Genomic DNA, 288,358 nt, shown 5'->3' on the forward strand with positions numbered 1-288,358 from the left:
AATGGTCTGAATTATGATAACTTTATAATCAATAATCACCCATTTATAACATTCCTGAGCCTTTTCCATCTGAAATAGAAATATTCTCAGATCCCGTACTTAGACCTCCATCTGATGATATCCCCTCTGTTTATTTGTCCATGACAACATTGTCCTCAAATTCTCTTCATCTTCTATTTCCAGTGTTTGTAATACATGGTATATATTCTCTCTACCCCCACTTCTAAAAAGCTCCTTGTACCTCTGCCCGGAGGTGACGGAGGGGGTTTTCCAACCCTAATGTGTCTGCTTATCCTCAGACATTGAATATATTCTGCTTTAAAATAAACTTCTGCTTCTCCAAATATTGGTCTTAAATGATTAATTTCCAATTGCAGAGATTCAGTATTGTTACTGAATTCAGTATGGTTACTCTTAGAGATTCTTTCTTGTTACTCTCCCAATATATCATGAACTTTCCTGCTTGCTTATGCAAATATACTTGAAAATGTCAATTCTCTAAATGTGTGGATCTGGTAAGGTTTTTTATTCACTACAATTTTCTTTAATGTAAACCAATATGGGGGTGCTATGGGAAAACAAAAATGGAAAAGAATTGCTAGTTGTTTTATGCTAACAATCGTGTGACATTCTTTATATTTTTATCCTTTTTCCCAGTGATACCCATACTTGTGGAAAAACTGGAATAAGACAAAGCAAAGTTATGGTACTGGCACAAAAACAGACACATAGACCAGTGGAACAGAAGTAGAGAGCCCAGATATGGACCCTCAACTCTATAGTTAAATAGTCTTCAACAAAACAGGAAAAAATATTCAGTGGAAAAACACAGTCTCTTCAAAAAATGGTGCTTGGAAAATTGGACAGCTATATGTAGAAGAATGAAACTCTACCATTCTCTTACACCATACACAAAGATAAACTCCAAATGGATAAAAGACCTCAACGTGAGGCAGGAATCTATCGAAATCCTAGAGGAGAACATCAGCAGTAAGCACTTTGACATCAGCCACAGCAACTTCTTTCAAGATATGTCTCCAAAGGCAAAGGAAACAAAAAAGAAAATGAACTTTGGGGACTTCATCAAGATCAAAAGCTTCTGCACAACAAAGGAAACATTCAACAAAACAAAGGGGCAACCCACGGAATGGGAGAAGATATTCACAAATGATAGTACAATACACACAAAACGGATAATCATGTCAAAAAATGGGCTGAAGACATGAAAAGACACTTCTCCAAAGAAGACATACAAATGGCTAGCAGACACAAGAAAAAATGATCATCATCATTAGCAATCAGGGAGATTCAAATCAAAACCACACTGAGATACCACCTTACATCAGTTAGAATGGCCAAAATTAATAAGACAGTAAACAACATGTGTTGGAGAGGATGTGGAGAAAGGGGAACCCTCTTACACTGTTGATGGGAATGCAAGTTGGTGCAGCCACTTTGGAAAACAGCGTGAAGATTCCTTAAGAAATTAAAAATAGAGCTTCCCTATGACCCTGCAATTGCACTACTGGGTATTTACCCCAAAGATACAGATGTAGTGAAAAGAAGGGCCATCTGTACACCAATGTTCATAGCAGCCATGGCCATGGTTACCAAACTGTGGAAAGAACCATGATGCCCTTCAACGGATAAATGGATAAAGAAGATATGGTCCGTATATACAATGGAGTAGTATGCCTCCATCAGAAAGGATGAATACCCAACTTTTGTATCAACATGGATAGGACTGGAAGCGATTATGCTGAGTGAAATGAGTCAAGCAGAGAGAGTCAATTATCATATGGTTTCACTTACTTGTGGAGCATAAGGAATAACACGGAGGACATTAGGAGATGGAGAAGAGAAATGAAGTGGGGGAAATCAAAGGGGGAGACAAACCATGAGAGACTGTGGACTCTGAGAATCAAACTGAGGGTTTTGGAGGTGGGGGTGGGGTGTGGGGTGAGCCTGGTGGTGGGTATTATGGAGGGTATGTATTGCATGGAGCACTGGGTATGGTGCATAAACGATGAATTTTGGAACACTGAAAATAAAATAAAATATTTTAAAAAGACAAAGCAAAGATCTCAGATTTTAACTAGTTATACATGACCTACACTACACAGGAGTTTGGACAGCTTAGATTTCCAGTATATAATGAACAACTAAAAAGAAATTTACATTATTAGAAATAGTGCTGAGGAGGAAAATTATTTGAGTAGACAGATTAATTCAGGAAGTTTATTCAGGAAATTAATTCAGGAAATTCAGGTCATTATTCAGGAAAAATAAAAGTTTACCATAGTGAAAGCTTTGGCCTTTATATGAGAGAAAAAAATAAAAACCCAAAATGTTGATTCTTTAAGTCTGCCTTTCAGCTTCATAGAAACAAACACACACAGTTGTACGTTTTTGCCTTTAGCAAGTTATTTTCAGTTAAATAGAATAAATTCTTAAGTATTATGCAAAGGTTGATAAAATAATAATAACAATAACAGATACTAAGTATAATGGATATGGTCATATGCATTAGCACTCTTTGGAATTTATTCACAAAGTTAAGTATTGCAGGGAAATTACTCTTTTGGCTGGGAGCTGATAGTGCTAAGACAACAAGAACTTATAATCACCAAACAATGTAAAGCTATAGAGTTTGCAAATTAGTAATTCTTCAGCCTGAAAGAATATTTTGGGAACTTCACTTTTGGAACATATTATGTCAAATTTTCAGTTGTATTTAAGCATCCATCACACACATATTTTTACAGTTTTCTGTAAAACTGTAATAGCTTTCTCTCCAGTTTTTTCCTCAAACCCTACTCTTAAAAAGTTAATAGGTAATTGAGAAGAGCAACCAAATCACTTGCCCATGTAGGCCCACATTTGGATATTCCTGCTTTGAAAAAAAGCCCAGTTGAAGAAAGGGAGCTCAGGTAATTTCTCTGGGTGTTCCAGTTACCTATTTCTGCCTAACACATCACTCCAAATGTGGTGGCATAAAATAACAATCCATTTCTTACACTTTGGTGTCAGTGGGTCAGGCATTTCAACCATGCACAATGGAGATTGTTTATAAGCCATCCTGCTCCATGATGTCTGTGGCTTCAGCTGGGAAGACAAAAATGGCTAGGGCGATTCCAGTGACTGCCAGATACCAGCTTAGAACACCTTAGACTAGAGGCTCTTCTTCCAAGATGGTGTCTTCACTCACATATCCAGCATATTGTCAGTTGGAAGACTGGGCTCAGCTGGGACTACTCAGGGGAAGCATCTCCATGTGGTCACTCCAGCATGGTGGCTTCTGAGTAGTTGGACTTCATGCATGACAGCTCAGCTAGCCACTTAAAAAGCACAATATGCATGATCTTTTTTGAGCTGCCCTCCTGGCACACATGGAGATCTGCCATGTATGCTAATTGTTGAAGGCAGTCAAGGCAGCCCAAATGTAAGAGGAGAGCACATAGATTGCAACCTTCAAATGCAGAAGAATCCTAAAATTTCCAGCTGTGAAAGAATAGCATTTAGCCTCTTGAGACTCCTCATAGACCTGGAAGTGCCTATAGAGTCCTCTAACTTATAGTTAAATTAGATAATGTATATGGAAGTTTATATATACATATAATCATTATTTTATTTTCATAAAGTCATCAGAAAATCACCAGGCTGTTAATGATTCATCTTTCCGTGTTACTAGATTACATTTTTCTTGGAATTTTGCAGCTTGGCTTAAATACAGTGTAAAGCACCTCTCCACCCAGGCAGGGAATGCTTTGAACTTTTTGAAAGGAAACAGCTTTTAATAATGAAAGAAAATTTAGAAAATACTTTGAAAATCAGGAACAGAATTCTAAACTGGATGACTTTAGTATCTGAGCATCATATTGCAAATTTAAATGTCTGACCTCTACTGGTTGCTACTAATTTTTGCAACTGTAAGCCTGTATGCGTTTTTGGTGTTTTGTTTGTTTGTTCATTTGTTTTTGCTGTTTGATGCATGGTTAAGTTTTTCCATTTAATTTGTCAACTGTCTATTGCTAATGTTTTTTCCCTATGTTTCCTTTTGGGATTCTTACCTGTCAGGTCTTATGTTTAAGGATTTAATCCATTTCAAGTTAAATTCTGTGAGTAGTGTAACATAGGGGTCCAATCTCTCTCTCTCTATCTTTTGTTTGTGAACATCCAGTTTTCCCAACATCATTTATTGAAGAAACTATCCTTTACCCATTTAGTATTCTTGACTTCTTTGTCAGTCCTTAGTTGACCATATATGCACGGGTTTATTTCTGATCTCTCAATTCACGTGAATCTATGTGTCTATTTTTACACCAATACCATACTGTTTTGTAATACACTTTGAAATCAGAAAGTGTAATGCCTCAAGTTTTGTTCTTCCACAAGATTATTCTGGCTATTCAGGGTCTTTTGTGGTTTCATACAAATTTAAGATTGTTTTTTCTATTTCTGTGAAAAATGCCCTTGGAATCTTGATAGAAATTACAATGAATCTACAGATAGCTTTGGGTACTATGGACATTTTAACGGTATTAACTTTTCTAACCTGTGAACATAAGATGTCTTCTGTTTGTGTCTTCAACTTTTTTCATCAATGTCTTATATTTTTGAGTATATTGGTCTTTCCTTGGTTAAATTTATTATTACATATTTTATTATTTGTGATGCTATTGAAATTAGATTGTTTTCTTAATTTCTTTTTCAGATAGTTATTGTTAGTATATAAAAACACAACTGATTTTTTAGATCAATTTTGTAACCTGAAACTTCACTGAATTTATCTATTAGTTCTAACAGTTTTCTTGATAGAGTCTTTAGACTTTTCTATAGATAAGATAATGTCATCATCAAACAGGACAATTTTATTTCTTTTCTAATTTGGATGCCTTTTATTTCTTTTTCTTGCCTAATTGCCTACTTGCTCTGAAGAGACATATATACAAGAGGAATTCTATTTTTTAGGGCACTTGGGTGGCACAGTTGATTAAGCATTGGACTCACGGTTTCTGCTGGAGTTGTGATCTCGGCGTTGTGAGATGGGGCTGGTGTCAGGCTCCACACTCAGACCGAGTCTCCTTGGGATTCTCTCTGCCTCTCCTGCTCATGCTCTCTCCCTCTGAAATAAATAAATAAATCTTAAAAAAAAATAAGGCCAATAAATATAATATTGCAAATATTTCTATTTTTTTCACCCATTGAACTTCCTGTAAAACTTCTTCCATCACCCACTACTATTTGACATATGTAGAAACTAAACTTTCCTGAGACATCAAGGTCACATGGAGAGGACTCAACCCTGTTTATTATTCCTATAATCCCTCCAGAATATTTAAAAGCAAGCTGTTTGTAAGGAGTTTTGCTTATCAACATAATCCAATTAGAATATTCACTAGTATTCAGGGAAGTATTTTATTTTTCTTCTACTTCTTTCAGCTTCATGCTGTGTTCACACTTATGAACGGGCATCCAAATTTGTAATCCCAATTTTATACAGAAATTTTGATAATAACAGGTCAAAGATAGAGCTCAAGTTCAGCAGGAACCTGGTGACCATCTTGATCACAGCGTTTTGGGAATGATTTTCAGCCACTTACTGTCCTGGCATCTAGCCTGTCTTATCCTTATTAAAAAGTTCATGAATGATTAGTATTAAAGTCCAACATACTCTGTTTACAAAAATTCCCCTCATCATATTACCCTTATAAAAGTAGTTCATGAATAATTTTATATTAAAATCTACATACCTTTTTTGTCCTCAAGTGTTCCCTCTCATTTGATCAATGACATAGTCATTTGTTAAGTTAACCAGGCATGAGTTGCTCTTAGTGAACCCAGGATTGATAATCATGACTTCTTCATTTATATGCTCAAAAAACTGTTAAATTTAATAACGAGATACAGAATCGCCTCTGTAGGGAATACAGATGTATTCCCATGTTCCCAAATCTTTCTTCTTAAAATCTGAATTCCATTTGCTTGTGCGCCATCCCCCAGCTTGTGTCTTCTTCAGTCATAGCCCATTATAGACCAACACTGGCCATCCAGTGATCTCCTCTGCATGCACTGGCAGTAGCGTGGGACAGAAGTCCTTCTGGTGGATGAATTTAAGCTTATGTGAGGCAATTACGTACTCTTACTTTCTTACACCTAGACTTTCGTTTTTCTATAATAAATGTGGGTGTTTTTTTTCCCCTATCAGACTGGAGAAAAAAAGAGCTTCACCTATGTGAAAGTCTCTAAGAATAGATATTTTCCTTTCCTGATTTACTTTTTACTGTGGAAATACATGATAAAGACTTTTTTTTTTTTAATTTTTTATTTTTTATAAACATATATTTTTATCCATTCTGACTGGTGTGAGGTGATATCTCATTGTGGTTTTGATTTATATTTCCCTGATGCCAAGTGATATGGAGCACTTTTTCATGTGTCTGTTGGCCATCTGGATGTCTTCTTTGCAGAAATGTCTGTTCATGTCCTCTGCCCATTTCTTGATTGGATTATTTGTTCTTTGGGTGTTGAGTTTGCTAAGTTCTTTATGGATTTTGGACACTAGTCCTTTATCTGATATGTCGTTTGCAAATATCTTCTCCCATTCTGTCAGTTGTCTTTTGATTTTGTTAACTGTTTCCTTTGCTGTGCAAAAGCTTTTGATCTTGATGAAATCCCAATAGTTCATTTTTTCCCTTGCTTCCCTTGCCTTTTGCGTTGTTCCTAGGAAGATGTTGCTGCGGCTGAGGTCGAAGAGGTTGCTGCCTGTGTTCTCCTCAAGGATTTTGATGGATTCCTTTCTCACATTGAGGTCCTTCATCCATTTTGAGTCTATTTTTGTGTGTGGTATAAGGAAATGGTCCAATTTCATTTTTCTGCATGTGGCTGTCCAATTTTCCCAGCACCATTTATTGAAGAGGCTGTCTTTTTCCATTGGACATTCTTTCCTGCTTTGTCGAAGATTAGTTGACCATAGAGTTGGGGGTCTATTTCTGGGCTCTCTATTCTGTTCCATTGATCTATGTGTATGTTTTTGTGCCAGTACCATGCTGTCTTGATGATGACAGCTTTGTAGTAGAGCTTGAAGTCCGGAATTGTGATGCCACCAATGTTGGCTTTCTTTTTCAATATCCCTTTGGCTATTCAAGGTCTTTTCTGGTTCCATATAAATTTTAGAATTATTTGTTCCATTTCTTTGAAAAAGATGGATGGTACTTTGATTGGAATTGCATTAAGTGTGTAGATTGCTTTAAGTAGCATAGACATTTTCACAATATTTATTCTTCCAATCCAGGAGCATGGAACATTTTTCCATTTCTTTGTGTCTTCCTCAATTTCTTTCATGAGTACTTTATAGTTTTCTGAGTATAGATTCTGTGTCTCTTTGGTTAGGTTTATTCCTAGGTATCTTATGGTTTTGGGTGCAATTGTAAATGGGATGGACTCCTTAATTTCTCTTTTTTCTGTCTTGCTGTTGGTGTAGAGAAATGCAACTGATTTCTGTGCATTGATTTTATATCCTGACACTTTACTGAATTCCTGTATAAGTTCTAGCAGTTTTGGAGTGGAGTCTTTTGGGTTTTCCACATATAGTATCATATCATCTGTGAAGAGTGATAATTTGACTTCTTCTTTGCCGATTTGGATGCCTTTAATTTCCTTTTGTTGTCTGATTGCTGAGGCTAGGACCTCTAGTACAATGTTGAATAGCAGTGGTGATAATGGACATCCCTGCCGTGTTCCTGACCTTAGCGGAAAAGCTTTCAGTTTTTCTCCATTGAGAATGATATTTGCGGTGGGTTTTTCATAGATGGCTTTGATGATATTGAGGTATGTGCCCTCTATCCCTACACTTTGAAGAGTTTTGATCAGGAAGGGATGCTGTACTTTGTCAAATGCTTTTTCAGCATCTATTGAGAGTATCATATGGTTCTTGTTCTTTCTTTTATTGATGTGTTGTATCACATTGACTGATTTGCAGATGTTTAACCAACCTTGCAGCCCTGTAAAAGTACTTTTAAACAGTTGAGTGGCTGAACGAAGATTTGGAGTTTTAGGATGAAGTCATCTCTGAAAGAAGGAACATATAGAGAGGTCCCCATTCAATCTATTCAGGAAATCCCCTCTGGGGAGATACAGAAGGATAGCCCAGCTCTTTCCCAGTAGGGGGGCAAGCCAGATGGACAGTAAAATTGCTGGACAATTTTACTATGAGGGTTGTAAGGTTAAGTCACAGTGACACTGAAATGCTAAATTGACCAGTCATCAAAATAGATGATTAAAGAGAAATGAAATTTAAAAAAAAAATAAATATTTTTTTTCAAATTAAGGAGAAATATATATGTTTTTTATATATAGGTATTATATATATATATATATAAAAACATAGAGGAATATTATTCAAATGTATCAGGGTGATATATAATAACTTTCCACATGTATTTGTAAATAAAATTACACATTTAATTGTAAATAAATGTAAATTGTCTTTAAAAATGACTTTTTAGTCTTTTGTCTGGAAAGGTTTAAGGTATTTCATTGTTTTGTTGTTTGGTTTTTGATTTTTCATTTTTTTTCCGCCAGGAAACATAAATGGCTACCACTACCTTAAAAGTAAGGAGTACATGACAAGGTTTCTAGTCTATTGGTATGCTCTGAAAAAGCTACCATCTTTCTTTCATGCTTTGGGCCACTTATCAACTTGTAAAATGCACAGTCTAAAAAGGAGTTTCAGATTACTTTGCAAGGTGACTTTATGTAACTTTATATAACTTTATATAAAGCTTTATATAACATCTTATGTGTTTGTGTTAAATTGTAGCTTAGGTGTTCTGCTTGAGGTCTTTACAGCTCTTACCCGTATGCCACGTGGTGCATCAAGAGAAAACTAATCCTAGGAATATGTCAAGATCAGTGTTGCTATTTCTGTTGGAGATCATGTTACCCATGTTACCATAGTAATATATTCCCTGCCGCTTGTAAAACACTTATTGTGCTTAAGTGCTATTTTTATTTTATTCAAAATAAAATAGTGATGATTATTGAAAAATTATAATTATTATTTATTTATTTATTTATTTATTTATTTTACCTTCAGGCATAATGATAATTGCAGGTAGGAGGACAAAGGTAATCAAAGCATGTCTTTTTTTGGGCAACTTCCTTTTCCTTACTGTGTGCTTGCTCCTCAGGTCAACATCATCATTAGCATGACTGTGTGAATGGAACTTGGTGCCTCTGCGTATTTTATTTTCCCTTTGAATTTGTGGTTGCCCTGAGGTTAAGGGCACGATCAACTACACTATTCAAATCTGGTCTGGCTATCAAGACTGGTGATGCCCACATGTGGAAAGAGGGTGTGAAGAAATGCGTTACTTATGTAATAAAGCTTTCTCTGGGATGTAGGCTCTGGAGAAGGTTCAAAAGGGGTTTAGGAAGGTAGGAAGGGGGAATTGACTGATTTTTATTGGAGTTAGGGTGTAGGGCCAGAGTGTGGTCTCACACCAGACCCTGTGTGGGCTTGGTTTGAATTTTCTGCCAGCATCAAAGGAGAGAGTGTTGTGGGCTTTCTTGTTGGCTTGTCTAGATGGGAGTCAAGAGGAGACAAGGGCGGGGCTGGAAAGCTGTTGGTGAGCAAGCATCAAAAATGGAGTCAGACTATTTATAGCCTTTTTGTGCCCCTTTATTATCTAAGCAGACACTAAAGGCATGAGTGGAAAGTGTGTGTGTGTGTGTCTGTGTGAATAGAATTATCAATAAGAGAAAATGACAATTTGTACTTTTTAAAGATTACGAGTGTTCCTGGGATGATTGCTGTGGAAATAAGGATACTTTTCTGTACCAACAGTGAAGACAGGTGAGGCCCAGTCTGATGTTAAGCAGTGATCCCTACTTTCGTACTCCTCTTCATCTTTCTGTTCTTCCTTTCTCTTTCTTCACAGAGTTGGTGGAAGATGAAACATTACCAGCACAGGGAAGTTTAAGTCTATTTCCTTGTTCCGTTTTATTATTGTTCTCTCTCTCTCTTTTTAACAACAGAGTAACAGACTTTATTTTTCCTTTGAGCACATAGAAGAAGACTAAAGTACTTCACCATCCTTGTTTAGTTTGACAGAGCAATTCTACAAGTACTTAACTGGTTAGGAACATAAAATGTCAAGTACAACATTGCTATTAGGGCAAGAAATATCAAAACAATACAGTTGTGTTTTTCTTTCTTTAAAGAAAAAAAAAAAAAAAAAAAAAACCTCTCCCTACATGGCATTCCTCTTATTCCCATAGAAACTCAATGATTGTTGAGGTGCCTGGGTGGCTCAGTTGATTAAGTATCTGCCTTCAGCTCAGGTCATGATCCCAGAGTTCTGGAACTCAAGCCCCACAGGGGGCTCCCTCTTTGATGGGGATCCTGCTTTTCCTTCTCCCTCTGCTGTTCCCCCAGCTTATGATTGATTGTTCTCACACTCATGTGCTCTCTCTCTCTCTGTCAAATAAATAAATAAAATCTTAAAAAAATGTTTAAATAATTTTAAAAAACTCAATTATTTTAAGTATACATGTGTGGTAGGAAAAATATACAATGTTTCATTTTTGTGTGCACATTATGAGTTTATACAATCATATTTTTGCTATAGATATGTATATTTTTTATTCAGTACCATATTTTAAAAATCATTTCATGTAGTTATGTATGGACTTAGTTTGGTACTTCTGACTGCTGCATAATATTTAATATTATTCTAATCAGATATTGTACATATCCAGTTCCTTGGTGAGAGACATCTAGGAATCTGTTCATTAACCTGTACTTTTTGTAATGTCCTAGGCTACCATTCTGGCCCAAATCCCTACATCTTTCAACCTCTTTCTTGCTTTTGTGGCATCTGTAAATTAAGTTCAGGCGACATAGCCAGCCATAGGCCTATGTTTGTTTACCATAATTTTGCACCTCAAAGAATTTTCAAACACTTGACTTCATTTGATTCTCATTATTAGTAGATGATAATATTATTATTTTTTTTAAAAGATTTTTATTTATTTGTTAAAGAGAGATACAGAGCGCAAGCACAGGCAGACAGAGTGGTAGGCTAGAGGCAGAGGGAGAAGCAGGCTCCCTGCCGAGCAAGGAGCCCGATGTGGGACTCGATCCCAGGACGCTGGGATCATGACCTGAGCCGAAGGCAGCCGCTTAACCAACTGAGGCACCCAGGCGTCCCGATAATATTATTTTTATTAGATTAAATATTTTATTTATTATTAGTAGTAAGTAATAGATATTAGTAAATGGAATGCTATGATTAGCTCCATTTTATTGCTAAGGTAACTAGCTTTTGGTGAAGACAAGTTGGAATAAGACCTAAATGATGGATTCTGGAGTAATTCTAAAGTCTTTTGATTTTTGACACTGTTTTAGATTAGTCGGAATGAGCTACTACAAACCAAATTGTGATCAAAGGACCCCAGATTGTAGTAAATGTTTTAGTGTAGTTATTGGTGCTTACTAGTACCCAGAAAAAGAAATAAAAATTACCAGGAAATGAAATACTACGAATTCTTACAGTATAAAAATTCATTCATAAACTTCCTGAATATGACTTGATATAAATATCATGCCTATCATAACCACAACAGAGTCTCTAAGCATGGCTTAGCTCTAGGTGTGAGGTGTTAGCCTGCCACAAATTCACAACAGGTTCATAGCAACCCCAATTAGATCTCATGCAGTATAAGGGGTTTATATAGGAAAATCTAAAATATAGCATTTGATCATGTTAGGCGCTGACCATTACAATTCTTCGAGACTGGTCATGTGGATAAGCTCTAAGAGGTCATCTTAGGGATCTGGGAACTTGGATATCAGTGTAACTTGCTATGTAAACTTGTGAGTGTAAATCCCTTCACAAGACCTCAGCTGAAATTAAAGTGCTAGAGTAGATGATTTTAGAGTCTCTCCAATTTGAAATTCTGTAGCTACAGTACATTGTTAATTTAAATGAGATAACAACTCTAAAATATTCCTCTGAAAAACGAATTTTTAAGAAATCTGTAACTTCATACATTCTGGTATGAGATATAAATGTCAATGATTCTATATTGTCTTGACAAATGATTTTTCTAAAATTTGCACATTTTAAGAGTATCTAAGTTAGAATACTACTGTACAGTAATATGTTAGGTGAGATCGTCATTTAGGATGACAGAAGTTTTCAAAATAATATGTTACTTCTCTATGAGTCAAAGCAACAATTTCTGATGTTCAGAGAGTGGTATACAAAGTACAGGCTCAAAGGTGGTTTTATAACAACAGAATATGAACAGGAAGTTTATAGTTATATAATTTCACAAAAGTCTCCATCCTGAAGAGGAAAAAAGAAAAAAAGGTTGATATTGATCCAGTACCTATTATATGAGATTGTTTGAACTAGTTTTATGACTCAGACTGGTGTGTTTTCAATGAAACTAGAAAGGAAGAAAGATCATACAGTTCTGGGATTCCTTTTACTAGTTTTAAAACCTGATTCCCATTAGCAGCCCCAAACAGGAAAGAGCAAGACTGAAAAGCTCAAAGCATGCAGTGTGTAAAAGAAAACCAATAGAGAGTGTGTTTGGAACAATATAGGGTAGGTACTATTTTTCTAGAAAACTCAAGCAGCTATTCCATGAAACAAAAAGAATTTGAATTCTGACTCAGGTCTACTGGTTGTGGGAGAGGTTGGCAACTTTTTAACCCTTTGACTATCGGTTTCATCATCTTTACAATGGGAAGAACAGCACATATTATTTGGAAAAGTCTAGAGTGAATATTTTTAAAAGCTCTGCGGTGCCTACATCATATTTTGTGGTTTTCCTAGTTGTGTTTAGGATTAGTATCTCAAAGGGAATTTCAAGGTACTAATAAAGAGAGTGAGAAACTCTCTTAAATCCACAATGGTAAGCGTATACAAGACTCAAGTTTGTTACCACTGCCAAACTCTTCTCCACTGGGAAGAACTACCTTTAATAGTTTCCTCTGACCTGGGGGCCAGACTGTGGTTACTCCCTGCCTATCACACAGACATACATGCACCAGCGTACAAACTTACACTTGAACTTAGTTCCAAAGGTCCAACCCAGCTTGAAGTCACCTTGTACCATGAGCTCTCTGACTGGAGTTCACGATTCTCCCTGCCATACTCATAGGCAAACCTTTTGTGACCTGGACACATCCCATTGTGTGTCTTCTGCCAAACAATTTCCTCAGAGATGTCACCTGCTTCTTGACCAAGAGTGAAAGGTTGGAAATAAATAGACTGTTATTGCAAGAACCTGTGTTAGAAGAGTTAACAATGTAACAGTTGTCATTATTTCTCTGACTGAGTCAGGCCAAGAGAATATTCTGATATGAGGAAAAAGCCATCACTGATCCTGAGGGCTCGTCACCCAGCAGATGAAAGGATGAAGGACAAGCACGTAGAAAAAGAGAGATTGTATGTCCTTGTTCGTTCCCTTTCAACCAGTCAATAGCCAACTCTGTTGAATAGCCAACATTATCCTGCATTTTATTTTAGGGTCAAGCAAAGTCTGGGTGCCAAAAATTTCATAACAGAAATCTTAAAAATATGGTACTTTAAAAACTATAAACAAAAGCAGCATTTGTTACCTTTGGTCTCATATCAAATTTGTTTGATAAACCTTTGTAACACCATGTCGTGACCGTAGGAACTGCCTTGATTCTAGGTTGACGCAACTGTCCCTGGATCTCTTTTTCTCTGCACATAAAACTAATTTTGGCTTCTGTAGCTTATGAGTTTTCATCTCCTGCTATTATATGCCTCACTTACTCAATAATCAGACCATAGAAGCTTTTAACAGAGTCTACAGTGACTGTTGTTTGTGATGACATGAATCAAAAAAAAGGCGTGGAAGCTCAGGAAAGAGAGCAGAGGGAAAAGTTAAAGTAGGCACAGCCCTTTAAAATTGCTCTGCCTTTCTTAACTAAAAATGCAGCAATTCAAATGTACCTTTAATGAATCTTTAATGTTACTCTATTTTTCATAGCCTAGTTCGCTCTTGGGACTAATTCCAGAATGTGTTCCTTGAGACTCACATGATGTCTTCAGACAGGTATGTTCTGTAGAGGCAGAACACAAAGGGAGGAAAGTCTTTTTGTGTTTCTACAGTGGGTCTCTGACAGGTTCTCTGATGGGAGAGAAAACAATTACCTATGTGTAAGGGACAATAGCCTATTAATCATTGTTTCCTTATATTTTAATTTTTAGTACAATATTAGTATGTAAATGAAAACAGTGTAACTCCTGCTTACTGAAACAAGGGGATTTGTGGGAAAGAAGGAATAGCATATCTCTCAATTTACCATGACTGTAAGAACCAATCCAAATACAGTTTTCTAAAAATCAGTTTAAGTTCTAAAATAAAGTGACTATACTTTGTCTTTATTTTCTCTTAATGTTGAAGACTATGATATAATCAAAAGAGCATGGGCTTTCGCCTTTAAAATACCCTACTTCAGATCCCAGCACCACTACCTTTAGGCTATGAATTACTTGGAAAATTCACAAAAACTCTATGACTATCAATATTGAATGGTATAGGGATGAGTTTATCACATCTAATTCTTATGAAAGTCTAAGGTAAAATGTTTATCCCAAGACATATCAATTTTTCTTCTCTCTTCCTTCTCTTCCTTCCCTCCCCCTTCCAATCCTACTCCTGCTTTTCCTCCTCCTTCCTTTTTTTCCCTCTTTGAAGTGAGGTGCATATGCTAAAATCCATCTTATTCTACAAACATGTTATTTGAGGGTGCCTGGGTTGCTCAGTGGATTGAAGCCTCTGCCTTCGGCTCAGGTCATGATCCCAGGGTCCTGGTATCAAATCCTGAATCGGGCTTTCTGCTCAGCTGGGAACCTGCCTCTCTTCCTCTCTCTCTGCTTGTTTCTCTGCCTACTTGTGATCTCTGTCTGTCAAATAAATAAATAAAATCTTAAAAAAAAATGTTATTTGACACAGGGCAAAATGCTAGACTTTTCTCACTCTCTTTTTCCTTCACCTACGAAACTTTTATTAACAATCTTTATGTGTTACATCAAATAATATAATTGTGAAAATCTCCTCATATAAGTGTTAAAAATAGGTTTATTTCCTTCATTTGTTAAGTTTTCTCTAAACTTTGTGATTTTAGAAAACCATTGAGTTTATATATATTTTATTATTCCTACTTTTTTGATTTACTAATTGAAAAATTTGGGATAATACATGGACTTGGTAGTATGAAGGAATATTTCAAAACTTTATCAAAAAATACCTAATATCTAAACACTGTTTTTGACACCAGAAACTTAAAAGTGAACAACATGGACAAAACCCCTGCGTTATATAGTAGATTTTAGAGGAAAAAGGCAAACAAAACAAAACACAAGAGACGTGATAAACAAGTTTCTGGCTAAGAACAAATTTAGGTAGTCTAAAGATTTTTTTGAAACATCATAAAAATTGAGAACTAGAAATTAATTTAACCTTCTATAAAAATTGCACTAAATCTATTAGCCCCGTTTGAAGAATTTTGGGTCACCATCTTAACCAATCTCTTTTTATTTTCCTGGTTTTCAGCAATTAGTCTTAGTGTTTCAAAAAATGTGCATTCCAGTTAGTGCTTTCATTCAACAAATAAATAGATCTACTGGTATTTAGGACACTGGTTAGATTCTTAATGTCTAAGTAAACCTATTATAGACCAGCTCACCAGGGCTAAGATGCTCTCATAAACACAATCAAATATGAGGCTTATTTTTCCTAGAAAGGACAGTAACATAAGTAATGCTTTCTCTTTCTTCCCAAATCCAACAGGAACTTGGGAAACCAATTATTTTAGGAAATCTTGCAACATAACAAACCACCCTGTTTTATATCTTCGTATATAGTTAACTACCCTCAATGTTATTCTCCCCAGTCATCTATATTCTCCTATGATTTCTTCTTCAAATTCTCCTATTTTTAAAAAAAAGATTTATTTATTTATTTTAAAGAGAGAGATAGAGCAGGTGGGGGATGGGGAGAGGGAGAGGGAGAATCCAAGTGGACTCCAGGCTAAGCACGGAGCCCCATACAGGGCTGGATGCTATCACCCTGAGATCATGACCTTAGCCAAAACCAAGAGATAGCCGCTTAATCAACTGTGACAACCAGGCACCCCAAACCCTTCTATTTTAAAGTCTGGAACAATCATTTCCTTTACTTTGTGCTAGATAAATGAGCTTTAAATAATTACCCACTGCTTTGAAAAAAAATTTTCACCAATTTTCCTTTTCTGAATTCATGCTGTTCACGGGGGAGACCTAGTCCCATCCTATAGATGTTATTCATTCTTATCATCTATCAGGAAGTTGGGATTCTAAGTCTTCTTCAAATTTTTAGTGCATATCTTACAACAATATTACTCCTCTACCATGTGACTCTCATGTTTAATTGCTCTAACCTACTCTGTTCTCCATTCTTATTCCCAGGGAAATTCCACTTTTATGATCTGACCTCTCAAAGTTCTTGACCATGTAAACCACTTTCTCCTAAAAATCCTTCTCTTACTTACATCCCCTGATTTTCCATCATCTTTATGGCTATGGCTGTTTAGGTTGTTTGATCATTTCCTTGGATTCTGTTCATCCCTTGAAATACTCATTGGGCCAGGCCATAGATATGAGCATGCTTCTTGACTTCTCCGTCCTTTCCATCACCAGCTTGAGTTGGTCTTTTAAGTCAGACCCTAGATATGCATAGGTTATGCTTGCATATACATTATGTCTTATTTCTGTAAATTTCAGAATCTGATTAAGTCAAAGTGGATAGCATCTATGATCCTTTTACTTTTTTGTTTGTTTAGTAACTTAGATGGGTCTTTAATATAATCTATAAAATTAGATTTGATAATAATACTAATAACAACTGGATATTGATATTAGAATAGTCAGTATGCCTAATGATGTAGATACGTGTGTACCTTGGGAAACATGATCCGTTTGTCCCCTAGGGGGACATCTCCTAAGCTGGCCTCACTTTAAGTAGACATAAGTCAGTGTCTGGCTCTTTGCCTGCAGGTTCTAACATTTAACTTTGTAGCATGCTCTCATCTCTCACAGACTCCAGTTCAAGACTTGCTTTCTACAATCCAATGCCTACTTCCTTGTTCTGTGGTTGTCACTGTCACAAAGACTGGAACACAATAGCAGTGCATTTGCTCTATGAGTAAAGCTAGAAAGTGGGAATTAGACATTCAAATTAGAATTAGAAAGTCAAACCTAGGCATGGTATCAGAGGCTCTAGCTAACATTCCTTTATCTTCACACTGGGCCAGCTTCATTCAAAGGACCTGAATGACCCAAATCCATGGGCTAACATTCCTCCTTTTCCAGGACACTATGTAATTGGAAATCCCAAAATTGGCTGCTCTGACTCTTTATCATTTGCCCATCGCATTTCTCTAAATCGGGGCTGTCACCCCCATTCTGCAGGACACTTTCTTTGGTTAGCCACATTAATACATTAGATCAGGTTACAAGGAAGCCTTTTTGGCCTGCAGCTTATTCTGCTTCCTGAGGTGATCTGCATAGATTTTCTTTGATCCAAGTGAGATGAGAAGAATCCACATATCATCTAATCCTAAATTCTCTGGGATTCCTTAGGGTTATTCTCATGTAATAAAAAGAAAATCATGTACGCCTAATTCCTTATCCTTGACAAAATGCTTTTCACTTCTTTTTCCATTTTATTTTATCTTGATAACTGAGCTCCTTCGTTCAGAGTGGTAAATTTTCTTATTTTGCAGATAAGCCAATAAAGACATTGGGATAAAGCTGGAAACTGAACTTCTTGCTACCAAGTCCAATAGATAAAGCAGAGGATTCTGGTCAACAAATTTGGATTGGGCTGGCTTTGGTTATTTTCTTTCATTAAACATGATTATAACCAAATTCCTACCCAGTTTATGTAGACATACACACACACAAACAGATATGTATGCATGTCAGAATATTTATGCCCATGATTGGCCTATTTTATTTCCTCAAAACGTTTTTCTCCTTTAAATTGCCTTTGATAGGGAGGGAAAGAGTGTATGAAGGCCAGTGGGTGAGGCACTGTTATTGTCAAGAGCATCAATCCTAATCCTTCTACTAAGAGCTGTGGATGTAGTTTCACTTGTTGCCATCTTCCTTCTTATTTTTTTTCCTTATCTGTAAGGAAATCTTAATCTTCCGATATCATGGACCTAGTTTTTTGATATAACCACCCATTTTTTTTCCTCTTGCTTTTCCAATTAACCAATTAGTCTGGTTATGACTACAGTAACTAGATATATTATTCTTTCTATCTTATAGAGTAAGATTAATGGAATATCTTTATTGTATACACTGGCAAAATTTGGGGACATACCTTCCATATTAGTCAAAACCACTTTACTAATTATAATAAAATTGCATTATGAAAAATAATAAGTATTTTAATATATTCCCTACTCCTCACTTCTTATTGATCAATAATGTAATTAGATATTCATAAATGAAGTCTCCTATAATGGTTAGTGTTTATTAACATAAGCAAATATATAAAACTCAGTTTAATTTGAAAGTTCCTTCTTAAAAAGGAACCATGGAAAGCTTGTCTTCACATTACAGTATGGTGAGATGGATGATAATGGTAAGTTCAGGCATAAGTACAAATATGTTATTAAATTGACAAAAGTGATAGAGGCACTACACAGGTTAATTAAAATGAGACCATTAAGTAGAAATCTGCACAAAAATGGAGAATTTTATGCCAAGAATCATAATTATTCTTGGCTTTTATATGTACTGCATTCAAAACAATTTGGGTTAAGTGGTTTTTATCAATAGAAGAGATTGGATCCTCAGAAATTACAACATTACTTAGTAAAAGTTTCTAATATAATAGGACAGAAATTTTACTTTATCAATTTTAATTGATGTAATTATAGCATTGATGAATATCTTTTTATGTATTTGTGTATCAATGTCAACTTTTGATAATCTTAAAAGGTAATTACAATTTCATTACAATAGCATCAAAAAGAATAAAACACTTAGGAATAAATTTAACAAATGAAGTGCAAAAACTTCACTTATGTAAGCTACAAAACACTGTTGAAAGAAATTAAAGATTTAAATAAGTGGGAAGGCAACCCATGTTCATGAATCAGAAAATACCACATTTTTAAAATGGCAGTACTCTCTGAACTGACTGATAGATTCAATGAAATCGATGTCAGACTCTTAGCTAATTCCTTTCAGAAGTTGAAAAGCTGACTCTAAAATTCATAAGCATTTACAAGAAATGTGGAATGGCCAAAACAATGCTGAAAAAGAAAACTCACACTCTCTGATTCCAAAACTACTATGAAGCAATGATAATCAAGACAGTGTGGTAATAGTAGAAAAATAAACATGTATTTCAATGAAAAGGAACTAAAGGTCAAGAAAAAAGTCCATACGTACATCTATGATAAACTGATATTTGACAAGGGTGTTGAGACCTTTCAATAGGGAAAGAATTGTCTTTTCATGAAACCATGTAGAGGCAACTGGATCACCCCTTGCAAAAGAATGAAGTTGAACCCTTACCGCATTGCATATTCAAAAATTAAATAAAAATGGATCAAAGACCTAAATATGAAAGCTAAAAATATAAAACTTTCACACGAAAGCATTTGGCTAAATGTTGATGAAATTGACAAAGCATTCTTAGATATGACAGTAAAAACATGAATTACAAAAGAGAAATAGATTAATGTGGACTTCATCAAAATTAAAAACTTCTGTGCCTCACCATGAAGAATCCAGAGAACAAGACAACATTGCAGCTCATATATATGATAAAAGATTTGCATCGACGATATATAAAGAACTCTTAAAATAAATAATAAAATACAAATAATCCAATGAAGAAGGGCAAAGGATCAGAATAGACATGTCTCCAAGGAAATTACACAAATGGACAATAAGTACATGAAAAGATACTCAGCACCATTGGTTATCAGGGAAATGCACTTCACACCCAGTAGGATGGCTAGAATAAAAAACTCAGAGGAAAAGTGTTGGTGAGGATGTGGAGAAATTGGGATTCTACACTTCTCATAGGGATGTGTAATTTGGCAGCTGCTGTGGAAAACAGTCTGGCAGTTCCTGAAATGATCATACACAGAGTTACCATATAACCAGTCATTCTACTCTTAGATATTTGCCAAGAGAAATGAAAACATATGTCCACACAAAACCTTGAATCTAAAAATTTATAGCAGCATTATTCATATTAGCCAAAAGGTGAAAACAAACCAAATGTCCATGGTTAAACAAACTATGATATATATATATATATATTGTGGATTTTTACTTGGCTCTACTGAAGTGCTAACAGAAGTTACAATATGGATCAAACCTGAAAGCATGCCAACTGAAAGAAGTCACAAAATACCACATATATAATCCAATTCATATGAAAGTCCAGATTAGGATATCTATAGGGACAGAAAGGAAATTAGTGGTTGTTTAGGGCTGGAAGGTAGTGAAATGGGAGCATAAGATGGTGATGGTGAAAGGACACAGGTTTCCTTTTTGAGGTGATGAGAACATTTTCAAATTGACTATGGGAATGTTTGTACATATCTGTGAATACACTGAAAACCATTGAATTTTACACTTTAAGTGAGTGAACTACATGATGGATTTATTTCAATGAACTATTCAAAAAGATGATTATTCTTCAGATGACTTAAGAATTGGCTAGAGAATTCATTATGATTGAATATAAAACATATTCAGCTTTTTAAAAAGATAAATTATAAAACTAATTATAATTATATTGACTTGTTTTGCTTTAGACAAATTTATTACCCATTTATCATTGGCAGTTTGAAGGTTAGGTTATTTACAGCCATTGAGCAACATCTTAAAAATCTTTATTTTCAAAATTGAAAGGGCTCACTTTTCTTTAATTTGTAGAACAAATTCGATGATTTTCACATCTCTTTCCTTCTCTACTTTAAGAGAACCTTGTTATGATAAACTCCTACATGAAATCCTAAAGACCAACTTCAGAACAACTACTTCTCATCTTCAGGAAATGACATAAGACATCTCTTGTTAGGTGCCTTTCCTAGAGGCTCCCTCAGGGATACCATGCTTATTACACTGAATTATTATTTTCAGAAAATTTACCTTTTTTAGTTCAGTGACTTTTTGTTTTATTATTTTATTCTCAACCTGTATCATAATGCTTATCACAAAATGTGTCCTTAATCACTGCTTGTGAATGAAGGAATAATTGTTGCAAAAGACAACATATCAGGTGGCTGGATAAAAATATAAAGACATTAATTGATCCGTGTATCAGTAATTAAATGTATCATTAATTAAATACATTTATTCTAGGCATGACATTAAAAAGTGTGAAAAGTTTAAAAATGTTTGGGGTGCCTAGGTGGTTCAGTTGATTAAGTGTCTGTCTTCAGCTCAGGTTATAATCTCAGGGTCCTGGGATGGAGCCCCAAGGCAGGATCCCTGCTCAGCATGGAGCCTGCTTCTCCTCCTCCCTCTGCTCCTGGTCACCTCTGTGTGTGCACATACTCTCTCTCTCAAATAAATAAAATGTTTTTAATAAAAAATGTTTCTGAAAGTGTGTCTTTTCTGTATTTCCTGTTACATTTCTACCTCAAAGAAAACGAAAATACATACCTCATTTAAAAGAAAACAGGTTTTTTTCAATGGTTTGATGAAGGATGAACAGAAAGAAATCCAGTCTACAAACACTGACTGCCAACCACCAACTGTATGGTGAACAATATCATTTCTAATCTCTTACAAAACAAAACTAAGTGAAAGCTTCCAGTCTTGACTTTGTGAGCTCCTCTAAAAAGTATAGTTCATCTTTTTATCCTTGTGTTTACCCCCAGAGACCAATTTCTAGCTGGTCATAGTGAAGGGTGGGAAGGAATGATAGAAAGTAAAAACAAAATTAAAGATCTAGATCATCTAATGAATTCAGTTACAATTTCCAACTTAGTATTTTGTAAAGTGGAAACTCTGAACTGTGTAGAAGAATTCCAGTTGTTTCCATTGATGCAGCAATTGAGATAATTGCCATATTTCCATCAGAGAATCAAAACATTGTGATGTTGTCATAATAACTTGGCCAAAATTCTAGTCCCTATTTTTAAAATTTTATTTATTTATTTATTTTAAATAAACTTATAACGTATTTTTATCCCTAGGGGTACAGGTCTGCGAATCGCCAGGTTTACACACTTCACAGCACTCATCATAGCACATACCCTCCCCAATGTCCATATCCCCACCACCCTCTCCGGTCCCCCCTCCCCCCAGCAACCCTCAGTCCGTTTTTTGAGATTGAGTCTTTTATGTTTTTTGAGATTGAGTCTTTTATGTTTTGTCTCCCTCTCAATCCCATCTTCTTTCATTTTTTCTTTTCCTACCCCCCAACCCCCCCACATTGCATCTTAACTTCCTCATATCAGGAAGATCATATGATAGTTGTCTTTCCCTGATTGACTTATTTCGCTAAGCATAATACCCTCTAGTTCCATCCACGTGGTCGCAAATGGCAAGATTTCATTTCTTTTGATGGCTGCATCGTATTCCACTGTATATACACCACATCTTCTTTATCCATTCATCTGTTGATGGACATCTAGGTTCTTTCCATAGTTTGGCTATTATGGACATTGCTGCTATAAACATTTGGGTGCACGTGCCCCTTTGGAGCACTACGTTTGTATCTTTAGGGTAAATACCCAATAGTGCAATTGCTAGGTCATAAGATAGCTCTATTTTCAACTTTTTGAGGAACCTCTACACTGTTTTCCAGAGTGGTTGCACCAGCTTGCATTCCCACCAACAGTGTAGGAGGGTTCCCCTCTCTCCGCATCCTTGCCAGCATCTGTCATTTCCTGACTTGTTAATTTTAGCCATTCTGACTGGTGTGAGGTGGTATCTCATTGCGGTTTTGATTTGTATTTCCCTGATGCCAAGTGATGTGGAGCATTTTTTTTTCATGTGTCTGTTGGCCATCTGGATGTCTTCTTTGCAGAAATCTCTGTTCATGTCCTTCTAGTCCTTATTTTTATAAGTATTAGTAATACTTTTCCTTTCTAATGCAAACCTTAGAAGTGATTTTAATTAGCATGGGAATTTTAGGCCACACTCTTATTCAGTCATTTGTGTGTGTATGCACTAAATTACTTTGGTTTTGGGCGCCTGGGTGGCTCAGTGGGTTAAGCCTCTGCCTTCGGCTCAGGTCATGATCTCAGGGTCCTGGGATCAAGTCCCGCATTGGGCTCCCTGCTCAGTGGGGAGCCTGCTTCTCTCTGCCTGCCTCTCTGTCTACTGTGATCTCTCTCTGTCAAATAAATAAATAAAATCTTTAAAAAAAAATTACTTTGTTTTTGGTTCATATATATTCTCATGTAGTTATAATTTTATTATTCTAATGTTATTATTTACACCAATTAAAGACCCAAAATATTATTCTTATTGTTATTAGTAGTAGTATTTTGTTGTGCACTGTTAAAACCAAAAAGGACCATTTAAACAAATGATTGGTCATTTTAATGGTACCTAAATATTAGCTTCAAATTTAGTAATTACTCTTCAGAAATAGGAGGGTGAGATCATAGTACAGGAATACTAGGTTTTTCTCAAATAGCAATTGGATTTCAGGAAGAAGTGTTCATTTGAAATTTTTTTTTTCATTTCTGACTTTCAGTCCCAAAATAGCAGCATTTCTTATTCTTTATTGCTTCCCCATCAGATTCAGGAAGTTGGAAGAAACATAATGGAATTGAAATATATTATTTTTTCTTTATTTTTTTAAGCTTCAGAAAATCGATCCTGCTGTAATATTTGGATGACTAAGTCAGTGTTTTCTCCTAAGAATGATTTATCTTCTTTCTTGTCACCCAGTTTTAGTATTACCTGTATGTATGCCTGTCACCAGTCCTCCTCATTCTCTTTCTATATTATATGAAAGCCTATTCCTCAAGATGAATTTCTTCTGTAAATCTGTATATATACTAAGGGACTTAGAAAAGAAGATAGGAAAAATAAATATAGATAAATATAAAACATAATGGTATAAAACTTAGGAGAAAAAAAAAGGAGAGAGTTTTCATGATCCAGGCCTAGATAATTCTTTGAATTGTTATAAAACAAAGTTGAAAAATTGGATTTAATCAAAAATTTTAAATTTTGCTCTGCAAAAAGACCCTTATTAAGAGGACAAAAAGATGAGAGAAAACATTTGCAAAATACATATCTGACAAAAGACTAGTGTCTAGAATTTAAAAAAAAATAATCTCAAAACATTAAACACACATATAATCTAATTAACATTTAAAAACACACATATAATAATCTAATTAGAAAATGTGCAAAAGACATGAACAGAAATTTCACTATCATATAGATGACAAGCACAAAAGGTGTTCAACATCACTTAGTCTTCAGGGAAATGCAAATTAAAACCCCAATGAAGTATAATTACACAATGATCAGAATGAATAAAATAAAAATTGGTGACTATACCAAACACTAGCAAAAGTTCAGAGAAATTGACTCACTCATACATTGCTGGTGAGTATATAAAGTAATACAACCACACTGGGATACAGGCTGGTCATTTTTGTGTGTGTGTGTGTGTTTTATAAAACTAAGCATGCGGGGTGCCTGAATGGCTCAGTGGGTTAAAGCCTTTGCCTTAGGCTCAGGTCATGATTCCAGGGGCCTGGGATCAAGCCCTGCATTGGGCTTTCTGTTCAGCGGGGAGCCTGCTTCCTCCTCTCTCTCTGCCTGCCTCTCTGCCTACTTGTGATCTCTGTCTGTCAAATAAATAAAGTCTTAAAAAACAAACAAACAAACAAACAAACAAACTAAGCATACAACTACCATACCGCCCAAGAATTACAGTCCTGGTCACAGAAAAAACTGTACATGAATGTTCATTGTAGCTTTATTTGTAGTAGCCAAAGATTGGGAACAACCAAAATATCCTTCAGTGAGTGTAGTGTTGAATTAGGTAAATTCATATCATGGAATAGGACTCTGCAATAAGAAATGAACAAACTGTTGATAGATGGAACAAATTGGATGAATCTGCAGAGAATTATATTGAGTGAAAAATGCTAATCCATAAAGGTTACATACTGTATGATTCTACTTGTCTAGCAATGTTATAATGATACAATTATAAAAATGGAGGACAAACTAATGGTTTTCAGGAGTTTGCAATTGGGAAGTGTTAGGAGATGGATGTGGTTTGAAAAGGGGCAATACCAGGGATACTTGTGGCAATAGAAATGCTCTGTATGTGACTATGATTGTAGATACACAAAGCTATACATGGGGTAAAATTTTGTAGAACTAAATACACACAAGACCACCTACACAGGTATAAGGAAAACTGCAGAAATCTGAAAGAGATCAGTCAATATTCTGCAATTTTGTATTGTAGCCTTAAAACATGTTTGTTTCCATTGGGGGAAAAATAGTAACTGGTATGTGAATATCCTTATATTATTTCTTACAACTGCATATGAATCTATAATGATCTCAAGATTTAAAAAAAAAAAACTGAATAAAAAAAAACCCAGAGGAAATAACTATTCAGTTAATGGTTTTGGGTGCCTTTATTTGTTCTACATTTCTACATTCCTCTTTGGTACTTCTAAGTTTAGGAAGGTAATATAACATAGTTCAGTATTATAGAGATAGATGGACATTTCCATCCAGAAGTTTCAAATATCAGCAGATAAGATGGAAATGAGTGCAATCAATGCTGGATTTGCAGTTCCTTTATAGCAGGTATGTGAAAATACCAGTTTCCAGCTTTCCCATAGACCACCAGGGCATTTTGCATTCTGACTGTTGAAGTAACGCATTAAGTTATTTCCTGGGAGTAAATTAAACCTTTAACTATATTGACACCCTGAAAGAAAGTCAGTGCAGATAACCTCTTATTCCCAGAGTGGGGAAACCTGGCTTGTTATCTGCAGGCTCCGGAAATGAAAATCTTTAAGAAAAAAGACATTGGGTAAAACAATTAGATGTAGGGGAAACCATAAAAACAGATCACTTACAATTAATTAAAAGTCTGGATTTAAGAAAATTCTTTAAAGTAATAAAATTTTGGTCCAGTTATGATCTAAGGTTGGAGGAACAGGATTTGCTGATGTTGGGAAAGAGAAATATTAAGTCTTAAATACCTAAAAGAAATCCCAAATGGCTAAGGTCTTGTGTGTGTGAAAAGATGATGCTGGCCCATGAAGTGGGGCCACTTTTTGAAGGTCATACTATGGACTCTTTACTTAATCACAAGAAAAATAGCTCTACAAGATAGTAAACAGAAGATAAAAATGAGCATATTGGCCTTTGAGAAAGACGTTGTCTCTCAAATACTCCTCAAAACCTTATGGTTGACCCAATAATGTTTTAGCAACAGGGTATGAATAGATTTCAATAGATAAAAACAATTAACGAATTTTTTTGAGTGGGTTCAAATAACTCTGCTATATCAAATAGCTCTAGAAAAGTCTTCCATGATACCCTATTAGATAAAAAACAAACAAGCCACTAAATTATAGATGTAGTATAAATTCCATTCTTGATAAAAATAATAACAACCCATAACCTATACATATATTTATGTATTTATTTATATTATAAATTATATATTAATATATTATTATATGTGTATTTTATAATATGTATTAATATATTTGCAAAGGCAAGGAAAAACATGAAAAACAGCAAATTATTAGCAGTGATTCCATTAGGAGACTGGGAATCAAGGAGAGACAGCAAATTTTAATTGAATGAAAACAATATTTTTGAGTAGTTGAGTACATGTTTCACCTATGAAATTCAAATGGTAGAAATACATGAACTGAGTGAAACAAATAGAGATGCTCCAGAGCACCACTGTCCAGTAGAAATGTACTGCAAGTTCCAAACGCGAGTCACATGTGTGTTTTAGAAATTTTCTAGTAGTTGCATCAAAAAATTAAAAGAACCATGAAACTAATTTAATTCATATATTTTTAACCCAATGCATCCAAATACTATCAACATGTAACCAATGTAAATATTAATGAGATATTTTGCTTTGTTTTCATACTAAGTCCTTAAAATCCAGTGTGTGTTTTACACTTAGAGACATTTCAGGTGTTTAGTAGCCATATGTCTCTAGTAGCCACCGCATTGGACAGTGCAGCTCTGGAGGAAGCTGATGGTTTTCCTACTGGTAAATTTCACCGGCAGAGACAACTTCACTCTGCCAACTCAGTGACAGCATGACCCTGTTAGGCCCTAGTCTCATCGTCTCAATCTCATGTTAGCTTCATATTTTCCAGCTTTTATCATTTTTCATTTGAGAAGGTTTAATTTTATTTCAGACATTTTATTATTACCAGACTGTGTATAGAATTATCACAGAACCTATAGTTGAAGTGAAGATGATGAACTTACCATTTCTTAGAAAATGGTAAGATGCCAGCTTTTTGAAAAAATCCATGAACACAATTTTGTAGGAAGAAAAAGGTAGTATCTTCCGAATTGAGCTGTGGAAAGTTTGAATGAATATAAATACTTTCTACTGAAGGAGAAAGCAAAGAAGACAAAATTTAAAAAAAAAAAATCATTTTAGTCGAGACATTTATGACCTGTTATCTCATCTGAATATCTACATGAAGAGTTTTTCTTTAAGCTCCAACTCAACCACTGAGTAGCAGGGTAAATTTGGATAATTGCCAGAAATGCCCTGAACCTTAGTTTCTCCATTTATCTCTCTGGAGAACTTATTTAATATATTCCAAAATATTTTCTAAAGTCATGTGATAACATTAATCAAACAAAGTTCATTGTAATAGATTGTGAAATAATTAGAATAATATATTTGAAATTGAATTTAAGGGGATTTATAGAAGGCAATTTCTAAATGTAAATTACAGGGAGGTCTGAATTTTGTAGAATATAAGACAAAGAAAAATTGTAATAAAGCTAAACTGAAGAAAATAATTTTCCAGATAAATTCTGCTTTTTAAATTCAGCTTTTTAAAAATTTAAGTCATTGTAAACATATTGATAGGGTCACACAGACGGTTTTTGCTTAGCTGATTTTTAAGGGTTCTTTCTAAACTCTTCTGCTACAAACACAATTCATGATAACTAAGAATGGATAGATTTCAGGGCTTGATGCCTACTCTTCAACCAAAAGTCATGGGACTGGACAGTCATTCACTCCACTAAATCCCAGAATTGGTAAGGATTACTAATATTAGAAGAGTGCATTTTTATATCACTGGTTATTCCTTCTATACTAATTGGGAAATTGACTGCTTCTTTGAGAATAATATGAGATTTTTCCTTTCTTTACACCTCAAAGGTTATCAAAGATATTTCATTGTTTGGATTTGTGTGTTCAATTGCTAAAGTATGTTGAGTTGCTATCTAGGTCAAGGCAAGAAAATGGGTATGCTTTTGCAATATTTTAATTACCAGCTGATAAATAATCTAATTTAAGAAAATTTGATATACAAATATCCAACTTATGAAATAGTTACATTCTGAGGATGATTATCACTTTGAAAAATAATTCATCATTTTACAAAATAATTCACTACCATTCTTTTCTTTTTTTACATAGCCAGTTTCCCTACTGAAGTTGATACAGAATTATTTACACAGATATTTTCAGAAATACATCTGTTGCAAATGGTGAAGTGCATCTTCATAGCATTTTCTCTTGTAAATGGGTTTTCCAAAATAGGTGATAAATGAAGTGCTATTCTATTAAAGTTAAACTGAATTTTTTAGACATTCTTCCACCTAACCCTGGCAATAAATAAGTAAAGATTAGCAACAAATAACAAGGTCAAAATGATGTGAAACATAGGAACGTATTTATACAAATGAAGGTGCAATGTCAAACCTCTCTTTGGTGTTTAGGAATTTATGTTAATAGAAATATGAATGGAAATGAAAAGAGACCCCAAATTACTCATTTAAAGACCTCAAAAAATATCATCCTTCTATTTTGCAATCTGCTGTTTATGTTTTCTTATTCTTTCCCTACTCTTCATCTTCATTAATGCTACTTAATATCACCTTCTATTCAGAACAATGTTCAATCCTAGAACATATTATACTAACAATATCTGATATTTTGTTTAAACTTATAAACGCATCTGTCAGTGACATCTGAGGGTTGTTAAAAACCATCATTTTCAGAACATGAGAAGGAGGGGGTTACTGGCTCCAAGTAAATCTCTCTGCTATCACCATGTTTCCCTGTAAAATATCAGCACCCTAATCCCTGATAGAAATAAATCCCTGGGAACATATTTTGTTGTTGTTGCTTTTATTGTCAGTGGTGGTATTTGAAGGAACAGAGGACATTTGAAATTAAATTCTGGAAATTATGTATAATGATGATGTATATGATTTTTACTTTAGAAATAACAGTATTAATAACAAAAGCAGCAAAATAGAATCATTGGAAAACACCGCAAGTATTGAGAATAGGTCTGTGTTCCCTTACTACCGAATGTCTGTCTGACTTAGAACAGTTTGGGTGTTTTGTTATCCCCAGGGCTTATTGTGAGTCCTAACATATTTGAGATAAATGTGCGCTTGAGGCAGTAAGAACAGGCATTAGCCCTATTGTTTCTCCAAACCTACCAGACCCATTTCCCTATCCTGAAGACAAAACCAGATTTAGGAAAGAGTAGTATCTCAGTGCCTCTGGGTTGTAGCTTATTTGAAAACTGAAATCTAGTACTTCCAGTTGAATTCTGATGTCTCCTACCAAATATGTATTTTAAATCTACTAACTTCTATAATACGATTGAGTCTAAAAAAATCACATGTATCTTTAATTTTTTGCGCTCCTCTTGCTTTACAAGAGGGAACACAGATTTATGGAATTTACCAAGCTCTTTCTCTCTCGTAATACATCCTTTCAGAAGCAGCAACAGTAACCCCTATAAGTGGACATTTTTGCTTAGTCTGTTTATGTTCTGAGAGGGAGTACATATTGTAATTAAGGGTATGGCCCTGGAGGACCCATCATAGCTCCATCATTAGCTGTGCACCTTTACCCAGTTAGTGCTTGCCTCGCTTTCATCATCTATAAAGTGGGGATAAGAATAGGAGCTCCTTCAGTGAGTAGTTGTTGTGAGTAGTACATAGATGTTGATTCTTGCACTGCGTATAGGACAGTGGATGGCACTGTTACTGATGTTATTCCTTATTTTCCATGTATGGTAATCAGAAACTATGCAATTTGGGGTCAATGCTAAATCATGTACAATTTGTCTAGTCCATGGAGGGAGTTTCTGAAGTAAAACCAACTCAGCATTTTTCTAATGATTTGAAATACATGTTAATTGTATGCGGTCGGTGAAGGAACTTCTGTTTCCATGGTGGCTTATATAGTATAGACACAAGTTATATAACTTAAACTTTATGAAGTCTCCAGTGCCTTTTTATATCAGGTAAAAATACTTTGTTTTTAGTGATTCGTGAATGAGTGTAATATAATCTAGATTACCTTTAAAACAATAGAAAAAATAAGTAATTAAGAATATTGTCCCTCTGGGGAAAGCTTTACATTTGTATCTACTGCTAAAATTAATAATGATTTTGGGTGAGTTTAATTTTAAAGAAATATATACCAGCCACTGGGAGAAAGATGAGGAAACCATGAGGATTTTGTACTTCTTTTGAATTCATGACAATGTCACACTGATTGAAAATACAATTTAACTTTACTTAGATTTAGAGTTTAGAATGAATTTATTTTCATCTGGATATTATGAGAATGAAATCATTTTGCTTTGTTTAAGGTGCATTAACTATTCTAATTTACTGTTATTCTTTTCTAGCACTGAGAAGTTTTGCCATGTTTTGAAATTCTGTTATTCATAAAGCCTGGTATTTATAATGACTAGCAATTGAACCCATAAAAGGTCATTAAAAAAAACTTGAAATAAAACTTTTGTCTTGACAAAATCTCATTAAAAATCATCAATTGTCAGTACTTATGAAGACAAATATTTATTTTACTTACTGAAAGGAAAAATTGGGCCATCAAAAACTCCAAAGTACACCTGACTTCCGTTTTAAGAGGGAGTTTAATCCTGACTCCATGAGTAAAGGGCTTGCTTACTTTAATTTGTGCTATGAGAAATAATTTGGTAATATTTGTGTATTAAAGCCACACTATAAGGCTGTCTGAAAAGACCTTGATGAGTAACCATCTCTGAAGACCCTAAAAAATTACGAAAAAGCTCGAATAGTTCAGCTACATTGTTTTTTGCATATAAAAATATCTATCATAGGAGTCAACTACCACATGAATAAGTTGCGTTTGTTTTAGTTGAAAAAGAGAGCTAAAAATTTCCTGTGGATTATTGCAACAGTACAAGAATACACGGTGCATTTATTAACGACAACCAAAAACATGGGTAAAACAAATTGTGAAAGCAAAAGCTGGTTACAAAACCAGGGTTTCTGATCGCCTTTGCCTCAGTTAAACATGTTACGCATTACTATGCCACAGTTGATAAATGATATAAAGTGTTAGTTAGCTTTTGCTAATTCTCCCCCTCCCCAGAGCACTAGGGAAAATATCTATATGCATGACCAACGCTTCCTCCTTCAAGTGTCACAATCTGGTGGTCACGTAATCCTCATGGCTGGCTGTGTCGGTGAGGTTTCCGTCATAGTCTATGCTAGAGTCTTCTTCCTTCTCATGCTTCTCCTTTGGTATGATTGGGACGGTGTCCTCCACCACCACCTTCTCCGACTTGAAGGAACACACTCTCTTGCCCACCTGTAAGCCCAGGGAGTCCGTATTCCGTTCTCGGTGGTCTACTAATATACACTGTTCACTGAGACCCGGGATGTTCAAGTCCCCCCGGGAAGCCAACCCTCGAGATTCCAGTTGAATACTCCTCTCCATTGGTCTTTCGGCCTGTTGACGAGTGACCTCTTCTGAAACAGAGAAGATTTGGTTTGCATTTTGCTCAGCAGCGTTCTGTTTGGATCGTCTGTGAAATAACCCGAAGTTTTTGATATCGGTCACAAAATTCACTTTTCTCTGCTTCTCCCTGGGGGGCTCCTGCATCACCAGGGCCGAGCCGTTGCTTATGTTGTGTCGTTCGGAGGCAATGGCAGCGGATCGCGGGTGGATCAGCGTGGTTAAGTCGAAGAGGCTGAAGTTCTTTCGCTTGTCCCTGCCGCTGCCCTCGTTATCGCTCTTCTCATCCGAGTCGGCCGAATTGGAGGACTCCTTCGTGGCCTGAGCCGCCTGTACTGTGGACAGTTTGCTACCTCGTAGCAACCCCAGGACTTCAAAGCGGAAACTGGAAATGTCTTGTTTTAGTTCCTAGGTGGGATGTAAAATGACGAAATTAGCTTAGGACCGAAACAAATAGACCTCAGGAACCATCATGAGCGCGCTTCGCACAGGGTTCTGTTGTGTTTTCACTCATTTTTAAGAGCGAGGATTCCGCTCTGCTGCGATTGTCTCCCTGGTACTGGAGTCATTTGGGTTCCTGCTAATTTCCCGGTTGGAGTTCTGTAGTAATGTGGAGACTCCCTGAGCTCATGCAAAAAGAAACAAGGGTATGTTGGATTTCTGGGGGCCTGCAGCTTCAAACGCTTCCTCTCCAAAAGCTTCATCTGCTTTCAAGGCACCTCTGTTCTCTCAGGGATGCATTTTTTAAAAAGATTTTTAATATTAGCACATTTTTTTTTTTTTGTCCCAAAGGCTATCTAAAACAAAATACTTACAGTGCTGCTGCCCTTCTACGAGCTGACAGTTACCTTCAATAGTTTGCCACCTTGGAGCTGAATTTATCTCAGCATCTGGGTGAGCTACTAAATCTCACGAATTGCTTCAAATCAGATAACATGTCTTAGATTCATCCTTTACTTTTAATTTTTTTTTTTTTTTTTTTTTTTTTTTTTTTTTTGGACAACTGAATTCTCAATAGTCCTAATCTTTTCAGACAACTGAATGCTCAGCCCTAACCTGACTGTGGCCTTCCTGGTGGCCTCCTGCCTCCAGCCAATCTCCCAACACACCATGAATCATTCAACTACAAAATTTGGATGTTGTGGCAGCAAAGAATATTTCGGATCCTGGACAACTTCCAACCTGTGCTTTACATTTTGCAGTTCATCAACCTTTTTACCAAAGCAGCTGCTTATCTCTATTCTCTTGTGAGACCTGTTGCTTTTCACTGTTAAAGAGTCTTCTGGGGCGCCTGGGTGGCTCAGTGGGTTAAGCCGCTGCCTTCGGCTCAGGTCATGATCTCAGGGTCCTGGGATCGAGTCCCACATCGGGCTCTCTGCTCAGCAGGGAGCCTGTTTCCCTCTCTCTCTCTCTGCCTGCCTCTCCATCTACTTGTGATTTCTCTCTGTCAAATAAATAAATAAAATCTTAAAAAAAAAAAAAAATTAAAAAAAAAAAAAAGAGTCTTCTGGAGGGTTTTTTACTTGTTTTTGCCTCTATGACCTTACTGACTTTGCTCATTCTTCTAAAACCTCTAAGAACTCAGGCAGAATAGCAAAGGTATTTTATACACATGTGCAAGCATATATACATTACATGTATTCCACCTCACTCTTCTGATAAAATTAAATAAAAAAATAAATAAAAAGGGAGAAAGACTAAGTGTGTAAGCTACACTTAGGCGCAAACCTTGAATTTTCTACTACCAAAGCTGTGCAGAGCACAAACAGGGTTTTCCTTGTTGCTTTTAGCTTCTTAGTTACTAAATGTTTCAGGTTCAGAAATCAGATTGAAATTTCAAAAACTAAAGCTCACTCATTAGAGTGCTGGTAGGATCAGCAAGTCCAAATACCGCTGGACTCTAGGGTTTTCTCTGCCTCCAAGTATAAGTGCCTTCCATATTTCAGATTAAATGTGCTCAAAAACAATATATTTTGAAAAGAAATTTCACCACTTTTTTTTCTTCTTAATAGTTAAACAGCCTTGAATTTAAAAGTAAGAAGGGGCGCCTGGGTGGCTCGGTCAGTCAAGCGCCTGGCTCTTGATTTCAGCTCAGGTCATGATCTCAGAGTCATAGGATCGACCCCTATGTTGGGCTCTGCGCTCAGTGTGGGGAGTCTGCTTGAGATTTTCTCTCTCTCCCTCTGCATTCCGCTCTCATTCTTTCTCTCTAAAATAAATAAATCTTAGAAGGAGGTGGAGCAGGGACAGGAGGGGGAGACAACACATGGGCTTGCTAGAAGACATGGCTGAGTTTCCAGCTCTGATTTTAAATGTGCTGTGTCTGGCTCCACGCTCTGCGGAACCGGTCTCCTGGTGATGAGGATGAAAATGATTACCTTAAAGTTCTCTTCAGTCAGCCCTTCTTCAGTTTTGGCATCTCTGATCATTGCAGCAACGTATCGCTTTACCAGGTTCCTCATAACCTCCTGAGGTATGTCAAAACACAAGAATTGATATTCAGTGCAAAAATATGATTTTTCTCTTGAGTCAGTTCTGAAGAGGAGCAATAGTTTATTTTAAGGAAAATTTCAAGATACAATAGAATAACTTACTTGATATTGGTGATGTCTTCTCAAATTATCAGCAGCTCGCCTCTGAAAAGGAAAGAGGCATTGACTTTTCAGTTAGAGTTATGTATTACCATTTTGGAAAATAATTCATTGTTCTTTTAATTGAGATTATATTTATCCTCACTTCTCCAAAGTGAAAATTTTACTAGACAATGAACAATAGCTAAAGAGTGCTTCACATGAATCAAAAGAATGAATGAAACAAAGCAACGAAGTGCAAGGTTATAATCTCTACAGCAATTAACATATAGATCAAGTTAACAATGATGGGAATGTTGTTCTTTTAATAGAAGGTGACAGAGAATTAGATAATCATAGCTGATATGTACTCCAAATTACTTGAAGTAATCTAAGAGACACAGATGAGACATATCAAAATAAAAATAAGAGAAATATCAAATAAAAAAAATTCTGTAGAGTAAAAAGCTCATATTATTACAATATGGGGGTCTTCATAAATATCAGTGTAGCAAGCTTCAGAATTTAGCTATGATATGCAACATGTAATCAGAAACAATGTTAGACCACTAAACCCCCCAACATTAATTTCAATCAGATGTACATTAAAAGGGACTTGCTGCTTTAATTAGGTGGTTGGATTTAACAAAAAAATAAAAAGTTCTGCTCAAACATCGGGCTCATAAATTCATCATTTTAAAAAATGAATGTCTCAGCTGTCATTTTGAAAAGATCAGAATGGTTTGGGAGTGCAGCTAGAGTTAGTACAGAGGAGTGATTCTGGAGTGCAGAACAAAGAGAAAGGATGTTTAATGACTAAAAAAGAGTCCATAATAAATTGAGTTAAATAATAAACGGCACTAAAATTATATAATTGCAGATTTCATGGGTATTCTGAAGATACTAGAAAAAAAAGCTTCATAATTCCCATTTTGTGCATGTTGAATAAATATCAGTATTGATTCTTAAAAACTGACCTAATTAAAATAAAAAATATTTCTGTAGTAAAGGAATGAATTTGGTAAATTGTGAGAAAGCAAAAAGATAATGTATCTAGAGTTTAAATAAATCTTTTGATCTTATTCCTTACTAAATACTTAATCATAGGCTGATAAAATGGAATTTTAAAAAGAGTTGTGAATACATCACTGTGAAATAACATTAGGGGAAAAAAATCAAACAAGACAAAAGAAACTTTTTTGTCTCTTTAGGGAAATAGGGAAAAATGGCTTTTTCACTGGCTGGCCAGGAGAATAGACTTGTGTTTCATGATTATTAGTGACTTTTAGGAACAGCTGAGATAATGCTTAACTTCCTAAAAGCCACTAATTATTTACCATTCAGTTTTACACAAATCTTAAACAAATTTTCAATATGGTATTTTGGTATTATGGTATTCATTAAGAGATTGGAAAGTTTGAAACTTACTACAAAATTAGAATATCTTGGAAAAAAGAAAGCATGGGGATTTTATGACTGAGCCACAAGATGGAGGTATATGACTCCTATTGAGACATAGCTCAGCTGAAATTCAAGACAAAAAACACTCTGTAAGGACACAGGCCTTCCAGATCTCCTTAAAGTTACTTCAGGGGGACAGAAATACTAAAACAAGCTATATACCAAGTTCTTTAACACTATCACTATAAATATTGTACAGGATACCCATATTCCACAATTAAGTAGATAGAAACTCTGAATTTAGTATAGAATTTAATCAACTCCAGTTTGATTACTTTGGGCTTCTTCTCTTGCATTTTGTTACCCTGTTTTGATCAAAAAGCCAATAAAAAGTAGTCAGCAGAGAGCAGCTTGAAGTCAAGATTTAACTTTAAATTTCCTTAATGCAAAATTAAAGCTAAAAATGACAGAATCAGAAAATTACAAGTAACAAGTGAAAATCATCATGATGCATTTTAGTATTGATAAGAGCACAGACTGTCTTTTTTTCAGCAGAACCTGCTCATAAACACATTTAAATTTTTTAAAACAAATATAAGAAGATCAAAGATTATATTTTGAAAACTAATCTGAGATTGATTTTTTTTAGGGAATTTTTTTTTTTTTTTTTTTTAAAGAAGCAAAATAGACTGACAGAGAGAACATAGAAAAAATCTCCTATGATTACTTTCAGGAGCTATTCCTATCCCTATCCCAGATTTAAGCATGAATTAATATAGTTAATTGTTTTTGCCAGACAGTGTTCTTACACATCTACATAGTAATACTGCACAAATATCTGTATTCTTGTGAGATTATATCAGCCAACCGAACTCCAGTATCCTAGGAAAATAAGAACCGATGAAGCTAATCCTATTCTGGATAACGAAAACAGAAGTGAATGCAATAAATTCACCAAATGATGACCACTAAAGTATGCAGTTCAGATATCTCTCCTCTCTATGTAATCTCTCCTTTTCTGGTTAGCACCGCAGAACTGATTCCTATTGACCACTACTATGATGCCCACCTGTCTCTATTTTCTTACTACCTGGGAGGTGGTGGGGTGTCACTTTAAGAACATGTACTTAGGGGGTCACACCTGTGTTTGAAAGTGACTGAGTCTAAACAAGGAATTATCTCTGAGGTCCTCTCCCATTCCCATTTTTTATTTTGCTATGTAAAGTTAAATGCACCAGATGATTTTGAAGACTGAATGAGATAAGAGATTTAAGACATCTATCACTAATGTTAACTAACTAGTCCCCATCCTCTTTCCATTTTTCCCCTTTTCACTTAATAACGTGATTTAGTGCAGTTTAAAAAAAATATTCCTGAGCCATAAAACCTGTGAATAATTTGACACATATCAGGATTACCCCAGAGGAAGTAAAAGAAGATGTAATTGTCCCTCTTTGTGTGATTTGCTTGACATTTCAGGCTTGAGGGCAGCATTTTATTTAGCTAAAGAGTTGAATGCTTTTAACCTAGGCAATAGAGGTGTGGAAGTAAGAAATTTGTATTTAAATAATAGTGTGAGGAGAGGTTTTTAGTAAACATGGATAGATGTAATGCAAATTCTGTAGGTATTTTTGCTTTATGAAAACTCTTTTTAGAGCAATTTAAGGTTCACAGCAAATTTGAGTGGAAGGTACAGAGATTTCCCACATACTCCCCACACATGCAGCCTCTCCCATGATCGATGTCCCCAGCCAGAGTGGTCCACTGTTCTAATTGATGAGTGATTATCAACCAGAGACCATAGTTTACATTACTGTTTATTCCTGGTCTTGTATACTTTTATGGGTTTGGACAAATGTATAACGACATGTATCCATTATTATATTCTAATACAGAGTATTTTAACTACCCTAAAATTCTTCTGTTCTTTGCTTATTTATCCCTTCCTCCTCTGCCCCCACAACCTCAACCTCTGACCACCACTCATATTTTTATTGTCTTCATAATTTTGCCTCTTCCAGAATATTATATATTTGGAATCATACAGTATGTGGCTTTTTCAGATTGGCCGCTTAAACTTGATAATATATATTTAGGTTTCTCTATGTTTTTGCATGCCTTGATAGTTCATTTACTTTTATCACTGAATAAATAATATTCAATTATCTGGATGTACCATAACTTATTTATCCATTCACCTACTGAGCTACATCTTGGCTGCTTCCAAGTTTGGGCAATTATGAATAAAGCTGCTATAAACATCCTTGTGCAGGATTTTGTATGGACATATGTTTTCAACTCCTTTGAGTAAATGCCAAGGAGTGCGATTGCTGGATTGCATGGTAAGAATATATTTAGTTTTGTAGGAAACCATCAAACTGTCTTCCAAAGCAACTTACCCTTTTGCATTCCCACCAGCAATGAATGAGTGCTCCTGTTGCTTCACATCCATACTAGCATCTGGTGGTGCCAGTGTTCCAGTTTTTAGCCAATTTAATAAGTGAATAACTCTAGTCAGTTATCTTTTTTGAGGTCCCAAAAGTGTTTTGAATATCCCTGCATGATATTGGATTTTTGCTGTGACCTCTGTGAATCTTCCTTTGTGGGTTCCTTTTTCACGAATCTTAGCTTGTGGGGCCAATTTAAGATGTATTTATTAGGTTGTTATCATTCATGGCAAAAGCTGCAAGAACCCAGAGATGAATAAAACATACTTTTTGCCCTTAAATGGCTTATAGTCTACTAGGTAGGATGCCAAGAATGTCTAGAGATGAAGACAAAAAACAAAAAAACAAACAAAAGAGAAGCAAAACCATGGGGAGTGCCTTAAGAATGTGTTTTGAGTACAGGGAAACAAAAAGTAGTATTGGGCTAAGGAAAGATCCAGCAGCAGCCTTCAAACAGGGAACAGGATTTTAGATTGGACTTGAAAGAATCATGGGACTTTGACAGAAGCACAGACATTCAGATTTGCAGAAGACAGGAATACGGTCAGCAATATGCTGGTGCTGGAGGGTGAGAAACGTGTTAGGGCGATTTCCACCAGTACAGTTGTGATGTGCTCTGATAATCAGGATATAGGGATTAGCTCTTGTTGGAAAGTTAGCATGGGTTCTTTATGCAGAATCTCAGAAAGCACAATGAATTCAGTGGTTGGTAGGCACCTGGGGTTTTGACAAATTGAGTGATATGTGATAAAAGTGGAACTTCTATGATAATCATGTGGCAGCAGTACTGGGTAGGAAAGAGGAATATGGAGAATCAGTACATAAGACGTCAGTTGGGATGCTGGTACAGAATATGATGGAAGGGTAGAATGGGTGTGAGCTGAACCGGTGTTGGTGTGAATGAAAAGGAAGAGAAACAAGGGTCACAACGGGATGAAAATGTGGAGAGGGAACAGAAGCCCGGGGGACTTGGCAGCTGGAATGAGTTTATGAAGACAAAAATTTTTAGTCTAGCTGCTGAGATGTTGGTAATATTAAAAAATAGCAAAGAATTCCACTTTGGTGATTCTGACAGAGGACATTAAAGTAGCAATACCATTGTCTATTTTGGATTTTGGGGGAAGGTTAAGACTAAAGGAAAAGATTCGAAGAGTATATGCCCAGATGCAATAGTGTATCCAACCACAAATCCATGTTTCTCGGGATTAACACAGGAAAACTACTGTGGACAATACAATCATTGATAATTTGTAAATGTTTCTATTAAGAATGCATATAATGGCCTTTTTCTTTTTTTAATTAGCTTTCTTAGGCTAAAGTTAATTTAATTGTCTAATATCCCAGGATCTACCAAAGGCCAAGGGAAATCAGACTGGCTTTTAAATTTCAAAACAGATCTATTGTTTATTAGAACCAAACCCCTAGGGGCACCTGGGTGGCTCAGTGAGTTAAGTATCCAACTCTTGATTTTGGCTAGGTCATGATTTCTGTGTCATTAGATCAAGACCTGTGTTGGACTCCATGTGGGGTGTGGAGCCTGCATAAGAGTCTCTCTCTCCCTATCTCCCTCTTCCTCTGCCCTTCCTTGCCAAAACAAAACAAAACCCAAAACCAAAACCCCCAAAGGGTTCTAGTCTCATTGCCTCATTTATAAGTAAGGCCCACAGAGCTGAGTCAGTTGAGTGAGTAACTACAATACCACAGTGTTCTCATGGCAGTGCCAGTTCTATATCACTAGAACTCACTCTTTACACTTTGCTCTTTCTATCAAGTACTGTCAAGTAGATACTTAGAAACATTTGAATACACCTACTATGTATTCTATGATTTTTGCCTCCTTCTCCCAAAACATCTTAACTTGAGGGTCAACACCGTTAAATACTGGATCCATATTTCTTTGAATAAAAATGAGTAAGCACAGATGCATATGCTATATGTTGTATTAGTTTCTTAGGCATGAAATACCATAAACTGTGTGGCTCAAACAACAGAAATTTATTGTCTCATGGTTCTGGAGGCAAGAAGTCTCAAATGAAGATGTTGGCAGGGAACTCTTCCTCTGAGACTGAGGCTAGAATTCATCCCTTCTTCTTCCTAGCTTCTCATGGTGGCTCTCCATCCTTGGTGTTCCTTGCTTTGCAACTGCATAATCCCATTCTCTGCCTCTGTCTTTACAAGGAGATCTCCTTGTGTCTCTGTGTCTTCACGAGATCATGTTTTTATATGGACTCCACTTCCTTAATAACCTTTCTGAACCCAATTACATCAGCAATGACCCTATTTCCACATAAGGTCACATTCTGAGGTACTGGAATTTAAGACTTCAAAGTATTTTTTGGGGGGGGACACAATTCAACCCATAATATATGTACTCTTTGCAGTAAACATAGTGATAATTTTTGTCAGTTGGTGACATTATTAAGTATTATACAGTGGAACTACCATCAACAATGGTAGCTCTCTTTTTGTCGTGTAAAGATCACTTGACTTTCGTAGGCATTTACTCTCACAGGGGAAGGTCTTACATCCTATAATCATCACTGAAATGATCGAGAACAGAACTGACCAATTTGTGTTAAAAAATAATAATGTAATATTTTGGAGAAAGATGTGCATTTTAAGTTAGCAGTTTTCTTTGCAAATTATGTCTGAAATCTAGCAGTGTGTGCAGAATGTTACTTGGCAGGATGGCTTGTGCTCAGGCGCCCAAGGCACACGTGTGTGCCACATCGGTGTACCTCAGATTTTGCAGGTTCCTTTGATTTTTGGGGACAAGGTAAAGGCCGCATGTGTGTGGATCACAGAACTAATGATAAAGGAAAAGACCAAAGGAACTTCTGCTGCTGCAAGGGAACTCCACATTTCCATAGAAGTGTCATGCGGCCTTAGAGCATCACAGGTTTTGCTACTGGGAAAGAAAGGGATCTGGGGAATCGGCTGTGACATGTTTCGCTCTTTATCTCCCACTGTCTGCAGGTCCACCACGTGGAGTGTTGGGCACATTTTCCCCTTTCCCGAGCTGGTTCCCTGCAGTCAATCGTCAGTGCGTGGCTCTCTCATTTCCTCTCGGGTTTTGGTCTATCACTGATTTTGAGCCCATGAATTATGCCTTTTATCCTTCGCTTTGCTTGGGTAATCCCTTAGGGGCTGCAGCTTGCTGTGCTCTTCTCCTTTTAAAAATGAGGAAAAAGGCAAGGGGCCGTTCCAAGATGCGATCCCTTTTTGAAAACTGCAATTTGGCTCATTTACAGGTAGAGCTATGTATTGTTTTCTAGAAGCGCACTTTTTAAGCATATAAAAACAAATGTTATAAAATGCTTGAACATTGCCTTGTCAAGACAAATATTCAGGGTTTCGCTCTTGAAACATCAAGAACATCACGCAATGCATTCTTCCACATCCCTTCTTAGGAAAGTAAACTTAATTAAAGCCCCAGCCAGCAAATTTTACAGACGTAAATTAGGGGTTGGGACATATTCATGGATGAATACTATTGTATCCATAAGATTTGTTGTTAGACCTACTGGAAGCCATGAAGATTAAGGAACAATGCATTTTGATAAAATAGCACTAAAAATACAGTCTGAAAAGCATGTACCATTAGAATGTTCCTCTGGTGATGCTGGCTGGTGTTAATCCATTCACTGTTTCTAATTCTCTGGCAGTGGCTTAACTGAGTGTTTGTCTGTGGCAACTGGTCAGACATGGGTGTTCCATCTGAGGTCCCAGAGCTGAGTGATGCTAAATGACCCTAAGACATGGTGTTTCATGTTTTCCTCCCTATCCTGTGCTCAGGAGAAAATCAGAAAGTGGAAAATATGAATCTAAGGAAGTTAAAATCATTTGTTATCATTTTGTCCAAAGACCTCACATTTTTTAGTTCAGCATATGGATCTATACCTTAAACATTCTATTTTAGAAAACTGGTCTATGGCATTGAAATGTTTCATATCAATTAAACATTTTGGCATTAATATATTTTTACTTAAAATAATCTGGGCCTCTTAAGCAACAAGTGCAAATGTTGATTTTGTTTTCATTTAAAAAGCTGTGCTAGATACCAGTGGTTTCTTTAGCAGGAGTTTCTAATTAAAGTTACAAGGAAATGCTTGTTAAAATAGAAATTCCTGATAATTTCTAGCACGTGTTAAAGTCTAAGAATGAGTGTTATAATATGGAGAAAGGTATTTGCTGATAAAATGGTGTTAAGCTAAAAATTAGACAAGTAGTAATATTAAAAATCAAAAGCTACAACATGTTTCTTATTTTACTGACCTCTCACTAGGCTGCCCATTTGGTGGGATGTTCATAATTTCCCAGGGACAAGCCATTTCTCAATAATGAGTTTGCTTCCTACAACAAAGGTTTTGTTCAATAAAGCATTTCTGCTTCATTTATGTTTTCCCCGTAAAGCATTCCAAATGAAAGGTTAATTTATCTGGAACTCCCAATCACCCCTAAAACGAAGTCTGAAGTTAAAAAAAAAAAAGTTAATGAGTTTTCAGGGCTAGCTGTATCAATATTACCCGGAAGCCATAAATAGCCAGATAAGATCACCAATGATGGGCTTCTGGAGAGTGGCCAGTGCAGCCACCCTGAAGAGCCTTGGTCTGCCTGGTCTTGTGCAGGGAATGAGCTGCCTCAAAGAGTGCATGAACTCTACCTCCAGCTTAGCTTCAAATTTCTGCATCACAAATGTGGCCTAAATATAAACTAGTTGAGAAGCAAACAGAAGGTAAGCCAGCCTGTGAAACAAGGGCTTTGAGATACAGGAATCTGAGAGCAGCTGAGGACAATGGCAGGATCTGCAAAAGCTATTGAGAAAAATGAAAGGACGAATACACAACGTGGAAGGTATCCTTGCATTGTTATTAGATTTTTCAGGAATCAGGAGAGTGATGGAAAACACACTGGTTTGGGGAACAAAAGACCCAGGTCTCTCCCATGCACTGTCACCAAGGGATCCTGAAACACTAGGCAAGGTAAATACACTCTCTTTGAGAGGAAATAGTTGAGTTAAATGATTTCTAAGGTCCCTTTGAAGTGTAATGTGTTATTCGAAGCTTAGAAGGACAGTACAGTGACTGTCATTGGTACTTCAAAGTCATCTTTTAATTAATGGAAATGTGTATATCTCCTTGTCTTTGTTTGTCTACACCAATGAACTGCCAAGAGGATCAATCAAATTGAAATGAATTCACAGCAAAACCAATTACTTTTTGACATTATTTTTTCATTTAACTCTTCTATTGATATATTACCCAACCTCCTTAATTTACTTTTCTTTATCTTGTATTTTTCTTTATAAATAATACATGTTATTTTTTCCATCTAAAATCTAAATGTATAAAACTCAACTACAAGTATGCAAACCAAAATATTATGTCCTTCCTATTCTGGAAATGCAGTCTAGACAAAAAGTCAATTTATAGGATTGAGTTTGATTAGGCTGGTGCTTGCCCAAACCCTTAGTATGGTGAAGAAGTGCCAAGATTGAGAGTGGGACGAAGATAGGGAACAGAGACATGACTCACAATATTTATTTAGTTTGTCATAAATTCCCAAAGCATAAAAATATCCATTACAAAAGGTTAATAAGATATACATGGCTAAGGAAAGAGGAATGGCTTGAGGTCACTCAGTTAATTGGGAATTCTTTTTCTGTGCATCAGCTTGGATCAAAATATTCAAAGAGACTTAAAAAGAAATTTGGATAGAAAAGAAATGTATAGAAAAGAAAGCTTCTTAACTTGTGTCCCCTCTGAAAGGTGTGAATCACTGCTTTAATAGGAAATCCCAAATGAATGTTAAGCCCTTCTTTGCATCTAAGAAGTGATGGTAACATATTCCTAACAATGCGTCAACAGTGGGAGGATTCTGGAGGTTGTGTGGGGGAACTTGGAAGTCAAGTTCTTGAGTGGTTTTCTATTATTTCGTGGTAGCACAGATGGATCTTCTAAAATATTAGATCAGGGCCTCATATCTTGGTTACAAGTTTTGTGGCATCTTAAAACCTTAAAACCTCTCTTATTGCCTAAAATTAAATCATTACAGACAAATTTCTTTTGTGTACCACCTTTATTTTGGGGCCCAGAAATTCTTTTGGAATCAAAATAACTCCAATGAGAGATAGCATAGAACTGTACTAGCCACTGATGTCTTTTCAGAGATTGATTAAATAAAATTATTACGGATTTAAGAGTAAGATGTGAAAAAGGAGAACTATATTTTAATGTGGAAGAGAGTAAGCAGAGTTTGGCTTCTCTGAAATCTTTTTTCTGTTTATCTCAAGGAAAACAATAATTATTGCTTACACTGTTGTCATACATCTTGCGTGTAACAATATTATAATGCTAAAATATTATATGACATGTACTAAGTAATATGTCCTCATATTTGTATCTCCTGTATGAGAAATGATGTCCTCAAGGATGGAAAGTATGCCTTTGTACCTACTCCCATCCCTCAGTGCCTGGCTGGCATGTGGAACACATGCAACAATTGCTTATTAAACCAAAGTCATTATATTTATTTTACAACCCTTTTAAAATAATCCAGACTTATTTTTTAATAGAAATCAAACATTGGAGGAAAATAATTTCACTCTTTTCTAAAGTTAGTGGTAAAATCTATTAATTAGTATAAGGATTACAGGCTAAATCTTCATCATAATTTAACTTTGGTTTCTAAGATCAGATATATGCCCAAACTTTAGTCCTCCAAGTTCATGAGGTAAGAATTTGTACGCAAGAATATAACTGTATCTCCTAACCACCTCTCTATTTGTTATACGCTCTTGCCAATCAATTTCACTTTAGAATTTGAAATGTTACTGACAAGACAGCAAAATCAATACCACTGTCCGTAGAGAAAGCCCCATTTGATACTGATAATAATGCCTCGTAGCCAATGAGGTTAATGAGTGAGAAGGATCACTTAGGGCATAGCAAGCAGTCAAAAACCATATTAAATAAAATTAAAAACAAATTTAAAAACTTCAGTATGTCACTAGTATTACTTGGTGATTCTAATATAACGGTATATTAGAATACTTACAAAATACTTTCCCTGAGCAAGTCAAAATGACTAGTGAATGTCAGAGTGTGAATTTTCAAAGGGTTACTGTGAGAACTTTAGAAAATAGTAAATTAAGTAGGGAAGAATGAAGAATAACTTGTCCCACGTCAGTGGTTTGGCTGGAACAAAGTCCTAAGTCCATGTCTCTTCTGATGGAATAGCTTGAACTCTTGGTTTCCAGCATGAAAAAAATTTCCAAAGGAAGTTTAATCTTATGGTATAACAGGAGCGTGGCTCTGAGGGGTCCTAACATTTTTTAAAAATACAACCTCTTGGTATTTAAAATGACTGGGAGTAGAAGCAAAATGTTGAACAATTTGACATATTCTGAAATCACTGTACTTGAACATGATACAACATTTTCAAGTTATAATATCCATTTAATCCTTTAGTTGAGAAATTTTTGTCAAACATTATACGCTGGTAGGAGCCTATGTTAGGCACTAAGAATATAAAATGACTGACACAGCCCCCTTCCCTTACAATCCAGAGAGAGTAGTAGGCAATGAGTAAGTAATGCCACAAATACCCTAAGGTTGCAGTTCTGAAACAGGCTAGAAATCAGGGTACTGAGAGGTAAGGTGTTAGTTCCCCCTCCATCACTCATGGGTCCAGGAGAGGCCTGTGTCAGGTGGGGCTCCTATTCAAATAACACTGATGGCCTTCACTGTAGGAAGCCATGTCTTAGGGTAGCTGTGTGATAGATGGTCACTAAAAACAATGAGGAAAAACAAAAAGGCTAAAAATGCAAAAATATCCAACAAGAAACACAAATATATTCAAATACACAATTAAGAAAAAAAGTAATACTAACATGCTGTGTTCTTACCCCTATTGTTCCAAAACTTTCAGGCTTTCTCCTCATCTTTTTCTTGCACAGGTGTGTCCATATCCATTTGATCAGGTACCAGAGAGACTTGGGGCTCGGGATGACATTGAAGGGAGTAGGCAGAGTACCACCTTCTTCAAAATAACTCATCCAAAGCTTTGTTCTAGCGAATTTCCATTCTATATCTGCATGGTCCTGAACGGGAGAATATGACAACAGCTGACAGGTTTCTTAATTATTAAGGTGATATAAACCTCACAGAGAGCTTATAACTTGACTTGGAGCAGCTCTTGGAACATTAATTAAATTGCTTATAAAATCAAAGCTGACTCCCAGTGATAGTCATCTAAACATTTCCGATGATGGTTTACCCTGGTAAAGAGTCAGCGCTCTTGTCAGGTTTTATCCTTCCTTCTTCCATGAAACAGACATCTAAAAGAATTCCGTGTTAAAGAGACTGCAGTGATCAGTTATGACTTGAAGATAAATTTTCCTTTCCTGCACTGTAGGCTTACATTAATTAGCTCAGCTGCACTAGATTCTGGCCATAAACAGGCCTTTCTGTCTTACCCAAGGCCTAGAATCCCTGTCTAGGTAACTGCCACCTGCATCGATGCTCATGGCTTAGCCTTCTAGTGTTTCTAAGAAAAGTCTTAGTTGATATGTTTCTGTGTGAAGAATTCCTGTCCGCCTTTAGGCAAGAGGCACAAATTCAGATAGAAGTTCCTCTAACAAATGAAGAGTAAGGCCTCTGACACAGCATTAAACCCTGATATAAGCTTGTCCAAATGGTACCAGATAGGAGTGTGATTGGTGCCTGCCTAAAATGTATGTTCTAGGATTTCATTTTACATTTAAGGATTTTAGGATACATTTTAGGATTTCAAAATAGCTCATTTTAACCCATTAATATTAGAAAGAAGAACTCAGATTTTAGAGTAGAAACATAAACTTAGACTGTGCTTCCCTCAAGTATTTCTAAATGGCTATGTGCTAATGAATATCTGTGTTGTGTATACATTTTTACTCTGAGCAATAGAGATGTTTTGTCTAGACACTGGACAGATTGTGCTTTCAACAGAAAGAGCATATCTAGAAAATGTGTGGCCCTCATTGTTGCTTAGCAAATGTTTGATGGGATTGACCGATCAATAGACAGAAGCAGAGAAGCTCCAATCTGCCCGCCCTCACCATTCTCCCCACTTCCTCTCCTTTATTTCTCCCACCTTCCCTAGCTTTCTTTCTAAACAAGCTTATAGATTCTGCAGTAATGAAAAAAGGTATTTATTGTTTGCTGTTGTCATGGAGAATCGGAGTCAGTAGAATTGGCTTAAGGTCATAAAAAGGCTGTCACTTTGATTAAAATGTTGGCCTGTGAGTAGATTCTGTTCCTTCCGATTCTCCTGGAGGCACAAATTAAGGATTATCCTGACCTCATTATGTTCTCTTATGGCTATCACAAAGCAGACTCTTCCTTTGTTTATGATTTGGAATTCTGAGAGGGTCTATAACAAAATCTATAGCAAAAAAAAACTGAAAATGAAATGTTCTATGCTGATGATGCCCCAAACCACCATCTGTTACCCAGGTGCAAATCAGAGTTGGCATGTTCATGCTCCAAGGAGCCATCATGCCCATGATGCTGAGAGGTACACCCATCTCAGGTTCTCAGTGCCTGTTCTTCTCTCAAGTAGTTTTAGAGTTTGAGCTAAACAAAAAGAGATTTGAAGATCATTCTCACCTCTTTAGGAAGTCACCTAGAATAATATATCCCATAAAGAACCAAAAAAAAAAAAAAAAGTCATACTATTCTTGATGTTCTCTTCTTGATGAAATCAATACATTTGATGTTCTATAGGATCCAAATTGTATATATAGTTTCTTTATATGTAGCTTGATAATTAGAGACTTTCTAATATTTTGGAAGGGTGGTCTGGAAAATAGAATCCATGTTTTGCAAATGTGTTGACCAGAGAAATACAGAACTTCGGAAGCAATTACATAGAGACTATCTTAAGAAATCCATACTTACAAGTTGCTTAAATGAAGCTCCACAAATTCATTATATTCACCTGCAAATCCTAGGACCCTGGTATATACTATGTAAATACTTAGTTTGTGAATAAGTAGATAAAAATCATCTATTCTTGTGTTCTATGCAGTTTTTCATCTGTGACAGGCATCTTGCCCCCATAAAGATAGTTGAAGTAAGATGCAGAATGCTGCTTCTCAAAATAACTAATAACATTTCAGCAATTTAGCAATAGACACAAAGATGCAATATAATTGTAGCTATTTAAAGAGATAATTGTGGTTATGAATTATGCTTATAAAATGCTACTTATCTCAGGTATAAATACAAAAGACCTAAATATATTTTATTCCAGTATGGGTTTGTTCAGTTGCTATTGCTAATGGCCATTGACTCCTGGGAAGTTCAAGGAGACAAAGGGCGTTACCTTTCTTATTCATTGCTGTATTTCTAGTTCCTAGAGTAGTACTTGGCAACAGAAGTTCTCAATAAGAATTTATTGAATGAATGAATAAATTAACTAACTTGTTTGGATTCTAGCGTTTCAAATAAGTGTATATGGTACTGTATACCCCGTTGTAGAATTCAAGGTTACTCCTACATTGCTTTTTCTGGATTTAAGAAATTGAAAATACTGTGCAATTTTTCCTCAGACTCCCCTCAAGGCTAGCTTTTCTATCTTGCCAGGCTGGCAGGAGTTTTGTTATACCTAGACTCAGGTTCAATGGTCGGAGACAATGCAGAGTGCACAGGGTGCTGCATAGAGATAAGCCACTTGTTCATAACTCATCCCTCCCCCAGTGCTTGCCATCACCAATGACTGCCTGTAAAGATAGATTCCATCTATTTTATAATCTTTCATAATCTGGCAAAACTAAGTTAGTATGTAACCAAATATGGTACAATACTGTTTAGAAACTTCAAATTAACCATTCATATTATAATTCTGTTCTGTCTTCTCAGTAGCCTATTAGAGACTGTTTTCTATGATAAATAGGATAGAGTATGGCTAGAAACAACACATTCTATGGGGAAATATATGATCTCCCTGATATGAGGAAGTGGTGATGCAACATGGGGGCTTAAGTGGGTAGGAGAAGAATTAATGAAACAAGATGGGATTGGGAGGGAGACAAACCATAAGTGACTCTTAATCTCACAAAACAAACTGAGGGTTGCTGGGGGGAGGGGGTTTGGGAGAAGGGGGTGGGATTATGGACATTGGGGAGGGTATGTGCTTTGGTGAGTGCTGTGAAGTGTGTAAACCTGGTGATTCACAGACCTGTACCCCTGGGGATAAAAATACATGTTTATAAAAAATAAAAAATTAAAAAAAAATAAATAAAATAAAATTAATCAACTTACAGCAATGAGTTGGTAAGAGTTATTCATCATAGCTATTAACATGTTGAGTAGGACAACCAGAGAGATGACATTGTATGTTCCAAACATGGTGGCACCCACAAACTCAGTGAATTCATGCTGTGCTTTGACATTGGTCACATATAAGTTGATCAGCCCAAATATTGACCAAAACAAGGACTGGAGTGTCTCAAATAATCTGGAAAAAAAGAGAAAAGGACACTAATAGCTATATTAATAGAACTATTATACAATAGGTTATAAAAATAAAATTGATTCCTATTACATATATTTACTTAATTTAAAAATTAAACCTAATAAAAGGTATTAAAATTACAAAATTAAACTTAATAAAAAGAGTTAAAAAAATTATTTTCATCATATAGCCCAAATAGTGTACTTCATTTTCCTAAGAACCTCGAAAGCTATTTAGTTTCTTAGAGGAGGAAATTTGACCCATAGCCCGTTTTTGCCTGGCTCCTGAGGTAAAAATGGTTTTTGCTTTCCAAACGGTTGGGGAAAAGAGCTATTTTATGACATGTGAATATTTTATAAATTCACATTTCAATGTCTATAAGTAAAGTTTTATTGAAACACAGCCACAATCATTTATTGATGCATTGTCTGTGGTTTCTTTTGTGCTAAAATAGCAGAGGTGAGTAGTTGCAACAGAGAACATTGGGCCTACATAGTCTAAAATATTTACTATCCTTTTCACAGAAAGCTTGCTAACCAGTGTTATAGGGCATTGATAGCTAATCAATGATACATCCTCAAACTTAGTCTTTGAAAGATGTCAGTGCATTCACGTGGTTTTGCTTCTTGGTTGTAGAAGGACTAAAAATTATGTTATCGTTGTGGATTTCCACAATTACAATTAAAGTTGTACATAGTTAATCCTGTAAGACGGCAGATGTCAGAATGCTCAGGTAACAAAATTTGCTATTCTTCCTATTTCAGGGAACACTTAATTCATTCCTGCCAATGAATGAACTCTGGTGTTTTATTGAAAGTAAAGTTTCCTTAACTTACTCCAGGAAACAAAATAAGATAAAGAGTCTCTGAACCTAAATGAAGAATGGTTTGTTTCAGCAGGACCATCAGCTTAGTGTAATGTAACCAAATGATAAAGAATTTTTACACTCTTTGACAAATGGTTAAAATAAAACTTTAATCACATTATTTTATAAAAACAAAAACAAAAACTATTCTCATATCAGTCATGATGACTAAGGAGGTAGGATTTCAGAAGTCAAGTGACCCAAGGAAAGCCAATCCATATGAGGCCGGCGGTTAATGGCATGGATTGATAAGAAAAAGATGAACCCACACTATCAGATTTCCTTTCTATATAAATTTACCTTAGAAATACCAAGAGAATGAGGAAGTTGCCCAAAGGAGCCAAAATGACAGGAGTTATGATAGAGAGTCAGGGACACTGGAATTATGAGAAGCCAAAAGTTTTTGAGACAGCACAAATGAAGGAAGGGAGAACTGAAGAGAAATAAGTCAGGTAATAAGTAAGAAAACACTGAAGAAAATAGACTTGGAATAGATGACTCAGATTAACATTGGTTCTCAGAGTAAACGATCTTAGAGTCCAGACTTATGTCATCTCCTACTCTTCCTGAAGCCAGGCCTTGCTCTAGATTCTGCCCCTGCTAAGATCAATCCTTGCTCAGAGGATCAAAATGCTATAATCTTGTGCATGATTCTTAGACCAAACTCCTGTTCCTTGAAACCTTCCATGAATTTCTGGTCTGTATAACTAGGAGAATCTAATGATCTCTTAATTGGCATTCAGGACTTCTCTTCTTGAGTTTATTGCTTTAAAAAAAAAGTAAACAGTTTCACATTTTTAATTGTTTAATTAAATTTTAATTATAAAATATGTAACTATTTATTGATTTATTTTGCTATACCTATTCAACAGCGGAGCAAGTTATCATAAAATGATAAGGGGGCTGATCTGATCAACTTCAATAAGCCTTTGTTTTGCCAGCAAGTATGTGCATCATGTGAGGCGCTGATCATGTATTCTTAAAGGCCAACCCAGATGTCAGATTCTAACACTATCAGGGAAAGTTTAATCTAATTCCTTGGCCCTAGGCAAAGGTTACTCTAAGTTATTCTTTGAAAACTTTCTCAGGAAATAAGTAAATTTGATCAGGCCATAAGTTTTTTATTTTTAGTAACTTTGAGGACAATTTCTAAAATTAATGACACTGTCATTTGGATTCAATGTAAAATAATTTTTTTCTTTCTTCCTAAATGGTATGAGTTCTTACCATGAGTATACAAATATAATTCAGCTGATTTTCCCCTGGTATCAATAGCAGTTCAGAGAGAGAGAGCTGGAAGTTACATAATGTAAGTGCTATAATAAATTATATAAAATGCCACATAAATCCCTTACCAGTTGCTTTTTTGAATGTTCAAATAAAAAGTGTGATGTAAAAAAAAATTAAAATTAAAATTAAAAAAAAGTGTGATGTAGAATAAATTGATTGCTATGGTTGAATATTACTGATTTGCCTCTGTCTAAAAAAGAACTACTAATTATTAGAGAATATTAGCAAACCCGTCATCAAAAAATTTATTTAGGTTTTTAATTAGAATTTGAAAAAGAGAACATTCAAAATAAGGTGACATCTTGTGACCAATTCTGGATTCATTTTTATTTTCCTTTTCTTTTCTTTTTTCTTCAGTGAAATGAATCAAAAGTGAGATGTGAGAATAGTTCCACTTAACCAAAATATATTTACTATTATATTAATTAAGACCTTAGTGTTTCTTATTCATATTTTTATGTTAATTGTTATTTAATTATAAGGAATTTAAAAAGCAATCTAAGTTGACATTTTAAAGCTACTGCTTCTAGAAATGCTTCCACCATTAGTGATTCCCAAAACTATCGACAGCAAGACTGCACATAGATTGAAAGGTCATTAGCTGCAGTGCATCTCAGACTACCTTTATGTGACAACTATTTTCCCAATTCTTTGGTGAGATAAGGACAGAGTGGTTCTGAGGATAAAACCACACTTAATTAAATGATTCTTAGCATAAAGTTCTACTTGACTAGAACCTGACAATTTCTATGGTTTAATTCTATAGCATTATCTTCCTAAAGATAACATTTTTGTCTCTTGCTTCTTAAAGATATTTCTCAGTTGCTACTTTAAAATATTAGCTTGCTTCCCAGTTAAATACTTATAACTAGATCAACAGAACAAGTAAAAAGGTAATATATCCACAGTTGAGGTTTCCCCCACCCCTTGAAATGGAAATGATGAGGAGACATAAATTAATATAAGACACATCTGGCTATTTTATTCTTGGTTTATAGGGAATAATGCAATTAAAACAAAAGAAGTATGCTTTCAGTTGGCCAGTTCCAATTTAGAGGAATATACCTTCAATAAACATAAAAGGAATTTTCTTAATGAGCCAACATCTGTCATAAAGCCCATGCCCCTCTCTTCACAAGAGTCCCTTAACCAGAGAATACTAATTTAAAATTGTATGTAGAATAATGGAAGTGACTGAATATTTGGTTTTCTTTTTTTTTTCCTTCCTTTCTTTTTTTTTTTTTTTAGGAAGCTCAAATGTAAATATTTAATTAGAAGGAAAATAAAAAAAAAACATACCAAACCGTGAATTTTGAAAAGCTGACAAATATTCCCAAATCAACTATTTTTTGTTTTCTTTGGTATCATGCAGTTCTTCCCACATTAAAGAGAAAACAACCTGGAAGCATGAAAAGAGTAGGGAAAAAAGTGTCTATTCTCTGGTGGGGAAATCGAAAGAGAGACACAGAAAACACAGCCTGGGCTCTGTCCACTGGGAGCTCACAACAGTCAGGAGGGGATCAGGAAGACATCCTGGAAAAGGCAGAAGGCAATTTTGCCGTGTGGAAAAGACGTTCTGGGGTGAGAGAAGGATATGGCATATTTGGGGATTGACTGGTAAATGCTGAAGAGTAAACTGTTTTGGGGGGGGATAGAGAAAGATGAAGCTAGATAAGGAAACAAGGAGCAGATCATTGAAAGATCTGGTATGTCATGCTAAGGAGTTTGGTAGTGTCTGGTCAAGAATGAGAAACCATGTGGACACTTTAAATGGAGGAGTATCATAGTTCAGAAAGATCACTCAGGGAACAAGATGAAAGACATATAAAAGAAGGCAGAGGCCAGGAGTAAGGAAACTTTGATTTAGGCATGGGTGGTGAGCAAGGGAAGATGGCGCCAGGATAACGGAGAGCAAGAATAGACTATTGACTGCATGTGCAAGGGTTGGGGAGGGAAGGATCTAGAATAAAGCAAAAGTTTCTGATTTAAATTTCTGGGTGCGTTGTGATAGTACTGACTAAGAAAGAGCACTAAGGAGGAGGAAGAACAAATTTTTAAAGAGACTGATAAATTTTCCTTGGATTTAAATTTTTAGGAAAGATGTATGGAAAGGCACCCATAAGACCGCTGGACTTACAGGTATCAGGGAGAGAGGTCTGTGCTAGTGATAGGAATGTAGGAGTCGTCCCTCAGGACATCTGGGGTTGCATCCATAAGCACACTTGAGTTTTCACAGAGATACTATAATATGGTCTGAGGATGGTCACAAAGACGATCACTATTTAAAAGCAATAAGTGAAATATAATTGTCAGAGAACAGTGAGAAAAATTTGAGGAGTAAGAGACACAATATAAAGACATAGTAACATTGAAATTAAAGAAGGGCAAGATTTCAAAAGTGAAAGTGTTAAAGGGTCAAACAATGCAGACACATTCAATAAGCTTTAAAGAGATACATATCCCTTGACAGGGGGGATATGGAGGCTCTAGATATTTTCTAGAGCAGAGTTCGTGGCCTGATGGAAGCAGCAGCCAAACTGCAATTGGGTGAAGAATGGATAAGAAGAAAACAAGGTATCCTGTTCAGGCTTCTTTTCAGGATTGTTTGGATGTAGGGAAGGCGGGTGACAGGGGTGGAAGCTAGTAGGAAACACAGGGCTCAGAGTTTCGGCTTAGGTTTGCACCCTGAATGGAAGGAGTAATAAAGAGGCACCAGGGAGACATAGGTGGGAGATAATGTTCTGCCACTACTAATAATGATAAACAGATGTAGCAATTTTTTTATTATCATATTCTATAGCAGGCACTGTATTAAGTGCCTTACATGAAGTATTATGTTTTTCAATCCTCAAATGGAATAAGATCTCTGAGATGGTGGATAGTAAAAAAAAAAAAAAAACCCAAAAAAACAACAACAAAAAAATCCAAACCAAAACAAAAAAAAAAACTTTGGAATTTATGGAGTAATATAAATTATAAAAAGAAATTAATAAAAAGAAATTATAAAAAGAAAATCAAAGACCAACAAAAGCGAAGAAATAAGCTGTAGAGGGCTTTGCTAGACATCCTCTTGCATTGACTGGACCCATTATACTGAAACAGGGTCATCAAGGGACAGGTATGCCTGTCTCAGACATTCTATATATTCTAATATATTAATTATACCAAGAATTATTGCTATATTTTTTTTTAGTTTTTGAATAAAATAATCCGTTGTTTGCCGACTTACATTCCATGACCTGGGGAAAAAATTCAGGTAGAATACCTGATTAATTTGGGCTGAATGATTTGGGCCTATAATATTTAAGATACACAGTTATCTGTTGCTTTTCATGATAATAGAAGACCGTTGGCAGGCATGCTAAAATAATACACGATCCAAGCAATTCAATACATTTGCTTCTAGAATGCAATTTATACTAGATAGTTTGCCTCAGGCTTCCATAGCAATGACAGAGAATAAAATTCGTTCATAATATGTAAACATTTACCATAATATGTAAAACAACAGTGTGATTCCTGGGAGCTCTGGGATCATACATGAAGATGGGGTTAGCTGCAAATGATCAGATGTCTGAGAAGGGGCTGAGTCTTGGAACCAGGACTCTTCCCTGAATGAAACACAATGTGGGAGGTAACTCAGTTCTAGGTGTTGTGCGGAGGGATACGCAACACACCTAGAAAATGCGGGGGGCGAGAGTGGGGGGTGTTGGCCAGACGTTTGCATCAGGGCACGCAGTGCAAAGTGACAAGACAATTGGGAAAACCGGGCTGAGCAGAGGGGCTCTCCATCAGAAATCAAGAGACAGACAACAGAGAGTGAGACATACAGCAGAGTATTTAGGATGTTTGTAAGTCGGAAGCCTGAGGTTGGTGGGATCTCAGCTGTCAGGAGCAAATGACCACATCAAGGAGCACAAATGAGTGGGGAAAGATTAAGTTCAGGTATCAACACTAAGACACAATCCAGGGCCATGCTAGTCTCAAGGACGTTGCTGCAAGGGGTTTCACCGAATCCCTCCTGTCCCGGGTCGGAAAGGGCATGAGGAAAACGACAAGGCTGAGTAAGTTGGTCAGGCTGGAGAACTCCTGGCTGAGAGCAAGGGATGAAAAGACAAGGGGAAGCTGCATGCCCTTTTGTTTCCTCTATGACTCAGGGTTTGTATCAAATCTATTTCTGGAAGGATCTGAGGCAGCTAAGGCTGAGATTAAAATTCTATGTGCAAAGAAGCAGATGTGGATTACTTAAAATGGCGTTTTAAATATTAGGATCAAAGATAAAACATACAGAAGTGAATCAACAAAAATACTGTAGCCATATGTGACTTACTTTATATGAAGGAATTGATTTTTCCTACTTGAGAAATTATTGCACTTGCTTATTTAACATGAAATTCTATAATGGCCAATAAATAGAGTCTGATTTTTTAGTCACCTACAAAATGAACATGTATTGTTTAGGTATTATGTAGAGGAACATGACCTAACTTCTTCATTCATCTGCTAATTAACTGTTTATCACAGTTGTCTGGTGATCACAGTGGGAAGGAAATGGACGCAGGTGTGCAGACTTTGCGAGCATCAGACATAGGGCCATGGACCCATGCTGTCAGCAAACCTGCTTGAGAATGACCAGAGGTTGGCACTGAGTGAGGACTATCACTCACCAGATATAAAGGCACAGAGTTTTGTGTGCATAATTATAGTGGCCTAAGTTAGCCCGGGGTTCCTATTTTGGATTATTTCTCCATCCTTAGGGATGTGTGTGTGTGTGTGTGTGTGTGTGTGTGTGATTAGAGAGTAAAGAACATGTAAAGAGACTTTCCTATCTGGAAAACACTGAAAGCTCAAGAAATACTTGAATTTTCTCACATGATTGGCCTTATGTATATTCTATCGTTTAACGAGCTTGTAAACTGTCAGTAGGGCAGAGGTTTCCTCTTTATTTCTCATTTTAAAACTGAATATATAGCTTTCCTTTATATGAGGTCATTTAAAAAAACCATTTTACTAAAACTTAAAATAAATGTTCTGGATATATATGTATTTTAATGTCAGAAGGATCCATTCATTCACAGCCACGTTAATTCTATTTTCTGCATTAAGCACAATTTTCTTTGCAACCACTTGTCATGGTTCAAATTCATAATGTAATGCCCTCTGAATTCTGCACAATGTTACCAATAAAAGCATCTGTTCAACTTACGTTGAAAATGCATTATTCTGCTTTTCACATCGTATGCCTTTACAGCTTAACCCTTTTGTTTCTTCATAATAGAAATACAATTGATTTAGGCCGTTTGCGAATGCTAGCAACACAAGGCAGTATATGAATAGAAACTTCAAAATGTCCAGGAGCATTCTTCCCAGAGATATTTGCAGAGGCCCCAGATGAGAATTTGCAGTAAACAGCGAGATCAGGCGCAAGGAACTGAAGATGTTTGCGATGGCAAATAAAGCTTCAGCCACCAGGGTGGGATGCCACATGTCCCAAGATTCTCGTGGATTAAGTGCACTGTACTGCAGAAAAAAGAGAAACACAGGGAAAATAAAACAAACGCATACATGTGACTATGTCAAGTTCAGGTCTGAATGCTTTTACAGGTAGATGCAGCACTGTGGTCTGTCGTCCTTCATGATGGTGGCAGCAATATTCATCTACACAAAAACAAGAGTTTATTAAAGACATTTATAATGTATAAGCTTTAATCAAGGTGGCCTTCCTGGTCTGTCCTTGCCATTGTTAATATGTGAGTTACATCTAATCTTGACCTTTCCGATTGAACTTTAAAAAAAAGAAAAGAAAATGTTACATTGATAAAAAGCTGATTTTATATGGGGAAAAGACAGCAACATGATAGCAAAGAAAGCTATGTTATAAAGGAAAACTACTAAATTTTGAACAAAATTATTAATGGTTTTACTTATTATATTTGACACATTTGCCTAATCTAGATGAATGCATGTGGGATATAAATTACATATAAACGAGTGGAAGTACTGGTTCCTTGCCCTGGAATAGTAATGACCAGTATGGGCATAACTGTCAGTGCCTTCTTTGTATCTGTTATATCTTAAGTGCATATAAAACCCAACTTGGAAATCATCCTGGAAGTCAATGGATTATTAATTATTTTAATTTAACATGTAGAGCATCTGATATTTGTTAGAACATTCCTTAATTAGATAAAGTATGTGATTTGAGAGAAATATTTGCTATTTTATTAAAGCTCGACTAGCAATTATTTAAAAAGTAAGACTAAGTTAATTAAAATGCCAGCTTCGAACTATCTTGACACTGTGCTACACAAAGAGCAAAAAGAAACTCATCCTTTGTATTACTGAGGTAAATTTCTATCATTTTTTAAAAAGGATCAAATATGCTCTTTGAAATACTGTTATAGAATCTATGATTAAACCTGTATAGGAACCAAACAATAAATTGAATTCTTTTCTTCATACACATCCTTAAAAAATATGTCCAGACAACTGGCTATTTTTCCTAATAATCATGTTAGAACAAACAGCTCTTCTGTATGAGTCCCATCAGAATATCAGAATATTTCCATTCCTATTATATTGCATTTTATACCAAAGACCTTTACAAATGTTAATTGATTCTCTTGAAACTAATAGATAGTATTTTTTTTTAATCTCCCTGGGGAGAAAATACATCACGAGCTTCTGATTTTGTTTAACACTCAGAGTCTTGCTTGAGTGACAACTTAAAACAATCAAGTTTGTGCTAGAGGGAAATTATTTTCTATTTTTAATTTTTATTTTATAAACATATATTTTTATCCCATAAGTCAAGCAGAGAAAGACAACTATCATATGATCTCCCTGATATGAGGAAGTGGTGATGCAACATGGGGGCTTAAGTGGGTACGAGAAGAATAAATGAAACAAGATGGGATTGGGGGGGAGACAAACCATAAGTGACTCTTAATCTCACAAAACAAACTGAGGTTTGCTGGGGGGAGGGGGTTTGGGAGAAGGGGGTGGGATTATGGACATTGGGGAGGGTATTTTCTATTTTTAAATGCTGATAACTGTTCTTGAACATTGCTAACTTCACCATAAAAGAGCTAATCACTGAAAATGCATAAACATTTGAAAACTTATTATTTTTTATTCATTATAACAAGTATCAAGGCGAGGGTTTGTGGTATCAACCACTATCTAATTCTCTTCACTTGGTCACCTCCTATACAGTCCGCCTTTTCCTTCAAAGTCTAAAATCACCTTCACCTTTTTCTCACTTCTCTTGAAGGACACATGTTTAGGTAGAGAACATCTCCCCTCACCCTTGCATCGATGGGTAATTCTCTATCTCTCTCCCTATGCTAAATATGACACAGTAAGCATTTGTAAGGATGTGATCATTTACTCGGAATTCCTTATGGCGTTTAACACGATGGAGCATGCAATGGGTACCCAAGAAACATTTTCTTCCATTGAATACTTTTTGTCCACTGAGGATGGGAGAGACATCTAATAATAAAAATGCTCAAAGAGATTAACACAAAATGCTGTGGGAATAGAGAAGAGAAAGGGATAAATTCCATCTGGGGTTCATGGGGCCAGAAATGAACAGAGATTACATGTTGTTCAAGCTTTAAGGGCCCTTTGAAATGATCCAGGCTTCTGGAGATGCTGTTCCGTGTTTTCGGTCTCGCAGGCACTGGGCGCAGTGGGATATAGACTCCATCATCACAGGGTGACGTGGTACTTCAGGTCCCTTCTTAGCAAACTGTCTCAGCTGGGACTTGCAAAATCAAGAGGAAGGCTTTCTATTTTGTAAATCACGAGATGCTAGATTCTGCCCCAGTAGAGTCACTCAAGTCTGCTTCAAAGTCTAGCACTTCTGGTAATTGTTGGGAAACAATGCTCTGTGAATATGTTCACATTTATGCATGGTCAGGGCTTCCTGAGCAAAACATTGCATGGCTGTTAAAAGATGTCTGAATGGCAAATAAGCCTGGGAAGTTAAATATAGAGACTTTCTGGGAGATTTGGAAACATCTCCCCTGGAGCCATCTGCTTAGTCGAAGGATAATAAAACTAGGGACCTTTGCCTCCCCTGAGAGACGGTGTTTACTTTAGAAAGTGAAGGGTTTATCCGAGGCGCGATTATTGCTAATAGAAAGTGAAGGCCTTTCTCGTTCTCCAGGGGGAAGAGGGACAGCTGACACCGCTGCCCTGTGCAAGCTCTGAGATTCCGATTTCCTCGTCTCCCTCCTGTGGTAAGAGCCCCTGTGTGCAGAGGGTACATCGGGCTCTCATCTGTTGCCCTGTGGGGAACTGGAGGATGGGGAACCAATGTCAAGCTTGTTATGTAAGTAAATAATTTGTTCTCTGATCCAGAAACCTCATCATCTGTCAGGATTCAATAGAGACATAATCATTTAGTAATTATCTCTTGATGTCATTCTTTTAAGTTTGGCTTTCTAATTTTTCTCCTGTCCTTCACGTATACATTTAACTTCGGTTTTTAAATATAGGCATGGTTTTACAGAGCAATTTTTAAAATTCTTACAAGCTACGGCATTCTTTGAACTTGGAGAGAAAAACTGTAATTCTTCAACTTTAAATGTAGTTTCCAAACTCTATGATTAGGAATTAAAATCTTAACTTGAATTTAAAATTTCTCTTTGGCTCTGTTTCCTAAAACTTCTTCACAAAATCTATATTCATTTTTTAATCTCTGCATGTTTGCCTCCCGCCATTCATGAAGCTGCTTCTCAGGATCCCTTGCCTGTCCGTCTTTCTCACATGCTCCTTAAATACTGACCTTGCTTCACAAGCCTCTTCTCTTATCATTCTGTCTACTTCCCCTGGAGGTTTTCAGTGGTTTCAACTGTCAGTTATGAGCTAATGACGCCCAGTCCTCTAACTCTAGCCCAGATGTCTCCCCTTACAGTTTTATTTTATATTCAACTGCCTCATTGACTTGTCCACACAGATACCTCACAGGCATCTCAACCTCACAGGCCAGAACTGGAACTCATGACTGTTCCTCCTCAAACTCTGTCTCCGTATCTGCTCCCTGATCTTAGGGAGTAGCAACAAATCACCCAAAGCAGAATTTGTGGTTGAGAGTCTTCACTGGTATTTTCGTTGACTAGAAATGTCCCTATGGGGACACCTGGGTGGCTTAGTCGGTTAAGCGTCTGCCTTTGGCTCATGTCAGGATCCTGGGGTCCTGGGATCGAGTCCCATGTCAGGCTCCTTCCTTGATGGGTGGGTCTGCTTCTCCCTCTGCCTGCCATCCACCCTGCTTGTGTGAGCTCTCTCTCTGACAATAAATAAATAAAAACTTAAAAATAAAAAAGCTCCACTGTTTCCCTCAGAAATTATTATAATAGCCTCCTAATTGCTCTCCCTGCCCTGGGCCTCATTTCTACAATTATCTATTTTTTCCAGAATCATCTTTTAAAAAGGTCAGTCAGACCATCTTATATCTTGCTTAAGTACTCCGCAGTATTCTTGAGATGAAATTCCAGTTTTCCGACATGTCACATGAAGCCTCTGGAATCTGGGTCCTGACTTCTTTTTTTGAGATTGACCTACCATTTGTACTGAATTTGGTGCTTAATACTCTGGCTCAAACCTTTAGTACTTTTCATTCTCCAAATTACTTCACATTCTCACCAAAGTTCCTTCCTATGAATATCAGGCCCTTTGTCTAGAATGGGTTTAAATTCTAATTATTTTCATTCTTCAGCTGTTAATTATTCTTAAATATATGCTGAGTGCCTACTCTATGTTAGAAACCATCTTCAGGGCTCACAGTGGTGAGGAAATAAAATACAGTTTATGTTTTATGAGCTTATATATAGTGAAGAAAACAGACATTAAATAAGAAATGCTCATCATTCCCTTGACAAGTACTCTTTGACCATCGGGGAGTGAACACTAGGATCCTCTTGACTGGAGCTGGTAGTTGCATGTTATAGAATAATCTTTGAAAGAGAAAGATCAAATATGTTAATTATGCTTGAATTTAATTAATTAATCAATTAATTATTTTAAGAAAGGAAAGAGAAAGATCAAGAGCTACTGTATACATCGAAGCCTTCCTAGGACCATCAATTCTTGTCTTCCTCTTTCTTTCAGGTATTTGTTTTTAAATAAAATATATCATAGTATGGTTTTACTCTAAATCTTAATTTCTACTCAGATTCCTTTTAAGAGACTCACTCACTCATTGCAGACCTCCAAACCTCTAAACCTCTTGGATTACCTGTCAGTTGCCCCATGCAGGGAGCTCTGTTTGATGCATTTTAGGAAGCAGACATCTTATAGAGTGTCTTATATGATAGGAGGTCAAAAAGCACTCGAGGATGAAGAGTCATAGACATACTCAAAAACGTGGTTGTTGGAAAAGATGAATCATGTGTAGAGATGTGATATCTTATCGTAGCTGGAATATGGAGAGTTTGGGGATAGTGATGACTCCAAGAGGAAGCTGGAGTCAGGTCAGGAATATGTTAGCAGAAGTGTTTAAGAGAGGAAGATGACCTGAATCATGACCCTGGGTTATTTATATCTTCTATAGTCTCTGATGCATATTTATAAAACTCAGGCAACCAATAAACATGCATAAAAAATTAAACTGATACAAAATTAAAATTTTGTCATGTGAGAATAAACAGAAAACATAAACTGGTTTGTTTGACTTTTAAGGTGAAAACCTTATCCCTTCCACAAATTGGTTAGATAATGGAGTAGGGAAAGACGATAAGAAGGCATCGGATTTTCTCCTGTGATAAATGATACCAGATTAAACAATTAGGATTTAAAATCTCTACAGAGCTCTATGCCATAAAACTAGAGAATATTTAGAAAATTCCCTAATTTGGAGAGTACGTTGCAGTTACATTTGTGAAATAGAAACAATATGTGCCTCTAGTCTAGCTGATAAGCATAGGAGAGATTAATGAGGTATTTATTCAGAACTATCTCGAAGAATGGCACTATGAACAATTCCATCATGACTCCTAAAATAAATGTTCTTATCCATAATGTTTTTTTTTTTTTGGAAAATATTATTTATATAACAGACTGGAATAGGCATAGGAATTCAATCATTACTGCCAAATGACTAAAGATAAGTATAAGAGACAAGTTAGACATATAGACAAGGACTGGGTAATATTTAGGAGAAAACTAGTCCTAAAGAAGACAAAGTAACATTCTGTAAGAGTGCACAAACATCAACATCAACAAGCTCTGGATTAACTAGTATTTCATACATAGTGAGAATGGGAAATGGTCAACTAACCTTCTCCAAGAATTAAGAGCAAATGACAAAAAAACAAGAACAGCAACAACAAAAACAAAAAAACACAAACCACACAAAAAAACTCCCACAAAAAACCACAAAAAACAAAAAACCTAACAGATCACGAGCTGTGAGATGTCCATGAATCAAGGTATTTAAAGAACCACAACAAAGTCTTTTGTGTAAGGAGAATAGTGAAGTCGCATATACTTTTGTACTGTCTTTGGCTGTACAATATAATGTTATTGCATGGTACATTCAAATTAAAGACAATACCAAGTGTTTATATTAAGCTCTACTTATGACATTAAATGTTTGTTAAGGCAATCCTCACAAACGTTCTATAGGATTTGATTAATAGTGTCATTTCACACATAAGAAAATTGAGGTATAGTTTAAGTAACTTGCCCCAAATCACACAGGTAGGAAGTGGTGTAAGTGGTACTCAGAGGAAGTACAGATCAGATCTGATCTGAGCTCAAACCATGGCCTTAGAAGGACCCTTTGGGGTGTGTGTGTGTGTGTGTGTGTGTGTGTGTGTGTTTAAAAATCACCTCTAGGTGGAGAATTACAAAAGGGTAAATCAATTAACCATGTGTGGCCCTTCTGCCACACCTATTCTAAAAGTTTCTCCCCTTGGAAAAATCTGTTTCTGAAAGGTTTTCCTTTTTGTGGACTGACAGGTTTTTTTGGTCTGGATCCATGGCTTGGCTGAAAAGATGCGGGGTTGGATTTTTACTCCTATTTATGCACCTTCAGACTGGAGGTAAAACCTGTACAATCCCACAGAGATCTGAGTTATAGCTCCTTAGTACTCGTGCTTGCACCACAACAGTTAAACTATTTACCAGTAAGCAGCATCATGGGATTCCATCTGCCTCATATTTCATAATTAATAAACCACGTATCTTGTGGCTCTTCCCTCCTAATTTTTGTTTTCAAATCCAGCCTCCAGCAGCTTTCCCTGTGTTCATTTCTCTACTTCAGGCATTCAGTATCATTTGACTCATTCTCTGCTTAAATCTTATTAATGCCCCTCTTTATTAATAGGGTAAATCCCACATTCTATAGCAGAATGTGAAAAGTTCTTCCCATCCTCTCCTCGCCCCCATTTACAGGATCGTTTGTCTTTGATATTGACCTTCTTTATATACTCAGACTCTTTTGTGCATTGTGCCCTTTCTCTCTGGAATGCTCAGGCACATTCATGAGCCCAATCAATGGCCACTGGCTCTGTCTTCGAAGATACCTCCGGTAGAGTTTAGTTCCTTCCTTGATGCTACCACAGGCCATGTTGGAGAGTTTATTGTATGGGAACGTTCTTACTTATATGCATGTCTCTTTCCTCCACCTGATTGTGAATTGCTTGAAGCAGCAGATATATCCCATGCATCTTTGCATTCTTAGAAAACAGATGAAATCCTGGTTTATAGTGTGCTCTCAGAAATTCTTACTGATTGATTCATATAATGGCTCTTTGTCTTATTTATAGCAGTCTATTTTTATACACAAATATGGCACCTTTTCCAGAAATTTTAACTTATAAATTACTTAGAAATTAGCATGAAAAATCGAATGATAAATAAAAGAAGGTAAGGAAGGGTGAGTCAACAAGTCGGCATTAGACTCCCAAAGTAAGTGTTCTTTTGATTGTTATCATCATTCAACAGGTAATAATACGAGGCTGATGTTAAATAACTTGCCCCAACTCACACAGGTTTCACGTGGTAAAGGTGAGTGTGAATCCAGAGCTCCAACTTTTTTCAATGAACATAAAGTAAATGAAGGGACATAATAAAGACATTTAAAAAGGCAAGTCCAATGGGCGTATAGTATATGAAGGAGGAGGACATAGAAGTAAAAGAAAAAGAAGAAAAATTAATAATGCATGCTTATTCTGTAACAGCCATTTTAATTATGTCACCTCATTTACTGCTCCTACCAACAGCACAAGATAGAAATGATTAGTCTCATTTTATAGCTAAGGCACAGAGAGGCAGAGAATCAGGTCAAGTTCACATAACTAGTAAGTGATGGAGGAAAGAAGTGAGCCCAGAAAACACTACCCAATAAATTCCTCCCCAGCAACTCAAGTTTTAGTCTCACAAACTAATCATCAGAAAGGACACTCCACACTTTCCATTATAATCATAGTTGAAATCCTATGACCACAGTGCATAAACAAACTGTATTTCTTGAGATTCCATGTTATTTACATCACTGTCATCTGGGGTAATTCATGTGCACTTTCCATCTCCTCTTCACTCCTTTACCCCTTCTTCATCACATGGGGTAAAGAATTTTCCTTGGTGTAGAATAAGGGCCAATATTTACATCTTACTATTAAAACTGATGTTGCACTTGAAGAACTTAGAACTTTTTAAGAAAATTCAAATCTCATTCATAAAAGTAAGACAAAAAAAACTACAAATATTTATTAATTTATATAATTGTACCCATCATATACCAGAGCTCTTATATATTAAAATGTATATGTATTATATGTAAACACCATATAAATGTAATATATAAAATATTCTATATGTAGTATAAATATTATGTATAAAAATATGTAAGAGAAGTTCTTTTTGGTATCAATCTCATACTTCTCTTAACTGTTGAACAGAATTACACAGTACAGTATCATTAACATATCTTCCTTAGATCAGCTACATCAGCAACATCTGATGAATTTGTTATAAATGCAAATTTAGGATCTTCCCTAATATTCCTACTTTAGAATTTCTGGGGATGGAGAAAGGGAATCTGTGTTTTAGAAAGACTTCCATGTAATTCTTTTGCAGCTGAAAGTTTGAGAACTGCCACAGTCACCAGAATTTTATACTCGTATGGGGCTACAAAAAAACAGATACATTACTTGTTTGTAGAAAGATGGATAAATCGGCCTTATAGATACACTTAAGGATCATTACAAAGAAAATAAGAATTGGACAGATATGCACTTAACAAGGGACTGCCTGGGGCTCCTGGGTGGCTCAACTGGTTAAGTGTCCTGGGATCAAGTCCCACATCAGACTCACTGCTCAGTGCAGAGTCCGCTTCTCCCTCTCTGCCTGCCGCTCCTCGTGCTTTGTGTTCTCTCTCTGTCTGACAAATAAATACAATCTTTTAAAAAAAATTTTTAAAAATACAAAAAAAGCCAAAAAAACAAAAAAACAAAACCCTGCCTATCTCCTATATAGATGCATAACCTCCTTAGTTAAGATAGTACCTTCTTTTCTCTTAAGGTCATCAAGGGCATTAACCTCAATTCAGGTAGGAAAAATTACCAAATTATCATTCTATTCTTAAAATATAGCTTCCTGTCCATGAAATTGGTAGGTAATGCTCTTTCTGAATGTTTTGGTGAATGCTGGCAACATTTTAACTGAACAAATTCTAGAAACTCTGGCCTTTCCAACTTTGGGTATTTTTGAACCTGACAGAGCTGAACTCTGCACTAAGAGACTCAGGTGGCCATTTTAAGAATTAGATGAAATGAACATGAGTTCACCTCCATGTTAGTATTTTCTAGATCAGATCCCTAACTTGCTTGAATCGTTCATTTAAAGCCCAATTAGACACTCTTTATTTTTTACTAATACACTAATCATTTTGAAAGAAAAAAAATTAAAAAGGAAAGAAAAGGAAATGGGGAAAAAGAAAGGCAGGAAGGAGATGATATTTCGGTTCAAAAAATATCCCCCAAAGTACAAAATAATCCAGATTGTCATTGCAGAACAAACATGTTTTACATAAATTCTGTGGTTTGGAAAAGACTGATATTGTACAAAATCTGGGGGAGTGACGGGTGTATGAGATTTCAGGCACTGTCATGTTGAATGGGATGAAGAGAAAGAAATTATATTCTGCTCTATTTATATCAAACTATATTAGTTTGAGCTGAAATAATTTCAATGCTTTGAAAGTAATATTTTGATCTATGTAATGTTATCGTTTAGTTGTAACTGATAAAAATAGATTTTGGTTGCCAAAATTTAAATAGTGTTTAAGGTAGAATTTCATTAGAAGCAGAGAAGATCAGAAGCGAGAGCAACTATGGTGAGTAATTTTGAAGCATTATTCAGTTTAGATGCAATAAAATTGGGTGACAACTTCAAATTGTGACATTGTTTTATGACTATAAATTGGATATTATCTATGTATTTTATACCCATCTATCAAAGTGATGAGGAGGTGAATATCACATATACATAATGCTCTAAAAGTAACATTATTAGTAAAATTAATAGCAATCAAAGGCATATCAGTATTTATCAGAACTTACGCTTTATCAACAATGTAAACAATAGTTACCTTTACAAATGCAACAATTTTCAAAGAGATCGTTGCCAAATATAAGGAATTCATCACAAAATCCATTAGATTCCACCAATCATGGATGTAATCTTGAAGTCCACCATCCCACATTTGTTTAATTTCTCCCCATATAAAACCTGCAATTACAAAAAGAGTCACCGTAAGTGTGATTTTCAAATTACTAAAAATTGAGATATGCAACTTAAAAATTATAGAATCTCAGAGCTGCAAGAGACTATATTGTTTTCCTACATGAAACATCTATTTTTTAAAGACAGTAATATTCAGTCTCAGCCAGACTCTAAAACTTACAGGACACTGAGCTAATTGTAGAGAATGCTCTTAGGGCAGTTTCCCTTTCTTTTATTCATTTGATACATTCATAAGAAGGTGTAATTTTGGAATCAACTGTAATTTCTATGTAACTATATATATTTCTCATGGAAAATCTGGTAACACTTATAAACAAATACTTAAAGACACATTTCCGCCAAAGTTGAGATGACTCAAAGATTCATGAAAAGTGTATCTGGTGAACATAACTGTCTTAATTACATCAAGCAGGATGCTTTGTTTTGCTTTTATAACTGATTAGCAACTTCAGGGATCTGATTTCAGTTCTGAACACAAAACAGTCATAACATGCATGATATTGCATTAGAAGACCTTTTATCTAGCATCTAGAGAAAATAAAAATCCCTTCCCTTTATAATGATCATATTTTTAATAGGAAATGTTTTAATTTTCAAATTCTAGCAAGTGCTACGAAATATCACTATATATCAATTTATTTCCATAATCTTATTAAAATTTTATAAATCTAATTTTCAGGCCCAATGATGAAAGAGAGAGATATCAAAGGGTGTAGAATCAGGAAATATTAAAAGGATAAATATGATTTCATAACTACATTAACATAAGCAAGTAACATGACTCTATTAAGATAATAATAGTCTGGAATGTCAAATGTATATCACAGTGTTTCATATCTGTCTTGTACTAAAAGCCAGAAAAAATCAGGTTAACTATAAAATCATAATCTTTTATGGACCTATCAAAGAGATGGGAAACCAAAGAGCCTACATATCTAAGGAAAGCAGTTTCCTCCAAAGATAGCCTCAGGGTGAGTATTAGCTCACCTGTGGCAGGGTGCAGTCCTGAGAGACAAAGGCATCATATAAGAGGGTAAGAGGATTTCAGAAAAACTTTTAAACTAGCTTCTAAAGGCTGAGTCTGAGCTAGCACAAGAGAATAGAGCCTCTGGGACAAAGACACAAGGGAGTTTCCAGCTCCTTCAGTGCTCTTTCTCATGGAGTACTCCTCTTCCTTAGGGAACACAACACATGAACCCTATGGGAGAAGCAGGAAACGGTCCTGGGCCTAGGGTTGACACCAGTATCATTCGAGGTTTCTTACCACAGGGGAAGGTCAGGTCTCTCATGACCTGCAAAGTGTCATTGCCCTTAAGTAGTAAGATAGGGCGCACTGAGAACTTCCATCCCTAATGCCCAGGCATCGTCCTACCCAAGTCTGACCACAGACCAGGACAACAGAGAATCTGCCTGTTTTATATCACCAGGCCAACAAACACAAGTGACAATCGGAAGCAGACAACCCCTGGAAGAGTGGCGAGAGCATGGGGAGAGAACACCTCTGAGGCACACGTGCACAGAGGAGGCCAAAAGGTGTGGGTGCTGCAGGAATTCTGAGAATTACCTTCTTTCCTACTTATCTTGGTCAGTTGAGGCCACTCTAGCTAAGTATCACAGAGCCCCACTCTGTGATAATAATCAAACTTCATTTCTCATAGCTCTGAGGGCTGCAAGTTTATGATCACGGTATCAACATGGTCAGGCTCTGGTGAGAACCCTTTTCCATACTGTAGATACTGACTTCTCTTTCTGTCCTCACATGGCAGAAAGAGATCAAGCTATCTCTTCTGGCCTCTTTGTATAAGGGATTTATATCATTCATGAGGACTCTGTCTTCATGATGTAAGTTGCCTCCCAAAGGCCCTACCTCCAAAAGCCATCATATTGGGGGTTAGGATTTCAATATATGAATTTGGAAGGGACACACACATGCAGTCCATAGCACCACCTGAAGCAGAGTCTATGGTGCCCTGAAACTGACTGTAGCAATGAAACTCAAACCCGGTTGAGCTCCTGACAATATTGCCTCAAATTCCTGCATGATGTTCTCGGGGAAGAAAATGGTGCATCCATTTTCAGGCATCAATGCAATGTACTTCTGTCTGGCCTTCTGTACAAGTGGGATACATACCGTCTCTAAATACACACATGCATGTACACTCTGATACATCATATTCAAAATGTTTTTAAAAAGGTAAAGAAATAATAGTGATGGCATCAGGAGTGGGAGTGGGGTGGAAATAAAAGACACATGGCATTCGAAGGAAGAAGTTGAAGCCTGACATCAGATTTGTTGTCTTAACTATGTAAGACAGGTGACATTATTACAGCATTGAAAGAAAAAAAAAGTCTGCACAGAAGTCTAAACAAGGCACAAATAACTCTCATAATTGAAGATGATTCAAAGACATTTTTTCAGACAATCAAACACTCTGTTTACATGAGACCCAGGCTACAAGAATTGCTGGAGGGACATATCCTAGGCAGAAGGCACATGATACTGAAAAAAAAAAAATTAGGTCTATAAAAAGAAATGAAAATCTATATCCAGGAATGGTTAAAAAGAAAATAAATGTAAAAGATATTTTTTCTTTTAGAATTGCTCAAACAGATAATTGCCTAAAGCAAAAACAGTAGCAAAGTATTGTGGTTTATAACATATATAGCATACGGAAAAGTAAAATGACAACATTAGCACAGATGATGAGAAAGAAGAATTAGAAACATACTATCATAAATTCTTAGTTTACTTGTCAACAAAATAAATATTATTTGAAGTTATACTGAACAAAATCTTATATGGTAAACCCTAAGGCATTCTCTTAAAATATTTTTAAATGTAGGTAGGGGAGCCTGGGTGGCTCACTCAATTGAGCATGTGACTCTTGATCTCAGCTCAGGTCCTGATCTCAGGGTTGTGAATTCAAGCCCCAAGTTGGGCTCCATGCTGGGCATGGAGCCTACTTGAAAAATATATTTTTATATACAATGTATATAAAAGAGATAGAAGGCCAAAGAACCTATACTTCTAAGGGAAGCAGATTCCTCCAAAGAGAGCCTCAGGGCTCACTGTGGCAGACTGCAGATAAACACACACACAGACCCACACACATGTATATACACACATATGTACATGTATATATGTATATATACAAAATTAAATGTATAAAGATCCAGAAATATAAATAAACATGAAGTTATGAACAATATTCAATATTACAACAGGCAGGAAAAAAAAAGGAGAAGTGCAACAAAGAATGGATAGAGCCAGTAGGAAAAACTATACCAATGGGGTAGATTTCAAATCCATCAATATTAATAATTACATTAAAGTGTATGGTCTTAAAAAAAATGTATGGTCTAAACACACCAATTCAAAGACAGAGATGGTCATATAGAAAAATGCAAAACACAGCTATATTCCAATTCTTTAACAGGATAAAAATAAAAGAATAATAAAGACATATGAAATACTAATCAAAAGAAAACTAAAAAAAAAAAAGGAAGGTGAGTTGGCTATATTAATATGACTAGATATATTTCAAAAGAAAGACTGTTACCAGGTAGGTAGAGGGATATACTAACATATGGGTGAAAAGGTCAACTCACCGAGAAGGTCAACTCACCGAGAAGACAGAACAATTCTAACAATGAATGCAGCTAACAATACAATCTTATAATGCAGGATTCCATAATTAAAATTGAAACAACAAAGAGAGAAAGGTATAAGTTTAGTCGATGGAGACCTTAGTGTTCCTCTCTGTAGCATCTGTAGGCAGAAGTTTGGTAGGAATATCGAATTCTGAACAACCCTATCAACAACCTGACAGTGGTAGAACACTTTTTTTTTTTTTTTCAAGTGCATGCATGTGTAGTATTCACCAAGAGAGACCATATCATCATGGGCTAGAAAACCTTAACATATTTATACAAGTGGAAATCATACATAATGTGTTCTATGACAATATAACAAACAACAAATCAATAATGAAATGTATTTGGAAAATCCCCAAATATTTTGCAATCAGACAACATACTTCTAATAACTCTAGATCAAAGAGGAATTTGCAGATTTTTAGAAAATATTTTGAAATGATTGAAAATGAAAATACATCCAAATAAATCTGGGGTCCTGCTAACATAGTACTTAGAGCTATAGGTTTAAAGACTTTATTAGAAAAGAATAAAAGTCTCAGTGATCTCTGCTTCAACTATGACACTATGAATAGAAAAACAAACATGTTAAATCCAAAACAAGCAGAAGAAAGTAAAAGAGATAAGAGCAGAAGGCAATAAATTTTAAAACATAAACCTTGAGAAAAATCCACAAAAACAGATTCTAGTTCTCTGAAATGATCAGTACAACTGATAAAACTCTAGCCAGAATGGTCAAGGAAAAAAAGAGAGAATATATAAATGATCAATATCAGAAATGAAAGAAGGAGCATCAGTACAGATCTTAGGACATTTTAAGGACAACAAGTGAAAAAAATGAACAACTTGATATCCATAAATTTCACAACTTAAATGAGTTGGAACATTTTCCCTGAAAGACATTAACTTCTAATCACATTCAAGAGTATACAGAGTAACCTGGTTTGTCCTATACTTATTAAAGTATTATGAATTCATAGTTAAAAAAGCTTCCACCAAAGAAAAATTCAGGTCCAGTTGCTTTATGGTGAATTCTACCAAACATTTTTTTTTTTTATGGGTGGAAAAATTCTACCAAACATTTAAGGAAGAAATAATACTAGTGCTAAGAATACAAGAACAAACACTTAAGAAAATATGAGAAAGAAACATCTAAGAGGCAAGCAAGTGTTATTCTGATAAAAAGTCTGACAAAAATAATACAATCAAAGAAAACTACATACTAATACCTTTTATGAATGTGCATAAAAATCCTCAACAAATACTAACCAGTAAATTAAATAGAGCACTATATAAAATTGATAATAGCTGTTTTTCCAGGAATGCAAGACTGTTTCAACATTTAAGAACCAATCAATGTGATTTATGCCATCCGCAGTCTAATGGGGGGGAAAAAAGATCTCAATAGATGCCATAAACGCATTTGACAAAATTCAACATCCATTTATAACAAAAAACTTTAAGCAAAGTGTGAATAGAAAGGTAATTTCCTGATTTGATGAAGGACATCTATAAAAACATACAACTACCATCATGCTTATTTTGCAGAGGGCCAAAGAATAAATAAGTTAGGTTTGCAGTAAATGAATGGGTGTGGCAGTGTTAAAATAAAACTATTTATAAAAACTGTCAACTGGAACCTGGGTGATGCAACTGGTTGGTTAGGCATCAGACTCTTGATTCCGTTCAGGTCATGATCTCAGTCCTGGTCCTGGGATCCAGCGGACATGGGCGGGGGTGGGGGTGGGGATGGGGCTCTGGCTCAGCACGGATTCTGCTTGGGATTTTTCTTCCTCTGACTAGCTCCTTGCGTGCTTGAGCACTCCTTCTCTCTCTTTCAAATAAATAACATAAATCTTAAAACAAAAACAAAATCTGTCCAAGGGTCATATTTTCCTGCTGGGTCATAGTTTTCCAGCCCTGGTCTAGTATCTTGATTGTGGTGGTACTTCATGATTGTGTGTGTTTGTCAATGTTTTAAATCTCTGTGCCCTGAAAAAGAAAAGTAATGCTACAACTTGAAGACAGCAAAAATGATGAGAGGTTGATGTTGACAAATGGCAATAGGGATAGATAAAAAATAAAGAAATAAATAAATATAAAATATATCATAAATATCATAAATATAATATTAATTGTGATATCTTGCCGATAGGTATGTTTGAAAACTCTCATAATAAAATTTTGGAAGAAATAAAAGTGAACTAGACTTAATAGTCTATCATCATTTAGTGATAACTAGAAATGGTTATTTATTATTATTTAAATTTATTTCTTCAAATTTTAAGTTAGAGCTCAGTTGATAACCTAGGTGAGGACTGATTTCAGTCTAACTAATTTTAGTGTGCATTTTTTAAAAGTTTTTACAGAAGTTCCAGTTGGTTAACATACTGTAATATTAGTTTCAGGTATACGATATAGTGATTCAACACTTCCATACATCACCACGTGTCCATACATCACCACGTGTTCACCATGACAAGGCCCTCCTTAATCCCCATCACCTGTTTCACCCATCCCCCACCCACCTCTTCTCTGGTAACCATTGGTGTGTTCTCTATAGCTAAGAGTCTGTTCTAACTTCAGACTTTTAAATATAGTGTAGATTTTAAAGTCTGCTGTAGACCCTGATTTAGTATGGATTTGGTGTTTATATATCCTAGTTTTCTCTTTGAGGTTCTTTCAGAAAGAAATCTCTCTTGAGAGCTCAGATAAGATAGGGGCATAACTGGGGAGATGATAATGATCACTGCCTCCATATTGAAGAAAGGAATATAATAAACCTGACTAGGATATGATGCAAGCTCGGATTTTAGAGTTTGTGGGAAACTTAACAATTTATATTATCCAGTGAGGAAAAGCGCTCTGGAACCTCTCTCCTTTCCCCATTCTGCGGTGCTTTTTCCTGCTGAGCCTGGGGACAATCTCAGAAGCCAGAACACAACCACAACCTACATAAGAAAAATCACACCAAAAGAGGCAGTGTGACTATGCTCCACTACCAGTTAATAAAGAAACTAGAATTCAAGCTCCTTAGGCAGTGCTCTTAGACAATGTTTTCTTATTTCTGAGATTTCACAATGTGGCTTATTTGTTTTGTTTTATTGGAAACTTGGCCAGTTCCCAGAGATGAGAAGATGTGTGCACTGCAATCATTAATTGAACAAATGCATTTCCAGTGAATCTTCACCAGAGATAAGAATTTAACTATAGCAGGTGAGTGAGGGGCAAGGCTCAGCTCAACTGGTACTCGGCTTTGTAATCTTAGACAATAGTGTTCTAGTGTTACTCCTCATTTCAAAAGCAGAGAGGTTTGGATTATATATAGAATTCTATATATAGAATCAATAATTATACAAATCATACCATCTACCGCAATGGAATGAATCACCAGACATTACTTCTTCCTATCTGAATTGTCAAATTTTATTAAAATCAGTCATCACAATAGTTTCCATGAAAGATTAAAAGCTGTTTTATACCAGAGGACACAGACTTGCTTTGGTCTGCTACAAAAAGCACAAGTTGGATCTTTGATATGAAAATTATAGGGAGAAACCTTCTTGACCAATGTAAGAGAGAATTCTCTGGCAATCCGAGTTGTTCCAAAACTGGAATGGATCACCCTGTGGGGTCAAGATTCCAATCCAAGCCTAGAATGTCTTCCATCACTCAGGCTCCAGAGTGATTCTAAAAGTAGGTGAAAACCTGTTCCATCTGATCTCTGAAGGGAATTCCAAGCCTATGAATCTGTGATTCTGTTATTTTCAGATTTGTATGTATTATAAAATGAAGTGTTTTTTAAATATCTGCTAACTAACTAGAGTATTTATATCTTTTTTCCTTTTATTGATAAATTGTTACCTCTCTTCTTGCTTCTACCAGACTGGAAAGCCAGATGTGATTATTAACAGCCACAAAATAGGTAACTTCAAATATTTTATGGATAATTACATAAGGGAATAGAGAAACTGTGGGAAAACAGTTAAAAGAACTAGTTAAAAGCTCAGTACAAAACAACATTTTAACTTGGAGCTCCTTAATATCTGAGCAGACTCTGTTCCAATTAGATGAGTTCAAGAAGATGGCACTTCCACTGGAAGCTTGGGCTAGATGACCTCTATGGTTTCCTAAGAAGGTGAAGAGCAAACCCTCACAATTCAGAGATATTACAGTTCTTTAGGAATTCAAAAAGTAGACATTAAACCTGACTCTCTGGATCACACACAAAAATTCACTTCTGACCTCTGTTAAGTCACAGCTATGTGGAAAAAACAGAGATCCTGATGAAACTGAAAGTTCACACCATCATTTTTTAACCTGAGCTGTAAATCAAGACTATCAGTCAGTGCTTGTTGGCTAATAGGGTTTGGGATCTTGTGTTTTTAGAGCACCAGAATCCAGTTGCTTTTCATAGAGCTCTAGTCACCACATACGTGTTTGATAACTAATGATTTCTATTTCTTATGAGCACATTAGCAAAATACCAAGTTTCCTCTGCTCTGGCGACATTCACCAAAATTTTTGAAGAAACAAGCCTTTTAGAAAAGCTAGAGGGTGCTATTAACTGGCTGGAATATGCATCCAGATCAACTATTTGTGGTAACTAGTCTGAAGAGAACAAAGCTTCAGTGAGCTCCTGTCACAAAATGTTTGTCCTGTTCCCACAATGGGAACATTTCAAAATTGCTCTCTGCTGTTTATAAACAGATGACATGATTTCTGAGAGTCACGGTGGAGGTCTAATTACTAGCATGGATGTCAAGACTGTGGGGACCAGCGAAGGAAAGATCATAGTGCAAATGAGTCAGAGAACTTCCTTTGAAAGATATTTGTGGATGCCTGGAAGTTTTTAGTATTTATTTTTCCTACCTTTCCCATAACAGTTTTCATTAGGGCTACTTGAGTGTCTGATTATATCCCACTGTGTGAAGCTGGTTGTGAGAATAGGATGAAGTAGGCAGACCTCAGACACCACATTTAACAGCCCCGATTTCAGGTAAGAAGAGTGTAATTCTGTGAACAGACCTCTTGTCTTGTTCTTCCTTGCTTTCTGTACTTACACAAAGGATAAATAACCCCTAAACAAAGAGCGAGTCACCTTTTCACCTAGGGCAACCTCCAAGGACCTGTCATGGCAGCCTAAGATCTAGTCAAGGAATCTGACCTTGGAAGTCTCTTCATAGAACACCAAGTTCTATACTGTGGCACCAAATCAATGTAGATAAAAAGAACAAAAATGAAATAATTCCTCCCTGCTGGAGGTTTTGTTTTGTTTTGCTTTTCCCTCCCCAGATCATGGAATAAAAAGTGGTCTCTGGTGAAAATTTTGCTTTTGGTTAGAAAAATCTAAATTTTTTAGTAGAGACTCAGTAGAGATTCACATTCTGCTGGACCCCCAAAAAGTGCTGAGTTAAGGGGCAGCTTCTATCTTCTCAGTGCTAATCTTAAAACCCAGACAGAGATAATGATGAGAGCCCCCACTAGCTTACAGAAAATTGTAGCCACACCCTTCCCTCTAGGGCATATAAGGAGACATTAGAACCGTATCTATTACCAACCAACTGGCTCTCCAATCCCATAGTCTAAACTGAGAGAACACTTGGAATAAGTGGCAAGAGAGCCATCATGTCAGGGTCATACAGTTTTTGTGCTAATTCAGAATACCAGATGGAGAGACAAAGGTGACTGCTCTCCAGCCTACCACCTCCCCTAAAACAAGTGAGGAAGAGTCTGTGAAGAATCCCTCAAAAATCTGGGGGATTTCTACAGGAAAAACTGGCATCTCAATTCCTACTGGAGTGTCTGGTCCACAATTGGCTTGCTCATCTCTTCCTGGGTCTGGATCCTCAGGGACAATAGACAGTATGTTTTGGCAGTAAGACAGCTGGCAGCAGCCTGACCTCCTGCCATGAGATGTGGCAAGGTTTTGTGATGCTCTTGGGGAATGAGGGCTTATCAAGAATATGCAGTTTGGAAGTACACAGGGTCTCCAGAGAACACTCATGCGCCCATCAGGAAAGCCATGAGTCACAGCTTGTCATACTGGCTACACAGTATTAGCCAGAGACACACAACCAGGAAAGAGCTGTGACCGGGGTTCCAGGGAAATCATGAAGACGTGTAACTTTTCTTGTCATTCCTCTTCCCGACAGCCACCAAGCAGGAGAACATGAACAGTTTGTGTCCCGCTTTCCATTCCAGAGTTGGGGTTGAAGGATGAGCAAACGGACAATTCTAGGTCCTTTGAGCCATGGGCCACGCTTTTGTCAGGAAGAGGAATGCTCTAAACTGATGATAAGACTCAAACTGTTTTTTATTTTTTTTTTAAAGATTTTATTTATTTATTTGACAGAGAGAGAGCGTGCACAAGCAGGAGGAGAGGCCAGCAGAGGTAGAAGGAGAAACAGATTCTCCGCTAAGCAAGGAGCCCAACATGGGACTTGATCCCAGGACCCTGGAATCATGACCTGAGCCGAAGGTAGACACCTAACCAACTGAACCACCCAGGTGTCCATGGGACTACTTTTTAATAACACAAAGGTTTAGGAACTTGATATCTACTAAATGTATTATCAAGATATAGGAAAAGGATATCTGGTATAGGGTGCTTGGGAGGAGTGATCAGAAGTAAAACCATTTCATGTTTAGATTCTAATGAGTTGAGACTCCTTAATAAAGCTTTCACATTAATACATATTTTGCATGAAATTTTGCTTCCAGAATTGTTTCTCAGTCTTTAATGTTTAAAGACCTCTGGAATATCTGAACTAATCAACCAAGGGGAGAATTCAAAATATAAATTTTTTGTAGAAATTCACAATGATTTTGATTTTAGTCAGTTGGTCACACTTCAAGAAACACTGACTTAAAGGGACAGTGAGACATGTAAAAGAACAAAACTGGACAACTTTCTTACCCCATAGATAAAAATAAATTTAGTATGGATTAAGGACTTAAATGTGAGACCTAAAACCATAAAAACCCTATAAGAGAACATAGGCATTAATTTCTCTGACATCAGACATACCATCTTTCTCAGTATGTCTCCCGAAGCAAAGGAAACAAAAGCAAAAATCATCTATTGGAACTACATCAAAATAAAAAGCTTCTGCACAGCAGAGGAAACCGTCAACAAAACTAAAAGCAACCTACTGAATGGAGAAGATATTTGCAAGTGAGATGTCTGATAAAGGCATAGTATCCAAAATATACAAAGAAATTTCACAGGTCAACACTCAAAAACAAATAATCCAGTTTAAAAAATGGGCAGAAGACATGATTAGTCATTTCTTCAAAGAAGATATTCAGATGGCCAACAGACACATCAAAAGATGCTCAATATCACTCATCATTGGAGAAATGTAAGCCAAACCAAAATGAGATATCACCTCATACCTGTAAAAATGGCTAAAATCAAAAACACAAGGAACAACAGGGGTTGGCAAAAATGTGGGGTAAAGGGAACTATCTTGCACTGTTGGTGGGAATGTGAACTGGTGCAGCCACTATGGAAAACAGTATGGAGGTTCTTCAAAAAATTAAATGTAGAATTACCATATGATCCTGTAATTTCACTAGTGGGTATTTGCCCAAAGAATATGAAAACACTAATTCAAAAGGATATATGCATCCCTATGTTTATGGCAGCACTCTTTACAGTAGCCATGTTGTAGAAGCAACCCAAGTGTCCATTGATACATGAGTGGATAAAGAAGATGTGCTGTGTGTGTGTGTGTGTGTGTGTGTGCGCGCACGCGCACGTGCACATGAGTGTGTGGCAGAAAATTAGCCATTAAAAAACGAAATCTTGCCATTTGCAGCAACATGGATAGATCTAGAGAGTATAATGCTAAGCAAAAAAGAGAAAGACAAATACCTTATGAATTCACTTATATGTGGAAATTAAGAAACAAAACAAATGAGCAAAGAAGTCTTGTATTCTTGGGCTGTTTTTGCCACCTCGAATCCTACCCCTCAAATTTGGGGGGTAGTATTTATGGAGGATAAAGGTTCTAGCTCTGGAACAACTGATTTATGAATCAAGTCTCAAGCATTTGCTAGCTCCTGATCCTGGACAAAGGATCTAACTTCTCTAAGCCTATTCCTTCTCTATGAAATGAGATACAAACATTTATTATGATTCAGTGAAGTGGAGTTACTATGAAGTTCAGATGAGAATCCACATTGAAACATTTGGCAGGGTGCCTAGCTTAGAATATCTTAGAAAGATATTCTATCTTATCTATCTTATCTTAACTATCTTAGAAAGAATAGTTTCTTTCTACTATTATTACTACCATCACTACTGCTGCTGTCATTCTGAACTCAAGAAAACCACTTCAGCCTTCCTTCGGTCTCTCACACTGACCCTCCCTTGTTTAATATCTACTCCTCTTTCTCTATCTTTTGCCCCCTTCCCTTGAACCATCTGCTTGGATCATGTTGTCAAATATTCCCTCAAAGTGTGCTGATTTCACTTTTGGGTTATCATCATACCTAAAATACTTAATCTTCTCCCCAATAAAGAAGTCTTTTGGTCAGCAGTAGAATGTGCCCAACAATTTAAATCTACATAAATATTTCATTGTTTGAAATCTTACTGTGTTAGTCTGGATAGATCTTGGTAAGTCTTAGTAGAGGTGACCTTAAACTTTTTTCCCCAGAGATAAAAAGGAAAATGATGATTATATGTCTTACTACAATGATTATCTGGTTTTCTTGAAAATCAAAATGTCTTTTAAATAAGCAGATGTTCTGCAGCTGTGTTTGGGTGTCTATGTGTGTCTGCCGCCAGTGTACTGAGGTGGTTTAGAGTACCTTGCCAGGAGAGAGAGTGGGGAGAAACTATAAACTTGTTTCTTATAATTGCATAAATACCTTTGGGAGGCTATCTGAGAAGATGTGTAATTCAGTATGAGTACCTAAAACCAAATGATCTTAATGCCTATTAGTCAAAAGGTGGAGAAATGGTCACAAAAAGGAAGAATTATGCATATATAGAATTGCTTGTCTCTATGAGTCTTTATGTAGGGGAGAATGTGATCACAAGTTTTCTTTTTCTATTTGCAATTTGGCAGCCCTTATCGAAATGTTCAGATTTGTTAATATCAACCCTTTACAAGATAAAAATATAAAATAAATCATGGAAATGAGAGGCCAATTTTGTTAGAGAAAAATTGTCAAATAAGTATGTGTTATGGGCAAGATGTATAATCCGGATATTATGAGCAATTCTTAGTTTATGCCTAGGAATTCACTAGAAGTTATTTTTAACAGAGCTCAGATTTCTTCCTATGATACATCTTTTCCTCAGTTCACCCTTCTCCTTATCATGCTCAGTGTGCATGGATTTATATACTACATAATTATGGCATATTCTTAGGCACACACATAATATCAAGTTACTGCAGCAGACGTTTTTCCTTCTCATTGAGAACAAAGTATTTCCTGCTTTCTTAGTGTGATAGCCTTCAGTAACATCCTACTTTTTTGAAAAGTGTTGTCAATCTCATGGTTTCTCTTTGCTAAGTTGATAACCTAAGTCTACCTCCTGATAATTCACATGCATATACATTTGTGCAAACTTTTTTTTTGCAGGGAATAAGCTATGACACGGATTTGACTGTTACAGTCAAATTATAATAGATTCTGCAGAAAAATCAAAACTGGCTTTGGGGAAAGCTTTAAAAATTAGCATTCAAAAGTTGTTTTTTTTCTCCCCCTCCTATTTTACTCCACATTACCTTCAGAAAACAAATGACATCTATTTGAGATAAAACTGCTGCTATAATTTAGATAAATTCTCATTGTACATTATAAATATAACATGCTATATTTAGTTTGCATATAAATTTTATGTAAAAGGGAAATTCTGACATGAATATTCATTTCATATCCCTGATATTCTATGTTAAAAATCAAACCCTGAATAAATTAAGAGCCTCCAGGTCATGGCACAGCAGAGCACAGAAGCAGCTAGGTCTCTAATCTGGCCCCAGGCTCTTTTTAATCCATTGTCCAGACTTTCCAATGACACTTTTTCTCTGACACTGATAGAACGTAGCTCTGTCATCAAGCTCATATGCTTGCTTGATGGAACATTGTTGCACTTCTTACTCTAGTTTAAATGGGTAACTTGGCAATATGAGAAGTATATTGGCATCTATCTGTCCAGAATCTACCTTTCGAGATAGTTCTAACTGAATTATTTGTGATTACTTTTCTCTTTTGGTTAGGACTGTATCTCAAGATGACGAAATCCTAAATTTGATCCCTGCATGAGGCTTTTAGATCTCTTTGCTAATATGCTAAAGTTGATCTTGACAGCATCTATAAGATCTCTCAAAGTTGTTCAATGGGAGAAAGAAGGGTCAAGAACTTTTCATACAAGAAAGTTCTGAAGGAAAAAATTCAAAACGCCTTGCAAGAGATGAGTTACCGCGTATCTATGAAACCACAGTGGAAGAGAACAAGGGTCATTGCAGACTGTTTTCTAAAGATACGAAACTCAATAGACTTCAATTTAAATAGTCAACAGGATGTGGAACTTCCACAGGGAAGATATTGAAAATAACAGGGAAGCATTATCCTGCCACTGTACTAAATCACAAGATAGCTGGATCTGTCACACCAAATATAAGTCTGTATTGTTGAAACACAGCAAAGTATATGAAAGAACAGAAATTCCAAAGCAAAACCGTATTTCTTAAGGAGATAAAGGGATCGATTTGAGAGATTAGGTTTTACAGTTAGAAAAACTTTTCTACTCAGGAAGCGTTAAAATTTATATGAATACATAAAATGAATAAACAAAAGTCTTTTTTTCCCCTCAGCATAAAAAAAAAAGGATGGTATAAAAGTAATCATTTCTTGTAAGTTATGTTATCAGAAGTCTGGGAAACATCCCTTGAAAATGGAAGGAAAATAAATTTAGTAGGAATGAAAACGCATTTTTTTACATACTAAGTAGCTCATAGAGTGACATGGGTTGAAAATCAAGTCAGCTCAAGAAGACTTGAGAAAAACCCCTGCACAGAGCTTCAGTCTATCACTGGGAAAAAAGCAGGACCAAGAACTTGTTTGTAAGCCACTCTCTTCTCTGTAAGTCGTTCAGTCATATTGCAAATCTAGACCCTCACAATGGAGGGACTGTGAAATGTTTGACAACTTCCTTGGCCAGACCTCAGTCATTAAATGAGACAAGATAGAAGAAGACTCATTAACGGAGCTATTAAATCAGACCTGGCCTTTTTGTCTATATCGTACTTCGGTAAAATGTTACAGCATTCCTATCCTGTTGTCCTTAGTTTCCTCCTCACCTCCCACCTCCTGTCCACAAAAGACCAATTTTCTCTGCCTTAATAATGATTGCTCCCTAGGACAGGACATTAGGACTCAGTGGGACTCTGAATCCTCCATTTTATTGAGAGGTTGTGACCACCCATAATTTAATTTTCTCTCAGTGATAGAACCTGAGATATATCCAAGTACAGTGTGTTTTCTACAAGAGCCTAATGAGAACCCCCTTTCTAGTTACAGATCTAGTAAAACACTTAGAACTCAGTGTCAGATGGGAGGCACTTAGAATTCATCAGCTTTAATGAATAATATACTGTTTGGACAGATATATTTGATATAGAAAATCCTCCAAGCGAGAGAATCATTCATATATAATTTTTACTCTAGAAAATCTCCTTTTATCTTAAAAATCCCCAGAAAAATTAACTCCATGAAGTCAGGATATCTTAAAGAAATGTTGTCTTGGGGTGCCTGGGTGGCTCAGTGGGTTAAGCCTCTGCCTTCAGCTCGGGTCATGATCTCAGGGTCCTGGGATAGAGCCCCGCATGGGGCTCTCTGCTCAGCAGGGAGTCTCCTTCCCCCTCTCTGCCTGCTGCTCTGCCTACTTGTGATCTCTCTCTCTCTCTCCCTGTCAAATAAATAAATTAAAAAAAAAAAAAAGAAAGAAATGTTGCCTTTAGGAGATATTTCCCTAGGTTAGAATTTTAATTATCACAATTAAACGTGTATCTTATTTAACCATTCAGCTGTGGTTTGGATATAATTTCTAGCCAACATTCATGGAAAATTCTGTTACAAGTTTTGCAAGTAGGAGGCAGCCAATACGTCTTAATTTCACAAGTTAATAAAGGTTTGAAGCTTCTATTTTTGTTAAATTTTAAATTTTTTATAAACATATAATATATTTTTATCCCCAGGGGTACAGGTCTGTGAATCGCCAGGTTTACACACTTCACAGGACTCACCATAGCACATACCCTCCCCAATGTCCATAACCCCACCCCTTTCTACCAACCCCCCTCCCCCCAGCAACCCTCAGTTTGTTTTGTGAGATTAAGAGTCACTTATGGTTTGTCTCCCTCCCAATCCCACCTTGTTTCATTGATTCTTCTTCTACCCCCTTTACCCCCTCATGTTGCATCTCTACTTCCTCGTATCAGGGAGATCATATGATAGTTGTCTTTCTCCAATTGACTTATTGAAACTTCTATTTTTTAATGTTATTTACCACGTTCTGACATTAAGCAACATATCTCACTGTTTATTATCTATCTAGGTCCTCTAGTAAAATTTAAGCTTCATAAGGGCAAGGATGTTTTTTTCTTCTCTCTCTCTCTTTTTTTTTTTAACTTTTGTATCACTATTGACCTGTACTGTACTTACTACATAGAAAGTACTCTACATATTTTCATTAGTTACATAAAAGAAAAGTCTAGAAATACTATATCTGTTTATGCTTCACTGTATCTATAACATTTTTCAAAATTAAATATTCTGTATTTCATTTGGAATATCAGAAATTTTAGACATTCCATATAAGTCACCCATAATGGGAATTTTAGCCTCCTAAATGCTTCTTTAAGAATTATTTACAAGAGTCTATGGCCATACCACCCTGAACGTGCCCCATCTCGTCTCATCTAGGAAGCTAAGCAGGGTCGGGCCTGGTTAGTACTTGGATGGAAGAATTATTTACAAGAAATTTTCTATGGAGAAAACTCCACAAAGAACATATTCCTAATGTGAAATATTTAATTTAAATGTGAATATGCATGTTTATTTTATATTGACTGTCAACTGCAATATCATAATTATTTTATGCAAAAAGAACACAAGTTATCTAAACCTTCTTTCTAATTTAAGCAAGATCACACTTTATGCATGTCAGACTAATGAGAATGTACTCTATCTTAAAGGTCACTTAAGAAGATATTTTTTTGAAACAAGATGGGATCGGGAGGGAGAAAAACCATAAGAGACTCAATCTCACAAAACAAACTGAGGGTCGCCAGGGGAAGGGGGGTAGGGAGAGGGAAGTGGGGTTATGGATATTGGGGAGGGTATGTGCTATGGTGAGTGCTGTGAAGTGTGTAAACCTGGAGATTCATAGACCTGTACTCCTGGGGCTAATAATATGTTATATGTTAATAAAAAATAAAAAAATATAATTAAAAAAAAGTAAAAAAGGGTATTTTTTCTAATATATTTGTAAAATATATCAAATCTTGTTGTTATGAACTATTTTTATAGTCAGTATTTAGAGTATTTATAATCTTTAAAATTGAAGAATGTATCTATGTCAGATTGAGATATAGTCCTTTTTTTTCCTGCCTTTTCCACATTTTACAGTCTCTCCAGTTGTTTTGACTCTTAAGCCAAACTGATCTTCTGAGACTCTGAATCATGAAATTTTCACATATTTTCTAATTACTAAATGATGAGATGGATATGATACCAGAGAGGTTTAAAATGATGGGCTAAATTGAGAAAATGTGATTTCTCAGCAAACCACAGTAGGATAGAGGAAAGAATAATTAAAATGTAAATTTTAACTATGGCTACAATAACAAGAAGAGAGGAAAACAAAGCTTTTACCAGCTACTTTAAAGTTTTCTACCTTACCAAGATTTGCTGCAGATCCCCAAACATTTTTCTTTCTATGGAAAGAACAGAGAGATTGGAAGATGTTCTAATGTTTAATTTCCTATTATTTTGATTGAATATATTTGATTGAATATATATTTGAAGATAAACTTAATGGATTGATCTTAAAGAAAGCTTATAGTTACTTTATGTGTAGAATTACTAATTCTGTAAAGTGATTTATATTTGTCTTTTAGAAGGTGTATCTATTAAGAAAATTAAGAAAATATAGCCAATGAGATATGTTGAAGATCTTAAAAGACAAGCATACAAACAAAAATACCCAGCAAATCATTCACAGACATGAAATCACTGAAATCACAAATCCTAAAACCTAGAGTTACTTCTCATAGGCTGCGTCTGGGAGCAAGTCCCCCAAAACTTGCAAAGTATTTATTTAGTTTTGGGGATTAAGCTTTGGAGCTGCAATGACAAGAACCTGTTTTAAGTATGCCTACGTCCAAAACTTTAATGACTATTCTTTTCTGGGCAACGAAATTCCATGGCAGCAACACGTTTTTATTATATTTTCTATAGTAACACATTTACCCAGGACCCACGGTAATATCATCCACTCGACGATGGTTGGTGGTGGACCTTGCCTGTTCAAGTCTGACCTGTCGATGTGCTGAGAGGCAAGCAGCAGCAGGAACAAAAAAGTCAAATAGGACGCTGTATGGCAGATGAACTTGATAAATGGCTTTCTGATGAACAGTCCCAGTGGGCTTTTAGGAGCTATAAGGTAGCACACAGAGAAGACGGGAAAAAGAAGTCCTATGATGAAACACGTCACCATCTTCACCGCCCAGTGCCGTCTCCTCCAGCCCGGGAACTCATCGTACCAGCGAGATGCAAGCAGTTGTTGACAATTGGGCTGAGCAACAAACTAAAGAGAAAGGAAAGGAAAAGGAAGAGTCAGTGTACATGCGGTGGCTTCAGTTCATATGTAAGACCACAGATTTATCTTGAAAGCCAGAAGTCCTGCTTTAAATAATTTTATACTGGATGCTTGGCTGGCTCAGTTGGTGGAGTATGTGACTCTTGATCTTGGGGTTGAGATCTCTACACCTAATGTGGGTGTAGAGATTACTTAAAAAAATAAAATCTATAAAAAGTAACAATTTTATAATTAATCAAAAAGTCCTTTAAATTGTTCTGTGAATAAAGCCCATTTATTTAACATTTTGGGTTATTTAACATTTGGGTTGAGGCAATAAGAAAAACATACATGAAAGCATATTAAGATTACCAGACTGTAGATCATCATAGCTGAATTTGTTGGAAATAAAACAGAAACTTTGCCTAAGTATAATCAATTACCATAAACCAAACATTTCACAAACACAACATTATTTTATCCTGACAACATGTTGGAGATATGGTATATTCCTTACTCTCTTTTAAGGATGAGGATAGAGGGTGTTACAAGAGGTCAGTAAATTTACTCAAGGTTACAGATCTAGTAAAGGATAAAATATTAGACTAACTGCTCCAGGATTTTTTTTTTTTCTGCACACTCCCTTTCTCATTGAGACTGACAGCTAGGCATTATACAAATTCAGAGGGAGTTACTTCTTCCAGACAGAATGGTCCAAGAATGCTTCCCAGTACATGTAGGCTCTGAAGGGACAGATTGTATAAGCAGAGAAGAGAGGGGAAGGCAGTTAAAGGCAAGGTATGGTGGAAAGAGAGAACACACACTGCCAAGAAATGTTTAAGGGATGCCCTATGGGCAGTCTGGCTGCAGTAGAAGCTTCAGTTTCTTGTAAGAGACTTAGAAAAACTCTACTGGCATTGTATTTCTTCTTCAGTCTTAGCCTGTATGAATTTCCTTTAGACAAGACTTTGCCCTTACTCTTTTCTGATGGTAAGCAAGCAAAAAATCATGGAGTTCACATAAAGAGCCTTGGCTATCACAAACTAAAAGTTGCTTGAGAGTGAAAACAGAAACAGGATGATTGACTGAAAGAGCAATTCAATAGTCCAGCTGTGCAAACATATGGGCTGGACATGAAATGATTTCTCATGCAACTGTTTCTCATCACCTTGTCTTAGAAGCCCTACTTATCAAAGGATATAGCAGGCAAAGAAATATGTAATAAATCAAATCAAATTTATAATAATAAGTTAAATAGATATAGATAAAATAATACTGCATTTCTTTAAGACTTGGGTGACATGAGCTGTGTTTATTACTTGCAAGTAATTAGTAAAATCAGATTTTATAATTCAAAGAACAGCTTTTCTTAACACCATCCTTGACTATTATTCTGGTCAAAGTCAGGTATTTGACATCAAAATAGAGTTCTTGCTGATGTATCTGCAGAGTAATGGCGAAGAGTGATTAAGTCATTAACAAGCTCTGTTCTTTTTAAAAGACCTGCCCCCCGATACACATACACAATCCTTCCCATCAGCATTTTATAAACAAATCAGTCTATCATCTTCTTTCTAGTTTTTCATATAAAATATTCTTCATACCATTAGAATTTAGCACAGATGAAAGGCCTTAATAAAAGGGAGTTTAGCTTACAGAAAATACAAGATCTAACAAGCAGTTGCTATAATATCTCATTAATATTCACAAACTGAAGAAACACTGTGAGGGGCTAAGTATGAACATATTTAATACGCACAGAAAAAGTAAAAGAAAGGTATGTACTTTGTTTAACATGATCTGGGTGAATTCTAGGACTAACCACCTCTGCACTTCTTGGCTCAAATCTCATTATAACATGAAACACCCCTGTACAATTAAACAAATAACTTTATTAGGAGCATTTAAGGTTTGCTTGGATAAAAAATTTCTGTTGCCCAATACACACATATAGACTGTGTTAAATTACCTAGAAGAAGCAAATTATTTAGTCCTTCTAGAACACCTGCCATTGCCAAGCACTAGGTGAACCTTAATTTTTACTAATGTTTTTCTTAAAATTTTTTTTTCTTTAATTATTGGAAAGTATACATCTGTGTCTAGTAAATGAAGAGGTTACGTGATTTTCTACTAAACACTGACACAGTGGGCCTATGTCGAGGTAGAGAATAGAGACAGGATTGTAAGAAGAGTAGAAGTGAGTGTATATAATATACAAGTTTCCTCAAATGTGGATATTATTTTACTACAAATCTTTTTAAATCATAGGATTGAAATAACCCGTAAGTATTCATATAAGGAATACTATTCCTATAAGGAACCCAAAGGAATAATGTAATAACCCAAAAAGAATCACTATGAATATAAATGCCCTCACAATGGTTTTATATCCTTTCTCTACTATCCCTGTTCACTACATGTCTATACCAGCATCCCCCAAATTGTACATTATTAATTAGTAGGTTTTTTATGAAAAAATGGGTTTCATGTTCAATTAGCTACCAAAATAAGGATTAAAAGAATTAAACTTCTAGATTATGATTTTTTTTTAAATCTTTAATTGCTAAAGTGGATTAAAACATTTCATTATCTCATGTGTCCCTTCTTCTTTCTATTCTTTGGGTTTTTTTTTTTTCCTTTCTTTCATGCTCACTGTGTACTTCATTTCTTCTTTGTCTCCCCCTTCCTGTCTTTCTTTCTCTTTCTTCCTGTCCCCCAACCCCACTGCCAGTCTCCTGGTTTATTTGGATTATTTACAAGAACAACCAGCTTTACTCCATCTCCTTCTGAAAGACCTCCTCAGAGAGGGGCCATCCTATGTCTGACACCTGCCACTGGGCCATTCCAAAAAAGCCCTCCCCAGATGGGCCACGCATGCTGGGAGCCCACAGCTCCTACCTCCCCTTTATCATCTTTCTACTGCACATTGAGTCACAGGAACTACCCTTCCAGAACTGGGGAAAGTGGAGTATCTCTTCAGGCACACTGAGTTACAGCTTCCCTTCTCCCTTCAGTTGTTGGCCAATTCTAGTACAACTCCTGCCATCACATTAAAATTCATATTAAAACATTAGGAACATTCAAATTCACATTTGTGCCATGCATTTATAAAAGACACTTAAAAAAAAAAAAAAGGAAAAACTTTCTATCCCTCCTTTCAGTAACTTTTAAGAAAGTTTCAAAAGCCTGATCTCATGATTATATATAGAATCATTGAATCATGATATTTGAAATATTAAAAAACCATAAATGTTATTGAAATCTAATTTTTACAAATAAAGTGAGATCCAATATTAATGATTTTTAAAACAACTACTCAAAATACTAAAACACTCAACACCATAGAAGAAACAAAAAAATGATGAAGAGAAAGGGTAAAGCTCCAAAGTAAAAACAAACAAAAAACCCAAAAACTGAAACCTTACTGAAGCAAAATAAGAAACCTTACTCCTACATGGAGAGGAATTAAATATTAACTGCATATGGACAAAATCAACAGAAGAGAGTTCAAAAATTAAGGAGCCCTAGTAATTAAAATAACTACTGATCAGATTTACTTGGTAATTGTTCTTTCTTCATCTTTTCAGTTTTTAAATATATTTTCTAGTTTAAAAATTGTATCCAAGATTCAAACTGCAGCCATATTCTCTGTAAGAGCAAAATCTAGATTCTGGGGACAACCAACCTGGCTACTTTATGCATCTTGACTAAGTCAGATAGTACAGCGCAGTCTCAATTGAGTTGAGTCTCCAGAGAATTGAAGCTTTTGAGTTGAATGTATTAGAGTGATTTACATATAGGCAATCTGTTTTCTTTGCTTAAAAAGGACCACAGTTTCCACTGGGTCTTACTGTTTATTTCTGAGCAATTAAAGAATAATCTATATCTTTTGGGGTTTCATTTCCTCTGCCCAGGAATGCTTTCCAACAGCTCATTTTGTAAAGTTGATAGCAAGGTTTAAGGATGATTTATAGGCTGAGGAGCTTTAGGGAATTATGTCCGTAGCTAGAAATGCTTTCTTCAACTTCATTCCCTAATTTCCTTCATCTCTCCCAATGCCCTTTAACCATCTGGGCCTGTCCCTGTCTCTTAGAGATAGCTCTAGTTGTGTTCCTAATTAAAACAGTTCTGGTCTCCTAGAGCCCCACTATGCTGCATAACTGATCAGACGCTGCTACTTTATTAACAAACATTATTTTCACCTGGTCCTCCCCTAATTTAATTAAGCCAGTAGCATCATCTGTGAGTTGGACCTTGCATAGGTAAGTGTGGAGAGGACCAAGATCTGGAAGAACTGGATAAGTCTGTCTTCTGGGAACTCAACATATGTTGGGGATTGATCATGTGACCAGTCTACCAGTTTTTCTAATTTTTTCCAATTGTTTTATTTTTCATTTTCATTTTTTTTTTTCATTTTCCTCACTTAAGGTCTGTCTTCTTACTAAGGTTATGAGTAAGCAGATTTAGTTCAGTGAAGATGACTTTGCTGTCAGATGCATAGAAGTCACACATCTAGCACACAGTCTCTAGTACAGATGAGTATAACAATACAGAGCACTATATAATTTGTTAAAAAAGAGGTAGAGACTCTAGGAAGGATTGTGCCAATATGAAACAGTCTGGGAAAACTGAAGATAGCAAGCAGAATTTGTAAGTTAAATCTGAAATAATGGGTAGAATTTGACAGGCCCAGTAGTAAGTGGATGTATTTTAATTTAGATATAGAGAATATCTTGTTAAATACTTGAAGATGGAGGTGGGTCTGTTCAGGTGAGCTATCCCTTGTGCTAGAAGTCATTATTGTTATCAATGATGAGTGGTTGAGTCCAGGTCCTTGCTGCTTGGTGTGGCATCAGCTGGAAGCTCATCAACCAGGCAAAACCTTAGGCGCCATTTTGGACCTGCTGAATAGGACTGACATCTGACAGTGTGATTCCAATGAATGTTAAAATTTGATAAACACTGGTTTAAGGAATTTGCTGTCTAATAAAGTTCTATTTAGCTCCACTGTATCTGATAATTGCTCAAAGAGTAGTTTTAACTCAATGTAAACATGCATTTGAACACTTATAAATCCTAGGAGCAAGTCTACGGTGAGGAAGTGGGGTGCTGGGGTATATAGTGTGTGTACGTGTGGGGGCTTTGTTTTAGGCTAAATTCAGCTGTGGATGGAATGAGAAGTTGGGTGAGGGGAACTAGCCACAGAGAGGAGGGTTCTCAAAATGGAGTAAGCAGCAGGATTGCCTTGAGGCTTGTTAACACCCATGTTTTAAAAGATTCTAGAAGAACTTACTTTCAGAAGATGGTGATAATTATTTAAGCATAAGGTAATACCAATAAAGTAAGTAGTTGAGTATTTTTTATTAGCCTCATGAAAAGTTAAAAAATTGGTGAAGTTTCAATCATATCTGAGAAGGCATCGTAATAAATAAAAAAAAAAAAAGCTCAAAATTAGTCAGGAAAACTGACTGATAAACTTTAGAGCCTCTCCTCTGCAGACTATATTGGCCAACAAACCCCTTGGCGCTATTAAGTTCTCCTACCTAGTCATTAAATCACCTGATTACTCTCTTTGTACAGAAAGGTCAAATTCATATTTGCAGACTGGGATGCAAGGAATAGCTCAAAGGGAATTACTAAGGCACCACTTCTGATGTCTCCATATCCAGAAGGGAAGATGACAACTGATCTCCATCTGATAGTGTTGGCGAAGCAGGGGCAGGATTTAACTTCTTACATCATTTCTGGGCCTAAATTCAAAATTGATTTGGCAACTGAGCTGGGATATGAGTGGGCAGTAATGGGAAGTTGAAAATGCAGAGGCAAAGGGAATAAGGTGGGAGGTGATAAACCCAATGTTGAATACATTAAATTATTGAATGTGGCAAATAAACAAAACCCAATTTAGGTAATAGGAAGGTAGAGTCAATAAATATTGTTCTCTGAATCACAAAGGGCAACAGTTGGTAGAAATTCCACATCCATTCATCAATACCCCTCTCTTCAGGATGTATATAAAGATTGTTTTAAACTATTACGGCAGATGGATGAAAAACTGCCCATCATTTCTAGGTGGCTACCGAGAAGGTTTCCTACAAATGAGTAGAGATATGGAGGTAAAAATTATACAGTTTTGAAGGAACCACCATTCGACCATTGAATCATGTAGGTGAATAATAAGAGTGAATGGTAGACGGAAAATGGAAGTAGGTTTGGTTCTGATCCTGAGCAGCCCTCAGTGGGTTGGTTGCTCGGCCTCTGATGAACTACCATCTGTTTTTGCACCTAGGAGTGGCATGTTCACAAAGGGTGTTCCACTTTTCCTCACCGTCTCCTGGGGAGACATTTCCGGAGGACCATCTTCCATTAGAAGGAGAATCCAGGAAGGAAAAAGAAGAGACACAATGGGAATGAATACCAGTTAGACTTATAAGACGAAGGATAGAGTCACCTTTGTTTTCCCCTTCCTTTCCCTGTCTCCTTTCACGTAGCATAGAGCACATATTTCTGAGAAAATTAAATTGTACAAGACCCTGCAAAATAGAGTGTCCTTATACCTTCTTTCCAGAAACAACAGTTGATATCACAGAACAGAGTCTCTCATCGATGCTGCCAATTTATACACATAGATGATATAAGCGAGGAGTTATATTTGTTTCAAATGTGTTAGATCCTATAAACAGACAAGTTTTTCGCTGTAGTCTCAAGGTCAAGAATAAAGTCATTTCCTTTATACTCGCTAATTTCTTTTCCTTGCCACTGAACTCCTTTCTGCCTCCCTGACAACGGCTCCTCAGACTATCTTAGCTAACATATTTCCTGGGCTAAAAATAACACTCAGTTGTTAATTATCTGTTTATTGAGGTTGGAATGAATTTAACTAGTCTACGCGATGCAGAGAGGAAAGCTATGTGTTTTGGAAACAGCAGAGCCCACACATTAACTGACCGACCAGCACTTTCTGCTCCAGCGTGTAGGACAACAGAGGGGAGAACGGAACATAAACAGCATATAAAAGAGCCGGAGGAGAAAACAGTTTCACATGCCTCTGCCAGCCTTTGTCATCACTCTCTAGAGCAGAGAATAATAAGGGTAAAGTGGCTCTTCAAAGGGAATCATTCCTTGATGTCATTTTTCATTCTTTTTCCCTACCTCCTCTCATTGTCACCCAGGCTTGTTTGTCAGCAAATTCCTCCTGCGCTTGCCTGCCTCCCCATCCCGTCTGCCCTGCCGCTAACCTAGTCCTCCATCTCTCACAGTGATTATTAACTTACGGGCTTCCCTCTCTCTGCGTTTTAAAAACGACCCAAGTCATGTTCTTAAAAGTGAGAGATGCATCATGGTTAGGATTTCCAATTGCCGCAAGTACCAGCATTGCCTGTCCACACCCTGGTCTGAGCCGCCTTGTGATACCTCCCTTAGTTAATACGCAGCTTAATCTGTACGGAAAGATCGTGAAAGCATGTATGAAGATGACCTGGAAATAAGGAGTAAGCTATTACGAGCGAGGAAATAGGTTACTGAAAATGTAGACCTGTAGCCATCGGAAGGAATTCTTCAAAGGACCTCAACCTGTAACCCACAGGATATGAGGGCAAATGAGAACCGTACTGAGTTTTCTACCCCAAAGCACCTCTATTCTTGTGAAGATTGAAAGGTTTTGTCTGTAAACTAGATCTTCATATGATTACTAAAGCTCTATTAAAATATATTTGCTTACTGTATTAGTTCCCTAGGGCTACCATTACAAAGCACCATACACACCAGGGGGCTTAAAATAATAGCATATATTATATCACGATCTGGAAGTTTCAAATCCAAAATCAAGGTGTTGAGAAGCCTGTGCTCTAAGGTAGAATCTTTCCTTGTCTTTTCTTACCTCCCAGTAGTAGCTGGCAATCTTTTGTATTCCTTGCCTTAACAGCTGAATTTTTCCAATCTCTGTCTCTCTCTTCACATGGCTGGGTGCTTCATTCACATCCTCTACTCTGTTCTTAAAAGGACGCCAGTCCTATTGGATTAAGGGTTTATCCTACTCCAATATGACCTTATCTTAACTAACTTCATCTGCTATAACTCTTTTCCCAAATATGATCAAATTCTGAGGTACTTGGGGTTAGGACCCTAACCCCATAGGGTCCTTGGGGGGACATAATTTAATTCAGTCTCCCCAACTTTCCAATTACTCATTTTCTTTTTTTTTTTTTAAGTTTCTTATTTTATTTATTTATTTGAGAGAGAGAGAGAGAGAGAGCATGAGAGGAGAGAGGTCAGAGGGAGAAGCAGGCTCCCTACTGAGAGGAAGCTGATGTGGGACTCAATCCTGGGACTCCAGGATGATGGCCTGAGCTGAAAGCAGTTGCTTAACCAACTAAGCCACCCAGGTGCCCCCAATTACTCATTTTCTAGGAGTTGCCTATCATATAGCTTTTGGTTCTATAGTTTATATAAAAATTGCTCTATTTAAGTGCTCCAAATATATTTCTAATCTGTATGTACTATTAAAAACTGTCTTCCACTCAATGTTCAGTTTGCCTCCCTCTTCTGATTCTATTTTTCTATTTCCTTATTATCTCACCAGAATTAATGATAAAGGACAATGGGCTAGGAGCAATAAAGAAGAATAAGCTATCAATAACGTGATGATGTGAGGAGAGTCAACATGTAGGCAGCCAACTATCCATATGAGTCAAGTTTAAGATTGTCTACTTAAAAAAAAAAAAGTTCTGTATGTAAAACCATCTTCTATATCAGTGTACTACTATAATTAAATTTTCTTCCTAAGAGCTTTCTGGAAATGGGTGCATTTTAACTGGCTTAAGATGGTGCCTTGCTTAGGCAAGCAAACACGAAGTATATACACGTGTTACCTAGTTGAGATAGGCTTTTACACAATGGAATGAAAATAAACAAAAAACCAAAAACCAGAATTTGGGTGGCTAAAAAAATTAGAGGCATGAAATCCCGATCTGGATCAGTACTATACAGCTGATGAGCAACTCTAAGGACAAAGGGAGAAATATACAGATGCTGATGATCTGAGAGAAGACATTTGAGATCAGGTATATAATAGAAATCTCTAGCCTAAGACTACGTAGAATTTTGCCTAAGGTTAAATTACCAGTAGATTTTTTTTTTTCCTATTAGGAAATTATCACTTGAAAGTCACAGAGATACATATAGCTCAATGAATTTATAATTAACTATTTTGGGTCAACTATTTTGGATTGCTTATCCACCCGCTTGCAAATACTGTGTAGTGACACAGCACTTACCTACATGAGACATGAGCCCCTCTCTTCTCACTCCAGGCCCAAGTTAAGATCTAGGGAGCTCCCAGCATCAAAAACCAATGTTGTTTAACTCCAGTTCCCTCTGACTATATGTAACTCAACTATCTAAGTAGAAATAAAAAGAAAACAAACCACCTAAATTTTAAAAAAGGGGGAGGCAAGATTTGAACAAACACCATCAAAAGATATAATGATAGCAAATATAGATGTGAAAGATGTTCAGCATCTTTTGTCATTAGGGAAATGCAATCAAAACCACAGTGAGATATCATGACACATCTATTAGAATGGCTAAAATTAAAAAAAAAAGGACTAACCATGATATAAGTTGGTAGGAATATGGAGAAACTGGAACTGTCATACATTACTCATCAAAATGTAATCATTTTAGAAAACAATTTGCAATTAAAATAAATAAATAAATGGAACCTATATTTATCATAGGATAAACTCATTCCAGTCTCAGGCATTTATGTAAAAGAAAAGAAGGCATATATCCATACAAAGACTTACATACAAACATAGTGGTTTTGTTTGTTGTAGAAAAAACTAAGAACAATTCAAATTTCCATCAACTAGTGAATGGATAAACAAAATGGGGCATGACCATACTATGCAAAAACATTCAGCAATAAAAAAGAAGGAACTATCGATGCGCATACACAGCTGAACCTCAAAATAAGGACACTGAATGAAAAGTTGGAGGTGGAAAAAGCACATACGGTTTAATTCCATGTATATAAACTCTAGAAAATGCAAGCTAATCTACGGTGACAGAAAGTTGATCAGCAGTTGCCTGAGAAGGGGCCAAAGAGTGTAGAGAAAAATGATAAAAGGGCAAAAGGCAACTTGTGAGGCTGCCAGATCGGTTCCCTATTATGATTGTGGTGATGTTTTCACAGTTGTACCCGTATTATAAAAACTTGTCAAAGTATTCACTTCAAGCATGTGCAGCTTATTGCCTGTTAATTTCATCTCAGGCAAGTTGTCTAAAAACGTCTGTCCTTATTTTGCTGGTGTCACAAGCACATTCAGAATGACCCACCTCCCCTCTGTGACCAGTACTATCAAGCCGGCTTCTTGGCTTCTTTTTGTATTCAAAAGAATACAATTCTTTTCACTTCAATACCACTTCAGTATCACTCCTTAGTTCTGATGATGAGCTATCATAACATCAGATGTCATTATTTCAGGCGTAAACTAGGAAAATTAGTCAGTTTTCTCCCCATGGCTATTTGATTCTGAGTTCTCCTCACCTACGCAGCACACTGCTGAGACGATCCTCACAAAATGCAAATTTAACGGTGTCTCCTTCTCCTTTATATGTCTGTGCACTTCTTTCACAGACTCCAGGAAACAGCCCCCTAGATTTATAAAGCCTGAAAGGCCCTTAGCTCCTTTATCACGACCCCTCTCTCCTTTCCTCTCAGCTTGCATAGTTCTGCTTTAGACATACATACAGACAGACAGACAGACATACACGCTCTGACCATGTCTAGATCTTTCCAATTACTACAGGCTTACAGATGCTGATACTTTGTCTGGAATGATGCGACCCTCGTTTCCTCGTAGTGAATCCCTCCAGGTCTTCCAACCCAGCCTCCAAGTCTCCTGGTCGCTCCTACGAGCAACTGTTCTTTTTTTCATTCCATACTGATATTGTACCTTCGATCTACATTTACAGTTGTACTTACTCCCCTCATCTCCTGCATTTTAATTATGGCTTGTAGTGAGCTATTTGAGAAGGGTCTGTCATGTTTCCTCACATGATCCCTTGCACCAGTACCTGGTTGTGATAGGTCAATGAATGTTTACTCAGTTGAATTAAATGCTGAACATAGTTCAAGGCTTAGGAGTCCATTTAATCAGGCGCTAATCACTCATGGAAGTTCCAAAGAAAGGCCTGGACTAAGTCCTCAACCTCAACCTTAAAGGAGAAGGATGTTTTATCCTCTTGTGTTTATTTCCAAGAAAAACAAAATTAGCAGCTTCTCCTTCTTCTTAATGTAACGTGAACTAGTCCAGAGCTTCCTAGGGGATCCACTCTGTTAACTCATTGTAGGGTGAGAAGTTTGCTTCAGTCCAGAGTAGATGTCAATGCTTAGGAGCTACCTAAAATAAGATTTCTCTTGGAAAATACCTCTTAACAAGGAACCCAGAGGCAAAGTATTTCAAGTAACTGGCAAGAAAATTTATTTCAGAGTATTGTGACTCAATTCCATGAGAATCAATGAAAGAGGGACAAAGTCTAAAGGTGGCAAACACGGTTTTCAGTACTCTTCAGTGCTCTTGACGCTCCTTTAAAAGAGGATAATAATGGTATTTTTTCCTACCTTGCTCTTTTGAGTAAGCAGAGATATGCATATCTGATGAAGAATGTTAAAAACAAGATAAACCAATCTCAAAAACATTGTTTCCTTGAATATAAAACCATTGATGATGTACAAACATTGGGAAGAAAATACCAATTTTGGATTCTTGTGCAAGAAAACATTAAAGTTGAAAATGCATTCAATGGATTGTAAATCTTTTCCAAATCACTTTTAGTTCCTATATAGCAGATGGGTAGTGTTCACTATTCATAAAAAATTGAAACACATTAAAAGTGTTTTCAAAGTTTTGTTCTCTTACGAAGTTAAGTACATATATTGGAAAACATATATTGATAGGTTAAATCAAATTGTATTTTGAATTCTCAATTGTATCACTCAGTTCCAAAAGATAAATACATCCCCAAATTCCATTTCATCAATTTATAAGCTTCTGTAACTCAGTCTGTATATAGGTATTGTCTCTAAAGGATTTTCAGTACTTACCTTTTTTAAACTATATTCTATGCTGTACATTGTATCCACGTGTCTTATTTCTTTTATAACTGGAAGTTTGTGCTTTTTAATCCCCTTGTTCTATGTCGCCCATCCCCCCAACTCCTTCCCTCTGGCAACCACCAGATTGTTCTCTGTATTTATAAGTCTGTTTCTGTTTTGTTTTGTTTATTCATTTGTTTTGTTTTTTAGATTCCACATATAACTGAAATCATATGGTATTTGTCTTTCTCTGCCTGACATTTCGCAAGTAGTAATCGTTAAATATCACAAGATGTGAACATAGTGTTTAGGAGTTTGTTATGCATATATAATCTGATTATAAAATCCAAGGAAAATTCTATAATAAGCTTAGCACGTAGAAAGAGTTCAGTATCTATTAAGTTTCCTACGTCAGCACCAATATCCATTCTAACCTCCCCCCAACCAAGACAGTATGATTCAGGCAGTACTATGACAGTAATCCAATGACTTTCAGTGCTCCTGCTCCCCTGGGATGTCCAAAATTGCATATCTACTTTTCCAGGAGCAGAACCAGACCGTCCTTCTACAGATGCTTGCAATAAACCAAGAATGGCTGATTATGAGATGAAAAGAACACATACAAAATTAAAGCTAATTGGATTCACCTTTAATCTTTCATTTGCATTTAAGAAATGATATAAGAGGGGCACCTGGGTGGCTCAGTGGATTAAGCCTCTGCCTTCGGCTCAGGTCATGATCTCAGGGTCCTGGGATCGAGCCCTGCATCAGGCTCTCTGCTCAGCCAGAAGCCTGCTTCCCCCTTCCTCTCTGCCTGCCTCTCTGCCTACTTGTGATCTCTCTCTCTGTGTCAAATAAATAAATAGAATCTTAAAAAAAAAAAAAAAAGAAAGAAAGATGAAAGATAGTGATTAACAGAGATTTAGATCCCACAGCTGAAAGAACTGTGCCTTTCCACCTGGGGTAGATTAGTAGGTTCCTGGGTACCTATTAATCCTGTCTCTGGTCGGAGTCTCCTGACATATATACTGGCTCAGGGAGGAGGAAGGGCAAGCCATCAACATGTCTTTCACTCTCCCAGTGCCTTCTCTGTCCTAAAATAGGGAAGGGATTTTTTAGTTCAGACAGACAAGGGGCTTCCACACTTGATAGTGAATAGAGTTAAATCTTAGCAATAACAAAGATTATGATAATCACGCACAATGCCTCTTTATTTTTGGTACCTAGACTTTCAGTAAACATAAATAAAAGCTATAAGGAGGTTTGCAAATGCTCAAGAATTTCTTGCTAAATTCCTCTCTAGTGGTGGAAAGTCCATTTGATAACAAGCAGAACCTATCTGTTTCATATCATCTAGACATATTATTGCCATGTGAGTAACTATTTAACCATCTCCAAACATTTATAATGCAATTTTGGTGCATCATACATATAAGAAATGTAGTCAAAATATTTACTTATATTTCTGTCACAGTAATTGTACTCTACATAAAACATTGTTGAAAGCTGAAGACAGTTTGAGCTTTTTTTCCTTTTACTCAATTCAGTTAAGAGGAAGGTACATTTTCTGGATGATTCCTTAGGGTGCCTCATTACAAAATCCCAGGGGAATTCAAAAGTCACAACAGGAGTTCAAATAGGAATATCTTCATATCTAGTCCCAGAATTTAAGAACAGTAAGATTATTTAAAAATATAATACTTAAAGGTCCTAATCGTTAGGACATCCTTGATTTAATTAGTTGAAATAGGTGAGCTAAAAGTCCAAAGAGTGGCAAAGAAACTCCCTTTTTCTTTCTCCTTGTAAATAAATGGCATCCAAGTGATATCCACCTTCTGGGCATGGTGAAGACGGGATTCTCACTTAGCAAAGGGCTAGAGAAGCCTTTACGACGTAATTTCTTGAAGTTCATGTATTCTCACTATTTCATTTTTGAATGCTTGGCCTTTTGTTGTGTCTGCACAAGTTACAAGTCTGCACAGATGAAGGAAATGTCTTTCTCCAATTGGAACGAAGTTCAAGAGAAAATTTTCCACCCTGGTGTAACAGGATTTCTTTTCCTTTAACGCCTGGGGTTTTTGGTCCCTGGGCTTGGAAGAAGAGATAGACCAGACAGAGAAGAGGTAGACCAGACAAAGAGCAAAGCAGAGTTTATTGACCAATAGTAAAGTTTATGGAGCGACAGTACAAAGCTTCCAAAGAGGGAGAGGACCCAAGAGGGCTGCCACAGGAGTTTCTAAGTGTAGGGGCTTCTATGGGCTTGTTGGCAGGCTCTTTTAATCTGATTAACCCTCCATAAACCTGTCATCCAATCAGGTTTTTGTCATCTATAACGTGGGAAAGGATGGAGGGCTCCTTCCAGGGTGGTATAAAATCCTTTTAAGGGTGGTTCCCTCTGAGGGTGGTGGGGGGGTTCCCCCCTTGTCCCTGCCTGTCTTCCAGCTATGTTTCATTACTGGGATATTATGGAGGCAGGAAATACGGGGCGGAAAAACACTGGGAGGGGCGCCTGGGTGGCTCAGTCATTAAGCGTCTGCTTTCAGCTCAGGTCATAATCCCAGGGTCCTGGGATAGAGCCCCGTATCAGCTCCCAGTTCAGCAGGAAGCCTTCTTCTCCCTCTCCCACCATCCTTTCTTGTGTTTCCTCTCTCACTGTGTCTCTCTTTATCAAATGAATAAGTAAAATCTTTAAAAAAACCAAAACCCTGGGAGTCTCTTTTGAGGTAGTTTTTCACAGTGTCACCGCAGTATTGACCTCAGAAGGGACCTAAGTTTGTAAAGTTGAGAATATGATTTGGGTTGAACATCCTGGAACATTCTCTCATTATCTAAAGGGTGATAACACTTTACGGTATTAAATGTCAGCATCCAGATGCTGCCCGATACCCAGATTTGAAGGAAATCCAAAGCATCATAAGCCATCCATTGTACTACACTGGAAAGATGTTAGTAAGTACAAAGTACAGATCATCTTGCCCTTGGAAAGGGTATGGAATTCATGTTTAAGAGCATTACTGATAATCAGTAATCACTGTGAAATTACTAGTTAAGGGAGGAAAGCAAAATTTGTACGTGAAGCAACTAGTGAATGAGAAATTCTATCTTCTTCCATCATGCACTTTTCTTCCCTTCATGCAGACATTCTAAGCTCCATAGTCCTCTGTCCCAAACATGCCACCTTCTCATTCAGCCACTCAGACAACCATGCCATCTTCTCCTACTCTGGCCAGCTTTCATTCCGAGAAAACCTTCTAGAAATACACTTCGCAGTGGTGGGCTTTCTCTGGATATACATATACCAGCATCAATCATAATGAATAATATCACAGTTAATTCCTTATTGACATATTTACTTCTGTACACCTTCTTACCTACTTGACATTATTTATCTCTGTAGCTAATGTGTTGCAGAGTTTCTGGTACAAAGAAGATTCTTGAAAAATATTTTTAGACTGAATGAGTAAATATATAAATAGTCACAGTGGAAAGACAAAATTTATCTGCTGCTTTCAAAATCATGCCTTCGTTATTTTGCAGCTTTAATGCTGCTGTTTAGCATGGAGGAAGAAGTTGAGTCTAAACATATAGCTGAAGGCTAAAAAAGAAGACCAAACAATTAGTTATCCTTGTAAAAGAAGTCAAAGATACAGAGCACACTATATGACTGGCTTTATTACTCCTCTTATGAATTTGGAGAAAATTATTTTCTCAATAAATAAACTTGATGCTGATATAGGAAAAAGGAACTATTTAATTTTGTTTCAATTTTAATTACTAATTTCTGACTTTGGCTGGATTCTTACACTCCTCTCCTGACTTACATAAACAGTGAGATAAAACCCTGAGCCTCAGCCTATGTATAAGACTTGAAGTGTCAACAACATGTTGACGGTAAAACTGTTTTAACAGATAATCCATGAAGAATAAAATAAATTTAAAAAGCCACATAACTTTTTTGAAGGGAGCGCTATTTAGTTTAAGTTTTAGAAGGAGTTGCATATTTATGCTTTTCAGACTTTGAGAGGGTAAGTTACTACTCCCACCCCCAAGAAAAAGTATTTCATACAATTTTCTCATTCCTATTTTTCAACTATGGTAGAATTAATTTTATAGTTTTGGTATGGAAATGATTTGTTTTCACATCAAAGAGGAGGATACACTTATAAATTTAAATATCAGATGATTGGTTCCTAGCTTAATATACTACTAACTGTATACATTCTACTTACCAATCCTGTTACTTATCCCTTCTTCTGTGAGAAAAAACTCAGCGGGTGAACAATCTTCTTTACCATCTTGAATCCCTTTTATCTCTAAGGTATAAGAACTGTGTGACTGAAGGTATCTGGCCATGGATTTTATTAATTATAAATTTTCAATCAATAATAAAACTATCTTTTTCAACTCTGATGACGATACCAACTATCAAAGACTGGGGGGATTATAAACAACACATTATTTATTGTTCATAGTTCTGGAGGCTGAGAAACAACTTGTGGGTTCACAGTCTTTTGACTCTAAGCTAGGTAGAGGGGAGAGGGATCTCTCTGGGGCCTCTTTCATCAGGGCACTAATCCCGTTCATGACAGGTCCACCCTTAACCTAATCACCTCCCAAAGACTTCACCTCCAAATGTCATCACTTTGGGGATTAGGTTTCAACCTATGAATTGAAGGGGTAGAGTAGAATACAAAGGTTCAGTCTATGGCACCAGCAAAGTAAATGAAGACAAAGAATTTTTTTTTTTTTTAAAGACAAAGAACTTTTGAAGAGAAAGATAGACTGACTTTATCAAGGTAAAGTACTAACAATTAATTTCCTGGGTCTCTATAATAGCTATAAAATACGCAATTAGCTATTCTCTCTTAGGCCAGGAAAGGTTGGTTTTATACCCTAAAATGAGATTTGATTTAAAAATCCTCTTCACAGAATAACCACAAATGAAATCTATTGTGAATATATGAATTCTCAAGTTAACATCACAGTGAATCCATTTAGATAAAATAGCACTAAACATCTTTTGTTTTAATAGTAACAGTCTATTCTTGCTGTCCGTTCTATAAATCTGCTTTTGTTTAGGTTGTGAAAGCTGACAAATAAAGATTATGTACACAACTTATTTTAAAATATTTTTTAAAGATGTATGTATTTATTTTAAAGAGAGAGAGAGATAGTACAAGTTAGGGTGAGAGAGAATCCTCAAGCAGACTCCTGATGGAGCACAGACTCCCAAACGCAGAGCTCCATCCCAGGACTATGACCTGAGCTAAAAACCAAGAGTCAGATGCTCAACAAACTGAGCCATCCAGGCACCTCTATTTTAGTATCATTTTAAATGAATGGTCAGAGTAACAGTTATTTCAAACAGAAGAACTTCTTTGCAGCATATTCTATGGGCTTATCATGTAAGCAACAGTGCTTTGAAAATGTCAGGTGTGATAAAAATGTTGCCATGAAACCTAGTTGTAACTCTATTCAAATTTGAAGTAACTGATTAATTAATCATAGAATAAACAGATCTCTTATTCTAGCTAAAAATTCCTAAATTAGGTGCATGTAAGTTCCCCTTGGCTTAATTAAGTTCCCAAAATTAATGGATCGCCCAAACGTTGAAAAATTCAAAGTCCACATTGATTATTTTCCCTACCACTCAAGATATGAGTCTCACTGTAGGATGTAACAAACATATTTAAGAAAGAAATCAGTTGTTTCTGAAGATGTTTAAATTTGAGTAACTTTCTGTACTTATTTGCATATGTTTTATGTTAAATGCTCGGCTTGGCTTGATTACCTTGCCCCCTGAGAACAGACATTAATTTTTCTCAGTGTAATGCAGTACAGTCCCAAGAAATACAGTGGAAAAATATGTGTAATTTTAAATTTTCTAATAGACACATTTTTAAAAAAGGAAAAAAGAAACAGGTGAAATTAATTTCAATAAAAGATTTTAATTTAATCCAATATATCTAAAATTTTATTTGGAGATATAAGCAATACAAAATTTATTAATAAGATATTTTCCTTCTTTTGTTTTGCACCAAGACTTTTAAAAATCTGGTTGTATTTGACACCTCGAACATACCTGAAATTTTAAAAGAAATCTCTCAGAGGGTCACTGAGTACTGACGGCAGAGAACATTAATTTTGTTGTTTCAGTGACCGTTAATAAAAGGTTTATTCTAGAGGGGATTGACTGTATTTTCCCTGGTTGCTCTTTTCTCCACAGGGTGACAAGCAGGCAGTCACATATATTTAATGATTCCTGAACTTTACTCCCTCCGCCCACCCCGCCATCATCCCTAATACTACATGATGTAGGAGATTAGCACTTCTCTCTCCCCTTACGGTGTCCCTTTCTAATCATGCTAAAACAAGATTAAATAATGGGAATCTATAAGGTTTATTCTTAGGATGTGTTTTGGAAGCAGATAGCGCTGCCCAGGCCCTGAGACCTGCTCCCACACATTTCCCATTGCCACCTGATCAATAAGGAACCCACGGGTGTTAATAGTTTCTATTTTTCATGTAAATAACACCATTATCGTTTAGTCTATTGGTCACTGACAACTTTGTAGGTAATATATTTTTTTAAGATTTTATTCATTTATTTAAGAGAGAGTGAGAGCAAGCAAGTGAACAAGAGAGCTCCACCCCACCGGGCAGGGGGTAGTGGGGAGGGGAGAGGAAGAGGGATTGGGATAAGTAGACTTCCCACTGAGCAAGGAGCAGAGACACAGAGCTCTATCCCAGACTCTGGGATCATACCTTGAGTCCAAGGCAGATGCTTAACTGACTGAGCCACACAGGTCTCCCTATAGGTAATATTTTTGAGCAGGAAATTAGTTTACTTTCCTCCTTGCTAAGATTATCTTTAAGAGCATGAAGGGCTGTAAAGTTTTGATTTGGGAGTACTTCCTTAATGAGTTGCCTTGAAAAAATTTCTGCCAAAGGGGAAACTCACGGCCCTGGAGAGGCATGTTTGGGGTTGGGGAGGGTAGCGAGGGGAGAGACCGTAATGGATGAGAGGGGATGGAAAGATGTGACCTGCATGTTAGCAAACATCTCAGTGCCTGGAGTCTTAAAATTGCAAATGCCTGGCTCATTATTTATCAGCTTTTATTCCTCAAAGGAGAAAGAAATAGATGATACTTGCTCCTAAATTATATGATGCACATGATTGAAAAAGTGAATTACAAAAACATAGGCTCACACATGCATCATCTTTGTCAGACCGACAAAGATTTGTCTTTTTTAGAAAGTTAGAAGTGGAAGATACTTCAAATATTATCAAGACTCACCTTTTCATTTACAACCAGGAAATTGAGGTCTGTGGAGGTCAGTTGAATTTTCCAAAGTCACAAAACTAGTTAGTGGCCGAGGCAGATTTAGCTGCCTATCGGATCCGTGGTGCTGACTGGGACTGTGCGGTGAGGGGCAGGAGCTCAGGACTAAAGCCAACACAATGAAGTCAAAGTTTTGAGGTTATAGTCCCAGCTCAGTAACTAAAGTTTTTGGGTACCGACAGTCTCACTACCATCACCTTGTATCATTGTGCATTCTTTTATGTAGACAATGAAAGACATTCATTCAATAACAATGGTTTAACCAAGCTCTAAAACCCGGATGAAATAAAACCAAACATTCAGTTCCTGGGTACTGGCTTTGTGGTCAGGAAGGTTTCCTTTTCTTTCTCCTGAAAAGATTGTTGTAAACTCCATAATATCTCATGATCTAGATAACAAATAACTGTGAAGGAAAACATTGTTCCCTAAAAAGAGTAATGCGTGTTTCCACTACCTTCTCCTCTAAGTCTTACTTAGTGCTTTCTAAAGGGAATTACAAGAATGTCTCAAGCTTAAAGGATTGACGAAGAGTGATTTTATGTGGGATGAGAGATAGGAGGACATATATCAGGGGAAAAGAAAGAGAAGGCTAACAGGGGAAAAAAAAATTCGATGGGTGATTTGTTTTGCAGTTTAGTTTAGCTTTTCTAGAACTTTCCAGACAATTCTAGGGGGTCAGGCAGAGGAATCACCTATTGATCGAAAGGATTGGTGGAGCAATTTTCCCTGCTAAAAGAGACAAGTGCCCGGCAAGATGAGATGAGTGTAGTGACCGTATTTAATGAGAATCTGTGCAATTTCATCTCTTCTGTAGAACATGTCTGGGTCCCTTTATCCTCCATGCCCTTTTCCCTCCCTCCACCTCTGCAAGCATTGAAGACTATGTTCTCCCCACTCGCATTTCTCACTCTGCTCCAGTCACTCTGACCCAAGCTGCTGTCATTTCCTGTCTGAAGTACTTTAGTTTTTTTGCCCCAGTCTATTCTAAACACAGAACCTACAGTGATCTTTCCAAAACGCGAATCTAATCATGACACTTCTTTTGCTGAAAGCCTTTTAGAAGTTTCTTGCACTTTTTAGGATGAAAACCGAACTCCTTGAAGAGGACATGTCTGATCTGGCTCCTGCCTAGCACTCTCCAGAATTTCTGGAACCCTAGCTTTGTGTTCCCAGACTTCCAGTCCAGCTCTCTCATGACAGAACCCCCTGCAGAATGCCCCTTGTCTGCAATGTTAGCCATACCCTTCTCCCCCTTCATACATTCACATTCCTTTACCTCTTTATCTCCTCCTCTCACTCAGTCTCTCTAGAGCCTCTAGACTAGTTCAGATCTCCTGTTGTCATCATTATATAGCTCCTGATATTGTCCCTCATTATACTTTACAAATGTGCGAATACACTTACTTAGATAATTATTTTTTGTATCATTTTCTCCTAAGAGACTACTTGTTACATAAGGGCAGAAACTATACTTGTCATATGTATAAGTGCATATATTGCATTTGCGATGCCTAACAACGCCTGGTGCATGTAGGTGCACAAGTGATGTTTGTTTAATGAGAGAGAAATGGGCATATGTTTGGATGCATCAATCAATGAATGAAAGCAATGTGATTCTTTTCAGTGTCCCACTAAATCTGCAGGGATTTCATGGTCTGAACCTAGAAAAATTTGTCTATGCCTCACTTCCAGACTTGTCCATCCTTTCCTGGGATCTTCACCAGAATAGGGCTGGACAGTATAATATGTGCTACGTGATGTTGCCAAAGCTGGGACATGTCATTTGCAGGCTAGACAGGAGACCTCCTGTGACAATACATAGACCTATAAGGAAACCAACAGAGTACTTAGCTTGTGTTAAACAGTAGTAAATGAATACCAGAATCTTCTGTTTCACAAAAAGAATACTCTGGTGTTATATAAAGGTCTAGGATCCAGAGCCAGAAAGACCTGTCCTTTGATGAAGATGACAAAAGTAGCTGTTTTTTTTTTTAAAGAAAGAAATGAGTCAAAATAACAAAAGTAATTATCACAGTATCAAGCCCCAAAATTATGATGATTCTTTCTTACTTCCCACCTCCTTTCCCAATGCACATATCTGCATCCAGATATCATACAGCTCAAATGAAGTTACAAATTGTTCTACATTCACTTGCAAGTGAATTGATAGTGAAAGAGGTGGGCTCACTAGGTTCAATCATGTGTTAGCTACTCTGAGCATTGCATCTGACCTTATAGGAAATTATTACTCATTGGATAATAACATCATAGGCAGTTTTATCACACAAAACACCTGGGAAATCTGCCAGTTGAAATGTGATCTTGGTGATGATCCAGAATTGGCAACATGCAATCCTGTCTGTCTCTCTTCTCCTGTTAACTGTGTGTGGAAGCTTGTCAGTAGCCAAAATTGAGTTCCTGGCTGGGAACTATCCCTACCAATCTATGAGAAATCCAGCAAGATGACTCTGAGGAGCCATGGGAATGTGCCTCAGTTTCCCAGTCCTTCTCAGAAGCCAACGGTATGCCTAAGGTTTCCTATTAATTTTTTACATATAGGGTTTTGGCATGTCCTTAAGAGCCTCCTGACTTGGTAAAACTTTGTTAGAATTAAATACACGGTTTTAAGTGTTTGTATTTTTTTTTAAAGATTTTATTTATTTATTGGACAGACAGAGATCACAAGTAAGCAGAGAGGCAGGCACATAAAAAGGAAGGGAAGCAGGCTCCCCGCTGAGCAGAGAGCCCGATGCAGGGCTCGATCCCAGGACCCCGGGATCATGACCTGAGCCGAAGACAGAGGCTTTAACCCACTGAGCCACCCAGGCTCCCCAAGAGTATGTATTTTTTTTTTTTAAAGACTAAGAGGAAATGTAAACTTTTCTTTGTCTCTTGTATACATATATTTTAAAAATCTTTTATTTAAATTCAGCTTCATTAACATACGATGTATTATTAGTTTTGGGGTAGAATTTAGTGATTCATCAGTTGCATGTGACACGCAGTGCTCATTCCGTCAAGTGCTCTTTTTCTCTTTTAGCAGCAAATCAATGGCAGAGAACAAGCGTTAAACGTATTTAAATTTTTTTTTCTGAGAGAAATTACCTTCTGTGGTTGTTGTTACTTCATGGACTGTGTCTCAGGCACAGTTGTACTTAGACTATCACTTTATCCTCACACTCTAAGGAGATTCTACATATTAAAAGAATATAAGTTAGGGCACCTGGGTGACTCCATCAGCTAAGCGTCAGACTCTTGGTTTTGGCTCAGATCATGATCTCAGCGTCATGAGTGAAGTCCTGCCTCAGGCTCCGTGCTGTCTTCCACCTGCCTGTTATTCTCTCTCTCCCTCTCAAACTCTCCCTCTTCCAAAAAATAAAATTAAATTAAAATAAAAAATTTTAAAAATATATAAGCATTACAAGTAGGAAGATGAACCAGTTCATTAGAGTAGGCACTTCCTAGAATAGGAGAAAAAGAAGTAGAAAAAGTTTAAATTAGTGAATGTATTTGATCAGTGACCTTCCTAAGGAGTGCAGAAATACATCTCTCTTTAAGCTCTAAAAATTCCTGGTAAAGCCTCTGTCACTAAAATTTAAACTCGATTTTTTTTTTTTTAAGACAATGTTTTTTTTTTTTTTTTTTAAAGATTTTATTTATTTATTTATTTGACAGATGGAGATCACAAGCAGGCAGAGAGGCAGGCAGAGAGAGAGGAGGAAGCAGGCTCCCTGCTGAGCAGAGAGCCCGATGCGGGGCTCTATCCCAGGACTCTGATATCATGACCTGAGCCACCCAGGAGCCCCAAGAAGACAATTTTTTTTAAAGGATTTTATTTTTACTTATTTGTCAGAGAGAGAGAGAGAGAGAGAGAGATAGCGAGCGCACAGGCAGGCAGAGCAGCAGGCAGAGGCAGAGGGAGAAACAGGCTCCCTGCCGAGCAAGGAGCCCGATGTGGACCTCGATCCCAGGACATTGGGATCATGACCCGAGCCGAAGGCAGCCGCTTAACTGACTGAGCCACTCAGGCGTCCCTAAACTCGATTTTTAAAATGAATTTTCGAACCATAAATTTACAAATCAATAGACCTTAAAACTATTCATTTAAATTTACACTTCTATTTCATATCAACTTTTTTTTTTTCATTTTTATGAACAAGGAATTTTTTACCACACATTTGTCAATAAGGGCTGTTTCATGGAAAGAACACTGGCTTTGTCTTTTGAGCCAAGCTCTGTATAGGAAAACTTCTAAACTGAGTTATTCTTTTTCAAAATAAAGTTGAACTCTGAGCCTACAGGGCATACTAAGAAAGTGGTTAATACTAACTGAGTCTCAAAGCATATGGAAGAAGTAGTTAATATTGTGTATACGTGGTGGGGGGGGTGGAGGGAGTGGCTGGCTCTGAGGACTTAAAAGACCTTAGTGATGAAATATGAATGCTGATTCTTAAATATTTTTGACATAAAATCTCAAATAAACAGATCTTAAAAAAACACCATCTTTCTACTTAAGGGCTATTTTTAATCATTGCAAGTCTCAACAAGCATGATATTTTTAAACTAGGAAGCTGGAAAAAAATTTTATTTTTAAATTGTCCTCTGTGAGTTTATTTTCCTCATAGCTCCTTCTCTTGGGTACATCTAAGTGAGTTTCTTTTCTACCCACCCCCCCTCCCCCGCGCCCCTTAGGCTCATATAGAAGTCTCTGTGGTGAGACAGAAGTTTGGTGTGGGGAGTGGCAAAATGTCATAGGCTGAATATGTATTTATAAGCATATGCACGGTAGCTTAACTCTCTGACATGGAGATTTGGAGTGGTAATATCCATGGGTAGAAAACAGAAACATCAGAACCGAGGCTAGCCAGGAGATACAAGCTCTTCCCATGACATTTCATATTCCCAATGTTTTACAGGAAGCTATACAGAGAGAAACAGGTTCAAGAAAATTTTTCAAAACTGATCATATAGAACTTGTGATAAGTGAGTTAATATAATTTAGAGATTTAACATGGTTTATACTGGAGTCTCACAAAAATAGATAATAGATAAAAATATAAGGTGATCATTTTAGAACAGAATACAACTTTTGTTTTACAAACGGGAAGCATGTAGAAATCTTCATGTTAACTACTGCTGGTTCATGAATGTATGAAAAGATGGTAAAATGGTTCAGACTTAAGATGTTGACCATTGTAATGAAATTCATTGTAGTGTCACTAATACAGAGACTCATAAATGCTTAAAGAAAGGGTTTCTAAACATATAATTAGTGCTCTTTAAAAAATGGTTAATCTTGCATTTTGTTGGTGCTGCTCTTCAGGTTATTGTTTTCCAATAACATCATTTCAGTGAGAGAAGAAGTACAATGGGAAAGTTAAATAATGTCCTTGTATTGATTAATTCAACAAGTATGTTCAACCATCAGTCAGGATGTCCGTTGTATTCTCAGATATTGTAACAAATGGGGAAAAAAAAAATCTGTCTTAGTGTAGCTTACTTTATGTCTAGGGAGATAGGCAACAAAACAGAATTAAATGCCTGAAACATAAGTCTGTGAACTAGTTGATGAAATAATGAGAATTGTTTACAAACTCAGAGAGCACCGTAAAGATTTTGGCTATAATCAGAGTGAAATTGAGAATCACTGGAAGGTTTTAGATGGGGAACAGTGAGCAGTGACATTGTTCTATTTATCAGTTCAGAAGCAGGGACAAACCCAAAAAGTATTATGAAGTTTAACAGAAGTTGATTATTGGGAATGAGGCATAATGGAGAGGAAACACTCGTGTTTGTGATACTGATATTGAATGAGTTAGGAAAGACTGCATTTAGGCAGCAACATAGATTTAATTTTAGAAATTAACATTGTAGTTGTCTTTGTAGCTATTTCTGGTATGTAGGAACAGGGATGGAAAAAGTGCTTTATCTTGCAGGCCAACATAAGTTATTAGTGATGGGGGCCCAGATCATACACTGAATAGGAGTATGAGACAAAATTAGAATTCAGAGGAATTTTGTAATGTCTCTAATTTCTATAGCTGAGCTTCAATTCTGGAATAGCTGAAATTTTTTCTTACAGACTATTAGGAGCTGAATTTTGTCGTCTCAAGATTGATATGCTAAAGTCCTAATCCCTAGTATCTCAAAACGTGATAATGTTTGGAGATACGGTCTTTAAAAAGGTAATGAAGTTGACAGATGAAATGAAAATGACAGATACATATAAGTATCAATAAAACTAATTCTTTGTACTTACAATGCTATGCAACTTTTAATCAAGAGTAGATATATTTTTCCATTTTATACTTGAATGTATATTCCCATGTTGCTAATGAGAGCTTTACATGGGTATATTATACTTCATTTTCAATTCTTTAGGGATATATATTTAATATACAGAGACACAGCTCAGGAAATTTATGCAAAACTCAACAGTTGGTGGAGTCCAATCTTTAAATACACAGTTTTGTCAATGATTTACACGGCAAACACATGGGCTCATGTAAAAATATTTGCCACTGCCTGGCAAAATATTTATTATGAATACTTGGAAGAATTTGAAGAAAAGGACCATTAGGAGACACATCCCCCCAAAAGAATTGCTTCTTTCTAACCTCACAGACGAGACACAAAGGTTTCCAAGAGACAGACTATGAATAGCTCTATTCTGTTAAGGAAAGAAGAAGACTTCTCCATTATGGCCTGCACCTCTCCATTTTTCATAACTTCTTATATAGAAAATAGTCCACTGCTAAATAAGACTAGACAAAAAAACCCTTAGTTTTTATGGTTTTTACTCCAACAATGTCTTAAAAAGATTAGCAAATGCAGTAATAAATTTAAGGTTGCCTTTCAATCTACCTATTTTTTAAGTTTTTAGACTGACACAGTAGGTCATTTCTTGAAATGCCAAAGACTGTTAATAAAAATGTCCCTAGGGATTTTGTAAAGTGATATTCAAAACATATAATTTAATATGATTGTTAAAGTCTGGGGCTTTGAAAAAGAGAATCTTAGGGCTTATCCTATGACATTATTAAATGTTCAAAGATTATTTAACTTTGAACTGATTTGTTTATAAACAACTTAGAAGAAATATTTTCAAATTAATTTTATTTGAATAAATTTTAATTTTCTCATTTCATACTTCAATCTCTTATTGTAAGAGCAATGCAACTTGTGGGCTATTTTAATTTATGACTCTTCAGGCAGAATGTCCTATTCAAGAATCAATATTACCATAGTAACATTTATTTGAATATTATGGCAGAAGATTCTTGATTATCTTCTTTGATAGGTCAAACTGGATGTAACCAGAAGATTCAAATTTGCTTGTACACTGACTTAAGTACTAGTAAACATCTAGTACTTAAGGTACTCATTAGGGATTTGGTAGGTCTACTTAACCCAAAAGTTGTTGCATAAATCAATGTCTTTAATACCATATAAGAAGAATAAATTTTTATATATAAAATGCTTAGATATTTTTAAAGGTCTAAGTTTTTAGAGCTACCCAATATGTTGTTTTCAACAATGTCATCATAGACAAGATGTCCCATTCTTTCTAATCAGTATACAAGAAAGTATGGTAGTATTTGGGTTTCAAAATATGTAGTCTTTATTTACACATAGCAGTAAATGCATGAATTTAAGACCAAATAGCAATGGCTTTGATTTTATCTTTATTCATTCTCATGTTAGTAGTAAATGAGAACTTGTTGTGTGACATTATCGTTACATGAGTAACAGGGAGTAAACATGAATAAGACAGAATCTCTGAATTTAAGAGTGTACTGAGGGAACAGAAATGCAGATAAGTAAATATGGGACATCTGGTTGTAAAATCATAGAGACCTGTAAGAGTACAAAGGAGGGATAGTTAATAAAGGAATTGGGGAGAAAGGGTTGACTGATACTTGTTGGGACCATTTCACTTAATGTAATGTCTTCCAGATTTCTCCTTGTACATGGCAGAATTTCCCTCCTTTTATGGCTGAATGATATCCCATTATAAATATATCACATTTTCTTTATCCATTCATCTGTTGACAGATGGTCATTTCCGTACCTTGTATTTTGTAATAATGCTGCAATGAACTTGGAAATGCAGATATCTCTTCTAGATACTGAGTTCATTTCCTTTCAATACATGCCCCCAAATGGAATTCCTGGATCATATGATAAGTCTATTTTTAATTTTTTGAGGGATTTTCATACTGTTTTTCATAATGGTTATAAAGCCAGACACAGCAAAGTAAATACTGTATGATCTAACTTATATGTGGAATCTAAGAGAGTTGAACTCACAGAAGCAGAGACTAGCATGGTGACTGCCAAAGGCTGTGAGGGTGGAGAAATGAGATTTAGGTCAAAGGGTACAATAATAACATTGTTATTAAAGGGTACAATAATAATACTGTTATTGCATACTTGAAATTTGCTGAGAGTAGATCTTAAGTGTTTCTACCACACATTCACAAAAAGTAATTATGTGAGGTGACAAATGAATTAATAGCTTGATTGTGGTAATCACTTCACAATGTATAAGTGTATCAAGTCATCATGTCGTATGCCTCAAATATATGCAATTTTAATTTCTCAGTTATATCTCAATAGAGCTGAAAATATAACCTTAACAAAATAATACTTAACGGGATCTGTAACACCTTAGTTTGTACTATATTGAGTCCCATAAAAGAACAGTGGCAACATCTCTCGCTCTCTCTCTATACATGTACAAAGAAAACATAGGAGAACATTTTATAATCTTGTATCAGGGGAAGCCTTTCTAAATGAGATAGATATTTGAAAACACATAAAGTATATGACTGATAAGTTTGAGTGCAGCAAACTATAAAATGTTGTACACCAAAACAGAAAACACAAGAATATTTGCAATATATAAGCAAATGATTGATATTCATAACATACAAAGTATGTTTACAAGTCAATAAGAAGAAACATTCAATCCAATAAAAAAATGGATAAAGAATATAATCATTCAAGACAAGCCGAAACTACAAATGGCTAATGAATATAGGACTATTATCAATTATGCCAATACTTTGATGAAGGTAAATTAAAGCAATAAATATTTCCTCTTATTAGATTTGTAAAATTCAAAAAGAGTAAGACTGTCTAGGGGTTGACAGGTATGAAAACCAGAGAGGTCACTGAAGGAGAAGAGATTGAAAATGGTGAGGTGAAAGACTGAAAGATACATTTTTTTTCTTTGCAATTTAATTTACAACTCCCACTATTGGTGAGAGTAAAAACTTTTGTCTTTTTAATAGGGAAAAAAATCAATCTACAAAATTTCATTAAACACCTAATAGGATGGAACTATTCCTCTTCAAAAATTCTATCTTACAGACACACTCTCTCATAGTACAAAGATACTTTTACAAAAAAGTTCACTGAAGCCTATTGTGGTAAAGAAAGATTTGAAAACATAAATGTCTGCTAATCAGGGGCGCCTGGGTGGCTCAGTGGATTAAGTCTCTGCCTTCGGCTCAGGTCATGGTCTCAGGATCCTGGGATCGAGCCCCACATAGGGCTCTCTGCTCAGCAGGAGCCTGTTTCCCCTTCTCTCTCTCTGCCTGCTTCTCTGCCTACTTGTGATTTTCTGTCTGTCAAATAAATAAATAAAATCTTTAAAAAAAATTAAAAAAAAATAAATGTCTGCTAATCAAAGATCAATTAAATAAATAATGAGTTGTGAAACAGATGATTTATGTCTTATTTATGAATTTCATACAGAACTTAAAAATAATGAAAGAAATTTGTAATTATAATATTTTAAATATCTTCATGACATATGAACAATAAAGGAAAAATAAACCACAAATACATACAGAATACTTCCACTTATATGCATTTAAAAATAAAAATCTAACCATTTAAAACTGAACGTGTGCCTGTATGTGTCTAGGGCGTGTGTGTTCTGTGTGCATGTGGATGGGTCGAGTGTGAGGGTGTGCACAGACAAATATCCAGGAGTGGTGCGCCTAATATATTCAACAGTAATTCCTAACTTTGAAAAAAGAATTTGAAATAGTTTGTAATTATTGCCACTCTGCTTTTAAACAATATGAAATTTGTACATTGAGCATATACTTAGGTATTTCTCCTGTAATTCTAAATGACACATTTTTAAAATTTTTTTTAAAAAAGTTTGAATTATACAATTTTCTCTTATCACATTAAACTCTGGAAGAGAGGGAACAGCAAACATTTCCTGAAACTGGGAAAACCTAAATAAACTCTTAAAAAGAAATGAAATTAAAAAATGAAAAAAATAGGGGATCAGGATACTTTCTGGTTACAAAAATAAAGATTTCAATTTTGGAAAGAAAAAGATACAAGGAGAAAGAGAAAGAAAGCAAAAACTTAAAATTAAGTATAATTAAAAGTTCTTCTACACTGTTTCTTCATTTCTTCTTTCTTTTGAATTAGTGTGACTAGGTATCACTTTGATAAACATGAGTAAGTTAATAAAGGAATGGAGAAAGCTTTTCCCAACAGAGGGGATTCATGTGGAAATTTGCAATTAAGCAAAATATTGTCTTGGGGAAAAAGGCAATTCTATGGCCATATGCCAAATGGGTTTTAGAGAATTTCATATACCACATGTAAGATGATATATGTAAGACAATCATCTATTCCATTAAAATTAATCATTGGTTTTATTAACCACCCAGGATATTCTGGCAAAGGACCCACCTATAGAAATTCCATTTCCGTATCATAATCAGTTGTTAGCCATCAAATTGAAATGGAATAAGACTTCTGTTTTATAATGATATGAACATGAAGCCGTACATCTTTGATAAGTTTAGTTATGGATCTCCACAGCTGACAACAGCTACAAATTTATTTTAGCTAGTGAAATATATTTATTCAAAATAAAACTACATGTCTATAGCCAAACAAAAAGTAGAGATTGCTGGGCTATGCTCACCTGGGGTTTTTACTGGGTTTTTCCATGTAGATTATGAAAAAAATTATATCAGCATTGCAATAGTTAATCAAACTAAAGGCAAGCAAACTTTATTTAACTTTGAACATGCGATGGCAACTAATGCATATTTAAATGCCTTCAGGCTGTAATTATAGTGATTTTCATCATACAATTGGGGAAAATAGTCTTGGCATTATTTTGTGAGTAGTGTGCTTCCTAATTCACCTATTTCGGGGGAAAGGGAGCGTTGTGACTATGTGTCTCAACAACTTCGGTCATAATACATCGAATGCTAAAAACAAAATGAAAAGGAACTGAAAGTTCCTAAGCTGCACACTGCTGGGAGCGTCAAAGATGCCGAGATGCTGGTGGTCACTCTACAACCCTGCAGGGCAGCGTTTTGGAGTGGTTGTGGTATGGACTGCGGAAGCCGGCTGTATGGAATTCTGGCTCTGGGTGCTCACCTTCGCCAGACTCAGCTTCCACATATCTCAGAGTATGATAGTAGTGATAGAACCTATCACTGTCGTGAGAATTAAAAAAAATTTGAATCTTTTTTTTTTAAGATTTTTTATTTATTTGACAGAGAGAGATCACAAGGAGAGAGAGAGAAGAGAGAGAAAGAGAGAGAGAGACGAGGAAGCAGGCTCAATGCCTAGCAGACAGCCTGATGTGGGACTCTATCCCAGGACCCTGAGATCATGACCTGAGCTGAAGGCAGAGGCTTAACCACTGAGCCACCCAGGCAGCCCCCCAAAATTTGAATCTTTATTACAAGGGGATCAAGACGTCACTCAGCACCAACCAAGTATATTTATGTGGTTTTGTTGGCTTTAACCGTTTACATCTATAATCAGAGCGGTCTCAGGTAGAGCTGCTCCAGTTGTTGGGAACATCGCTGTGATGATGGAGTAATGGCCCTGGTGTCCTTAAGAGGGCTTTTTCTAACTTTCTGGAAAGACCTCAAGTTCAACCTGAAGCTTTAGTTTTTTTCCACTAAAACTAATTTGCAGACACCTGGAACATAGGAGGTATTCCACAACTTCTCACTGAAAGAGTGCTTGGAAGGCTGAATTAGTGATGCGTGTATGAACTAGTGACTTAAACTAGTGACTATGAACTAGTGAGGCTAAAACTTAATGCGGGAAAAACAGGCTCCCTTTGAGGGACGGATCTAACCGGAGGTCACCGAGGAAGAAGAGAGTGAAAATGGTGAGGCAAAGGACTGAAAGATACACTTTTTTTCTTTGCAATTTAATTTACAACTCATTCTGAGGGTAGAACGACACAAAAGAACAGTCCCTGCTTTTCTCTTGATTTGAATTCTGCTCTGTGTTGTTCGGGTCCTCTCCTGTTACATACAGTTGGAAATCTGGTATCTCATAGATTTGTTCTAAAATAATTATGTCAACTAAAATAAGTAAATTCAGGATTTTTGATATAAATTTGAAATACCCATAGATTATGTACCCTGTCACCTTTATTTATTTGAGTATATTGAGTATATTGAGTGTTGCATTCAGGTGTACAACATAGCTATTCAACTTCTCCTACATAATGCCCACCACCAGCCAATTGTTAGAGGAAACAATAATAAAACAACCAATATAGGGAGTGGTAATTCTGTTTTGCTTTGTTTTCCTCACCACTCATAGTCAATAAAAAAGTCAAATTCAATAAAATAAATTTGAAACTTCCCCATTCCATACTTGCTAACATTTTTAAAAACAGCAATAATGAAAAAAAATTCTCATCAAATGCCAAATAATAGCAGAACAACATACATCTGTCTATAGAAGGGACTCTCAGTTTGCCGCCTAAAAATCCTTGGGTTAGGACTCGTGAGTGGATACAGCCGCTGAATAAAACAAAATCAAAAGTACCTCTTAGTGTACAGTAAGCTTATTATGAGTAATAGGATAAACAATAAATGCATTTCCTTTAAGGACACTATTCACTAATTTCACAAAGATAAAGATTCAAGATTTGGGAAAGAGATGTTAGTGGAGGGGACTCTTGTAGTCTTTTCCTTACTGGCACACAAGCATAGTCTAGCATTATTTATTAAGGCATTTTATTAAAAAGATTGAGTTTTTAAAAATACTTTTTTTGGGGAGGCACCTGGGTGGCTCAGTGGGTTAAAGCCTCTGCCTTTGCCCCGGGTCATGATCCCAGGGTCCTGGGATTGAGCCCCACATTGGGCACTCTGCTCAGCAGGGAGCCTGCTTCCTCCTCTCTCTCTCTCTCCTGCCTCTCTGCCTACTTCTGATCTGTATTTGTCAAATAAATAAATAAAATCTTTAAAAAATTATTTTTTTAGAGCAGTTTTAGGTACACAGCAAAATTGAAAGGAAGATACAGAAGTTTCTTAAGGTACTTCCTACTCCCCACCACCTTCCTTGTCTCCCCCATTAGGAATATCTCCCACCAGAGTGCTACATTTGTTACAACTGATGGAGTATATTGACAAATCCTAACACCAAAGTCCATAGCTCATTTTAGAGCTCACTCTTGGTGTTGTACTCTCTATGGGTTTGGACAAATGTATACTGACACGTATCCATCATTATGGTCTCATACAGAGTACTTTCAATGCCCTAAAAATCCTCTGTGCTGTTTTTACATCCCTCCTCCACACTAAGCCTTGGCAACCATTGATCTTTTTACTATCTCCCTAGTTTTGCCTTTTCCGGAATATCACACAGTTGGATTTATATGGTATGAAGCCTTTTCAGATTGGCTTGTTTCACTTAGTAAATCTACATTTAAGATCCATCCCTCCGTGTCTCTTCATGGCTTGTTAGTTCATTTCTTTTTATCACTGAATAACATTCAACTGCCTGTATGTATCACAGTTTATTCATCCATTCATCTACTGAGGACATCCAGGTTGCTTATTAGTTTCAGGAGGATTGGGGGGTTACTTTTTCTCAGATTTTCTGCACAGATAACTATGTCATCTGCAAACAAATGCAGTTTTATTTCTTCCTTCCCTCTCTGTATACCTTTTATTTCCTCTCCTTGTCTACTAAATTAGCTATAACTTCCAGAACAATGTTAGCAAGGAGTGGTGAGAAGGGGCATCCTTGCTTAATCTTACTGGAGAAGCTTCAAGTTTCTGAGCATTACTTACCAGGTTAGCTGCAGGTGATTTGTAGATATTGTTTATGAAGTCAAGAAAGTTCCCCTCTATTCCTAGTTTACTGAGAGAATTTTTATCATAAATTGGTGTTGGATTTTGTCAAATGCTTTTTCTGTTTCTATTGAAATGACGATGCAATTTTATCTCTTAGTTTATTTATGTGATAGTTTGTATTAATTGGTTTTGAATGTTGAACCAGGCTTGCGTGTCTTGGATAAATTCTGCTTGACAGTGTATTCAATGATTTTATATATTATTGGGTTTGATTTGCTAATATTTTATTGAAAAAAATGTAATTAGAATTCAATTTTCATCACAAGTCTCAAGAGCTTGCCTTGATTCTTTGATTTACTTATATGACTTTTGTCTTAAAGACTAATATTTGAGTTTGTTGGTTTTCCAGATCTTCCACTCTTGGTACAAGACTGTTTTGTTTCTGTAGTTAGTTGATATTTTTCAAGATCTTGATTCTCTCAAATCTTTTCCCTTAGGTTTACTGTAAGTTTCCTTTCAGAGTTATCACATTTAAAATAAGAATAACATTAGTCTCATAAGGTCTCAATCAAAATTATGTAAGAAAGAGTTGTGAACAATGCTTAAACTATAATGTACTTACATATATACTCTGGAACTTACAGACTAACTATTAATACATTCATAGTAGTTTGCTAGTGCTACCATTAAAAAAAAAAATGCCACAGACCGGATTCCTTAAACAACAGAAAATTATTTTCTCACAGTTCTGGAAGCCAGAAGTCCAAGATGAAGGTGTGGACAAATTTGTTTTCTTTTCTGATCATTCTCTTTGGCTTAGAAATAGCTAACTCCTTGATCTGTCTCACCTGGCTTTTCCTCTTTTTGTAAGTTAGGGCTCCAACATATGAATTTTGGCAGAGGGGGTCATAAATCATCCCATACAAACATTCCACCTGATTGTTGTAGACATTATTGATATTGCCTTCCAAATAGTATTAAAGTAATAGGAATTGGAGATGGATTGTATCTCCCATGCCTTCTACAGAGGCTAAAAGTAGGACCTACATAACACAGTAAATGCAACATTTAAAAGTAAAATAACTTACTGATACCACTAGAGTTAGTATTTTTATGTGTTTATGTATTTTATGTGTTTATTATTCTTACTTCCCTGACTCACCTCTTGAAGGAAAGCAAAATATTCAAATTCTTTAGGAAAGCCTGAAACTGTCAGTACCACAAAGAATATTATCAAATGCTGAATACTGCTGTCTATTACTGTGCCCTTCACTACTTCTTTACAAACACCTCGAAGTTATTTGCTTATGAAGACCTTCCTAAGAACTTTTGATTGCCTGTTGTGAAAGCAGTTCAAACCACAGCAATTTCAACATATTTTGCATGAAAATTTGGTGGGAGCATTTCATGAAGTATTAGAGCAAATATAAGCATCATCAATGTTCTTTCACTGCTTAACTAGGTAATTTGGTTTAGAGCAAGTAATTACGTTTATTTAATATGATTAGTTTAAAAAACTTCTTGTATTTTTCTTATAATTAAGGCATTCTGTAAATGCTAGCAGCATTTCTCCCATTTGTTCCCATGTTGATGATTTCTAATATATTAAATGCTTGGTTAATTAATTAAAATGTCAATACTTCCTATCAAGTCTATAGAAATTATTCCAGAGTATTTAATTATACTTTAATTTTCAAAAGGCCTAAACATTTTCATAACATGGTATCTTATCTGTTTGTACATACACATACACACACACACATTCATTTCAAATACGAATAATTTGTTAGACAACCTTGATCCATCTGAAACCCAAGAAAGTAAAAAAGCTCTCACAAAAGTTGATAAATGTCACAGTATTCAGGCATTAAATCTTTTGCACTCTAATTATAAAGGAGTCATTAGGCCTTCTCTCAGATAATTTTGCCTTTATTTTCCCACACTTCTACCTGAATCGGTTAAACCAAAATTGAGTAAAATAGATAAATATAAAAGTGCAGACTCATTGACACCAATAAGAACTGATAATTGAAAGCCTAAGAATGCGGAGAAAGACTTCAAAACCATGAAAAGCATAGATTTCTTCTGCAATTTCATGTGGGCCAAAAGAAAGGGCTATTAAAATCAGTGTTTAAATAATCCTAAACTTCCAACTAGACCATAGAGGTTAATTCAACTGAGGTTAATTCCAAAACTCTGAATTATAAAGAAAAGGTTAATTATGTTCTTCATATTTTGTTTAAAAAGGAGATATTATATAACATGTTAGATTTTCAGCCAAAGATTTTTCATACATTGTAAGAAAAAAAATGTTGTCTCTTAAAACTCAACTATTTTGAACATTATTTGCATGACTTTTGGATCTCTTCATTCTCTAATACACTTGGATAACAGATTTTCTTGCATATTCACTCACTGCCCTTTTCAAAATGGTTTGCCAAGATTCTAAGACATTCAGTCCCATAGTCACCATATAGAAGCTAGATTACTGGACTTATCACAAGGGCTAATGCTGTTTGTACGTCCTGGGATATTGATTATTTTTCCTTAACAGAAAAAGCTGCAAAATGCCAATCTCTGCCTGTAGAGCCAAAGTCCGAGCCAGAGTTTTGTCAGCAACCATTAGCCCATGTAGAACGATAAAACAGAAGTAAAACCGGAAAGGAAAAAGACAAGAAAGTACATAAGAAGGACAGAAAATAAAATGGTTCGATGCAACAATATCTCAATTATATTTTTAATAGCCTTTATAGCTTCCTGGCATGATCAATGCTATGTAAATAATGTTTATAGCCATTTGTTTGAACAGATAGAAGTCAAAGTGTATATGGGATAGAGATGGAAATTAATCAGTATTATTAAAATGACTTTAATTTTATGTTAAATATTTAGTTAAAATAATTAAAAGCAAAATCATACAAAATAATTATTTTTACATGTTTACTTAAATATTATTTATTTTTAAAAATATTTTATTTATTTCTTTGTCAGAGAGAGAGAGAGTACAAGAAAGGGGAGCGGCAGGTGGAGCGAAAAGCTGGCTCCTCAGTGAGCAAAGGGCCGGATATGGGACTCCATCCCAGGACCCTGGGTTCATACAACCTGAGTCCAAGGCAGACACTTAACGGACTGAGCCACCCAGGCATCCCATATATAAACATTACTTAGTTATTTCCTTTATCTTCAAGGCCTCACTTTACTATTTTTCTTGTCCTTCCCTATGGCATTTACCAGTGCCATAAACACGAGGGACAGTCAACAAAAATTATACACAAAGCCTTGTTACTTTCTCCTCACCAAGGATCAAGTTATTCTGTAGCATAAAATCTTTTCCAAGAACTACCAAGAAGATATTAGAAAAAGGAACTGTTTGACATGAAGAAAAACAGTATTGGTTCAAAAAACATTTGTTGAGCTCATCCCATGTTCCAGAGCCATCACAGATGCTGAATAGAGCAAAAGAAAAATCACAGTACTTGGCTTCAAGGAGCTCACAGTCTTATGAAGAGGAGAGACATGTAAATGACTAATTATAATATCACGTGGTAAATGTACATGCTCCAGACATGGAAGGGGAGTGAAAAATGCATCCTGAGAGAAGAAATGGGGAAACCTTTCTGAATCCTGAGTCTTAAGATCTTTTTTTTTAAAGATTTTATTTATTTATTTGACAGAGAGAGATCACAAGTAGGCAGAGAGGCAGGCAGAGAGAAAAGGGAGGAGGAAGCAGGCTCCCCGCCGAGCAGAGAGCCTGATGTGGGGCTCGATCCCAGGACCCCGAGATCATGACCTGAGCGAAGGCAGAGACTTAGTGCACTGAGCCACCCAGGTGCCCCGGTAATATTTTATATATAAAATAATATATAAATATATATTATATGTATGGATAATATAAATATAAATTTATTTATATATAGGTATATAAATATATAAATAATATAATATATAAAATGATACAGTAAAATAATATAGTAATAATATATAAAATAATATAGTAATAATATTTACATATAAAATAATATAGTGATATTATATATAAAATAGTATAGTAATTATATATAAAGTAATATAGTAATAATATTATAATATTTTATATATAAAATAATATAGTAGTTTCACCCCCCAATAGTTATTGGCAGTGAGCTGGAAGGAGCAATAGAGAGCATATACAGACAACACCATATACCAATGTCACTGGGAAGGCAAAAGTGATGGGAAGGCCTAGAGCCCCAAGTGAGGCCCTCTCTCCAAGAATGAATGTGGGATGGGGCAGGACCTGGAGTGTTGAGGGGACAGCCTTGGAACACTTCCATTCAGTAGTCATGGTTAGAGATGAAGACAGACTTGCTGGCTGCAGCCCCGGCCTGACCACGTGAGGTCTACTTTCCTTGGCAAGTGAGGCTATTGGCCTGGGCTCTCTTGACAAACTCCTCCTGGGCAGTCCTCAGGTTCTCCTCTCTCCACCCCAGGCCTTCGCAGGGCAGAAGTCTGCAGAGCTCGGCTACAGGAGAAGATCAGGCCCAAAGCTTCAGCAGGGGGTGGGAGGGGGTGCTATTATATTTTAACAGATGGATTTTAATGTGGCAAATGTTTACATATGAATTGTTCTGGAATGTTATATGAACTTGGATGGGATGAGATAGCCATGGATCCAGGGAAACTAAGTGAAACACACTAGCCTAACACTCCCTCAAACAGAGCAGGAAGAGTAAGGCAGCAAGAGAGGGAAATGATTTGGGAAATATTAGGGAATCTAATTGGCAAAAAGATTGGCAGGCTTTGGTGATTAACAGAAGCCCCAACTATCTAGGCTCCAAAGCGTAGTGGTTTAAAACAACAATTTATGACATTTCATAGCTTTGTGGATGTCTCAGTCAGTTCAGACTTTTATAACAAAGGACTACAGACTGGGTAGCTTCAGCAAGAAACATTTATTTCTCATAGTTCTGAACTTTGGGAACTCTAAGATACCACAGATTCACTGTCTGGTGATATCTTGTCTTCTTGCTGTATTCTCACACAGTGGAAAGAGGACTAGGGAGCTCCTTCGTTCTCTTTTATAAGGGCAAAATAACCCCACTCCTGAAGGAGCCACCGTCATGCCTTATCTCCTGCCAAAGGCCTCACCTGTTGATACCATCACTTTGAGGTTTGGTTTCAATACAGGAATTGTTTGGTGGGGACACAAACATTCAGTTCACAACAGTGGACCAGGAATTTGAACAGGGATGAGGTGGTTGATTCTTTGGTTCCACATGGCCACAACAGAAGTTGCTAAGTAAGACTCCACTAGAGGAAGGCCTGGGGTGTGGGTGTAGGGCAAAAGTCAAAGTTGACTCTTAAAACTCTTGTCACTGGAGTGTCTTAAGGCTGGGCTCAACTGTGTTTACCAGCAAGCAAGACTACTCGTCCTGTGTGGTGGCCTTGGGACAGTCAGACTTTTTACATGGAATCTCAGGTTTCCCACAGAGCCTAGGTGGAAGCTGCAAGGTGTCAGAGAGCTAAGGCTTGGGAGTCACAAAAAGTCGTTTCTGTTGCATTCTGTTGGTCAGGCAGATAGCCAAGGCAGGCTCTCACTAGAGAGATAATGTAAGATGATTACATGGCACCTCAATTTGCAGCTGTCTTTCACATCAAGCTTTTAGAAATGATGGATATAAAATTATCAAGGATGACTCAGATTTTTAACATGACTTACTGGGAGGGCCTCCTACTTGACAGAGATGACAGAAGAAGGACCAGGCTTAAGAGAAAGATAACGAATTCATCTTTGGATAATATAAGTTTGAGACAATAGTACAGAAAAAATTGATTTAAATCATGATTAAATAACACAAGATTTTATAAAATCCATGTTCCTTTGGTATCTATTCTTTGTCTTTTTTCTCTCATCTCCACTTCTGCCACATCCCCTAACATGGGATCCTTTACTCAGCACGCCTCTATTCCAAGCAGAGGACTTACTCTGGACACACTGGACTTAGAGTCTTCATCAAGTCAGACAAGATGATACTGTGTAGACAGGGGCGGAAGACAGATAAAAAATAATTAAATACACACATAAATAAAATGATTTCAGATTTTCTTATGGGTCAAGAAGATAATAATATTGTGATAGGAAAGGAAACAACTAAGGATAGGGGAAGAAGACAGTAATTCAAGTAGGTTTTCTGGAAGTCTTCACTGAGAAGGTGATAATATGAGCTGAGACGTGATAAAGAAGCCATCCACACATAGCAGGCTGGAGGGAGGCTGTGGGGTGGCAATGTGTGCAGAGGACGATGAAGACGCTTTCCTTGCTCCCGCCACTTTTTTTGCATCCATGATTTGCACATGACTTTTCTTCCTGGAATGCCTTTTTCTAATCTCTTTGCTTGGATGGCTCCTAGCTTTCCACTGAGGTTCAGTTCGGGCACTTTCTTCTCCAGGAAGGCTTAGGTGAAGTTAAGAAACTTTTCCAGGCCGCTCAGAAGGCAGCTCCGCCATCGCTTCCGTAACCCGCACACCGTGATAGCTGTTTACTTGTTTGCTGTTCCTAATAATCTGACAGTTAAGGGTAAGACTTTTGTCTTTGATTTGGGTATCACCGGCGAGTAGCAAATAGTGAGGGCTCTCTTCAGTGAGTGAGTGAGGACTAAATAAGGAAGGAAGAAAAGGAGGGAAGGAGGGACGAAAATGAGGGAAACATCAGGAGCGTCCTTACAAAAGGAGGTAGCGGATAAAGTGTTCGTGAGATCTGGCTACAGTGATATTTTTAGTTCATAGTCAGCATTTCCTGCGTCGGTGAGTATGTTAGGGCACACACACACACGGACTTTATTATCTAAGCAAGAGTAAAATTCCAGGTTCTAGGAAGCTTCTAGAAGAAATCTAAACTTGGCCTAAGGCTTGCTGTCATCTCATTCTGCAGGCCTCGGTTTTTGGCACAGGAGAGACATTTGTGGAATTAATTATACTTGGAGAGAGAAAGAGCATGTCTTGGCCAGAGCTGCCTAGCTCCTTCCACTAGCCTCCTTGTGGGTTTATGGCCAACAAGATTTCCAGCTACCCCCCCCCCCCCCCGCCTCAGGAGGTAAAGAGGAGAATGTGACAAAAAAGTTTCCAGGAAGCATGTCCCACAGACGCCTGGCAAAAATCACTGAGCTTGGAGAATGCCATGGAGAAAAATAATAGTGTCTATCATTTAAAAATAAAGCAGTGGTCAAGGGAAAAGCAGGTCTTTTTACAAACATGCAGAGAGCTGACAACAGGGTAGCTGGAATCCAGAGGAAGGTAAAAAAAGTAAACCATGGAGGAAAAAAGCCTTGGTTTTTTCTGTAGCTGCCAAGGGCAAGCCACTGTGTGCTCTAAAAGCTGAAGGGAAAAAGGAAACAGAATGAGACACAAAGCCCAAGTACACAATCCTGTGTGATTGTTTTACCTGGATTATCTGGAAGCAATCTGTACATGTAACACAGCTTCAGAATCACGGACCATGAAATTATAGCACAGGCATTAAAAATCTCAGAGTTGTACTCTAGGTTTGTTTCCAAGAAGTCCAACGATTTAGAAAAACTGACTATGCCTCCTATGGTCAAAGGAAAATGAGGGGAAGGATAAGCTGAAAAGTTTCCTCTCTGACACATAATTTATCCGGGATCTAGAATAGGAGTTTATGTCTTAAAACCATCAAACATTTCTTGCAAACAGTGTTTCTGTTTTATAAATGTCCAAGACAATCTATTGGGCTTTTGTAATTTTTTTAGGAAACAATGTGAATTGGAATAAACTGTTAAACGGGCAATTTCAAAAATTGGTAAATCTTAATTAATTTTGCTTAGTGATCAGAGACAGAGAAAATAGACCATTAAATAACAACCCAGGAAAAATAACCCTCAAATGTAAATGTAAATTTTGTGCAAAAAAAAAACAAAAGAAATGATTTTTCATCATTGACAAACAAATGATTGCATCTGAACAATGGAAAACAGGTGACCTTCTTGCTACTCTTGCTTGTCAATAATCACGGAGGCAGAAATACTAATTTCATACAGAAAACTAATTCATTTGCAGACTGAGAGAAGGTTTTCAATACACGGTGGATTTTTTAAAGATATTATCATTAACTTAATGTTTTTAGTTTATATCTGTGGCAAAGGAAAGCTACATCAGAAAGTGTTGCTAATCCTGTGGGTATATGCATTTTTCTCAAGTGAATGGAAGAGTATACTTCTGAAAATAAATTGCTTAACCCTTTCCTTTTTGTACTTTTTTTTTTTTTTAAAGATTTTACTTATTTATTTGACAGACAGAGATCACAAGTAGGCAGAGAGGCAGGCAGAGAGAGAAGGAAACAGGGTCCCTGCTGAGCAGAGAGCCCGATGCGGGGCTCCATCTCAGGACCGAGATCATGACCTGAGCTGAAGGCAGAGGCGTTAACCCACTGAGACACGCAGGCGCTCCCCCTTTTTGTACTTTTTTAAAGCATTATAAAATATAAGAATGAATATGTTTTGTATCTAATTTAAAATTAAGATTATTATTTTAGGTTTGTAAGGTATTAATTGATCACTTTCTAATGAATGCAGTTTCAAAGGATACATATATACAGCATTTTGGACATATACAATTTCATGTTTAATTGTGGCAAAAAACCCAACCACTTTCAGATATAAATCAGGAGAAAGTGGTTTCATGTCATTTAATTAGTTGTAAACAAAACAAAACCTCATGGGGATTTGAATTTCAAGCTCTAAAAACCAAGTGTTAAATTAAATGCCTAATGACCTGTCATAATTCTGTCAGTTGGGCTGACAAGTCCTGAGCAGGTCTATGCTTCATCCATGACACAGAAGCAGGTCCGGGAATGTTTGGTCCCTAGTGGGAGGCTGGGCGGAGGCATTAGGGAGTCTGTGATCCATGTTGCCTTTGCCGAACAACAGCAAGCGTGTGCCAACATGCCTGGAGCATGGCGAGGCAGAGGCCCTGGAATCAGTCAGTGAGTGTGCTCTGGAGAAGAGTGGGAGAAAAAAACTATGCTAGAGGAATGCTTCTTTTTACAACTTTTATAAGTCTCGTCATCATCTGTATCACTCAGTGTGGCCTCATGTATTCGAATCCTACTGTATCTTGGCATTTTGTTATAAGAGCTGCTGTGATATCAGTTCCCAATTCTGAGGTGTAGCGGGATAGAGGCATCAAAGCCTAAAACTATATTTAAACATACGACTCAGAAGAACAAATTCAAATCAAGTATATAGTATGCAATAAGAGATACTTTTGCCAGCCTATAATGGAAGCATTAGAATATGGGCGAACTTAAGAGTTGAGATAAAACTTCTACAATAAACATTTTTGATGAGAATATATGTTTTAATATAAATGGCTCAGAGAACTGACTCTACCAATAGACTAAGGATAAACTTATCTTTGATATTCAAAAGTGTAATGTGACCCAAGAGGCTTAGATGAGCATTCATTACAAATATTAAAACACTAAATGACAAAGTCAACCCTTTTAGCTGCATCATATACAAAAGAATCGTGTATAGCATTTTCCTGTACACGTGTAGTCTTTCATATTAGGAGTCTATGAGGGGATAAGCAAAAAGAGTGACAATAATAGTAATAATAAATAATAATAGTTGGCTATTATTTCATGGGTAAATACGGCAGGAACTTGCATTATCTTGAAAACCAAAACAAAAACAGAACAAAAAATGACAAAAAATTCTTCAGCGGTGCTGTAGGCATCGGGCAGGAGGAGGTAAGACTAAAGGCAAGGAGTTCCGATGGAGAAACAACACAAGAAAAGAAATAAAGAGCAAAGTCAAATGTGCAATAAAGCTGCCAGAACAAGAGAAAGCAACAATTAATTTTGACTTGGGAATATGTTGAGGGAAGGCTTCCCAGAGACAGTGGTATTTGAGAAGAGATCTGAAGGGCATAAATGTTTTCAAAACAGTTCAAATCGGAGAAGAGAAGAAAAGAGGAGGAACATGGTAAGTAATATCAAACTGAATTCGAATAAATAAGTACATGTTAAATTACTAAACCAAACTAAGGCAAAGGCATTATCAGCTTTCCTGAGATAAATGAGTCTCCAAGTTTCTTCAGCAGAAAGATCTCAGTTATGGAGGGGAATAGTGTCTGCAGTACTTTTTCTTATTTTTCTCCTAAAAGTACTCTCTTTGCCATTCTTCTAGAACAGTTATGTGATGTCCATGAGACAATGTCTCTATAGTATGAGATATTTTCCCCTCCAAATTATTCATATTTTGATGTGGAATTTACCAGGCACAAGAAAATTATGAAAGGTATATTTCAGACAACCCAGATTTGAACAAGAATGAAAAAAATGGAAAACATTAGACTAAAAGACAATCAATGGGTCAATAATAATAATAAAATGATAATAGTTGGTCAGCTTCTCTGCCTCATTTGTCCCAAAAGCCAAGCTTTGCGTGGCTGCAGGCCAGCCATCAAAATCTACTGGATCTAAGAGGAGAAAGCCATTGTTGGCCAGTGCCATCCCAAGGTTCTGATACAAAAGCCAGGAAGCAACATTAACATTGGTTTCTCTGTGATTTATTCATTTTTAATCTTTATTTATTTATTTGACAGACAGAGATCACAAGTAGGCAGAGAAGCAGGCAGGGGGTGGGGGAAGCAGGCTCCCCACTGAGCAGAGAGCCCAACGCAGGGCTCAATCCCAGGACCCTGGCTGGGATCATGCCCTGAGCCAAGGCAGAGGCTTTAACCCACTGAGCCACCCAGGTGCCCCTCATTTTTAATTTTTGAAAAAAATTTTTGTTTGTATTGTTTGATGAAGATAGGTAGTGGTACACCTGCGAGGGTTGGTAGTTTCCAAATAAATTCATACACAGAATGCTGTTTTTCCTCAATTGCTACCACAAGCACAAAATGACATCTGACTAGAGATCTCCAGAAGGAGCTTCCCACATAGATTTCAGGTAGATAAAAAACATGAGTGCATGTTTTATTCATTTTTAATATGAAATTCATATAGTCACAAGTTCAAATTTAAACATTTATTGCTTTTCAAATAAAATTTGAATTAAAAAATTCTGTCATGATTAACTTATCAATAAATAACTTATAGAAAACAAAACTTATGAAATAGAGGTAAAGTCTAGCCCTAGGCAGTTTTACGAAGACGAATTTCCTTTGTTTCTGCTCCATTTATTATTTAACTGCTCCTCCCACTGCCCAACACTCTTCTGCCGCCCTCACCTTCACCTCTCCTTGTCTCTCACCTGGGGCATCCCCTGGTTGTATTAGGGCTCTATTCTCCGTGGTTCTCCTGGCCCCTAATCTACTCCCTATGTCTTCTCTTTCTGACAGTAGGTTTGGTTCTTGATTCCATATCAAGGAATTTTGAATAAATCAAGAAACTGAAACCATAAATTTTGAGAGATTTGAAGAGCTTTGATTCTGGAATATTTGGAATCAACTGAGTTCACCATGCAGGATGATCGATGGCATCTGATGGACAGGAATCTCTTCACATTTCTCTCACTGCTCCATTGACAAGATAAACAAAAGATAAGAAGGGTATGAATAGTGGGCTGTTTAGACGTTGGTTTTTTTCTCCTCCCTCTTTAACAACTCCATTAATTAATTTATAAGAGAGAACCTAGGTTAGTACCAAAGTTTAAAATTAATGTTGCAAGGCTGCTACCATACTTTCACAAAAGAGAAAATTAAATTGAAAAAGATACGCTGTTGACTATGTAGAGATTTTTTTTCTAACTTTAATTTGAAGAACTATAACGAGATTGAATGGTAGTGCTTCCACACAATAATGTATTCCACTGCTTTCTATTATTATTCAAGATCTAGGGTTCTTTACTGTGGACTAGTACCTTCACAATGTGGACAACCATGTGTAACAAACTAGGTAAAGTCTTTACTGTGAACATATTTAAGGAACTCATCAAGGTCTCCAAATATATACAATGATTCTGCAAATATTAGGCAAGAACAGTGACAGCATGGAAATGATATTTAATGGCCATAAACTCTATATCGGCCAAAATTACACCAGGAGCCAAGGCACAAGTTACCAGTTGAAGATATGTCCTCAATCATACCTCACTTTTATCTAATCCACAGGAGGAAACTGAGTTCCGAGGGGGTGGGTGCTTGGTTCTGGCTTTTTTTTTTTCCCCCCATTTTCCTTTGACACTCTTCATTTTGAAGAGTAACACTAGAATGGGGTGCTGACTTCTACCCCTCGTGAAGAGGACTTTCCCTGCTCTCTTTTCAGAGTGAGACTAAAGAGATTACTCTTTGAAGAAAAAAAATAAAAGTGGGTTAAAAAGAAAGGAAAAGGAGACTTTGCACTCTTTGAAGAAGGCAAATGCTTTATCACAATGCAAAAACTAAAAAACAAAAACAAAAAAACCCTTCATGTCGAAATGCATGGCTTAATTATGAAGAAGCTGAGTTATGAAATAAACTCACACATTCAGCTGACCTTGGCTAGAAGTTGTGCTTGGATCAGATTTACCTCGTATTCACCATGAGGACACCTAGGTGGAGGCAGTAGCGGATACAGCAGGTTTTGTAGTTAAGTATTAATAGAAACAATAAAATCCTTCTGCCTATGCCTATAAAAACATCCATGATATTCAATTAATGCAGGCCTTTCAATTTGGATGATATTACAGAATTACCAGAATAAGTCTGTAATCAAGTTCTCGCAACATGAATTGTTTTAATATTGGAATTCATAAGAAGGCTGTTAGTAGGTAATTAACCTAAACACTGCAATTTAATCAGACAAAGAAACATGCAGGGAACCGTCCAGAATTAAGAGATTCTGCAACTTCGGGTATGTTCATATTGAACACCTTCTGCCTTTCAGTACAGAGTTATGACTGGTAAAGATGACGGCTGTGTTCCTGACACTCCTACCGGGAGGAGAAGGGCAAAATGTAACAATACAATGCAAAACAGAATGTGTGGAAGGAGGGCATTTATCCCAGAGATTGTACGGAGGGGGACTGCTTCATGGAACCTCCCTATTGGAGGGGAGACCTGATATGAGTTTGGAAGAGTGAGTGGGACTTAGCCATGGAAAGATCAGTAAGAAGCCATTCCAAAAACGTAAGAGATGGACCAAAGACAAACCACAAACTTTTTTAAACTAAAACTGGGAGAACTTCTGGTAAAAAGACATAGGGCAAGACATTTATGCTAATGCAGAGTTTCATTTAAGACATGCGATCTTACTAGAAAATCTTACATCATTATTCTGAAGTCAATAATTTCTAAATAATTTAGGAATATGTTTCATAAAACATGACCTATGATTTCAAAGAGTTTATATGAAAGTAAAACCTTATTCTTGATTTAATAATGCTATTAGTCACCCAGTATTACTTTGCTTTGGAAAAATTGTTCAACGCAAAGGAAATGTCTTCTTCACTATTGAATGAAAGATATCCCAGAACAACTCTGTAAGAATTTTGTTTTAATTTTTCCCTCTATTATCATTTCAAAAGATGAAAAGAGAAAATGCAAAGGCAGTGTCTTTTAAAAAGCGTATCTTTTAAAAGGTATTACTACTTCTTTTTTTCTTGTTACATGTTACGTGTTTTTAGCCACCCTTCATCTTGTTGTGTCATTAAGGATGATCAGCCTCCAATTCCCACAACTTCATATTCGCAAAAGGTACAAGCATCTTGAAAGAAGTCTTAGAAATGATCAAACGCTTTCTATAGCTTTCCTTCTGACACTTCTAAGGACTCAATTTGTGGCTTTTTGTTGAATAGGCTTTGAAGTTAAGCATGCTTTGTATATTCCTGGAATATACAAAAAAACCTAAGCAAAGAAAAAAAGTTTAGTAGGAATGAATATTTTTAGGAGTTCAGAAACAAGACTAAGAACAATATAGATTTAACATTTTATGGTCTCCCTGTAATAGACTATCAGCTCTAGGATAGAGCCACACCCCCATGGAGTCCTAAGTGCTCTGAGCAATCCCTGGCATGTGTTTGGTAAAAGACACGTTCAAAGAGTTAATGAATGAAGAAATGAATGAATGAACAGAATGTAGAAAAATGATTTGTGGGTAAAAATATAAACATATGTTAATATGTAAGAAATTTGTACTACTTTTTTTTCTTTTCGGTCTTGGACAAACTTTTGACAAGAATTTGGGAGCTTCATTTGATTAAATGTCACCGTAGTATTCCATTCAGAGAGTATGGTAAAAATCTCAATGAGCATTTTGTTCCAGTGCTTTCACAAAAGTCATTATGGCAAAGACAAAGTTAAATCGGTTCTGATATCCGGACCCATATCAGGGTGGGCATAAAATGGAGCTAGGTTCATTCACTAACTGCAGAGCGAACAAAAATGCAACAGGTGAGCAAAGCCAGTTGCAGCTACTGTGTTCTTTCTTTCATTTTGTGGATTTCTGCATCCTGGGAATTTCATCTCACTCACCATTCACAGGATAACATCAACCCTGGACAGATTTATCATAGGAAAAGACCTTTGTAATTACTGTGCCAATCCCTTAAATCTCTTTCCCCACAAAAAAACTAAAGAAAGAAAAGCATAATACTGGGTTAATAACAGATACTTGAGAAGAACTAGCTCAAATTCTAAGCCACATCAGTATCTTACCTCATTTTATCCACTTTTTCTTTTTTTTAATTTCTTAGATTTTTAAATTTTTAAGTAATCTCTATACCCAACGTTTGGCTCAAACTCACAACCGGCAGTGGAGTCACATGCTCCACAGACCGAGCCAGCCAGGTGCCCCTCATTTTATCAGTTCTAGTACATGCTATTACTTTTAAATGTCATATTGAGTACATAAAAATCTCTAATCAAGTAAAGTTTTTCATCATTTTTTATAGTTGTGTATTAAAATTATTCTAGTTCTGTTAAAATATTAGTTCCCTGAGCCCTAAACACAAGAAGCTAAAAAAAAAAAAATTAGTTGATACTGTTGACAGGGCTCCAACTAGCATGTGTAATCTGGAATCAGAGGGAATGCACACAAAAGGAGCTATTTCCTTCCTTGTTAGGGGAAAAGATCATTTCAACTAGTTTCAGTCTCCAATGACAACTGGCCAAAAACTACAGAAAAAAATCAAGGAAGTAAATTCAGGTAGCTTGATCCTTAAATATTTAGTAAGTAGCAGTAGACAAAGCAGCCAAAGCTAATGTAGAAAAATTAGGGCCGACTGCAAAAAAAATGAATACATTTTTATTCAGAAGTCTCTTTTATTTTTCATCTTACCTTATATACTTTTCTCCAACTGATTTCCTAGAATAGATAATTACTATAATTCAAGAATAAACATAGAACCCATATTTTCTGAGGATGGAAGTAAAATGGATTTTGGAGAACTCACTTAACTCAGCGATGGAAACAAAAACAATTATGCTAGGTGATGAGCATGACAGCTCTGAGTTTTCTTTACTTAATATTCAAACCATGGAAATTTCATGAGAAATTATAACTCTTCTGCAACTAGGCATCTTTAATCTCTTATTTCTGACCAATCAAGAGACTAAGCCAGATGGGAGAGGTTTCAACACTTTCATCTGTTGTTGGACTAATATTTTTTCTTTATTAATAACTTCTAATAATGTATTTTATTAGCATAAGGACTTATAATTTACTAAAGCCTTCACACACATCCACACATTTTATACTTCTACAAATTTCCGAGGAATATATTTTATATGTATAAATAAATACATATAACAAAATATTATAACTATTAAACAGAGGAGGAAACCAATCTCAAAGAGATCTGTAAAGGAACAAGAGTTATAAATGGTAGAACCAGAACCTTCAGTGTGGAGATTCTAAAATTCATCAGTTTTTCCATTTTACCACAGTAAATGTGTACATCTTAACACATTTGCCTAATGCCATCACCAGTTATTACGCCATTTCTTGCCGTTCTTCCTTGTGTTTCGTAATTATTAATCTGGCAAACCATAAATATCATTCACTTCCAGATAAGTAGAAAAGGCTCTAAAGCCCAAACATAATTTTAGAGTATCGGTTGACGTCACTGTGATTAAATCATATGATATTTTGATAAAAAGGTCTGGCAACACTCACCTCTTTTTGACGGTACTTTATGGCCAATTTGAGTCTGGCGAGATCATTTCCACTTTGTTCTTCTATAAGGCTACTGTCATCTCTGTAATTAAGGATGATTTCCAGTTCTCTGGAACTCCTTGTCTGATCCAGTAGGTCCTTCGCAAACTGTTTGCACTGTCGGGACAGCTCCTCATACTCCGACTTGAATTCATTTTCCACTTTACTCAGCTCCTGAAGCTCCCAACTTAGCTGAAAGGCTGTGAGAAAAGGATCTTCACTTGACAGTGCGATGAGGGAGGGGCTGGCCAAGGCCTTGTAGATGTTGAGTCTGGAGCGTGAGTGGCGGAGGCTATCCACGTCCGAGCTGGAGACGCATTCCACGCAGTTGCAGCGGACCTCGTGGGGTCTGGGCACAGAGACTCCTTTCTGAACTAGAAGCTTGATTATTTCATAATTATTTGTATGGGCTGCCAAAATGATTGGTGTAATGTCTGGAGTGAATTCAGAGAACTGCTTATCAAGGAGTATGGGAGGCACCTAGGAAAAAGAAGAAAGCCGAGGTGATGAATATTTATTCATTTGTTCAAGCCAGTGAATTTCAAACAGCGTGCTAGAGCGAGGCTGAACAAAGTTCATAAATCTTTGCCAAGATTTTCTGCAGGAAAGAGATGGCTTTTTTTTTTTTTTTCTGCTGAAAAACAAAAGAAAATTCTTGGAAAAAAAAACTTTCCAATATAATGACACATTATATTGTCCAATTTTCAATATAATGACACATTATATTATTATATTTGTTTAACCTGAATTTTGACATTTTATGAAATCTTAAAATAAGTGACTATGGGAGGTCTTTACTTCGTAAAAGACTTTCTTCTCCCAACTTATTTTCTGACACCCAGTCTTTGCTTTTCTTTCCCCAAGGTGTGGACTCCCAAAGTAATCCAGAAATACACTGAATAATAGTTAATCATTTGTTTTAACCCAAGCTTTTCCTCTACAAGAGAAGTCTTTTAGCTCTTCAGTTGCTTTTGTTTGTTAAAACCAACTCAATGATTAATGGTGGCAGCAGAATGTAAGAAGGCTAGCCTCCTGCTTTCTGCTTTCATCTAACACTTTATGGTCTGTTTTCCAGAGGACCACAAGTGCTCCGTCACCATTGTATCAGAAATAAACAAATGGTTTCCAATGAATCAGGTCACCGGTGTGTTCATGCACCATTTCCTTTCGGTTTTTCTCTTGGAATGGTAATGACAAAAATGCTGTAATAGTCACTATTTAGTGGACATTTGCTAGGTGCCTTAACCCTCACAATTCTTCACACTTTCTAGTTGGGAGCCTTCAGTTCGTTAAGTGCAAGACCCACTGTTTGCACCGGGGTCCTCCTAACACCTGAGCCTGGGCATATTCCACCACACCACACCACTGTCCAATGTTTGGTTTAATAGTTCTTCCTGCGGGCATAAAGAGGCATCTATGAAAATAAGTGCTGTATAAGGATAAGTTAAAAAGACATGGTAGAAAAAATGATGACCCATGTACTGTATAAAATACACTGTAAACTAAAAAGGAAACCATAAAAGGATCAAAAGCAAAACAACTACATAGAGAAAAACAAAGCTCATATGAAACCTTAGTTAGACTATTTATAAGTAGAGATATATCTTTATGAGAATAATTAAGCCTGTGTGCTTCTTAACCTATTTGACCATTTAGAATCTCTATTGGGGGCGTCTGGGTGGCTCAGTCCTTAAGCTGCTGCCTGATCCCAGGGTCCTGGGATCGAGCCCCGCATCAGGCTCCCTGCCCCACAGGAAGCCTGCCTCTCCCTCACCCACTCCTCCTGCTTATGTTCCCTCTCTTGCTGTGTCTCTCTCTCTCTGTCAAATAAACAAATAAAATCTTTAAAAAATAGAATATCTGTTTGTTTTATAAGAAACACTCCATAAAGAATAATGAGATTTAGTTATCTATTTAAAGGTTATTTAAAATATATGCAATCAGTTGATAAAAGATAGTACCTACTTATTATAAAATTCGGAATAACACTGTTGAGGTAGCACTGTATGTTCAAGCAGGATCAATACATACCTCATTACTTTTTAAGTAACTATCTTACATTTTCAGTATTACATAGTTGAAAATTTAACTATGTATTTATTACAAAGAGAAAAATGCCCCTAGTTAAAATTAAACAAGAATTAATCTTTTAATTAACTATATTTCAAGGTTTTCAATGGCAGACATGAAGAAAAACAAAAACAGCATAAATAAGTTCCTGCATTAAATGTATATTTAAGAGATAGCTGCAATTTGGAGGGGTTTTCTGGATTCAGTAGAATTTCATTCTAGATTTCTGTAGTTCTTAAAGCTATTTTAAAAGTTATTTTAATTAAAAATAATTTTAAATTTATTAACCATAAAATGCAACTTTGAAGAATATTTCAGCAAACTTTTATGAAAAAATAAGTATAATATGGCCATATTAAAAAGCATTTATATTTCAGGAGAATGTCAGTGTCATAGTATTAGAAAGAGAGATGGCAAAATAACTGATAAAATATACCAAAAATAAATACTCTGTTCATGATTCTTAATAGTCAAAAAATAATTGTGAATTTTTAATTCTTTAAATATATGGATGTCACTATATCTTTTATAAGCATTTATTTTAGAAAATAATTTTTAATGAAACTTTTTTTTTTTAAGATTTCATTATTTATTTGACAGGGTGGGGGAGGAGCAGTAGGCAGAGGGAGAGGGAGAAGAAGGTTCCCCACTGACAGGGAGTCTGCTGTGGGTCTTGATCCCAGGACCCTGGGGTCATGACCTGAGCCAAAGGCAGACGCTTAACCAACTGAGCCATCTAGGCGCCCTTGAAAGAAACTGTTTTAGATATAATACAATAATTCAGTGGTCAATAAATAACTATTTTTTGTTATGCAATTTTAATTATCTTAGAGTTACCTCTTACTCTAAAATGTGTTCTAAATTCAATAATATATTATATGTTGTCTTTACCATCAGTTGTTTGACAACCAGCTGGACAGGGACCACTGGACCCTGGGGACTGTTTGGCCTTAGAGGTCCTTCATGAAGGAGTCTGTGGCGCCTTTGACCAGCCAGCTAAGCAGGCACACGTCAGTGTTTATGCATGTCTTAGGCCCAGGTTCTGGGGTTTCTCCCATTCCATTAAGAAAAATAGTGATCAAACAAAAACACTTAAAAAATTGCCTATTATTCAGTACTAATTACATGGCTGCACCAATGATTACATAGTGTTTGAAAATTGGAGGTTATCTTACTCTATTATCAGGTCTACGTTTATTAGCTTGTATTCCTCTATATGTAAAATAATGCCCTCTTCTCCTTTTTACTATGAGTATTCCTATGGACCCATAGATTCTTCTTTTATTTTAGTGTTTAATTGCAATAATTATTCACTTTGAACTTATTGAGGTATAACATACCTTCATTAAAATGCACAACTGTTAATGTGAAGCTTGATGTATTTTTAAAATATGTGTGCACCTGTGTGACACAACACAGATTATAATCCAGGAGAGGGTGTGCACCTCAGGAACCTTCCTCTTGTCACCTCCCAGTTGCTACATTTTGTAATCACAAACCTAAACGCTATCGCCAGAGATCACTTTCACACACACCTGTTCACTTTATATAAATGAAACCTCAAGTATATTTCACATCTAGCTTTCTTTGGACAACATTAGCTCTTTTTTTTTTTTTTTAAGATTTTATTTATTTGACAGGGAGACAGAGATCACAAGTAGGCAGAAAGGCAGGCAGAAAGAGAGAGGGGAGGAAGCAGGCTCCCTGTGGAGCAGAGAGCCCAACTCAGGGCTAGATCCCAGGACCCTGGGATCAGGACCTGAGCCGAAGGCAGAGGCTTTAACCCACTGAACCACCCAGGCCCCCCCAACATTAGCTCTTTGAAATACTTTGTTATTGTTAGAAGCAATCTTTTTTGTAAATTCCATTCTGCATAATATTTTGATTTATGAAGACAGCACAGTTTATTTAATATTCTCTTATTGATAATATTTGTGTGATTTACAGTTTCTACTTGTAGCTAAGAATACAATTTCTATGCATATTTTTGTCTGTGTCTGCTAATACGTATCTAAGAACGCAATTTTGGGTCAAATATTTTTCTTAAGCAGTTACAGCAATTTTCAAGACTACCACAAATTATACTTAGTATTATCAATTATCTACCTATTAGTTTATATATCTACCTAATTGTTTATGCCATTCCTTATGTCAAAAAATCATTTTGAATTTTTTATTTATTATCAAGGTTGGCTGTTGAATTTGCTAAGGCCTTTTCCATGGAGATGATTATATAATTGAACCTCTTACTCCTAAAAATGTGGCTAATTAAATAAATCAATTTTTTACTATTGAAACATTCTAGCTTTCCTGAAATGAATTCCATTTGCTTAAATGTGTAATATTTTTATTTAGAATTGTTATACCCATGTTCATAAGTGAGATTGCTTTATAATCCTTACTATGCTGTCTTCATCAAATTTTGGTATGAATACTGTGTTTGCTTCATAAAAAAACATATAGATTCTCTCTTCCTTTGGAATACAGGGAGATGTGCCATTCAGAACTTTCTTATTTTTCTTTCTTTTTTTTTTTTTTTTTACGATTTTATTTATTCCTTTGAGACAGAGAGTGCAAGCAGAGGGAAAGGGAGAGGCAGACTTCCCGCTGAGCAGGGAGCCTGATGTGGGACTCGATCCCAGGACACTGGGATCATGACCTGAGCCGAAGACAGATGCTTAACTGATGGAGCCACCCAGGCACCCCTCAGATCTTTCTTCAAGAGAGGATTCACTGCCTACCTGGCAGTGCGTTAATAGACTCCAGCTGTCTACCTCTTCAGGTTCTTCCTCAATTTTGGAGCCCTGGACAGTAGACTGAATAAGTGGGTTGACAAGGACCTAGCTATTTCTACCCAGTACGGGACATCTCTAGTAGGTAATTTTTCTCTGAGTTCCCCTTTACACTGGCAAGGATTTTTGTCAGTTCTGGGTCATGGTCTAATGGCTTCCCCTTCTCAATCTCACTTTCCTCCTTTTTACTTTCAAAATGTTATTTTCCAATAAAACTTTTGCAATCATCTCTTTTATCTGCCTCTTGGGGCACCTGGGTGACTCAGTCAAGCATCGGCCTTTGACTTAGGTCATGATCCTGGGGTTCTGGGATCAAGCCCCCATGTCAGGTTCCCTGCTCAGCGGGGAGCCTGCTTCTCCCTCTCTCTCTGCTGCTCCCCTCTGCTTGTGTTTTTTTCTCTCTCTCTTTCTATTTTTCTCTCAATCTCTCTCAAATAAATGAATTTAAAAAACAAACAAACAAACTTTATCTGCTTCTTGAGGAATCCAAAATGTGATCGATCCATTTTCCATATTGTGTGGGAAAAAATAAGTGACACTGAAATTATTTGATCTTTGAAAGTTCAAAATTATAATGTGAAAACCCTGAGTGCCTGCTATTCTTTTATGGGATATTCAATAACTTTTCCTATTTATTGCATAATAAATGCCTTGGCTTTTCTATCAATAATAGGGTCTGTTAATAAAAACTGCATTTTGGGGGAAGTTATTGAGTTCATCTAGTTTCATTTAGAAAAGGCAGTTTTAAATGTGCAGGGATTCAGGAAATGCTAGGCTTACAATGTCCCTCCTGAGGAATCTACCGTGGGACAAGACGATGGGGAAGTGAGGAAAGGACAAATGAGAGGCGCTAAATGGATGTAACAGTTAATCAAAGATCAATGCAAAAGTAGGAAAATATAAATTTCTAAATGTTCTAAAAAGAAAAACAGAACAAGAGGAGAGATTGAGAGAAAGGAAGGTGTGGGGCAAAAGGCTCTCTACTTAACCAGCTAATAGGACAGAAGCCTTGGTAAAGCAAAAGGGGGACATGAAGGTTTTATAAAAGGTATTAATATAAAATACAAACTACTCTAAATAACCAGAAAATACAAGTCTTGAGGACCTTTAATTCTTTCCTGCCACTTTGCAAAGATAAATTTTCCGAAATGATAATCTCTCAGACAATTCCCTTTCTTAACATACTTCCATGGCTTATAACTATTTGATTTAATATTCACTTGTCCATCAATCAGTGAATATTTATTGACTCCATTGTCTGGTGCAACGTTAGACTCTGAGAAATTAAGAAAAATGAAGGTAAAACAGTCCACGCCCTCACACAGAAGATTGCCATACTTGACACATTCCCAGATCTCTCAGCAAACTGAATCAAATGTTTACTAACTTACTATAAATCCAGCACCATAATAGGTACCATGCGAAATACTCAGAAAAACAAGAAACAAGTGTTTGCAACAGCATATCAGATGCTCACCAAGTTTTTAATTGTTCTGAAAATTTTCCAAGTGCTCGCCAAAATCTCAGGATAGTGTTTCTGCTTTATATTCTTTATAATGGGGCAGTAGAGTTAGCATAAACTATTAACTGTAAAAAATATGTTGTAGATGTTAAGAATTATTTGGTGACTTTCATTCAGTATTAACAAGAATTTAGTACTCTGCAACATTTTACTTTCCTTAACAAGTATCAAATATACTGAGAACAGAAAAGTGCAGATTTAAATGGTTTTTATGGAAATGTTAGAATATTGGGGCTGCTATTCTTTTTTCACTTAATGAAGTACCTAATGGTATGTGCTGCAGACTATGATACTCACTGTGACTGTCATTTCCTGGGTGACGTCATGGAATCAGATTTCTGAGTTTTCCAATGAGTAACTGAAACCAGCTCCAATGCAAAGGACCCAATCACAGTCAATCACAGAAGGTGAGAGAAAATGAAAGGTAAAATACGCCCCTCAGTTTTTTGCTCTGGTAGCCCAGGCATTTGTAAGTTGATACAACTTTGTTATCTATTAAATATTCAGAACTTTTTAAAAGTCAGCAATGTAAGACATTGGATCTCAGAAACTTTTAGAAAATTCAGAAAATGAGCTTGCTTCCCCTTTGTCATACTTCATTTCTAACCAATCTACTTTCTGTCCCAATAACTCTTCTTTGCTTTACTATCTTCAACATGTAACTCACTCTCTCTCTCTCTCTCTCTCTTTCCTTTTGTGGTTCCAATGTTATGGGTGAAAAGCAAAGCTCCCAACATTAAAATAAATAAATAGGTCACTGTAGGTACTCAGTAGCTATTACCTAAACATGATTTTGATAGAAAAATAGATGTTTTTTTCAATTTTCTTTTTTAATTTGCCATCTGGCATATTTAAGGACAGATGTGAATATCATGAGCCTGTAGATGAAAATCACACCATGCGTGACTTTTAGCTGAAGTAAAATCTATAGACATAAAAGCATTATACCCTGACAAATATACAAGCATAAAAATATATACTCACATCACTAATAAACAAACAACACACATACATGCCCTTTTTTAAATATAAATTCAAGTGGTTGAATGGCATATTTCACTTAATAATCCACAACAAAGTAGAACATGCAATTAAAAGAGTATCCAAAAACCAAGGAAAAGTTGTTTCTTATATTGCAAAACTGGAAGGATCTCTGGTCTAAGCTCTATTAATGAATATTTGTTCAATGCTTTTTGTCAACCTTACCAGAACACTAGTTACATTATTAATGGAATCATTTTCATGCCACATAACATTAAAAGTGATGAATACAAAGAATCCATTAACTTGTAAGTAGATTGCTTTTCTCAAATTTATTAAAAATCTTCACCTTGAAGTGATTCAGGACCAATCTGAGGCATATAGCTTAAAGTCTAAAGTATGATATTCTACCCAAATATAGAAATGTCTCTTTGCCACTAAGATAGACGTTTTTGAACTGTCAATACTAAAATTTAAATTTCTAGGAGAGAAATTCATTCTAGAGTAACATTCATTCAATTTAAGAGTACCTATTTCCTCAAATTAGCATTTATTATAGTGGGTTGTATAAAATGAGTAAAAGAAATTTACTTGTATTATAATATTTAGAGTGTCCTAAATCACTGACTAAATAGATCTACATTCTATTCTGGCTCTACTCTTAATTAGTTAATTAGCTTGTGAATTCCTCCTAATAAATCTGCTGTATGAAAAACAATATCCCAACTCTAACATGAAATTTCTATGGTTCAATCACTTTTAAAAAATTCCAGTTGATGGCACAATAATAGAAAATTTATGAGGCTTTTTTTAAAGTGCTCCAATAAAAACTTGTGGAATTCTTTAGTATCATCTTGCTTTTAGCATCAATATTTTTATCTAATGTATCAAAACCTTCATCTTTAAAAACTCAGGATTATAAATATTAAATTTATCTCTTTCATATACTCAGTCTAACTCAAATCAGCATAAGGGAGTTTCAACTCAGAGTTATGTTTAAAAATTCATTAGATATCGGTTTTTTAGAATTTGAAATTTTCACACACCACACCCACATGCACGAAAACCAAATAGTTGTCATATGAATAAATACATGAATGAATAAAGAGACAGATGTATGAACAAAAGAATCATTAGATTACAATCTTACCTAAACAAAGTCAACTTTATTACTTTAGGCCCATACTCTTGCCTGGAAAGACTAAATAGAATTCAAAATTCTACTGTGCAGAAAAAGAAATTCCCTTTGCTTTTGGTCTCAGCACAGGACGAATGATTTATCGATATGTTCACAGCTGATCTATAAGAGCAAAGACTCTTGTGCTTTCCCCTACTTTTGAGTGGTTGAAGTCTTGAAGACACTAATAGTTTGATCTGACTTCTAATGAAACCTTAATCTAGAAAATAATTGCACAAAACAGCTTAACAGGAATCAGACACTATTATGCACATATGACTCAAAATCAGGAGTTCTCCAGTTTTCGTGTACCTCACAAAATATGGAGCAGCTTGGGGACCCTTATTCAGAAAGAATGTTTCTAAACATAAATGCATAGTATTATATAGCAAAAAGTACTTAAATATATTTAAAATCTATTTAAACACAAATACATGATGTAGTAACATATATTCTTTTCTATTAATGGATTACATACAAAGATCTATTGGCAGGTAATTAGACTAATTTTGAAGTAATGACCAACATGTAAATATATCAGGTATATGGTAAAATGGTAATAGGATGGGAAAATACCTATGATTTCTGCTATTGACAAAAACATGAGAATTTCTAGCAAAACTAAATTTTTTGGCTTATGTTCATAAACAAAGGAAAATATATATTCCATTTAGAAGTTAGTAAAAATAAAGATGTGGGTTTTTTTTTCCATTTAATCTTAGTTCACAGATAACCTTGAATTTTATCTATTGCATCCCCAAGTTAAGAAGATCTTCAAGTCTGGCTTAATTGGAATTGGAAAACTCAAATGAGAATTTTAACTAGAAAGCATTAACCAGAGAGTTGTTTCTTAGGAGATGTAATTAAAGAATTTGAAAAGTGTCTGGAAAGAAAAGAAAGAAAGCATTTTTTTGGAAATAAAAAATACATTTTCCATCTTTATTCAAAGATAGAATGTTCTATAGTTACAAATGTCCTAGAATGTCAAGTGGAACAAACAGATCACAACACAAACACACACACACCGATGTTTACTTTATGAGGGAAAATTCTGGAAATTTGGGGGGGAAATCCTGAAGACTTAACATGTAAATAAATGATGTTTAAGGGGGAAAATAAAGAACAATGCAGAGAAGATAACCAAAAAATAAGGCACAAATAGCAAGGGAAAATTTCCTATTCTAAGGAAATATTAGGTCTGTACACTGAGAGGGCTCATCAGGTCTTTAGCTAAAACAATGAAAACAACGACATAAGATTAGACACATCCTGCTGATATCCCAGACTTTGAAGGGTTAAAAAAAAAATATTACAGACTTCTAAGACCTAAAAAAAAAAAAAAAAAAAAAAAAAGAAGAAGAAGAAGAAGAAAGAAAGAAAGAAAGAAAGAAAAGAAAAATGTGACATCATCAGATCTATAGAATGAGTGGGTAACACTGGAGATGCAACTAATATCAAACCTCTTATTTTCTCTCATTAAAATCTGCAAGACATGTCATTTTATCTATACAGAATTTTTAGTAAAGTGAATATGAGTCAAGAATACTGCATCTAGCTGCCTCTCTTCTGTTAGGATAAAAAGCATATGAGTTATAATAGAATTCAGAAGTTACATCACCCATATGTCTTATAGGAGCAGATTTTTCAGAAAATATTATAACAAAATATGAAGTAATTCACCTCCAGGTAGGTAGGAAGAAATAGTTTAAGCAATCAATCTTGCAATACTGGAGTTAACTCAAATGTTTATTTGTATGGTACCTGGGGTTTGGTAATACAGTTAATCAGTAAAGATACTTGAAACAGAACAGACAGAGAATATCTGAAAATAGTTTGGAATTCAGTTTTAAACTATTTCACTGTAACCTAGGAATTGGTGGGTAGGATTTGAGGTTGGAGAATAAAGAGAAAAAACATACTTTTGTTTTTACTGAGTTTCATATAAATAACATAGATTTTCCTTCATTTAGTTATATGCATGTGGGCCTCTTTTAATGAGGAGCAACTGGTTTATTAATAATAATATCACAGTAATGACATTATTATCATGAATAATAATAATATTAGTTTGGGCTTCCATATTATTTTATACTTATTGTTTATTTTCTTGGTGTCAGTTCTTACCTTTATTTTTGTTTGTTTGTTTGTTTTTTAATTTAAGTGGGCTCCAAGCCCAGAGCAGGACTTGAACTCACCACCCTGAAATCAAGACCTGAGCTGATACCAAGAGTTGGGTGTTTAAGCAACTGAGCCATCCAGGCACCACTACTTTTGTATTTTTTTTAAGTAATTATAATTTTATTTTATTTAGTTAATTTATTTATTTTAAGTAGCCTTTATGCTCAACATGGGGCTTAAACAGCAACCCAGATATCAAGAATCATATGCTCCCTAACTGAGCTATCAAAGCACCCCTACTTTTGTATTTTATTTATTTATTTTTAAGATTTATTTATTTATTGGAGAGAGAGAGAAAGAGCAAGGGGAAGGGCAGAGAGAGAGAGAGAGAAGCAAACTCCCCCCTGAGTGCAGAGCCAGACATGGGGCTCCAAATCACAACCCTGAGGTCATGACCTGAGCCAAAATCAAGAGTCTGATGCTTAGGGGGGCCTGGGTGGCTCAGTCGGTTAAGCTTTTGCCTTCAGCTCAGGTTATGATCTCTGGGTCCTGGTATTGGGTCCTGGGATGGAGACCCACATCGGACTTCCTGATGAGTGGGGAGTCTGCTTCTCTCTCTCTCTCTCTCTCTCCCTCTTCCCCTCTCCACCACTCGTTCTTTCTCTCTCTCTCTCAAATAAATTAATAAAATCTTAAAAAAAAAAAAAAAGAGTCAGATGCTTAACCTACTGAGCCACCCAGGCACCCCTCCTACTTCAGTATTTTAAAGAAGAAATAAATAACCAAAAACCACCAAAGATCAAAAGGAAAAGGAAAATGAAGTTAAAATTCTCTAGAAAGAAGACCACTACAATAATTATTACCAACTTCAATTCAATAGTTTATGAAAAGAATAAAACATGGTGTAAAAATAGGGTTTTATTTCAGAAATGTAATTGCTTTTGATTATCATTATATTTTTCACTGTCATTCATTCTCATCTGTATATTTGCATGGAATATGGAGTCAGTGTGCCTGGGTTTACAAAGAGGTTTTACCTTGCACTAGCTGGGTGGCAGTGACCAAGTTACTTCATCTCTTTGTGCTTCACTTTCTTTATCTGTAAAATGGGCCGATAAAGTATGTACTGTAGTACTGTTAGGAGAATTAGCTGGTTTGTGCAGTAAAGCACTTAGAACAGTGCACGGCCCTTGGTGGTAGCTTAATATACATCCACCAGGATTGTTCGTCCCTGCATTGAAATGTAAGCTCCCCGGGGCAGGGACTGTGCAGGTTTCCCAACTTGGCTCCCGTGCTGGCACATGAATAATAAACAAGGGCACATGTGCCAATAAACACTTATTGAATGAATGAATGAATCTATGAGTGCCAACGTAAAGTGTTTCCAAAACCTTCCAGTATATTTTAAGCGTGATGATGCTGTATTACCAAAGGGTATTTGGTAAAATCCACCCCGTTCCTAACCATGAGAAAAAGTATTTACCAAAAACTGATAGAAAATTTCATGATAAAGAGTGAAAGGTTTTCCTCTTAAAATTAGAAATAAGTTAAATGTTTATGTTCAACATTATTATTCACCATTTTGGAGTTTCTGCCTAAGGCAATAAGATTAGGAAATAAAATAACAGTAAAAATACTAAAACAAAACACAAATTTATCTCCATTTGGCCGATAAATGGTCATATATTTTGAAAAGCTGAAGGACCTAAGAAACATTAGTAAAGGCTTAATACAAAATTCATATACAAAAATCCATATTCTTTTTTTTTTAATTTTTTATTTTTTATAAACATATATTTTTATCCCCAGGGGAAAAATCCATATTCTATTAGCAACATAAGTTATAATCAGACTTGATTACATATAGAAAGAAAAATTGGTCATTATTAATAGTGACAAAATATGCAATACTTTTGAACAAAAATTAATGAATAATTAATAAAACTTATAAGAAGAAACAGTAAAACATGGGGCATAAAATAAGATTTAAAATATGAGGAAATGTGTTTCTTAATCATTAATATCTTAATTATGCCAACTGCCTCAAAAAATATATACATTTAATAACATTTCACTTGGGATCTTTTCTACTTATATTCTTTCATTTATAACTTGATAAAACTCTTTTATTAGTTAACATGGAGGAATATATAGCCACGAATTATAAAAATTTTAAAATGGAGACTATGATATGAGAATATGACAAGAGAATAATACCACAAGCAATATAAATTAGTTCAATAGAGTTTTGACCAAAATTAAGCTTATTATATATAGGAACTTCATGTGTGAAAAATTAGAATTTCTATTCAGTTGGAAAATGTGGTTCACACATTACATGGCACTGAAACAATTCTCTACCCAAACAAACAAAATTGATCCCTATCTCATTTTATGATAATAAATTCGAGATGGAGTACATATTTAAATGTAAAAAGAAAAAGTAACACAATTTTAGAAAATAATTTGAAATAATAATTGGATAGCCCCAGGGTTAGGAAGAACTCCTGAAGCAAGACTGGAAACACAGAGCACAAGACTACATATTTTATTACACTGTTCTTAAGAAGAATGACCAAAGATACCGTAAATAAAGTCTCAAAGTTAACTACAGGAAAACAAATTTGCTATATATGAAACGTACTTAATATTCATGTCATACAAAGAGAACCTATAAACTGAAAACAAAGTTTTAAAAACACCCCCATGAACAAATGGACAATTACAAATGAAAGTTTTATAGAATAAAATCAAAAGCTCAGAAAGAAACAGGGGGTGATCTTCCTCACTATAGTCAGGGACAGGCAAATTAAAACAACAGTAAACTACAATATTTTGGGCATAATACTGCCAAATTTAAGTAATTGTGGATAAAAGTTCCCTCTCTCATCAAAACCTAGAGCAATATGAATGACAACATTCTTGCTGGAAATTATCTGGTGCTTATATAAATTCTGGAAACCACAGTCTCACAGTCTCACGTGCAGGGATCTTTCCTACAGAGAAACAATTACCATGAGAATATTTCTTTATATTTATTTCATCGTTTGTCATGGTAGAAATTGCGGTATGCATGAATGTTTTCCAAAAGAGAGAAGCTTGCACAGGTTGTGGCATATCCCTCTATGAAATGTTAGAATGCTTTAGATATCTGCACTAGAATTAATCCTGTAGTTATCAGTCTAGAGCGATTACCCTGAGGTTTTGTTTTTGTCCTGTGGGAGAGCTGGAGCATACTTATTCACATGAAGGCTCCTTCATGTTTTAGGTTTTTCAAACATCCGTTGAGAATCTATATCACACACTGTCCTAGGTATCACCTAATTATGCCTTAGCTACTTTTTGATAAACCAAGATGCCTATAATTAGATCCAACTCTGTATATTAAGATCTACTTTGTACTCCGCCCTCGCATGTGGCCTCTGGCCTAATCATTGCGGCTCCAAACACTCCTGTCATCGCTTTCTTGTTCCCTCCCACTTACCAAATTCTACCAAACATTCAAAACCCAACTTAAATGTCATTATTGCTATGATGTCCTTTAGTAAAACTGAACTGTCATTAACCTGCCATTTTCTCTGTACTTGGAGGCGGGGGAAAGGGAAGCTATTATAATTTGCTTTTTACAAGAGGAGGGAAATAGCCATTTTCAGAAAAGGAGTTTGTCAGAACAGTGAGTAAGGCATCCATATTACACCCTTTCTGATTCTCTTCCCTCCTGTAAGGGCTCTCCTACAAACTGCCTCTAACTTTCCCCAAGCTTTGGTCTGTGACACCTTCAGTATAAATCCTGTAATATCAACAACTATTTTTACTTTTTTAGAGTTAGTATTTTACATTTAATTGGCTATATATTTTTACTGTCAGCCTACTTAAAGTTTATTTTTAATTAAAAATAACAGCAAGTAGAGATGCCTCGGTGCCTCAGTGGGTTAAGCCTCTGCCTTCGGCTCAGGTCATGATCTCAGAGTCCTGGGATCGAGTCCCTCATCAGGCTCTCTGCTCAGTGGGGAGCCTGCTTCCCCCTCTGTCTTTGCCTGCCTCTCTGCCTACTTCCGCTATCTCTCTGTCAAATAAATAAATAAAATCTAAAAAAAAAAAAAATACCAGCAAGCAGATCTAGTTTGTATTGACTCGAATAGGGTGTACAAGGCACACAATAAATATAATTCTACAATAACTTGGATATGATACATACTTGAACCGAATGAACAAAGATAAGGCAAAAATCATTTAACTGATTGACACCATTAATAAAAAAAATTCTTGAAGTCTGATTATAGTGACACAGGCAATAATAATAAGTATGGAGTGTCTAACATGTGCCAATGCCCCATGCTAGGAGATTTCATGCCTCAGCTTAGCTAGTCCTTGAAATCACTTTTGAACGGAGCTGTTATTATTATCATCCTCTTTTATGAAAAAGGACAATAGGCTTTCAAGAAATTAAATAGATTGCCCATGGTCACAAGGAGACCCATGCAGCTTGACTCCAGGGTCCAAATTCTTAATCACTAACTACCCATCTTATGTGTAAAGCAGTTGTGAGATCTTGGAAACTGCCCAGGCATCAAGAGGAAGAAGACAGGCATTAAATATGGCCTCCACCACTTTTCGCTGTGTACAAATAACAAAATCAGCTAACTTCTCTGCATTTCCATTTTCCCATTTTGAAATGTGGACATTTATTCAAGATATTTCTCATTGTAGAATAAGACCCAGAGACATATATATCAAAGCACTTTCAAAGTTAACTCTCAGAGGGTTGTGGCAAAGATGAAATGTGAAAGCACCTTGTAATCTATAAATCAAGCAATAACAGGAAGGCAGCAGTGTTCTATGACAAGCCTTAGGCTGGAGAAAGAGCAGAAAACACTCTTGTTCAGTTTGGTCACTTTCGTTTGTTTCTCCTCACATAAACACAGTCCCAGTTATAGTGCTTGATTCATCCGAAAGGTAGAGCAATAATTTCCTGGCAGGAGAGTTTTGTAAGTGTAGATATCATAGCTTGGTATGTGTCCTTTTCATTACTGAAAATGTAAGCTCTGTAGCTCCTAAAATGGCGTGTGCTCTCTATTATGTACTGCTAAAGATAGATCGTAAATAGCTACTAAATACTATTTACATCTTGGGTAAAGAGCTGGAAAATCTTCTTCAACTCCTAAGGAGATATCAAACAAATAGCAACTTTAAATCACGAGGCAAGGTGTAATCACTGGAATAATTAGGATTGTTATTTCTAGCTTCTAGATCATTTAACTCACAAACATCACTTTTAATTTAAAGACTGTCTCTCTTTATATTGTTACACTGAAAGGGGGTCTATTAAATGATATCTACATGAAACCTTTTATTTGTTGAAAATGTAGCTAATGGGCCAAGTTTATACTTAATTTTGTAAGAATTACACATTAATTCTGATCAATGATTCTGGTTTTAATTTCACTTGGCAGTGTTTGATCACAGTGTCATTTTTGTAAGTCACCATCTTTTGCCTTCCACAACTCTATTTCCTCTGGATAATAGCGTATAAGCTCAAACGTGGTCCCAAAATTCGCTTGTAGTTTTGGAAACTTTATATAGTACACCCAAACTTTAATTTTCTCACCTGTAAAATGGAGAGAACTATAGTCTTTACCTTATAGCATTCATTTAAGGATTAAGAATGGTGATGAATGTAGAAGTGTTTTGCATATAACATTGGATAAAACATAGTCTATTATGATTATTAAAATCATCATTTTCACTAACATGATTATTTTCTCTGGTTATTCTTTCTCAGTCTCACTGATGGAGTTCTAGTTCCCCTATTCATCCTTTCAACGTTGTTCCTTCCCAGGGACCAAACTTGAGCCCTGGGCTCTTATTCTATATATATGTGTGTACTCCTGTGTACATTAGCTGTTTTCCTCATGTTCATTATAATCTACACACGTTAATTTTTATTCATCTAGCCATTTATAGATACTTTTGAGCATCCATTTTTATGCCAATCTTCTTTTCAAAGTGTGGGAAATACAGCAATGGATGGAACAGACAAAATCCTTGTTTTCATTCAACTTACATTCTAAAAAGAGAGGAGGGAGAAAGACAGCCCACATAAATGAATAAGTGGATGAGTAAATCAGTGAATGGATAAATGTCAAATGGTAGAGGCCACAGAGAAAAATACAGTGGAGTAAGAGGAAAAGAAGAGTTCCGGAGGTAAGATGAGACTGCTGCTTATCGAGGCATGGCAGGGAAGTCTTACCGGTATGGTGACATTTGAGTAGAAAGTTGAAGAAAGATCTTGATGAAATCCCAGTAGTTCATTTTTTCCCTTGCTTCCCTTGCCTTTTGCGTTGTTCCTGAGGGTTGCCGGGGGGAGGGGGTTTGGGAGAAGGGGGTGGGATTATGGACATTGGGGAGGGTATGTGATTTGGTGAGTGCTGTGAAGTGTGTAAACCTGGTGATTCACAGACCTGTACCCCTGGGGATAAAAATATATGTTTATAAAAATAAAAAATTAAAAAAAAAAAAAAAAAAGAAAGTTGAAGAAAGAGAGCACCAAGCTTATATCTAGGAGCAGAGCATTGTTGGAAGAGGGAACAACAGAGGCAAAAAAAAAAAAAAAACAGAGGCATGAGCGTAATTAGGGTATTTGGCCAAATTGATGAGTGTACAGTTTGCAAGTAGAAAAATTAGTAAAAGACAAGGTTAAAAAAAGTAGCAGGGGAGGGGCATCAGATGTACTTGAATCCATTTTAAGGACTCTGGCTTTCACTTCTAGTGGAATGAGAAACCACTGGGGTGTTTTGAACACAAGAGTAATAGTTTCTTACTCCCTATGACAGGCTGCTGTGCTGAGAATGAAATAAGATGGAAGCAGGAAAATTAACAATGATCAAGTAAGACTTGCAATATACACGGGAAGAGTCTCAGATGGCTTAAACAAATCACAGTAAAAGTTTGGAGAAGTGGTTCTGTCTTATACAGGTAGAATGAGTGGAATTTGCTAATGAGTTCAATATTGGATGTGAGCTCTAAGATCACAAAGAGAGATCAGTGATGAGGAAACTTCCTGGCCTAGAGAGATGAAGCTACAACATACTAAGAACACTGGAAAATAAGGTTTGGGATACAATGAAGATTGGGTTTTTGCATGTTAAGTATAAAATACTAGAAATGCGGAGATAGATATTTGAAAGTTATCAGCATATAAACAGTATTTAAGGCCATAAGCATGGATGTCACTTAGCAAGTGAGAAGAGAGAGTTGAAAAAAGAGAAGTTAGAATTTTGAACTCTCTGACATTTTAAATTTTGAAGTTTGAGAAGATAAAGAAGAAGCAGTAGAGGATGCTGAAAAACCCAGGGATAGTGTGAAAGCCTGGAATAATGAGGCATATATTTAGGGTAGGTGTGGTGGTGGAAACATATGGAAGTTCTCTCATGATTGGTTCCATTTTCTTAATAAAACAAGGAACATAGGACATCTGAGAAAGAGGACATGTTGGGTGTTTGAGGAAAGAGAGGGAGAGAGGGGAAAAAAAATGAACTCATCATCTTGGAAAATGGAAGATTATATGTAACCAGGAAATGCAGAAGGATTGCTGAGCACCAAAAAGTACCCAGCTGAAGTTGGTGATCAAACATTTAGAGTGAAAGTAGTTGAAACTGTTGTTTTTCTTAAGTCTCTCTGGCTATCCCGATGCAGATATGAAACTTTATCAGAAAATAATTATCAAGAGACTGAAGGAAAACTTGTCTTTAGATGACAGGCATCAATGATGGACGAGTGAATATTAGGCAAGGAAGTGACGTCATGAGGGTGAGGGCTCAAGGAAGTGTTAGTGTGTAACACTAGCTATAGGGAGCAGGAAAGAAACTGTGGCCATGGAAGTGGTATAATAAGGACGAAACAATTCTTGGTACAGCCATGGAAGTGGGGGGCTGAGGTAAGACGGAGCTCCAGAAGAAGGAAAGTAGGTTAAAGAAGCCAGTGTAATTCTAGGATTACCTGTGTGTATCAACAGATAATTTGGGTAAGGCCGTTGCTGAGGAGTGTGACCATAAATCTTGGGCCAAAATATTTCAGCAATGGGAATACTGTATAGAACACTATAATGGGGGCTGAAGGGGTTAGAAAAAAAGGAGCGAACAATGGTGGGAAAGAGTCAATGAGGAACAAGGCACAGAGGGTAATGGAATTTGCAAGAAAGGCTCAGTTTTCAGTTAGAAATGAAGGGGCTTTCGACAACATTTTATAAGTTCCCCTTGAAGCTCCTGCACATATTATGTCAGATATATCCTAGACAATTTTTTTGTTACTGCTGAACATATTCTCTTTTTGTTAAGTATATACTATATATTTGTGTATCTTTACATACAGTTTTAAATTATAGCTTGTTGAAACTAGTATTAATGACATATACACCAGCTTGGATTAGTGTCTTGCATGCATTTGGGTTTTCTATATTAATGTTTCATACCATGGCTTTCATAAACTCACTAATGAATTATAATAATTTGTGGATTATATTTTGTTTTTCTGTAGACAAAATAACTGGATATGCTTTTTATCCCTTCTAGTCTGTTTTTTTTAAGATTTTATTTATTTGAGAGAAAGAGAGCTAGATCATGAGAAAGAGAACGAGCACAGGAATGGGGGAAGTGGCAGAGAGAGAAGGAGAAGCAGACTCCCCACTGGGCATGGAGCCCAAGATCAGGACCTGAGCTGAAGGCAGACGTTTAACTCACTAAGCCACCCAGGTGCCCCTCTTCTAGTTTTTGTATTTTTTACTTCTACCTTTTTGGTTGTTCAAAATAGAGCCTCAGGTAAAGTGCTACATGGAAGGAGCAATAATGAGAATTCTTATTTTGTTACGGATATTAATATGAATGTTCAGGGATGCCTGGGTGGCTCAGTGGGTTAAGCCTCTGCCTTCAGCTCAAGTCATGATTCCAGGGTCCTCTGATCGAGCCCCACATCGGGCTCTCTGCTCAGTGGGGAGCCTGTTTCCTCCTCTCTCTCCCTCTGCCTGCCTCTCTGCCTACTTGTGATCTCTCTCTCCGTGTCAAATAAATAAATAAAATCTTAAAAAAATATATGAATGTTCATAATATTTCACTGTTTAGAATGACATAAAATATAGGTTTTTGGTAGATTCTCTCAATCAAGTTAAGGAAAGTCTTTTGTTTGCTCTATTCTGGTTTGCTCAGTTTTTGTTTTGTTTTGTTTCATTTTTCTTATTATGGATAGATATAAATTTGCCAAATGCTTTATTTATTTATTTTTATTTTGCATGTAGTGAGATAATTGTTTATTTCCTTCTTTACCTATTAAGGCATAATATATTTTTCTAATGGATTGCTGAAGATTTTTGCTTTTATGTTTTTGATAGGCCATATATTTTCCTTTCTCATACTGTCCTCTTTTTATTTTAATGCCAAAGTTATACTAGTCTCATAATATTAAAATTTGTTTTTGAAAGATTGGAATGATAATGTTCTTTGAATGGTAGAGCTTACCTGTTTTTATCCATCATTTTTTCTTAAATATATTAATCTCTTTTTTTTTGGTCTATCATATTAATTTCAAATATTTTTCCAAGTGTTAGTTTTTGTGTGAATTTTTATCACAAAGATTATCTTTAAAGATTTTATTTATTTATTTGACAGAGAGAGAGATCACAAGGAGACAGAGAGGCAGGCAGAGAGAGAGGGGAAGCAGGCTCCATGCTGAGTAGAGAGCACGATTCGGGGCTCCATCCCAGGACCCTGAGATCATGACCTGAGCTGAAGGCAGAGGCTTAACCCACTGAGCTACCCAGCCACCCCATAAAGATTGTTAATGTCAGTTTCATCTCACTAATCAAATCTATTGGTCCTTCCCTTCAGCCCCAACATTGTTCAGTGTAGCCCAGGCACTAATTCATTCAAACAGGTAACCAATCTATGAGAATGTATGCCATGAGTATAGAGTTTTGCACAGGCTAAATATCTGCTTTACTTTATAGGCAGAGAAAATTTTGTTCACATGCAAACTTCTAGCTCTTATAAGAGATTTAGTACTCACATTATACTTAATTTTTAAAAGATTTTATTTATTTATTTATTTAGTTGAGAGAGAGCATGAGAGAAAGAGAGCATGAGCAGGAGAGGGAGGGAGAAGCAGACTCCCCACTGAGCAGGCAGCCCAATGTGGGGTTTGATCCCAGGACCCTGGGATCATGACCAGAGCCAAAGGCAGACGCTTAACTGACGTAGCCACTCAGGGGCCCCTCACATTGTATTTTAAATCAATTGCAATATTCTTGATTTAATCCATGTGGAATTCAGTTGTTATTTTATATTTGTTTATCCCTGGATCGATTTTAAGTCTATTAAATATTGTGATGACTGTACAATATTTGAATTAAAAATACACTGTAATTTACTTTATCATGTCACTTTTGAATACATGAAAGAATGAGTGATTAAATTGAGTGTATTCTTTGGTTCTACTTTTGCTAAGCATTGTTAAACTGCTTTCCAAAAGAATTCAGCTTCAACAAAAATAAAAAGTGTTTGTTGCATTATTATTGATGGAGTATAAAATACAGAAGATTGCATAGTTGGGTTATTGTCCTTTGCTGACTGATCATTTAGTGTTAAATAGAATTATTTTTGATTTATTTATTAGGGTACCTGGGTGGCTCAGTGGGTTAAGCCTTTGCCTTTGGCTCAGGTCCTGATCCCAGGGTCCTGGGATCGAGCCCCGAATCAGGCTCTCTGCTCAGCAGGGAGTCTGCTTCCCCCTCTCTATCTGCCTGCCTCTCTGCCTACTTGTGATCTCTCTTTGTCAAATAAATAAATGAAATCTTTAAAAAATATTTATTTAGTTAGTTAGTTAGTTATTTGAAAAAGAAAGAGAGGGAGAGGGCAGAGGGAGAAAGAGAATCCTGGAACCAACTCCCTGCTGAGCACAAAGCCCCATGTGGGGGTTCCAGCCCAGCACCTGAGCTGAAATCAGAAGTCAGTCACTTAACTGACTGAGCCACCCACGCACCCCAAATAAAGTTATTTTTTATCAATGGTTGCCATGGTTTGTAAGTTCCTCTCTTCTATATATTTTTATTTTAAGGAATATGTACTATTAAAATATTACAGAGATAATTTTGAAATAAAATGGATCTTCCAGAGGTTCCAAATGACAGCAAGGTTAATCTTTATTTATTTTTTATTTATTTATTTATTTTTGGTTTTATATTTTTCTTCATTAGTTTTGTTTGAAGTGTGTTGCACATGAATTACTGTAAATGTCAAGTACTGTGATTTTAGGTTCTAGTAAAGGCTCTGTGGAGTACAATATGTCTTAGTTTGTGTTAAATTTAAGCAAGTTCGCCTGTAATTGTCAAGTGGCCTGAGGCTTTTAGGACTATGGAGAACATAGCACTGGATAATGTCCTCCAGGTTGGACAGGGCACCAGGGTGGGAGGAATGTAGGCTCCAGGGTGGCAGGAATGTAGGTCCAAATCACTTGAATTTTACATATTAATCCACTTTGATGAATATCAAATGTGGGTAATGTGGAAATATAGGAACAAGGTCTCACCAATCTCATATGGCCATATACTATTGCCTGCTGTTAAAGAATTTATGCTACAAGCAGAAAATTTACTGTAAGGGTTTTTCTCAGTCACAACACCTATTAAACAAAAAAGATAATAAAAAATGTCATATAAGTGGTCCTTTTCTGGCAGCGGGAGATGTCGCAAAAATTACATAGATTGTGTGTCTTAATGAAAAAACATGCTGCTCCAAAATGCCAGGATGGGAACCCAGATGATCCTGAGTGAGGAGAAGCAAAGTGAAAATCTGGAAACAGCCTCTGAAGCTAAGAAGATAGAGTGGGGCTCTAAGTTAGCAGAGCATTACAGGGTCAGACATTCAAACGCTTGGTGGTTATGACTGAGTACAGAGGGTGGTGTGGTTGGATCAGTTACCTTAAAAGGGGCAGAGGAGGTGTCTGGATGGCTCAGATGGTGAAGCATTTGACTCTTTGGCTCAGATCATGATCTCACGGGTCCTGAAATCAAACCCTGCCTAGGGCTCCGCACTCCGCCTCTTCCCTCAACTCGAAAATAAACTTAGCTCTCTCTCAAAATAACAGATCTTTAAAATAAAAACAAAAAACAGAGGCTAAGGAGTCAAGAGACCTTGGTTCATCTGCCATTGGTGTGGCCTCCAGCACATCATTCAACAGCTTCACGTTTGGAAGGAATTGCATTGCCTGTCCACACATAGGATGAAGTGACCTTAGCACAAGCGTGCTTTGACAGAGGTGGACTGACCTAAATGTAAGGAGGAGAAAATAAACTTTACTTTTATAATATTAAAAATGATCATATATCTATACAATATATATTACATATCGTATATATAAGATGCTGACTGTAGTTGTAGTTTTATTTTTCTGGTTAATAATAAGGAAATTAAGTTTAAGAATACTAAATAAAATTTTGAATTTCGTTTATGAATAATCAGATAACTGGCCTATTGAGTGGCTGTAAGATTCCTAACTTTTATGTCCCTTTTGTTGATTATTATAATAGTAAAATAAAATAATTCTTCCAAGAAACAATAGTAACTATATTAATGCCTAACCTACCCATATATTTAATAATTCCCTGCTCATCAATTGCCTTTGTTGTGGTGGTGTGCGCCAGTATTATGATCTTTTGAGACAAGCGTCGGCATTTTCCTATTACAATAGCTATGTGTCCTTATTGCCTGAAGATTTTTACAAAATGTCAAATTACAAAAGCAGAAAACCAAAATTCAACCTAAATCATATTGCCAGAAGATATACCTTATCTAGATAGATAGATAGATATGTTACAGAGTACATATATTACAGAAAATTGGAAGTGTGCTTCATATTTTTTCAACAATCACAGGTTTTTATGGAAATATTGTAATCGCTGCAAGGAGATCTGCCGACTTTACATGGAACTTTGACTTTTTGACTTGTCAGATGCGGTGAGGCTCCTCAATGTTATATCCACTCACAGTCCTATGGACCCTTGTGCTGAAAGAGGCTAAGATTAAAAAAAAAAAAATCTTCCCAGAAAATTTCACAATGAAGATATTAATAATCTTGTTTTCACTCTGAAAATGATCCAAATGAATATTTTACCTTGATTAAAGCTCACAGCTCTTTGATTGATTTTATTTTGTTAGATTGTTATTTGATTACTTTGTTTTCATGAGCGATAATGGGAATTTTTAATGTTCCATATTCATCTATCTAGCATCTATTTGACAAACCGTTACTTAATACTGATGATGGACATAATGTTATATGGCCAGCAGAAGAAAAAAAGACCAGGATTTGATTTGGTTTGGAGAGTGATTTATGGCCAAGAAACAGACTGGAATTCATAAATTCAAGAAGAAATTGAACCGACAAAGACCATCACTGTACAAGAATAAGATGAAAAATAACTTTGTTGTAAAAGACCCAAATGCAACATCAACAGCTCAGATGAGCTTTTATATTTATGTAGTAGTGATCATGTGATGCAACAAATTAAAGAGAAAAAAGCTTCATTAGAAAGAATTAGCAAATTAAATTGGAATACAACAAGATCTATCAATACCACACAGTGTGTTTGTATAGGTAAGCATCTAGGCAAGATGAGGCCACAAAAACGAGTCTTTCAAGATTAAAACTATGGCCATAAATCTAAGCAGTGTTACCAAAATAAGTTGTTTTTTAAAACTTCTCTGAGACTGCATAAAAATAACTGAAATAACACTTGGAAAAATTCTAGGAATTGACAGTGAGAAGAGTGTAGCAAAGCTTTCTAGGTAAGAGAAAAGTGATGGGCACCCTTATTCCTCTTAATGGAATGATGCCTTTATTCTGCTCACAAATAAAGAAAATATCACATAGATTTTTGACTGAATGTTGAGAAAGGCACAGCTGAAAGGAAAGAATCATTTTCTTTCTTTCCTCCACTGAGTTCCTTTAGCAGTGAACTTGAATCTTGAGATACAAGAAAGACCATCAGCAATTTATGAGCTCTGTAGCAACCTGCTAAAAGACTCCTTAACCTCTATTTTAAATGTGTCTCTCTCTATATCTATATCTATATCTATTATATCTATATTAGGATAGATGGAGGGGCAACATTTTACTAGAAGATGAAAACATTGGGGATTAATTCCTTACTTCTCATGCCCCAGGTGAAATATACAGAAGGGGCTAAAGTCCCAGGGAAAATCAAACCAGACTCCCACTACAGAGTTAGTTATACAGTGAAAAATGATCTCCTGCTGTTTTGCTTTTGGATCAGATTTTCTATAACAAATGGGATATATTTGCATAATAGTAATCTTAAAATATCAATTTTTTCATTTTCCGATACCAGTAAGTAAAAAAGGAATCCAAAAAAGTATAGATCATGCTGCTTTATAAATTTTTGTTTGCTTTTTTATGGTCACTTTCAATCTGAATTAGATAATCTATAAAAGATGAAATTGCACCTGTTAATAAAATCAGGTAAAAATAGACAAATATCATGGAAACTTTTAATTTTGCAGTGCTTTAATGAGATCTCTGCTAGCACTTCGGACTGCAAAAACTTCAATCTACTGTAAAAATAAAGAAAAATAAAGTATATGACTAATTTTTAAGTTCAAGAAGATGTTTAAAACTATTACATGTATTTTTAACAACCTCAAATATTCACCAGGTGGCAGTCTTTTCCTTAAAGGTGATGAAAATAAATTTGATCTGCTTTATTTCATCCATTAAAAGAGATGATGTGACCTAGGTGAGCAGATATCTTGCATTTATCTGACAATACTGAATTTCAGTGCTGTCTGAAAACATACTCCCGAAAATATCCCTGAGGGGATTTGCTTATTCTTCTAAGGAATCATCTCCAATCATTTTCCTTTATCAAAGTTTTTTCTTTTCTTTCTCTTTATTGAGAGTGAAACTACATTTTATGTGATAATTAATAGCACGTTTGTACTTATTTAAACTTCACTATCATTTTATAAGCCTGGCCCTTTTCCTCTCTCCTGACTTTCAGACCTCCTTGATGTAAGGGTCTCACTTCTTGGCTCCGGCCAAACTCTTTTGGATTCGCAGCCCTCCTACCTATTATGTGGATATCCAGGAAGCTTTTCCCAAGAGATTCCATCATTACTATTCAACAAGTTTGACTCCTACGGTCTACATTAGCATATTAACTTAGGAACGTGATACAAATGTGAATCTGTAGATGTACACTCAATTGGCATGCTCGGTTCTTGTATGGTGATGCTTCTTGGGTGTGATGATGATGATGATGATGGTGATGGTACTGCTTCAAATGTAAATACATTGAACCCTTTACATGAAGGACTTCAAATTTCTGATTCTCATAATTGTGGGAGGTAGCCATTACGGTTTTCTGTTTTATGTAAAAAAAAAAAAAAAAAAAAAAAAAAAAATCATCATTGGGTTACACAAATAAAATGGGGTGGAGATAGGACTTGAATCCCTGTCTGTCTGATCTCAAACCTGAGATTTTTCCACCCTAAAATATTCCTTTTATGCAAAATAAAGCCTTAAAACATTTATTTATATTTACATGTTTTTTCCTTATTCCACAAAAATACTTAGAGTGGAATTTAAGTGACGTTTATGAAAAATGTTTCTATTTTATTCTGGACAAAAGACTGAATTTTATACCTGGCTCAAGAATGGATAATCTCAGTCATCGCTGGCAAGTTTCCTGGTCTCTAAGCTTCACTTTTTTCATACCTGTATAAGGTGATGGTTCCAGGAGTCAGTATGTATACGTGTGTGTGTTTGTGGGGGAGGGGGTGTGAGGATGATATCAAAATCCTTCTTAATTCTCTCTGATTTCAAAGTTAGATACTTAATTTTTCCTTTTTTGGTTGAAAAATCATGCAGCTTAGGTCAAGTTTAAGAAGAACTTGGTATAGTAAGTAAAATTCATCCCCCAAAGGGTGGTTCTAGAACATATGATTTAATGATTACTACTGACAGGTCAGACATTAAGTTTAGGCTGAAAAGCACTAAATGGAATATACTTACAAATGTACTTTACTGGGTGCCTGGGTAGCTCAGTGGGTTAAGCCTCTGCCTTCAGCTCAGGTCATTATCTCTGGGTCCTGGGATCGAGGTCCTCATCGGGCTCTCTGCTCAGCAGGAAGCCTGTATCCCCCTCACTCTCTGCCTGCCTCTCTGCCTACTTGTGGTCTCAATCTCTCATGGTCAAATAAATAAATAAAAACTTTTTTTAAGACTGGTCATTTGAGGTCAGGCCAGAAGAAGTAAAACTCCTCAGATGATAAAAGACTAATGGGCTCTTATACTCTAGAATAAAGTATACCAGAGAGGTATGAATTAGCAACATTTAATATTAATTTATTAAATAAAAATTTTAAAAACTTAAGCACTTCATTGATAGAACTAATAGTTATATATGTACAAAGCAAACATATTTCATATTGATTCCATTAAGACTGAAGAGTATATCACATTATTATATACAAAAAATTCATCTAACATGCCAATGTATTATACTTTCCCACAACCACTGAATACTTAAACACTTTGATCAATTTATGGAAATGCAATGGTCCTAGTTCCTTCTTTTACTGATGTTAAGTTTTTTCAATTTTTGTCTCTTCACACAATCAAATACAGATACTTCTTAGACATCAGGGGCACTGTTCTTCTACTCTCACAAAAATGCAGATGTAAATGCAATTAGAAATCTGGGTTATACAGAAAACAAAATAGATTCGGCTGTGTATTATATATTATTACTTTTATTTATCTCGAAGTGGGCAATTGATTGTTGGATTAGATTCCTTGCGTTCAAGGGTTTCTTTGTGCTGATTTTTTTTTTATTAAATCGTTGACTCTATGATCCCATTTTAATCATATTTTGGTCACAGTTGCAGCCAAAGAAATCATAAAAATAATAGAATAAAGGAAGAAGTGAGGAAATACATGATCCCTTTATCAAAACTTTGCTCACCAAAACCATTCTACTAAATTTCCTGTGTCTTTTCATCTTAAGTTGTCCTCCTCCCCTCTGCTATTGCAGAGCCAAAGGAGCAGAAGCCAGTGATTCTAGAACAAGAATAATATAGTGATTCTATATCGCCTGAGCTTAGTACAAATAAAAAGACACTGTAGGGGTGACTGCACCAGATAACCTTTAGAATCTCTTCCAAACCTAAACAACTAGGATTTTAAGGAAAAAACAGTTCCATTTTCCTTTATTTTTATTATGAAGGGTGTGTGTGTGCATGCACAAACACATGTGTGTGTACATATATGTGTGTATATACACATACGCACATACTTCTTGGTATTGTGAAGTTCACTAGGTAGGGGAAAGTGATACATATTTTCAACATAACATTCTAAGAAATATAAAGGTGTGACTAGGCTATGACGAGAACAAACAAGAGGGATATTTCATTCCATCAAGGTTTCACAATTTATCTCACACATGAACAAGGAGAAAGATTTGTGTTGTCTGCAAAATAGCCTCCTTCAGTCTAGGAGATAAGGTCCCTCTCTGCAGACTCCACCGTCAGGTTCCAAGACAAGCTCCTCTCTGAGCCCCCAGCCTCTGTGTCTGGCCAAGCACAGGTTGATGCTGTGATGAGCACTACTCAATGCGTCATCTACACTCCTCTTAATATGCTCCTCTCAGCTTTTGCTAGCAATTTCTCTGTGCACGAGTACTGCTCCCTCATTACGGCCAGTCTTTTCCTACAACAATCTAGGGGGATTGGGGATATCAGATAACCAGTTTCATAAAATCATTAACCGAAAAACACTTAAAATTGGATCAGGAGACTGGTCTGCAGGAATTTCAGGATGCTTCTGTGCAGTCAGGACGTGGAGAGATCGGTCCATGCTGCTCAAAGACCCAAGTTGTGGCATGTTCTCAAGGGCTGAGCTTGCTGGATGTATCTGATGGTCGAAGTAACCAGGCAGTTTAGCAAAGGAAGAGTATAGACCATGAACACAGGGTACCTACCCTCAGACCTCCCTTGGGAAAATTACTCAATTTCTCTGAGCTTCAATTTCCAGACGTATGAGACAATGATGTAAAATGGTCTTAAGAGAATGCCTGGCACATTGAAAGGCCGAATTACTGCTAACAATTTTTATTAGTAACCTTTGATCTGCAACCACTATAGTATAATGAAATGTACAATGCATTTAAACTGTTTTCTTTTTCAAATTATGAGTTTTTGAGGAACTAGTTTTTGAGAAAAACTAGTTAATATACTGCTAATTGAGAATTCACTGACATTTTGAGCAGGGATAATACACATAACAAAATCAAATAAATGCATACTTATTTCTAATTTATACTTTATTCATCGTGGTGTTTTTGTATTAAAAATTCACATTTATATCTGATGGTAGTAGAATGGCTTAACGATTAAACCTGTATCTCCGAATAAACAAATCTCTTTCTCCCAGAAAAATTCAGGAATCAAGGAGGAATATTGCAATTAGGTTACACACATGAGGGGTAAGGATGCCACAAAGTTAAACCTAATTCCACTCACTCATGGTCTCATTTAAGTGGAAAAAAGCTATGGATTCAGTTGATAAATCTGCAATTATGAGTTTCTCTTATCTTGCATAAACCACCCTTTCCTCTGGGTAGTCTATAAATAGGTCCTCCTGTGCTCCAAGCTCATAGTTTAGAATTATTGTCAAGTGTTTCTAATACATGATTCAAACAACAGTGACTTGGAACATTGATATATCTAGAAGTTAACTGATCCAAAAAATTACTGCATAAAGAAAAAATTGTGGTAAGGAAAATGAGAGCACTCTTTCTTTCTAACTGCTTGAAAAATTTGTTCTTGAACATTTAAAATTCCACACTAAAATCCTCATTTTCTTATGATTCATATTTTATAGTAATAAAATTTTACTTATTTTGCATCTAATCAGAGAAAAAGTAAATACAAGTTGAAGAAAGAGGGCATTTTGAAAACAGTTATGAGACATTCTAATCATAATAGGTATTTTTTATAATTCCCAGTTATATTAACACCTTATCTATTTGATTAATTATAGTTGTTAAATGACTCACTGTGATTCCTTAGGGATTAATTTTTCAACTACTATAATTAATTAAGTTCAATGAATATGTTGCTTACTGAGACATCATGTTATTATTTTTGGATTTAATCACAACATTTATAATGGATTAGGGGAATTTAATAAATATGACTCCAAAAAAGCTCTTCATCTAAGCTCGTATTTGAAACCTCAGTTTCAATCTCTCTTATTCTAACATGAACTCACTCTTCATACTAGCACTAACTTCACAATGCATTTGCTTGGGGCAATATTTAGCCTCTTCAATCATATATGCATTTTTTAAAAGATTTTATGTATTTATTTGACAGAGATCACAAGTAGGCAGAGAGGCAGGCAGAGAGAGAGAGAGGAGGAAGCAGGCTCCCCGCTGAGCAGAGAGCCCGATGCGGGGCTCGATTCTAGGACCCTGAGATCATGACCTGAGCCAAAGGCAGAGGCTTTAACCACTGAGCCACCCAGGTGCCCCCATATATGCATTTTGAATTAAATTTAATTTACTATGTATAAAATGATAAATGGTATCAAGGTGGAGGGACTTCCTGGGCTAACTCTCTTAATGTTAGGCACTTTGAGGTGTTAATTAATGTTTACAACAACCTGTTGAGTAAAGACTATAATTCCCCTCTTCTTTACAAGCATGTCAAGACCCTAAAGATTAAATGATTTGCCTGAGATGATAAAACAGGATTTATATCCGAATTTTTCTCTATCTCAACTCTCTTCACCAAATTGCACTCCTTCTTGGTCCAAAAATGGGGACCAAGAGCTCTTTTTGTATATTCTCATTCTTAAAAAGACTTTATTTATTTATTTATTTATTTATTTGAGAGAAAGAGCGCGCACATGAGTGTGTGGTCGTGGGGAGCTTGATTCGGGGCTTCATCCCAGGTCCCTGAGAGCAGACCAGAGCCAAAGCCAGATGCTTAATGCACTGAGCCACCCAGGCGCCCCTTATATATTCTTACTGTGGAATGGAAATATCTCAATGCTTGGAGTTTTGTTCAATTCCTTGAACCTGTTTTTTTTTTTTTTTCACTTGATTTTTAAGAAAGGCTAAAAGCCCTTTTCCCTTGTGGGTTGCAAACATATTTAATGATCATTATTATTTTACTTTCATAATAAGTGTGGTATGCTTTAAGGAAAAAGCAAGGGCATGGGTTTCAATGGGATTATTTATAATTGGCTGGTCTTCGAGAAGAATAAAATGTCAAAGGAACTATGGAAGTTAAATGGTGTATTATGTGATGAGTCAGAATGACCAGTTAGCTTATGCCTCGTCATCATATTAACAGTACAACATAGGCTACCTTTTAAAAATTCTTCCATTTAGGACAGAATTATTCATATCTGTCATGATTGTCATTTGCCAGGTGACTAAACACAATCTATGCTTAATGTTATAATAGCTTTTAAACTTGCTGCTGTGGAATAATGACTCAATTTGATTTTTAGACTTTCAAAGTACTTGTTAATAAAAAATAGTTTAAACCGGTTACTACTTTACATCATTGGGGATAGGTTTCAGCTTTTTCATATTAATGGTATATTTAGACAATATTGTAAGCAATTTTTCTATTGATGGTTTAAATCAGAATAGACAGAAAGTATAATTAATGATTTCTCTACTATGTCGCATGACAGGATAAGTATTTTTGAGGGAGAGCATCTTTAATACTTTACTATATTTCTCTCTCTTGCCCACTCTTCCTCTTAGTCTTGCTCTCTCTGAATTTTGATAGTTCCTAAGATTATGGTCACACATATATTTCAGTTCATTTACTGTCAATACCCAGGCTGTAATAAAAATAACCCAAAGAGGTAACCTCAATTGGTTAACTACTGAGGAAAGCAAATTTTTTCATTGTGCAAGGGTGGCTCTAAAGACTAGGGCCTACAGATGGTCTTAGCACACAGTATCATTTACGAGGCATCATAGAAAGTTCATGGGAGGGGCGCCTGGGTGGCTCAGTGGGTTAAAGCCTCTGCCTTCAGCTCAGGTCATGATCTCGGTTGGGGTCTTGGGATAGAGCCCCATATCAGGCTCTCTGCTCAGCTCTCTCCCTCTCTCTTTCTCTGCCTGCCTCTCTGCCTACTTGTGATCTCTGTCTGTAAATAAATAAAATCTTTAAAAAAAAAAAAAAAGAAAGAAAGTTCATGGGACTGTGGGACTTGTTCCAAAGCCTAATGAGGGAAATGAAATGAGTGCAAGAGTTAAAAGTAAATTTTTCAGGGTATCTGAGGTCTTGAGGCAGAAAGCAAATGGTTTCGATCTGAAAATTTTAGATTTAAGAGCATAGTTCTCTGCCCAGTAACCAGAGATATATTTATTAGTACTCATATCGATTGAAAAAAAATGTTCTTTAGTTTTAGTCAGCAGGATATATTTGGGGTTGGCTATATATTTGCATTAACATGTTAATGCTGGGGGCACCTGGCGGGGAGCAGTCAGTCAGGTGTCTGACTCTAGATTTTGGCTCAGGTCATGATCTGAGGGTCCTGGAATCAGGCCCCCTGTCAGGCTCCACACTTAGCATGGAGTCTTCTTCGGAGTCTCTCTTCCTCTGCCTCTGCCCCCTCCCTGCCCCCGACCCCTACTCTCTCTCTCTCTCTTTCTTTCTAATAAACAAAGAAAGAAAATCTTTAAAAAATGCCGAAACATCCTAATGCCAGTCTCTTATTTCAGACTCTTTGTTTTTCTGATCACACGAAGGGCACTGTTTGTAAAATCATAAATTATGTTAGCAAATCTACTGAAACTACTTTTAAACAGTTCCCCTACATGCACTGAAGTGAAAAGGAGAAGAGTAAACTGAATTAAATTCTCCTTTGCTCTCTCTGAATAGGGTTTCCAATGACTGCATTTTTCAAATGAAAAAAGAAGTCATGCACTCTAGAGGGTAAATTGCCAATGCCGAACTTCATCTTCTCCACATATGTTGTGTCATTAAGATATCTGTCAACAGGAAGATAGATTATGGCATAATACAGTGGTAACAGGATAGTATGCTATTATAATGGGTTACCTTATAAAATACTTTTATAGAATTTGAACACTAGACTTTAAGAAGCAAATAAATTCATACTAAGACTCTAATGAGCAGCTAAGAAAATCAAAAGCTCAGAATGACTGAGAGATTTGTTCTGTTAGAAAGTGGTGAATGGGGTTAGAAGTCGGCGTCTCTATTCCTCAGCTCTCCTTCTCAGCTTCTAATGACTTTGCCATTCTTTAGTATTTATTGAGCAACCGAATTACACATACTATAATATTCAAGATAGAGATCCTCAAGATCCCTTGAATATGGAGATCTAGAGACTCTTTTAAACTTATCTCTTATCCCAAATGAGGATGATTAACTCAGGATTTCAATGACTCCTGTTCACACTGGTGTAGTGGCTTCAGCTTGAGAGCATATAGTTATCTTTCAAGACTCTTAAGTTCTATCACTTTGTGACCTGAAATATGTCGATTTTTCCTTTTTATGACTTCATTTATAAATGAGGAAAACAATAGCACCTACCTTTGTACAAAATGCTTATCACAGTCCCTGGCATATTGACAGGCTTAATGAATATTATCTAGTATTATTGCTTTTTTATAAAGAAAATTACCACCAGCATCATCATTCAGACTATCTCAAGGTTCATTTTCTAGCTATTAAGTTATATATAGATCTTTTTGGTCAGGTCAAATACCAAGTCCACTGGGTCCCTCTTTCCGTTTTTTGTAAAATGAAGTGATTGGGATAGGTAATCGCCAAGATCTCTAAAAATTATAAAATCTGATACTCTTTTTAAAAAAGACTTATTTATTTATTTATTTGAGAGAAAGAGAGAATGAGAAAGTGGATGGAGGAAGGGGCAGAGAAGAGGGAGAGAAATCTTTAAGACTCCGTGCTGTGCACAGAGCCCAATAAGGAGCTCAATCCCAGGACCCTGACCTCATGACCTGAGCCAAAACCAAGAGCCAGACACTTAACCGACTGCACCACCCAGGTGACCCTAAAAGTCTGATATTCTTTTCAATAGAGCTTTGAAATAAATCTCTTCAAATAAATCTCTTCTAGGCTTAACTGTTGAACTAATCAGTAATGTTTAGTGAAATCTTCTTCCCAAAGAATGGAACAATATAATAAACATATTAGTAAAATTGGGAGACTCTCATATATTAAATATCACTTAACCATTAATAAGGGCATTAACTGAAATCTCCTAAAGGCCAGGTTAGCACAGTATAGTTCAATACACCTAACATAAAATATACGATCACAGGCATTCTATAACTTCCAACTTCCTCTAAAGTCAGTGGTTCTTAAAGTGCTGTCTCCAGACCAGCAGCATTCGTATGGAACCGTAAGTTCTGGGATCTCATTCCAGACCTGCTGGATCAGAAACACATGGGGCAGGATCCAGCAATCTGTGTTTTATTAAACGCTCCCAGTGATTCTAATGGTGCTGAAGGCTGAGAACCACTTCCTAAGTGGAAAAAGGGAGAAGAAAGCTCTGTTGCTGATAAGCATGCACTGAAGCAGCTGAAACTGAAATTGAATGTGGCCTTGACTCTGGCCTGAGAGGACGTCAAGGAGAAAGGTCTGCTGGGAATCATTAAAAGTCAAGTAACCAATCAATTGGCTCAAAACTGGGGCTAAGAAACCACTCTCAGTTATCCCCTGTAGAGAAATAAGGTACTCAGAAGGTAAAAGAAAAGTATAATAAAATTATCAGAGAATATCAGAGTAATGATTGTAGCAAGGGAGCAGTCCCAATAAGATATGTGATGTTCCGTCTTCCTGTTTAATGCAGAGAATCACACGTTCTTTATACATATATATATATATATATGTATATATATATATATATATATGTATAAAGAACGTGTGATTCTATATATATAGATCTATATATATATATATATATATATAGATTCTATATATATATATATATATACACACACACACACACATATATATATAAATATAAATTTTCTCTATTTTTTTTAAGATTTTATTTATTTATTTGACAGAGATCATAAGTAAGCAGAGAGGCAGGCAGAGAGAGGAAGGGAAGCAGGCTCCCCTCTGAGCAGAGAGCCCGATGCAGGGCTTGATCCCAGGACTCTGGGATCATGACCCGAGCCGAAGGCAGAGGCTTTAATCCACTGAGCCACCCAGGCTCCCCGAATCACACATTCTTTAAGCTGTCTACTATATGGAAGAAGTTAAGAATTACTCTTTCCATCTGTTGGCAGTAAATTAAAAATAAATCACTAGAACTCAATATTCTGATTTATGTTGGTCTGCATTAAATATGGAAGGAAATAATTAATGATCTATGCCCATCTATTTATCTGGCAAAACTGAAATATCTTTGTTAGATGCTGCACTGAGAAAATCTCTTAATAGCCTAATAATTACCAACACTTAAACAATTTATAAGAGCAAGAAAAGAAAATCAATGTCAGAGTGATAGGAAGACAGGAGGCTTCAAAGTCCTCACTATCATCTGTGTATCAATCCCAGACTCCTTTCTTAAGTCCAAAATTTCAAATTGCCTCCTAGATGTCAATTTCAACAAAATAAAAAACTGAATATATCCAATCAGGTCCTATAGACCATGTCTATAGTCTCTATGCTAGTGAATGGAGTTAACTTTTTCGAGGCAAACACCTGTCAACAGCCTTCCTCCTTCTTCTTTAGGCCCCTCTCCTACCTCTTCATGTCCTCTACCTACTAACAGTTTGTATATGCCAGTCAATACCTAAGAATTTATTTCTCCTTCATCTTTTCCACTGTAATCACTCTTACTCATATCCCCATGATATTTTTCCTCTCTTCACAACTAGACCTTCAGACTCCAAAGCATAGGAACAATGTCTACTCCCTAACATCCAGCACCAAGGCCAGGCACAATAAGCATATGCAAATAGTAACTTGTTCTCTGGAGAATGTACACAAACCAATCTGAAACACAGCTCCTGTGACTTCAGGATGCCATGCACACTGTGTCTTCTTCCAGACAAAGAAAGGAATGTGTGACGAATTTATAGAAGAGTATATTTCCTGATCCACATTTCTCACTTTTTAATTTCCTTTTTAATTTTTTTTTAAGATTTTATTTATTTATTTGAGAGAGAGACAGTGAGAGAGAGAGCATGAGTGAGGAGAAGGTCAGAGAGCAAAGCAGACTCCCCATGGAGCCTGATGTGGGACTCGATCCCGGGACTCCGGGATCATGACCTGAGCCGAAGGCAGTCGTCCAACCAACTGAGCCACCCAGGCGTCCCCCTTTTTAAATTTTTTAAATTTGTTTACTTTTGTGTGTGAGAGAGACTGGGCATGGGTAGGGGGAAGGGTAGAAAGAGAAGCAGATTCCCCGCTGAGCAAGGTACTGGATGCCTGGCTCAATGCGGAGCTCAACCCCAGGACCTTGGTATTATAACTTAAGCCAAGGCAGATGCTTAACCGACTGAGCCACCCAGGTGCCCACATTTTAGGTTCTTAAGTAAGTATTTTAATAATCAGATTTGTATAATTTTTATATTATATCCTTTTGACTAATTTCTGGACAATTTATGTTTATTTCGTCCACTTGGATGTTATTGTTTCTAGGTATAAACACTTGGCTTTAGTGATCTCAATAGAATTAATGGCAATGTGTCCCACAGTCTTTGGGGGATGCCCATGTGATAATACACAAAATGGCTTACAACAATCACAGGAATCATCTAAGAAATTATAATTTACAAGAGAAAAAAATTCCTGTTATGAACATATTTGCTACATACAACACAGATGTATGGAAACTTACTCCAAAACGTGTTGGCTGTACCTAAGAGATGTATTATCTAAGTAAATCACAGATAAACGGCCAAGATCTAATGGGATTTACTGTATCTCCCATCACCAGCTCAGAGAGCATCTTTTGTATGCTACATTGTATACATGTTATGTTCTAATAATAATGTAACATTGGTTTTGTTCTTTCAAAATTATAAAATTCAAATAAAAAGATACATTTTTTTTTTGGTTGTTTATTCTTAGTGCCTTCAGGGAAGAGGAATTCTAGAATGTGCAAATACAAAAGGAAAATTCTTGGCCAGCAAATAGATACAAGAGAAATCTTCCAGAAACACATGGCCTGGGATATTTCTGACTCCTGGCAGACTGCAAACCTTTACTGCCTTTTGTTAATAATCAGGGTTCAGATCAAGTGCCTGTAAGGAGCCAGGACCTACTTATGAGACCAGAGTTTAGCTCAGAAGTTGAGTATCTTCCAACAAACACTCTTATAATAGCAGATATCTTCTCCAGACACCAAATTACTCTGGACAGCACAAATGTCATTTGCTAAAGAGACATTGAAATGTATGGCCAGTGTTCACTACAGAACAGAGCTAAAGTTATTTAGTAATAAATGTAAAAAGTCCACTTAATGACAATTTTGTCCTTTAGATTCAGTGCAATCTAAAATGATCTAGACTGCAGTCACAACATCGGCCTCACGGTCCCCTAGATGGACATGAGACAAGAGGGTGCACAATACAAGGTCGTTGTTGTTAGAAACCATGGGGTACAACTAGAAGAAATTTCAAAATCACAAGGTGACAAAAGAAGCAGCAGTTACACAGAAGGTAACAGACTCCTACCCATTCCTATCTGTGTCTGCAGTTCCCTTTGCAGTAAAAGCCTGGGCCATAACATATATCTTTAGCTATAACCATGACCTGGTCACTCCTGTCAAGGTTTGTACAAGTTTCAAAGGACAGATGCAACAGGAGAATTTTCTGCCAGTAAAATTCTAGCGATGTGATGGGAAAGTAACACACAAACAATTGGATATGAAACCAACCACAAAAAGCTAGTAAAGCAACAAGCAAAGATGTTGTCCTTGTGGACTGTTGCTTTCTGAAAGCTTGGGGTCAGGTAAGGGGAGGGGTGAATGGTGGGCAGGCAAAAAAAGGACCATAGAACACAGGCTTCTGAGAATGCAGCAAGAGTTCTTCTTCTTCTTCTTCTTCTTCTTTTTTTTTTTTCCAGGAGACACCCAGCCATGGAGTTGCTCTGCTAATAATGGCAAGGATTCTGATAAAAGTCCTCCAGTAAAGGAGAGATAACAGGAGTTACAGCAGAGCTGGCTTTAAAAGAATGCAGCATCTCCTAACAGTCTGCACAGACTGTGCATTACCCAATACAGCAGAAATGGCTACAGTAGAATCACACACATTTGAAGATTTTATTCTAAAAGGCACATTTTTGCAGTATGTGCAATGTCTTTGCAATTAGTCAATAGGACCTCAAGCAGGGAAGTGAAGGGTTCAGTGTGAGAGGAAAAAGGATCCAATAGACAATTCGGATACAGGGCAGTCACAAACAGAAGGGTCTAGACAGACAAGAACAGATTCCTTTTTCATTCTTGTTTATGATTTCTCCACTTCCTTAGTGATTAAAAAAAAAAAGTCAAACAACAACAACAAAAATAGGAAGACAGGAAAAAAACCTCACACATTGTAGAATTGTGTGCCATTTTAGCATATTTTCATTTAGTGATGACACTAAGATATAGCAACATTTTGGCATGCAGTTAAACTTATAGTCAAGGGTTAGGTATTTTCCAATAATCCTTTTTTTAAATTTACCTCAATTTAAAAGAATCCACTGGAGTTTGTTAATGAACAATAACAAAATTAAATGATACAATTCATATCTACTTGCAGTAAGATGCAGAATTCCAGAACAGGCAAGCAGATGAAACAGGAAAATAGCAAACGGATTCAGCCTGCTGCGGCAGAGTGTTGGAAATGAAAAGGCAAGAGGAAAAATACCCACACATGCAGAGTGAGCCTCAGACAACATTCTAGGCTGGGCTGGAAACATAGGAATGTTTCCAATGAATGGGAAGCCGCCATGGGCTCCTTTGTTCTGCTTTAGTTCTCACTGAAGGGCTGGTTTGCCAGGGCACGATGGGCAGGTGCCGGTGACTGTCGGCAGATGTGAAGTGTGTACTTATCACTAGTTCCCTATCATAATAGTTCTGATTTCCGTGCTTCTAATTCTTAAAGTTTAGAGAGAATCTGAATATCCACCGAAACCTTCTGCAAGCACAATCTATCAAAAACGGTGCTTTGGCACGTACCTGTTTTTCGCCACTGGGCTTTTTGTGGTTCAGTAACAGCTCAACAGCTCCGACAACTTCCTTCCTGATAGCGTGTAATAGGGCATCTCCAACATAGACATTAAAGCTTAAAAGAAGTTCAATGAGCTCCAAGTTCTCATTTTCAATTGCGATGAGGAGAGCAGTTCTTCCAAGAGGATCAATGCAATTAATATTGATTTTAAAATAAATTTCAGCTTCCTCCAGGGATTTCTTGACACTTGCATAATCTCCCTTTTCCACAGCATTTAAGTAGGCTTTTTCTGACGGTGAGAGTTCTGATTCCGCTCGGACTATCCTTAGAGGGATCCGATCTCTGTAGGGAGCATTCACGTTCCTTTTGTAGTAGAACTGAGCCATGTTTCATGCCATGCTATTTCCTTGTCTCTGAAAGTGCAAAGAGAACCCAAAATATGCAAGGATTAGTGCTGGTACACTTTTTAATCATGGTGCATCACACTTAACAACTAACAATAATGCCGATAATAATAATGATACCATTTTATTAAATAATAAGAGTTATTTTCTCTTCAACAGTGGAAACAGCCTTAATCATTATTCAGTTATATAGAAACACAATTGCAAATTCCTAATCTAAGAGGAATAAAAACTGGGAATGTTACTTAAAAGGTGACATCTGTTAGAGGATATACCTGCAATTTTTGGAAATTATTTACAAAATGTGTCATAAATATATGCAGTTTTTAGCAGGGAACCTTGAAAATCAAAGGCTGTATTTTTGAGGTCCTAAAACTGGACTGAGGATATTCCAATGTATCATTCACTGTCAATTTTGTTCATCATGGAGATGCTGTCAAAACTATGAAATATCACTTTCTTAGAAAAATGCTTTTCATTTGTCATGTATTCTATTCCTAAAGTTAGTAAGTACTGACATCAAAGTTGATGTGAATTAATAATATTAATGTCAATAAAATATCATATTGAACCCCGATGAGTATAAATTTTTTTTCCCATTTGTAAGTGAATTCACTGAAGGGGAAAGAACCGAGATATTAATGATCAAGATGAATCTAAGCAATTCAAGTTCCAAAGGAAGAATTTAGAAATGGATTAAATATAGAGTTTATTATGAAAATGCTCTTTTCTTAATTCTATTACCTTTAATACCATGAAGCAGTAAACCACAAGACGGGAATATATTCATTGCAAACTGTAAAGATACACTGTCGTAAAGATACAGTTGAAGATGAGGGAATTACTTTAAAAAATAAAAGAACATCTTAAGATAGATTGATAAGAACAAAGTCACTGGAAACTCTACTGATTTAGTATCATCCTACTGATAAATATTTACAGAAAAATCTATTGTTTGGAATATAATTTTTTATTGCTGTTCCTGATTTCATACTTATGTGCTGAACTATTATTTTATTATTCTATGTCATTTATATTCAACTCACTTGTTTATTTACATACATTTACTATTAAATTAAAATTAATGGAGGATTCTAGGTACTAGAACATGCATATTCATCTTAATTGATCTTTTTAGACCCAATCATTTTATGAGTAAATTAATCTGATTTCAATGATACTTTAACATAAATTAAATGTGCATTGAATGAACATGTGTGACTACATTTAGGTAATGTTCTCAATTTGGGAAATTGCTTGCATGCTACCTCAGTTTAATAGGCATTTCAGTTACCAAGTAGTTGTCTCACTTTTTGATGTTCAGATTATTAATCCCAATTTCTCAAGTATCTAGGTTCAGGATATAATACACAAAGCTTTTATTTCATAATTTGCTCCTTTCTGGTTCATTAAATTTAGTATTTTATTAAGGCCCCTTCACAGATAAAGCAAATATAAGAATCTGTTAGTCCAGAATATTTTTCTCAAATACTTCCTATTTTATTAGTCTTGGTGTTTTAACTGGATAATGACCAACTACACGGGCATGATATGCATTCATTTATGCAACTGCAGATAGGGGGTGTTGTGAATTCTTTAAACGGCAATTTTTTTTTTTAAAGAAAAATGAGAAGTGATCTTGGTGTTTAAATCTAACAATTTTAGGTGTGCAAGTTACTTGCTTGAAGCTTGTATTTAATTTCAGTAGTTGGAGATGCTTTAACTCACTAGAATTGTAGGAGAGACTTTATAGATTATATTATGAGATAACAAGGACAATTTAATATTCTTCTGGTATAACTAAAACTACAATAAGCCAATATCATTATGATGCTACATATCTCATTATAATTTTCTGATCTGGAATGACAGCATGTCCTTCCCAATCTATGTCAGCTTTCGTAAGAGTGTGCAGAATCAATGGCAATGGGCTCCCACATTGTAATTTTACCAGGACTGCAATGTAAATGCTTCATAATGATAATAAGTGGCATTTATATTCTATTTCAACAGTATACATTCTTTATTTCCTCACTTTGTCCTTACCTAAGACTCTTGGAAAAATATATAAATATTGCTTTTTAGAGTTGAGTTCAAGGTTTGCCACCAATAATTGCTTTGCTTAAGACTAATGTTTGAAGGTAGCTTACCAAAAATACAGGTTTAAAATGAAGGTATGAACACACACACACACACAGAAGCAGAACTTTGAATTGTGACTCCATCAAGATTAGGAAACAGCCGAAAGGATGGAAAATTTTTATTTTGTTTTTTTCATTTACTCATTTATTAATGATGGCATCAAATAAAGAATTAGACAGTAAATAGCATTTTTTTGTTTGTTTTAAAGACTTTATTTACTTCTTTGAGAGAGAGATAGAGCACATACGCCAGCCAGGGGACGGTCAGAGAGAGAGCACACAAGGGAGAAGCAGACTCCTCCCACTGAGCAGGGAGACTGACGTGGGGGTGGGGCTCCATCCCGGCACCCTAGAATCATGACCTGAGTAGAAGGCAGACAATTAATTGGCTAAGCCACCCAGGCACCCCAACAGTAAACAGCATTTGATCTCTCCTGCGTAAAGCACAGGATAGTGTGTGTCAGTGATATGGTGGTGAGCATGACTTCCAAACTGCAGGATGTCGGCGACAATGAAGGGATTGGTGGACAACACAGAAGGTACTGGAGAAGTTGGGGGAGAGGAGGATAGATAATGAGAAATTAGATTTATTAAAATCTATTTCATTTAATCCAGATAACGGTCATAAATATAAACTCCTTAAGGATGGGTTAGAATGTGAGACTCGCCTTAAAGGAAGACATATTCTAACCAACACTGTATTTAAAATGTGAACTGGGCATGAGACATTACATTCAGGAACCTATTTCTCCATCCATAAAGTGAGGTAAATAACATTATCGAAAGAATGAGTGAGAAGATTTAGAGTTCGTGCTGAAAAGCTCTTCTATTAAAGGTATTGTCCTCTTTCAAGTTCTCAGATTTGATTTTTTTTTTTTAAGATTTTGTTTATTTATTTGACAGAGAAAGGGACAGTGAGAGAGGGAACAGAAGCAGGGGGAGTGGGAGAGGGAGAAGCATGCTTCCTGCAGAGCAGGGAGCCCAATGTTGAGCTGGATCCCAGGACACTGGGATCAGGACTTCCTGGGATCGTGACCTGAGCCATAGGCAGACATTTAAAGACTGAGCCACTCAGGAGCCCCAATTTCTCAGATTTTAAACGAATATGAAACCCCATGTGAATTGGGAAGAATAGGTGAATTTGAAATATACCAAATATTTTAAGAATTTACATTAATCATTACATTTTTTTACTTTGCTTAAATACATTACATTTATTTATTATTATATTACATTTATACATTAAATAAATGAAATTTAATTATTTACAATGGAATATAAAACATGCACATAAAACAATTATAACTAAAACTTTAAAAGAGCAAGGAAGATTATACAATTTTTAGACAAGTCTCTGTACTGGATAACTTGAGATACAGGGATACTAATAGAAGGACAAAACTAAAGTTTCGCTTTTCGAAACTGTGATAGATGAATGTAACAGTGAGTGCAAAGTGCTGATAAGGCTGAAGCAGTTCCTGAGCTGACAGACTTGTCAGCGACTCCGGAATTGTTGCTGGATGGAAAGCCCGAGAAAGAACAGGACGCTCAGGACAGCAGAGATCCTGAACTAAAGCGTGTAAATAAAAGCCTGTTCCTGGTCCTGCACTTTCAGAATGAGCTTTCTGGGGAGGAAAAGATCTTTTCCCCCATGAAATCACAGTCTTGATTTCAATGCTCCCTTTATAACATACCATCCAGAAGTGAAATGACTGTTTCATCAAGTTACACTTCAAGGACTCAGAAGAGAGATGGGAAGTGATGGGAAAAACCTTAAATTCTGTATGTGAAATTTTAAATAACCTAAATTTTAATTTCTGTAAATGTGTTGGGGATTAAAACAAGCACAAAGCTGGAGAGAGCTACACCTTACCATCAAGAGAAATGTTAAGAAATTGCCACTAGATGTGAGAACCACAATTATCTAAGCAACATAAACAGAAAAACAAAGGTCCTACATCTTTTTATGGATCAGATGGTATATTTCTTAGAGAATGAGACTTGTGCAGTGGAAAGAACAGTGGAGATATATATATTTATATACATATATATGTGTGTGTGTGTGTGTGTTGCTTTATAATCCCTAGTTTATGGTCAAAAGATCCATGTTTACAGGTGTGATTTCATGGCTCAGTGAGAAATTGATTTCCATTTTTTTTTTTTTTTAAGGATTCTATCACACATATTTCAGTTGCTTTTTTTCTTTTTCTGGACTCTTATATGAAATGACATTTTCCAAGATAATTTATTCACACTCAATCCAATTCAGATGTCTTTTTGGCTACTGGTGCACTACATTAACTCTAATCTTTGACATAATACTACTCCATAAAAACATCAAATGCTGTGATTTTTGCTATTCTGAATTCCAGACCCTTTCCTACTTTCCTCAGGCAGGATACTATATGCACATTTCAGTAGTTTGAAGTCTTGTACCAAAAGTACCACATAACTCCTGCAATGTGATACTTTTTTGTGACTTAGCCCGGCTAAAACCTGTTTTCTCTTTTTTTGTTATTGTAAAGACAAAATGAACCACTAAATTCCTTTGAAGGGTCTTAAGGATATTTCTGTGAATTTCAAGAAGTCCAAGTTATAATACTTACTGAAAGAAAAAACACTACTAACGAAATATTATGACATCTTAAGATTTTAAAGGAGGAATTCGAGATTCTGCTTATCTTTAACAAGTACCAAGCTTAGAACTAAACCCTATATATCCCTATTAAAAAGCAAAACAAAACACAAAAATACATACCTGGAAGAATGCATTTGCAGGGCAAACATTTTTATTTATCTTGATTATCTCATGTCTGAGAAAATACATACTGTTGTCAATGTTTGAATTTCCACCCTGGGAGTTCGAAGCTGCACATTGATCTATTTCTATTTTCTCCTCAAATTTCAGAGGAAAGGATGTTCTCTCTCTGGCTGCCTGGGTGTTTGGCCATTGCCATCTCTCTAAAACTTTACATCAGTCCTCTCCGTCTTTCAGACCTTAAACTTCTCTCTGCAAACTGAACTCTTCTCAAATTACAAATGTATTTAATTTTCACCTAGTTATTTTAAAATTCTAATTATCTTTGGCAATTCTTTTTCTCTCTTATCTCTGTTTTTTTGTTTTTTTGTTTTTTTTAAGTTTAAGCTTACCTGCCATTTACTGGTTTACTCTAAGATGGTATTTATCACCATGATGGAGTAAATATTTTTCTTATAGTCAGTCATGTCCTGCTAGTTTCCATATACATTTTGGGGCTCTTCGAGCCACATAACACTTGGCTTCTAGCAGCCTACTGTGACTGAGCCTTTCTAAATAAAACATCCCTGACTTGAGTTCTATGACACTCTTCTCTAATGCTCTACCTTCTACCTCAACATGACCTCTCTCTCCACAGTTCCTCCAGCTTCTTTTCCTTCGACCTAAAGCCTAAGTGTTATTACCAGGGCTCTGCTCCTGGCTCTTTCCTTCATCTGTCACTCTCATCAGCTCTGCTCATCCATTACTCATTATTCGAAATGATCCGTAAAACCCACAGATGTCTTTAAAATATGCCACATTTTTAAAAATAGGCTCTAAAGTCCATGCTCAGGGGCTGTACTTCTCTAAAGTTCTAGACCTGTGTTATCCAATGCTGTTCTCGCTATTCATATGTGGCTTTTTAAATATAAATCAATTAACATTAAAAACAGGACCATTTCGGGGCGCCTGGGTGGCTCAGTGGTTTGGGCTGCTGCCTTCGGCTCGGGTCATGATCTCAGGGTCCTGGGATTGAGCCCCGCATCGGGCTCTCTGCCCCGCAGGAAGCCTGCTTCCCTCTCTCTCTCTCTCTCTCTGCCTGCCACTCTGCCTACTTGTGATCTCTGTCTGTCAAATAAATAAATAAAATCTTAAAAAAAAAAAAACAAAAAACAAAAAACCAGGACCATTTCTTAAGTCTTACCATATTTGGACTGCTCCCTAGCATTCCCTGTGTGTACTGCTGACCGACTTTATCTCCTCATCATCTTTTACCTGGACACACCAATATCCTTCTCAATCATTTCACTGACATTATTCTTACATCCTCTTTATTTAGCTTCCACAATGCCACATACTTAATCATGCCAAAATGTAAATCTGATCAAGCCACTCTCTTATAATTCTTAAGTGACTGATAATTACTCACTGGAAAACATACTGAATTTTTAACAGAATACTGGACTTCTCCATGATCTGGTTTCTAAATGCCTTCGTAGACATATTTCCCAAGATCGCTCCTGGAAAACTATTTTACACTGACAAACTACTTGGCTACCATAGCTCTAAGCATTTTTTCATCTTGTTCTTTACAACAGGAATACCTTTCCTCCCCTGGAGCCTCTGTCAACTCCTGCCAAGTTTTAAAACCTTTTGTGAAGTATCACAGCCTTGAGGCTTTTTATTCCCTTCTTCCTAAGAAAGAGTTATATAGCCTTTTTATGGGTCTTCATATACTCTGCGGACCTCTTAGATTTAGAACTTTTCTTATTTACTGTGTAAGATGCAACTTACAGTTTCACATCCACAGTGCTATGAAAAAGATATGTGCCAAAATTTTGCTGATGAATCAAAGGAATTAATGACCACACTTTTAGAGTTATTTCACTGCCATTTTAGGTAAAGGAATAAAATTAACGGGATCAAACTGCTTTAATCATTTCTCTAAAATTGGTTTAGCTCGTGGTGGCCCTTAAATGAAACAGTGAATAACTGGTCTGCCAGTTAACAGTCACTGAGCTACCAAGAGTTTGTGTGAAGTGCTTTAATTTTTACCTATTTTTCTACTCTGTATATCTTTTCTCCCACGCTTTTGTCAACGTATGAAGAATTAAAACCATAATGTATACTTCAACACGTACATAGCTCACAGCTCTGTAATATGTCTCTTACCACTATTATCTAACATCATCAGAAGGGCATTTGAATAAAGAATCAGATTAACATCAGACCTCTTTTATTTTAACATTTATTTGTTTATTTTAGAGATACAGAGAGAACACAAAGAGAGAGCATGTTGGGGAGGGAAAGAAGGAGAGAAACTTGAAGCAGACTCTTCATTGAGTGAGGAGTTTGATGTGGGGCTTGATCCCACAGCCCATGAGATCAGGACATACTGAAACCAAAGGCTGGCCACTTAACCGACTGAACCACCCAGGTACCCCTAACACCAGACCTCTTAACAGCAAATTTGGAAGCTAGAAGATAATGAGGTATTTTTGGAAAATATGGAAGCAACCTCCTCCCCCAATAAAACAGAAGTTTGAAGCTAGAATTTTATATTTTACTGGAATATTTTAGATGTAAGAAGAAATAAAATCAGACTCATATGTGTAGCTCCAGAAGATTTTTCACACAAAGACCGTATTTGACCGTAAGATCAATATATGGAAAATTGAAAGATATAAAAAGAATATTTTTTATTGTGTAAAGAGTAGAGGATTTTTATCTCTTTTACTCATTTGATATACATGCAGTGCAGAAAAAGGTCTGGTGTAGAACAAGTACACAATAAATATTTGTTGAATGAATTAAATACTGATTGAACATGTGTGTCAACATGTGTGTACCAAACATTGGCAGTGCTGTGGTAAATGAAAGCCAAGATCTTTGTGCTCATAGAGCTTATGAGCCATTGAAGAGGACCCACAAAAATTAAAAACAAAAAACAAAAAACAAAGGGGCAAACAGAATACTTAAAATTTTGTTAAGGTTATAATGGAAACAGATGGTGAGATGTTATGGAGAAGCATGGCAGGAGGGGAAGGGATGGAGAGCTGCATAAGGTAGAGTGTTTGCGGGTGGCCTTTCTGTGACATGAGAGAGAAAATGCTAGCTATGGAAAATGTAAGAAGTGCAGAGAAAACTGTTAAAAGGATCTGAAAGTGAGAAGATGGTAAGGCAGGCAGGTAGAACATTCTAGAACGTGGAAGGGGCCAGCTTGCCTGGAGTACAGAGAATAAGAGGAAGAATAGAGGAGGTGACTCTGTAGCCCAGAATGTGGGGCATGGATTCTGGAATGTATTCTAAGAACAATAAGAAGTTACTGAAGGGCTTTGAGCTGGGGAGTGACTTGATCCAATTTCTGTTTTTAAAGGTCCCTGGGGGATGAGGGCATCTGGGTGGCTCAGTCCCTTAAGCCTCAGCCTTCAGCTCAGGTCATGACCTCAGGGTTCTGGGATCAAACCCCTGCTCAGTGGGGAGTCTGCTTCTTTCCCTCCCTTTGCTCCTCCTCACTAGCTCTTGCTCTCTCTCTCTCAAATAAATAAAATCTTTTAAAAAATAAAGTTCACCTGGGCTGTTAATTGATTTGGGATTGTGCAAGAGTGAAACTAAGAGATCATCATCCACTAAATTAGTTAATACCATTAAGAGTCTCTATCAGGAAAGAGGAAACATTAACCCCTGTGATTGAGAATGCAAAACTCTCAGACTTTGATGGTAGTATGATGTGATGGGGATTTAAATGTCTGCTCATATTTTACTGAGTTTATTAATACGTGTATATTATTACATTATTGAATATGTTTTAAGTAATCTTACCCTGTCTTTCCCAAATCTCTATTTTTCCATAATTTCCAGAATTTGAAGTTGTTGAAGAATATGTATGTCATTTTGTAACAAGGATGTGTGCATACATCTTGCTGTTACTATCCTAGAAATATCTGTGTCAAAGATGCTGTTACTTGGCTTGTTGGCAATGAAAACATAACATGGTAAAGAAAGCAACGTTAAGAAAAAATGGGGAGAAACAATGCATGTCCTAAATAAGTACTTTGCAAAGTTAGACCAAAAAAAAAAAAAAAAAAGACAAACTAACCTAGTTTCAAAAGAAAATTATTCACTTACTTGTGGAACATAAGGAATAGCATAGAGGACATTAGGAGAAGGAAGGGAAAAATGAAGAGGGAGAAATGGGAGTGGGAGACAAACCATGAGAGACTATGGACTCCGGGAAACAAACTGAGGGTTTAGAAGGGAGGGAGGATGGAGTGATGGGTGAGATTGGTGATGGGTATTACGGAGGGCATGTATTACAAAGAGCAACTGGGTGTTATATGCAAACAATGAATCATGGAACACTACATCAGAAACTAATGATGTACTGTATGGTGACTAACAACATAATAAAAAAATTTAATTAAAATTTAAAAAAAGAAAGAAACTTATTCAACTGCAAAATGTAATCAGAGTACCCCACCACACTCAGATCCTGAAATCTATAGCCAACCTGTATTCTCTGAAATTGTGTGCATGTACATGCATGTGTCTATGTACTGTCATAATGGTAACAGTAAGTCTCTAGCCCAAAACAAAAAGAAATAAACCTTTTTGGGAAAACAAAAATAATATAAAAATGCTCAAATTTGGATGCACATACAGAATTTTTGCCAAATATATGACCTTTTTTTTTTTTTTTAAATATCACTTACATCATTGCAATAGGTAAGAAAGGATACCTTGTGGTTTAGCTATTACTCCTGTTGGTGGTGGTGGTAGAGGCGGAGGTGGTGGTGGGATGTGTGTGTGTGTGTGAGAAAGATAAATGAACCCATACTGCATAGTAGTGTTTCAACAGGGTAGCATGACAAATCAGTACAGGGAATGGAAAAATAGTAAATAATATTGACACAACTGGTTAAAAATTTTGGAAATAATTATTTTGGAACACCATGAATACGTATTCTAAATGAATTTAAAAGTGAAATATTGAAACAAATGGAATTTCAATAGGGAAGACTTTACTAAGCGAAAAATAATGGAGGAATGACTATGAGAAAGACTTATGGATACATAGAGTTCAAAATACTTTAATATTCACACATAATACACAAGGTTAAAAGCAAAATAAGGGAAATTATTCAAAATACACATGACTTCAAAGAGTTTATTAAATAGAAAAGAAAACCACTGGGATTCAAAGGGTAAAAAGAACAGCTCTCTTAGAGAAAAAAGAAATATAAATGGAAAATATCATCTGAAAATTCACTCTAGGGGTACCTGGGTGGCTCAGTTGGTTAGATGTCTATCTTCAGCTCAGGTTGTGATCTCAGGGTCCTGGGATTGAGCCCCTTGTCAGGCTCCCTGCTTAGTGGGGTGTCTGCTTCTCTTTCTCTGCTCCTTCCCCAACTCGTGCTCTCTCTCTCTTTCCCAAATAAGTAAAAAATAAAATCTTTAAAAAAATGCATTCTATGTTTCTACATTTGAGAAGTTTACCAGCATGATAAAACATAATACATGCCAAATGTGGTCAGATTAAATATAAAAGAAGAGCCACTATCAGGAAGAATTCAGCAAAAATACTTCTCTCATAAATTGCTGGTGATAGTTTAAACTGGAAAGGAATTGGAAATTTGTGTATCAGTCTTTGGAAAGGCTCAAGTTCTTCACCCTAGGAATATCTCTTCCAGAAATCTAAGCTGGAGTTTTAATTTATTAGACAGGCAATGATATATTCACAAAAGATAAAATAGCTTATCTATTGTTGGGAAAAAAAACTGGAGAGATTCAAAAGCCAATAATTATCAGCTAGTTTAATTAAGAGCTGAATATTTATTTAATAAAAAATGTGTAACTATTAAAATAATATGTATTAAAGGTTAATGTCACCTTTAATATATTAAAGGTTAATGTCATAAAATCATTATGCTAAGTGCTAATCATGAATAAAATTTTCAACACAATAAAGATTAGCATCCTCAACAATGATAAAACCTATAAGAAGGAGGTAACTATGCTCACAATTAAGAAAGGTTTTCCATGGGTAATTGGTGATTTTTTTTTTGTTCTGGCCTACATTCTCTAGGTTTTTGATAAAGAGAAAACAATGATTTTAATAAAAAAGCCTTTAATCACAAAGTAAAAGTTTATTTTATAAAAAAGTAACACTCTGCTGTCCTTAGTAATTAGCAGGACTCTCATGTTTAAGAGGTATTTGACATGTTTTTCACAATTCCAAAAGCCAGAACTAAGACTAAGACGTAGAAATTATGAAGAAAAAGCTTTCTTCTCAACAAAAGGGTGGTCACTTAAGAGTAAGATTTGTTCAAACATGGAATGTGACCCTCAAAGGCTAGTAAACTCCCCATTGCTGACAGTATTCAAACACTGAGGAGACAACTTATGGGAATGTTGTAGAGAAGATTCAAGAACTAAATAGATGGATATATTGGATATTGTTTAATGACAATGATGGTTAGACTCTATGATTCTGTCAGTCTCTGTTTTGGTCACTATCTCTGCCAATAAACCATGTGACCTTGAGCACATTTCTAACTTTGTCACTCTTTTTATTCTTCCATTAAAGTTATACAAAATGATCTTCATGTTTCCATGAAGCTCTATAATTTTTTATTTAATTTTTATAAATAGTATTTGCATTTTGCTTTGATACATGATTTTCCTGCTGTTGGTCATAGATAGGTTGTCTCATTACGAACCACTGAGATTTCCAAGGAAACTATTTCCAAAATATATTACTTGTTCAGATAAACACAACTACAAGAAATAGTTTCAAATCCATTTATTTTATGGTAACCACAAAGAACAATTTGGTTTTTAAGTATCCTACAGTCTTTAGAATTTTCCATTGTAGTTTGCACTCTAAATACTAATCATATTATGAAGTTAACTTGGTTATTTTTATTTCTACAAAGTACTATTTTTTATTAAGCAAAAATCCTTTTTTTGTTGTTTGGGTAATGAAAATACATAGGTTTATCATTATGCTGGAGCTATAATTTTCTTATTAGGCATACAATTTTACAAATCCCCACATGTATTTTTATGTGTTATACCTGTAAATAAGACAGTCTATATTGTTTTTTTTCCCCCTAAATGGGGTGGTTATTATATGGCATTAATTTCTTATATAACCTCTGTCTGAAACATTTAGGGGAAACATAAAAGCAGAAAACAGTATTCTTACTTATTGATTTACAAACTGCCATAGACTAATCATTTTGACATTACCATGAGAGGTCTTAACATTTTGGTGGATAAAACTAGACTCCCCTGTAATCTCTGATAAATATAATTTTTGTGTATTTTTACAGGCTGAATCCATGAATGCTTTCAAATCTATTGTTCTCGGTATTCCTAAAACAACCTGTCCTGATGTAAAAAGAAAAAGACAGACTGTTTTTCTCCCTATTTCCAGTTACTAAAGATACCATGGTGAGGCTATTATCAAGGTTCCAAGTTGTAAATCCTGAAGCTAATTTATTTTTATTAGTCCACTGCAGTTTCAGCAAGGGGTCACTTTTGGTGAAGAAACGTCCTCCCCTCTGAAGGCATATTCTTTAAAGGAAAAGTACATGAAGTGTGGGAGTAACAGAGGACAATCTGATCAAATTTCTCAGTCCTAAAGACAAATTAGTTCACTAGGGTGCATCAGCTTCACATCTGCTTCATGACAGCTGGAAATCTTTATTCCTCCATATGTTGTTTGGAGGATTCAAAAAAGATTTATTACAGCTTATTCTGTTATCAGATCAAGACTATTTTGTAGGCTGAGGATATAAAGTCAAATAAAACACAGTCCCAATGGGTGAATTTTTTATGTATGTAAATTATATCTCAGTAGAGCTGTTAAAACAGCAAGAAATCCCTGACCTCAGGGAGAATGCTATCATGTGGAAAAAGAGTTTTGTCTATAACCAATAGTAAATACCATGTGATAAATTCTCCAGGATAGATTATAGATTTATATAATATTTCCTTGGGATTCAGAAGAGAAAGCCATTATTGTAGGCACGCCATGGGACGGCATCAAGATGTTGCTAGAAGAGGTGGGCTTTTACCTAAATATTTGAGTGCTATTTCCCCAGTGACTATACAGAAACGAGGAATTCTAGGAAGAGGAAACAAAGTTTTTAAAGGCATGGAGAGCAGGAAAAAACTCGCTATCTTATTCTTGTTTCCACTCTTGGAATTACTGGTCACATTTTTACATAATGACTTTCCTGTTATATCTTTTAGAGTTTTTGTTATCTCAATTTTATTCTAAATCAATCAGTGACCCTTATTATTTCCTATCAAATACTATTCTTTTAAGTGATTGTATACATTTGGGAATATGAAAGAACTATACAAAGTCACAGGAAAAGTCAAGTTTCTATGGCTCAGAAAAGTTAAAAATTTCTGCAAGGTCACACAGCGATTAAATATTACATCCAGAAGCTGCAGCAAAAGGACAAGCAATGAAAATACTAACAGTTTCATTGGCAAATCAGATGTGGTAAACATCCTCGGGCTAGATTCTATCCCACATTGCCAAGCAATTTTTGGTCTAGGCAGGTAGGAACCATAGTTCTATTAGGGCTGCTTCTGAATGAAGCTGGTCCCTTCATGTCTCTAGGAATTTTGTTCTTGCCTTACAAGATCTCCAGAGATTAAGATTCTATCTGAAACCTCAGTTCCTTGAAACAACAAAACAACATAGCAACAAAACAACAGCACTTTCTGAACTCAGCACACACCAAGCACTATTCCAAGTTTTACATGTATGAAGTCGATTAATTCTTAGGAAAACCCCTTGGGGTAAACACTATTGTTAGTGCCCTTTGTGATGGATATTGAGATAAAATAACCTGAAAAAAATTACAAGGGCTTGATAAATGTGTTCCCTATCTTATGTTCATTTTTTCTTATCCTACATTACACATTTGCCCTTACTCAGCTTTTGAATGGCCATTTAGCATCTTCAGCAACCGGTTTTTATCAAGCTCCCTAATTCTCATGATTGTATTGGATCTACCAATTCTGAACCTTCATTCCTCATTACTAGCTCTCAAAGAGTTCTTTTGAGTCCTTACCAACACTGCTGGACCTTCCCTAAATATGAATCTGTCCCTCAGGTCTTGGGTTTCTTTGCAAATTGAGTCTTGACTGTGGTACCAACTGGTACTCAAGGTAGTGGAATCCTATTCATCACACCTTCATTGGAGCTTCACCTGCTAAGGAATATTTCCAGGTTCACAGATGCCTGCTCAGTTGTATCTAAGAAGAAGACCCATGGCAAGTTCTAGGCACCTAACCTCTCCCTTCCCATTCTCTGCGTCCACATTATCAGGTAATCTGGTTCAATTCACTATAGTGCAACCAAGAAAAGATAGCATAATCTAGTCATTTGCTCATTGTTAGAAGGTGCAGGAGGGTCAATAATTATTACCTCATTGTTAGAAGGTGGAGGAGGGTCAATTTGCTCATTGTTAGAAGGTGCAGGAGGGTCAATAATTATTTGCTCATTGTTAGAAGGTGCAGGAGGGTCATCCTTTTTACTGACAAGGTACTTTAATATAGAAAAACAAAGCCATGCCCTTTACACGGAGTTTTATTCAGGGTAATTTCCTGACAGGGGCCATGGGTGGTAGGAAGATCCAGGGCCCTACCCAGCCGTTCTCTGCCTCTATTCTCTGCCCAGTCCAGATGTTAATCCCAAGCATGTATGGAGTGAGGAACATGATCGGGAGATCATAAAGTTGTGATTTCAAATGGGGCTCTCTGTACACCAGTGTGGAGAAAAAGATGGAAGGCCAAAGATGGAGTCAGTGCTGTTAGCACTCCTACACTCATGTAAGATGTAGCAATGGTAAATAATTAAACATAGGCTTCACTTTCAATGTTAAATTGAGTGCAGAAGGTTAAAGCTCAGTAGGACTTTGCCGCATGACAATTCTTACTTCCTTTACTATTTCTGGATAGTAATTCAGATTGAGTATTTAACATTCTACAGGCACTCTATACTTAACAGAAAAGTAGAGGATATAAATATTGTAAAATTAGTCTCTTCCTTTTGTCCTGAACTTTTAAATCTTTTACTCAATCTTTTCATGTCCTTAGAATTAACCAAGTTTATTTCTACACTGAACTCAAACATCAGTTATGCAAATCAAAGGCAAATTAGTTTTTTTTAAAACTAGAATGCTTAGAATACTCTTCATAAAGGTTCATTATGCACAAAAAATTTAGCATCTTCTAAATACCTCCAACAAGTATAGTAATTACCATAGCAACTTAGATTAAATTTATTTGGCAAAACAGTTTTTCCAGGTTATTTGGTTATTGTCCAAATTTATGATTGATTTGCTGTTCAGAGAATTTTGTTACTCTGTACAGCTATTAGTCCTATGACATTGTGATCATTTTTAATGATACAAAGCTATATTATGATTTTTAAATATTCATCCTAGAAGTTCATCTTTTCAGTATATCAGAATTGAAATATTTAAGATTAACTTAAAGCCACTTTTATCAGCAGGCATGTTAACATTTTCTTTTAAATTCAATTAGCCTTATGCTTTGGATGCTTAACAGATATGATTAGGGTTATTTACATAAGCAGCACAGCTTATTTTCCATTAAGTCTTCATTTAAACTTTAATTAAATAAAACAAGTTCTCTTTAAGGCAGGTCTCCTGTTATACTAAGAGTTCACCTAAACTAATTGAAAGTATTGATTTAAGAAATGAGAATGCACTATTGACTATTTCATCAAATCCCCCATTTAACTTTGGCTCCTTTACAAACAGCTCTTAGATCTCTGCTAAAGTTTTCCGCTTCTTGGGGACCTGGCTGCATTAAGGAAAAGTGAAGATTTAAACTACCGAGATCTACTCTGATTTGAAGAGTAAGGGCTTATTCAGCCAGAGCAGCCCCACCCCCGGTGAACTGCCATTTTGTTGTAAAACTTAAATTGACCTTGCCTCCTGCCAGGGGAACTTACTGAAAAGCAAGCCCGGGAAACCAGTCCCAGGTAACAAAGTCCAAGTACAAGGGTGGGTCAGGCCAGGTGGAGGTATTCAGTCAGTGGGGGTGCATACTGTCTCCTAGCTACCAAGGAGCCCCCGCCCTTTGGGAGCCTTTTGGCACCAATCCTAACCAACGTGTGATAGGCTGGTTCAAATGTCTACTAGGGTAAATTGTAATTCAATTGGTCACCTAGCATGACTGTGGAGTTTCCTGTGTGTGTTACAATCTCATTGGCCACCTGTGTGTGGCCAAGCCTACCCACATTGCCTTTGCTCTATAAAAGTTAGTCTGGAAAGCAGGAGGGGTGGTCCTCTCTGGAGGGGCGGCCCCGACTGGTCTGTTTGATGGTCGGTATGATTCCTGATGCTTGGCGCGAAATAAAGCTTTGCTTGACCTTCGCTTTGTATCAGTCTCGCTCCTTTAATCACGGACCCATTATTGGGGGACCCAACAATAAGATCCCACGTCCCTTCAGGTAAAACAGTTATTAGTTTTGTAAGCAGCTGCTGATTAATTGAAATTATCATGAAAGTGAAGCTGGGGGTTGATATTTTAGTTGTGAACTTTCCATTTTCCATTCAAAATTAAGAATTCAAAAGTGCCAAGATATTAAAAACCTTGTAGGCCCTCTGTATGCACTGATGAAACATTTAGATGAAAAGTGAAAAAATATTTCCATCAATCAGATATATTCTCTACATAGTATCAAAAATTGGAATAGCTATAAATACTGCTTTTCTTACTTTGAGCCAGATGTTTGATACATTATAATTACAGCTCTCTGCCGCTGAAAATGTCTTTCTCTTAAACTCAGATTAGCCACTCCATCTCCCAGAAGCTTAGTCTCTCTGTCAGTGAAGGAAGAGGATGTTGTCCACATGCAGGGTTGTTAGTATGGAAATATCATATGGTGTACAACAAGTGGCTGATACACAGGTGTTCATTTGATGGTGATTATATTTAGTTTTATTGAATTTCTACCTGGCAAAATCATGACGTATAAATTCATGAAAAAAATTGGTCAATATTTTATTTGTTTAAATAGAACTTAGATTTCCTTAAATTAACACATAGGTAAATTGGCACATATATTCCATGATATACATAATAAAAGTGTAATGACCAGTGTATAGTTTTATTTTTTTAATGCAAGAAATATTTGTTAATTTTATAAAATTAGTTTTCAAGCAATTAGAAAGATGTTGATCAGCTAGGTATAGAGTTTGTGAGAAAACCAGTTTCTTTTATTTTCTTTTTTTTTTTTAAGATTCTATTTATTTATTTGACAGAGAGAGATCACAAGTAGGCATAGAGACAGGCAGACAGAGAGGGGGGAAGCAGGCTCCCTGCCGAGTGGAGAAGCCAATGCGGGCCTCGATCCCAGGACAGTGGGATCATGACCTGAGCGGAAGGCAGAGGCTTAACCCACTGAGCCACTCAGGCCTCCAAGAAAACCAATTTCTAATAATCTATTATCATCCCATGCATTTAGTATTTATCTGTCAGCTTCAGTTTTATAAGATTGGGAAAGCATAACAGCATGTTTTAAAATTAATGGGGATATGAATGAATTACTTTTACTTGAGGTATTCTCCAAGATGCAACATATATAGATAAGTAGATAGAAAGGTTTCAGAGCTATTAAGATAAAATATATAGATTTGTAAAGAAATGCATTTTTAATAATTACTTAATATATTAATAAAAACATAACAAGACACTAAATAAGGATAATTGTCATGATATGAACCAGTAAAAGAGAAAATTATGATACAACACTTGATTGATACTTTAAACTTTGTGACATGAATTAATATGAATTTCATAAATCTATTACTTCAAGTAGAATCCCACAAGAGTATTTTCATTCTATTTAATGACTTGATTTTTTAAAGAAGATTTGTTTATTTATTTGAGAGAGAGAGAGAGCATGAGTGGAGGGAGGGGCAGAGGAAGAGACTCTCAAGCAGAATCCCCACTGAGCACAGAGCCTGACACAGGGCTGGGTCCCAGGACCCATGAGATCATGACCTGAGCTGAAACCAAGAGTCCAACACTCAGCTGACTGAGCCAGCCAGGTGCCCACAACTTAATTTAATTAAGCTGAAAATCAGATCTTTTAAAGAAAATAAAAATTTTCAAAATTTCAACTTTATGAACAGTAATCAATACTAATAAGTCATATATACAATAGCAAGCAACTGATTTCACCACACTCCAACTGGTCAACCATTTTGCCATCTTTCTTTTGATAGAAAATATTTGGAAGAACATCTGTCTAAGCCTGATGTCAGTCCCAATCTTATTCATGCCATAAAGAGGCAATATGTTCGAAATATAAACATACTTATTGTTCTATGGAATGTAACATAATAGTCTTTCTAAAACTGTTTTTCCAAGATAGGGAAATACCTCCATCATGGCAAATATTTTAAAAAGTGGGTGTTTCTCTCCTCTAGCAGAAGATCCTATGTAAGCTACCCTAAAAAGTATAAAATTTCTCACAGAATAGACAAAATGAATGAAAATATCACAGCAAAGAGGTGTTCTACTACATCAACCTCCATTCCACTCTACTAGAACTACAAGTGGGAACCATAACTGTGCAGTAATAATGATCACTTTACATTGGGTTTGTAAGACATTCACTTATACACATAAAATGAAATTATGACTTATTTACAGCTTTCGGTAAGTGAAGGGAAAAAAAAGACATGAATCTTTTATTCTAATATCCTGTTATTGAATATAATAACAAACTCAATAACAAACGTAATGGTAAATTGGCACATATATTCCATGACATACATAAAAAAAGTGTAATGACTGGTGCCTAGTTTTATTTTTTAATGCAAATTCAACTCAATAACAAACTAATATCAGAAATATTATTTTCAAGTTATTTATTCTCTCATGTATTCATCCATGGAAACTTTATTTTTTATTTTATTTTTAAGAGAGGGAGAAAGCAAGTGGGGGGAGGGGTGGAGGGAGAGGGAGAGAAAGAGTCTTAAGTAGGCTCCATGCCTACCACAGAGCCCATTGTGGGGCTCAGTTTCACAACCCTACGATCATGACCTGAGCCAAAATCAAGTGTCAGACACTTGACCGACTGAGCCACCCAGGCGTTCTCCTCCATGGAAACTGTATTGAACCTCTACTGGCTTTGGGCACTAAACTGAGAATTAAAAAATATGAAGATATAATTGAATGATAGAAGATATTTGCAAATGACTTGTCCAATAAAGGGTTAATATCCAAACTATATAAAAAACTTACTCAACACCAAAAAACCACAAATAATCCAACTAAAAAATGGACAGAAGATGTAAATAGACATTTTTGCAAAGAAGACATCCAGACATCCAAAAGACACATGAAAAATGCTCAACATCACCGATCATCAAAGAAATGCAAATCAAAACCACAATGAGATATCACCTTATACCTACCAGGATGGCCCAAATCAAAAACACAAGAAACAAGTTTTGGTGAGGATGTGATGAAAAAGGAACCCTTGTGCACTGTTGGTGGAAACGTTAACTGTTACTGACGCTGTTAAAAACAATATGGAGGTCCCTGAAAAAATTAAAAATAATGAACACCCACCATTTGCATCTACATGGATGGAACTGGAGAGGATTATGCTAAGCAAAAGTAAGTCAAGCAGAGAAAGACAATTCTCAGATGATTTCACTCATATGTGGAACATAAGCAACAACATGGAAGACAATAGGGAAAAAGAGGGAAATCTGAACAGGGAGAAATCAGAGAGGGAGAGGAACCATGAGAGACTATGGACCCCGGGAAATAAACTGAGGGTCTCAGAGGGAGGAGGGTGGGGGGAAGGGGTAAAGTGTGATGGATATTAAGGAGGGCACATGTTGTGATGAGCGCTGAATGTTACATGTAACTAATGAATCACTGAACATGACATCAAAAACGAATGATGGCTAACTAAGCATAATGAAAAAGATCACAGGCAAAAAAAAAAAAAATTAGGATGACCATGTGATATAAATACTGGGTATTTACCCAAAGAAGGCTAATTTGAAAAGATACATGCACCTCTGTGTTTATTGCAGCATTATTTACAATAGCCAAATTATAAAAGCAGCCCAAGTGTCCCCTGATAGATAAATGCATAAAGCAGAGGTGATACACACACACACACACACACACACACACACACACAAAATGGAATATTAGCTTTTAAAAAGAATGAAATGTGGTCATTTTAACAACACTGATGGAGCTAATGAGTATAATGCTAAGTAAAATAAGTTAGTTAGTGAAAGACAAATACCATATGATTTCATTCATATGTGGAATTTAGAAACAAAAGAACAAAGAAAAAGAGAAACAAGCTAAAAAAACAGACACTTAACTATAGAGCACAAACTGATGGTTACCAGAGGGGAAGCAGGTGGGGGTATAAGTGAAATAGATGAAGGGAATTAAGAGTACACTTATCATGATGAACACTGAGTAATGTATAGATTTGTTGAATCACTATATTGTACACCTGAAACTAATATAACATTTTGTGTTCACTATACCAAAATTAATACATATATATATTTTTCTTTCTTTTAGGAAACTCATATTCTTAGATGGTGAGAAAACCACATAAAGTACCAGGTGTAATATCTTCAGCACAAAAATATATTTTAAAAGACTTATAGGTACTTGGAAAGCCTCACAAAAAGGTAATATTTGGACTGTGATTTGAAGGATAAAAAAGGTATCAGGTAGAGAAAACAGAGAAGTTCATTTTTGGACAATGGAAACTGTAAAAGGATGGAATCATAAAAACCCCAAGTATACTTAAAGGTAATGATTTGGCTTGATGGAGTTGTGGAATTACATATATATCACAGAAGATAATTCTATGGCAATATAATTTTTTTTACTATAAAATACATTAATTAATTCATTTAGAAACCTATTGAATGCCTAATCTATGCTAGGAACTAGATTTAAAACACTCCCACTATTTTCTTTAACTTTTTTTTTTTAAAGATTTTATTTATTTTGCAGAGAGAGGGAGAGAGTGCAAGCAGAGGGAGTAACAGGCCAAGGGAGAAGCAGGCTCCCTGATGAGCAGGGAGCCCAGTGTGGGACTCAATCCCAGGACCCTGGGATCATGACCTAAGCTGAAGGCAGCCGCTTAACCAACTGAGCAACCCAGGAGTCCCTATTTTCTTTAACTTTAAATTTTGAAAATAATTTTAGTTTTACAGGAGTTGCAAAGACAGTACAGAGAGCTCCCCCTAAGTCAATAACTTATATGGGCATGATCTTTTACCAAAATTAAGAAATTAATGTTAGCAAAATACGACTAACTCATCTAGAGACTTGATTAAGATTTTGCCCTTTTTCCCTCTCCTATCTTTTCCAGGGTCCATCTTATATCACCACACTGCACTCAGTCACCATGTCTCCTTAACCCAATCTGTAACGGTTTCTCAATTTTTCCCGGTCTCTCATGCCCCTGACATTTTTGAAGATTACTGGTCAGGTGCTTGGAATAATGTCCTTCAGTTTAGATTTGTCTGCTTTTCCTCAGGATGAAACTGATATGATGGATTTAGGGGAAGAATGCCACAGAGGCAACGTGGCCATCTCATTGTGTCATTGCACAATGTCAACATAACTTGTTACTGACAACATAAACCTTGATCACTCCATGAGATCATGCCCACCATCTTTGTCCGCTTTTCTATTAGATAGAAGCAATTCAACAAGTCCAACTCATGTTCAAGGTGAGGGGAATTTAAACTTCACCTGCCAGGAGGATTATTAAAGAGTTTTTGGACATATGTTAAAACCATGATGACAGTTAATAAATATCTTAGGGAGATACTTTGAGTTAATGGAAATATCCTTTTCCTCCTTGAAGTCTGGCGCACCAGTTTACTTCCACATCCATCTGCAGATCCTGCCTGTGGCAGTTATGAGCAGAGCACTCTCTCATTCCCTCTACATTACTTGGAATACATTACTTAAAGAAATCTTGTCCTTCCTACCCTTATGTACTTCTTCATCTAATTATTTATTTTTATCATTATGGCTTTGCAGATATTTATTTTCTTTGTGAGTTATAATACTACTGTCATTTCTCTTGTTCCAACACTTTCATCTTTAGCTGTTGGAAGTTCTCTCGGGTTGGCACCTGCATTCTTTTGACATGATTTTACTCTTTTAATTGATTCATTTGTTGAGCACTTCCTTACTTTCCAACACTACAAGATGCTCCAGGCACATCTTGTAATTTCCCTGTCCTAATCTTAGATATAACATTTTTCAAAGGTGCCCCAGTTCCTTTTATTGGAACGTGGTATTTAAAATTTACTATCTGAATGCTAAGTGTCCTTGTTGCTATGGGGGGGCAGGGGGAGCCTTGATGTTAATTCTACTGTTTCCCTTTGCTTACTGTAACTTCTTTTTCTGACAATAAGAAACCTGGCTCTCATTTTTCTACCACATTTTACCGCATCTTCACTGAACTTTAGTATACACATAGTTTCAGAGTTACTAGGCCATACTCCTGTGAGAAGAAAATTTGCCAACCAGAATACAGTTTTTGGACAATTCTATGTCTCAGCCTTGTAATATCTAGACAAAGTTTATTTTCCAATGTTATTTAGATTCTATCCTTTCTTCTCCATCCCTTCCACTGTCTCTTTATTTTTACAGTTCAAAGGAGATTGACCATTAACAAATTACTGTGTGAACCAAAGATGTAAAGTTTATGTTAGATCCCTTAAAGCAAAGTGAAGAACTCCAGCTTGTGTTAATAATAGTGACGAAACATGCAGTAACTCAAATCATAACATGTCAATATTATTGAATACCCTGGTGCTTGAAAACTAATTAATATTTGTCACAAATTAAATATCATTAAATTGGCATTGGGAAAATAATAAAATATTTATGCATTCAAAGAATATTATTATTATTTTTTAAAGATTTTATTTTATTTTATTTGACAGATAGAGATCACAAGTAGGCAGAGAGGCAGGCAGAGAGAGAGGGAAGAGGAAGCAGGCTCCTTGCTAAGCAGAGAGCCCCATGCTCTCGGATCATGACCCGAGCCGAAGGCAGAGGCTTTAACCCACTGAGCCACCCAGGCGCCCCCATTCAAAGAATATTATTGAGGATTTAATATATATTTGAAAAGAGTTTAATATATATTAAGATAGATAGGACACAGTCCTTCCTTAAAAGAAATATCTGTGTATGAGTCAGTGCTGTTCTAAGGGCATAAACAAAAGGAACTGGCTGTGAGGTGTCAGGGGATAGTTGTGGCATACTTTCTTAATAAATCTGTAATCTCGTACAGCCTAAAAAGACCTCTACGTGTGTACTAGAGAAAGAAACGGTGTCAACAGCAATGTATGGCGTTCTGTTTTCAGGGTGGACCCTTTGGAAATTGTTCTCTTCCTGCCAAAGATCAGGAACCACTAAACTCTTCTCAACAAATTTCAGAGGAAAAAGTGGCCATGACCTTCACACATTAAAGAGATAAAGTAAAGAGATGAAGGATCTGGGAAAAATAGAAAGAGTAATTTGTAGATCATGTACTGGGAGTACTAGGGCCTCCAGCACTGTGCACGTCTGTTCAATAACCATGTCTGTGATGAATAAAATTGCTCAACTTGGTTATCTCCAACTCAACTCCATCAACATGGTTATCACCACCTGAATTTCAAGCATTCCTTACTCTTGGGAGAATTTCCTGACCCTCCTCACTCTCACTAATGACAGGTTCAGGAAGGTTTTTCAGTCCCATTCCCTGCTGCTAAGAGTCTCACACTTCTCTGAGCAAATAGGTTCTCTGAGCATTTTAAACCTCCAACTGTTTTTATTAGTTTTCTATCTTTCTCTTCCAACATATCTTAATATATTCCCTTAACTGCAGGGACTGCTGTGCTGTTCCCTATATCCCCACTACCTACCTCGTAACGATCAGCTTTGTTTCACTGGGTACAAGAAAGAAGACTGTGCATTTGGACGATATCCAAGAGCAGATGGAGATGATGTATGCTTACAAGGTGTGTTAGAAAAACCTCGAGACAAAGACAAGACTATTGAGTAGAATTGGGAGGAACACTAAGGTGGATAAACACATGATGATAAATTTATCAAAAGCAAATCTAAATTTCACCAGAAATACTGCATTTTGTTACATTGGTTAAAGACGTCTCTTGGGGTGCCTGGGCGGCTCAGTGGGTTAAAGCCTCTGCCTTTGGCTCAGGTCAGCTCAGATCGTGATCCCAGGATCCTGGGATGGAGCCCCGCATCGGGCTCTCTGCTCAGCGGGGAGCCTGCTTCTCCCTCCCTCTCTGCCTGCCTCTCTGCCCACTTGTGATCTCTGTCTGTCAAATAAATAAATAAAATCTTTAAAAAATAAAAAAAAAATGTAAAAAAGACGTCTCTGATTTTTTTAGTTAAAAGTAATTGAATGCTAAAAATCAGTACCTATTTTACATTTTTATAGTTTTATATATATATATATATAAATAAGCTTATTAAGTATATAACAAACTCATGCAATTATTTTTCCATATAGTAATTCTCAACTCATCTTTTAAAAATATCTGAACAAAAGAATCTCCTCATGCTGTATAACCGGAACCTCACAGTTAATTATGGTTCATCTTAGAGCCCAGTATGGACCAAGCATGTAAGTAGTTCCTCTTACAAAGTCATATATGACCAAGGTCTTTGGATCTAAGGGAGTTGTGCATATGTAGGAGTACATAGGAGGGAGAGATTCATAATTTCCCCTTTGAGGCTTAAAAAAGTTTCACAGAAAAGGCTTTAGTGCTATTTTGACAAATAGATAAATGTGGGGAAGATATTCTGTATATAAGAAAATGTTCTGCCACTTTATTGACAATTTGGTTTTTGTGTGTGTATGCATTCAATACGTATGTGCCACATAGCAGGGGAGATCGTAAAGAAAGCTAAGAATACTGAGGTGAGTCAGTCGGATCTGGCCACTACCTTTAAGGACCTGACTACATCTCATGATGGAGAGATAGGACAAATACAAGATAACCATGAAACTCATCAGGAAGCACAGACAAAATCAGTGACATGATCCCTAGCACCTGTGTGACTACTTTAGTCCCGGTTCTGTGTTGGGGGAACGTTTACTGGGCTCTGAATGACTTGAGGAGTGTGCCTTAGAAAGATCAAAGGGGACAGCAGCAGCTCTGGATGAAAGAGGCAAAGCCTAGTTTCCAAGGCTGGAAGGAGCTTGGCTTGTTCTGCCAGGCTTCAGAATGAAGGTCAGCGTTGCCGGGGCGTTGGAAGAGGATGTGAAACGTGGGCGGGAAACATTAAAAAAGCCACCAAGATACACATCTTGTTAATCCTGGACTTCAAGATCTTCAAATTGAGAACTGCAACCTACAGTCACAAAATCAGAGCAGACCCAGACTCGTCTGGAAGGTAGAACCCAGATGGTAAGATTCATGAGGATCTGGATGTTTAAGAAACTCCTTATGGGGGCGCCTGGGTGGCTCAGTGGGTTAAGCCTCTGCCTTCGGCTCAGGTCATGATCCCAGGGTCCTGGAGTCCTAGAATTGAGCCTCGCATCCACCTCTCTGCTCAGCAGGGAGCCTGCTTCCTCCTCTCTCTCTCTCTCTCTCTGCCTGCCTCTCTGCCTACTTGTGATCTCATTTAAAAAAAAATAAAAAATAAAAAAAAAAGAAATTCCTTATGTCCTAGGGAGTAGGGGCTGTACTGGAGCACGGAACTGATTAGAAACTTCCAAGGAAAACCACAGTTTAAAAAAAAAAAGCTGACATTCATTGGGTACTTGGTATGTTCTAGCTCTCTGTCCTGTGCTTAATACCTACTATGTCACTCAGTTCTCACAGAAACGCCAAGAGGAAGAAGCATGACTATTGTACTTTATAGAAGCACAGAGAGATAAAGCTATTTCCCTAGGTAACTAGTAAGGGGTAAAACTAAGGTATGCAGCCAGGAACTCCGGTGACGAACCCCCACTCATTTTACTCTGGCATTGTTTTGCTTTTCAGTAGAATGGAAAAGAACTGTGAAAAAAGGATATCAGTTCTTTTATGGACAAAAAAGAGAGATTATGACTGATTTATAAAGAGTCATCACCTTTCTTAAGATCTATTATTAACTAAAAAAGGTTGATGTAGTTTATAGGTTACAAGTCATTTGTAGATCTCTTCAAACTTCATTTTGTGCATCTATAATAACAGTGAAGGACCGGAGTATTTTAAAATACACATGAAATGATATTAGGTGATTTGAAAAGAAATATAATGGGCAAAGTGAATAACAATTGTAGGTATAATTCTGATACATAATGTTTTGCTCTCTCAAAGTGCTTTCACATATATGAATTCTCCTAACAATCCCAGGAGAAAGGATATCCATTTTAGAGGTGAGGAAACAGGCTTGGAAGTTAATGTGTCTGAATGACTTCACCCATAAAGACACATAAAAAATAATTAAACTATTTCTGTGAGGACATGCCTTAACAACTAAGAATTGTGTCAAAAACTGTAAGTGAAAAATCAATTATGTATGATTCTTAATTGTCAAAAATGCCTTGATAGTCTCAAACTGTTGGTATTTTATTTTTATATGGCATAGATTACTTTAAATATATCATAAATAGATCAGAGAATTTCATATCTGGAAAGTCGTACACTGATCTTCTTATCCAACTCCCTTAGAACATTCTTTGGTCAAAGATTTCAGATTTTTAATATACCTGCTACTAGAAACATTTTATACTATTTTTATTATATGAGGTAATGGATATGACTGATTAGTCTTGTTCTATAGGCAGAGTATTGTCTTGGGTTTTGTATAACTTACTATTATGAACTCTGGCAATGGAAACATGCTATAAGCCACCTATTATATACATCGATGGCAAATTATACATCCGCTGTTACCATGCTTTATATACACTTTATTGCCTTTTGGTAAAGCCTCCACTGGAGGATTCTTGAGTTAGTAACCTCTACCTCTATTCCTTTAAATATAAGTCCCTAATTTTTTTTTTTTTTCATTTATGGTAAGGATGTCTACATAGAGAACACCACCAACTGACACAAGGTTCTAGTGCCTGGCTGGAGAGGGACTTTTCTCTCAATAGTATCTGACCCCAAGGTTTTGTTCTTTTGAAGAGTATGTTGTGCATCAGTTTGGAAGATTATGCTTCTTTAGCTGGGTGTCTGGTTACTACTAAATACATCTAAAATTCTGAAGCCAATAGCTTAAAATTTACTGTCCAGGGCTTTGCATGTTATATTCATTTATAATGAACATCATGACGACAAGTCAGAAGAGCCAACCTATGGTCAACTCATGCACTCAGAGAATGAATCTTTCAGTTTGTCTGCACGTGTGAAGTTCTTCTTAACGCCCTTGATTGTGACCAATTTCACTGTTTTAAACTCTGTCTTATTCAGAAATAAAAACATTTTCTTCTTGAGATCCAGTTGGATGTTTTCGAAGGAAAATTGGAAGGAATCAGAAAAGTCACTGAAACAAGAGTAGATAAGGATAAGGCAAAAGCAGAGGAAGAACAAATGTGTAGTTTAACGCAGGGAAAACAGAAGGGAGGTTTTAGAGAAAGAATGATGCCTTTATTGAGTTTGATGAGTTCAGTTCTAAGCCTAGTGGAAATATATGTGGACAAGAGACCTTCCAAATAGAAAATGTGTTAAGATTCTGGAGAAGGTACCAGAAAAGTCAACCATACACTGTTGAATATCAAAACAATTAAGAATATCGAAACTCAGAGTTAACAAGTATACTTTTCCTTCCAACTTCATCTTTGTACTGTTGCCAAGAGGAATATTTTACATGGGGTGATCTCCATATGTTAACTTCAACTTTAATACAAATCAAAAGGTGACCTCTTGAAATTGTTGGACAGAACATGGTACTTATTGAGTTTAATTAAAGGCTAAAGAAAAAATAAAATCTGAGGGGATTGTTGGTTACTATTCCTAAGGATCTATTGTTACCTCACCAAACCTTCACTGATACTAAAGCAGCTCACATACCCAGTTGCAAACATATAGACTGGACATTTAAAACACATGTAATGAACAATTCCTTTAGCTACTACAATGATATTGGTGTATATGAAAAATTCTTACCCTTGTCTCTATTAATCTCTCAAGTCAGTGTACCTAACCTATGAAAACTTTCATGTTTGTGAGTAAAAAGGGAATTAATTTAGGCTGGGCAGACTTCAGAACCGAAGTGTGAGGTCAGGAAGATTCATTATACTCACTGCTCTCTTCCTGATTTTACCCCATTAACTGGGGAGAAGAGCAGGGGTAGCATGGGAGTTTAACATAAATGCCTGTGTCTTCCTCTCACAGGCTGTTACTGCAGGCTCTGGCCCCATGAACCCCCGCCCCATTGTATCCCACCAGCTCCTTCTGGGCCTCGAGCATCAGGTAGAGCCAACACGCTATTCTTATTCTTCAAGAGTCCTGGAATTTTAACTTTTTCTTCCCAAAGGAGTGCCTCATCAAAACTCCGACCTTAATAATGTCCATGAACCAAACTGCAGAAAATTGCTTTAGAGAAAAATAATTTCTGGGGCGCCTTATAAATTCAGATGCTCTATAAGAAAATTGCACTGATTACACGGGCCGACTTCCTTCCCTGCCCTTTGTCCATACTTGATTAAGACTTCAAACAGAGCCAAACGCACTTCCCTCTCCCTCTCCTTCTCTCTCGCTCTCTATACAGAGTTTGTTAATATGCTAGTTAATATGCTGCAACAATTCCTTTCTGGCTTTGAAACCCTTCCTTCCTGATTGCCATCAATGCTCATAACTACATCTATATCAGCACAGCAACACTGCTGGCTCTTATGCAAACATTCCATTTGAGCATTTAGACTGGACAGTGCTCAAAGCAAACAGTCCCCTAAAATATGGGTGTTTAAAATCATCACACTTGCTTTTCAGCCTTTGTCAGCATCATCATCATCATCATCATCATAAATGGCAGCATTATTGCTTTAACTAGTTGAATATCAAGAATTCCACCTAATTACTCCAGAGTCCTAATTATAATACAATTTAGCCTCTCTCTCTCTTTTTTTTAAGATTTTATTTATTTATTTGACAGACAGAGACATCACAAGCAGGCAGAGAGGCAGGCAGAGACAGAGAGGGAAGCAAGCTCCCTGCTGAGCAGAGAGCCTGATGTGGGGCTCAATCCTAGGACCCCGGAGATCATGACCTGAGCCAAAGGCAGAGGCTTAACCCACTGAGCCACCCAGGTGCCCCAGTTTAGTCTCTTTTTAAAGAAAAACGAATCAGCAATATAAAACCATGTAAAACCCTGCAAACTACTTAAGGATAAGACACCTGCGTTCCTCTTTCTCTATCATGCCCATTTGGCTATGAAAAAGTCTCTGTCTGGGCCCATAAGCACAAAGGGAAGAAATCAATTTAAGCCAGCCCAAAAGTTGTCCACTACATTGCCATAACCCAAGAGAAATGAACAGAGACTTTAAGTCCCTCCATCCTTCCAAGATGAATCATAAGTGCCATGGCTCTCATTTATGTCTATTTTGCTTCAGAAATAGCAAAAAAAAAAAAAATTTTTTTTAGATTTTATTTATTTATTTGACAAAGGGAGAGAGCACAGGCAGTGGGAGTGGGAGAGGGAGAAGCAGACTCCCCACTGAGTAGGGAGCCCAATGCAATGCAGGGTTCAATCGCAGGACCCTGGGATCATGACCTGAGCTGAAGGCAGATGTGCCCAGACAAACTGTTTTAAAGTAAAAAAAAATACCTAGCATAAGATAATTAATGAAAGGCTGAAAAAAAGTCTTTAAAAAACATATAAACCTTCAATTAAATGACAGAAATTTGGGTTTCAAGTCATTAATTTGCAAATGTAATTCTTACTTATTTTCAAAAGACTCACACCCTTTTGGTCACAGAAGATGTCATATGCCATAAATCCTGATTACTGACCCCTTTCAGTCTGACAGGTGCTAAAGGTCTTGTTCCTTTCATATTTATCTCCTTTCTTCTACTTATTTAAAAGAACATTTCGAAGATTCTGTTCTCTTTCTTCAGAATTCAAAGAAAGAAATGAGCATAACTATGAAAGAAATGTTCTATGAATTCAAACCTCTGCGTCCAGATTATTAAATTATTATCTCAGTCTTATGTTGAAAAGGTCCCTGAAACACCAAAAGTCCACTGCCCTTTAAAAGATCTTTAATGAAACTGAAATGAAAATGAAAACATGGGTAGACCTAAGAAAATTACATTAGTATTTGCTTTGCAAATTTTGGAGAGTAGTGGAAAGGGTATCTGGTGCAAATGGCTATTACAGAGAAAGGAGGCATGCCCCACATTAACAAATAACCCCAGGGAGCTCATTATCATTGTGTTACCTATGCGGAATCACTATGATGAACCACCCAGATCTCTCCTCAGTGAAGACTTTATTGCCTCAATCGGTAATGATTAAAATGCAGAGACTGTAAGATTGGATACAAAATGATACCAAACTATAGGTTGCTTTCAAGAACACCCAATTTAAATACAAAGACAATGATCAGTTTAAAGTAAAAGGAGAATAAAAAGTATACCATGCTAACTTTCATCACAGAAAGCTGGGATATTATCTGTGTCTATTGTTTTCCATCGAAGCCTTTAAAAACCCTTTATTTACAGTTGTTTTGATTTTAGACATTTTCCCTCATTTTTCCTACCATGCCCCTTACTCTTTTTGCAGCAGTGTTTATTCCTGATCCTTACAGTTTCTTTTCTTGGTTTCCTTTTATTTTTCATTTCTAGTTCTGTCTGCTCATAGTCCTTTTCATTTTTTTTCCTTGACTCATCATCTTTTCCCCACGTGTTTCGTTACTGGTTTGTGGTCTTTGCTTCACAGGCGTTATTTTTAAACTCATAGTAAAATGTCAGTTCCTTCTGCTTCCCATCATACATTTCTAGCAGGCACTCCTCATCTCCTCTAATTTTATCTTCTTGCCTCTTCCTCATTATTTTCCTGCAGTATACTTGTAGAGCTTCCCTCCTAGTTCATTTTTTAACTCATCAACCACTGGGAATTTTGCTAGGACAAGCTATCATCTGGACATTTCGGTTGATTTAGTTGTTAATGTCTTTATAGCCAGAGAAGAGGAGCAGCTGAGAGATTTTCAAAGGTTAAAGGTTCTCTCTCCCTCCTCTGCGGAAGAGACAGAAAAGAGTTTTCCTGAGTGGTTATTTATTCTTGCCTGGGGTCTAGGAGATCACCTGACACCTCTAGCAGCAACTGCCAGACTGTTTTCATTATTAGAAAGAGATATTTTTAGCATCTCAAGGTTCAGTGCCTCAACTACAGGAAGAGTGTTTTGGCTACATCTTTAAGAGATTTGTTGCCATCTTCTCTCTGTGGCTCCTGCTCAGGCCTCATGCTTCCCATAATCCTCCATTCCTTTAGCTCTCTGTGGGCTTAACTGTTTTCTAATTTTAACAAAAACTGAGGTTGAAATTCTAAAATTTTCCTTATTTTCTTTGTATTTTATCGAGGAAGAGTAGGCTATCTTCAAGTAAGAAACCTCTACAAAGAGCTAAATATTTACTGTAGATTATACTTAAATACAATTTTCTATAATCAAGCTTATAAATCATAATATCTTAATATTTTTTCATTTACTGGAATACTATTTATCTTCATGTTACATCTACATTTCCCTCATAAATTTAGTGCATGTTACATCTACATTTCCCTCATAAATTTAGTGCACATAAATAAAATAAATGCAATTAATTTCAACTAACAATCGTAGTATCGACTTGAATTTTTATAACTCAAAATACTTGAGTAAAGAGGAAGCTTCAATATTTAACTTTGTATTTGGACTTAAATAATATTTGCATGAGTTCGCACTTAGCATAAAATCAATTATTGAACAAACTTTTTTAAAAGGCACAATTGCCTAATAGCCGTAACTTACAGAGATGAAAATTTGAAGAAAAGTTTTTAAGTGAATCGGATATGAATTTGACATTAGAAAACAAGCATGACTGAGTATTGGAAATCAGAGCTACACTGCTAGAATAATTGAAGGTGACTTAAAAAATTATATTGCCATTTCCCAGCAGGAAAAAGGAGTTCAGAATGACAGAGTTGAGGGATAGTTAATGAAAAAGTCAATATATTTCATGCTTGTATCCAAGGTATTACTTCTCACAAATCCAGTTACGCTTAGATTTCTAAACTTGAACAGTATTATCACTAATACTGTAGAATTAGTATGTATTACATAAATATTAGCACATTTTCACCTAAAAGATAAAATAATTTCATGTGTTCTACATTGTTACCTGATTTTCAAAGATGCTGAGTACGATATTGACAAGATATTTAATTTGCTACTCCTATCCATCCTTTCAAATTTTTTTTGTTTCCAATCCTAAATTATGTGTTGCTTTTGAACACTTTCAGTTGGATTTACTCTTAGTTTTGCCCGTTTTGTTTTTATTTAAGGAAGGGTATTACTTAATATAATGATAAAATTAAAATGTTGCCCATTGAGTTTTTTTTAAACAAGAATTAGGCTACTGGTAGAAAGTCATAAACAATCAAGGCATTTCAAGGAAATTATTTTCTACAAACTCTAAACCACGAAAACTGTCACACTGAGAATGGTTATATTCCTTATCATTCCTAATTAAATTCTAAGACATGCAAGAATGTGTTCTTGTCATATTTCTTATGTTAAGTTTCTTGCCTCTGAGCCCTCTCTTGGACATAATTTCCATTATAACATCTTAAGATAAATACAAAGTAACTGAGGATACCCTTTTGTCTCTTTACCACGTCTGGATAAATCTTGGATAAATCCTATTTTCTGATTTTTTTTTCTTGTATATCTTATATATTGATTGCTGTTAGGAGGAAAATATAAAACAAAAAAAATGCATGCAAATGTGTGGCACTATGAAATCCATTTTCTAATGGCAGTTATCTTCTCAAAGTTGTTAGTCAATAGTTAATACTTTTACTTGTTTTGACTTTCTGTTCTCTTTGATGGTTCTTGTAAGCTTTTAATTTTTACTTATTCCTCCTAAAAATCACCATTCCTTGCTTCTCAGGAACCAATGGCTCTTTCAGTTTCACTGTAAAACATGGTCTATGACTGCCCACATCCTCCATCCACAGCCATCCTTCTCCCTAGTATTAGAAGCTTCAAGGTGTTTCTTTAAATGCTTCACCCATGGTCTTATCCAAACTCTTGTTGCGCACTTATCCTTTCTTGCTCTCACATCTTTGTGATGGTGTGCAAACACCATGGGTTTCTTAGCTTTCTTACTCTGTCACACCTCTTTCCTCTAGGTCTTGCCATCTTGCCAGCTGTGGACAACACTCAAGTTACTGGCAGGAGTTGTACAGAAAGGAAGGTGGTAGGCAGCAAGTGATTGCAGCACAATTCACTGGACAATCTGATATGACAGTAACAAGGAGAGCCAAAAGAAAGTGGAAGATAACTTAAATGTCTGTACTCTACCTACTCTCAAACTTATTTTTCAAATCAACACACAAGATGGGTGACATTCATATGCGTGGTATATTCCTATGCCCAATTCCCAAGACTGATTTATATATTAGAAGTGACATTATTAAGGTAAATATAAATAAGCTCCAATGTTTAGTCATACCTCTTCCAAACACTGCTATTTTATATCTAATAATGAATTATTTGCACTAAACTTTACATCTGATCACATAAGAATGCTACAATGTTGAGATGGAAAACCACTGATCCAGAGCAGTGGTCCTTAGTGTGTGATTAGAAGCATCGACATCACCTGGGAACTTGCTGGAGATGCAAATTCCCAGGCTCTACCCTAGACCCACTGAACCAGAAACTCTAGGGCATAACCCAGCAATCTGATGTGCTCTGATCTAGATGCTAGATCAATTTTTTAAAGAAAACATTGAATTGCAATATCACAGTGGCAGAGTTAAGGCTCTTGGATTACAGTCTAAATAAATACTGTCTTGTGCTTAGTAATTACTCAGATACATGTCAGTTGAATGAAATAACTCAGGTGGTGTGTTACCTATTTTTTTATAGAATGAAAAATTTAGATTTTTTTTCTATTTGAAAAGAAAAAATATCAAAGTTATTCAGTTGTATACAACTGAATATACAACAAGCTTTTTCTTTGCCCTGACACAAATTAGTATATAGACAATAAACAACATCCACTTTTCTATGTACCACATTTTAAGTATAGGTCTTTATTCTTATACAAGAAGTACCGAGGGTAAGTTAGGAATATATACACCGAGGTTAATATTCTAGACTAGCGCATGCTTTCTGCAAGGCCTTGACAATTGAAGTCCTAGTGCCCTCATCCATGATAGAATGGTCAAAATACTCTCCATTTATAGAAGAAGAAATAGGGGCTTAAATTTAATGAATAACTTATCTCAAAGTGACATAGCTAGTTAGTGACAGAGCTGAGATACCTAGTAAGTCTGATGTCATGCTCCTAGCTACTGTCGAGATGTTCGCAGAACTTATCTCATAAAGCTAAAGTGGGAATTAAATTACGTAATATGCATGAAAGTTTCAGTGTTTTGAGCACATAATATGTGTTCAACAAATACTAACCACTAATATTATTGCTATCACTACTAGGCCAGTACCCAGAAGAATTTGCTGGGATTGCCACCACCAGGATATCTTGATACTTTATAGCTCTACATGCTCTCTAATGGAGCCATCAAGTGCATTCTTTTCCTTGACTCTCTCCATTCAGAGGCATCCTTACTTCACTGCAAAACAGTGGGAAGGGCTTTAACAGAAGCCATGAGTTCCTGGTCTTTAAAACTGTACTCTGATCACATCTCATTCTCTCTCTCTAAAGCTTGCATGACATGGTTACAGTCAAGGGCGTCACTTGTTTCATAATGCAGTCATATCTAGTGTTAACCTACATCTCTAACTGTTCAAAAAAGCATGATTTCAACGAAAAGTTATATATATATGTACACACACACACACACACACACATATCTTGCTAAGTGCATGGTAAGTTGGATATTTTTATCCTCAGTTTATGGATGAGAAATCTGGGGAGCAGAGATATTAAGTAATTTATACAAGGTTATCCAAGTAGTGAATGTGAGGGCCAGAATTCTAACTGAGGTCTTTGTAACATCAAATCTGAGGCTTTTAATCACTTCCTTCCACACAGCTAGGATGGTTTAGCACAATTCAAATGACAGACATTCACTGAAATGTGTGAAAGTGTGTCATAATGCTATCGTTTTTCTCAAATGCTGTTAACCATAATATTCCATCAACCAGAACATTCCATTCTCCTGGGGTAGTTTACTGTAAAATCAATCACATTTGAGTCTGAAATGTGATCTTTTTATTAGTCAGACCATCAATAATTAATTTTCAGACAAATTTTACCTTAAGCAGAATTTTTACAAGCAGAAAATAATATGCATTTTCTTGTGTCTTGATGTTTTTGTTTTACTCTACAACTTTGTTGACAGGTTATGTCAGTGAAAATGCTGGGAAGGGAAATCAAATCAAATCAAATAGAGGTTGATTCCAGAAGAAACCATATAAATTATTTAATTCTGTTTTTTCACCACTACTGTTGTCAGGTACTTGGTAGCACAGGAAAAAAATATTTCCAGTTGTTTTAGACAATAGACCTCAGAAAGTCAGTGCTTCAAATGAAAAGGATTATTACAATTAGGAATCTTTAGTGCAAATATAAAAGAAGATATCAGAAGTATTTACTTAAAAACATACAGTTTTTTCCTAAAAAAATTAAAAATAGACCTGCCATATGATCAGCAGTCCTACTTCTGGGTATATATCTAAAGGAAATGAAAAGAGAACACCAAATGCCTTTACTCCCATTTTCATGGCTGCATTAGTCACAATAGCTAACTTACAGAAATCATCTAAGTGCTCATCAAGGGATGAATGGATAAAGAAGATGTGATACACACACACACACACACACACACACACACACAATGGGCTATTGTTTAGCCATAAGGAAGAAGGAAATCCTGACATTTGAGAAAACATGGATGGACCTTGATGGCATTAAGCCAAGTGAAATAAGCTGGACAGAGAAAGACAGATACTGCATGCTCCCACATATGTGTGGAATTTTGAAAAAAGTGTCAAATTTAGGGGCACCTGGGTGGCTCAGTGGGTTAAAGCCTCTGCCTTTGGCTCAGGTCATGATCCCAGGGTCCTGGGATCTAGCCCTGCATCTGGCTCTCTGCTCAGCAGGGAGCCTGCTTCCCTTCCTCTTTCTCTACCTGTGTCTCTGCCTACTTGTGATCTTTCTCTCTCCATGTTAAATAAATAAATAAATAAATTTATTTTTTAAAGTGTCAAATTTATAAAAATAAGGAGTAGAAATGTGGTTGCCAGGGCCTGTGGGGTGAAGGCGGGGTACATAAAGAGAAATTGGTAAAATGATACATATACTTTCAGTTTGTAAGATGAATTAGGTCTGAAAGTGAATACTTATAAGGAGAAACTTCGTAAGAAAAATATTTTAATGTGATTCTTTAGACACATATCGATGTTCTGCTATGAACGATAAAGGCTTAGTTCACCTACACCATCTCTTCTTACCCTTTCCAACCTCTTCCCTTTAGCAATCTAATGATGATAATTATTTTAGTATCTGGTTGAATCATGAATTGCTGTGTGAAAAAATGATTAAATATAGGCAGTTTCATATGGCCCAAACGACTGTATATTTTAGGGTACTATTAGTTAAATATTCATAAATTAGTATTTAATGTTCTCTCTTCATTTTAATTTCTACCTTCTGACTTCAGTGAGCTACAAATTTACTTATATGTTTTCTACTTTATAACGTTTCTAGTAGGTCCTACACCAATTATCAATACTTTAAAAATGATACATAATAAAATAAAAAAAACAGCTGAAATTGTGCTTAATGGTATATAATAACAGATAATTTACAGAGGGTCATAATAAGCAAGTGTATAAGAATATGCAAGATAGGCACGCCTGGGTGGCTCAGTGGGTTAAAGCCTCTGCCTTCAGCTCAGGTCATGATCTCAGAGTCCTGGGCTCGAGCCCCACATAGGGCTCTCTGCTCAGCGGGGAGCCTGCTTCCTCCTCTATCTCTCTGCCTGCCTCTCTGCCTACTTGCTCTGTCTGTCAAATAAATAAATAAAATCTTAAAAAAAAAAGAATATGCAAGATAAATTTTTACCTTCTTCTAAACCTCTATGTCAACAGAAATACCAATAGTCTAGTGGTGAGCAGATAGACAGGGACAGAATCACTGAGATACTCATCAATAGAACACTGTAATTAGAAGCAAGTGTTTGAGGCAACAAATTGGTTTGCTATGAGAATTTGGGGAATCCCTTGTTTTCTCTATGCTTTATTTTTTTTTTAAGATTTTATTTATTTATTTGAGAGACAGAGAGTTAGCAAGCATGAGCAGAGTGGAGGGAGAGAGAGAGAGGGAGAAGCAGACTCCCCACTGAGTACGAAGCCCAATGTGGGGCTCTATCGCAGGATCTTGAGATAGTGACCTGAGCCAAAGGCAGGCACTTAACAAAATGAGTCACCCAGGTGCCCCATGCCTTCTTTTTTTTCCTTTTTAAAAAATAAATGTGGTATGAAAGAAAGAGGTCATATGTTGGATTTCAACAAAATTAAAACATTTGCTCTACAAATGATCTTGTCAAGAGGATGACACAATAAGCTACAGACTTGAAGAAAATAATGGCAAACTGTATTGGATAAATGATCATTATTTAAATATATAAAGAACTTGCAAAGCTCAACACTGAAAACTAAAACAAAAATAAAACATTAGATAATGTGCAAAAGACATGGAGGGATATTCCACTAAAAACATATAGATGCAAGCAAATAAAAAGATGTTTAACATCATTAGCCATTGGATAAATGCAAATTAATACAATAAGATGTCACTAATAGAGGAATGACTTAAGTAATAATCGGTAAGGATGCTACTTTATCCTATGTTACCACACCCTGATCTTTAAGGATATGGAAAAACTAGATCATTCATACATTGCTAGTAGGAATGTAAAGTGGTACAGTAACTCTAAAAAACAGTTTGGCAGTTTTTTAAAAATCCTAAACATGCAACTAACATATGACTCACAATTACACTCTGGGCACATTTCCCAGATAAATGAAGACTTATGTTCCCACAAAAATCTGTACACAAATGTTTATAGCAGTGTTATTGGTAATGGCAAAAACCTGGAAACAACCCAGATGTCCTTCAATGTAAGAAAGGTTAAATGATGGGTGATTCATCCACACCTGAAATACTACCCATTAATAAAAAAAAAGAAACAAACTATTTTTGCACACAACTTGTATGGATCTCAAGGGCATTATCTTGAGTGAAAGAAGCCGATCTCCACAAATCAAATATTATGATTTCAATTATATTCTCAAAATGACAAATTACAGTGATGGAAAACAAATGAATGGTTTCTGGATATTAGAGATGGTGTCTATAAAATAAAGTAAAAATATAAATCAAGAGGCAGACCTTGTAACAATCATATTTAAAATATACTTGAAAAGGAGGAATAAAGATAAAAATTTGGTGATTCTTCCTGAAATTGACATTGATAAATAAGAATGAGACATGAAAAAAGAAATAAGGACACTGTGTTTCTTTAGGCATTGTACAATTGAATTTAAAACCAGTCCTTATAAAGTCAGTACCTTAGCAAGTGCTATAAAATCTTAAAAGCTTTGGAAACATGGTGTCATACATACTAAGACCAATAAAGAAGAAAAGGATTGTAGAGGCTGCTTAGTAATTTACAGGGGTAGAGTGAGAAAAATGCCCCAGATTTCAAACTTGCCTTATAGTGTAATTGTTAAGAGACTTGGTTTTGGAATTTGTAGGATTTGGGTTAAATACAGGGTGATACCATATACTACTTATGTGACTTAGTTTCCTGATCTCTAAAATGAAGATAATGACAGCTATCATGAAGCTAATAAAATAAAACAATATAAGTAAACCAACCAACCCAGGGCCTACCATAGACTAAGCAGTCATTAAATGTTAACCCATACTACTTTGCTACTGTTTTCAGAAAAAAGTTGGAAAACTTTATTCTAGCCAGTAGAAGAGCATCTTAAACTTCCCATGTTCTTAGCTTAGCTTCCCAGAATCATTAAAAGCCAGCTAGCAACTTAGCATGGTAATTGTGTATTCGGGGGATTGCACTTATGCTGTGATACTCCAGTGCAGTATCACAGAATAAGAGATGAGAAAAAAATATGAAGGAAAATTGTATTAGGTGTGTTGCTTTTCAGAAAATACTCAAAAAAACTGAACTCAGTAAGGTTAAAATCTCATCTACTTTAATGGTTCAAAGAGGTTTTCAGTCTTGAAGGTTTGACATTATGTAGTTATGAAAGTATGTCTTGAAATTGACGTTTGTAAAGAAAAATATGTACGGTATAAATTTTTTTGGCCTTAAGAAATTTAAATAGAAAAATCTTTAATATACAAACTGCAAATCTACATACACAGCAGCATCTATGGACCATCATAGTACATAAAAAGAGCGGACAGGGAGGGTAGGGGGAAATGGGAATGCTTGGAGGAGAGAAGGTGTTCAGGTTCCCGACTTCTTCCTTGTCCACACCATTCTTGTTGCCTGCAGAGCACATGGTTTTCACAGAGAGCATGTCAAGAGATAGAGGAGCCTTGAGAGCATCACTATGAAGATGAGAAGGAAAGCATAGTACGCCCCTCCAGTGTCACACCTCAACCCCCATGCTATCATCTAGGAAAAAGATCCAGTTAGAAGACGACTGAAAGGTCACTGAAGTCATTTTCCAAGAAAGTCTTCAAGCAGGTTAGGGAGGCTTCTAAGGAGGTGCTCTTAGTCATGAGTACAGATAAAAGTCGCATCATGATTTCCGGCAAATCGACACAACGTGTGAAGAAAAAAGAAAGTACTCAGGTCACTAAGAATTAAGAATTAAAGTATTTGCTTATAGGTCTGTGACACAGAAATAAGATGATCCTCTGAATCAGATTTGAGAGACCTCCAATATCTGCTCTTTCCTCAAGGACTGTCTTGGATTATAGCCCCAAAGTCTTCCAGACGGCACACCAAAACTTATGGGGAAGCTTGGTTACCTCCCTCAGATGTACCAAGGTATTGTTTGAAGTCCCATTACAGTCTGTCACAAAGACCTGGATTCCCACAGTTACATGAATTCTCTGGGGTTCCAGGGTAGGAGACTGGGTGTTCAGCTGCTGAGGCTCAGTCTTTGATAAGAAGGTAGCTCAGGGGGAAAATGAGATCCTAGATCATTATACCTTCTAGCCTCCCTTGTTGTTATCCCATTGATATGAAAATTTTATTTCATTCAAACCATGGACTATTAAGGAATGAAAAAGAATAAGCTACTGATGTACACAAAAACTTGGATGAATCTCAGGGTTAGTGGCCAAGATGCTCCACTGGAAGGGAAAGCCTGGCTTTAAGATGGGTTCTCCTGAAGCTCAGAATGGTGTACCTGCTGTTGATCATGAGATGAAGTCCTTTCTACAGTGGGAGAGGTAGTGTTGAGGACCATGGTCATAACCATGGCATCGGATTTTGTGTTGAGGAACAGGTTAGGAATTTCAGCCAAAGGACAAATGTGGATTTCCCTTTAAGACACAACTGATCAGTACTGGGACTAAAACTAAATCTAACTCCTCACTATCTTCTTAGCAAAATTTACTCAGGCCATCTAATAGGGCTCCAATGCACATAAAGCCAATATTAAAGAAGAAGAGGTTGTGAAAAAAAAAAATTGATTCTCTAGACCCAAAAGATTCAGCATTGACAACTTCTACCAGGCCAGAGCTGACATGTTGTGTTGGGATCCAACCATGGTCAAGTCTGTAATGGGAATTCAGCATTGTCCCATCCACTCCTGCATCCCATTAGCAAAGACTAAAATTATAATAGTTTTTAAAATAGACAAATGCACATCTCAGGGTAAACAAAGTCTGATTAGGATCAAACGAAAACAAGTAGCAGATATATTAATCATATGCTGAAATAATACTGATGAGAAAATCAGAAAAATGTCTCAATAGCAGGTTTGATGATGTCAAGTTATATTATCTGGCATAATATAGTAATGTAGTCTGTCTGCAGAACAACTGTAAGGAAATATGTCAGGGCTTAGGTAATTTTAAGTTTAGTTATAACTAAAACAAACAGTAATAAGCAATAGCATTTTTATAATGGACTTCAAGTGGAAGAAATGAAGATTACTTAGAAAACCGCGGCCTGAAAAAAATCTCACCTCAGCGATAAAGAGGTCAAATTGCTACTGCACTATATTGCCTCTACTTCTTCTGCAGTTAATAGTGTATTTGCTGTTCAGTAAGAAAGAGCTATTAATTAGAACTAAATTATAATTGATTTGTGCCAGATTAATACAGTTTTGTTTAGAATTTATTATTTTTATACAAAATACTTTAAAATGGTTGTTTAGTTACTAATGTCAAACACTTACTAATTCTTCAAGAATAATGTTGTTATCCAAATAAATAAATGAATGAATACACAAATAAATAAGGTTAAAAATTCCAGAGCTCTTTTGTAGTTGTTACATTCATCTCACTATGGGTACAATTACATATCTATACTATAGTGTATGAGTATAGTTTCTTCTTTTTAAATATTTTGACTGAATTTTTCAATAAAAATATAAAAGAAGACTTGTGTCTCTAACTATGATGGAATGACATATAGTGGATCAAGGTTCCTTCTGATAGCTTTTAGAAAAGCTGGACAAATATAAACAAACAAACAAACAAACAAACCTCTGTCTAAAGAACTGTTGCAAACCTAACTAGGACTTGGGGAGCCAAGATTCCCGATAGAAGTCGTAGAGAGGTGAACTGACCTTCTACAAACCAAATTTCCCCTCAAGGCATTTATACAAGGTTCCTATATTCTGGTAAAAAGGAAGACAGATGGAAGTGAGTGTCACACTCAATAACTCTTCTCAAAGCATTTTGTTAAAATCTTAAGCTCTGCAAGAAAATAAGTAAGATATTTTTCAGAAAGCTGCTGAAAAGTAGAGCAAAGTATTCATCAATCTCACACAAATTCAAAGACAAAATTCATTTTTTTGGAACCTGCAATGAGAAGTAGTCTTACCAAACTGCCAAAGTTCTTAGACCCTCAAACACTACAGCATATTAGTTGGGACAACTAGGGATTCATAGAATCTTCCAAAGTTTGAAAATTAGCCTCTAAACAGCTTAGTTTGTGACTGGATTAAGAGGTTTATTCCCATCCTGGCTGCCTGTCAGAGGGTAGGGTTTATCCTCTTTGGGAGGAGATAGTAAAGCTTCTATAATTTTATTTCTACAATTTGTGATACACATTTTCCACCTTTAATAAAAAAATGTGAGGCATTCTAGTAAAAATTAAGAGAAAGGGATTAACACATAGCCTTGTTATTGTTGTTATTAGCCTCCAACTTTAAACTTAATGTGTTATTCAACAATATTCAGAAATGAGATGGAAAAATTGAAAATTTTATGAGGAATCTAAAATCTATTAAAATCAAATTAAAATAATGAAAGTGAAAAATGTAATAATTAAAATTAATAACTTAACAAATGAGTTTAACAGCAGATAGGACATAGTAAAAACAATAGAAAGGACTCGTGGATGGGAAAATAAGGCTACAAAAAATATCCAGATTACAAAAGAAAGAGAAAAAATGGATGGAAAATACATTTTAAAAGGATTAAAAGACTGCTAGATATATGACAGAGTAAAACGGTAAAAATGTGTAACTGGAGGCCATAGGGAGAAGAACGAAAAGTGCAAAACTGTATCTGAAGATTTTAAAGAAATGTTCCAAATGTCAAGCAGTGGAAATCCAAAGAAATCATGTAAGACTACAAAACAAAATTATAAGACTACAAATACAAAAGACTAAGAGAAAACATAAAAGCAACAACAACAACAACAAAAAAATAAAGAACATGCTGTTCTCAGGAGCAACCATCAGACTGATGGCTGACTTCTCATCAGAAATGATGGAAGTTGAAAGTCAATTGGGTGATATATGTAAAGAGAATAATTCCCAATCTAGAATACTCTAAAACAGCATTATAAGTGAGGTGAAAACAAAAACATTTTCAATCAAAGACTGAAAAAATTTATTGCCAACATACTGACACTAAACATGCCAATGAGAACTCTTGGTTCTCCACAGAAGGAAGAGAGGGCATCCAAAAGTAGCAGGTGCAATATATGCGATTATAAAAATAAAAGAGAAAACTAAAACCAAAAATAAAACAGATTTATAATTATTCTTGGAAAGAAGAGAAAATTAAGTTTATCCAGCTGAGCCTCACTAGCCCCCAAAAGCATATGCATATTTTATTTTAATTAAAGATAAACACACTTTCCCTCACACGTACTTCAACACACTCTAGGGCAAGAAACAAAGACAACAGTTCATCAAAAGTCAGATAAATATTTTATAGTGTTTGGTCTTACATTTATATTTCAAATAATTGGTAAACACTTTCAAAGTACTGTCAAAAATTTTAAGAAATGAAAGTACTTGTTACATGATTTAAAATTAAAATGTTAAATTCTTTTTAAAATAAATGATTATCTATGATTAATGAATCAATCACGTGTGTTAAGTATTTTGATGTTTCACAAAAGACATTTGAAAATATTCATATAGTAACTATTGTTAGTATTTATTCTTAAAATTATATTCATTTTAGTGTAAATCAAAAAAAAAAATGGCTAAAAAATCCCAGCACCAATTATGTAATGATTTTCTCCTCATAAAAAAACAGAGAATGCGATTACTCCTTTTTCTTAAACACAATAGATTAAATTCCTTGTGCCTTTCTCTATTTATCAAGGGAGAATGTGACAATATGAAATCTCCTTCCTTAAAAAGCTTTTGCTTAAATCCTTCCTAATATCAAATTTTCTTAAATATATTAGAAAGAAACTTCTATCTCTAACCTAAAGAAAAAAAACAATTAATGGTATTTTATCATAAGTCATAGTTCAACCATGAATAAGGATATTACCACAATTTTGTACATGTTCAGAAAAAAAAATGTTCATCATACTCGCTATCTATATATGGAAGCACCCTGGTCTGTGTGAACCAGCAGGGATTGTGAATTTGTATATGGCAACTCCTCTGTCATAAGCCTCCTGTCCATGAGGGTGCAGCCTCAAACAGGAAGCCCATCTGTTGGTAGAGAACTGAAGTACAAACAATAATGACGACTGAATGTTGCATTGGAAATGAACCAAAGAGTGTATGAAACTCTTTGTGCAGCCACTGTCTTTGCCATACTTGTACATCCATTTCATTTTGATTAAAATAAATAATCAAAATAAATTCTGGCAGACCTTAAAACACTTCTAAAAGCTAATGCTTTTATGAATAGTTAGAGATTCTCTTTAATTACATTAAATATTTGACACACAATCCTGGTATATTTTTACAGATGAGATTTTATTTTGAGTCTCAGGACCAGGAGCATAGTAAGAATGTAGCTCAGCTTTCAAATAGCTTTCTTTAAATAAACTGAAATGAATAAAAATTATGTTTCAAATACACTAGATTATTCAACAATGGATTATTTCAAATATTCAAATTGTTTACCTCTCAGATTGTCCTCTGTCTCTATTTTTACTTCACAAATATTTATATTATAAAAAACCAGAGGCTAAAAAAATAAAATCAGAGGCTAAAATATTATAACATAAAACAGATATCAAAAATTATTACAATTAACTATTAACCTTAAAGGGGGCAATTTTCGATTTTTAACTGTACCCAATATTTCAATTCAGCAGTATAATAACTAACAAGAAAGTATTTAAGTATATTAGAAAGTTATGTTTTAAACTCTGCTTTTAGTGGTTCATTGCTAAGTACAAGAGAATAGAAATAAGCTTTTATTCTTCAAGTTAAAGTTGTTGATATTTTGTATGTTGGGAAAAATTCCTTATCATAAGCATACTATTATAATGAAATGTATTTTCATTAAACCTTCTTTTATTCAGGAAAGGGCAAAATCATTTGCTGGTTCACTTTGTTCCAAGAACGTGCTGGAGTGCTAAATGAAAGTATGCCGTTCAGCTAAGTACCTTGCACATTACAAATCAGAATGTTAAACTGTGAGGTTAAAATGAACTAGATAAGCAAATAAGTCTTTTGCCTTTGCCAACACTTTCTTTTTATTTAGCACATGTATAGAGACATATCTTATTTTTTTAAGTTACAAAGCAATTATTTAATACCCTACAGAGCAATAATAACCCTGAAATTTGACTGTTCTTTAGAAATATTTCTTTCTCCTTAACTATGGAGGTTCTGAGAGGCTTAGAGGTAGGCACTCTGATTGTTTCACATGAAGACTCTCCGAAAGCAAAAATTCTGGCAAAAAAAGGGGTTGCACAAAGTGGTTTTTTTTGTTTTTTTTGTTTTTTAAAATCAAAGATTAAGGTAGCTAGTCCAGTCCCTTTCTTTGTTCCAAATATTTCAGACCATAAGAAACTTGGTCTGTTTCTAGATTTTCAGTACATTCTCAGCTATAGACAGGAGTCAGCTAGGAAACATTAGTAGTGGATACTAAGAACTTCTAGATGATTCTAGAATGGAGCTACCCTTTCAAGAATATCTTGAGCCAAGATTTTTTTACATCCCAAGGCAAAAGGTAGACCTGAGCATCCAAAGTACTATATCCCTGGATCTAAAACAGGCTGCTTATGTTTGCTTCATCGCTTCTAAGGAAGATTGGATAACATGTGGATGTATTACCATAAATCCATCAACACTTTGGAATCCACTGACTTCCTAAAATACATAGTCTTTGAATGGTAATTTAACACTCTCTACATATAAAAGGAAAGCATTATTGTGCTATTTGACTGTAACATAGATTTATAATTGGAAGACCCAAATCCTATTCTTAAAGAAAATAGTAGTTTGAGGCTAGGAGGATGTATTTGGATTTCTTGTAATATGACCCAATGTTATTTTGTTTAAATTACAAGTACAGGCTAAAAACATTAAATTTTAGTAAGAGTTTTAGTTACTCAGTGAGTTCTTTATTTTCCTAAGAAAAGAGCAGTCAACAATAAAATAGTACAATGTCTCTACAATAATATGGGATACTGGAGCATGATAACGAAGTTAATGAGAATCCTTTGTTTGAAATCTGAAAGAAACAGGAAAACATCTGCCTCTGTATTTCCAGTATCTAGAACAGTGATCGTCATGCACTAAATAAGCCCTCAATAAAACACCCTATATTTGTGTATATACAATATTATATGTGTATGTATTATATTATAAAAATTATTTAGTACGATTTGAGAGTCTTGCTTAAAAAAAGATTTGAATTAGATGACCTTCCAAGTCATTCATTACATATCTAACCATGCTACAGGGACACTGATATTGGCAAACAACTTCACTTTTCTCTGATGGGCTACTTTGCACTCTACTATTTGTATCCCATGGTTTCTGATAATTATTCTGATCATTACTTTAAGACCTTATCACCTAGTAGCAGTCCCTCAATTTTTTTGTTATGTACATTTTGTACACATGTAGATATGTGTGCACTCTGTTTCTAATATGTAAAATAGATTACATATAAAAAACAAATGTATTAAAATATCACATTTATATTAATTTATCATATATTTATTATACAGTGTATCTCATGTATAGTTTAGATTTTACAAATTATATATAATTAATGCACTTAAAATTCAGTTTTTAATTTAGGTTTATGTTTAAATGCAGATATAGATATGTATGACTCCAGATTAAATTAAACAAGACCCAATTACACTGTGCTTGTCACACTACATCTATCACAGAAGAGAGTTCATTTAAATGTAGTCTTCAGTGAGATCTTCAGGATAGACAGCTTCATCCCACCTAGCATGAAGGAGATCTTTACATAAAATGATACCTGTGCTGTCATAAGTAGTGGAAATGGCTACTATTTATGGAGTACAGTGGATTCTCCATTCTTTACTCAATGTACACTATGCATCATGCCTGCCCTCTCATCTCCTCTCATTTGGAGTTTCATATTGGTGTGTGATCACGTACTAGAAAGCATAGCATTTGAAACATAGGGGTTGAACATAGCAGCTGACAACAGACCAATCATCCATGCATTCCTTTACTCCATTCATGTATTCAAAAAGCATATACTGAATACTAATTGCTCAAATACAGTGAAAATGAAAATTACAGTACAATGTGCCATGAGCTATAATCCAGAATCTAGTTTGTTTAGTTTCTCCACTATCATTTAGAGATACAATACATGAAAAATGCAGCAGAGTATCTGAACACTTTCCATAAACCTTGATTTGTAACAATCTTATTCTCAATGAAGTAGAATGAAAAGATCAAAAGAAAAAAAAAAAGCAAAAAACTCATGCCACCCACAATTGGACATTATGTACTTGTCAAGTCTTTGACATGAATTCTCAACTTAATTTGCCGAATATAATCACTCAGAAGTCCCTGGCTTTCTTTAGTTCTGTTGGTATTCCTGAGAAATACTTCTATCTGTCCCCTTTCAACTTTGACCACACTTCCCACAGTGTCATGGGACAAAAACTCTCCCTGAAGAACTGTGGCACAGCACCAGGTGAACTAAAACACACTAATAACTAGTTACACAAACCTTGTGAAAGGGAGCACTATGGAGTAACTAACTAGTCGACTGGAAGTTATATCCACTGAGTAACTGTGTTTCATTATTTTTGTAACATAGGAAGTAACAACAGTATGCAATATATCACGCAAATGAAATGTCATTATTATAGCTGGCTTCATTCTATTTATATATACTATGTATAGAGTATATATATTTTCTATGTATATCTATATGTTTATTATGCTCAAAATTTAGCCAACTATAGTAGTATAAAACTGTGAAATAAGTTAACTATGCTCAATGAGAAAAGCACAATATTTATGACAGTCTAATTCAGTTAAAAACTCACACATTTTTTGAGCATATTCTATGTTTCTTAACGGAGTTTACTGTCTAGTTCAGGAGACAGACCTTTACACACCTGCAAGTCAGAATATAACAAGAGTTGTGCTTGTATTTATACTTGCAACACCTGGAGACAGGAAGGAAACAGCAGTAGTGAATTAGACTTTAGTGCCTGGAGAACATTTTGACAGGGGGCAATAAGGGAAAATTTATTATATACAGAGGGAGCTTTGGCAGAAAATGCAAAGATGAAGGGTTTGTTCGTGTGTCATTCATCTAATTATTCTATTATTCACTTACTAATATTCAATAAATATCTACTGAATGAGTACCATTTCAGTGTTAATTTTTGTAATGGTATTACCCATATTCAACAAAATTCTTAAAACTTCATTAAAACTTCCATGTCAAGAGGACTTTGGACATAATCACATTTGTTTTAACTGCAGGCCAATTTCTTAAAATGTGTTACCAGCTGATAGATGCTTTCTGGGATGTATGATTAAATACCAAGGGACATTAAAAATAATTAGGCAATTAAAATTTCAGAAAAAAAATAAGTCCAAAACACTTGTCTAGAAGTTTTATATGCCATCGATAAGATGCAGCATAAACCTAACATGTCTTAACATGACTGCATTTTCTATAAACAAAGATACTCTATTAACAGCCTAGAGGTGCTTCAAAGTTTGGAAGGAGACCTGTGTATTTACCATTTGTAATCTGATGTCTCTTTAGAGACAAAAATTATAACCTTAAATTTTATCCATGAAAATAAACCTTTTTTTCTTCCCATACACATTACACTGATATTCAAGAGGAAGAAAGGAAATAATTTGAGAACCTGCTGAAGGTGAATGGCTTGGCTCCCACTCTGCTTTGAACCTCTTAAAGCTTTGTTAACAGAGTATTGTTTCGTCACTCGCACTGGGGTTATGTTCCAGTGTTAAAACATTCAAAAAATTAAAGAAATAGCAATAGGGATACCATGAATTCATGAATGTTGTTAGGAGAGTACTCATTTCATTTTAGAAACCATAAGAATTAAGTAAAAAGAGTGTCAGTTTTAAAATCAAGTAGACAAGGGTTCAAATCCTGACTCTGCCACAAAGCAGCTTTGTGATTTTTTAGAAATTTAGTCTTTTCAGATTCTTCAAAAAGTGGCAATGATACCTTTAGGGTAGATGTTTAGGATAGGGTCTTAGGGTAGATGTGAAAATAAACCAGAGGAAAAGTTTTTTTAAAAGTCCCGAGCATAGTGTCCAGCACACAAGTACCCATAATTATTGGCCCCTCTCTTTTTCTCCTTTATTTTTTCATAATAGTTCCTGTTTTCTGTCTTCAGCAAGTTTTAACTTTTGATGAAATTTGTTCAAGGAAATTACTGATGTTGACTTTCTCAACATATTTAAGGAATACAATAGCATATGACAAGCAGAATATGATGAATGCATATCTGATTTACTTCATTACACTCACCATTTCTTGAAAAGAATGCAGTGTGCTAGATGAAGCGATCAAGGCATATTTTTAAATTAATGTTTTAATTAACATTTCTAATTATATGTGTAAAACCGTGCCTAGATGGCATCTTTTGCTCCTCGGGAAGCCATTTCTCTATAACACTGCTGTATTTCAAAGGAAACATTTTTTTAAATGGAGACAAAACATACACTAATATTAGTGGGATGTCATCTACATTTTAGTTACAAGAGCAGATCCAGTACCAAAACCATTCTCTCTTTTTTGTGTCCTATTTAAGTGAAACTGAACTTACAAAAGGATCACTGAGATTTGTAAAAAAATATATAGATAGATCACTTCATTTACCGGCTACTTCAGAGAACAACGTAGTTTTAAATTGGTATATTTTCTAAGCATGTGTCTTTAATTTTCAGTTTAGCGAATGAATGGTTCCTTTCTCTAAATCATCATAGAGTGGTTTTGGCAGTACTAATGCTCTCAGAGATGAGGTCTATATTTGTGCTGATTAGAAAGATAGAGCCATGATACTCTATCCCTGATCAAAATATTCTCAAATCTCTTGAAATATTGAGATATCATTGCATCTGGGAGGATGAGAAGTAGAAATCATAAGGACAGGAAAGAGTTCTGAAGCAATTTTTCATCACCACTAGATAGAAGCAACTGTCCAATGGAAGTGGGGTTGAATTAACCGGTTGTAATGTGTATTTGTGGTGGGGAGGTGATGGGCATATCAAGTGAAAAGGCAAGTTTTTTATTGGGAGCTGTCTCCTCAATCTCATTTTCAACGACAGTCAAAATACTTATGGGTGGTTTTCCATAGATATTAAGAAGGTGAAGAGCACTGGCTTCAACTTAGCCCAGACAATACAAGGTAGATAGTAAAGATGCACATTAGAATCTGATCTCATAAAATGTTTAGCAATAATGAATTTGTAAAAGAAAGATTTAATTATTTATTATATTTCCTGTCACCTAGCTTGCTTTAAAAAAAAAAATCATCTTTTCACAAGAAAATATTCAGTCCATTGTTTTACTGTCCTAGCTATGCTGTTCAGCAATTTTTGTATATCTATATTTCTAGAATCTTTCATGTTTTTGAGCATTGATATTCAAAATTTTAACTACTGAACAGATGTGTGTATATCTTTGTGTTACAATCTATGAAGTAATTAGAAAAGATAGATTACATCAGCTTTTAACTGTTGAATGTAATGTTGGTAATCTGAATTGCCAAAAATTATCCTGGCAATTAAACATACAGTTATAAAAATATGCCAATATTCCCAACAATATATTTATAAAAATATTTTTAATTCAGGGGGTTAATCATCATATGCTAAAGGTTATTATTTTACTTCAACAAAAATTTATCGTGCTTATAACAGACTTTAGGTTTCAAAGTTTAAAATGTGTGTGCTGAACAAGATCTGTAAGATATTTTAATTTCTCCTAATCAGAAAGAATAATAGCAATGTTTTAGATATTTCTTATTTATGTAAAGCATGAATTAATTAAGGTTTTCTTACATGGAAAGTTATTTGATCTCTTACTATTTCAACATCAAAGTGGCCATAAAATTCATAGAGAACTTTCGTTTTCTCACAGTTTTTTCTGTGAATTTGAACTTGACCTTCTGGGAATAACTACAACAGAAAAATAAACATCATAAAAATTACAAAATTTTACAGCTTATATATAATGGAAATCTATTTTACCTTTTATAAATCTTTGAGAACCACTAAGCAAGTAAATGGAAAACATCTTATTTTCCAAAACCAGAGATTTTTAGAAAAATTGTCAGTGTTTGAAAGGTTTTACTAAAGAGACATTTCTTCGATCTGTTGAGCTTAGATACTTTCTGCTTTGATGAATACTCGTTGTTTCTTTAAAGTTCTTAAGAGGAAGAAGAACTTTTCTAAATTTGCAATTATACATCTTCTCACTTTGCCTTGTTTGAACTGTCTAGTGATCTGATGGTATATTCATTATATTTACTCACTCAAATATTAAGCACCTCTTGTGTTTCAGTCTCATTAACCAGTTAGTGTTTCTCTTTGAGGGTAACTTTCTTGGCATAAATCTTTCAGCTCTTCACTCCACGACAGCGAGTTTGCAGAATGGCTGAGCTCTGATGAGAGCTCTATTGAAAGGCTCTCCAGCTCTATGTTTTCTTATTCATAAGCAGTGTAAGTGCTTGCTTTCTTTCTACCTGCACTAACCTTTATTAACATAAACCATTTACATAAAATACTTTGATAAAGCCCATTTAACTTCTACTGATGTGCTGATTTGGCTTAAACGCACTAATTCATAAGTACAGTTTTTTAAGTGTTTCTTTAACAATGTCTTATCTGAATTTTGATTCTAATATCTGAAGTACTGGTTAACCGTGTATCTCCATTCTTTGCCATCAATACTTAAGGGGAAATATTTCCTGGGATGCTTCTCCGGGTGACTAGAAGTAGGTATTACAAATGTCAGTTTAAATAGCAAACCATAACAGAGATGACAATTTCAATGTTTTAACATATCCACCCACACTTTCTTACTCTCATTGTCTAATTCATAGTTTTATTTAAAAAAAAAAAACCCTAGTTAACCATTTTTCTTAAAGAATTTGTAGTATGTTCTGTTGTGGTTACAATGATTGGAAAGCCAGAAATTGTATGAAACCTGAAAGATTTGTTTTTTTTTTTTAGTTTTACAAGTCTATTCCAAATTTATTTTTTAATTAAACAAGTAAGCCTTGCTCTGCCTCCTCCCACTCCCCTGCCTTGGTGCTTACTCAGTGAACAGCAGCAACCTGCTGCATTTTATAGCTGTGGAATTTAATGGGAAGGGTCTCCCTAAGAAACCATGTGAACAAGGGTGCATCACAGTGGATACAACATAGTGAACACAGACAAGATAAGAGCTCCCTTTTTTCAATCTCTCCCAAATCTTCCATCCCTTGCCAGTATTCTCTAGTCTCTAGTCACAAAAGGCAGCTGAGTTCACAGCTGGAACAACAAGTTGTGCTGTGAATCTCAGTGATTTACCCAAGTAGCAAACAGGGTCATTGGCTTAATTGGAATTTCAGTTGCCAAGCGGACTAGGAATCCCCTAGCGTTGGTCCAGCAACACGGATAAAAGTGTTTCTGCTTCTTGATAGAGAATGAAAATGACGCAGAGTGTAATTGATCGACAGGAAATTGATCACTTTCCTTTCTTCATTCCCCCAGTTTAGGTGCCAGCGAGTCTAGGGCTCACTCATGCATGCCCAGGGGCCACCAAGATCTCCATTTTCCCCAAACGCATAAAAGGCTAAAAACAGCCTTCTTCCCCAGCACCATGGCGTGGCTGCAGCTGCTTTGTTTACCATATAAGTCACACCAGGGGTTCACTCCTCGCCTTCTCCCCTGCTTTAAAGCTGGATGCACTGAAAGGCTGAGAAGCATCCCCAAACTCCCGCTCAGCCCAGGTCAACCACAGAAAAGCTTCACAAATCCGGTCTGGAGCCTTAAAGAGAAACCAAGCAGCCGCAGCCTTTTGAACTCGTAACCCCCCAGGGATGTCCGCCTCCCAAGAGGGAGCCGGCTTCCCAGGCTGCTTGAGAAACTTAACCGAGATCCCAGAAAGGAGGCGAGGTGCAGCTCCGGTCAAATGGAGCTCTGAGGCGACACCCTCTTTACCTGCAAAGTTGGCAATTTTCTGGCTGAAGAGCGATCGATCCAAGGACATGCGGCGCGGGTGCTATGCCGGGTGAGAGCACGCCCGGCAAATTCCAATGGGATTTCCTTAGTCGCTGCCGAGTTTTGGAGCATTCCAAGGAAAACGCACGAAGCTAGAGCCCACGCAGCTGGCACCGAACTGGGCGGAGTGAGGATGCTCTGAGAGCGGTGCCATGGGTGGCGGGGGAGGGGCAGCTCTGGAGGGGGAGGTGAGATCCGGGGGAGGAGAACTTCGCCCACCCCCGCCCCCACCGATCCCTCGGGATAAAGTTAGCGTTCCCACGGCTGACAGCGGATGAGCCCGGAGGAAGACACCCCGCCCTCCGTCCCGGGCGGCTGCCTGACTCAGGGTCCGCACAGACCCTGCTGGGTAGGGACCGCGGGTGAAGATGCGCGTCCCACGCACCGCTCTGCGTGGCGGTGGACGGGACCCGCGCGCGGGCGGGCGCTGACGCTGGGTCCCCGGCTCCGCTGCCCCCAGACAGCCGCCGCCTCCCTGGACCAACTCCTTGAGGTCAGCTAGTTGGGCAGGCGGGCTCACCCCACCGGCCGTCGTCCAGCCAAGTCAGCGGCCAGAACCCACGGTGTGGTCCTGGGTGCCGGCCGGACACCTTTAGTCTTTGGGCGGGCTCTGCAGACACGTCGGAGTTCAATTCGCGCGGGGACCCGGCTTCTGAACGTTCTGTCCCCAAACCAGTGAACCAGCACCCAGGCGGCAGGTCGCCCGACTTGAAAAAAAGTAACCCCCACTCCCACCTCCACCCGGGAACTCTCAAAGCTTCTCCCACTCCGGCTCCTCTGGGCTCCCGGCACCCCCTCTCCCGTCCTCAAGGTGTCAGACTTCCCCTGCTAGAGCCGGAGTCTGCGGCTTGCCACTAGTGTCAACAATTGAGACAGTCGCAATGAATAAATGATGAGACACAGCGTTCCATCCACCCCCACCCAGCCCGGTCCTTCCAACAAGCATAGGAACTCAGTAAGTTTCCAAATATTAAATTAAAACGCCAAACACGCACCAGCCCCAGAGCGGGAGGTTTGGTGGCTTCAGGTGGGGAGTGTGTGTGTGAGTGGGGAGGGGGAGGGGGTGCGGGTGTGCGTGTGCGTGTGTGTGTGTGATGCTTGCATCAGCGTTCTGAGATTTCAGGATAAAAGTTATCTCTTGGCCAATCTCTGTGGAGTTCACGTACTAAAATAAGACCAAAGTGCGGAGAGGAAATGCCATATATTGGTAAAGTTGGCAGTAACTTACTTGCTGTAAACGAGACGTGGTGGTTCCCAGCTTGTGACTCACGGAGCCTTGGTTGGTCACGGCCCACTGACTTGAGAGTCCGTTTGTAAAATGAAGAGTGGCGTCCATGCGGAATCTTAACTAAGGAGTGTCCGCCGCGGACCGTCAGTTTCTACTTGATTTCCTTTATTTTCCGAAAGCCCCCGAGGTGAGCGGTGGGTCGCCGACCGTGTCTCAGCGGCCGCCTGCTCCAGCTTCGGGCTGTGCAACAGATGAGTGGCAGCCCTTCCTTCCCGTCCCAGCCAGGCTCTCACACCTTCCTGGAATAGGTGCTGAGCGGACTGAGAGGAGCACCAGTTTCTTCCCAAGGAATATTCCCCAAGGACGTCGAGGGTAGGCGGCAAGCCGGCACTCACACGCAGACTCCAAAGCGCAAAATTAAATTTCCTTCTTGGTTATCTCCCCCCACCCCCATTTTTTTTTTTTCCTTTCCTCTTTAGTTCACGTGAGTTGAGGGTTTGGGGAGGGGGGGATATTTACATGAATAAAGAGGATATCTCTAGAGATCACCCACTTGTGTGATGTGCATGCTGCTTTCTTCTTTTAAATCACTTTTCTAATTTCCAGATGTCTCTTTCTCTCTCGTTTACTACTCGTCTCCTGTGTTTATCTCAAGCTCAGCCTTGACACCGGTTCTAATTTTTAGGAGTACTACCTCTAGATCATCTCCTCCAAAATACTGAAGTACAGGAGACAAACCTGGTTCCTATAATAGCTCTCCAGAAAACAAAGGCAAGGACAACAAAAGGATTCCCTTCTTCCCTGAATCTCTTTTGACTCTTAACCACAAAAATACATTAACATCTTTAAATATTTTGTTTAGCTTTCTTAATGTTAAATGATGGCTTTTCTAAAATATGCAACAACACATCTTTCTGTAGACATGGTAATGAACTTTATAATAAACACAAGTCTGCTTTCTATTTAACAAGGGGGAATATATATGAAAATCTGTTTTATGCAATACAACTGTAAATATTTTTATATTTTTTTCAGGAAATAACTCCTCTTCCTCTTCATCCTCAGTAACTGAAATGTTTCAGTACTTAAAGAAATAAAAATGAAGATAACAATTTTAATGGGATCTTTTGTCTCAACCAGATAAACAAAATTCTGCATCGTCTATTTCAGTGTGTCTTTAAAAATAAACCCCTAGTAGAATTACATTTACCAAGACAAGTATATGTCTTTGTAATATATTTTAAAATACTTTTAAAAGAAGGTGGACTGGGGCACCTGGGTGGCTCAGTGGGTTAAATTCTCTGCCTTCGGCTCAGGTCATGATCCCAGGGTCCTGGAATCAAGCCCCAATCAGGCTCTCTGCTCACCAGACACCCTGCTTCCCTTCCTCTCCCTCTGCCTGCCTCTCTGCCTACTTGTGATCTCTGTCTCTTTGTCAAATAAATAAATAAAATTAAAAAAAAAAAAAGGTGGACCAGTGACAACTGTAGCTATTAATAGCTATTCATCAGAATTTAATAGCTGTTAAACTGTTAATAGCTATTCATCAGAATTTAATTTTTATTAATAAAAATTAATAACTCTATTTTGCAAATATAACACCTGAACCAAATTGTATACCTCCTCCTGCCTCTTTTGGATTGGTATTTTGTAACAAATGCCATCTCTGTCATGATGTTGGTAAGAGACATTTTGTCTATTTCCTTAAGTTGTTTTTTCTGTAACAAATGTGCCTGTGACTCTACAACAAATACAAAACAGAAAGGAACAGTGAGGATAGCCATCTGAGTGAGCTTTGTTTCCATGGGAAGAAGAATGTTCTATTGATCCTGGAACTTATTTTCAACAGTTTCAGGTGATTATTGATTGCTAACCTCATGCCACTAAAATGATTAGCAATTACAGGAAAATTATTTGAAATCTGTTTAAGCAACACAGTGAACTGTATATTACAGTCATCAGCAATAGAAGGAGGAAGGTTTGTTTGTGGGTTTTGTTTACATTTTTAAAATACAAATTTGGCATCATTCCACAAACCTGCAAATGCAGTTCACTTAAAATGCAATTCATTGATGCCAAATAAATTTATAAGAAAATGTTATATCCTGGGCTGCCTGGGTGGCTCAGTGGGTTAAAGCCTCTGCCTTCGGCTCAGGTCATGATCCCAGGGTTCTGGGATCGAGCCCCACATCGGTCTCTCTGCTCCGCGGGTAGCCTGCTTCCTCCTCTCTCTCTCTGCCTGCCTCTCTGCCTACTTGTGATCTCTGTCTGTCAGATAGATAAATAAAATCTTTAAAAAAAAAAAAAAAGAAAATGTTATATCCTTACTGGAAATTTCTTTTTAGTACCTGAGTTAGAAAAACAAGAAAGCACTCTTGTTTCAAAATTAGTAAGACAAGTGACCCAAGAAATGATCACAGTAAAACAATTCTCTGCAATGCCAACTCATAGTTTAAATATATCACAGAGCTGGAATTCCAATTGTATTAGAAACTCAACTTTCAACTTAATTTCTGAAATGATACTTCCAGTTAGGACCTGATATGGAGCATGTGAAGCACTTTCTTCCAGAGCAGTTACATCTCAGACTCCTAGGCAATCACAGAAACAGGTATTTGGAAAATGGTAGTTCTGTATGTGTATCATAGTCATTATTTTATGTGGTGGTAATGCATGCTATCATCAGATATATGACTATGGCTTTTTCTTGGGCAAATTTGGGAAACGGGTGAGCATTGTCTTTGAAGCCCATGTGACCTGTCTTTTATCTGTGGGACCAGGACTTTCCATTATTCTGCACAGGGGATTACCCAAATCCCCTCACTAAAGGGCTTGAGATCACTCAGCTTTCCTTGTAGATAGTGGTTCCTGCCCCAAGTTTTTGCACCACCCCCCCACCTTTTACCATCATTTGTAACTAGGCTTTGATCTAAACCACATGGATCATGCTATCAATACAGCATTTTACCTGCTTTTTAAAAGTTTTTAATATTTTCTAAGTTACTAAGCTTTCTTTTAAAAATTATTTTAATAATTCACTATATACTTCTATGAAATATTTAAGTATTCTCAAGTCTTGTAAAAGTGGTTTGTTTTTATAGTTCTATTCCCTATTGTAAGACTTTGTTGAAAGACATGTCTGTACAATCAGATTTTGTCCTCAGAACAGGTTCTTAGAAATAGAGCCACTACACCAACATGCAGAAATATTTTAAAGCCTGTGATACATATTACATGTGTTTTATGGAGCCCTCATTAAGCAAGGAATACATAATCTTTTCCCTCATTTCCTTCTATATTTTTGCTAACTTACCACTTTTGAAGAAAAGCATCTCAATGTAATGAGTTGTATTATTAAAAAAATATGGCTTTTATACGCTTTTTTGCTTTGCTATTTGTTTCTTTTCTTTTGAGTTTATATACTGTTTCAGTACTCACAGGGGTTTTAGCGCTGTTTCCCCATGTGTTTGGTAATAGGTCTTAATACAGTAAGAGCACTAATTACTTATATTTATAGTAGATATTGCTTGTTTTTTATTTATTGTTAAAATGTTGGGTAATGTTAGTTGTTTTTTTAAAAAAATAGTTTAATTCTTAAATGCTTTAAACTATCACATTTTTCCTGAATAGTTTATATTAGTACTTTAATATTACATAAGCCTTGTCCCCCTTTATTTTCACCAATTTCTTGAGCATTTGTTTAATAATTTCATTTCTTATAGAACTGCTTAGTTATTATTAATTTAATGAACTCTACAGGGTCATGCTGCCGATGTTTGAAATCCCAGTCTTAACATTCATTCAATAAACATTTATGGAGTCTATATTAAGTGTGAGGCACTGTGCTAGGTGCTTAGTACACATTATGAACAAAACAGATGAGATCCTGTCCTTGTACAACTTACAGCTTAGGAAAGACAAACAAAACTTAGTAAGTATATTAAATAAGTAAGTTATATGGAATATTCAAGTGTGATTCAAAGAACAGGGTATGGAGATTAGGAGTGCTAGTGGGAGCAGACGGTGAGGTGATATGGGTTGCAATTTTAGACAAGCTATCAGGATACTTTTCAGTAATATGGAGACATTTGGGCAAAGACATGTCAGGTTAGGTATCTGGCTATGAAGATAAATTGGACGAACAGTTCCAGATAGAGCAATAGCTTGATCTGATTTATGTTTTAAAAGGTTATTTTGGTTGTTTCATTGAGAATAGACTGTGGCAAAGTAAGAGTGAAGACAGGGAGACCATTTAGGGGCCTCTTGAAACAAACCAGGAAATACAGTGTGGACCAACTTAGATTCATCAGAATTTTCCACAATATAGGATATAAGAAGAATTAGGATGGCCATGAGATTTTTGGCTTGAGTAACTAGATGACTCTGACTAAATAATGTTCTGATAAGGAGATGACTGAGGATGGATATGTTTTTAAGGGGAAGCTTCAGAATTTGCTTGTGGATACTTTGGGTCTGAGTTGGCTGTTGGAGCACTGAGAAGCTATGTGACCTTGGACAATGTTACTTGACCTCCATCTTCTCTTTTTGTGGGAGTGAAATAATCATTCCTACCTCATAGGCTTGTTTGAGGACCAAAGCAGTTTTTTTATGTAAAGCACCTACAGCAGTGGTCAACAGAGGGTTTGCAATATGTAGGTTATGTCTATCAATAGCATCATACTTAATTCTAACATACTTGGGTATTATTTTTGCATGCATTATTTAGTAAAGATCTGCTTCTCTTTTACAAAATAGGGAGTCAGATTATTTATTATAGCTGGCAAATCATGAATTAATGCTTTCTTTCAATGCTGATTAATGTCACCTTTATTATAAACCAAATTCTTTGGCCAATGCCTTTTTCGGAGCTAGGTATTCTGTTCTTATTAAGGTTTTATTTTAATCAATTAATTAATTTTTAAAGAGCTTATTTATTTATTTGAGAGAGGGAGAGAGCACGAGGTGGAGTGGGCAAAGGGAGAAGCAGACTCCCCACTGAGCAGGGAGCCTGATTCAGGTCTCAGTCCCAGGACCCTGGGATCATTAGCTGAGCTGAAGGCAGATGCTTAACCAAATGAGCCACTCAGGTGTCCCCTATCTATTCTGTTCTATCTATTCTATTCCATTTTTATGAATTAGCTCCAAATTGCCATTTGTCTCATTCCCTGTCTCGTTGTGTATTGGTGACTTACTAAGTCCCCCAGCTGGCTGGCTCTTGTTGGACAGCACCTTCATCTGCTCCTGATGTCTAGCTAAGTACAGTTAGTGAGAACCATTATGATGAGGCTGCTAAGATAGTAGTATATTGTAGTACTATAGACATTATAATACTATGTGATAGTACTATAAAGCGCTTGTGGTAGGGATAAGCACATACACATGCCCAATAAATGTTAAGTGTGCACCAGCATTATCAGTACCCGTCACTGAATGAGGCTCTAGAATAATCATTTACTCTCCTACCCCCAGTCTGGTGCCCCATCGCATGTGGTACATGGCAGACTCCGAGCCCAAGTACACACTGGTATCCCAGCACTTCTGTTCTGCACTCTGACTTGGATATTTCATGGCATACAATTCACCTCTATTAACTACTCTTCTACAGACGCCTTCTTTTTTTTTTTTTTTTAAGATTTTATTTATTTATTTGACAGAGAGAAATCACAAGTAGATGGAGAGGCAGGCAGAGAGAGAGAGAGAGAGAGGGAAGCAGGCTCCCTGCCGAGCAGAGAGCCCGATGCGGGACTCGATCCCATGACCCTGAGATCATGACCTGAGCCGAAGGCAGTGGCTTAACCCACTGAGCCACCCAGGCGCCCTACAGATGCCTTCTTTTTTTTTTTTTTTTTTTTTAAAGATTTTATTTACTTATTTATTTGAGAGAGAGACAGTGAGAGAGAGCATGAGCGAGGAGCAGGTCAGAGAGCGAAGCAGACTCCCCATGGAGCTGGGAGCCTGATGCGGGACTCGATCCCGGGACTCCGGGATCATGACCTGAGCCGAAGGCAGTCGTCCAACCAACTGAGCCACCCAGGTGTCCCTACAGATGCCTTCTTAATTATGTTCTGGACGTTGCAGTCTTCCTAGATCTAGCATGGAAGTTAAATACCACAGAAGGAAATGAGAGTGACGTTTGACTGCCTCAGGAGACAAGTGGTGGAAACGACCACTTCCCTAATGGATACTAAATGTACACTAATGTATGAATGTGTACTAATCTTGAAAAAGGAAGCAGATCATGAGGAGCGATTAAAGGGCCTCCCTGCCTCCAGGAGATCAGGTTTGTACATTCCCTTAAGCAGAATACTAGGGGAACATCAATTTTGTTGCATAATCCATGTGCTACTATTTTTAAGATGTATTTATTTTTGAGAGAGAGAGAGAGAGAGAACATCTGCAAGAGCAGGGGAGGGATAGAGGGAGGGAGTGAGGGAGAGGGAGAGAGAGGAACTCAAGCAGACTCCCACTGAGCATGGAGTGTGACGCAGGGCTTCATCTCATGACCCAGAGATCACGAGATCAAGAGTCAGATGTTTCACTGACTAAGCCACCCAGGCACCCCTTATTTTTTATTTTAGTAGAAACCCTTCCACATTCTGGTGATAGAGCCACAGTTACTCCTACATAATATCAACATTATTACAAAATCTCTGTTCTGAAACATAAATTTGCTGTATGTTAAGAGAAGTTGTAAAAGGGCTTCTAGCCAGATGCTATTTCAAGCTGGATTATTTTACCTATCTTTAAAATCAAACCATTCTTGAAAAAAGAGGGGAAAGAGCATAAAGTTATTGGGTAGAGAGGGTTCTCCTTAACAATTGTGTGTCTTGAATTATCTGGGTTTCGCTGTTTTGTTTTGTTTTTTTAAGACTTTATTTATTTATTTGACAGAGAGAGACACAGCGAGAGATGAAACACAAGCAGGGGGAGTGGGAGAGAGGAAAAGCAGGCTTCCTGCAGAGCAGAAAGCTGGATGCAGGGCTCCCTCCCAGGACTCTGGGATCATGACCTGAGCCAAAGGCAGACGCTTAATGACTGAGCCACCCAAGCACCCCTCAGTTTTTTTGTTTTGTTTTGTTTTGTTTTTAAATAAGGATTATAAATTTCTGAGAAAATTAAGTGTCTGTTAAATGGAATGGCTCTTATCTACCACACAGTATCCAAGAAAATAATATGTCAGGAAATAATATTTAGGCTATGGCTTATGCCTAGCTCACAGGAGGAACCCAACTACTACTGAGTGATCAGCCTTTAGTTTCTAGTCAGTCATTAAGAATACATCAGCGGACTGGCCTGGGTAGCTCAGTCAGTTAAACGTCTGACTCCGGCTCAGGTCATGATCTCAGGGTCCCGGGACCCGCCCTATGTAGAGCACCCCACTCCAAGAGCCCCATGCGGAGGCTCAGTGGAGAGTTCACCTTTCCTTCTCCCCCTCCCTCTGCTGTTCCTGCTCCCCCACACCTCAAATAAATAAATAAAATATTTTTTAAAAAATTAGAATACATCAGCAGATCAAATGACTTTTAGAAGTGGGAGACTTGGACAATACTGTGCAGTGAGCAAGGACACACATCCTACAGCCCAGCTGCCAAGGTTAGAAGTCAAACTCTGCCATTTGCTAGTTGTATGACTTTGGGCATACCGCCTAACTTCTCTCCCTCAGTTTATTTCTAAAATGGGAGGAGTACCTTCTCCATCTCTGTAAATAAATGTAAATGAATAAATATAAATTGCTTACAGTACTACCATCATAAGGGTGACATGTTTCTTGATTTTTTTACTTTACATAGAAATAAGTTTAATATTCTGATTTTTTACAGAGCATGAAGCTGTTTCCTGAAATGTTAATGAAAATGTAGTCTATTTAAGAAAGTTAAGGCTTATTTGGATGAAATTCTCACAATGTATCAGAACAGAACAAAGAGCAGAGGTTTGCAATTTATCAGTCAATTTAAGCAGAGAAAAGACCAAATTCAAGGCACTCGGAGCTACAAGAGCAATTCAGTCCTGGATTGCCTGGATTGTCTATCCGTCCAAATACGCTGGAAAAGCTAGCTCCCACTGTGAGGGAAACGGGAAAAGGGACAAGAGAAATTATGTCATAGAAAGAGCGTCAAGATTTTAACTTAAAAAAAAAAAAAAAAACTTTGAGGTTTCAACACACAGATATACATTTGTAGTTAGAACTAAGATACTTGGGTACCTTACCTTTTATGAGTTCTTTATGATGTACATTTTAAAGTTACTTCATTTTCTTTTCAAGTTCTCATTATTATATGGTGCCTAAATGCGTAGACTCTAGAGTCAGAATACCTGGATCCAAATCCTCCCTGAACTCTTCTTACAATGTGATCTTGGACCAGAATAACATAACCATTCTGTGATTTTGGTTCTTCATTTGGTAAATGGACATAATAATGGTATTTTCTTTCCTCAGTTTTTATGAACATTACATGTGGTGGTATTTGTAAAGCACAAAGTAAGAGTTCAATAAATATACTAAATTTTATCCCTTCTTTTCAATGCAGGAAACTTTCTTTAAGAGCTTCAAAAAGGGGAGCGCCTGGGTGGCTCAGTCAGTTAAGTGTCCGCCTTTGGCTCAGGTAATGATCCCAGGGTCCTGCGATTAAACCCCGCACTGGGCTTTTTGTTCAGTAGGGAATCTGCTTCTCCCTCTCCCTCTGCCTGCTGCTATGCTTACTTATGATCTCTCTCTCTCTCTCTGTCAAATAAATAAATAAAATCATTCAAAAAAATAACAAAGAACTTTGAAAAGAATAGCGCACAGCATAATACGTAAGCCCTAAAACTATAGTTTTCATGGGAGTGTAAATTATCATTTAGGGAAGAAAACCAGTGAAAGTATAATCAATTTTACATATGAAAGGACACAGATATTTCTCTGTAACATGTGATAAATATGTGGAGATTAATTGTACACAGTGCTCAAAAAATGCCAAAGATTTGTTGAACACATGGCTTGGTAACAAGTGTGTCTGTCAAACCTGCTTTCCATGATGGAATCTGGGTTACCCTATTTGTTTGGTTCTTTCAGATCCAAGAGCAATAGAATTCCTCTTTGACAAGTATGTATGCCATCAAAGCATTACTTCATTGTCAGTCACTCCACAGATGTCTCTAGTCTTTCACCTTGAAGGAGCGCACATTTCTTGTGAATTACTTGCGACTTCGTCACAGAGTCATCAGCTCATCCCTCATCCATAGACATTCTTGGTTTTGGCCCTGAAGGTCCTGCATCCTTAGAAACCCCTGAGTCCTAGACAAATCAGGATGGTTGGGATCTGACTTCGTTGTTGACAACCCCGATCTAAAACAATTTCTTTTTCTTCTGAATGTCTATGCAATATGCTTAGCACGTCTCATTCATTTGGTGCTTACAGAGTTCATACCTTGTCATGTGCAAAAAGTATTACCATCTCAGTAGATTTAAATTGTTCAAAGAGGCAGCGTGATGCATATAAATTTTACATATGCCTTGAAGCCAGTAGACCTGAATTCAAATGCTACTAATTGTATCAGCTTGGGAATTTTAACTAGTGGTTTTTAAATATGAATTTTTATTTATGAAAAAATAATGATATCAACTGTAACAGGTATGATTCCCAGTCCACAAACTGAATTGAGAAAAATAAGTTTAAAAATACATATTATAATATGTATTTATAATATGGACAATATGTATATGTAATATATACATACGTATATATGTGTATATATATATAAAATACATATAATATGTGTAATACGTATTTATAATATGTATATATAATATGTACACCGATCCAAAATAGGGCAATCCTAAATACAAGGTAAAACCCTATTTTTCTTCTTAATAAATATGAAAAAGTTGCTTTGGTCAATTAAAATATAAAACATGTAGATAAAATTGAAAAATGTCTATGTATATTTAGCTTATGAATTTTCATATCAATTCATTTAAAACCATAATATATAAAATAAAAATATTTAGAAACATTGCTTATTTCTGTTCTCATATTTCATGAAACAATTAAATTCATCTGTAATTCAAAATAAATTTCCTAGTCATCACTAGAAACATTATTTGAAAAATCTAGCAATTTTATAGAAAACCTTATTTTCATTTTCATTTAAGTACTGAGAAATGGACATTGCCCCTTTGTACCCTAGTGTGAAGCTGTCCTTGAAAGGTTTATCTCAAGAATCCATTCACGTAACATTAGAAAACTTTTTTTCATTTTTTACAAATCACCATGAATACTGCTGATTCCTACAAAACAAAAACATGTAATTTTTTAAAATAATATAAGCCTAATTTACAATGTTTCTGAACACATATTCCTAGACATAATTACTGTATTGTAATACAGTAATGTATTGTCTCGTATTTCTCTGTGTTCATTTTATTTGCTGATAAATCTAATGGTGTGTTCTACGGAATCCATGATCTGCATTGACTGGGGTGGTCTAAGATTAATTTGCACTTCCTAGATTTTATTTTTTATTTCATTAATCAAAATGAGGTCAGTAAGAAAATTCCCAATCCCACCAACTATGCAGTATGAAAGCTACTTAAAGATTTCAAAAGGGGTTATTTCTTTTTTTTATATTAAAAAATATACCTGCAACTGAAACAGATTCAGTTGAATTACATAGTACATGTAGTCGTGCTGAAAACGATATTCAGTGCTGAACTAGCTGTTTTCTTGTGGTTTCAGTTTTTCTGATTGTACCAGTCTTCATGTTGCATTTGGGAGAAAATACAGGAGTTATTTGTTCCTGCTAAGGGAGAGGGAGAAAGAGAGAGAGAGAAAGGAGAGAGAGGGAGATATGGGGAGGGAAAGGGAGAGATAAACTTAAAGAAAAGAGGGGATGGGGGAGAGAGGGGAGAAGGAAGGAAAGACTTGACCTCTAAGCATCTTAGAAGCGCTTTACCCTGCCTAGTGAGTCTAGTTCCCTGAAATTCTTTAAAAAATGTATAGATGAAATCATTCTCATTTCTCATCAAATCACTGCATTTTATTATTATTTGACCATGTAATAATGACTTCATATCAGTGTTGTCACTTTTCTGCCAGAGGTCTGTTGAGTTGAATTCCAGTTGGCCATTGTAAATGTGGCATCTCTCACGTCATGTTACAGCCTGGTACCAGTGGCAAAGTGTTCACTGTGGAGATGTACATTTTTGATACAGCAGGATATAATGAAGCATCTCAGCTTCTCTAGAAAAAGAAATGTTATGTTGATTTTTTTGGCTTGTTTCTTTCTGAGTATCTTTTCCTTTTATGAGAAAATATAAACTCGGTCTTCATATATTAAAGGACAGGGTTTTCCTGGTTTTGTTTGCAAGGGTAGGAACATATGTGTGAATAGCCAAAAAAACCTAGTCTTCACCAAAAGGAAAAGATGTGTCTTACCCAAGACGAATTTAATGCTATCTACAAATTATACATCAGCATAGTATGATTATTTTTATTCTTGAAATGTTTTAAGCTTTAGGAAAATAGCTGATTTTGTATTATATAGCTAAATAACATATTTGTAAAGATAATGAGGCCTTGATATTTCTATAAAGTTAAGTGGCATAAACAAGGTTTGTTTACAGTAACCTGAGTGGTCTTGGCTAACTTTGATAAACCTGAAGCTTCTCATCTACAACTTGCAAGTAATAGCATTTTGCAATGATAACGTCACAACATTTTGATTATGTAGGTGAAACATTCTTACAAAATATATAGAAATAGATATATCTATATGAATAGATATATATATAGATAGATATATAGAAATATATCTATAGATATAGAAAATATATCTAATCTTATGCTAACGTAATTTGTTATCTTATTTAAGTGCCTGAATTTTTTACTGTGCCAGCCTTTATTTCAAGGTTAACCATGTGTAGTAGAACAATTCCAAAGGCTTTTATAATAAAATGTCTATATATAAGACAAAACTTCTTTTTTAGACAGAGTACCTTTTATAGCGTTACTACTTCATTCCTATTCATGAAAGAAAAAGGAGGCATAAGACTTGTACTCAAGGACCTACTGTAGATAAAGATTCAGAAACATCTATTTAATGAGTCATGTGATGGAGGAGAGTGGGTGATTAAAAGAATAATAGCTTCTGTAGAGATGGAGCTTACAAAGCCACGACATGAGGAGAAGATAGTACGCATTCATGGAGCCTTCTGTTCCTCATGCGGAGAACCTGTGGTTCGCAAGGTCGTGGACTGCCATTAGGAAGGGTGAGTCTGAAGCAGCTTAGCTCACTAGCTCCACCAGAGCAGTCCGATGTCAATGTGAAATCCTTATCCAGGGGAATAGCTGGGCAGCGTGATCACTCTGTTGTCCGTGACTTTGCACAGGGCATGCAACCCATGGGCCAAATGCCAGAACTTCCTTCATCAGTTATGATGACTTTTGAAAGTGCAGTGTGACCTGCACTTTCTTAGCTCTGAGCTGCCTTCTCACAAATATATTAAAATACAAAACTAAACCCTCCGAACACACAGTTGGTATTTAAGAATTGTTAAAATGGTATATATCGCGCCTTTAATTGTCTTTTCCTGCACTAAAATTGCAATTTTTGAGGAATTCTTTGGAAATGCATATGTGTGTGTGTGTGTGTGTGTGTGTGCCTATGTGTGTACATCCATGATTACTGAGTCAGATTATGGGATATAGATATGAAAATATATATTTTTAAATGTTTCACACTAAATGTTAAAACGTTCTTGCAAGTAGGAACTGGTGAAGAACAGTGCTATGGATTGAAAGTCATACCAGCAACAAAGAGATGACTGCTTAATCTTTTAGCACAAATTATATCCCAAAAGGCAAACAAACAAACAAACAAAAACCCCAAAAAACCTGGTCAAGAGCAGATGAATTCAGCTCTAAGGGTTAAATTGATCTGGATTGATCAACTAAATGATTTTATTTTCAAGTTCTTTGGCATTGTTTCTAAAAGGACACTCTTTGGGAGTGTATACATTTTTGTGTATCTCACTCTCACAAGATAGTTTCTGAGTGATGGGTCTTGATTTTGTCAGCTAAGTTCAGTTCATGTCATTGTCACTGAGGCCAGTTAGTCCCTAATTTTCAAGGCTGAAATTTAAAAAAAAAATGTTAATGGGGGGCGCCTGGGTGGCCAGTGGGTAAAAAAAAAATGTTAATGGCAAACAACTCATGTTTCTTCTGGTTAACTAGCACTGAAAGAAAACAGGGGGATGGCCTGGCACCTGAACCGACACAATAGGCCTATAGATGGTGCTGTGGAGAAAATTTAAAAGTTACAAACCTCTATGTCCAGACACCACATTTCCATACCGGCACAAAGGGTGATACTGATTGCTGAGTTACAATCAGTTAGGTAAAGCCCTAAGACATTTAACTCTATCTCTCAGTTTTACAGGGGAGGAACAGAAAAAAAACGAGTTTCTTAAGATCATTTAATAAAACTAGGTAGCTGAGAAACCCATGCTCAAAAATGGAGAAAAAGCGGCTGGCAAATGGTCAGTGGAAGGACCATGTGGCACACTAGCAACGAATAGGTTATGTTGGTTAGCTACTGGTATGAAATACTTGATCCAGAATCTAATTAATACAAAAGAAACAGAATTGCTGGGACACAGAGAACCATTCCACAGTCCAGGAGGATTCCTCTGAGCATATCAACCAGGATTTTTTTTTAACTTTTTTTTTTTTTTGGACAGAAAGAGATCATAAGCAGGCAGAGAGAAAAGGGGGAAGCAGGCTCCCTGCCAAGCAGAGAGCCTGATGTGGGGCTTGATCCCAGGACCCTGAGATCATGGCCTGACCCGACGGCAGAGGCTTTAACCCCCTGAGCCACCCAGGTGCCCCAACCAGGATTTATTTTAAATAAAAAACAAGGAAAATGAAAGCTAAAAATTATGCTCATTGGGACAATTTTAAGTTGCTTCCTCCATCCCTGTTTCTCCCACCACCATCAAATGACTTTTATAAATGTTTTAAGAGCGACATATTGGCTACACAGAATAATACATGCAACCTAGCAAACAATTAAATGATACTAATTTCCTTGTTATAAAATTACATTTCTCTTATTATATAATTTTCTGGTTCCCACTTGCGTTAAATATGATATATCTGATTTTTGTATCAGGATGGTGATTCATAAGCACATGAGATTATTCTAAGGGAGACATGAATACTAACTTTTGTCCTAGTCTTTAATAAATCACTAACCTTACTTGTCTCATATAGTTTGCAAACTTTTGTTGGCTTCCAAAGTTATTTTGCTCTGTGTTTTCCCCTTCTTTTGAATGAGCCATTTTCAGTATGGAAGGCATTAAGTAATAAAAATAAAACAAATTAATATTCTGAAAACAGGTTCTTCAATATGCATGTTTGTTCCCTCTAAGGTGTCAGATAACTTTATGTATTTCTCTTGGAATCTAAAATGTTCATTCCAACAAATGTCTACTTGTGTCATTCATAATAACATAGATATTCTGAATTGGTTATTAGTCGGGATAAAGCGCATGAGATATTAAAGCACTTCAGATACCACAGAAGGAAGGAAATGAGAGATGAACATTTGATGAGCAGGAAAAAAAAAACATTCAGAGAGGAAAAAGGACAGAAGGTTCAGTGGGAACAATGGGGTGAATGGAATGATGAGAAAGAAAAATGGCAAAATAATCATTACTTAAACCTCTGTAAGTGGAAAGACATACTTTTCTCCGTTCACCCACTTCCACTTTGTCTCTCAAGTGTTCCCTCTTTATAGGAGGAATTTCTACTTGTGGTAAATACATTTACGTTGCAGACACGGGTTATGGAATACAAAGGAAAAACTAGAACCCAAGGTGCAAAGATTTTCTACTTAGAGTCTCAGCAAAAGAGTTTTTTCCAAGTAGGGTGCTATTGAATACATTTTTTGGCTGTATTTTCTAGATAATTGCTATCAATTTGATAAATATCAATTTTGTAAATAAAATTTATAAATAAAATAAAATAAAAATAAAACATAGTTTGTTGGGCTAAGAAGCCATATCTACTAATATATTTTTTTAAGATTTATTTATTTATTTTAGAGAAAGAGCGAGAGCTAGCAAGCAGGGTGAGGGGCAGAAGAAGAAAGAGAGAATCTCGAGCAGACTTCCCATTGGGCACGGAGCCTGTCACAGGGCTCCATCCTAGAAACCTGAGATCATGACCTGGCCTGAAACCAAGAGTCGGACACTTAACCAATGGAGCTACCCAGGTGCCCCTCTACTAATACGGTTTTAAAAACATGAATTCTGTCTTTAGCTCTGACAATTGAGTTAAAATTAAGGGCTGAGGAACAGCTATCCTTTTCTGCCCTCCCAACTTAGCTCTCTCTTACAGTGGAAGCCACTTTGCCCTCTCCCAGCCTCTCAAAACTCACCAAAACCCACCATTATCAACATAGAAAAGGCCACATATCCCCTGCTCTTAATGACTGGACTGGAAGATGGGCCCTTGACAGAGGTTGGACAAATTATTCCGTGGGATTGATAAGTAATAAAAAGTGAAGCGCTCCTTGTCCTCTGAAGCTTCTGGGGTAAGATAAAGTTTAGAGCTACCAATTGCTGTATCTCCTACTTTGTGGAGAAAGAAATGGTTCTTAAGTAGAATAAATGGTCCCCATAATCTCAGTAGACGAGATTGCAGGACAGCATACAGAGAGGTAGAGAGACAGAGCCGTTATAACGACAGAGATGAAAATGAATACAAGGATAGACAGATCTGAAGGCAGCAACCGAGTTTTTGGAACAAGTTGAACCTGAGAGAAGCCCTACAGTTACCCATCCTCTTGAGGTGATAAGATGCATTCCCCTTTGGTTGGTTGGTTCACTTGACTTGTACCTTCTATTAAACCCCAAATATTGAGTTGGGGTCCTGTCGCTTAAAAAAAAATAAATAAACTCCTGCTTAACAGAAAGGCGAAGGTGTAATAATAGAATGTGAGGACTTTAAAGCCCATTAGTATATCAGTATACAACTTTTTTCGCTCTGAGACTTTAGAGAAGTGATTTATTCTGTCTTAATGGCAGTTCATGTATTAGTAAAACATGGATGTTAAGCATTGTCTCATAGAATGGCTGGGAAAATCAAATGTGAGTTGAAAAGGAGAGGGAATATCTAATAGTTCTGTGCTGAACCGGCAGGTCTGCCCACATGTATTATATTAGAAAACTGAGCCGGAGGGCACCTGGGTGGCTCAGTGGGTTAAGCGTCTGCCTTCAGCTCAGGTCATGATCCCGGAATCCAGGGATCACAGCCCACATTGGGCTCCCTGCTCAGCAGGGAGTATGTTTCTCCCCCTGCCCCTCACCCTGCTCCTGCTCTCTTTTGCTCTTTGTCTTTCAAATAAATAAATAAAATCTTAAAAAAAAAAAAAACTGAGCTAGAAATTGAGCACAGTGGAGGACAAATAAAGAGTGGATTGATTTCCAAGATGCTGTTGGCCACCTTGTTGACAATGTTTCATATGACCCATATGATGGGTCTTTTCAGAATGGCTGCTCTTTGTACTAGGAGACCCTTCTGCCTGGAGTCACTATATCCAGAGCTCACCCCCCAGAAGTAGACCCCTGTCTCCAATAACCAATCCCACACTCCTTTTTCTTTCACTTCTCACTTATGCCCAGCTTTTTAGACCAAGTCTACAAGATCATCTTCTCAAACATTTTATTGTTGTTGGCAGCCTTTGTAGCTCTCTCTCTTCTTTAGGAAAACAAGCACTTGAGACCCACTTTCATGACTTTTAAGAAAGTTTGGCTTCTCCTTTATTTCTTTTGTATTCTGACGCACACCATTCAGTGACATTTAGTGTAGAACATAAAAACTGTCTTCTGTTTTATTTCAATAAGGTTCTGTTGTTGTTGTTGTTACTGTTACTAGTGGTTGCGGGGTGTTTCTGGATCCATGCCAGAAACCAAAATATGAGTCTGCTTTATGAACCTAGAGAAAAATGGCACCTGAGACACGTAGGAATGGCATTTTACCTCTCCCATGATTTCATTGTTAATAGTTTAGTGACTGCAATAAAGCAGAGCAGAGGGATCACACTGTCCTCCAACCAGCCTATGCCTGTTTATCTGCCCCACGGCTTTTGAGAAGAGGTGTTTGCTTTGTTTTTCAATCAGATGGTGTGATAATGGCGAAGAATAGCAGGTGGGACAAGGTTGCTAAGGGATGGACCCCCCCATCAGCTAATCTTTTCTGGATTGAAGTGTTCTCCCTCTTTTCAGCACTTCCCTTCCAGCACCCCTACCAGTTCCAAAGTACAATACCAGTAGATACAATGTAAAACAAGATGAGGTTAATAAGGAAACATGCTAAGATGATCCCAAGATCACATTTCTAAAATGAATCATCTCGGGTGAGTTTTTGAATGAATTATTTCACATTGCATCACTTTCTCAAATGCTACTTGTTTGTGAAAACTTTCTGTAAGGAAAAGTTAGAAAAGTAAGAAAACTTGAAAAGCTACTTAGGCAGAATTCTGATGAATCAGAAAATGTTTACACTGGAGTAGCAAATGAATTTTCTATACTCTAAAGGGAGTTACTTGTTGAATAAAATACTGACTAAGGCAAGGTCATCATAGGCAAATACAATGTACCTCAAAAGTCCCAATAAAATGTTGAAATAAGTCATAATAGCTTATAATCCATTTCTGAAACTGGAAATCCACCAATAGCAAGTCACTGTGGACTTGTTTGTCCTAACCTTTAAATAACATCTCTGTGCTTTAATCCTTCAAGAGTGTATTCTATGAAGAAGATGCTGATGATTCTAATGGTATAGCTACTTAAATTATCTTAGTTTGCAATTGCTTGTCTACAAACAGTATTATGTCCTATTTTTCTCCTTTAGTACCAAGCACTAAATACAAAGAAAAACTTAAATATAGGTGTAGGAGGGGAAAAAATATTGCTCTTACTAACTTTGATGAGGAAACTATGACATAGAAAATAGTTCAATGTCTCAAAATCACATTACTTATTAGTAATGAAATCTGGGGCTCTTAATATCTAATTATGTGCTTCTTATGCCTAATTGTCGATAAGTAATGCTAATTTCAGTGGTCTTTATAGCTGGAGAGAAAAAAAAAAAGAAAAGAAAAAGAAATTTCCCTCTTGTGTGACTTGCAGAATAATCCTGTCAAATGTATGCAAACTCACATTCCAGACTAGAATATTAAGGCAAGTCATTTTTACAGGAAAAGATGTTTATTTCAGATTAGGGACATGTGAGTCACACTTCTGGAAGTACTTTCTCAACAAAGCAGCTTCATCTCTTAGAAGGCCATGCATTCTTCTGGAATGGCCCAGTAGGATTCATCAGTGCTTACTATTTTGCATGTATTGTACACGTATTATCTGCTTTAAATTCCGAATAGCCCTGCAGGAGAGATATTCCCATTCCCAGTTTATAGGCCGTTCATACAACTGAGGCTCAGAGAATTTAATAAACAGCTTGAAGTCACAGAGCAGCACCGCGCAACCCCTCGGGGCCCAAGGCGGATTACCTGATTCCCCAACTTCTGCTTGTCCAATCCTCTGAGCTCCCTCCACACAGAAGAGTGGATCTAAGCCTGTCCAAATGTTAGAATCACATGGGGAGCTTAAAAACATTAATTTGTTTGTTTGTTTGTTTGTTTAAAGCTTTCCCGACAAGACCCCACCTACAACCCATTAAACTGAAATCTCTTGGTGGAGACAGAGGGCGCAAGCGAGGACCAGGGGTGTGAGCCCTTGCTGTGGAGGATAATCAGTGGGATCACTGGTTCCTGAAGGGAAATGAGCTCTGAGAGCAATTCCTCATTGGTATTGCTGACTTAGGGCGGGACGTACGATTTATCATCCAAATCAGGGCACATGAGAGAGGGCAAAGAGACTGGTATTAATAAAAAGCAGGGACAACTAATATAAACCAGGCTGTCTTGAGCTAACAAATAGATTTTTACCTTCGTTGTGACCCCAGACTGAGTCCCAGGAAATTGTAAGTCTAACAGCAAGGATTGCTTTCTTTAACCCTGTCTCTGATGGAATGGTGTGGAAAGGCACACAGTATTTGCAAGATGAATACATTCAAGGTTACATTTCTATTTTATAGAATATCATTTTCTCACATAAAATAGTTGCTGAAATAATATAAGGTAGATTTATAAAATAGTCAATATTTTCTGAAGACAAAAACAAAGAGCTTAAATAATATTTCCATTATGGAAAAGCTTTCTGGACAGATGTTGTCTGAATGCCCCACCTAACTTTGCACTATTTAGTAGACTATGTCATTTACTCTGGGAATTAACAGAGTTATCTTCCCCCTTAGATTATAGATCTGAATTTTTAGCTGAGATAAATAGACCTATGGATACTTTAGATATTGGAATAGCAACATAATTACATTTACACTGAAAAAAAAAGATAGGGGTGGTTTTGTACAAATAACAACCATAGGCAAAGTACATAGGAAATAAGGAGACAAATTTTTGTTGGATAATGGACTGAACCTTGTTACCCAAAGCAACGGGCCATGTCTAATCTCTCTGTCTCTGGATGGCTTTTTAGAAGAACACGTGCAGCACTAATGTGACCAATATAATTGTCTTGAGATTATTTAAATCACCATACAAAAGCTTCATAACTTAAGATACAGAGCAAACTATTTATTTTGAATAAGGAATGTCAGAACTTTTAAATGGTGAGGACTTAATATGCACTAATGTACACTTAAAAGAAGCCCCAGAGTATGCAAACATACTCTTTTTTAATCCTCCTGTTTGTAATTTATACTGCTAAATTAACCTAGAAGCCCATGAGCTGTTCCTATATGCCACACAGAGTAATACATCATGGAAGACTTTCCTATGGAAAGCTCTAAAAGATACATTTACGTTCTCTTTCCAATCATAAAAGATAATTTTTCTCTTCTTTAAGATTTTATTTATTTATTTGAGAACAAGCAAGAGCAGGGGGAGGGTCACCAGGAGAGGGAGAAGCAGACCAGGGAGCCCAATGGGGGGCTCTATCCCAGAACCTTGGGATCATGACCTGAGCCGAAGGCAGCTGCTCAGTCGACTGAGCCTCCCCTAAAAGCTGATTAATTCTTAATTGAAAACAACACTATACAGGGACGCCTGGGTGGGTCAGTTGGTTGAGCAGCTGCCTTCAGCTCGGGTCATGATCCCAGCGTCCTGGGATCGAGTCCCACATTGGGCTCCTTGCTCGGCAGGGAGCCTGCTTCTCCCTCTGCTTCTGCCTGCCATTCTATCTGCCTGTGCTTGCTCTCCCCTCCCCCCCGATAAATAAATAAAATCTTAAAAAAAAAAAAAGAAAGAAAACAACACTATACAAAGTAACTCTAGTAAATTGTATTGTTCCAAGGTTTATTAAACAGTGAAATTGTACCAACTTTTTTCTAGGAAAATATTTTACGCAACTATATTGTACTTGATTATTCAAAACACTAACTGATGGGTATATATTACAGAAAAACATGATAAGTATAAAAAGACTTATTTTAAAAGAGATATAGAAGTTATTTGAGTATATTCTAAATTAAGAGCAGAAAATGAGAAAAAATAATTAAAAAAATATATGATCCTGGTCCTCCACTGACTTCTGCTTTTATTTCTTTACTTTACTTTTCCTTCTTGATGCCCCCTGCAGTTTCTGAGGGTTTCACCCTCAAATCTCCTCACTTGGGGGAAGAACAGGCTTCAGCTCTTACCACCAAGCAGATGGTTCCGAAATCCCTGCTTTAACTCCTCTTTCTTGCCACAGTCTCTCCTTTGATCTATAATTTCACATTCCCAAATGAAACTCTCACTGGGTTGTTCCTCACTAATGTCAAATAATGAATCTACAGATGAATCCATCATGGCGGTTAGAGATAAATACAACTTTTGGTGATCTTGTCAAATATATTTGACACAATGCTCAATTCCCTTTTGTGGGATTAACAAACTTAGTCATTCAACATCCTCACTATTTATCTTCACTATTTAACATGGACTCCTTAACCCCACAGCCTCAATTTTTTAGCTCCCCGAGCCATGTTTTCTTTCCTACAAACACTCCCTAGACTCCTGTCCCTAGAACATGCACGGGGGCATTCTAGTCACTCCTCCCTAATGGTGGCCTTGGCCTCACTGATTATGGTAATCAGGCTTCCATTGTTGTTGTGGCCTCTGTTTCTCTGCTAGAAAAATTGCTCTTTTCTGTAACCACAGCAACAAAAACATGGCTTTCTCTGCCCCAATTCCAAAATTTAGTTTCCCATGAAGCACCAAAAGAGAAGTTAAGACATTGTTTAGGTTTAGAAATTTGCATATGGACTGGGGAAATCGTGATAAGCATGCTTTCTTTGCCCTACTTCTATTTACTGTGTAAAAAAAACTGTCAGAGTCTTCTCCCCTTAAGAAAGAAGGGCTACATTACTCTAATGCATCTAAGTGTTATTTTAAACTAGTTTTTACTTTATTATTTTGAGTGACTTAATGCAAAGAAAGAAATCTAGATTTAGCCGTGTCCTAGTAGGGATAAAAAATAAAATGGAAAGTAGAATAATGCAACCACCCACTGTGGGCCAGAGGGAGAAGGTTTTAAAATTATTCCATCTTAAAGTTTTATAGATAGCCTCATGTGCTGTTATCAAGTAACATAAATGAATCCATCAAGACAAAAATGTAAGTTGCACCACTGAATTCTTCAGGTACATGTTCCGACACCACATGGGCTTTAACTAGTTAAATAATAAGACCCCATTCTGCCACACCTGAAGGGGCAGCAAGCAAACTGAACATGTCTGAAGGGGTAGAAAGACTTCCACATAAGACTTACCCTGGAAGTCATCCTTCTGCAACATGAAGGAGCAATCTATGCAAACTCGTCCCTACGCTGCAGAAATGAAGAAGATATTCTTGAGAAATGTGGCAGCAGGGAATTATAGACAGAAGAGGCAGAAATCCCCGAGTTTCTAGAAATACATTGATTTGTCCAGTATTTAATTAAGAACATGGAGAGCTAAGTCTGTATACATGGTTGATGGGGATATTAATAAAATCAATGCATGATATTACATGCATACCTCTGTATCTTTTGCCAGATTGTCCATTCCATTAAAACTATTCCTGTTCACCACACATGCATCACAAGAAGTTACAATAATGTTGGGTACATATTAGGCACTAGATAACTAATTCTAAGAAGGTTGCGAATTTTCTGTAAGTAAAATAAAAGCCCTGATAAGAAGAAAGGGCAACTCCTGGCCTGGGTGACACAGAAGATGACTAGCAGATAATAGAGAAGCAAGTGACAAAGAAACAAGTAATAGCAAACTGTTATATAATGCTCACTAGGTACTAGCCGAGATTGTGTATCAATGTATTAGGTTCTCTCAATAAGCTTCTGTGGCAGGAACTATTATAGCAGCGAAAAATCAATTTAATTAGGAAATTAAAATGAATAGATAACTGTTTTATCTTGCCCAGGGTATGATTGTTGTACAAGAAACAATTAAGAAAATTAAGTAATTAAGAACTATTTAAAAAGAGAATTCAGTGAATTACTGAGGCACGTGATTGATATATAGTAACCAATAACATTCAGATATAAAATAACATGTATATAGGACCTATAATGAAGGTTAAGACACCATTTGGAATATTAACAGAAAAGATAGAATATATAGGAAAAATTATACAGAAATTAGGAAAACCTATGGGAAGAAAATTGTGAGATATGGAAGAGGAAAAAATGAGAAGCCATGCAAGTATTTTGTGAAATATGTGTAACACATCTCTGAAAGCTGTCCAAGAACACTCGAGAACATATAACTTGGTTGTTATATGTGTATGAATTGGGGGTAGTGTGGGAACTGGACTCATCAGGTCAAGAGTGGAAGGCAGACTCATTTTTTTCTCTTTAAACACTTTTTGGTCTTTAAATCCATGAACAGATCACCCATTCTAAACTTAAGAAATAAGTTTATCCAAATCTTAAGCATCTATTTTATCTTAATAGAATAGAATTCTTATACATATATCATCTAAAAAGTCCCCCAAATATTCCACCAACCTCACACTTTTAAATGCGTAATGTAATGAATGAATATTGTAGGTGAATATGTAATGAATATTGTAGGTGAAATGTAATGAATATTGTAGGTGAATTATTGTAGGTCATAAGCTTCTAAAATGAGTAGACAGTAGATAAATCACTCAGCAAATTTTGCAGGCATGTGGGGTTGTCTATCAGTTTTAGGGCAGTAAATCAAATTCAAATTCACCCTCATCATAATATGAACAAAATAAGAAATTTAACAGAGCAATGAAATCATCTGAAGATCAGCTTTGAAGGTCTTGTTTTAGAAAAAATGATTTTTTAAAAAAAGCTTTCAGGGGATTTCAGCAGTAACCTGTGACTACATCTCCATAACTTTTCTGTCATCAGTTGGAAGATATTGAGTATACTAGCTCCTTTAGTTATGGCAACTTCATGATCAGACAGCACACAAATGCACTGAATGCTGAGCACCAGGTTTTTGACTAGAGTTTGCACAGAAATAATGAAAGGACTCAAGTAGGAAACAATCCACCAGAATCTAGCTGAGGCTTACAATGCAATTCTTCTGGCACCCCAGGGAAGGAAGTGGGGGTTAGGGGATCTTCAGGGCACTTGACACATGACTTACAATCTGGCAGTAGACTTGAGTGAGTTGCTGCAGGTTTTTGAAAGCCTAGAGAGTGATCTTTCCTCAACCAGTTTTAAAAAGGCAGATCATTTTGTTTGCATGTGAATGCATGTTTTATTAAATTAGGTGACTTATTAGATGAGGCTTAATAATGAACTATAATGAATAATGAATTATTAAGCCTAGGAAACACAATTATTCCTTTAAAAATTCACCTTGTTAGAAAAACCATAAGAGACTCTTAATCACAGGAAACAAACTGAGGGTTGCTGGAGGGGAGATGGGTGGGGGTAACTGGGTGATGGGCGCTAAGGAGGGCATGTGATGTGATGAGCGCTGGGTGTTCTATGCAACTGAAGAATTATTGAACTCGACATCTGAAACCAGTGATGTACTATATGTTGGCTAATTGAATTTAAATTAAAAAAAAAGAAAATCAATCAATCAATAAAAAAATTTGCCTTCTAGATGAAATCAGCATCAAATGTAAAAACTAAAGTTAGGACAGAATTAAGGTAGCGATGGAACTGTTATGTATTTTTTCTCCAATTAACTAAAGGCCTTCATCAATGTTGTACAAACTGAAATGAAATCTATGGAATGTGGATATATTCTGATTGTCAAAGTGGAAAAATAAAATGTTCTGGGTGCTACATAGTGTATAATTTTTTATTTTTTATAAACATATGGGTAGGAGAAGAATCATAGTGTATAATTTTGAAAGCTCAGAAATTTGGACATTTTTTGAAATTACTATACTTAAATTATTCCTTTTATTTATCTGTTAGAAAATTGTGTAGTATCTAATCAGCTGCAGAACAACTTATACTTCAGCAATAAGTAAGTTTAATGTAGCAGCTGGGAGCATGGACCCTGGAGTCCAGTGGCTAGGATTTTAATCCCTGCTCTGTTCCCTACCAGGGTGTGACTGGGAACCAGCTGTTGAATTTCTCTGTGCTTCTCTTTCTTCATCTACAGAATGGGGATTATAATTGTGTCTTTCCCATAGGGTTTTTGTGAGTATTAAATGAGTCTTTTTCTTATTAAGAAATTATTTTTACTCATGTAATCATATTGGTACCTGGCAAATCTGAGCTACAATCCCATAGCAGAGATATTAGAGAGATGTAATGTACCATAGAAAATTCCAGACACAGTTTAAGCACAAGGGTTCTGGATGTGCTTGCATTTGAGTCTGAGCTGCTTTGCTCACTAGATGAGTGCTCTTTGGAAATTTCCTTAATCTTTGTGTGACTGGGTTTCCTCATTCACAAAACACATCTTCAGTGGTGACTTCTTCATGTTCTTGAGAAAATAAGATGTATTAATGAATGAATGAATGCTTAAATTGTCTTACTTAGAATCTCAAACAGTCTCTGGTACATGGAATAGTTTAAATAATCTTATTTTATTTTATTTCTTTTCATTGTTCCAGCATTCATTGTTTATGCACCACACCCAGTGCTCCATGCAGTAGGTGCCCTCCTTAATACCCACCATCAGGCCACCCAACCCCTACCCTCTCCCCTCCAAAACCTAATAATTATTCTTATTGATGTGGAAATACTGATGTACAAAGCTGATGCTCAAGAAAAAAATTCTTGAGACATCTTTGGTGCTGAAAGGTAGTTTTATTAAAACACAGGGACAAGCCCCATGGTGGGAAGAGCTGCCCTGGGGTTGTGATGGGTAACTGATTTTGTAGTTTTAAGTTGGGAGGGGATTAGGGACAACACAACCTCCAAGGCATTTTGGAAACAAATGATCTTTCCCAGAAAAGATCATTTATTACTGATTAGAAAAACTCAGTCATGAGACCCTTCAGATGGATTTTAATGGGCCATACGCTTGGAGGATGAAAGCTAACACATGTTTGGAGCAGATTCACAGGTTACTGGGGGTTGGGCTAAGATTGCCTTTCGCCCTTAGCAAAATGTCAACATCAAAACAGCTGAGCTCCCAGAGGAAGGTCACTCTGCCTGTTTCAAGGAGTTACCAATGAGCTGTCAGTAGTAAGGAAATTTAATTTTTTACTTTTGCTTTTATTTCCCACATTTTATCTCTTAAAGTGATAAAATTGATCATCCAGTTAATCATTTTTCCTATCTTAAAACTCAGTGTACATTACTGCTTGGTAGTGATCAAGATGAATGAAAGAAAAATGTATACTATAATATGGAACTCTTTTCCCAAATGTGATGCATGTGGCAGGGAGGTATGTGAGGTGGTCCCTTGGAGCTCAGAAAGAAACCATTCAAATTGGAATTCTAGGTGGCTCAGTCCGTTCCATGTCTGCCTTTGGCTCAGGTCATGATCTCAGGGTCCTGGATGGAGCCCCACATCGGGCTCTCCACTCAGCGGAGAGTCTGCTTCTCCCTTTCATGCTCCTTTTGTGCTATCTCTCTTTCAAGTAAGTAAATAAAAATCTTAAAAAAAAAAAAAAAGCAAACAAATAGGAATTCTATTGAATAAATAAAACTTTAATAATAAGAAAATAATATTTCAATAATATTTAATGCATACCTTGAATATAGTAGATACAAATGAGGCTGGGACCTCAAGAAGGTTTTACAGATTGGTGTGAACTTTCTGGAAGTTTAGAAATAACTGACATAAAAGAAAAAAGCTAAAAAAGAATAAGCAATTCTTTAGACGGGACTAAAGAGCCAGCACCCTGGGCCTCCAATGTACTTCTGTCACATCTTGTTCTGTTATTCTAGGCCAATAGTACTAAAAAGTTGTTCTGGATTAAAAGCATTAACATCACCAGGACGATTCTTAGAAACACAGATTCTGGAGCCCACCCCAGATGTACGGAATCAAAAATTCTGATGAAGTGAAGTTCAACATTCTATTTAACACCTTCCAGGTGGTCCTGATGCGGGTTAAAGCTAGAAGAATTGTCACTGGGTTCATTTCCTTAACTATTATTTATAATAGTTAATTTTATATTATTAATTTTATATTACATTAATAATATAATAAATTATTGTTCATTAATAAAATAAAGAGGTTGAACTATGTCCCTCCTTTCCTTTATTCCTTCAGTCCTCACTTTGCAGGGTAGTGTGGGACCCTAAAATGACTTTGGATGCTGACACCCTGCAGAGCAGTTTTACTAATCAATGGAAAATTTTACAAATGTCCCATGACCTTTAAAATTTTTTGTTAACACATTAAAAACTGTCTTACAATCAGTCATAATTGTATCAGGAAAAGAAAGAATGCTAATATTTTTAGTACATTCTAATTCAATGCTTTAATAATATTAAGAATTAGTGTTTTCTTTATTCCTAAGAACTTTTTAGAAAGACATGCTTCTGGGATATGGAGAAGACATACTTCTCTCTACTTCTCCCATTAAGAACAACTAAACAAACATGGATATTATATTTAAACAAACATAAGACTGAAAATTGGAAAGAAGAAGTTCAACTGCCCAGGGGCCCCAGGGCCTGAGGAACAACATGGTGGTGGTTACATTTTCTCTTCACCTCAAATATCCCAGACTTAGAGACAAAGAAGCCACCAAACAAGCATGGCCAATGGATACAGACCCAGAAAGCCTCAACACAAGCCTGTTGTCTCTAAATAATGGAGCAGGAAAGGGCAGCCTAGCAACACAAAAAGGTTTCAACAATAATCCTACTACCTCGAATATGTACTATAGGAGAGACTGTAGACCCTCTCCACAGCATCAGTAGAGGCTGAGTGGGGACCTAGACTTCCACTCAGTGGAGGCTATAAGGAAGCACCCCAATCACCCTCTCCTCATCCAGGGTAGTATCAAGAAATCTGAGTGTGGGGCCAGGACTTTCATCCCTGCCAGGTGGTAATGAATGCTGCCACCAACCACTATGATGTCAGTAGACACACCATGTGAGGATCCTGGACTTCTACTCTGTTCTGTCAGTAATTAGGTACCACTGGGATGGTGTTAGAAGTGGCCTCATGTCAGGTTAAGACTTTCACCAACACCCTGTAATAATGAGGCCTGTCCAACTCCCCATCATCAGTGGAGCCCACATCGAGCGCAATAATGAGGCACTTCCACATCCCTCAGCCAGAAAAGTATCAGAGGGGGTCTACTGGGGAACCAGAACTACCCTTTTTTGCTCAATGGCACCGAGGAGTCAAAAGTGTTAGAATGGAGACTCCCACCTTCCCTTGCCAGAGCAGTGGCAAAAAATACAACAAAATTAGAAGGTTTAAATAAAATTCTGAGTCTTGTAATGTAATATTCAAAATGTTTGGGTTTGAACTGAAAATCATTTCTTATACTTAGAACCAGGAAAATCTCAACTTGAATGAGAAAAAGACAATCAACAGACATCAACACTGAAATGACAAAGATGTTAGAATTATTTAAAAAGATTATAAACAAGCCTTCATATAAATGCTTCAGAGAGTAATTATGAGCGTGCTTGAAATAAATGGGAAAACAGAAAGATTCGTTAAAGAAATAGAAGATATAAAGAAGAACCAAATGGAAGTTTTAGAACTGAAAAAATATAATAGCTGAAATTTAAAAGGTGAGTGATGATCTCAACAGCAGAATGGAAGGGCAGAGGAAAGAATCAGTAAACTTGCTGGTAGAAAAACAGAGAGAAGAGAGTGAAAATGAACAACAGGGAGAAGAGAGTGAAAATGAACAGAGCCTCAGGGACCGGTAAGACTATACCTGAAGGCCTAACATTTCTACCAAGAGTCCAGAATACAAAAAAGGAAGAAGGTACTGTTTCAAGTTCACTTGAAGAAATAATATCTAGAAACTCTCCAAATTTGGCAATACCCTCCCTAAACAACACAAAACAAAACAAAATAAAAACTACAAATTCAAGAATCTGAGCAAATCCCAAATGGGATAACCCCCCCCCCAAATTCTGTAAATATCTATAGAGTCTATATGCCAAACTGTCTAAGGTGTTAGGATGGATAAAGTAAGACCACTGCCCTGTAATGGTAATTTCTAGTGTTAGATACATAGACATGGAAACATAGTTTTAATCAGTGTGATAGTGTTGCAGCGTTCTTATCTCACGAAGTCAAAGAATGAATCTCAGTGACACAAATAGTGAAATGAAGTGAAAGTTTATTAAGTGACGGTGAGGGGAAAAAAAGGACAGAAAAAAAAAAAACTCTCTAGAGTGGGGAGGTTCCAAATGTGTTGCTCTGGCGGGCTTTTAATGGTCAGTCTTTCACAGGGAACTTGGTAAATATCTTGTCAATAACATATAATACAAAAGGGTGGATTTGTAACTTTCCAGAGAACATCCCATCTATATTTAGAACAAACAAAGCGGATTTATAGTCCCTTCTCTCTGGTTAATATCTCATCTATAGCATTTCTTCATGTCTGAGATTTCTGTGAGCCTGGCCAGGTAGCCCTCTACCTATCCCTACCTAACCTCACCTGTCCCTTACTCAGCAGTTGTAATGGTGAATATTGGTGCACTTTGCCCAGGAGAAAAACCTAGAGGGAGAAACCTAGCATGCAATCATTCAAGCTGAGCCTCCAAGTACAAATGCATCCAAGAAGGGATCTTGGGTAAGGGGCATAAGAGGAACACACTGGCCCAAGGAAAAGCATGACCAAGGACAAAAAGACTTGGTACAATATAGTGTGACTATATTTTGATAATACTACACTGCAACTTGTGAGGTAGATGGGGGGAGATAAGACTTAAGAGTGATAGTGTGTGAGACACCGTTAGCATTTGGAAGATTCGAAATTAAGTACTGAAAGTTCCCTATTCCCTTTGGGGAATTTGGTAAGGTGCTAGTAACCTGCTATTGTGTTATTTGAAGAGCAGAAAAGGACTAATGTTCTACAAAGCATTTTTCTGACTAATTTGATATGGTCATGGTAATCAAAGCTTTTGACTAAGGCATTAAATGCCCTTGCCAGTCTCCTTAAGTTTTTTATGCAAATGGTAAAATAAGAATTCACCATCTGTCGTTAATATTAGGGTGCTATTTTTATCTTCTTTCTTATCATCTGTAATGTGTAAACATCCTATGATAGCATCACAGAAACAAGCTCTGTTGTACAAAAACCAGGGTATTGGGGTAATGTAGGGGCATCTATGTAGAAATTAATGTTGATGAGGAAGTTCTGGGAGAAAAAGACACATAAGTCAAAATATATAGGTTTATATGGATTTGCTTAAATGTGGGTTAAATAGATCAGTGCAAGTAAATAAATTAGCACTGAGTTTAATTTATGAAGCCTGAAAAATAAACCCTTTGAAGAGATGCAATAATGAATAGTCTGTTCCTTTTCTTTCAACAGTTCCATCTTATTCCAAACCACCAGATCTGGTCTCTGCTGATGAGCCTAGCAAATCTTCATGTGTCTGCACTTTGCTCTTTTCCAGACTCCTAAGGAACAAATTAATAATGTAGCTAAAACCAAATCATCAAGTAGCATTCATGGCTGGACATCTATTTTACATGACCTTGGATGGAACCCGACCTCTTAGTGCAGGAGACACTAATAGTTAAATCTGCAGACACAAGCCTCCAAGCACACAAGCTGAAATTCAATTAAATCAGTATTTTGAGCTCCAGTTGTAACATTTAAGTTACTGCTGTACATCTGGTGTCTGCCCAGCAAGCTCAAACAAAAAGAAATCACAGCTGATGTTACTGGTATTGGATCAAGGAAATACTCTATTGGTTTAGGGAAAAAAATAAATTAAACAGCAAGGCTTGAAATATTGGACTCAAGTTAAACATGGACAGTGGGATAGAAAGAAATTTTCTCATTTCTGGAAAGAAAAATTAACAAAAAGAAAGTAAATGAAAATGGAAGAAATACACAGGCAACATATATGAATATCTAGTACTTCATTGAGGGAGAAATTATGAAGAATATTTGTCTGATTTATACTTCAACAAGAAAGAAAACTGATGACATTTTAAAAAGTTTAATGGAAGATCCCCACGTCTATTCATGGTCCTGTGTATGAAAATGGCTATAAATTTCTTCCACAAATTTTTATTGAGAACTCAATTTTATACCAGACACTATTCTAGCACTAGAGTCACATACCCATAAGGTCCTGGTTTTCACTGAACTTACTTTCTTATGGAGATGGATAGAAATATGTAAGTAAACACAGACTTAAAATTCTTTTAAAAATTGAAAGTGTTATGAAGAAAATGGGAGGTTTCTGAGGTGGGCAGAAGACTACTTCATTTATATGTTTTTTGTAAAAAATGTTCTTATTTATTTGAGAGAGAGAAAGAGAGAGAGCGAGAGCGAGTGCGCACAGTGTGCAAGCAAGGGAAGGGTGTGAGGGAGAGGGGAGAATCTCAAACAGATCATCCCATCCCATGACCCTGAAATCATGATCTGAGCTGAAACCAAGAGACTCTTAACCAGTTGAGTCACCCAGGCACCTCAGAAGACTACTTTAGATAACATACTACAGAAGGCCTTTCTAAGGAGCTGAATTTGAACTTTTATAATGAGTAGGGAATAAGCATTTCACTCCAGGAAAAAGAATGGAAATAAATGTCCTGAACCAGGAAAAATCTTGGAATACTTGAAAAATGAAAAGAAGGGCAGTGCACCTGGAACACAAACATGAGAACCAGAAAAGTAGGAGATAAAGTAGAAAGCATATGCAGGGAGAATCCCATTCTGGGTTGTCATTTTTTATTACCTGTAATTCAACATGGAAATGTAAGATAATAGTTTATGCCATGGTTAATTAAAAAAAGAGGAAGATGACTAGGTCAGCTCTTGGCTGGACTTCAGATTAAAGAAAATTTCTGGAATTAACAGTGATTTTCTGAGGCAGTGATTAGCATCAAAAGCAGCTGTCAGAATAACAACAGGATGTTTTTGATGAAATAATCTACTTTTCTTTATTTTTTCCTGAGATGTCTCTAAAATGTGTTTGGAATGAGGAGCAAGGACATTTCTCTGCTTATGAAGCATTTAGCATCTCAGAATCTATGCTAACATTTTGTGGGTAACAAGAATGTTTATTTGTAAACAATGTTTCTTTGTAAACATTGTAAAAATAATTCTCATAGGCTAGTGCAGTTGCTTCATGTGATTCCTGGTTCCTATTAACTGTCATATTCTATAATCCTTTGAAACCTGAATCTGGCGGTAGCAGGATTTAGGCAAGAAACAATTACAACCTGGGATACACCTAGAATCAAATAAGACTCTAGATTTTGCAAATAAGAAAATTTCTTAACAACTTGGTAGAACAGAACAACAAGATAATGCATGACAAGCAGAAGGAAGGTCTTGAGAGGTATTGAACTTCCAGAGACATTGTGTTTAAGGAGAACATACCTATTAATGGACTCTCAAATTTCAGGTCAGAATTCCAACATCTAGAAGAACTCAAAAGAGGCAGGACTAGTGGGGAAGGGATTTGGGGGCAATGCTGCAACAGAAGTGTGCATGACTGTTGATCCAAATGGGAACTTTTATTATAGTATAAACTATAATAGACTTAGAGAACAAATGTATTTGAAAGCCCTTTTTAGGGCTTTCAAAAATTTTCATATCATTTAGAAAGGTCATTCTTCTGAAAAGACAATATTTGACTAATTGTGAACCTGTCTCGATCATTTTTCTCATACAAGTGAAGAGAAATAAATACAGGGAATTTTATTTAGGTTGGTGATTGGCAAGTGATGTGACTGTGTTCTCTTGTTTTTGGAGATAGAAAAGGAGGAAAATGTTATATAGATGGGCTAAACCTCATAAAAAATATAGCTTTAAAAAATTGGTACTATAAAATATGAACTAATGGCCAGGCTTAGATAATATCACCTAACAAGAAGGAAAACAGACATGAAAATTCCGAACCATAGAGCTCAAGAGAAGCGTTTTGTGTTAGATGAATAGATAGATCTAAATATTGATAAATGACAGATAGAGAGAGAGAGAGAGAAGTAGGTAAGTAAATCCAATATGGCCACACAAGGAAAGGTTTGATGAGCACAATTTTTTTTTTAAATTGTATGAAATATAAAGGGAAAATTTTATTAACTCCACAAAACCTACAGTGCTCAAAGGCACTTACTTAGTGGTCAATTTTAATTACACTAAAAGGGAGAAAAATTAAAATATATCACAAAAGACTATAAAGAAGGCTAAAGCCAAGAACCCATTTTGGTGAGTTGCTCAGACAGCAGAACAGATCAGAGAACACGTATCAGATTGTGTTCTATATTTTAGGCACAGTACTCGGCAGTTAGGCTTGGCAGGATTTGTAAAACCATAAAAATTGTTTTCATTTGTATTTAAAGAAAAACAAAATAAGCATACAAACCAAGTTGTGATAATTTATTGCTCATACTAACTAGTATAAACTTATAAGAACAAAGAAGATGGAAGTACATAGTTACTGTTTTTTTCAACATTGTTCTTAAAGAAAATGATTTACACACTGTAAATATCAGAATAATTCCATTATTTGGGAATTTGAGAGATTTTTGGATAAATGATCATTTGGCAAATGATCCCTGATGCAAACATTTCCTCTTTATCTCTAAAGTACTCATGAAGATAGAAAGGTGTACTTACCCTAGCATCAAAGACTGTGAAATCATTAAAAGGATCTTGAAAAAGTTTTCACAAGAAAGAAAGAGAAGAAAGAAAGAAAGAAAGAAAGAAAGAAAGAGAGAAAGAAAGAAAGAAAGAAAGAAAAAAAAAGAAAGAAAAAACGAAAGAAAGAAAGAAAGGAAGAGAAAAAAGGAAAGGAGGGAGGAAGAGAAAAAAGAAAAGAAAGAGGAGGGGAGAAATGGTATATAAGACTGAAAATTGACAGAAATGAAGCAAACTTCCCAGACCAAAATAATCTTTACAAAACAACCTTAGCTGTTACTCATTATCTATTCCAAAATGCTCACATATTCTAAAAATGTCAGATCTGTATTAGCCATATAGGCATGTCTTCTCTTCTGGACATTAAAAATTCTTGGTTTTTTTTTTTTTTTTTTAAGATTTTATTTATTTATTTGACAGCGAGAGAGAGACAGCAAGAGCAGTGGGATTGGGAGAGGGAGAAGCAAGCTTCCACAGTGCTTGATCCCAGGACCTTGGGATCATGACCTGAGGTGAAGGCAGACCCTTAACAACTGAGCTACCCAGGCACCCCAATTCTTAGCATTATTCTGTTGATTTAGAGAATGCTCTCTGGAATTCATCATTCCTGACATCTCATCACAGGGGAAATATTAGAGAATATTATGATTGCTGTGGTGGGCTGAATAACAGCCTCCATATAAGACCTTGTCCTAATCCCTGGAACCTGTGAATATTACCTTATATGGCAAAAGAGACGTTATAGTTGGGATTAAACGAAGAGTTTTGAGATAGGGAGATTATCCTGGTTTATCCAGGGAAGTCCAGTATAATCACAAGGATCTTTGTAAGAGGGATGCATGGAGTCAGAGTAAGTAAGAGAAGACGGTGATATGAGGGAAGGATCAGATTGGAATGATACACTTTGAAGATAGAAGAGGCCACAATCAAGGAATACAGGCATCCCCTAGAAGCTGAAAGAGCCAAGAAATGGATTCTCTCCTGGGAGCCTTTAGAAGGGTCCAGCCCTGCTGACACCCTGGCCCAGTGAGACTGATTTCAGACTTCTGACTACCAGTGCTATAGAATAGATGGTGTTTTTTTTTGTTGTTGTTGTTTTTTGTTTGTTTGTTTTGTTTTGTTTTAAAAGATTTTATTCACAAGTAGAGATCACAAGTAGGCAGAGAGGCAGGCGGGGGGTCAGGAGCGGGGGAAGCAGGCTCCCCACCGAGCAAAAGGCCCAATGGAGGCTCCTTCCCAGGACCCTGAGATCATGACCTGAGCAGAAAGTGGAGGCTTAACCCACTGAGCCACCCAGGTGCCCCTACAGAAGAGGTTTTTATGAATTTGTGTTGTCACTAAGTTAGTGGCAATAGTTACAGTAGCAGTAGAAAATTAATATAGTATAGTCCAGTGTTGTGAATGGATTCATAGCATGGTGAAAACCTGAACAGTGGTTTTTTTCTGGGCTATGTAAAAATTCTTCAGGCCTTTTTGTATTTTTTCAAAAGTTCTTCAATGGACTTGTATTGCCTCAGGAATTAGAAAATTTTTCTTCATATTTCCTATTGCAACATGTCACTTAGTCTAATACTCCTGATTCCTTTATCTGCTCTATTTTTTAAATAGACTTATCATCTTCTAATAATACACAATATAATGCTTATTTACCATGATAAAACATAAGAATATTATGAATATATTGTCAAACATTATGCTAGACTTAAACTCTATATTTACGTATTCTTGTTGACAGATACATCCCAAGTGTCTAGTATACAACAGAACCTCAATTAATATGATGGGAATAAATGAATGAGTATGTAATATCAAGAGCCAAATATTGCTATAGGCACTGGGAATAAAGCAATGAACAAAAGAGACAAAATCTTTCCTAGTGCAATTAAGATTCTAGGAACTGAGGTAAGCAGGGCCCCAAATAGTCCTCAACAACAAATGAAGTTTCTGATTTTTTTTTTAATGGAAGTGGGAAAAAAAAATGGGATGATGAATTAATAACTGACTCTTTGGGTGGCTGTGTTAGTTTTAAAATGCAGAGAAGAACTCACTGAGGTATTGATCTTTAAGCTGAGCTTTGAATGAAGAAAAAAACAGAAGGTCTTAGAAGAGCATTTTGAACAGAAAGCACAGCAAGTGCAAAAGCCTTTGAGAAAGGCAAGGATAGCATGTAATGAAATCATACTAGAAGAGTTGGGATAAGGTATCAAGAAAGATGTGTGATTAAGCAGACACCAGAAGGATGAGATCAGGAGTGGGTGAGAGAAGCATTTTAGATTAAGAAATCAGCCTAAAAGAAAAAGAAACAGGGTGTGTCTGGAACACAGAATTTTAAAGGCTATGGTCAAGAAATGAGACTGGGTCGTTAAGGAACGGCCAGATCCTGAAAACATTCTACTTCATGCTAAGGTCTGGACTTTATTCTGAGACAGTCTGAAGATATTGAGGGATTTTAAGCAAGGTTAAAAAAAAAATCATAAAATAGACTTTTATTTCCGCTCAGCACAACTAAAAATCTAGGTATTATAGAAAACAAACTTAAGATTGTGAAAGAAGCCTGCAGACCAGTTAGGAACTTCAGGGCCCAAAGAACAAATTGTAAATTCCCTGAGTTTACTTCTGCCTTATGTAATCTGGAAGTGGAGCTGAAGAAGCTAACACTGAGAAGGCCAACAAGCAAAGACAAAATTAGCCCAAACAAAAAGCCTGCTTCCTCTAACAGAAGGGCCAAGAAAGAGCTAGCCCAGCAAGACAGAAAACCTTTAGAAAACAATTCGTCTACTCAAGTCAAATACCACAGAAGAAAACTGGCTTCACCACCAACCCTGCCAGCAATGGCTAAGTGAGGAGCTGAGATTTCTACCCTAGCCACAAGGTAAAAAGCATTGCCATCCCCAGCTGTGGCAGAGCCGAAAGCATCAAGGCTTTCACCATCCAGAAGAGGTAGTGAGGGGAAAACTCCCAAGCCCCATAAGGAGCCTCAGTTCTCAAATTTCCTGGTTCTTTCCTAGGTTGGGAAGGGAAAATTTTCCCTCTGCTATTGTAGATTCTTCTACCTGGTCTAAGAATTAAATTGACAGGAGACAAATTAACAGGAGAAAATCAAGTTCAATTGCATACATACAGGACATCCACACAGCTATGAGATACAAAGATAGTCAGGCAAAGAGATACAAATGTCATCCTGAACTAAGAAGGGGGTAGGGGTCAGGGACTTCCAAGGCATGGGAAACAATGTACAGGAAGATGAAAAGGAGTAAATATTTGGTAAACCAATGTTGGTAGTGCCACACAGAAAAAATGTGATCTATGGAGGACTTTCAGCAGACTCTGCCAAGTTCCTCCCTGTCCACTGTACCTAGTTCATATAACCATATAGTTACCTATGGTGATGGCTCTTTTCCTGCAGTAGGTCCTCAATCTAAATCCTTTTGGGAAGTTAGGGGGTATATCAAAGTTTTTTCCTGAATCTTTTAAGCCTTGATTGTTTTTAGCTTAAAATAATCTGCAGGTCAAAGTGGCACATCAGGGGGTGACCTGCCTTTGGCTCCTAAACTGCAAACTAACCAGTGCACAGTCCAAGCTGTATCTACTTTAACTCCACTGATTTCCTCCTCTTATCTTCCACAATAATCTGCACAGCTTTTGAGAGTATTCTTAGGTTTAAACTTTTCCATGTGCTGTTGCAAATGCAGTTATTTCCTTTGATAGCAGATTAGGAGCTACCTGGTTTATGGTCTGCTTCTCCTCCTCGGCAAAATCCGAGTGGGGCTCTGAAGCTGAGGGTTGGGACAACAGCAAGCTTCTTTTTGAATGACACCTCTACCCTAGGAGAGTGGGGCTGGGCAGTAGGCAGAGGTCCTGTGGGTTGACTCTGCTAGTGTCAAACCACCACAAGCTGAGGTAATGGTAACTGGGGCCCAGGATTCTCAGTATGCTGTACCCAAGGCAGAGCCTCCCTTTCATGAATGTGGGTTATGTGCAAGAAGGGACCCTCCAACTGGGGCTGCACAATGGATAGCAAGGGGCAGGATGAGGGTTCACTGAATTCCTTCTGCCCAAAAGATGGGTCATCAGTGATGATAATCAGTGATATGATAGCTTATTGTTGAGAAGTTAAAGGACAAGGTTAAAATATACAGTTGACCCTTGAACAACACAAGGGTTAGGGACAATAAAGCTTAGCTACTAATAGCCTGCTATTGACTGGCTATTCTTTCCTTTCCTTCCTTCCTCCCTCTCTTTCTTTCTTTCTTTCTTTCTTTCTTATCTTTCTTTCTCTTGACTTTGGTCACAGAGTTGAAGGGCTAAGAAGGTGAAGAAAAGTGCAAAGTGGCAGATCAGACCCTGTAAGTGCAGACTGACAAGCCCCTGGAGCAAGGAGGAAGAGCCCAGCCGTGGTCCTAACAGACGAGTCTGGGACTCACTAACTGTTCCCTAATCGGAATGTAAAAATAAGAAAAAATAAAAAATAAAAATATAAAATTTTTAAACCTCTTGTCTTCCACTGTCTTTTTTTTTTTTTTTTTTTTCCTTTTGGCCAGACCAAATTACCTTTTAAAATAAAATATCAGTAGGCTCAGAACATTACCCTACAGGCCACATGTGGATGGCATGGGGAGAAAGCACACTGTATCAAAAAGGACTAAGTCATTTCTAACTCAAAAGAGAGTTAAAGAGAAAGAGAAAGCTGGTTTGGAAATGCAGACCACCAACACTGAATAATTTCATCTAACTATAAATAGCACATTAACTGAGTAGGCAAATCTGCCAGGCAATGACTGAAAAATCTCTTCAGAGTGCTTGCTTTACCTCTTTTTTGGAAATACATTCTTTGCAGTGAATTAAATGAATTACTGGTAGCAAGGACATCACGCACAAATTAAAGAGATTTCTTGCTTATTATATTTGTTTAGTAAAGAAAAGAAAATCAAGTGGGAAAATGCAGATAACACATTTTTCTGTTCCATTGCACATCTACATCATAAAAGTAGATAAGCCTCACATCTGATGTTATTCTCCATAGACAAAGCCTAAATAAATAGAAAGGGTTTCAACGAAAACAGTAACGCTCCTCTTATCTGAAAGAGTTGTACTGAGAATAGTGCCTACTCTAAAATTGGCCAAATAGCAGAAAGTAAGAAAAAAAATGAATATTTTAATTTGCATATGGGGAAACACTCAGGTTTTCATTCAGTCTTCTGAACTATAGATTTAACATAAAAACTTGAAAACAACATTCCCTCTCATGGTTGCTTAGGAGTCAATGGAAATTAGAATACGACTGGAACAAATATAATGAGAGGAGCGTGACAGTCAACAGGCTAGGCTCTCATTTTCTATAATATTTGATTCCTGATGGTAACTATTTATTAAATATATGTCCTCCCGGACAGGTTCCAAGATCGCAAGACAGGGATTTAGTCTTATTCACTGATAAATCCTCAGTTTTAAAAACACTGCTCCGGGCGCCTGGGTGGCTCAGTTGGTTGGGCCACTGTCTTCAGCTCAGGTCATGATCCTGGAGTCCCAGGACTGAGTCCCACATTGGGCTCCCAGCTCTATGGGGAGTCCGCTCCTCTCTCTGACCTTTTCCCCTCTCATGCTCACTCTCTCTCTCAAATAAAAAAATAAAAAAAATATAAAAACACTGCCCCCAAAATGTTAGCTATATAAATAAATGAATACTATTCTAAGATTTTTCTAACGAAGAAGACAATGTTTGGAGGATAAAGCCACAGAGTGTCATCTTTCCCTTTCCAGAGGGACGCAATATCATGGAAAGGCATGTGGGAGTCCAGATGGGACAGAATGCCAGTTTTGCAGCTTGGGGGCCAGTTATAAACCGAATGCTGTAGTCATTAGAGCTACTCACAAATATTCTGCTTCTTGCGGGGGCGAGAGGTGGGGTGGCACAGAATATAGGAAGCTTGCACTTTCTCACTTCCTTTAAGGATGGGATTTTTTTCACTGATGAAATGTGAACAGAAGTGTCATGCTACACTCCCAAGTGCCTATGCACGATGCTTCGAATCACCTGCCATGAGTGTCCTGGTAGCATGGTTCCGGTTGGAGCTTCTGTCAACCAACCTTCTGCTTCCCTGATTGACCAGGAAGAGAAGAGCTTCCCAACCCCTTACATATTTTTAAAAGTAATTGCCTCTGTTCAACTCTACAATCAAAACCACAATCATTTTCTCTTTTTTTTTAATTAAAAATTAATGGGCAATCAGTTAAAACAGTACAGAAAAGACAGTACATGGCATGCTGAATGTATAAGACAAAGTCCACCTACAGAATTTCTCTGGATAACAGCCAGAGTGCTTAGTTGGCAATGGGGCTAGACTGTCAAAAAGAAACATTGACTGTCTGCAAATAGATCCATTTTATGTCCAGTTTCACAGCCTGTTTTGCATTTCCTTCCAAGCACTGTCACAAACCTTAAACTGCAGTGTATTAAGGAAGTTTCTAGAGAATATTTTATAGATCATAAACATAAAATGTATTTTTTAGATGAAAGATGAGAATAAAAATGCCTGTAACATAACAAGATAAGATATCCTTGTAAAATAAGGTAAACCAAAACATTTAATATTCATTTTTTATCCCTAGGAAATTCTTCAAAGCTGAAAGACATAGAGATAAATGTAATAGCCAATGAAAAACCTATTTAAACCTATTTAAAAGCCCATTTAAAAATACCTAAACTAGTAAATAATTTAAAGACTTGTTCTTCAACATGACTAACCCAATTATTAACACCTGATTTATTTGTATGTTTCAATAGCATTGAGAACAATTATTAGATTTATTATTATTATTAGATTTAGGTTCTTTAGGTTCTTTCCTTCATGTGCAGATGATCTGGAAACAATGCATCTAGTCACTTCCTTTCTACTTTTTCTCTTTTCCCTAAACTAAATTCTAAAGAACTGTAATATCCATATACTCAGTAACAATAATTACAATAACAATGCACACATACCGCCTAACACATGAAATCGGCAACAGTAATATCTCAAATTTATTTTGAACTCAAGTTCTATCAATTCGTTATGTTCCATAGCAACCTGAGGAGGCAAGACCTATTGGTATTTTTGTTTTTTATAAGCAACTGGGTCACAAAGAGTGTCCTGAATGATGATGCTCTCGGAGCACCGTACACTTGCCCTGTCCCTTCGATTTTCCTTTCCTTTCCTGCTATGCCAGTTTCTCCTCACCTGCACCACACACAAAAAAACAATGAAATTAAGAGCCCAGAGTTTGGACTTAGCACACCTACATTCACACTCTCCCAGGTATCCTGATCCCTAAAATCCTAGAAGTAACAAAACGATCACTGGAAATGGAAGAAAAGTTAATGTTCTGTGGTTTGTATAATTTAGCCCCTAGGAAATGACTGATGATTTTGTCACTTCAATGATCTGATATTCTATTCCACAGAAGGATAGAAGGTGAAGAAATGATGGGAGGTGTTCTTGGGTACTAGTACTCCGTCCACAGCGCCATGATTACTGAATATCTACCAGCAGAGAAAGAGAGAAGAAAGAAAAAAATCTGAAAGACTAATAACACTGTTGCTTTTTTAATGAGCTTTGCATATGTTATGACTCTTAACAAGGCTGTATTATAAGATAATTTAATAGTTTCTTGATGATTCAAAATTATCACAATTCTGAACTATTTTACTTATAAGACACTAAAGCCCTCAAAATCTGGCTGAAAGTGTTTGATTTTACACCAAATAAGTACATTCTAAAGTCTCTGTATTGTGAGAGAGTATAATAATAAGTAAAAGTCATAGAAAAATGGAATTTATTTTAGAAAAATTTTAATAAAAATAATTACTATTTCAAAACAGACAAATATCAGGGCTTTAAAAATTATTCATTGGTTGTCTGGAAAATTTGCTTGGGATTAAGACTTCATTTGCCATTCAGGGAGCTGACTCCTTGCTCTGACTGAACATTTGAATGTTTAATGCAAGAAAAAAAAATCAAGAATGTTGAATCAGGTTTTCAGCATGTATTGTGATCCATCTTGGTCAAGAGCCAATAGGGCTGTTATCGTCTTCCAGTAGTTTGAGCATCATTATAGAGTTCCTACAAATAGATAGCTATTATTTTAATGCAATTCTAATTGTAGCATTTGCCATAATAAACTATGCAGGCTAAGAATACTGTCAACAAAACTGCTAATCAGATGATTAGTGTAACCACTGTATTTTAAGATTTTAAAAAGCTGTTCAGCTTAACAAACATGTGGCTGCCATGATCTTTCTTTGCCAGTGGCAAGTTGTATTCACTGAAGTCAGTCAATAGTATGAAAGGAAGAGCTACACACATCTTTGTGCTTTAACTTTCACTACAGCTGTGCTTTGTCTGAAGCTTATACAGTTAATGCAGCTGTTTCATGTGTCCTTCTCCTCGATACCTGATGAATGTATTGGTACTTTGAACTAAATAAGATGCCCTACTTTCCTTTTCCACATTTCATAAGCATGCTCTGAGAGCAACTGCCTGTTTTCTCTTTGTTCATGTTATTTCCTGACTTCTTGTTACACAAATTTGGCAAACACCATATTGAATTCATACTTTTCTGCATTAACCTTTCAATCTTGACTATAAAACACATTTTGACTACGTATTATTTTGACTCATCCTACTTGTGATTCATCAAACAGTCATTATCTGTAGTTACAGGACACTTCATTTTTAGTTATCTGACATGGTGGAGTACTCTCAAGAGCTGGCCATATCTGCTTTATTAATATACCTTCAGAGACACAAACCTGGACAAAATAGCACTGATTCAAAATTTTAAACATCCTTGTGTGTCGTAGGCACAATAGGAATAAAAGTGAACTGTAATCCAACCTTTAGAAGTAAATTAGGCATTTTAAGAGAAACATTAATGAAATGAAAGGAATAATTTAATCTTTTGTTATATATTAAAACAGTGCCTTATTTAAGAAATTCTGGGATGGGAAAAATACATATCTGTGAAAATGTAAGTTTATATGCATTTACAAAATGGGCTATTTTAAAATCAGCTTTTTAAAAATATTTCTGAGCAAAACTAAAAATCATTCTCGGGTGCTGGATGACTCAGTTGGTTAAGCCACTGCCTTCAGCTCAGGTCATGATCCCGGAGTCCTGGGATCGAGTCCCGCATCAGGGTCCCGGCTCCACGAGCAGTCTGCTTCTCCCAATCACCTTCTCTCCTCTCATGCTCTCTCTCTCTCTCTCTCTGTGTCTCTCTCACTCTCTCAAATAAGTAAATAAAATCTTTAAAAAAAAAAAAAGAATCATTCTCTGTACAATCAATTGAATAGCTCTGTAGTGTGCCCAACTCAGCATTTATTAATCAAAGTAAATGCCCTTCTTCAGGTGTAGTTGTTAGATGAAGAATGTCATGCCTTAAGTAAAATCTTACTGGGAAACCTATCCAGAGCTAGAATTTATCTAAACAGTCAAGTGTAGGTCACAAATATTAAATAGGTCTTCTTTGAATGCACATAAGCTATAGATTAAGAAAGTTCTCTATACAGTCAAAAAGTAAAGCCTGGGAAACATTCTAAAACCTAGAGGACCTCAAGGGGTAAAAATGAAAATCCAAGAGTAGACCTAAAAGGATGTTGTATACAGTGTCTCTCCTTGTTTTCTCTTCATAGAAATTCATGTCGGCCTCAACTGGGAGACACAGCACAGGCCCAATACCTTGTGCTTGACATTTGGCTTCAGAGCCAGTAAATACAACTGTCTTCCAACTTCCCTCGGTTCGCCTGACCTTAAATATCTCAACCATCCCACTATAAAAAGTTACAAAAACAATCGTAAGGACAAAGAACACATCATAAAAAGGCATCTTGGATTTTTCCACTACTCTCCATCGCCACCGCTCTCCTAACATCAGCCAAAAAGTCTTCCTGTAACAGCACATCTAAACAGTTATCTGTGGTGCAGATTAATGCCCACAGAGTTGACTCTGAGGTAGTGTAAGATCCTGAAGGGGTTTGGGATTTATCAAAGGTAGTACTACATTGTAACATATGCTGCACACCCTTCTCTTTTTAAATGCAGTTTCACATAGAACACCATTCTATTAAACAGATCAAAGCAGACAGTCCATGGGAGAATCACAGAAGTCACCTGTGAACACCTCAGAGGAACTCTCGGGCTCCCTACAGCAATGGGAAAGCCGTTGGCCAGTGCCAAGGAGATGATGGGGTGTAGCAATTGGGAGAACGGCCTCTGGGGCTCTCGATGGCCTGGATTTGAGGCTGAGTGCTGCCATTTTCTATCTGTGTGAGGCCGAGTAAGTTCACTTGACTTCTCTAAATCTTGGCTTTCTCCTGTGTAATACAGAGTTAGAAGAATTAAATGAGTTTATGCAAGTGTTTAAAAAAAGCCTTCCTTCCTTCATTCATTTTAATGTCCTCTGAAATGAGCAGCATGAACAATAAAGTATCCTAGGACTAGATTTTATTGAGTAGGATTGTGTACTTTCTAACCAGATTTTATTGCTCTTAAGTCTATTATACGTTGGTTGACCTTATCCTAGAGAGATCAGTCACCACGGTGATTCCAGAATTTGCATGTTTTATATGTATTCTTGCGTGATGTTTTCCCAAGTGGGACATGCCATGCTATATTTGTTTTTAAAGATCAACCATCATTTTATTTTTATTTTTTAAAGATTTTATTTATTTATTTGACACACAAAGATCACAAGTAGGCAGAGAGGCAGGCAGAGAGAGAGGAGGAAGCAAGCTCCCCGCCAAGCAGAGAGCCCGATGCAGGGCTCAATCCCAGCACCCTGGGACCATGACCTGAGTCGAAGGCAGAGGCTTTAACCCACTGAGCCACCCAGGCATCCCATCAACAACCATTTAAAAATGACTATTAAAAATAACTACTTCTAATTTAAGATCGGTTTCTCAATTAGCTCTTCCTTGACTTTCTTTACATATTAATTCAATTAACACCTAGGTTAATATAGAGTCTTACTATCTTAAAAAAAAAAAAAAAAGAGAGAGAGAGAGAGAGAAAAGAAAATTCCAAGGCATTTTGAATGGCCTCCAGCAATCATGCCATTTTTACACAGTCTGAAATAGAGATCAGCCAAGCAACAGGCCTTTTCAATGAAGCCTCTTTTCTGCTTCAGTAAATAGAGTCTGAATTAAACCATCATAAATCAAATAGGATTAAAATTTAGGAAGTGATCATGCTACTGGTTTTAATTAGGTTTTTGTTTTGTCTTCATGTGCGGTGTGTGTGATCGTTTGTGAGCCGTTTGTTTAGACCTCACATGAAACCAGCCAGGTCGAGTGGGGGAGATGAGGGACAGAGATGCCCATCACACAGCGATGTCTGTTTGACATTAATAATTACGTGCTTCATGCTGGAAGTTGCACGTGCTCCTAGCTGACAACTTTGGCTACTTGGGGTCTGTCTCCGGCTTATGATGTAGATTTTTACTTTTGACATAAAAATACAGCCGATGGCAGGGGAGAAAGTTTCTGACATATGAAAGAGAAATAGGGCATTTAATAGCATTTATTTCTGGGGGAAATTACAAGAATTTGCATTGAATTGGAGAAAATGACTGCAAAACAGGGAACGCACACTGTGCTAGAGAGAGCAAAAAGCACATTTAGTCCTCATACCCTCATTACCCACTGAGTTCAAACGGAACACAGCTCTTTCTCCAGAGCCACCTCCATGATTAGGGCTTTAAAGGATGGTGGCACAGCAAAATAAAAGCTGATTGGGAAAATTGCTAGTTGGTAGAATACACGTTTTAAGGTTTATTGCACATACTGAGCTTACATAATACCATCATTACCTGTGACTACATCTGCGTGTGTTTAGTTAGAAGAGGTCATTTAATTTCTGAATCTTCTAAAAAAAAAAAAAACCCCACAAAAACTAGCTAAAAGAATAAGATGGATGAATTTCTGAAATAATGTCAATAGCTTTTGAAAGCTACATGCTTTCACTTCCTTTAATTTGTGCCTTCTTGGCTCAAAGCAACCATTTCCCATTTTATTCTGCTTAAAAGGATATTTCATGTAGGAAATAAGTAAACACACAGAAAAACCAAAATGCTGCAGAAAGACATTAAGTTTTAAATGGTTATTTTATAAAATAATGGCTGTTTTTCTGATTAGAAAAGTGATATATGCTCATTGTATAATATGTGGAAAAAAGAAGAGTAATCATAAGAAAATAAAAACAGCCATTAATCTACTGCTAATATTTTAAAGTAGATCCTTTTCTTCCTATATTTGTATGTTTCTGTGTGTTTGTTGAGAGGATATGAGAGTTAATATTTCTATATCCTTTTATTTTACTTAAATAATACAATTAAACTTTCCTACATCATATATATATATATATACATATATATATATATATATATATATATGAAACACATACATATGTATTTAATTACTTATTTTATTTGTGGACATATTATGATTTATTTCTTTTGCTTTCAGTTTTTATTTTATAATCATAGGCATTTACATTGAAATTTTAAAACAAGATAGTGACTACTGACGCACACATTTCTTATTCACAATTTATTTCTCTAAAATAATCTCCTAAAAGCGTCAATGCTCTGTCATAGAAGATGAGATTGTATGAGTCTTTCAGGAACTTGACACCCCATTTCAGATATGTTGATCAGTTTATACTAGCACCAACAGTGTAAGCCACAAGTTTTAAACCATGTCAGCCAATTATTATTATAAAATAAATATGTTTTTCACATAGTGATATTTTTTGCCAATTTAAATTAACAAATACCACCATTATCTTGTTTTAATTGGCACAGAATTTATATCCTAATCTTTATCTCTCAGAATAAGGTAACACGAAGAATGGAATGATCCCAGGCAGTCTTTGCAGAGATCCCCATGGAGACTTTCTTGGCACAAGTAAGATCTTTAGTAACCACTACAGACCATGACATAAGGCTGCTGAACCAGAGGGATTGGACATACAGTGGTGATGATGAATGCTTAAGCATGGTAGACCCCACCTAAATGTGCCTCTGTTCACACAAAAAATGCATTCTGAGAACTTGTAGAGATATTGCAGATCTCTTTTTTTTTTTCCCTAAGATTTAAAAAAATTTATTTATTTGAAAGAGAGAGAGAGGAAGAGGGAGAAGCAGGTTCCCCACTGAGTAGAGAGCCCAACATGGGGCTCCAACCCAGGACCCTGGGATCATGACCTGAGCCAAAGGCAGACAGTTAACCAACTGAGCCACCCAGGCGCCCCTAGAGATTGCAGATTTCTTAATCAAGATACATTTCAAGTATCTCCAAGTAGTATCCAAAGGAAAGGAACTTACAAATTAATCCGTTAAAACATTTTTTTAAGGAAATCTAGAGAAATAACCTTAATAACCTACACATAAATCATCTAATGTGAGCTCTAAAAAAACATTATGACCAAACACTTTCAGGATGGTATTTTTATTAGTTTCATTGTATAAGGAGGAAAACTTACATCTGTAAGTAACTTGCCCCATGCCACACAGCTACTTGGCACTGTGTTCTCTTTCTCTCTCTCACTGCACATCCCACATACATACATATACAACACCTATACAGATGCATATACACTAATTCAAATATATGTATATATTTGAACTGAGTGTTCAATGAGTTTAGATGTGTATGTGTGTGTTTGTGTACTATGTGTGTGTGTACATTTTATAAAAATTAGTATTTCAGAGCTTCAGGAAAATTTCAGTATTCATCACAGACTAGATAAGATAAAGTAGTTTTATTGCTTTTTGATTCTGTCCAATTTTCTAAGTTATCTGTGACTCATCCTCAAGATGAATTTTCTTGCCCATTATTAATTACAGAATAATATACCCAGATCTAAGAAGGTCTGTCCCATGTGTCCTTGCATGTGGAAGAGTATACCCAGCGTATATTTATGCCCACCGTCTGTCCAGTTCAGCCTCACTGTCAGACAATTCCATTTGCGTAATGAACTCTCTGAGATGTCTTTAAAGCTTCTGCCAGTAAAGATGAGGGCATAGCTGCCGAAGGATTATGGCTACATCCTCTTCGGTGAGCTCTCAGATGCTGTCCGCGCTGAGCTGAATTTCTGACCCCTCCTTTGAGGGCTAACTGAGTGTTAGTGGTTTGCTAAGACTTCTTAAGTACCTGAGCTTTGGTTATCTCACTCACATCTGGAAAAACGGGTGGCAGGAAGTCAAGCCAGGCTAAGTGAGTGAAAAAGGGGTCTCATATTAACAGGCAAGGAATTGAATTGCAATGTTGAATAAGTATTCATTCAGCATCCAATGCTAGATAAATTTGGAAAGCAAAAATTATTATAGATTGACTAAAAAGTTTCTTTTTTTATTTCAATTAGAACTCCCTTTGTTGTGTAAACTAATGACCCCAAAAGGCATTTAAGTAAGGTAGATACTGAGACAAATTCAAAGGTAAGTCAAATCCATTGTTTAAGAGATATTTTAGGGGCACCTGGGTGGCTCAGTGGTTTAAGCCTCTGCCTTCAACTCAGGTCATGGTCTCAGGGTCCTGGGATCAAGCCCCACATCGGGCTCTCTGCTCAGTAGGGAGCCTGCCTCTCCCCCGCCCCAACCACCCCCGCCACCTGCCTCTCTGCCTACTTGCGATTTCTCTCTCTCTGTCAAATAAATAAATAAAATCTTAAAAAAAAAAGATATTTTAAATTATAATCAAAGTTATGTGTGTGTGTATATATATAGTATATAAACACATCTATATATGTTATATATAAACACAAACATATAGGGAGAGCTACAATGAAAAGTCACAACTTTTCTTCCTTAGAGGAAACTTCCTGACTATTTCTATTTTAGTACTCTTCACTGTGAACTCAATAACTCCAAGTTATGTATTTAAACTATTACTTATTGATTTATAATTCTTTAGCTATATTTATTATTTATTGTAAAAATATTCATACTATCACTTTCAGTCATCCCTCCTCCAATGTCTTTCTAAGTATAGTCTGCTGATTATTACTTATAAATTTTAAGATAACGGGAATATTTGTTTATTGATTCAAGAACTTCAGGTAGTATCTTAATGTCCTCCTGCATGAGAAGAAATATGGTCCATCCCAATCCTTGCCATTCAGCCTGTGGTCTGCCAGGTTCCCCTGGGGACCAGACCATTCTAGAAGCCTCACCCACAGAAGTGAGCAAAGCTTCAGGAGGCTTGTGCTAGGGGAGCTTCTAGACCTCAGTGAGGTGGGTATGATGGGAGGGAGAAGAGATGATATCCTTCAACTTCCATCTGCCTCTTCTTTCCTGACATATATTGTGAAATGCTATCATTTTTTTTTTTTAATCATTTGTCAGTTTGCCTTGTAACTATCAATCGCTGTTGTTACTGGTTCTCCTTTGGCCTTCTGATTCTTTATCCACATTTCTCTGTAGGCCTTCACTAAGTAATCTCCCTTTGTCTTTAACCAAATACAACTTATGTGTCCCTAATTTGGCAAAGTGTCCCAAACATTTTCCTTTTTGTGATTTCCATCACCTATTTTATTAAATTCTCAGTGTTTCTAGGAGAATTGAGGTGGTTCACAGTAATAGTTATATAATTCAAAGATTTTGTTTATTTCTCTACTCTGCCACTTGCCAATTGTATGAATCTGGACAATTACTAAGCCTCTCTCAGCCTCAATTCGCCTTTTCTATAAAATGCATATCGCCAACAACACCTCATAGCACCACATATATGGTGGGGAGAACCTAATGAGACGTTGAATGCGGAGCACTCAGCAGTTTCTTCTATATAGCTAGTGCTGAAAAAGGTTAGAAAATTACATAGCAAATATGAAGAAAACACAAAGAGAGGAAATTACAATCATAATATCTCTAGCACCAAAGAGAAAAAAAGTTGAAGATTTAAAAGCAAGCTGGAAACATCAAGGGCCCAAGTGAAATAGGCACTCCCAAATTAATGACATAGTATCTCTATGTGGTAAAAATAGAGTATTCAATAAATGAGGGGGCATATTATAGATATGGATGGTAAATGTGTATCACTGGGTGAAAGTATTACCTTTGGTAAATGAGATCAGTCATTTGTAGATGTGAACTCAGTGGACTAAAAGACTAAATGAAATTTGTATTTGCTTCAATCTGAGCCATTTCTGGTCCGTTTATCTTTCATCTCCTGGGAACTCCTTAGGGAAACTCACACGGTATCTATAGGAGAAAGTAAGTCAAGAGTCCTCAAAATTTTGACTGCATATTTCAGCAGTAAGACCTTTTGAGGACTTCTCTATTTTGGGATATGTATGTTTACTTGTGATTTTTTAAAATATGTAATACTAAATACTGTTCTAAAACTATGTACAACTTAAAAAGCCACAACATAGTAAAGTAATAAGTAAACATTATAATACAACCTCCTATATTCCAAAGCATTATTTTATAATGTGCTTCCATAATGGAAAAGGAAAAAAAAACATTCTCAGAACAGAAAAATTATGAAGTGTTCAAAGAACCAAGCAGGTTGGTTCTGCATTGTTGATCTTCAAGTTGTATCCAATTCTGATGGTGGTACCTTGCATCACTGCACACAAGTTTGTTGGAATGAAATATGCTACAAGTAGAGGTAATTTTTTTCAAATCTATTTGATCCCTTGCCTAAAGTGGTACTGTTTGGATAATTAAAAAGACAATACAGTGAAAAACAATTGGTCTCAATTGTGCTTTTGAAAATTTTCATGTCATACACTCAAAGAGGTGGGGATATTTGTACAGCCTGTAGGTGTAAGTGGTCAAGACTTCTTACAGTCAGAAGCAACTGGCCATAGGTCTCTCTCCAACCTTGACTCCTCAGGGGACCTGAAGGCTCACGTGCTAGACATACTTGGAACTGATCCCTCGTATACCAATGGAGAAGCTCTGCCTGGACCATGGATTGCTCCTGTAAGGAAGTGATTTCTGAGTTTAAAACTGATTTTTAAAGATGTGAGTCCAAAAAATGATTTTTAGTAATTTGATATCTTTTATGTATTATGCAATAGTACCTTCTTAGACTTGATTGTTCTTATATCTTGGTAATCCCCCTCTTCAGACTGGATGTACTCTAGTAGAGTTTGACTCATGTACTCCTCCTGATTCTATGTCCTCTCCAACTACTTTCGTATGACCACCAGATTTGCTCTTAAGCATTAGTTTCATCAAGCCTCTTCATTATTTCAAAACCTCAATGCTGTTCTATGTCTTGGTACACCAAATGCAAGAACTTAAGTCTGGCTTTTACTGCTCCTCATAGCATGGATCTCTCTCCATATACAGTTTGGCTTCTCGGACTTTTCATGCATTCATGAAGGTATCTATCCCTTCATTTATGCACCACACATGTATCGAATGCCATATATGCACCTGTTGTGTTAGGCATTAGAGATTTATGAATTAATAAGACGTGCCTTTGATGAACTAGCAGGCAAGTACAGGAAAGTGGAAAAAATATTATATACAGCATGATAAATGTTCTAGTACAGTTAAAAATAAAGGACAGCAGCAAGGAGTTATCTTGCACTGGCCATTGCTCTTGTGTAAATAAGACCATATTACTTAGGGCATTCATGGTATTTTATTATTTAAGTGTTTTCCTGATCCTTAAAAATGTTGCCAGTGGAAGGGTTTTATTTCAGAAATGAATCTTCTCTGATAGTTTGTTTACAGGAAAAATGTGGCAGACAATGTGATGCAGAGCAACAAGCTTTAAAGAGTTGAATTTTAAAATGTGATTAACTTAGAACGTGGTATAGAATAAATCATTTTACTGCTTTAGGTCTCAGTGGTTTCATTCATAAAATAAGGACTGGCTTCAGTGGTCTCTAATGACTATTTCTGGATTACAATTTATGGTTGTACATTTGGCCACTATGGTGTCTGCCTTCCAGATGTCCAGATAAGATAATCTGTACCAGTTCCAAATAGATGGATTTGGAATCTGGGATCCTCAGGTAAGAGTAGTTCTTAAAAACACACTTGGGCTGGGCTCCTTAACCTCATGTATAAGGAATCAGCTAGAGATGATAGGAATTGCAAAGTTTCACAGGTGTCCCTCCTTCTTCAGGTGTGGACCCAGGAGGTAACAGTCTGGAGCACAAGGGTAGCAGAGCAGGCTCTGAGGAGCAAGCCTCCTCTCAGATCCTGATGGTTTTCCTCAGGCTACTGGCCAGATGAAGAAGTGACACTCCTTGCTGGGGAAACTTTAAGAAAAGAATGCTCAGCTGGAATTGGAATGAGTTGTATTGTATTTGTTTTTTTCTTAAAGCAGTTTAAAAACTCTTGGATATTGCACACCCGACTGAATTTGACCTCCTCTGTCATTTCACTCCTTAAGTCCTCTTAAAAGCCTCTAACATTTTATTTATTTTGCCCATATATAGTACCTTTCAAAAATAACTTCCATTTCCTTATGAATGTTTTAAAGTCTTTTTTATGACTCAGAACTAGAGTTCGCCTTTTTTTTTTTTTTTATCTTAAATGTATGTAAGTTTGACTTTTGTCTTACACATGGACAATTAATATTCAGGAGAACTAATGACTCAAACCTTCATATTTGTTGTCAAGATGTCAGAAATTCTTTTGTCTATGTAGAATTTATTCAGATTAGTTGTCTATGTCCTAAATACTAAGACTCTAAAATAAGAAAAAACAAAACAGAACAAAACACTAGATAAACTTTTAAAGAAAAAAACAAAAGTCCTAAGTTGAGATGGAAGACACATATGAGGGTCCACTCTCTCCATCTTTTCTACAAAAGGTTCTACTTTGCATTGTGGAGTGAGTAGATGAGTATGGAGGAAGGAAGAAACTGACATGGGAAGGAACTATCCAAGATTTCACATATGGAGAAGAGGTTTATTTTCTCTATATACATTTTCATAAAATGTACTTGTTTTCCAAAAAGCTTTTTGTGAACTTTATGGTCAGTGCTATTTTTGTGGGGTCACTTGTCAGAATTCGTTTAATGAAATATTTTCTCAGCATTTTCCAAGCTAGACTGGTCTTCTGGGACCTTGAATCTTTGGTTAAAAAAATAATAATAAACCTCTATGACATTAATGTTCCCATCTAATAACAATATTTTCATCTTTCATTTTATCCATTGATATTCAAAGGAATTATGTATTTATCAAATCTTTTTAAAGTGAGTGTATAAATTCCTTGTACATCTTCAACATCTGCTCAATGTCAAAACTTTTTAGAATTCTTGAAGTTAACGCTGGTGGGAAAATTTTAAAAAGAAGAATGGTGAGAAGAAATGTACCTATCATTTATTTGTGATAACACCATAATTGCTCTATGTATCCTTCTCATGACATACTCAGGGCCTAATACAGTGCTGTTATGCTCATATAGGCACATACTTAAAGATGCTTACTAGCCTACATGACCATGAATCAACTTCCATATTCTCTTAATTGATACTGCTCCTTCTGTTCTCACCATAGGGCTTTCTCTAGCCAAACTATCTAAGAAAACCACTCTGAAGAAGTGATAATTCTTCTCAGAATGTATCCACAGCCTTATTTGTTCACTTGATTATTATGAAATGATAAGTCATGAAGGTAGGCAAGTTTCTTTGTTGATTCATTAATCTAGCTCTAGAAAGGTAAGTTGGGGGTGCTAAAGAAGTCATTCTGCAAAGACTTTCTAAATAAAAGAATAAGTGAATTGATAGATGCAGTTTGAAAGGAAAGGAAAAGCGGGAGTGGATGGAAGAAATATTAAGATGAAAATTTCATAATAATGGATAACGTCTCATAGAGAAAGGGTGAGATAAAGTTCAAGCTATGTCCAAAGATCACTAGACAATGGGAAGACTGACTTTGTCATTAACTGAAAGCAGATGTGGAGAAGAAGGTGGCAAACGGGGCAGAGAAAGGGTTCATTTTGAGGGCCGCCCAACTGTTCCGCTAGAGAAGCCCATCAGAGAGATAGAAAGGCAGCTTTAAAGCCTAGGGAAGAAATATAAGTAGAAAAGTAAAATTAAATAATATTATCAAGGATTTCATAGTTTAAATGTTCATATATATTATTCTTTCTGCCAGGAGGGCTCACTTTTTCTTCACATATATTGACAAGTATTGTATATGTTCTTCATGGTTGAGATCAATGGTGACCTCATTTGGCAAGTCTAACTGACTGAAGGTTCTTTCACCATTTCTGCCTTGGTACCATCATTATATTATTACTTGAATACAGTAATACCCTTATGGCACAACATTACAGACATTAAGCTATATCTCTGTCTGTTCTAATTCCCATGTCCATACATACTTAGCTACTCCTAAGGGCAAGAAACATATTTATCATTAAATGATAGTAATAAAATTTTAATAATAGTAATGATCACTTTAAGTCTGAATTAATGAAAGCAGCAAATGGAATCAATCAGCAAGAAAGTGAAGAGAAGATGATACTGGAAGGTTGGGGAAAGCTATAATAAAATGCATGAAGAAATGAAATTTATGATTTATGGATTTATGATTTATGAGGATAGTAAAGAAGATGGAGGTGGGGCAGAGGAGTAGGAAATGAAGCAAGAAATGTATTTTCTACTTCTTGAGGAAGGAGATTTCAAGAAGGAGGTGTTATTAAGGTCAAAACATAGATAAGACCCATGGGTTCCTAGCGACTCTGGGCACTGGTGACCTATAAGACAACCATTTGGTGGAGCAAAAGGAATAAAAACAAGACTGAAGAGAGAATGGGAGAAAGACAATGCTGAGGAGAGGATGTAGTCCAGTTTTTCCAAAAGGTCTGATGGCATGATGAAAAGAGAGGTAGTGATAATTCAGATTACTGTAGGATCCTTAACAGTGTCATATTCTTACTTCCCTTATAATTTTAATATAAAGAAGAATTGAGATACTATGTACTTAAAAAAAAAGAAACTATCCAATGTAAAGGAAGCCAAAATTGCGAGAGAAAGAGACACCTAATGGAGTAGTTTCTCAAGAGTATACATACTCCTACAGGAGAGGGGAGGAACATGAACAGAGAAAGAGGATTTGACTGACTTTAGAAAAAGGGGAGAGAACTCTGAAATGGGAGGAGAGAAGAAATAGTGAAAGTAAAGGATTTTGTTTTGTTTGTTTCTGCTGGAAGGAAAAATTAAGGGCATTGCACAGAAGAGTTTTTAAAATCAGTGTTATTAAGTAGATACTATGGCATAATTTTTTCTGTGTCAAAAAGATTGCCAGTTAGATGTGAACAGAAACATACACATAATAACAGTCTTCCTATGATGTAATTGAAATACAGTAAAAATTTTAATGACATTTACAAAATCTCTTAGAAGCCCAGAATACCCTTTTTGAGCATTTGATTATCTTAGCATTTTAATATTATAATTACAGCATGTCAGTACTCTATTTAAAATGTAATTATCAAAGCTCAGAGGAAACTGATTCTTGTGCATCCATAATTTCATACAATGTAATTTTAGAGCTTGAGTTATTTTTGTGTTATCATTTCAGTCATAGAAATATAGTCGGAAGTCTAGGGACTTGTAGCTTTCATGTTTCAATGGCTTTTAAAGATAATCTTTCCTTTAAAAGTGGCCTTGTCACTGGATCCACATTTACTTGAAATAAATCAAATTTCTTCTGGTAGAATAAAAGGGTTCATTCTGTTTTCACAAACATAGCATGACAACAAAACTATATCCTCCAAAAAACCAGTTTTATACAACTCATGCAAGCCGTTTTACCCTACAAGAATTAGGACATTGTTAATTATAGTGACTGATGGATGATTTAGTAATTTTGAATATTTACTTAAATGTGATGTCAAGTGGCCTTTTCTATCCACCTTATTTTAAATATCCTCTCAGTAAAGTGTAAACTCCTTGACATCTGGGACTTTCCCTTGTTCATCCATGGGGCCCAGACAGAGGGTTCTCCATGTTGAATCAGTAACTGTTTTTAGGAGGTCTATGTATGTGCTTCACAATGATGTTAGCACTGATTAAAATAATGGTGGTTCCCAAAATATCTGGTATCAGAATCACCTGGAGGGACTTTTAAATATTAACCTTTCCAATCTTCACTTCTTAGAGACACTATTTTGATGGGTTTGAAGTAGAATTTGAAGCAGATTTTAAAATAATATCCTAGGTGTTTTGCATAAGTTGGAATGGAATGGCACTCAAACAAAAGCAGTATGTTTTTTTTTTTTTTATTAAAAAAATTGCATAACCTGTGTCTCTTTCCTTTCTCCCTCCCCCTTTCCTTCTCTCTCTCCAGTCCTTCCTTCCTTCATCCAACACGTATTATTAAGCACATTAAATACTAAATATTGTGAATAACAAAATAATCATTCCTGCCCTTAAAATACTTTCTGCTAAACAGTGAAAGGCTTTTACCCTTTGAGAGTGTATTTGCTTACCGCAAAGAGAAAAAGATGAGCAAATAATAAGCAAGGAAGTCGGTTAATACAGCATGTGTATGGATGAGTGCGTTTAAAAAAATGAGGTGTGAATGAAGTAATGAAGCTAATCTTCTTATGAAATTTATGACAGACCCAGGAGACAACGCAAAAGAGACACAGTAGATTGACTGTGAGAAAGAGCATAGTTTTTGGAATAACTGTGGAAAAAAAAAATCCCTAAGTGCCCTGAGCCAGTCTCCTACAGAAGCACTGATTCCCAATGCAAACAGCCTCTTTGCATTTACTAGAGACATATACAGTGGTTACGATCTTTGGCCAACTATATCTAACTAGTTCCTTAGCTGCTTGAAACAGGTAAGACCCCGGAACCTACCACTAAGTCTAACCGAATTTCCCATTACAATACATTCAATACACTGAAGCGAAAGGGCGGGAACTTGTTACTTTTACTTGCCACTCTGGTTCAGAATAGAATTCTCCCCTTCCTGCAACTGCCCTCCAGAACAGTTCTCATCACACTTCTCAACACAGCCTTTCTAAGTTGTAGTAGAGTTGACAGCCAGGTGGGGATTCGGGGTCCCAAAGAGTATAGCAGAGGGAAGACATCATCTCTTTTATCCCCTTCACCACCATTCTTTTGTGGATATTCCTCATCGGCCCCAATATAATCAGCTCAAAAGCAGGGCAAAAAGAGGAACTAAGAGATGGACTGAAGTTGCTCTCTGATGATAAAAGAAGGGAATGATATGGAAGGAAGTGTCAATAAACCACTTTAATAGCAAGTGTTACTGATGAGAAACAAGGAAGAGAATTCAAGAGCTACACATATTTGACAAAGTACATCGGGGTGTGTTAAGTGTAGGTGTGCATACTAACAATAAGCTTCATTATTGTAACACCTCATAGTAACATAGAGAATGATGAAAGATTTTCCATTTATTAAAATTTTAATTTGTTTTTAAAAAGGTATTTATTTTACTTCGCCTAAGGGTTGCAGTATTCATTTGATATCAAATCTGCTCACCATCCGTTAAAATGGAATAACGGAAAATTCCAGAAGTATTTGGTTTTCAAAGAATGTCAGTGAAGGCACAAATGTGTATTGATATCAGAGTGGAAGACAGGATTAAAACTTACCCTCTCTCTATGCTTCTCTAGTAGGTCTTTGTTTTCGTATTTGTTATACGGAATTGAACTGGGTCTGTTGGACAATCAATCCACAAGACTAAGACTTTTGAGGGATGAGTCAGTGGTGTTCTGGTACACTTCTGCTGGAGTGTGGAAACCCTAATTCGTATCATATTCCAACTTTATTGACTAAATACGCCTCCATCACTGATTTTAAATTACCTCACGTTTAACAAACCTCACAGCATTTCTGAATCTTTAGCTTTTGGTTCTAGCATACGACTGGCTAGAGCAGAGTCTTTATACCATTTTCTCTTAACATGTGGCCTGACAAAGACCACTATGCAGTAGATATTTGATGAATTCTGGTTGAAAGAGCTTTATAATAATTCTTATGAGAAAATACTGGCTTTCCCAATTCCCCTATTGTTTAACTTCAGGGCATGCCAGCTTTTATGGAAGCAATTTTACTTTCTCCAGCCAATGCCACCCCCTATTATGCCCCGTGAGAGATGAAAAGATAGAACTTTAGTGAGTTAGTGCCCTAGGTACTTCCTTACAAAGTTCATGAACATTTCAGAATGCGGTAGTATTTCAAAGGCTGCTTTGATGGCTAAGGCAGGCTTGTCTTATGTTATAAAACAGAGAGTAATTAATCATAAACGAATGATTTCAAGACTCCTTGTAATTAACATTTTTTTTAACAGAGTGCAAATTGATGAGAAGAATGTCTGCCTTTTTGTTACCAAAGAGGACAAAGAGTATTTAAAATGACTTAAAAATGCTGGGACTTGTCTAATTTTATATCTGTTGCCACCTATTTTATAAATTAAAACAGAGTCAGCTAAAAACAAAATTCAAAAAGTTAGGCAATTGCAGCATATGAAGATTAGATCCTAGTTTGACTAATTTCAAAGACTTTACTTGTATGGAGAGAAGCTACATAGCAGAGCCATGTGTGGGAGCTGGGTAGGGGTCTAAACATAGCCTTCGCCTGCCCCTGCCTTCTAAAAAGAATGCTGTTTACTGCTCCTTCTGGGCTTCTGAATGGGTCAATTTAACCTCACTTTTTTTAATTTAAAAAGTCAAAAAGAAGGCTGAGCTAATCCATATGAGAAAGAAAATTCTAGTCCTGGAAGTTGGGAAGAATGTGGCAGGAACCAGGTGCTGTTTTAGGAAATAGAGGAGGAAAATGGAGGATGAGATCATGCTCTGATGAATAACACCTCAGGAGGGAAAAAAGATGCTTAGAGGATTTTTTTTAAGGTTTTATTTATTTATTTTGGGGAGGGCGGGGACAAAGAGAGAGATAAAGCTTAGAACAGACTCCTTGCTGAGCTCAGAGCCCCACACAGGGCTTGATCTCAGGACCCTGAGATCTCAGTCCTGTGATCTCAACCTGAACCAAAACCAAAAATCAGACACTTAATTGACTGGGCCATCCAGGGACCCCTCCTATAAGAATTCTTTTTGGAGTTTTGCTAGATGTTGGCAAATGTAATTCTCTCCACACCCAGACTCCCTACTGCTGATTTACATTATATGCATCGCCTTAACTGAAGCTTGCCTAAACACAACCCTCCTTTATTCTGGTGGTTCTTAGAAAAAAGAAGAAAGGAAAAGGAAGGAA

The 288,358-nt window shown here is 36.4% G+C and overlaps 1 protein-coding gene and 1 non-coding gene across 2 annotated transcripts; one reads left to right on the plus strand and one right to left on the minus strand.

Moving 5' to 3' along the window:
• Positions 1-29,407: 29,407 nt before the first annotated feature.
• Positions 29,408-229,376, minus strand: TRPC4 (transient receptor potential cation channel subfamily C member 4). The gene is made up of 11 exons (XM_004779530.3): positions 228,561-229,376; positions 174,950-175,354; positions 135,988-136,506; positions 86,022-86,358; positions 67,720-67,859; positions 57,322-57,635; positions 49,768-49,963; positions 46,371-46,565; positions 34,641-34,682; positions 34,425-34,514; positions 29,408-32,454 (listed from the first exon to the last, which is right to left on the minus strand). The coding sequence occupies exons 2-11, from the start codon at positions 175,325-175,327 to the stop codon at positions 31,732-31,734; spliced, it is 2,934 nt and encodes a 977-aa protein (XP_004779587.1). The 5' UTR covers positions 175,328-175,354; positions 228,561-229,376; the 3' UTR covers positions 29,408-31,731.
• A 48,903-nt stretch (positions 229,377-278,279) lies between these two features.
• LOC123389083 lies at positions 278,280-278,413 on the plus strand. The gene has a single exon (XR_006603614.1). It is a non-coding gene; the product is annotated as a small nucleolar RNA SNORA52 (small nucleolar RNA).
• Positions 278,414-288,358: the final 9,945 nt, after the last annotated feature.

Source organism: Mustela putorius, unplaced genomic scaffold (assembly GCF_011764305.1).
Source record: "Mustela putorius furo isolate JIRA1106 unplaced genomic scaffold, ASM1176430v1.1 tig00003942_pilon_pilon_pilon, whole genome shotgun sequence".
NCBI classification, from domain to species: domain Eukaryota; kingdom Metazoa; phylum Chordata; class Mammalia; order Carnivora; family Mustelidae; genus Mustela; species Mustela putorius.

What these genes read in the sequence shown, in the direction of transcription:
- TRPC4 (XM_004779530.3), bottom strand. Translation starts at nt 175,327, where the DNA reads ATGGCTCAGTTCTACTACAAAAGGAACGTGAATGCTCCCTACAGAGAT. An exon ending in AAATTGTTGCATTTGTAAAG is followed by an intron (nt 57,636 to 67,719) that starts GTAACTATTGTT and finishes TTTTTTCTGCAG; the next exon opens with TACAGTGCACTTAATCCACG. An exon ending in ACTCTTACCAACTCATTGCT is followed by an intron (nt 46,566 to 49,767) that starts GTAAGTTGATTA and finishes TCTCCCGTTCAG; the next exon opens with GACCATGCAGATATAGAATG.